Here is a 287,271-nt window from a genome sequence, read left to right on the forward strand (position 1 = left end):
CACAACAGGCAAAAGGCTATTTATATTTTGAAATGGGGATATCGAATGACGAAACTTACACAAACGCAACAGGCAAAATGCCCAACGAAGTGGCTGTGAAAAAGATGCCCATAACAAATATGGATGTCATATATAACCAAAATTAAAAACGCAATTTTAAGAAAATAGACCAACACAAGAGAGAAATGACAAAAATTGCGAAAATATTAGTAAAGCAAACTATGTATATTACTTCACCAAACACCAATTCTGGCCATATCGCTATATTGCAATTTACCGAGTTGCGTTGAAAATGAAGGTACCATCTATCGGTGGTTACCTCAAGCTCGTTAGGAAAAATATCTCGTCTACGTTTTTCCCCGGGTTCGAACCTAGGACCGTGACAGCGCGGTGATAAACATTTTACCACCATGTTACTCGGGTAACCACCCGATTGGCATTACATTGTGCAGTAGTCAAGCTCAGTTTTTGTAATCATTTGAGGCATAGCCTATATGTTCAACCCATGACACGCGGGACAAATGTGGCCCTCGGAGTCATCTGATGTGACCCGCGAACTCAAACCTAACCGTGTAAAAATAAACTAAGTAGCCATTTAATTATCACTCGTGACCAATCGCTCCAGAGCACACTTAAACGGCCCGTGGCACATGTACAGGTCAATTAAGTGATCAGTACGACATTTACAGAGAGACCCATGGAGCATTTACAGTGCATTTGAGTGATTCTTGACACAGTTTAACATCACCAAGTGACCCGCGACACATTTATAGATCACTTGAGGGATCTGTGGTGCATTTACATAATAAGTGGTCCATGGTACAGTTCCAGATCACTCGAGTGACCCGCGACACGTTTACACATAACTTAAGTGGCCTAAGACATATTTACAGATCACTTAAGTGGCGTATGCCGCAGTTCCAGAGCATTTAAGTGGCCCGCAGTGCAGTTCAACATCACTGAAGTTACTCGTGGTACTCAGTTCTAGATCACTCAAGTGGCCAACGGCTCATTTTCCTGATCACTGAAGTTACTCGTGGCACTCAGTTCTAGATCACTGAAGTGGTCAACGGCTCATTTTCCTGATCACTGAAGTTACTCGTGGCACTCAGTTCTAGATCACTCAAGTGGCCAACGGCTCATTTTCCTGATCACTTAAGTGACCCGCGGCATATTTACTGGATCACGTATGTGGCCCGCGACACGTTCTCAGATCAATGAAGCGTGGCCCGCACTCTCTCGTAAATGTTAAGCACCCTCGACTTTTTTAAGGCGACTCGATAGTTAACGCGATCACGAATTTATGAATTTATTCGACGGAATTTCATGATTTTTGCAATTTTCGGGATTTTTCGATGATTTCGTGCAAATTGTATGTTCGTGCAGGGAGTGGCCGCCTCTCAATTTCATTTCGTAAACAGAACAATTACATCACAAATAACCAATATTCGATACAATAACGATCATTTCGATGCTGAAAAAAGAAAAGAATAATCCGAGGTTTGATTCGATCTTCGCCATTTCTTTGCTTTAGTGCACGTGATATACATACCATTGAAAAGAATTGTGCGGTAATAAATTTCCAAAAGCGGTTTTTTTTATGGTTCTTTCCGATTCCCCCATAAGTCAGAGATGCCCAAAGGAGGGCGAGATATTTCGGGCGGAGGCGATTATAGTGAATGTATCCAGAGCCGCAACTGGGAGGGGGGGGCAGGGTGTCCCGGGCGCCAACTGGAGTGGGCGCAAATTTCATTCTTTCATCTCTCCTTCAACATTACAAGGGGACGCCGAAATATGTGCAGCCATCTAGTTGCGGACCTGAATGTATTAATGAGGTTGCGATTCCCCATCGGCGCGTCTCGGCACTTTAGAGATTCCGCCAAAGTGATCCGAAATCGGTCGCTCCTCGAGTGAGATCTTGGGTTTTTCGAGTCGCGTGCACCAGTATCGGAAAAGCTTCGAGGCGCAAATGCGAACCGATCTCCCCATTAAAAATTCTCGCCACAGAGAGCAACAGGCCTACAACGATAAATCATTCAATCACACTGCACTTCACTCATAGTTAGGAAAACTGGTGGCATACTTCACGTCAGAAACATACTTCACGTCAGGTTTCACTACACGTACACGCACATTCCAACATGTACGAATTCGTTAGAAGCGCCCAGAGGAATATGGAAGATGTACATGTGTGGTTTAGTAGTAGTATCAGAAAAGCACCCACGAAGCAACTCTAGCTTGTGCCCAAATTCACACAAGTAATAGGTCTACGTAGTATCAATAATAATGTATTGAATATAGTAATATATCAAACCATATCCTATTCAAGTTACGAATAAATTCTAAATTGTTGCCACTTCTTACGCGCTAAAATAACAGAACCGAAAAAATAGCAAAAATGAAAAAAATTTCAATCACTGATACCTCGACGAATTTCCATTAAATGGTTACGGGGCGAATTAAACTTTTTGGTATAACTAATAGGGAGAGCTGCAAATTTTAATAGTTGGCAAATCCTTTCTGATTTAATGCCGTATAAAAAAATTTCATTTTTTTTAAATATTTCTACCTAATTATCATTTCTGAAAAGTAAGTCGATATTCTCCTTATTTTGTCGACTACTCTTCATAGTTTTAACTGAATTTTAAAACATATCTGGACTCTTCTCTCTCTACCCATTTTTTCCCCGTCAAATAAAAGAGCGGTCATTTCACAAAAGAAACAAATGTTTTTTTCTGAATTTTTTTAAAGGGCTTCTAATCAAGTGTTTAGTTAAATTTTGAAATGATAAAAATTTTATTTTTGCAACACATATTGCGCTAATTTTATTTTTAATATGTGTCCAAATTTACCAGAAACTGATACCGAGCACGCCTTCTTAATATGATCACATCGTGATTCGGGGGTTTTTGATAACAATAAGTGATCGGTAACCATAACTGAAAGAAATAAAAAACGAATACGATGACCCCTTATATACGTAAATGAAAACGGGGGACACACAACTGTGTTTTTTTTTCTCACATAGGTGTTTGCAGAATGCTCAATCGCGCCGGTTTTTTTTTCATATTGTTCTAAACCAGGATATTTTTGCTTTAAGCTAAAATCCTGCATGTATAATTACAGCTCAGCCATTACACGCGAGGCTATCATTATATATATATATTTACGAATTTCGATATATATTTTTAAATGTATGGTACATTCCCCCCGGTAGATCCCCTGAGAAAGTCTTTCAACGGGTAACTGCGAAACTGACCAAGAACTGAAGGAACCGCTTTTTCCGCACATTGCGTTTGTCTCGACTATAGGTAGGCCAAGCTGTTGCAAAAGTAGCTTTGTGCATACATGGACTATAGCAGCTACTACTGCCCGAATAATCATTGCGAACGGAATTTGAAAACGTTTGTAAACAAGGGAGGCGGAGGAGGATACCTTCAGGTACCCTACATAGTCTTGCGGGCTGAAATGATAACTTAATTAATGATCAACTTTAAAAAATTTATCTGGTTCAACCTTAGCTACAAAATTCGCAAAAAGTATTTAAACAAAAAAAAATTGATAACACAAACCGAAGTCCCGATAGCTAAAATGAATTTTTTCCCATGTTATGATAATGACCCGTTGCTTATTTTTCTAAAGTGGTAACAACATCCATTATCTGTGATTCTAATATATAAGCAGCGTCTATTGTATAATAAAACCTTTGATTAAAAAATTGTCTTTTTTTTCAGCAGTTTCCGTGGAATTTTCTACCGTGTAGAATCCGATTGAATGAAGGCGAATCTACATCGTTTGCACAGATGATTTTTGGTCAATATTTGTTCATCAAAGTAATGAACTAGATGTCACGATGCGTCTGAGCTAAGAAAACCAAAATTAAAACATTTTTCCTCATACATTACACAGGATGTTTCAAAAAGAATCACCCGATTTGAAAGCGTACATTACGAAAAACATTGAACACATTAGACAGACACTTAAGATTAATGTTATATTACATGGGTAATCATAAAGTTCTTTTACAAACCAAATTAAAGGTGCTCAATATGTCCACCTTGGGATGCACAGCATGTGTCTATACGGCAGTCAGATTCGTCCCAAACTTTTGCGAATATGTCTGCATCCACTGCGAGTGGATTTATATGGACTACGTGCAAAACTGTCGAATGCGCTCCACATTTTCCTCTGGCATGCGGGGACGACCAGGGGATTTCCCTTTACACAGACAACCCATGTATCGGAATTGTTCATACCAGCGGTTCTCAACCTTTTTTGACTCACTTTTTAGCAAAAAAATTCCGGAGCCCCGTAGACCAATTTTTTAATTATTCATCAAAACTACTGATTTATTTTTACTATTTTTTTTTTAAATATTTATAATATATTTTTTTTAATTTTACTGTTTTTCCTCGAGTGGTAGCGGAGTCCCTGGAGAGTGCATCGTGGAGCACCGGTTGAGAACCGCTGGTTTATACCATCGCCTAATGCTCTGAGCCGTAGGAAGTTCAACACTAGGGTATTGTCGACGAAAAGCACGATGAACAGTTGTTACGGACTCACACTTCGCGAAACTTAGAACACAAAACGATTTTTGTTGTGAAGTCGTCATCTTGACAAACACTGAAGTAGCGGCCGAAGAAAGAGCGTTAGCGCTACCTATCGGCAACTGCGTGAAACTCGAGATTTCCCTCTTTTTACCTATACATTATTCGATCAAAACGGATTAAAAGCTGAATAGTTACGATTTTCTTAAATCGGTTGATTCTTTTTGAAACGCCCTCTGCTTTCTATTTCAACAAATAAAAGAAGAAAAAAAAGAGATGTAAGAGTTAGCGTACAAAAAAAATACACACTATACATGGGCTTGATGCACTAAAAAACCAGCCACACTCGCGTCATAATTGGCTCGTGATATTTCAGTTTGAAGATTTTTCTGTCCATTATGTCGTAGAGCGCGATTTAGTTACTGGAAGATAGCGGCCTGGTTACTTTCGCTTTCGTGAGCGAAAGCCAGATTTCGAGAAACTGTATTGCTTTTAAAATGCATAATCTATGCTAATGACATAGTGACGCCTCGGGTCTTGCAAATTTTCCGACTAATGAAGATTCCTTTCTTTCGCGATATTTCTACGTTGGCTAACGAATACGTATTCAGCTCGCGGACATTTTTTGTTGACATCGATGCACGGGATCACATGGCAAAGCAGCTATGCGAGCTGAATTTGCGCAAAATCATCATCAGAATAACTGTGGTTAGAGCCAGATTAATTTCTGTTCACCTCACAAGTACTCTTTCCTGATATGTCTCCATTTCTCTCCGAAAAATCTTTTTAGTTATTTCATATAGTAGAATAAATGATAAAGAAAACGAAAAATGCATTAAAAAAATAAATGCATAGACTTCAATGTTTTCATCGCACACGTTTTTTCAATGCAAGGTTCTTCGCATCAAACTGAACGGCCTAGGTTCTAGGAGATTATTGTACCGATCTGCATGTATGAGACAGAGAAATGAGCAGACCCAGGGCCTCAACATCAAACAAAAACTAACTGTACGGCCCAGGTAAATCATCCATCCGATTTTTGTTTACTTTGTATGACAGTGTTTCCCAACCTTTTTTACACCATGCCCCACCAAAGAATGTCTCAAATCCTGATATTCCCCCCCCCCCCCGGTGAAACTTCACAGCTTCATAAGAAAGGCGTTCGTGGCATTCATTTTACTGGCACGGGGCGTCCGTTTATCTTATTGGCACAAATTTTCCGTGGAACACATAAATGTTTGATTTGTCACAAACATGTCTTTTTAAACAGACACCGTTTAAAAAGAAATACGATAAACATATTGGGGGTAAATCGAGAAGCTGTCCATGCTGCTGTATTTTAGTAATACGTGGCATCCATATTTGTTACGGGCATCTTTTTCTCGGCCACCTCGTTGAGCATTTTGCCTGTTGTCCCCTTAGAGCGCTTAGTCCACTGAAAGAGAAAAACAACAAAAAAAGAAGTCAGCGAGAAATTGTTTAAAAATTTGAACTAATGCAAAGAAAGGAAGGGAGCTCGGAAGGTTCCAAGTCTTCGTAGAAAAACTCAAATTGCCCTCTTGTGGGGCGTGGGCCCACGTTGGGAATCGCCGCTTTACGGAAAGATTTCATTTTAATATAATTACGTAATGGAAACAAAAAGCACGCGGAAGTTAATTGCCTAAATAATTGTCGATGAATTACGATGGGAGCATACCGTTCGCAGATTAACGACGGCGAATCGAAACAAACGAAAGCTTTGTTGACGTTTTGCTGGGTGGAAGGTACAATTCGCCATCCCTTCGATATACTCAATCGAATACAGCTCACTTTTCTCGCCATAAGTCACCGCAAAATCTCGCTCTCTCTTTTTTTTTTAAGTGGCTCGTTACGTTGTTACGTGTATATTACACTATATTTGAATGGAGTAAGCAGGCACACGGAAAATTAGGACAGGGGTGGGAGAGTCAATCACGTCTCTGCGCAAGTAAAGCGAGCAGTTGATTTAACGCGTCACATCGTACGTAACATACAAGTGGCCAAATCGAAGCGAAAAGTAAACGATCCGTAATCGGCTACCGGAAGAAATCAACAGACTTCGTATACAGTGAATGCAGCCGAGCGATGTGTAGCGAATGATCCGAAATGAGAGCAGCATCAACCGACCAGAAATGAATCAATCCGCCCCCGAGACCCCCACTCTCTCTCTTCCTTTGGGATTGCGCATATAATAACAACCGACTGCGTACCGTGAACTTTTTCCCTGAAGCAATGTCGCATACGCCATCGTCACAGCTCGATGGCGCCTCTCGCGCAATGGCATTTCCGAAACAAACCCTAAATGACACTTCGTCTGCATTGTTCCCTCTCTTACCGTATGCGGACAAATAACGAAGACCGAAGAAAAAGGGGCGAGACTTCGTGGTTCCGACCCAATCACGATTCGCGAACACGTCGATTTTCTTCATGCATTTTTCGAGGATTCTCAAAACTGAAAAAACATTTTCGTCAAGATAAATTCAAGGAGGCGCCGCACCAGTGTTAGTTGGTCTACACGTACGTTAACAAATAAAAATAGCTCGGTTGCTAGAAAACCAAGGTGTGCGACACTCTCTCATTTCTAGGAGGTTCGAAGTTTAGAACCAATTCACGAAGAAATTAACCCTTTAAGTGGCGGAGCAGCAAAAACTACACCACCTCCAAAACACCATACCTTTTTTAATCAAGTAGGCTTTCTTCCGATTTTCAGCAGGTGTAATGTAGGGGAGGACATATGTTTCGTATTGAGAAATCCCCTCTATACATATATAATATCTGGACTTGTCAATAAGAGACTTTTAAAAGAGGCGAGGCCCTCGTCGATGCCGCTTAAAGGGTTAAAACATTGCGAAGAAAATGTCTTTTTCGTCCTTAGCTATAGACTCAAAAGCACTTGAAGGGCCAAGAACGTGATTAACGATGTTTCTGGTTTGCAGGTGGGCTAATGATAGCGCAGGTCCAAATCTGGTGTGTAGGCATAGATATACGATCAACATAGACATAGATATGTTACTACCAAAGCCCGAAATTAGCCAATTCTTGACGGGGCCGGTGGTCCCTGGCGAAAGTTCGATAACAATAGACACATGATTCGGGATCATCGTCACGTTGACGTATTTTTTTTTTTTTTTTTCTCGTGATAATTATGTTCGCGTTTGTTATGGCAACCCGTCAAAGTGCAGTTACGATGCAGCAATCATTTTTATCTTCCAAAATTTGGCGAGAAAAACTATACGTTTACACAATTATTCTTAGTTTACCTCCCAAATTTCACTTTTTTTTCTCGTCACATGGAGCTAATTCAATACAGTTGCTGTAAATAGTCCTGCATCACACGTTGGCGATTAAAAAAATGGATTTGACACCTATCGGGCTACCTTACATCAGCACCTCGAGCTTTGGCCAGGGATCTCCGGCCACTTCGCAAAATGACCATAGTCCGAATCATTTCTGCAATTCGGAGTTTGGCCAAAAAGCTTTGCCAATTCGCGAAGTGGCCGGCCCCGTCACGAATTGGCCGCACTTCGGGATTTGACAGTAACAGATATACGATTGGTGATATTATAACTATGTGTGTGTAATCATGTGGTGTTGTATGCTTCGATACTTTTCTTAAAGAACATCATTCCTGGACAGCATTTGACCAACGGACCACAGGTTGTACATCATGCATGAGCTTGGGGTGTACCCCTTCGGTGTCCTTAACGAAAATTCAGTCTTTTAGTCTTTTTTTCTTTTTGGTCTAACGAAGAAAAGAAGTTTCACTTATAAAATTGTAATTGCCTTACGAACAGGGGTCGTAACTTCGGAAGCTGTCAAAGGATACACTCCCTCCCCCCCCCTCTTTATAGTAATTGGGCTATTCAATAGGGATGAGCTCTAACCGTGCAATCCCAAATTGTTGGCACAGCAAATAAATCTGCAACCGTTGACTCTTTAGATACATACTTTCAGTTACAAAAAATTCCAAATGGCGTGCGATCGCTTAAACTCTCAAAATTTGTGAGCGGTGGTTTTCATAAAACAGCAAAGAAATTTACTTTCCATACAGTCCCCTTGTGCTAAAACTTCCAGTTAATGAAATGTAGATCCCGCGCTCTGAAATGTCATAGAGATGATGTGATACAGTGAAACCTCGACTCGATATATATATATAAATATGTATATACAACGATATTTTTTTTCAGATCTTGTTTGGAATTATTTGGAATTCCCTATGTCTAATGTCAAACAAATCTAGATACAACGATATCTTTTACTACGATAAATCCCTCTACAGCGATATTAAGAGATTTGAAAATTGCTACAACGATATTTTCCTATATTTCGCTCAAAATAATGGCGAATTTAATTTTAACTTCGTCACTTGCTTTCGTTTTTTCGAGGACGTCTAATGACATTGGCGTTTTGCACCAATGTCAACCTTTTTAATGAAGCTGTTGATGTTGTTATACTCTCTGTGTTAGATACCAAATTGCAATGTGGTAAACCTCTTAACATGGGGCAATGCAATTACCCGAGTTTTGTCAATAAACTGATTACAATTTTCCGCGACTTCTAAAATACTTGAAAGCTCAATTTTCTGGTGGTACTAACATCGTCGATTTAGAAAAGATGTCAACAACAGCATAAATTTGGTCGAGCAGGATGATAACGTTGCCTCTCGATATAGCGATAATCCCTCTACAACGATTCTTTTTTTTGGTCCGCGGATTATTGTTATATCGAGGTTTCACTGCATATGGAATCACTGTGTTGTGGAAACTTATCACTGTGTTGGCAAGCAGCCAATGGTTCAAAAGTTGAAATTTTTAGAGACTATATATACGCAAAATAAAACAAATCCAACCATTTTAATTATTTTATTCACAATAAGTAGCAATTATATTTTTTGGACATTGAAATTTTTATAACATGCAATTTAGTTTACGTTTCGCAATTCGTGAACCACACCCTCAATCATCGATGATAAATGTTGGAAACTTCAAAGTCAAATATCTCCGTTAATATTGCATTCAAAAATGTGAAATTTTCTGTAAATGACTTCTCGGAGCCGCATTCACATTTCACTTTTCGGAAGTTTTAGCACATACTATCGCTTCCCCCCCCCCCTTTGGAAATTTGAGACATTTTGAGCAAGCGCACGTCATTTGGAAACTTTTTGTAATTGAAAGTATGTTTCTAAAACCAACGGCTGTAGAGATATTTCCCTGCGCGAAAAAATTTGGGAAAGCCTGTATATAGTGTTAGGTGCTGTTACCATCTAATTTTCGGAATAAGAATCTTCAGAAGGAAACGGAAGTAAAAGAAGAAGAATCGTCGAGTGAAATTCAGTTTTAGATTCGGAATAATCGAATTTCGCTTTCGCAGTGGAACGAATATAAAAACAAACGCGGAAATAATGAAACTTTTTGCTTCGAGAACCGAGATAAATAAATAAAAATAAAGGAGGCGCGCAAACACACACAACCTTTGATTGGAAAATAACAATTTGTTTTATCATCGTGTAGTCGTAAGTGATAGCCCGTCGAGCAAAATAGTTGTTGTTGTTGTTGTTCCAATGAAGAATAATCGTTTCGGTTCTACGGAGAGCACCTTAAAAAGAAAACAATGACTTTCTTTTGTGGTATTAAGGAACGCGAAGGCCGTGTAAGAGAATCGATCCGTTGTTCGCTGGCGTCATCCATTCTAATTATCCTCCAGCAGATTCCTCCACGATATAAACAGACCGACCGAATGAATGAATGAATAAAACGCAATATTCAACCGCAAATTTTTATTTACTTTTTCCTTCGACGGTATATCTAGGAAAAACGCTATGGCATTTGCGTTACAGGCAACCGAATCTCGGGGTGGCGTGGTGGCGACCGATTTTTTGCCACCATCGATTGCGTATGAAACAGATAGATGCCAAATGAAGTTTCGTAGGGGGGAAACGCACTCGTGGCCATTCTGAACAAATTACATCGGCGAAAAAAAAAATTTATACGGAAATTTAAAAGAAATAAAACTACATTACATAGAAAAATATCATCATCCAATCCGTGGTTGATAGAATCATATGCGCATTCAACTTCATATTCATCGCAACCCCTACAGGCCAGCAGATGAATTTACGAAAACTTCACCGACAGCATGGGAACAGATATCCTCTGAATATTACGCCGAGGTCAACTCGGAAAGGACAATCATCTGGTGTCCGCCGGGATTTGAACCAGCACCTCCTACGGATAGAACGTCTCCGTACGGGTTGCCAAGTTCATCTGTAACGTCATTAAGACTATCTAGCAAGTTTGTCACATTTTGAACCACAGCATCCTATTTCGTTTCTTCTTATTTTGACGTTGAATCTTCCTGTGGTTGGCTCACAAATGCCTCATGGTGTTTGGATGCGGGGGCATAGAAATCGCCAATTCTGATCCCGATCATTTCTTTTCCGCACAACGATGATATGCACGAGCAGGGAATCTTTTTCACTGAATATTCTGAGTGAAAATGGACTATTTGCTGACTCTCGCCGACAAAATTAACCGATGGAAAAATCACCGCTGAGAAAATCCACCGAAAACAGTTCGTCCCCAGTGACTGAATAAACGAGCGATTGAGCAAATGAGTGAATGTGTAAGCCAATGACCTAATGAGGTGGTAACTGAGATATCGAATAAGCCAGTGAGTGAGAGTGACTATATGAGTGGGCGAGTGAGTGACCTTGAAAAAGTTTTTCCCCTACAAATTCAGAATTAATGTGCTGCCATCTATAGGTGAAAGTACCTAGCCAAGTACGGTATTTAGCTTTAGAAAAGCATCGCATAAAATTAAAATTAAATAAATAATTCTTTTTCTTAGATAAAAACTCTCAGAAAATTTCCCCACAAACGCTAACCCCCCCCCCCCCCATTCACCAATTTTAGCCAATTTCTCCCACGAGGTACCAGCACCGACACCAATTCAGATGTTTAATCTATTTATATCCACACACCAGTCTTTTATGCTCCCTTGATTCCATTGTCATTGCACCTGAATTTCAGGATTATTTACCAATCAGCAACGACGTTTCATTTTTAGTGCACAAAAATCCTCCCTAAGAGCTCTCGTCAGAGGCGTTAACCGCAATAACCAATCTGAAGCTGAACTTCCTTTTCTTTCTTTCAAACCGAGCACAACTCAGGTCTATCACCATCTATCGGCGATCTAGTACCTAGTGAATTGTGCCGGAAGTGTAACTGTGCGTGTACCTAAAAGTTTGAATGCGTATGTAGTGTTGTGTTTGATTTTTCAGTGCCGCCATTTATATTCCAGAAATGAAGTGAGTGATGTGTTACGATTGAAGTACATTTGTGTTGTTTATAGGTCTGTTGCTGTTGTGCAGCACCTCCTAGAGATAGAAGGCATCTGCACTGTTTGCCATAAACGCCATTCAGACTACCTAGCAAGTTTGGCACATTTTGAAACACGGCATCCTATTTCGTTTCTTCTTATTTTGGCATAGAATTTTCCTAATTGGCTCACAAATACCGAGATTGGATGTGGGGCATAGAAATCGCCAATTCTGAGCCCGATCACTTTTTTTCGTCACAACGATGACACTGGCTCGAGCAGGGAATTTTTTTCCCTCAATATTCCGAGGGAAAATGGACTACTTACTGACGTCACGAGGCGTCTGCGGAGGCCTTCTATGTCTAGGAGGTTCTGCTCTGTGGCGAGACTTTTTAAAGGGGAAATCGGCTCGCATTCGCGCCTTGAAGTTGGGAACCACAGAAAACCAACTTCAGCCGATCACCACTGTGGTGACGGTGGGGTTCGAACCCGACACCTCGCGATGCGAGTCTGTCACTGTGATTCTGTCACTCGACCACCACCTTGAACTGCAATAGAGAGGAAAAAATTTCATTTTTATCGAAAATTATGAAAAATATGACTTAAAATTGGGAAAATTTGCTCCATCGCGTAAAAATAGCTAAATATGCAAAAAAATTAAAAAAAATATGCAAAAAGACCGAAACCTAATAATTGTATATTCGACATTCATATTTTTTATGTCCAACGAATGTCTCTTCGATGGACATTTTGTGTCTGAAGAATTTTTTTGCCCGTTAATTCTTAATTTTCAACAATTTTGGGATTATATTTCCCTCATTAATTCTGAATTTTAATTTGTGCTGCAATCATTTCGTTCAATTAATTCAAATTTCGTCAATTCTAAAATTTTCATTAGGGGCCGTTCAAGTATTACGTAAGCAAATTTTTAGTTATTTTGACCCCCTTCCCCCGGTCAGCAAAAGCAAGCAAAACGCTGACCCCCCACCCCCCCGTCAGCAAAATTTCGTCATCAGCTCTGCCCCTCTGAATCCCAAGTCATATTTTCATAAAGGGTGGTTGATGACGTAAGCATTACCCAAACCCCCCTCCCCCCTTGTCATCAAAAGTCAGCAAATCGGAAACCCCCTCCCTCTCCCCCCCCCCTCGATGATGACGTAATACTTGAACGGCCCCTTACATTTTCTAATCATTTCTCTCATTAGTTTAAAATTACCTTCAGTGATGAATTTTCATCAATTTGTTTTTTAGGTTAAACTACAATTTATTGAGTTTAAAAAAAAAAATTAACATTGTATTTTCTCAGCATTCCCGATTTTTCTAAAATAATGAATTCCGAACCCCCCCCCCCCCCAAAAAAAAATATATAAATACGAAGCAAAGGGAGGCCCTAAAAATTTTTGGTGCCCGAATACACAGACGAGATTAACATTCTCTGTGCCTGCTGAGGGCAATAGGACTGCTTCAGTTCATATCTTTAGTGTTGAACAAAATGGTTGCCAAATTGATCAAGTAGGGCAGAACTGTTCAGAACAAAGAAGAACAGTATAGAAACAGTCTCGGCATATCAACCTATTGAAAGAAGAACTGGTAAACTGATGTGGGAAAAAACCGCAAAAATATTTTAGCTAAATGGAAAGTTGAAGGCAACCCGAAATTGTTAAGACGCGCGTCTGGTAAGGGTGGCCCCGATGTATAATTGTGGTATTACAAATGGCAATCACGAAGATTCAAATACTTCAATAACAAATTACAATCCGAAGCATAAACGCAATACAGAATCAATCACACCATGGTTAGAAAAATTTGGTAGTTCCTTCAAAAGAGCTCAAGGATTCGCATTTCATCTTGGATCAAAGCGCATTCGCGGGCGATAACGAAGCGGCACGTGCAATAGCAAAAGCTGCAAAAATAGCGCATGCAATAAATTGCACGTGATGTGTCACGACTCGCATCGAGGACCCAAGTTTGAGCAATACAGACGACATAGTGATGATCGGCTGAAGTTGGTTTTCTGCGGTTTTTACACTTTAAGACAAGAACGAGAGCTGATCCACCATTTAAAATAAAAGTCTCTCCACAGAGAGCAGCACAATCAGGCACTACAGCATCAAATAAAATTCGTGACTTCAAATTCCCGATCATGGATCATGAAGAAAACATGACACAACGAGCAAAAAAGAATATTAATAAAGCGGTTAAACTACAATTTAGGTCGGTGCGAGGGAACCAGCAAGAAGACGGATAAGTGACAGAGTCGTATAAGAGAACAACATTATTCACGGGTATATTTATTATTATTGTCGTATACATTATTTCTTTAATCGGGAGATTAGAAAACTGTCTCATAACTGAGAAAAACGTTTTTAGTGAGAGTGCGTATGAATGAGGAATTACTGTAATAATCTGCCGAGTTGTTGTGCTTTCGAATTGGTAAGCAGATGACGGCATTTGACAAGCAACACATGACAAGCATTCCTCAGACGAAGAAAAAAACTTAACGGTAGGTTCATAACACATACACGCACATTCCGACACGCACCCATTTGTTAGAAATTCCACGGAGGAATATGGGCGAGGTGTATGTTAGTTTTAGTAGTAGTAATTAACATACCGAATACTACATTCAACTTTCTAACGAGTTCGTGCATGCCGAGAAATGACGTGGCATTGTATGTGTGGTCCGAACGGTATTTACGATGTAAATGTTCGCTGCTCCCTGTGGACATAACACTTCGCAAAGAAGAAAAGTAAACTGTGAAGAAGACGGACTTAATAACTTGGACTTTTAGTCGCTCTTTAAGCTCTATCAACAATCAATCGAAAATTTCAGCTATTGCCTCTGTTAAAGGGCCGGGTGAAGTCGGATGCTTTAACACATATTAGGAAACAAAAAACAATGACGACGACACACAACATACGATTTAAAGAAAAAACAATAGAGAAACCTGAAAAACATAAAAAAAAAACATGTGAGGCACATGTTGTCTTTCTTGGTTGCCACACTACAGTTGGTCATTCGTGAGCAGGCCTTGAGTTTTTTACCTCCTCGTGAGAAGTGGCTCTGATTGGCGCTGTATATTGGACGTTGTCTCGCGATATATGCCTATGCTACACAACATTTGCCCTCTCTTAATGTAAGATCCATTTGTTTATTTTAGCTCCCGGGTGGTGCGGTGGTAAGATGCTCATCGTCTTCCACTATGAAGGATACCTTCAGGTCCATGGATTTGAATCCGGGCAAGAACATCAGAAACTAGTTTTTCACCTGCCGAGCCCGAGGCGACCAGCGATAGATGTGGAGCCTTCATTTCCCACCTAACTGCACTGGTTGGAAATTGACATATGGCGATATAAGGCCGGAGTTGGTGTGCACAGAGAATTTGCCATTGTCAGTTTTCTCGGTGCTGCATCGCGACATATGCCTATGCAGCGCAGCGTTTGCCCTTTCGCAAGTCAGTTTCATCTTGCCAGTCGGCTTTGAGGCCAGCCAACGGATCTTTGACTGTTACTCAACCGTACCTACACCTAGTATACATTCTTCTGCGTAATTTTTAACGAATCGGTACGTGCAGGAACGTGTTGTATGTGTGCACTGTATAACCATGGTCCTAACGTATTTATGTTGTCAGAGTTGTGCTTATTTCGCACTCTTGTTGGTGACGCCACCTATCTTCCACATTTTAAAGGTAAGGAGGCAAATGCTTGAATTTTCATGTTACGTAAGTATCACGTCGAAGTTCTGCCCACCCTTTGCGGAAAGACTTTTTAAATGGGAGACCATCACACATCGGCGCCTCGAAGTTGGAAAACCGCAGAAAACCAATCAAGCCGACAATCGCTGTGCCGCTAACGGTATTCGGATCCTTACGAAAATAAGAAACCAACACGATGCCAACGCGACCAACGAAGAAGAACTATAAAGAATTCACGTTGGGAATTGCGTCGATTTTTGGTCGATGATAGAGAGAGAGTCGTCGCGTCAGTGAAAATATAGAGCAGGTCTCGACATCGTATCACGTTGCCAGAAATGAAACTACGTACAACGACTCTTTGAATTATTATTCGCGTTTAAAATATAAATAGAATTAAGGGGAAAGAATTCTTCTCTTTCTCGCAAAAGGAGTGACTCGTAATAAGATGCCGGATAATAATAGTAATAATAATAATGAAAATAAGAAGAGCGTTTTCGTTCGGGTTGAATGTTATGTTCGCGCCACAAGAGAAATTTTCTCTCTGTCTCTTTTATTTTGTTTTTATGTGTTTCCCACAACTTATATTCATCAAGAAATTTCTGGATATAAAACAGTTCTGGGAAGAAGGAGGAGGAGGAGGTGCGGGCAACGGCGAGGCGCAATTTAAAAGGAGAACAAAGTGGCCGACGTAAATACAATTTTGACCAAATTAATTTTATCTCTGCTTTTGCCCGACGACAAACCTGTCCTTCCTCCTTTTTTACTTCTTCCTTTTTATTCGTTCCTCACCTTCGCGTTCTTCGTCTTTTATTTTATTTTTGGTCGTGACTTAGCCTTATTCAAATTATCTCGGACTTTCCTCGGCCCGGGAAACGCATAAATTAAAGGGTATTAGAAAATCTGGAAGCTTCCTAAGAAGGAGGAGGAGGCAAGTTACGAGAAGAGCAAAAGACGGAGGAGGAGGAAAAAGGAGGAGGAGGAGGAAAGGACCCTTTTGCAAGTGAAAAGAGAGAGAGAGAGAGAGAGACAGGAAAGGCACGCGCGGGGTTAAGAGAGGAGAAGTGTCCGTGAAAAATGGCGAAGGGAGCTTTAAGGGAAGCGGTGGCCACGCTGAGAACCAACGCATTTGTCTTCATCAAGCCGGGACATGGGGCCCCGTTTTTTACTTGCTTCTTTTTTTCTTTTTTATCCGGTTTTGGTGTTGCCGAGGAGGAGGGGGAGGCCCCGTGAAGGAGGCTCCTTTTGCTCTCTTTTTTTTCTTTTTTGCCCGTGTCTACCACAGTGAGGCTGAATACAAATAGGCTCAAAGTTCTTCAGTTCTTGCGCCTCCGCAGCCACAGCTTCGGTTGGTTGTATGCATGCGTGTGTATGCTGTTCGCTGCATCCCATCCTCCTCTCTTTTTGGACGAAAAATTAAAAAAGAAAAGCTGCGAGTTTGGGCCCAACAACGAAAAGCAGCAAAATAATAATAATAACAACAACAAAAAACACAAGCCGGCAACATGTTTATACCCGTGTCCTCTACGTATTCATTTCGGTAGTAAACTGAGATAAATGAAGAAAAGTTCGTTTTTTTTTACTTTCCGTTTTTGTTTTTTTTTGCATCTTGTGGTTTTTATTGGTTACTCGCTTCTGTTTTTTGGTTTTTTTTTACACATAAACGCGCGTCTTTGCATTTTTTTCACACAACGAACACGGGCGAAATTGATGGATGACATTTTCATCGAACTTCCCTGGAAAAACAGAAGAAAAAAACTGCATCGGAAAGGTTTTTTTATTCAAGGCGCCTGCTGTGGTGTCACGTTGCGAACGGTAATTATCGTTAATAATTATAATTTTAGGACTAAACACTATGAGAAACTATTCACACATTATAGCGGAAATTTAGATTCGAAACGAAGTCGGAAGTGCCTTACATATGGCCGCACGGATCGAGCTTCATGTAGGCGATGCCGATTTGTGAATTGAACCTGTGAATGCCCCGTTCTGGATGATTCTGTTGATTCCGCGCTACAAGATACTACTACTAAACCCAAACATGCACCTCGTCCATATTCCTTTGCGGAACCTCTAACGAATTGGTACGGGCGGGAATGTGCGTGTACGTGTAGTGAAACCTGATGTGAAGTTTGTTTCTGTGTAATGCTTGTTATGTGTAGTGCTGCCATCTGCCCCCAGTTTTACTAACTATGAGTGAAGTGTAATGATTGAATAATTAATCGTTGTAGGCCTGTTGCTCTCTGTGGCTAGACCTTTTAATGGGGAGATCGGCTCGCATTTGCGACTCGAAGTTGGGAACCACAGGAAACCAACTTCAGCCGACCACCACTGCGGTGACGGTGGGGTTCGAACCCGGATCCTCGCGACGCGAGTCCGTCATTATGACCACTCAACCACCGCAGCGGCGCTACAAGATACTGTGGACCCTCGGTGCCCATTGCTCAAAGGCCTTGTGAAGTACTATAGCAGTATTTCCCAAAGTGGGCAATATCGCCCCCTGGTGGGCGATGGAATGGTACAAGGGGGCGATAGAACCCACTGATTTAACATTGGATCCTATGGGTTTACTTGAGTTGGTTACAAAACTTTCTGACGAAGGGCGCGATGGAACAAAAAGTTTGGGAGACTATGTACTATAGCATCTACAGCATCTACGGCACCTGTTCTCTCGAAATACGTCGTGAAACGGATATTTCCCGCTAAATTCATTTACAGCCGCGCGGTTCTTTACCTTTTTCCTTCCCGCACCCCCTTGGATACGTGGATAATATTTTTATGTGCTAGAAAATTCTGTATTTTTCCTGTAATTAATTATCCATGAATTTCCATGAATTCTTTTATGTATGTTATTTAATGCTCTTTCCGGTTATGGCTCTAATATTTAATTTTTTCTTCATTTTTACTTTTTTGAAATCAATTCACGAATGAAACTAAAAAAAAAAAATTACTATTTTTAAGCATTTTTTTAAAAATGAAAAAAAAAGAAGAAAAGATTCATTGACTTCACTGATTGATTGCAGGCGCAAAAACTATAAATTAACCCCTCAAACTGGTTCAGAAATTTAAATTCTAAGGCTTTATTCGCGGAATTTAAATTTTCAAGAAATTGAACTTTATGCAGCTCTGCTGAAAATAATTTATACTCCTTCCAATTTTAATTATAAGATTATATAAAATAAAGTAATGATATAGTTCTATTCCATGCAATAAAAATTTCACCGTGATTATTTAAAAAACTAAAAAATTTCACCGCCTCTGACGTACCGCGCACCGAGATCCCCGCAGAGGTGGGGGTTAATGTTTCTTTGACACTTGACTCAATTATTTTACGTTTATCCCGAGTTATGTGTCTTTCTTGACAGTATCGAATCCACGCGCGGCGTGTTAATAACACGAGATGCCAATGTAAACAAACCACAAAATAGTTTAGGTAAATAATGGTATTTTTTTTCTCAAAAGTACGGTCGCTAATCCAAAAAGCAACTTTCACAACGCAAAATTCGCGTGACACATTTTTGCAATTAAAAGCCAAGAGATGAAATGTCAAAATTATGGTATGATTCTTTTTCGTTGTTTTTTTTTTAAGAATCCAAAACTTAGTTTTTATCATGATTTCAATTTTTCTGAGTAATTAGTCAACATGTTGTAATTGTTTTTCCATCTCGCACTCCAAAAATGCTCTCCCGCAGCCCCTGTTAAGAACATTTAACATTGTAGGATTGCACACACCCCGCTTCCCATCTCAAGGAGATAAACCCCGGTTACGAACCTCTGATTTACGAAGAGGCAGAAAATATCTTTGGTATCTGAATTGATATTGAAAATGACAACTAAAAGAGTTTCTTGACCTGACTTTGAAGTAGGCTTCGAAGTCATTTGAAACTAGAACGAAAGAGCTTCTTTCGAATACATGCCAAAGTACGTTACCTGTGGGCGCTCGAAAAGAGTCACGTCATTGGTGCGTGAAGTAAGGAAAGCAAAGTCGTATCTCCCGTGGCGTATGCGTATAACGCGTTTGCTCCTACTGCTCGATTCCCGGCGGAGACGGTAGACTTTTCTTTAGAATTGACCTCGGCATGAAATCGATAGTCTCTCTCTCTCTCTTTCATGTATTTGGGCTGAGAAAAACCATCTCGCTTCAAACAAGCCTTAAAGAGGCAATGGATACGGAAATCTGAGAGAGTTACGGATCACAATCCGTGGGGACATGTCATTTCCGGCCAAAAAAGTGATTAAAAAAAAAATATCACGGTATTCTAAATTATAATACGGGATATATGAAGTTTTATGTTATGCGATCACACACACACACAACAACAACAGCACAGTGTTCCTCATTCATGTTTGGTGTTACGCGGCTCACAAAAGCGAAATATGGTTCACAGGCAAAAGAGTTTGTGAAAATCGGCAGTGACCGTATATTTATTGACGTTATAACAGAAGTTTGACTGCGAACTTTTTCTTGTTCAGAGCCAGCCTTTATGAGTGTGCGACAGGTGCGGTTACCCTGCGCTTTATGAGGCTCAGCGCTCGCAGTAAATTTTTGGACAAGAACGGACGTTGGGCACCATCTAGTAATTTAAGCAGTCTCTGTGTCGGATTTTTATACCAGATGGCGCTTGCGGTTCTCACCAGTTCTGAAATTGTTTCTTACATTAATTATAAATTTCCCCGTAATTTTGAAATTTTTATCAATTTTGCAATTATTCCTTTCATTAGTCCTAAATTTTCATCCACTCTGGAAATTTTTCTTCCATAAATTCTGAATTTCCATTGTGATACTGGAATCATTTCTTTCAGTTATTTTTAATTCATCAATTCTGAAATTTTCATTGATTTCGGGAAATGTTTCTCTCATTAGTTGGAAATTTTCTTCGGTTCTTAATGTGTGTTGATCGATTCAAAATTTTTTGTGTCGATTTACATTTAATAGTGTGTTTAAAATATTTCGTATGTGGATATTTCTCAGCATTCCTGTATATTCAAAAATAATGGATGCCGATTCTCCCCGACCCCCGAAATATATAAAATCAGGACAAAAGAGGGGGGCTAAACGTTTTTTTGTGCCCCAAAATTGCTGAAATGCACCTGGCCCCACCATCATTTTCACACGGGGCCCCGCGTCTGCAATCAGCACATATCAGCACGATCACAGTCAAACGATTTTATTATTTGCTATTACTACGTGGCATTAATTCCCGGCGCTGCTCTGTGTGTACGGATTTTCTCTGTATACTGGAAGCATCAAAGAAGTGACAAACCATCTCAGAGAGAAATATGCGAGGATCACTGTGATCCCGAAATACTTGTAGAAAAGATTAGAGAAGAATTTCAAATCCTCTTCAAGACCAAGAATCTTTTTTACATTTCTAATTGGTCAATTTTCATTTAAAATAGGAAAAGCTTCAAATAGATTTACAAATCAATTAGATTTACAATCAATATTAATGCTGAACCACGAAATTTTTCACTTGATTTTACTGGTCCTCCACTAGTATCAAAAGGTTGAAGAACATTGTTCTAGAGTAGTGGCTCTCAACCTTGCGGTTCTGGGATATTCCAATACCTCTTAGATACTACGTCTACTAAGCTATGTAGGACGTGTTAGATATTCTAGGGGGGTGGGGCCCAAGTGAAAATCAGATGAAAGAGGAGCCATGACAAGCGGTGAAGGGAGGGGGCACGGAAAGCTGTGAAGAAATATCTTGGCTTTCAAGTGCTTTTTTTTCAAATATGTTGAAAAAAATATGTCTACTTTCACAATTAAGCAGAGCTGTCTATATAACAAGGGCCTTCCCAGCCCATGATCTCATATCGGTACCTATCCGATGAGATCTGGTACTGATTTTCGAATGTGAATATGTAAGCTGTTACTTCCAGCTAAGTACAGGTAAGTGGGAAGGTTTGATTTATCGTGTAGGTTCGTTGGATCGTCCCGTATTTCACACAGACCCGTTTTTCCAATATAATTCGGCTCTTGGGAAGGGGATGATCCCCCCAATTCTTCTTAATCCGTGCCTGTTCCAGAAATCGATCTTATTTATAACGTTTTTCTTTATTTATAAATTTAGTTTTTATTAACTTCCGTTCGATAAATAGAAAGGGTCTTGCTCTCGGATGAAGTAGGGGGACCTCCGGATAAGACGGGTGCCACCAGAAGGAAATATTGTCCAAAGGAGGTTGACAAAGACTGTTCTAGAGGGTGCAGTCCCATAAACAGACCCAAATTCTAACGTCTCGCGATAAGACGAGCCACTCCTGCCAAGTAAAAAGACCTTTGTGGCTTTCGGAGGAGTTTCGTGTCCTTAATTTCGCATGGGATTCCTCCGTACCTTGTTCTTCATCTCAGTCGCTTCCTGGTAGGTTACGGATCAGAGACAAACATCCCAATAATGACAGCAGGGATATATTCCCCACCTCCAAATAAAACAGAGCAGTTGGAGAGACAAGGACCACGAAGAGAATCACATATATTCAAGTCTCCTAAAGATTCCTTCCGCGGCAGCTGCAATAATGCTAGTAGCTACGGCGAAGCGTTAATAGACATCGTTAGCAGTCGTAAAAAAACTCGACGGCGAGAGATATGTCGCGCGTCCGACATCGTCACACCGTTAAATGAGATGGCGTAACAAACAATGGCTGCTCAAACATTATTTTTTCTTCCCAGTGTTACAAAAGAATGGTGACTCGACGACACCCCGAGTAGATCCAGAGAGTTACTTATCATCGTGCTTCTTCACCTTTAATCGTTTCTTGTTCTGGGAACGATGACAGGGGACGACATTCTCCGACGCTAATCTCGCGGCGATCATCGAAACCGCCAACCTCATGAAGTTTTCTCCATTGTGTACGATAGGTCTTCTGATCGTCGACTTCTCTTAAATATTTTGTCGTTACGTTTTGGCTTGGATGTCGGGGAAAAGACCTTAAATCTTCTCGAAAAGGTGTTTAATGGCGCAGGGACCACGAGAATGAAGTTTGCCGAGCCGTGCACGATGATGGGAGGCATTACGAGGGATTAATTACTGCCCGTGCAAATCCCTTAAGCCGATTTGCACGATACCTGGAAATGAGGGATCTTGTTCTTTTTGTGCGTGTGTTTCTCTTTCTTCTTATAACTTTTTTTTTTCCTTTTTAATTCTGCATTTCAATTGGAAAAAGACCCGATTCGAATCGTCGACCGCTGAAATGGAAGTCATCAAACTCGGAATTTCAGTTCGTAAGCGCATGCGCGAATGATTCTCGTTTCTTTCGGTCGAATCGATTGAAACCCCACGGAACTCGTAATGAAAAACTTCAGGTTTCTTTTCCTCGTGCACACGTAGAAACACAGAGTGTGTGATCCAAAAGTGAATTAATTATTTCGAGAATTACAGTCGGAGCCCGATATTACGAACTCGGATTCAACGAATACCTCTATTAAACGATTTTTTCTTCTGAAATTCTGGTAGCTAATTAAATTCTGAAAATGAAGGTCAAAACCTCTATTTAATGAATAAAATCCCTCGATGTAACATTTTTTTTTCGAGCAATATGCTTAATTATTCTTCTTATTGGTCGTCACCCAAAACCGACTTCCCATGATTTTACCTTCAGCTCTTCTTCAGAGACTAACAAAAAAAGGGGGTGGAGTAGGAATTTGTCGCTTTTGAATTAAAGGAGGCAATAAAACATTCAGAGTGTGAGATGGGAATGTAATGTTTCAGTGGCCAATAAAATGCTTGTCAACCAAATATTTTTTCCCCTTGAAAAATAAAAATAAACATTTGACTCATAGATGGCATTGTGCCATAAAACATGCGAGCAAAAGCAGCAAAAATTTGATGCATACAGTTACAGTACGTAATAAAGTTTAGAGTCGTGTTCTTCAAATCTTCTCCACCGGCTACCGGTAAAATTTTTTGAATAGTTTTTCACGGATCGGCTGGGGGCGAAGTAGCCCAGGTCGATACGATAGTTGCCTACAATAAGTACCTAAGGATGTTCGGTGGTGTGACGAGTTCCATACGCTATTCGTCCTTCAGAATCTTTCCTAGCGTGCAGCTACCACAGAAACGGCGATAAGATGTCCCCAGTAAGTTCCCCACCGAGAAGTTAGCGCCCCAACCATTCGACGAAATATAAGAGAAAAAAAAATGTCGAACGCTGCCGTTCGGATCCTGCAGTAAATTGTAGGCCCCGGTGTAATTAGCCCTCCTGAGCAGAATATTAAGTGGTGCGCCAAAATGATCAGATAACCGATCGGCTGAGATGAGATAAATAATTTGCAGACCTACATGCTAATGGCCAAGGCAAATGAAAACCAATATAGAGACGTCACTTTAATTGTCAAATCTGAAATTATGTAGCAGCCACATGAATTGGACGAAATGTTTCGCGGACTGGGCGGTTAAAGACCATTGGTTTTAGAGAATTATTGTTATTTTTTTTAGATTATCAACATGCCACAACACCTATAACCGTGTTTCTCAACCGCCAGGCCCTGACATCATTAATACCGGGCAACGAGTGATCAGCCGTTTCATTTCTCCTCATTCATTTTCCGTTGGTCTTGTGTTTGACCGGGTCTTCCACTCACAAAAATGAATGAAACCGGGCCGCGGGTTGAGAACCACTAACCTATAAAACGCGTGCGAACCCAAGTGCACGTGGTGTGGACGTAGCTTCAATCAGCTATTTTTAACACTGGGTTCACCGAGACATCACTATAAGAGTTCCGCTGAGGCTCCGGTAATATTCAAAAAGTACAGTATACGGGTTCTCCGTAGAACAGGGACGCTCAATGTTTTCAGTCTACGGGCCAGATATCCGGTATTTCCTTCACTTTCGGGCCAGAAACTTGTATACAAAATGAACCATGTGACATATTTTATAATTTTGGCCGTTCCAACTTTTTTCGTGTCCCGTTTGTCCCCTCATTTTCAACAAGGCGTTGAATTTTTGAAATCAAGAATTAAGATATTTTTCATGACTTACAAATTAAATTATGATAATAATTACTAATTATCATAACTAATTATAGTCTATACATATATGCAGTCGATCCCGCTTATAACGTTCCCACTTATAACGTTTTTCCGCTTGGTACGACTTATTTTCGTGGTCTCAACCCCACTTCTCGTTTGGATTTCCCATTTAAAACGTTTTCCCGCTTACAATGTTTTTTCATGAAGGATTTTTGGAAAACGTTATAAGTGGAATCGACTGTATCCTCTTTTCTTGACTTGCATTACCAAAAAAAATCGCCATCATCGAATGGCAATTTTTTAGCAATTTTAGCGATAGTTATTGGCCAGAACGATTTACGATTTTTTTAGTTGTAAATTTCAACTTTGAAAATTTTTTCGACTAAATTGCAACTTCACTTGCCTCCGGCAATTTTTCCGGTTGTAAGTGGTGACTTCAATCGCCTTCGAAATTTGCCGGTGTATGACAATTTGGCAATATCCCGTATTTTTATGAAGGAAATATGGTCAGCCAAAACATTTATCGTGTTGCGTATTTTAGCAGGCAGCAGGTTGAGCACCCCTGCTCTATAACACTAGATCTTACTAGACATGGAACTTTATCTTACGGCAAAATCTTGAGAACATCACCACTAAAATCCCGCGGCTCAACAAATCAAGGAGAAAAAAAAAAGTATTGCGTACATTTTTTTAGAATGAGAAAATGCGTCAAATTCAAACTTTAAGCTGCAGCCAGTTTTTTAACGGAAACACTTGAAATGTATGGAGAGAGCGCGTGAAACAAGTTCCCGACTCCCAAGAAAAAGATGAATATTTTCGAGATCGCGGGATCGATGTATCGGAGATTTCGATCTGAAAGTTACGAACGACCAGAATGGCGTATTCGTGTGCATTTTTAAGCTACATCCCGTCTGATCAAATACGCAATAGTACATGGGATGGGAATAAAAGTAAGCGGAACGAAAGAATTCGGGGAATTTTCGAGGAATGCCGCAACCTGTCAGAGCGAAAAGGGAGAATTAATTTTTATTCGTCACACACAAGGCGTCTTGTTTTTATTTGATTTTCGTCGTGTTTTCGGTCCTCCCTCAGGTTGTTTCATCAAATTGTGCTGCGGCGGAGGAGGAGGAAGCGAAAACGCCGACCGACCGACCGACCGGGCTTATATGCATCTACGACAGCGTGTATATACCTGTGGGACTAAATGGCGAAATGAAAAGGTGCTCGAATTTTAATTTTTAGTGAGAGTAAAGTAGGCTTAGGCGGCCACATTCATCTCCTACTTTTGAGACGTGGAATCTCTGCTCCTTAAGCCTCTGTCTTCTCCTCGTGGACTGGCGTCGACGGCAAAGCTACTGCCGCTACTTCTTTATTTTCCACGTAATTAGGTGTCGCCGACGAAGAAGAAGAAAGTGAGCGAGAAAATAAAAGAAGAAAAAAAAGGTGAGAAAACGGTAAAAATGAGGACATTGCAATTTAGCGAGACAGACGACATTTTTATGATGGAAGGATTTTCGTCAGAGATTTTATTTTCAAGAAGTAATTTATCTTCCGCCGCAGCCACTCCATTCCATTCATTCATTCATTCATTTATTTCCACCTCGGAAGCAATTGCTCATTTTCTCGGCAATAACTGACGACGCTCATTCATTCATTCTTCGTTCGACTACAAAAGAAGCGCCAACAACAACAAAAGAAGAACAAAAAAGAACCCAACTTAAAACTGGATCATGGCCGCATTGAATAATGAATAAATTTATGACGCCCTTATTTAAACGATCCATTATTATTGGAAGCAAAGACAAAAGAAGAGTCGGTCTTGGAGCGCATGCGCGCAATTAACGGATGCCCCGAATCCTGTCGATGCGAAGCCATAATCGGGCCAATCTTTACAAAATTAGCTCCCCCCCCCCCTATTTCTTTTTGACGCGGTGCCTATCGATAGACCCGTTATGCAATATTGGCTACCGCAATTTTCCTTTATTTCAGTTTTGTTTTTCCCCCCACTTGGAGAGGGCGAATTAGTGGAAGCAAAGGACGTATGGTGAATAAACGTCCCGTATTTTACGGGATAAAACAATTATTTTCCCTTGTCTTTCTGGCTGTTGGAAGGGACGTTCGCCCCCCACCCCTGGATCCGCGACTGTTCCTGGACCAGGAACGGTATCCATATCATGCCTCTGGTTTTTGCGAAGTCAACGCTTCTAAAAGTCGCATCTTTTTTTTCAAAAGAAACCAAAAAAAGAGGCAACTGAAAATTGGCTTTCAATCAACCCAATACAAATTAACTAACGTGCGTGGTTCAACTGAAATAGAACCGACAAAAGCAATCTCAGTGGAAGTTGACATCACAAGTAAACGCGAAGTTACTTATTTTTTATGTTTAAATGGTTGAAAGAACCGATGAATATTTCGGAAAGAGTAAAATGGGCAGTGCAACGATTGTGCAAACCAGCGTAATTAACGAGGCAGCGAGCGGGCGACTCTCGGTTCTGTCAGAGCAGTGCCGTCACGCATTACGTCAGCCGGTACCGACTCCGGCGCGTCAGTAGACAGCCTTTATTACAGTGGAACCTCCCTTAGCGGACACTCCCCATTAGCGGACACCTCCCGTTTATAGGACCCTTTTCTGAACCCCGGTCCCGTGGAATAGGGCTTTAATGTATTTCACTCCCCCGTTAGCGGACTCTCTCGATAGCGGACAGTAAAATTGGGCAAACTCTAATTTTTTTTCCAAATTCTGATTTATGAATTTTTGTTTATAAATCGGGAACTTCAACGGTGATTATGTATAATCAATCTCAAGTTCGTATTGGTAAATATGGTAATCCGTCAATTAATTACTTAATTAATTGAACATAACTATGGTCCAGGATACCGATTCCGAATGGTAATGTTGGTTTTGTTTGCACATGTTGATGCGTGCGAAGAAAGCCAACATAACTGATAATTGTTACTATGAACGTTTATTTCTTCTTCACACTTATTTTAATTTAGTTTTTATTGCAAGATATGTGAAGTGTGCACGTATCAGGTACGGGTAAAAAATAATCGATGGGTTTAATGAACAGAAGAGTTATGAATTTTTCTATATATATATATTTTTTAATTTTGTGTCACAAAGACATCTCCCTTTGCACCACACAGTATAACATAGGGCCATATAAGTATAATGGTACAATCAGCATATTTACCGTGGAAAACAAAAGAAAATTATAATACTTTATACAAAAGAGAAAAATGGTTTTCAAAGAAAAAGAAAACAACAATAACAATAATAATAAAAATAAATGAAATGAATAAAATTAAACAGGAAAAAAGATGACAAAAGTAATAACAAAAAATAATAATATAAACAATAATAATAATATAACAAAAAGAATATAAAAATAAAAAAAGAACAAACAAAAAATAAAAGAAATGTGCAAAATATATATATATATAAATTGAAGAAGGCAATAAAAGAGGAAAAAAAGAAAATAGCAAGAGAAGTAAAAGAAAGAGAAAAAGCGTAATCATGAAAATACTTGAAAATGTAATTAAATTACGTAAAAGAAGAAAACAAAATATGCACATATAAAAGTACAAACAACACGAAAGAAAGCCTCGGCAGTTCTTGATGCTATGTACAAATCTTCGAAGGGCGCACGCACAGAGTCTATTTTGAGTGCACCAATTTCGATGGTATTGGTGGCCATTGAATCGATAGCTTCCGTAGATCACGTTCAGATACAGTTCTCTGAATTGTCACCTTTGGATACTCAAAGATCGGATGTTCGGGATCCTCTTTTCCCTTTCCGATAACGCGTATGTCATCACTCTCTGCTAAGTTGAATCTTTTGAGATAAGATTTTTGAAATTTTTCTATATTTATCAGACTTTTCAACTTTATTTGGGAACTATGCATAATCGCCGGTAAAAGTGATAAATGTAGTGAAATTGAATCAAACTTTCTTTATCCAGACAATTGATGATTATGCATAACCACCGGTGTATCATTTTTACGCTCAGTAACATATAGGAACTAATTGCGTGGCAAACCAACACCTTCTACAGCAGAAAGCCTCCGCGCGAAGGTTTGACGTCACTGTCCATTTCACCTGTAGCCATTGGATATAGCAGGCCGACGTATGCGAAATAGTTACCTTGTTTTTGCAGTATATCCAATGACTATAGGTGAAATGGACGACGACGGTGACGTCACGAGATTCGCGCGGAGGCTTTCTGCTACAGAAGGTGTTGGGCCTACATGATTCAGCCGTCCGGGTCAAACATTATTGTGCCGCCAACCACAACTTTAAAATTCGGTAATTTTGCAACACGGTGTTCTTTGTTCCACTATTTTTTCATTAATTATAGATATTTTCATCAGTTATGAATTTTTTTATAAAATTATTTCTTTCATTAAAGTTATTAAAGTTCTTTTTTTTAGCATTTCGGTGAATTCTGTAATTATATGTTTTGGATGCCAAATTTGGCCTCTCGAAATTTGTAGCCTATATGAAATCATAGGCCTTAAAAACTGTTTTGGCTCAGGGTTCTTTTGACCCGGGTTATGAGGGGCCCTCTTAACGTATGAAATACACAGCATTACTATTGAATCCGGAAGTTCTTAAATACAGATTACAGTGGCCCCAGAGCTCTTTAACGAATTTTATCTTTGGAATTTGACCATTTTTCCAAGTAAAGTAGCTATTTTCTAAAAATGATCGGAGAGCCAAAGCTAAAAAGCTCGGAGGGTTACATTTGCCCACGGGCCATGGGTTGAAGACCCCCGTCCCAGGGCCGTAACTGGGGAAAAGCAACTGCCCCAGGCGGAAAAATTTCGAAGGAACAATTTTTGGGTGGGACAAGAACACCGTTATTAGATTATCGAATTTTAAAGTTGCGGGACTTAAAATACAATGTTTGCCCCGAGCGGCGAAAGTCATAGTTACGGCCCTCCCTTGTCCTACACAGTCTTGCAGAGGTAATATATTGGGGAATAAATGAGTCTGGTTCAACCTTAGAGGAGGAATATATAAATGTATTTTATATTTCTTCTAGTTCAACCTTGGCTTCAAAATATGCAAAAAGGAAAAAACCGAAGTCTTGATAATACGTAACGATTAACAATTTTTACCGCCACGTTATGATATTTTGTCCGTTCTGTACTTTGCGAAAGTGATAGCAACACCCAAACGATGATATCATCCGTGGTTCTAAGAAACGGCGACGACTGTATCCTCGAATTAAATAGTTAATTTGTTAGGGGTAGAAAGGAGACGAAAAGTAGCCGATCGATGCTCAATCAGATAATAACAAAAACATGTGCGAAATGATGGCTGCGCACAGCAGAAAGGGAAGACACCTGACGATTTTCAGATCCATAGAGAGACACTCTTTCGCGCCTTCTGCCACAGTCGTTATAACAAAAATAAGAGCAAGGGGGCAAGTGCGGGCGACCCCTCCGTAGGCTTTTTTTGTGATGCAAATTCGTGATGGGTGCGAGGATGGATGCATGAGATGCACCATCAAAAAAAACGGGGGGGGGGGATATAAAGTGGGATCGAGGTGATCTGTTTTCGTTTCGGGGGAAGAGGCCGTCGTTCAGCACCTCTTATCTGGTCGTTTGAACTCGGTACATGGCAGCCAACAAAAAAGTCATTACATTTGTATGACTCGCAAAACGGGCGCGGGAGGCGGCCAGTTATTCTCTCGTACGGTGAACACGTGCATCCTCCAAATCCGCGCGGTAATCGGATGATGATGAGCTGCTGTTGCTCATCCTCACATCGCATCCTTGAATACGCGGCAAGAGGAGGGTTCTCTCATCGCATCTTTCTCGCTGAATAAATATGTTCTTGGAAGAGACATTTTTTACGGTCTTTTATGCTCTTGCAACTTAATTAATTTTTCCTCAAGTAACCGTTTTCATCGTTATTCACAGAAAAGTCAATGCATATAATCGTCGTATATCCACACGTAATGAACAATGCTTCCAAAAATGTTTCCGCGGGTACGTCATTCATGGTCCATTCTATTTAACCTGTCTTGTGACTGCCATCATAAAAAGAGAAAAAAAAACTGCATTTCCTCTGATATGTGCTAATGAAAGTCACGTGTTAAACGCTTTGAATGTTTTGATAACATTTGGCCCATCGAGAGAAATCGGAGAAATGAGATGATTGTGTTGGAGGAAAGAAAACGTTGAACTTCGACCCTGACTCAGGGGCGTAGCCAGAAATTTCGTTCGTGGGGGGACCAAAGTGACAGAACAATGGATTTGGCCATCTTTTTCCCTTTTTTCGGTCATTTTCTCACATTTCGGGGGGGGGGACCAGACCCCCAAGTCCCCCCCCCCCCTCGCTACGCCCTTGCCCTGACTATGTGCAAAAATGACTCGAGATTTAAGATTGCATTTCGAAATACGTTTCATGCGCAGGAGAAAGGCTCTTTATCTTGGAGTAACTCGCGAACCCTTCATCCTAAATACCGACTTCTAATAATTTAATAAAGTATCCAAATAACATGCAGAGACCTCAGATACATCATTCACATTGCAAGGAATTGTACGGTTAATAAAATAAATAAATAAACTTTTTATGTGGTAGCCCTGTCCTGGGGGGGCTCGATTTCCGCATGGGCAACATGGGCAGTTGCCCAGGGTCCCGTGTTTTAAAGGGCCCTCAAATTTATAGTAGTACAAATACAAATACAACGCCACAACAGGCAAAGTGCCCAACGAGGTGGCTGAGAAAAAGATGCCCATAAAAATATGGATGTCATATATTAAAAAAAAAAACAGCAACCCAATTAAAAATGCAATTAACACAAATTATAAACAATATATACACATGATAAAATATTATACAATGCCCATGAAGAATACTTATGGTTGTCTTATTGTATGTTGTAACTTTTTATGTTGTATACATTTTACTCTAATTTTTATAAATTTTATTTAATAAAACTTTGGAAAATCAAAGAATTTTCCCCTAAATCACATCATACTATTTCCAAATTGCCTATCATAGCAAACCCCATTGGAAATATCAATTTTAATATCACGCTAATCCATAACAAACTTTACGCAGCATGTAGATCTGTTGCAATATTAACTGCGCGACAAAAATATGTCTCAATGTGTCACAGTCTTTTGTTCGATTCATCAATTTCGCATCTCTATTTTACCATAAAATGATTTATGAAACGATTACAAGGAAGTTTTCAAGTTTGATCAACATACAATCCTGAAATCTTCGTGAAAATTCTGCATATATGCAATGCAAAACTTCATGCATCTGATATTACAAACACATTTTCAGACGTTCTGCAACGATTTTCATCCTTGGTCCCGGATGGTGACACAATGCCACAAATGTTGAATAACGTTAGAGATTTAGAAGAGACGTTTCTCCAAATGTTGAGGCGGCATTGACAAACATCATACTGTTCTTGAGGAAGATCATGCTTCTTAATAAAAAGGGTTAAAATCATCAGTTCGCTCGAGACTCAACAAGAAAAATTGTCATCTTTAGCAGGGCCGTAACTAGGATTTTTGCCGCCGCCCCCCCCCCCACTACTTTAAAATTCGATAATTTTGTGATGGTGTTCTTTGTTCCCACGTAAAAATGCCGCCCCCTAAATTTTTCCGCACGGGGCAGTGTCCCCCCTCTAGTAACGGCCCTGTCTTTCGCTTTATTTTGTGTATTGAAACTAAGATAACTCAAAAATTAGATTTTAGACATTATCAATGATTTTGCTCGTATGAGTGCGAAAAAAAAAAAAACATTTACTGTAAGGTATTTCGTGGAGAATTTTACACATTACATTTCTCATGTGAAATAGTGCACATTATCCTTGTCTTACGTGTTTACAAACAACAGGTACTGTATTTGCTGGAGTACCAAATTCCTTCGACAACAGTCGGGGGAGGGCAATACCTCTTTTACCCAGGGCCCTATCAAGTCAAAGTGGTCGGGCCCTGCCTGTTCGTAAAAACCCAATTAAAACGTTGTTGCCCTGTTTCCCCTAAGCCAAAAAGAAATTCATGTTTTATGAGTAACATTGGCTGAGAAATTTTTAGATACGAAAATCGTTGAAAATGAGAGAAAGAATGGCATATGAAAAAAAACCGTTAGTTTATGCGGTTCCTTCCCTCATCTTTCAGCGATTTTTGAATCCAAATATCTCAACGAATATTACACAAAAGAACATGGATTTTTTTCGGGGGGGGGGGGGGAGTCAGGAGAAACCAAACAAAAAGCTTACCTTTTTTATTTAAATAACAACAACACAACCACTTGCAAATATGAATGATGGGTCTGAGGTTTACACGTTATTTGGGTATTTTTCCCGATTAGAAGTGTTCTAGGATTAACAGTTCGAGATTTATTCCTGGATAACGGACATTCTTCTATGCACCCTGTATAGTGTAGCGTCGCAAAAGTCAGCGTAGTTTCATTACATATGGTGTTCGAATCGAATAAAAGAATTCTTACTTGATTCCAACTCAATATCATTACCATCTCAGACAATAATCCCGTGATTATGCTTGAATTTTAGAAATGTTCATTTTTCACAGAAAACCGCGAAACTCCAAAATCACGCAACTCAAGGTAGCGCGTAAAGTCTCACTATCACTTCACTTACTCAACTGGGGTCTCCGGGTACTGCGCCCAAGTGACAATGTCCCTCGTAAACTGCGATTGCTCGTGGCTACGCTAACAAAATAAGTAAATGCGTACACCTACACCATTGGTATACACGGCATTTCGTTTTACCAAGCAGAAAAAAAAAGGAGAGGGAACGTTGCCCATGTGTGATTATGTGTGTTAAGACAGGTCTGTCATTACCACTACTCCACCCCGTGGACGAATGAATGAATGAATGCAGTTGTGTACAAATGAACTGCTGCTTAAGAAATTAACTCCATTCCACCAAATAGGAAAAATATCAAGACAAATTGTTCAAAATTGGTGGGAGTAATCCTTGTACGTATAGTACGGTATTCGAAAGCAGTGTCGCCTTGGGCCCACCTCCTACTTTTTCAAAACGATTCTGCCTTCCCCGGTTGAAGTGGGTTAACACGGCTGCGGGGTCGAGGTTAGTCGTTGTAAATGAGGCGGATCAAAAGGACAACATCTTCTTGACAAGTACTTGAAGGCACAACACGAAGAAGAGTTGGAAACAAGATTCTCCCCACTTTTTTCTTTCTTTATTTAGTGGGAGGGTCTTTTGTGACCTTCTCTTCTATGAACTTTCCCTCATCTTTTTATGAACAACGACACAACTCGATTCTTACCCCCCCCCCCTCCTCCAATGATGACACTTCGGAAGCTCTCGCAGCTGTAACAACTGTCTGAAGTTCCCCGAGACATTTTGTCACATCAAAAACGGAACGGAATTCCAGCCATTTGTCTATGCCGAAACAGAGGAGAAAAGAAAGAAAAAACACTTTTGCTTTCATTTTATTTGATACTGGAAATGCGAGCCTTAAAATACTTTATACGCGTGTATTCCGGTTGTACGCTTCTCTTACGAGTAACTATTTGGAAAAATTGCTCATTTGTGAACTTCCGCACATGAACAATCAAATTCGCTCTTCTCTTTTCCCCGTTTAACTACCGCGTAAACGGAAGATTCTAATTTTGATTTGAGATTCTTAAAATCTTCCGCATACTATGCGTATATGTCATACGAATTTTGCCAAAATCTCTAGGTAAAGAGGTTAATGAACAAACATCCAAGTTGAAAAGAATTTCTATCGAGGTCTCCGATAAACGTTTTTCATCCAATCTCTGTTATATTCGACACCTTCGCAAAATCAAAGGGCTTTTTTTTTAATTCGGCAACAGCAAGTCCAAAGTGCGACCAACGACGAGGCATAAAGTTGAAAGCAAAGAAATAGAAGAAATTCGATGGACTTGTTGCGTTATGTTATTTGATGTTAATGTAATGTTATTTAAGATTTCTAGCAACAAAAAATTGCAATTAATACATCATATTGAAATAGAGGCTTTTTTTTTCAAGGCCTGCAAATATTCCAAAAACATTCTCATTTCAAGTTCACGGTGACTCACCAATAATTCCAAACAGTGATGACAGCCCTTATTAACGTGCACATGTGTTTCTGCATGCCTCCCCTTTCCATTTTTCTACTTCTGAAGCACCTGATGCTACAATAATTCAAAAAGAAATGAACGAGTATATCCATCTAACAACCACCTGTCTGACATTTTCGTACAAAATACGTAACTACAGTATTATTGAAAGTACGTACCAAGAGGAACTAAAAAACGCTGAATTCACTGATCAGCAAAACACCGTATCCAGGATCAGAGCTTCACGCTACGATCATTAAGGTTGCCCCTTTCTTGTAAACTTACAGCGTAAAGAAAATAAAATAATAACGCATCAGAGAAAACTTTGAGCATCAGCACCCTTACGCGTGCCAAGCGTTAGGAGAAAAAGCAGGGCGTATATAGGCTGTATAAACAGCAATATGAAGATGGATTAAATCAGGGGGATCTTCAACGCATAGCCCGCGGACCATTTGTACCCCTAACTGAGCTCTCTGATAACATATAAGAATAAGTGCTAAGTGGCCCGCAGGCTTCATTAAAACGTCAAATGCACCGGGCGGTGTGTCAACGGTTCATCTCCACAGCTAGCAATCAGGCCCACAACGTAAGAAAAACTCACGAATTAGGACGCTCAATCACCTGCCAATTTCACTTCCAAATTTTGAAGATGGATGTTAGTAGGTCCTTCAAACACAACACGTACCAATACTATAAACGTACAACATTTTTCAATGACGGGTGTGATGTGGTAGGCCCTCGTGAAAATCGACCCACAGTTTGCCTTGTGTTTTTACAAAGGGCTCACAAACACGGGGAAAAAAGAAGAAGAAAAACACAAAGTGAAATTAATACGCACTGTACTAACATGTACTATATTGATTGACTAGACGGGCAGTTTCGTTGTTATTGTTATCATTTTATGTGCACGTTTCCGTCTAGCGAAGATGTATAGAGTTTATGAGAGGCTCCGTGTTTAGTCAGTGTATTGAGTTGCAGCGCCCGTAAGTAAAAGCGAGGAAGAGTCTTCGCACCCGCGAGGAAGTTCCAGTCAAGATACTGTCTGCAATAAATTCAAGTGAGTAAGTGGGCTTCCACTGATTTAGAGCCAGCATCTGTGCGGCAATTTGTTAACATTTAGCGAAGAAAACGGTACTTTTCTCTTCGGGAGAAGGAGGACGACACCTCAGGAATTCCTTGGCGTCCTCCTCCCTCTACTCTTCTTAGTTTATTAGCTTTCCCGATGCGACCTTTTTTTGCTTTTGCAACTGGAAGGAGGTGTCTATTTGTAATAATATTTATGGTCGAAAGCACGTGCGCGGAAGTGTACGAGTTCATTTCAGCTGCTTGTAATAATAATGACGATGAGTATACTTGTCGAGACTCTCTACTGGAGGCACTCGTAAACTGAGTCAGGACGGTGCGGTCGGTCTCTTTGACACTTCCAAAATCTTCTGTAAAGCCCCCAGTCGTCAAAATTACAGGGCAAAGAATTGCTTTCTGTAATGGTTCCGAACCAAATTTCGGATTTAAGTCTTCCCCGTTGAATCGACTATGCCCCCAACTAGGGAAGGAGTGTGAGCAGGTGGGTCTAGTGCCTCGGGCTCCGGACCGGAGGGGGGCGCCAATTTCACCTTTTAATCTCTCCTTCAACATTGCAAAGGGGTGCCAAAATGCGTGCTTGCCTCGGCTAACCAAGCATCTAGCTGCGACAGCGAATCCGACTCCTGCTTATCAAAAATAAATGCCTCCAAAGGTTTATTTATGATTTGGCCGCCTGTGGGCTACACAAAGTTTTTCGCCCTTCTTGTCTTGACCACTCACTTTTCAAATTTGCCGCCCTGGGATGTAGTCCACTTAACCCTTACCACCCCTAAGCCTCTGTCTTCGAGACAGAGGTGGTCACATATGATTGCGCAATCACTTATCACTCTTTTTGTCGTTCACTGAACTGGTTCCTTGATCACTCGTGCTCACACACTCTCTGCTCACTCTTATGGTCTCTCCCACGCTCTCACACTCTCTAGGTCACTCTTTTGGTTGCTGGTCGTACTCTAAGTCAGTGGTGCGCAAACCGTGGGTCAATGAACTAGGGAGGTCGCGAGAGATTCTCCAAAATGAAAACTTCTAAATAAAAAATCAATTTTTATTTAAAAGTATGTCAAAACTAAAGAATGAATTTATTCAGCTGAACTAATTACCATTATCAGACAATGTAATTATAACAACTACTTGTACAGTAATCAATATATCGGCTCCGTCATGCCAGAATCACGAATGTGCAATGTCCTTTCAGAAAAAGAACGTGGGAAATGACGTTTGAATTTTTACTCTACCCATGTTACTCTATGGAAGTTATTTTCCTAAAATGTTCTGTAACGTGTGTTTCAATAGGGCATTATCGAAACACGTATGTTAATACATTCACGTTTCAGGCACAACCTATATAGCAAAACAAGGTATCCAAACAGTAAACCATACTTTATAGATTATGAGGTGTTTATGGCAGAGAGATATAAACACCTCGGGTGCGGTAGCCCAGGTCGATAAGATACTCGCCTAAAGTACCCAAGGATGTTTAAAGGTGTCGCGAGTTCGATACCCGGTTCGTCCTTGTCGGAAAACTTTCCTGGCACAAGGGTACAACCGAAACGGCGACATGACCGCGGAAAAAATTTCTACCGCAGGGAGTTCCCCATCGAGGGGTTAGCGCACCAACCTCTCTATGAGTATAAAACCAAGCCTGCCGTTCAGAATCGGCAATGAATTGTAGGTCCCGGGATCTAATTACCCTCGTGTGCAGAAAATGACGGTGGTGTGATAAAAAAATTATGAGTATCCAAACAGCTGATAAGAAAAACAAAGATTTGTCCATTCGTACTTTTGGCATGCGCCGGACGATATAAAGTTAGTACTTTTGCAGTGTGACTTGTGGAGGGAATCACACACACACACACACACACACACACCCGATTTCCAAATTGTATATTTCTTAAAAATTTCACAGAATAGAACGATAAGTAATGCGTGAATATACGGGGGGGGAGGGGAGGGGGGAAATGTGTCTACGTCTTATGAACAATTTTTTTTAATGGTCGATTTCAAGTGTAGAATCATTCTAAAATCGGATGATTCTTTCTTCCTGTATAGGGGCCATTCAAGTATTACGTCAGCAAATTTTTTGACATTTTTGACCCCCCTTGTCAGCAAAATTTCTTCAACAGCTTAGAATATTTCATATCTGAAAAAAAAAGTTGGTCGATGATGTAAGCAACCGACAAACCGCTTCCCCACTACCTGACGTAATTACTTGAATGACCCCATACGAAAATCAAGAACCATACACCTCGCTACACTTCCATCTTGCATGAGGGACACTAAGTACATCAAAAAAACAAAGTATATATTTAATATAACAATTTTAAAAAAATTGAATATCTTTGGAAGTCAATATCGTGTAATTAAAATCGGAATTCGTTCTTGAAAGTGCTTTCGGGACAGCGCATTTACTGGCGAAAAAAATGTCCCGGAAAACCGGGACTATGGTCAGCCTATGTAGGGGTTGGCGATAAATTTTTTGATCAAAAGGTGTCGCGCTTCAGAAAGTTTACGCACCACTGCTCTAAGTCATTCCTTTGATTATTCATATGCTTTCACACTGCTTTGGTCACTCACATTCTTGCTCGTTGTTATGTTCACTATGTATGATTTCCAGTGCTCTAGGCCATTTTTTTTGGTCGCTCGCATGCATGCACACCCTAAAGGTCACTCTCCTCGTCCCTCGCACGCTTGCACACTTTCTTGGTCATGCTCTCTAGTCAGAGGCGAATTCATGGTTTTAGCGCCTGTGACCTTTTAAAATTTTTGCCGTCCTTCACCTATTCTACTATTTTCTTGACCACTCATTTCTCAAATTTGCTGCCACTCTATAGCCCGCTAAGCCGTCCAGTGAATCAAGCGCGGATCCAGAGCTTGACGTTTGGGCGGGGAGTGATCGCCCCTCCCAAGAGCTGAATAATCTGGGAGAAATTTGCTTGCCCCGTAAAATACGGGATTGACCCAATGCACCTACACATTAAGTCGCGTCTCTGACATATCACCCTGGATCCGCCTACCTTCGCCCTATTCGCAGCTGAAGATATCTGCCTCGACTTCATTAGCAGCTGAAGATGTCTACCCCCGCTCCATTCACAGCTTGAGAGATGTCTGTCTCAGCTATCTGCTCCTACTCCATTCACAGCTTAAGATACCTAATTTCACTCCATTCGAAGCATGAGATATCTGTATCAGATATCTGCGTCCAATCCATTCGCAGCTGAAGATGCCTGCTTCCACGACATTCATAGCTTAAGATGACTGCCTTCGCTCCATTCGAATCAAAATATGCCTGTCTCCGCTCCATTTGCAGTTGAAGATATCTGCCTTCACTTCATTCCAAGTCCATTCGCAGCTGAAGTTGCCGACCACGGATCAAAATAGGGGGAACGATCCAATGAACTTACACAATTCCTTCCTTTGTGACACATCTTGTGGGATCCGCGCCTGCTGCGGATACGCTTCCGAACGTTTCGATGTCAATCTAGTAAGGCGTGCGTGCGTGTGTGTGTGTGTGTGTGTGTGTTGAAAACCACTTGACTGTTAAAATCCTGCATGAACTGCAGAATATCTTTCCTTCGGATCCCGTGAAGTCGTCGCACGAGGAATAATAATAATATACGAAGCTCTGTGTGTGTTGATCCTCTTACAGGCGTGAGATCGTCCATGTAATGAATAAAAAAAATATCTTTTGGCTTGAAAAAAGGAGGAGGACAGACGAGAGTTCTCCACTCTCATGTGTGTGTCGTTCAAACACGAACAATATGTCAAAGCAGCTGTCGCAACGCCCAGGTTTCATTTGGTACTTGGACGTGGGAACGGGTCGTGTTTTCCTATGATACTTACGTATAATGTTACTATGATTATACTTCTAGAGTCGTTTTGGCGTTACGAAAGCATCACCATCTTGAAAACCCCTTTCTTTTTAGTCGGAAAACGCCAGCTCATACGGGAAAAAAAGCACTCCATGAACAGAATAAGTGGGTACTCCTCGGATAAGGGGGGGGGGGGGTTTGTGAACGGAGGGGAAGAATGTCCACCTCCACCATCCCGCTATGCTAATAACACAAATCTGTCACGAGCGGGGTTTATCAAGTCCTCCGCCCCGTGTCCGCTTTTGATAGACAGAAACAGATTTATGGTTTTGCCACCAGTTGGCTGAACAAATTTTTGCCGCCCTTCTCCCATTGCAGTCTAATTTTCTTGACCACTCATTCCTCAAATTTTCAGCCCTGCTCTGTAACCCGCTTAGACACCCTCCCTCGTCAATATATCATTGTTCAATTTAAAAAAACGCCAAGTTATACGTTTAGTGTACGATTGGTGAACTTGGCAGGATTTGGAAGCGACGTCTTCAATTTTTAAAGCGTTATAACTCATTAATTATGAGCCAAATCAAAAAAACTTTTCCATATCAGTTTTTCAGAAGGAATCACGTATATAATTATTGGGCGGTCGATAGTTACCACCCTGTATATGTATTGTGGTGCTTAAGCCTTCTTTCATTTTGTATAAATATTCAAAAATTTGAGTTCTATGGAACAGTGTCATTATTATCAATCGTTCCGCGGAACAGCCTTATAGCTATCAAGGGTTCCTCGCGAAATTTGGAAACCCCTACTCTAGGTCCTTGTTTTGGTCATTTACATGCTAGCACACTGTTTTTGGTAAGTCACGTGCCTGCACACGCTCTAGGTCCCTCTTTTAATCACTCTCACTTGTTCCCTTGAAATCTATAGTCACTTTTTTTGTTCCCTCGTTTTGCTTGCAAATGCTGTATGCCATTCGTTTGGTCACTCATCCCGCCCCCGCCCCGTTCTCTAGATAGAGGAGGATTAATTGTTTTACCGCCTGCCTGGTGGCCACCTTTTTTCCTTTTTGTTTGTTTTCTTGACCACTCAAACTTGAAAAGTGAAAAGATCACTTTCAGGAGAACGCGGAGAGACCTTTTTAAGAGATAAAACCGAACATTTTCTATTCCTTTCTTCTTCTTTGCTACCGCGGAGGAAAAATGTTCAGAAAACCCGAGTCGCTCTTCAATGAGAATCTCGGAATCTATGATCCCATTTGCCTCTATTTGCATCCGAAATAATATCACCATTCGACTCGTAAGTGAAACGTGGGTTGTTCGAACGAAAATGAGTGACCATGCACTTGTCATCGCTGAAACCCACGCTCCATTCATTCGCCCATGTTGCAATCATATTCAAGTTCATCTGGAGCAACTCCCTATCCGCACGGGTTCTCAAACTTTTTCCACTCGCGGCACCCTTTACCCTGATCAACGCTTATCCGCGGCTCTCTAGAGCAGTTTTCCTGCAGAAATCCAACAAAGGATTTCTTCGAAAAACCTTTTGCATGGCCGCCATTCTGCGACGCCCCTGGCAAAGGTTGGTGGTGCACAGTTTGAGATCTCCTGTGCTATCGCTTGGATTCTCGACTATTACCATTAACCTCCCATCATCAGCGAATTTGGTAACAATCCCATTGATACCCTGATCGAGTTTATCGATAAAAAATTTAAAAAAGTATGGACCAAGGACATTTTCTTGAGGGGGACTCCAATTCTGATACCTGTCGAATCAGAAAATATTCCCCATTGATCATACTCGGTGTGACCTAACTCACAACCACGAGATTCTATCCAATTCAATACCAATCTCATACAAACGCTTCAAGAGTAAACAATGTTAGACCCGATCAAACACCTTTTCGAAATCAAGATACACAACATCGACGTCTTTGCATTGCCCAAAAACACTTAATCACATGAAAGTAAGAGAAATAAATTTCTCATAGAAAAAAAAATCACGATCATCGACAGGGAAGACGGGCTTCATATTCGCTTTTAGAAGTTGAAAAAATCGCGCAAAACCTACTTCAACCGCCCACCACTGTGCCTGCCGCTTATGACCCCGAATAGCGCAGGACTATCTCTGTTCTTAAATCGCAACATTGATGAACATTTCAATTAAAAAATCCATTGAAGCTGAATTGAAGGATCAACATATTGTGCGGATTCGCGTTTCAACATGTGTAGAAGTATGGGGTGCTCTTCTCTGATGAATATGATGGGCAATAGGCATAGATGGTGCTCGTGACTAGTAAAATATTCCCTCAAGAAGACAGTATCGATGTAATCATACAAATAGTGACAGTAGCCCGATGCAGGTACGGTCTTCCGTCCGACCCTGATGTCAAAGACGTCTGCCTCATATTTCAAGTCTGGCAGGTTAATTAACTAATTTCGCTCATGCGGTTGAACTTGTGAAAACCCGAACAGCTGTTATTAGTATTGGACTAATTAGACTACGCAATAGCGTATTTTCTATATTTCAATGTTTCAATCGAAAAAGATATATAAAGTGTGAAGCAAAAGTACACGTGCCGTGCACTTTTGGATGAGAGGCAAAAAGAGCGGCGGTGGCAGCAGATTTGTCGCTAAACGGTTACGTCAAGCAGCAGCGACATTATACCTATATAATAGAGCGATGGGGTGGTTCGAAATAAAAAGACCAAAAAAAGTCGACAATAGAACTAGAGACTGTGATACGCAAGACAACGGGTGATCACAAAAGAACACGCCACGCTTTCGCTGTTGCCTGTATAATGGACTGGAACTCCCGCCTTTTCAGCCAGTCAGAATCGACCTGATCGGTGATGAATGGCATCGAAACGGTGGATTACGGCTGTTGCCGTTTGGATGCTACTCTTTTGACATCGTCTCTGTCAAGCAGTTCTTTTTCTGAATGCGGTCCCAAAGCTGATTTATAGACCGAGCCCGCCGCTGATCGTTGTCGTATTGAGAGGGTGTTCCGTGTATATTCCAACATGTGATCCGCACACTCTCTCTCCGTCTCTTTTTTCGACAATCGCTCCACCTGTTCCGATCCACCCTCTTCCGAGAGGGGGTTTTACCATCCTCTGATCATCAACCGAACATGATCGAAATTTAACATCATTAACTACCGCTGTATTTGGAAACATATTAACTTAATGGCGCTACGAACTTGGTAACATGGCCACTTTTTTGTTGTTATTCTTATTTGGAACAATCATGCAAAGGTTATTTCCTTACGTTTTCCTTTGCATTTTTTTTTTCGGATCAAATTATTTCATTTTATCAGGGGAAAATAACCTCAGGGCCGCGGGCCAAATGTCGCCCACCAAGGAACTCTAACCGGCACCGAAAGGTTTTCCTTCAGTAAAAGTATCAATGCACAATAAATACAAAGGCCGGTCATATTTCCTTCATAAAAATACGGGAAATCAGAATATTGCCAATTATTGTCAAAAAAACTTGCCAAAGACAACTAAAGCTGTCAATTATAGTCAGAAATTTGTCAAAGGTAAGTAAAGTTGCCAATTTTACAAATAGAATTGTCAAAAAAAGTTTATATGTTTGACAAATAGAAATAGAGGAATATATGGCTATAATTAACTATGATATGGTATTAATATTTTAATTATGATTATATATATGTCATAATTATTACAATATAATTTATTAGTCATGAAAATTATCTCTCTCAATTCTTGATTTCAAAATTTCAACTGAGCCTCTCATTGGAAACATGGAAAAAAACTGGAAATTTTATAAAATAATAGTTGCGACGGCCAAAATTACGAGAATGTCCCTTAAAACACGGGTGATATGGTCACCCTATACTGGCCGGTGGACCTGAAAGAGGGCTTCCCCTGCCTTGAATCATGAGCAGTATTTCGTAGTTTTTTTTTGACTGCATTTGTCGAAATTTGGCTCGTTATAAAAGTGGGCCTTTAATGCAGTTCTCTTTGGTGTATGTTGATGTTTTTCGGTAGGTTACTTGGAAATATTGGCCACATTCACTGCACGTGCATAAATATTAAGGCTTGGAATCGATTAAAATTTTTAACTGGTTAATGAAAAAAATGTAATCGATTAATCGAATTTTAAACGAATATTTTCAAATGCACAGCAATGGTGGTATTGGTGACTAAATAATATTAATTGATACTATAAAAATATATTCTCTATTCATTTTACGCATCTATCCACCGAATAAATGTAGAAATAGATTAAGAAATAAAGGCCGTCAGCTCGAATCTATTTAATATCGTCCCCCTTTGACAGAAATATGAATGTACAAATTTCTAGAGCTTGGGAAATGACTTTTGAACGCTTACTCTACCCATGGTAGAGACTCTAGAAACATTTGCACGATCCATGTCATTGGTATATGGGGAACGATACGCTGAACATGCTTGTCACATTCTGGAATTTCTTAACTTAGATCTTGCCGTTTTTGTTTTATCGGTAATTTTAGAAATCATCACCAGTTTTCGTTGAATCGACTTGCGTTTCCTCATGTCGAAAAATATGATAAAAAAATATACTGATTCACAGATATTATTAAATACGGTCACTTACCTGAAAAGAGTTTTGTATAGGAACATAATTTAAGACAGTGGTTCTCAACCTTTTCTTGCCCATGGTTCCCTTTCAACCATTTCTCATTCCTGTGCCTCCCCCTTGTGACCGTGATTAATTTCCTAACCCCTCTCCGCCGTTTTCCCGTTAAAAGACAATTATTCAAATATCATTTGAAGTATAAATATGTGTTCGATAAAATAATTTTTAATTTATGAAAATAACAAAAAAAAAGCAAAATAAACATAATAAAACGCAGTAAAAAAAAAAACATAATAAATTATTTTCAATCAATGTAAACTTTGCGCTTGAAGACGGCATAATGTCATCAAGTTATTGAACACACACATTATGAAGTTTCAATTATTTACAAATTTTTTTTCTTGGGTAAGTTTGAATTTGGGTAAATGAGAATTTCAAACTAATCAGAAATTATAAATAATCAGATTTCAAATAAGAAAATTTATTGGTTTATTGATAATAAATGAATACGGGGAGATTTACACATTCATCGTCAAAATCTGATGTCTCGTTGGATGACAGTCTATCTCCAAGTGGCTTTTTGGTTCATAATGTGACCTCTCTCCCACAGGCGAACGAAGTAACGTGTGAGTTGGCTTAAACACAACACGATATTTCACGTAACAGACACTATTATGTGTAATGTATAGGGTGCATAGGTAACAAGACGTATGGTATTTCACTGGCAAACCGTTCATCCTACAGTAACACTTTCAATTAGAAAAATTATCCAAATAACGTGTTTTTATAAATAACTTCACATATGCCATTCACGTTGCAAGGGGTTGTATAGTTATTGAAATAAAAATGTTTATTTTTTTATACGGTCCCAGTGTGCCCAAAAACCCGATTACAAATTTGATGCCCTGTCTCTCCTGATGGCAACAAAACCGTTTCATCCGCATTTAACGTTGTTTTTTTTGGTTGGTTGTCTTCAAATGAATGTTACCGTAAAAATAAAGTGACACCGTATATATAAATACATTATCTCGAAACCATATAATTATTGATAACACAAGCTTATGACAAGAGCTCTGATTTTTAAGAAGACCTAAAGAAGAAACGTAGTTCCTAATGATTTATCAGCAACGACGTTTCATCTTTAGGTGATAAAAATCAGAGCCCTACTTATAACACAGAAAAAATCATTGCGCTTGTTTCCGTGAAACTCTTAAAATTTTTGATACTTCAAGTGCTAAATTTCATCTTTCAACTACTCAGATCCTTACGCTCGGCGTTGAAATATCCTGATAACCAATCAAAAATCAATCAAATCTTTATGTTAATGTCACTTAAATAGGGGAAAAATTGCGAAAAACAATACTCTATGCATTTTGTTTGAAAATAATTTTTTTTTTGTGGTCACTCTTTCAATAAATTTCTTCATGGCTCCCCTTTTGCGATATTTTCCTCCATGGCCCCCTGGAATATCCTGATATCCTGGAGTCCACTTGGGACCATATGGCCCCCGGTTGAGAACCACTGATTTATGAAAGCGGCGAGATATCTCGTTAATGCCACCGAGAGGGTTATTTCAATGTTTCTTTATTTAAAAAACCTTTTTATTTGTTGAAATTAAAGAAGCTAAGGGAGCAAATAACTATCGCTTTTTTTTTGTCACAAAAACATAATTACCATTACTCTTTTCAATACGTCCAAAATGTAGTCTTCGGGAAGAAATATTTCTTATTATTGGCTATTATTATCCTTTTGAGCCAAATCTCGAGTTATTTTAATTTATTATTTTTTTGTTGTCCTTCTAACAGCTCTTCGAAATATTTTCCATTTATTACCATTTATTCATTTAAGGCCTCGGGTCTCATTCAGTGGGACCTACAACATGAAATACCATTAAAAAAAACAAAAAACAATGAACATAATACAAATAAGGTAATAATACAAACAGTGTTTAGAAATTCCAAAAAAGACGGTCTCTCAAACTTACAAAAGGCTTAAATTATGAAGCTATAATACGGTGTGTGAGATAAATTTACTGTTTGAAAAAATATATATTATTCCAAATTGATGTCATTTATACAGGGTGATTAAAAAACGGCATCCCTGTTGAAATTTATCGCGAGAAAAGGAACACCATGCATGTAAATGTAACGTGGGGAAGGAGAGGAAACCGTATGAAAATCTGCGTCGCAGTGAATAAAAGACGCGGACTAAAGTGCGCTATTATTCCGGACGTTACAACTGTTAGAACGGTTGCACGCTGGAATAACTTCCCAGGGCTACTACTAAACCCCACATGTGCCTCATCCATATTCCTCTGTGGAAATTCTAGCGAATTGGTACACGTTGGAATGTGTGTGTCTGTATTGCGAACCTTGTTTCTGTGTAATGCTTGTTATAGTGCTGCCATCTACCACATATTTTTCGAACTATGAGTGAAGTGTAATGGCTTGAAGATGGCTTGAAGGGTATAAAAGTTTGTTCTTTTCTCTCGCAAAAAAATTACGCATGTGCCCTTAGGCACTAGGGGATGATCCAACCCACACGTGTTACAACTGACCTTCCTCGACCTATTGCTTCTTCTATTCTCTTTACACATTACCACCTGAAGAACAAAGCTCAAGGTCACACTCCTAGGATGCACTAATTTTCAGGCAAAGGATATTTGAGAAGAAAAAAATTAGAGATCAATAAAGAAAAAAAAATGAGGTAACACCGGAATTACGTTTCCTCGAAGGCTCTTGGGAGGGGCGATCGCCCCTGCCTGGATCCGCCACTGTGTGGCCTGGAGTTTTTCTTTTTCTTAGATAAACTAAAAAATAGCTCAAACTTTCACTCAGAAAATAAAAGTTTCAGGAAATTCGCCCTTTTGTACCCCCCCCCCCTTTTCCAGTTTTCGGAAATTATTTTTATTTTCCCTGAGGAAATTTTTTCCCACTTTCTTCCATCTATTCATTAATATGAGTGTTTGTTTTTCCGCACGCTTTCACCAATAATGTAAAAACCGTCGAAATTCCCAGAATATTTTTCCCTTTTTTCTTTTTTTTTTGTTCTAGTTTAATTGGAAAAAATTATTATTGTGTCCGGTTTTACTGGTCAGAATAGTGGCGCCATCTATTGTGGAAATTGGGAAAAGTGACAGGGTGCGTACGCGCGGGTATCCTCCTTTCTCAGTTTTCGAATCTGTTAACCCTACACGTAACTCACGAAACACATCACAAAGCGATTTGCGTTTATTTAAAACAACCACATTTCGTCATAAGCACCCTTTCACCCATTCAGGTGTATTCAGGGCATTCATATTGAAATATTGAAATGGGGCCGTTCAAGTATTACGTCATCATCGATGGGGGGGGGGGTTTCCGATTTGCTGCCTTTTGATGACAAGGGGGAGGGGGGGGGTTTGGATAATGCTTACGTCATCAACCACCCCTTATGAAAGTATGAGTTACGATTCAGAGGGACAGAGCTGATGACGAAATTTTGCTGATAAGCAAGTGGGGGAGAGGGGTCAGCGTTTTGCTGACAAGGGGGGTGGGAGAGGGTCAAAAATGGATAAAAATTTGCTTACGTAATACATGAACGGCCCCAATGTGGTAGTTTTATGAAACGCAAATCGTCATAAATATTAATTATGCGCTGTTTATGTTGTGTTGTGTCGAGTTATTAGTGATAAAGCGCCATCTGTGATTTGAACTACTTTTTTAATTTTTCAAAATATAAAAACTCTAGGACATGATAAACTGCCCCCTTCCCCCCTCTTTATGTCAATCGGTTGATTTTCTTTGAGAAATTTTTAAGAGAGTCCCGGACTCTTCGCCCACCTCGTATTTCTCTCGTAACTCGGAATTCGCCAATACGCATCTCGATGCGGGATTCAAGTTTACTCCTCCAAATTTCGTTGAGGAGTGAAAATACTCCTTCACTTTTTTTAGGTTATTTTTTCAAATAGAGTTATTGCTCTGTTTTTCACAAAGAAATACCCCACTTTTTACGGCACTAGCCCTTGGAATTTTGTAGAGGGATGGAAACCAGGAAGGAGATCAGAAGTATAATTACGAATGCCTGCCACCCAAAAACCGGGCCCATCCACACTGGGCCCCCGTGGGAGATAGGTATGAACAAAGACACACACACCACCACTCTTCGAAATTATTTTTTCGGATAAAATACCTCTGCTCTCAAAAAAGAAACTCGTAACGAACTGATAAAAGATTGCTTTTATCATTTTTGTGATTTTTCGCTAGATGGCAGCACGAAAAGAGACTTACTGCGATGGGTTAGTAAAATGTATTGGATTAGGGTTACCAACCGTAATCCTTTTTTTCTATCTAATTTTAAGCGTCCTCTGACGTTTAGGAAAATTCGGCCTTTTTTTGTCTTCTTTTTCAGTTTTCCAGGATTTTTTTTTCTTTTTCCCGGGCGAAATTTTTTTTTCTCCCCCTCGAAACGTACATCTCTTCATTGATAAGAGTGTTTTGTGGGTTTTTCCCCCCACACGCATTCACCAATAGCCGTCAAAATTCCCAGAATTTTTCCTGTTTCTGTTTTTTCAGTGGTTCTGTTTTAGAGTTGGGAAATACTATTGTTGTGGTCAGTTTTATTGGTCGGAATAGTAGTGCCATCTATTGTGAAAATTGGGAAAGTGACGTTACTAAAGATGCGCGCGCAGGCGTTCTCTTTTCTCAGTTTTCGAATCTAGTAACCCTATATTGGATGGAAAGCTGAAATGCAGAATTTTTTTTTCCAAATTCACGCTGTTTGAGGAAAATATCGCAATTCGATAAAGGTAGGGTTACCAGACATCCTTCTTTTTGAAATCATTTCACAAGCCGTCGGACCTAAGTCTCGGAAAATTTGCCCTTTCTTCCATTCACAAATAAAGGAAGTGGGATGCAAACAACACACACTCAATGCTGGTTACTAGGGCTAAGATTTTATGCTCCAAAAACTTCTAAAAAATGCTCTATACAAAATGCATTTACGCTCTTAAAAAACTAAATATGTCCTATAAAAAGGGAAAATACATCCTAAAAATGTTTTCATTCCTTTCTCAAATAACATTAGTTTTAGCAAAATAATATGATAATGAGAAGTGTTGATGCTGTCTAAACTATTTTGAAGCATTATCAAAAACTTCCCTTTTTTGAGTAAGTTTTTCCCCCACAAATTCAGAATTAATGTGCTGCCGTCTATAGGTCAAAATATCTAGCGGAGTACAGCATTTAGCTTTAGAAAAGCATCGCATAAAATTAAAATAAATTAACAATTCTTTTTATTTGATAAAAATTCTCACAAACGCTACAAAACATTCCCCATTTACTAACTTTTCACCGACAGCGATTCGGATGATTAATCTATTTACAGCCACACGCCAATGTCCTTGAAGGTCTGGTATTTTTAGGCTCCAAAAATCCAATGTCATTGCTGATTGGTTGAAAGACCGCAGGCGTCCTCTTTTCAGTTTTCGAATTTGGTAACCCTCGATACGTGAATCGTAACATAGTCAACAATGGGACGTTTCCATTGTCAAAGTTCTTGTGAAATTTGATCAGCGACGTTCTGGTCTAATTGATCCATTCCTACGATACGAATTTAGTTGAAGAGCAAGAACATGAAAATTTTCTTTTGTGACACCATAATCTGAAGATATAAAAGGGATTTAAAAGGGAAATAAAAACTTTATAGCGGACTTTTTCGCATTGATTTTTCTAGTTTATTTATTCGCGTAAAAACGCGAAAAAGTATACTGTGTCAATTACAGTACTGTGTCCGTCCAGCCTTCCGCAGGCCATATAAATAGACACCAAGGACAAATAGAAATAAACTTTCATTCGTAAAAAAATGCATCCACTGCTTATAAATACAATCAGAATCTTCTTTGATACGTGACGATTGAGTGTCCAGGAAACTTACGATTCAGGTTGATGTGTGATCGGTATTCGATGAATAGTAGTGAGGCATAACAACGTATTTCGAATAAAACTGTGCAATGTACAACAATAAACTCTAAGAGAATGTCTTCGCTGGGTGAGTGACTAACTTCAACAATGGATTTTTCACTGGATGAGACGAATCATTCGGAAGGATTCAAACTGCACGGTCTTCGGAATTCTTGTCCGCTCTCGCAGAGCCATTTGTTAGATGCTGCGGGAAAAAAAACGTAAAAATGGTACGTGACAACAATTTTTGGTGGGTCTGAATACACTTTGTTCTTGGAGGTCATTCAAGTATTACGTCAGCATCGATGGGGGGAAGGGGCTTTCGTATTTGCTAACTTTTGATGAAAAGGGGGTGGCGGGGATGATGCTTACGTCATCAACCCTCCTTTATGAAGATATGAAATATTCTTAATGTCATCCTGAACTTTGGTTTGTGGGCACCTGAACTAACAATCTCCCTATTGATGTCTCCTTAGTGATCTCTAAATGTTTCGTGGATCCTTCAAGTGATCTATAAATGTGTTTGGGCCGCTAAAGTACTCTGGAACTGTGCCACGCATCATTCAAGTGATCCGTAATTATGCCGCGGATCACTTAAGTAATCTGGGAATGTACCTGGGGGTAACTTGAGTGATGTAGAGCCGCACTGGGGGTCGCTTAAGTGCTCTAAAACTGTGCCAACTGTCACTCAAGGGATTTATAAATGTGTCACGAATCGCTTAAGTGTTCTAGAACTGTGTCGCGGGTCACTTCAGTGATCTGTGAATGTGCCACAGGCCTACTTGTGTGACCTGAAAAATGTGCCACGGGATGCCTAAATACTCTGGAATTGTGCCATGGGTCACCTAAGCGATTTGTAAATGTGCCGCTTAATTCATTTTTACAAAATTAAGTATGAGGGAGCAGGCAACATCGGATAACCCCCGGGCCAAGGATATGTCATTATATGGCTTAGAGGGTAGGTCACAATGAATTTCTTAAAAGGACATTTTGAGTTCTTAGCCTTCGAATAGCATTGAAGTTAACAGAAATTTATTATAATAACATATAAAGGTACTTTCTTTCAGCAAAAAAATATTTTTTGCATTTAAAAAAATTATTTTTTGATCGTTTGGGGTCCTATATCACCTATGTCCCCCTCCCCATGTAGTCTTTGATCCCACCAATATGTGATAGGAGATAGGGGGTGGGGGGAGGAATGACTAAAAAATTGCTGACGTAATACTTGAACGGCCCCTTGAAGAAAGACAGAGAGATTCGAAAAATATAATAAACATTTGAGTATATCAAATGAGAAAGCCTCAGATTTCGCTCACCCCACTTGGAGCCAGCCAGAACAGGACAAGCGGCGTGCAAAGTTGCAGTATCTCCTCTGCCACTCTTCCTCAGATTGTACCAGAACAGAGCAGACCCCTTGTGGCGATCAAAAATACATGGCAATGTGAATGTAAAGCTCTCACTGCATGCATACAAAGTACAAAAATGTAAACGTGATTGTAGAAAGCGGTAATTGGACATCTATGGTAAATGTAAATGACAGCTATCGCAATTCATTGTCGATGGTGCACACAAAAGCACCTTTTGGTGACTCTCGTGGTCAACACAAATTCATTGGTGCGTAAATATATAATAGGCCACGAGAGAGCCGAAACAAGTCACGCATCTGACAAGAAATGCTTGTTTTTGGTATGTTTCGTCACCCCAGAATTACTCATGAAACCATTACCATTAAACATGAATGAATTAACTTTTCATTCCGACCCCGTGGGCTAAAACTTCCAATTAGTGAAATGTAGAACCAGCGCTAAAAAAGACATCTGCAAAAAATTTCATATTTTCAAATGCAATATTTATCGAGATATTAAATATATGAAATCATTATGTTTTGGCAGCTTATCACTGTTTACATTGGCTAAAAAGTTGCCATTTAAGGGACTGTACACAAATACAGTGAAATTACATTTTTTTTTTGTAATTGAAAGTATGTTTCGTAAATCAACAGTTGCAGAGATGTCCGCCGTGAAAATAATTTGGGACATCCTGTATACTTTCAAATTAATATTCTTTAAACACACAGTCGAATCACATTAACGTGACCACCATCATTATATCCAGAAAAATGGTTTTAGGCAGTCCGGGCAGCAAGATCATCTGGAAATGACACATGGGAGTCACGGAGAGTTGGCAACATTACGCGTGCCTGTTAGGTACTTTGGAGCGGTTTTTTGTTATTCTGGGAAGCAGCGGACAAACGCGGTTATTATAAAATGGTATTTGGCAAATTTTAAAATGTTTTGATGTGCCGTCTTACCCTGGGCTCACAAAATCTGCCCGGATATCCCCAGGATAGTTTAGAAAATTTCGTGAGACTCCCTCAAGAAACTTGAGTGCCTTCCCAAGCAGAGGCGTATTTATGGTTTTACCGCCCTTTTTTTCTCCTATTCTAATATTTTTTACCTCTCATTCTTCAAATTTGCCGCGCTAGGCCCATTTAGCCCCATCCCTTGTGAATACGCCTCTGTCTTTAAGTCTCACTCTTTTGGTCACACTCATGCTTGAACATTTTCTTAGTGCCATTTTTTTTTATCGCTCTTCGGTCACTCACTGACCTCTTTATTCACTCCCCTAGGTCATTCCCACTTCCCCACTCTCTAGGTTACTCTTTTAGTCTTTCTCATACTATCTAGGTCACTCATAGATCTGATCGTACTCCCCTCTTTTGATTATTCACATGCTTGAACACTGTTTTTGTTGCTCCCATGATTGCACGTGTTTTTGGTTGCTCAGATGCTTGCACACTTTAGCGGTCCTTCATTAACTTCGCTCTCTAGGGCATTATTTTCACGAGAATAATGAGTTAGTTGCATATTCAGAAGTGGTCACCCCATTTCAAAAGTAACGACGCTCCTGTAAGACGAACTTACTTTCTGAAGGAATTCGGTAATAAACGGTTTCGGTACTCGTCATTGGGTTCCAGAACAAAATACAGACGAGTACAGAAGTACCACCGTAAGAGAATAAAATGTAAACTGAGTGAATGGTCATTTTTGCTATCGGTTGGTTTCTTAAGTAGTCATAACATTTATTTGATGGTACTTACTTTTTCGGGTTGAACCCTTATACCAAGCCGGGGAAAAACAGTTGCACCTCCTTCTTCGACCTCGCTCATCTGGTAGGGGGGAATAACATCGAAAATTAAGTGTTGATCAAACGTGTTATTTAACTAACTAATAATTTAACTAATTATTAACTAATATAACACTTTAATAACTAATAGGCTGCCGACCTAAAGCGATAAACAAGTCGCGCGCAGTTGTCTGTATTCGCACGACTGATCCAGTTGCGCAGGAAGTGAGAGAACGTCGTCTGCTAGTAACGATCAGAGCGAGTCACTGTTCTAGTGACAAGCAGCAGACGAGCGACAATTCGGCCGAATTGGGATTTTACGCGTCTTGCCGTTTCTGCGCAGCTGCAGTGTGGTTGTTTACGTTTCCACCCCCCCCTCACCCCCCCCCCCCCTGCACTGTTTTTTCCCTCCTTTGGTGTCTCTCTCCATCACTCATATTTCCTCCCGCGTGAACATGGAAGCTGAAATTTTAAAATTGCCATTCATAGGTTGTGTGATGGTAAGAGAGTGGTCATCGATTAAATATTATAATTTATTCATTCACAACACGAACGCCTTCCCCGAGTTTGTATCGGATGTCTCATTAAATATGGACTTGATAAATACAGGTACACTGGATCCATATATTTCTCAAAAATTTCAGTTTTCTCATTGTTTCCTCATAGTTATTAACGAACGCACTCGTCTGCGCGTAGTGCAGTCGCAAACTAAGTAGCGCGCAAGAGTCGCTTTCGGTGGACGGCATCAGACGACGACCTAGTCATTTTACTCAATGTCGGCTGTCGTTGCCGCTGGCGTTGCTTGCAGCGTGTTGTCGCTTGCAGTACACGATGAGCCTTATGTAACATGCGTCGACTGATGTCGCAGCCCAGAGCCAACTAGAAGTCGGGGACATTTTTGCCAGTAGTGGGGGGTGAACGAAATTTCATAATAATATTAACAATAAATCCACAATAAATGTCGATGATTTTTATAACGGTTTTTTTGTTGTTGAAGTAGAGAATAAATCGTCGCTATAATAATTCACAAGAAGAGCTTTCAGATCTCACCGAACCTGCATAAATCTATTCTAGAGTGAAACAATAGCTCAGAGAAAGCACTTACATAGATGAGCCAAGTGGCGATTCTTTCGTCGCTTTTCCTAATTCTGTTGTCGGGTTCACTTCTGTTCTGTAAATACGAGAAATGGAAAAGAAAGTCGATTAACATGCGTTGAAAGTTACCTTTTAAATATTGATATAAAGCCAACTAATGAGTCCAGACACGCATCGCAATGTGGCTGCGTGTGCGTGTGTGTAGCCAGAAAACAAATCCCAACTCTATAGCGCGTGTGCAAGCATTTGAATGAGTAAAAGAGAGGGACTTAGAGAGTGTGTGTGTGAACATGGGAGAGACCAAAAGAGTGACTTAGATCATTTTTGTCGCACGCGGTCATTTTCTGCACGCGAGGGTTAATTACACCGGGACCTACACTTTATTGCCGATTCCGAACGACAGGCTTGTTTTTTATACTCATCGAGAGGTTGGTGCGCTAACCCCTCGATGGGGGACTCCCTGCGGTAGCAATTTTTTGCTGCTGTCAAGTCACCGTTTTTTGTTGTACCCCTGTGTCAGGAAAGTTTTCTGACAAGAACGAACCGGCCGGAACTCGCGACATCTCTGCACATCCTTTGGTACTTTAGGCGAGTACCTTATCGACCGGGCTACCGCACCCCAAGAGTGACTTAGAGTGACTGGCTTCATCATGGGTCTAAATGGGCCATTCTCTGGGCCCAACAATGGGCCGGAAGGGGGCCGAAATGCAAATTCTTGCACAGGACACAGGAATGGCTAGTTACGGCACTGCGTCTCTCTTCCTTATGCGGTTCCGCCCGGTTCCCTTGCACCGATGCATGATTCGCTGTATATCGATGCACAAAAAAGCGCCGTGAAATTTTGTCTCGATGAAAAGATGCCTCAAATGGATGACGAAACTCATTTCCCATTGAGGAGGACTCATTTTCCTCTAAGCTTCTTTCACGTAAAAGCGCCGAATTTTCCCAAGCTGAGTCGTTTCCATAGTGGTAGCTCGTTCATTTCCGACGGCATCTCAGATTTGAGTAGACGCGGCGAGAGTGACAAACAGACGAACCAGCGCGTATGCAAATGAATTCACGTGAGTGTTAGTATATTCCCCCATACACCCACAGAGAGAATAATGCATCTCTAAAATTATGTACGATTTTGGTTAGAGTTTTGTTTTTGAACGACAGATGACGCTGTTCTGTCTGCGAAAAACGGAAATATACTGAGAAATTGAAGTTTCTGGATGTTATGCCGAAACTAATATTAGTTAGTAAAAAAAATTCTATGGCGGAGCCCCGTGAGCCCATTTTTTAATTATCCATCAAAGTTACTGATTTATTTTTACTATTTAAAAGTATTTATAATAAATTTTTTTAAAATTTTACTGTTTTTTTTTTATTTCCCTCGACGAGCCTCGGAGCCACTGGAGAGTCCACAAGGAGCCCCAAGGGCTCCGCGGAGCACCGGTTGAGAGCTGATGCATTGAGTATATGTTCTTTGCCGCAGCCCCCTCTTCCCCCGGAAAAAATTGAAGTGACGGTCCTGTTGTGCGTGAAACGAACGAATAGAAAAACTATTTCGTTTCTTTTCTTTGGAGGTTCATTCAACGCCCGGAGAATATCCCATATTAATGCAGAGAGCGTCATCAACTGCCGGGACAAGCACGCATTTTGGCGCTCCTTTGTGATGTTGAAGGAGAGGTAAAGGGTCAATTTCCGTCCCCTTTGGTCAGGCAACCAGGCACTAGACCCCCCCCCCCACAAGTTGCGTCTCTGCTCTCTGCAATGATACGTGATTCTCGTGTCCGAAATTTACCACGCGGAAGTATACTTCTCCAGCCAGATCATGAGCATGAGCCCGCCGTTCAGTGTCGATGAAAAGATATGAGCAGGTGGTCAAAGATGACCTGGGCCCATGACAGGAGATGCGCGTGTATGTGTCGTGAACCTAACGTGAAGTTTGTTTCTGTGTAATGCTTGTCATTAAGCGTCTCATTTTCCTAATTAGGAGTTAAGTGTAATGATTAAATATATTGTACCACTGTAGGCCTGTTGCTCTCTGTGGGCGACACTTTTCAACGGGCGAATCAACTTTTCAACAATGCGAACGGCTCGCATTCGCGCCTCGAAGTATGTACGTGATAACACACAACCACACTTACGTGAAAATAATCATAATGGGCCTCGAAATGACCACCGGTACCGTAATTGGCAACTTGCAATGCCTCCGCGGTATCTGTCATTAATCCAGTGATGTCCGATATACGCCGGTTCAATCGAGGCAAGACTTCGTGAACTTGGTCCTCCAGCCAAGCCCTAGGGAAAAAAAATGGCAAGAAACAAGATCGTTTTTCATCACTTCGACGGCACGCGGTTCAAATATAATAAAACCCCTCCCGAGGCAAAAAAAAATTTCGTCCGTAAAAGAGGGCGACCGTTAATCCGGGTTTCAAAATGCATTCTTTTACTGTATAAGGGGAATTATTGTTTGGCAATAAAAGACAGGTGACCGCATCTGAAGGGTGACCGTTAAGATGGGTTTTACTGTACGATATTGCCATCATTACTCCAAAACTTTACCCACAGATGGCAATGTATCCTGATAAACTCGACACAACACGTAGAGTGCATATATGACCATAATCAATGTTTATGATAATTTGCGTTTCATAAAACTATCATATTTCAATACGAGCAACCTTTTTAGCTCATGCTACGTCTAAATGGGTGAAAAGGTGCTCATGTTGAAACATGGTAATTTATGGCGCAAATTGTCATAAAAAGTAATTATGCTCTGTTTCTGTCGCATTTTATGTGTTACGTCGAGTTTATCGTGGTACAGTGCCATCTGTGAATGACATTTTCAATCTTTGTCAAGCTTATAAAAAAAAACAACTCTAGGCTATAATACAGGGCGATTATAAAAAAACTATCCCGACATATGGGCCCCTAACTATCATACCATTCACAGAAACTGAATGAAATTTTGGCATAAGGTATTTTGATGTATGCGCTCAAGAATGATGTGGAAAACAACAGTGTCACTCTAACAGTTACGGTTACAGTGAGAAAATTTCGAAAATATCAAATGGCAACACCAAGTTTTTTGTATTGGAATGTGATCACCATTGTGAAAAACCCTAAATAGCGTTCGAACGGCAACTGCGGCATGAAAATCACCGGCGGTAGATACGCTAAAAGTGAGGACAACCAATAAGGACAGAGAAGCAGCATAAAATAAAGCATTTTATTGTGTTTCACAAATTTTCCACATGACCTTGTGGAGGACTAATCAGGCTGGGATCTCAGCCGAACAAACGGTGTGACGAATGAAACGAACATTAATGCTCTGGTGCACGGCAAAGTCCTTTTTCCTTGCCTAGCTCCGGGGATTTTCGTGCTACAGGTGCCATTCCAACGCTATTTAGTGTTTTTCAGTATGGAGATCGCATTCCAATACAAAAAACTTGGTGTTGCCATTTGATATTTTCGAAATTTTCTCACTGTAACCGTAACTGTTAGAGTGACACTGTTGTTTTCCATATCATTCTTGAGCGCATACCTCAAAATACCTTATGCCAAAATTTCATTCAGTTTCTGTGAATGGTATGATAGTTAGGGGCCCATATGTCGGGATAGTTTTTTTCATAATCACCCAGTAAGTATTTTAGTGTAAACTGTGTGCACCTTTTTATGTAAATTGTTTCTTTTTTTAATTTTTGGGATATGTCCGGGTCTTTTCGCCCACCCTCAATATAGAGCAAATGAACAATAATACTTACGTTTTACTCACCCTCACTGAGCCGATATCTTCTCTGCGATGGCCACCGTATCCAATACCAGCCACTCGGAGCTGATGAAGGAAAAACAGAGAATTAATGTATGGTAAATAAACAGACATGTCCATTCACTTCGTTACAGACAGACGTATTCATCGCATTCAGCAAAAAGATACTCAATTTTGGGAGCAGAAGGAGGTGTTTTGGCCTCAGGGTTATATAACAAGGGCTGTTTCATGACGCACGGAATCATGGGGGGGGGGGGAACCTTCAGGGTCGACGAAGGAGCCGACTGATCTAATGTATATGCATATACAGGGTGGGTAAAACGGTTTTTCCGCATTTAACGCTGTTCTTTCCCAGATTTTCACCGTTTTTCGAATTCGAATATCGCAATGAATATCGCATTTCAAAATATGGAATTTTTTTTTCTTGGTCATCAAGAGTGACAGGGTAACAACTTTCTCCTTGGGTTGTAGGGCACACAGGGATTAGATAAAAAGTTAACTTTTTTATTTCAATAACTATGCAACCCCTTGAAATATGAATGACTTATCTCAGCTCTACACGTTATTTGGAAACTTTTTCCAACTGGAAGTATACCTCTAGGATCAACGGTTCGCCAGTAAAATGCCATACCCCCCCCCCCCGTTTGCTAGGCACCCTGCATATACTGTATATGAATTTTCATAATCATCATCATCATCCCCCCCCCCCCCCAGCATCTCCATGCGAGCCGATCTCCCCGTTAAAAAGTCGGTGTGGACGGTGTCACGAGACAGCCCTTATGATATATATAGCCCTGGGTTGGCTTGCCTCGACTTTGGCGAGTTCCTTGATGATTTCCATTTCTTTCTCCGATATGATATCGTGATAGATGACGACCCTGGGATCCAGGTTGAGTTCTTCTTCTTTGATGTGCTGCAGCAGCAGATACGGGTGGCCGGACACCTGCTGACGGCAATGCAGATTCTTTTCTTTCGAAGGATCCTGTGTGTGCGAGTATAAGAATGTGACTATAAAATGATTCGCTTGGAAAAGACAATGAGCCATTTTGAAACTGAAATTAAATAAACTTAAACTTGAAAAAATTGAACCCCCGAGCATTACAATATCCTTTAACATAAAATCCCGATGAGATTATTGTTATTAATTATCGTTATCGGGGTGACCTGAAAAGTTAGAACAATAACTCACACGAATATTCAAAATAAATGACACCAAAACCAAAAAAAAAAGAACAATCTCGCTAGTATTGGTACTACACTGCTTGGCCTAAAAAAAAGGAGCGCATTTTTTGTTGGATCGCCTTAAACAACAATTAAACGCGCATTCGTCGTGGCATTAATTTTATGAGGTGATGCGATATTCTTTATTCTCATTTTTAGCAAAATTTACGTCAATGTGGATCGTGTAATAAACACCCTCCTATGATAATTTCCATAGGTTCTCGATTGACTTCAGATGGACACACCTGGCCTGTGCGTGATCTTCCTTTTCAATCATATTCAGCAGGCCGAAAGAAGTCCTTTAAATGCATTTGTTGGAATGAAGAGAACCCTGCGAAGGTTTTTAACAGCTGGCCAATGCGGCGATACATTTAGGAAACAGAGAAAATTTAACTTCCCGTGAGGGGAATCGAACCCCACGTCCTTTGACTTTCTAGGTGAACGCTTTAGACCACTAGACTACAAAGGCAACGAATATCTTAATCTTTCCTTGGAGCTCGTGTGCACTGAATTGGACCGTACATGAACGGTCGGACTATTCAGGCAAAGCTCACAATTGCTGACGATGCCACCAGATGGCGACTTATCCGAGGATGATCTCATTCTCCGTATTCCATACGAAGGTTTTTGACAGGTGCACGCGAGCTCCAAGGAAAGATTGAGATATCCGTTGCCTCTCTACATGCATTCCAATCCCCGTTAGTTTCTTATGGCATCCACAGGAATTTAAAACAATAAATGAAAGAAATTATTTCAGCATCGATGAGATGATTCCAAAATTAATGAAAGAGATAATTCTAGAATTAATGAAAGAAAAATTATAAAATTAATTAGAGATAATTCCAGAATAAAGAAAATTGATAATTCTAAAATTAATGAAAGAGATATTTTCAGCATTAATGAAAGAGATAATAATAAAATTAATGAAAGGTAATTCCAGAATGAAGGAAAGAAAAAATTCTAGAATTAATGAAAGAAATAATTTCAGCATTGATGAAAGTGATAATTCCAAAATTAATGAAAGAGATAATTCCAGAATTAATGAGATATAATTTTAGGATCAATGAAAGAAATAATTCTAGAATTAGTAAAGGAAATAATTTCAGCATTAATGAAAGAAACAATTTCAGCATTAATGAAAGAAACAATTTCAGCATTAATGAAAGAAACAATTTCAGCATTAATGAAAGAAACAAATCCAGAATTGATGAAAGCAATTGCATTACCTCCAGAAGTAATGCAAGAAATAAGAAGTAGGTCACGCAAGGGAAAATAGTTCGCTTGTCCCGTTTTTTCGCCTCTGCCACCCACACATCAGGAGGTGCGCGTAAGGGGGCGAGAGATGACGCCACAAATTAAAAAGGAAGTAATTCCAGAATTAATGAAAGAAAATCCAGATTTAATGAAGGAAAATCCAGATTTAATGAAGGAAAATCCAGATTTAATGAAGGAAAATCCAGATTTAATGAAGGAAAATCCAGATTTAATGAAGGAAAATCCAGATTTAATGACGAAAAATTCAAGAATTGATGAAAGAGAAATGATTCCAGTATAAATGAAATAAATAATTTAATCTTTTTTCATCTTAAGAAATGAGTTCTCTATCCTTTTTTTAATCTTTAAAACCCAATATTTAGAGACCGAACTGCACATTTCTTGGGCAAACGAGCTTTGTTTTCACCGAGTCACGTGATTTCTTTGCGTTAGATGTAGCCGGCATCGCGGTGGCTGGATGCTCCCTCCAGTAATATAAGTTCGATGGATACAACCTCAATATTTTCTCTATAAATTTCTTAGAGTACACCTCCTCAACAAGTAACGAAAATTTTTTTGAAGCTACCAGGGTTCCGAGATTTTTGGGATCCCGTCCCTTTTGATTCCGCGGAACCCCAGAAAAAGGTCTCACGGAATCCCGATTGGAAAACCCTGGGCTTTCCACGCCCACGGGAAACAATGCAAGCCACATGGCACTCTATGTGTGTATGGATATATATATATACACACACACAAGAAAGTTGTTCCTGTCCCACGAGCGCCAGAAATACCGCATATGATATGCGGCACATCTGAAAAGGTTGTGCTCCCCCTGCTCTAGTGATTATTCTTGGAACTGCTTCTTTTCTCCTCCTCCCCCCCCCCCCAATTTTATTTTCCATTCCTTCATTTCAAAGTCGCACAGCTCTTTGATGAGTGGTTAAGGCTAAACACAGTCAGCCCAGAAAACGCTAATATAATCATAGACACCTTGTATCAATTTCGTTCAACACTTAATGCTCAGGAGATGGGAAATTAGCCTCCATTAGCGCAGTGCATGCTCAAGGTCAACACTAGATTTTTATGAATGGGACGTCTATAATTTTTGCTCTTTGAGATCAGAGGCGTCATTGATGTTTCCATTACTTTCAAGCCGAACTTAATAACTGAATTAGAACAGCTTCTACAATCCGAGATCTCATTTTTCAAAACGAATAACATCGCTGAAAAAAATAAGTAATATTTGTACAAAGTAAGTAATAAATAATGTATAATCAACTTTGATAATACTTTACTGACCATCTACAACCTCAGTCTATCACCAAAAACTCAATCATAGCTGTAGAAACATTTAGGGGAAAAAAATGTTGCATTACCATAAAACGATATCCCCGGCAGAGTAGGTAAGTAACTTCCTGAATTTTCTTGTGTTTAATGGTGGCAGCATCGTCTTCTTCTTCTTCTTCGGATCGCTCCAGGTCTTGAATGAAAAGAGTAACAAATCAACGCCTTAGATTAATTTCTGGACAATTTGAATGATTTCCAAAAAGCATCCGATAAGCTTTTTTTTTCACAAGAATAAAGCCACGGAGAGAAAGAATTTCGAACAGCAGTTTTCGGCTCTTTGTTTGATGCAGAACATCGAAGCCATTTAAAGGGGCGTTTTGTCTTTCTTCGTATCAGATATTCTCTTCTATGAAAGAACTGGCTTAAGGTATCCGACTACCTTTCTTAGTACTTTTCAATAAAATAGTACTGGAGTGAACTTTAATAATATTTTTTGATAGAAAGTGTCTCGAAACGCTGAAAACAAAAATAAATTTCGGACAACATACGTTAATTTTCAATGATAAAATCATTTTTATGTCAAATTTTGAGCAAAATTCATGTAATATAACATCCCGTGCAAAAAATTAGACTATAGCGAAAAACGCAAAATTTGATTTCAAATTTGTGTTATATTTTTTTATGAAAACATCATTTTACAAATTTCAAACTAGTGCAACGGATTCAACATTAGTTTGTAGATGAATATATCGCAAAAGAAAAGGGAATGCATTTTCCCAAAAAAATCATAAAATTATAATACTTTTGAACTTAATTCAAAAAATTATAATAAACCAGAAAGAGAAAGAGTTTAAGTGTTTCAAAACGAATAATACAGAAACATTCAATACTTGGTGGCATTCCTCTTTGCCTTAATAACATCTCGTAAACGATTTGGCATATTATTGACTAGTTTTTTATAATCGTTGCTAGAGATATTGACCCACGCGGATTTCAAGGTAGACAAAAATTCATTCTTGTTCTTTGGGGCAAATTGCAGCAGGCGTCTCTTCATAATGGCCCACAGATTTTCTATTGGTTTAAAATTTGGTGAATTTTCAGTCCAGGTAAGAACTTTAATTTTACTTTCTTTAAGCCAATTCTTTGTCATCTTTGAAGTATGACCAGATGCGTAATCTTGTTGGAAAATGAAATCGTCTTCAAATGTCTTCGTAGCAGGGAATCATCTAAGACTCGGTATATACACTGGAATTTACCGTTACATTAAAAATGTGTGTGCAGGTGTCCTGGGCCACCGTGTGCTCATACAACCCCATACTACTGTATAACAGAGGTATTGAATTTCCCTAAGCGTTTCATACATTGTTTAGCCAATGTTTCAGGCATAAAGTAATGATAATACATACATACATACACGCAAAACATTGACTTGTCGCTAAAAAGTACGTTTACCCAGTCTCGCTGACCCCATGGAAGTACATTTTTGCGCCATCGAACTCTGACAGTTGTTTGCTTGGCGGTGAAAAGTGCCATTTTCTTTGGCACAAAACGCGATTGAAATTCAAATTTATGTATTCGTCGGAGTGTGCGGTGGAGGATGATGCAGTCACTCTTACTTCTTTCCCTCTGTGAATAAATTGCAAACTTCTGAAGTGGTTTTTCCGCACGATTTTATTCAAAATTCTATCTTGACGATTTGTAGTTGCTAGCTTGCGACTACTATTATATTCCGAAAACTACTGTTACACAAAATTTTACTTACACATGTTTTTGAGACCATCTTGCTTTACGGGCAATTTCCTGTTAAGTTAAGCTTTCCTCCCGTAGCCTCAATATGAAAAGTCTTTCTTTCTGTCCATTTTCAGCCCCCATATAACTAACTAAAAACTTCCTCGTTGCAAGTATTTATAGTACTAGCACATGCGCAATCCAAAATTTTATGTTAATTTTGCCCTTAGCGACAACAAACAAGAAATATTCACAGATATTCTAAAATATTTTGATTTTTTTTTGCCTCTCCAGAGTATTCTAGTTTTGTAAATGGTTACAACATGTTTTTTAAATATTCCCCATTGATTTTGAGTAAAGGTGTGAATAATATATGATATTTCCAAGTCTTCAGAGTATGGACATTTTTTTCATTGATTTACGGGGTTTATTTTTTAAGATATCATTTATTTTAAAGCATCAAACACATCCACTTTTCAGTATATTCTAATTTTTTGAATGGAAATTGTATTCGAAAAACACGATTGCAAAAAATTCTATAAATGAAATATTTCGTTATTTTCACAGTTGGAACCGATACAAGTAATGATACAAAATTTAAGGGGTTGTATGGCAGGCTCATGTGTTAACATTCAAATCTGTTGATGCACCAATGAGTTCTTTGAGAAATTTCATTTAACATATCGCGTAAAAAAACACTAACACTGTAATTAGACAAATAAAGGTGAGACCTTAGATTTTGATTCATAACCTCAAAAATGAATGGCGCAATATAATTTTTTTTCAAAAAAAATTGCAAACAACAAATTTTTACAATATTTCAAAAAAATTTTGATGTTCTTAAGTCAGCCACCTCGTTGGCCAATTTGCCTGTTGTGGCGTTGTATTTGTATTCATGGTACACCCTGTAAATTAGAGTATTTATTGGGTCTTAACACAAACAGTTGTAATAATATGTAACCGATACATTTTTAGAAATCATATTTCCAACACAAAAGTTAAGGTATCCGACTACCTTTCTTGTCATTTATCTTTAAAATAGTCCTGGAGTGAACTTTGATAACGTTTTTGTGTGTCCCAAAATGATGAAAACAACAGTAAATTTTAGACTAGAAGTCATTTTCTATGAAAAAGTTATTTTCACGGTAAATTTTAAGCAAAATTCATGCGATATTCCAAACACGATTGCAGAAAATTCTACGAATGGAATGTTTTGTTATTTTTACAGTACGTTAACCAGAAATGGTGCAGGTCATGAACTAAAATTTGAAAGATTCTATGATAAGTTACACTCTAATCTGTTGATGTACGTATATGAATTTTTGGATATTTCATTCTATATTTTGTTTATAAAACCCTGTAATTAAACAAATATATTTGATAGACCTTAAATTTTCGTTCTTAATCTTGGCAATACGTAGCAAAATATCATATTAAAATTTCGTAACGATACAGCGAATAGAATTTTAGAAATCGTGTTTCAAACTCAAGTAAAATGTCGAAAATAGCATTCTTCGTTAAACGCGTTTACAGTTATTACTCACGGATTACTTGATGCAAAAAAAAAATGCAACTCTCTAAAGTGTGCGTAACTTTAGTTCCAAGCGTCACATACGGCCGTATTCACCGACAAACTTTAACTGCAATCGTAGGTTAAAGGATTAGAGATCGAAACGGATTGGTTAAATTCGAGATTTTAACCAATGCGTGACTCGTTCTGTAATCCTTTAACATGTGATTGCGGATACACTCAGTCGGTGAATACGGCCGATAGAAACAAAACGAGGCCTGTTTTTATAATCACGAAAAATGGGGCTTTCGTTAATAATGAAAATTAATCGATATTTTTTTCTTAAATGGCGTTTTAAACAAAGTCGTACGCCTTAAAAAAGAAAATATAATGACCATATCCTTCCCTGATAACCAGATCGGCAAATGGGGACGGGTCTGATGCCGGGGCGCCGGAGCACGAGAGCGTCAAATTCGCCATTTTTCATTCTTTCAACTACTCATTTACATTGAATGGGAGGGGGTAGTGCCTGAAAGCGTGTTTACCCTTGGTGATCAAACGTGTTCACGCTAATCTCGACTGCCACCAGTTCAAATAATGTCAACTGGTGTGTGAGGTGGACTTCTTGAACATATCAACAATATTGCAAAGAAAACCGATTTCAGGCATTTTCTTTTCGTTTTTTTATTTTTTTTTAATTTTTCCCTCGATTAAGTGTGTTTATTAATATTTCCTTGTATTTTGCGCATATCGTGAATTATAAAATATTTCAAAAAACGTTAAGGGAATGATAAACGTTACCTGCGACTTCCGCAGCCATCAATAGGGATTCCGTTCGGTTTTCGCTCTGAAATCAAAGAGCAAAAAAAGAAGTTCCAGTTTTTCACCAATCAAATTAAGACTTCAATCTGTAGCGAATTTCACGCAAAATTAAATCTATATAAAAACTGAATCCAGGGATCGTCCGAGAAATTTTTCAACGATAATGAATTCGATAATTTGCTTCATGTTTAGATACACATTTTTTTTCAGTTTTAAAACAATCTCATATATATACACAGGGTAAGTCCTCATCGACCGGTCGTCGTGTTCAGAAATCACCCTTTTGAGAGTGTAAATGCAGTGCATCGCAAAGTAAACAAAATTTAAATTTTTATACGGTCCCCCGTTCTCCAACTTCCAATTAGAAAGTTGTTGCTCTGTCTCTCCTAAAGCTAACCCAAAAAAATCAATGTTTCTATGCGCAATATTTGCTAAGATATTTGAATTCAAAAATTGGAGAAAAGTTGGGAAACAACAGCATGAAAATGAGGGAAAGAAGCGTCTGTTAGTTTATGCTGTTCTTTCTCAAATTTTTGAATTCGAATATCGCGGTAAATGTTGCGCACTGATTTTTTTCGTTGGCCTTAGGAAAGACAGGACCGTAATTCAAATTTTTGCCACCCGGGGCAAACATTATTTTTCCGCCCCCACAACTTCAAAATTCGATAGTTCTATAACACGGTGCTCTTTGTTCCCACCTAAAACTGCCGCCCCCCCTCAATTTTTCCACCTGGGACAGTTCCTCCCCCTGCCCCCCCCCTCTAGTTCCTGCCCTGGACAGGGCAACAGCTTTTTATTTGAAAATTAGAGGACGGCGGGGGGGGGGGAGAAACGTATAAAAATTAAGATTTTTGTATTTTATGTCACACTGTATTTCACTCTCAAAACTGGTAGACAGTGATTTTTGAACACATTTTGAGCAGTTTTAAATTAGAACCATACCTCTACGACGAACGGTTGACGAGATAAAGGCCGAGTTAGGAGTTACGGGATACCCTGTATTCGCAGAGTTTATGCTGTCGAAATAAAATAGCCATCTCCGGAAGCGACAGCCCAGCTCAATACATGGGGCTCTCGCAGCACCTCATAGAGATAGAAGGCCTCTGCACTGTCATTCAGACTACCTAGCAAGTTTGCCACATTTTGAAACACAGCATCTTATTTCGTTTCTTCTTATTTTGGCGGAGAACCTTACTGATTGGCTCACAAATACCGCATAGTCATTGGATGTGGGGCATAGAAATCGCCAATTCTGAGCCCGATCATTTCTTTTCCTCACAACGATGATACTGGCACGAGCAGGGAATTTTTTTCCCTGAATATGCCGAGGGAAAATGGACTACTTACTGATGTCACAAGCAGACTGCGGAGGCCTATCTCTAGGAGGTGCTGGCTCTCGTCACCCAATTTCTTCTATATGGAAGACTTTCGAAGCCAAGGTGTGTGTACACAACACCCGTTGCCTCTGAAATGAATCGATCACGTGGAAAGAATCACCATCGCTAATACCTGGAAAACTCAGTATTTTCTTCTCCTCAAGAAATTTCTTCCACAGAAATCGTGAGTTAACATCTTTCAAAAAGCATTCAAATGAACAGAAATCGATTGAAGTTGTATTTAGAAAGCATTTTGTTAACGAAAATATTTAAAAACATTGAATTATTGGTGGTTGGCTTTTGGAGGGTGGGCCCGAGCCCCCCTTCCCCCCCCCGGGTATGCCTCTACACCTGTGTGAAGCCGATGCGTTCGACATTTGGTAGTCCTAGACCATACGCATGCACCTTATGAACATTTCTCTGAGAAATCTCGAATGAATTGGTGCATGCCGGAAAGTGTTGTATGCAATTTCTACCTAACGTACAGTCGATTGTTTTGGGAGTGCGTGCAAAGCAAAGGCGCTCAACCTTTAGGAGATTTCGGGCCACTTCTTCGGCTTGAAAAAGCGTCACGGGGTACTTAATTAAGTGATCTGTAAATGTTCCGCTGTTCACTTGAGTAACCTGGAACTGAGCCGCTGGTGACTTAGATGATCTGTATAACGTAATGTGCCGTTAACGTGACGCAATGGCCCGTAGATGTGCCGCGGGTCACTTAAGTTTGTGAAAATTAAGGCCAATTTATCAAAGCCCTGAATAATCCAGTTGCGTGTGAATGAGGTTTTATTTATTTTTTTATTATTACTATTTTTCTGCATTTGTTGTTTTTTCACTATAATTTTTAATTAATTTTAAAATAATTTTTAATTAATTTTAAAATAATTTTAAAATAATTTTAAAATAATTTTAAAATAATTTTAAAATAATTTTTAATTAATTTTAAAATAATTTTTAATTAATTTTAAAATAATTTTTAATTACTTCTAGAGTAAATTTTGTTGAAATTTTCACAAAAAAGTTCAGGAATTCGTCAAATTCAAATTTTTAAAAGGTCCCAAAGAATCCCAAATCCCAACTCGCGAAGCGTTAAGACGTCCGTGAAACCAGTGGTGCAACAAATAGATTTATAACCGGATTGTAAATGGATTCGTACGACTCGTCTCAGGACGCCCCCTGCGTACCAAGTTTGGGTTGCGACCCGTAGGTTAAGAACCCCTGGTGTAATGTGTCCGAGAAATGAAGATATTTATTTTTCTTTAAAAAACAAGTAGAAAAAAAACGCATTCCACACTTTCTTACCAGGTACGCAGAGTGAAGCATCTTTTTAACGATTTCGGTTGCATTATTCCTCAACATGGGGTCGTCGCGAGCCTTTCGCAGCAACGCTTCCCTCAGCCAAGAAACTGCCAGTTCAAACTCTTCATTCACGTAGGCCCAATCTCCGATTTCCTCGCAGTCGTCCGCTGGAGACAGAGAAGAAAAAGTTTAATGTTATACACCAGTGGTTTTCAACCTGGGCGGGGGGCCTCCCCTTGAAGTCCTGGGGAGTTTTTATGGTTTTGTTGCCTGTGGGCTGTACAAATTTTTCCGCCCTTCTCCCATTCAAGTCAATTAAACCCGATAAATCCCTTACAGAGCCACTTCATCGATCTCTAAATGTTTCCGGGTCGCTTAAGTGCTCAGGAAATGTGTCCGGGCCGCTTAAGTGCCCTGTAACTGTGCAACGCATCACTCAAGTGATCCGTAATTATGCCACGGGTCACTTAAGTAATCTGGGAATGTTCCGCGGGTAAATTGCGTGATGTAGAACCGCACTGAGGGCCGCTTAAATGCTCTAAAATTGTGCCACATGTCACTCAAGGGATCTCTAAATGTGCCACGGATCGTTTAAGTGTTCTGGAACTGTGTCGCGGGTTACTTAAGTTATCTTTGAATGTGCCACGGGTCTACTTCAGTGATCTGAAAATGTGCCACGCCACTTAAATGCTTTGGAATTGTGCCACGGGTCATTTAAGCGATCTGTAAATGTGCCGCTTAGTTCATTTTTGCAAAATTGAGTTTGGGGGGGGGGCAAGCCACATCACATAACCTTCAGGACCACATTTGGTCCGCGGGTCAAGGGTTTACTATATATGGCTTAAAGGGTGGGTCGCAATGAATTTCTTAAAGAGCGATTTCGAGTTCTTACCCTTCAGATAGCATTGACATATATTAACAGAAATTGATATTATAATAACATGTATAAACGTATTTTTTTTCGAAGTTTTAAGTTTTTTAAATTTTTTTACATAAATGTTTTTTTTCGTCTGGGGGGAAGGAAAGCACACGAACCCCCTATGCTCCCCTCCCGCGTACGTTTCTGATCTCACCAATATGTGTTATGAGATACGGGGCAGTGCTGACGAAATTTTGCTAACAAGGGAGGGTCAGAGTTTTGCTTACTTTTCCTGGGTGGGGGGGGTCAAAAATGGCTAAACATTTGCTGACGTAATACTTGAACGGCCCCTAATGCAAAATCTCTGACCAAATTTCATGAATGTTCTCCAGCGGTTTCGGCTCGGCGTGATTTCTCTACGTTACCTTTGAACCTCAATTTGACCCCCTTGAGAGTCGAATTTCAAAAACCCCTTCTGAGTGAGTCTCACCCTCCTAGTGAGTCTTTGTGTCATGAAACTATTGACCAAATTTTTGATATTTATAGCTTCAGTGGTTTCGGCTGGGCAATGATGAATCAGTCAGAACATGTTATTTTATATACTATATAGATAATGATTATTCCAAATAATACAACAAATAAACGAGAATTATTCGCAACTCGAAGGAGCCCACAGATCATTTTCTCTGCTGGCTCCGCGTCTGGTAATGGTGGTCTCTGGAATTGGCCTGATCCTGAGGATCTGCTAACATTTTATTTTGGGCTTGAAATCAATTTAACTTGGATAATAATACAGTAATTATAAACTATAATTCAAAAAAGAAGACGTATTAAGTGCAACCAATTTTTCAGCTCGTTTTTGGACCCTTAAATATCATTTTAGGCATTTTTATTGCATTTTTCGAAACTTTTTGGTACCTAAACTCCGGGCTCTAGTTATTAAATTTCTTTTTTTTTTCATGCACAAATTTTTTCCAACATCAAACATCCGGCAGAAAATCCTAGAATTTTGGATCGATTGTATGGTTGAAGACCTTCATCAAAAGAATATCACAAATGCCGAAAAATAAATAATTTGGCAAATTAGAGATCACGATAATGCTGAGTTTTCGGAATGAGATTTCGTGCAATTTCTATAAAGTTAGCTTGGAGCCTTTTTAACAGCATCATCTTTGACAAACTGATTTTTCTGAGGGGCCCCCTCTACCAGCTAAAAATACCGGCCAACCAATTTGCATACTAACTGTCACAAATTGGAAACAGATCTAATTGTCACGAGGTCTTCGGGTAGTGTCCGGATAAGACCCCACGCATTAAGAGTAAGCCAAGTTCTACAGAATAAGGACGTGAACTTAAAAATGCGCAAATCTTTATAAGTTATTAGCGGATAAACTGCGTGGTTTCAGGGGTGCTATCTTATCGTTAATTGTTACTACCCGTGCGAGACAGCTTCGGGCTCCTATGGCGTATAAGCCTCACCAGTAAAATATCTCCGAAAATTCACTGCTGTGTTCCCGGCAGGTGAAATGCGTCGTCAAAAATTTACACAGTCCAGTGGTTAGGGAGCTATCCTTTAACTGTGCAAGTCTGGGTTCGAATGTTGGTTTGGTCATTAACATCAACTAACACAAAAAAATTTTTCTGCTCGTCCGCATAAGCTACACGGTCTAGAGCCACCCTTTTGCGGTTCGATCAATAACTCCTATATTATAGGTATAAAGACGCTTTAGTTTTGGTTCAACCCACCGTAAAAGTAAAAAAAAATGCTAACCGATTGAAACTCGAAAATGTATAAGAAAGAACAGGTACCCAATGATTGGGACTCACAAAACATAAGGTACTGTACCCACAACTTTTAACCGAACGATGGCGTCATCTTGGGTTCTAAAAGTTGTAGAATGAAGCAGTTTTCACCAAAAGTTATGGTTTGTGATTTTCTACCCGAATATTTTGTCTTAATGAGGGTTCATCTACATATTTATTATTGTTCAAACTTCGAAATCTTCAACGTAAACCCTTATTTTTTTCCATCTTATCTGATTTATCGCATTGCATTTACCCTAAAAATTAAATTTCATCGCCGTAAGTATAAAAATGAGAGAGATATGAGTAAAAATGTGTTTGGGGACGCTCTCAACATTGAGTAACTGAATTTCTCAAGGTTGAAAAAAGACACACCAAACAAGTTTCGAACAATAAATACTGCATATGCTACGCGAGTGCTTGGCTACGCGAGGTGAAAAACAAACTTTATTTTATTACTCTTCATTTTAGTGACTTTATATCCGAGATTGAACGAATATTTATACCATAATTGTTTCAAACGACGTGTCCCAAAGCAATTGTTTGTGACGACAATTTCATCAATTCAGAAAAACAAATATAAGAATTTTCCGTTGAACATTGCACTATTTTATATTATAATTTTGTTTCAGTTTGCAATTCCTCAATTTTTAATGCTAAAAAAATACGGATGAAACGAAATGCCGTGGTTTTAGCAGAGACGACTCCACCAATAGCCACTACCCTAAACTTGGCGCTCGCTAAGATGATTTACGCTATTGGGAGAACCGTTATTTATTGATTATTATCTCCATAAATATTAACATCAATCTAATTGTATGGTAGTATTAATTTTTGAATTCTTTGCACGTTAATATGTTTACCATTTCAGTTCATGAATATTGTCTAAGGAATGAAACGAATTTCTGAAATTGTGAAAAATTTCAAAATTTCGTTGTTTATTTGTTTACTCGAATTTTTAAAAAGAAGAAAAAATGTTTGGAAAAAAAAAACTGGCTGGACGACTTATTTATCGTATCACCGTATACTTAAAACATTACCCATTTCAGTAAAGTTATGAGCTTCATATTTAAACATTTTCGCATAATTTGTTATGACAAATTTTTCAATGAGTTTCAAATTTATATCCAGTACAGTCAAACCTCGTTAGTGAGTCACCCGGTTAACACGTCACTCCGCTTAGCGAGTCACTTTTTGGAAGTCCCAATTTTCCTGAGGTAGGAATTGGCACAGCTATGGCTTACTCCGTTTGAGTCACTCCGTTCATTAAGTCATATTTTTGCTCTCCCAAGAGTGACTCATTAACGAGGTTTGACTGTATATGGTCCCTAAAAGTGGTCATTTTCATATAATCACTCATATCTCTCGAAATAAAGGTCAGATTAAAAATGAAAATTGATTCTGTTGGGTGTTCGACTATGCTTATTCGAATGAAGTAAAAATTAGTGTATGCTTCTATTCATAAATTTTTAAAATATGTTTTAATAATTCATACTTTAAAAAAAGCCAAATTCAAAATGAGTAATGAAATTATATTTCACTAACCGTTCGTTCAAAATTGATGAAATTTGGTATTTATGCATTTCTTGAGATACTAAATCCAAATATGGAAGAAAAAAATGGGATTACCATGGAACTTTCAAAAGTTGGATCTAGTTTCAACATCTAGATGCCCCCTTAAGAAAAAATGAACTTAATACACTTATGGAAGATCTTAAACGAAGAAGAATGGTACCTTTCTTTTTCTTTTACAATAAATAGAATCCAAGATATCGCCATCGTTCGGTTAAAAGTTGTGGGTACTGTACCTGTGAATCATATCAGTCATGCTAAGATTCAGTGGTTGCTTTTGAAAAACCACTTTGGGAAATACTAACAAGCAGTCGATGGGAGAAAATATCTTTAAATGTTTTAAAAGATTTTGAAAAAAAAAACCTCCAAAAATCTAAGGACGGTCTTTTTGGCAGAAATATGAAAGAAAAATTCCGAAAACTTCTAAAGGTGTTCCAAAAAAAAAAAAATCAAGAGATATTATCAAAGACTTTGCAATTAGGGAAAGGGGGGGGGGTGGAGAGTCTTCAATCCGTCTTAAAAATACTCAAATCATAATTCTTCTGCCTTAATCTTCTAGATTAATCACTTCTGAAAAATATGAAATTTCATGTAATTTTTTTCCCCATTTATAGATTCAGTATCGTGTAAAACATACTTTAAGAGGCCGGAGGAGGGGAAGTTCCAAATCCATTCAAGTGCTTTTAGGGCCTTCAAACGTTTTAATCCGGCCCTGCTAATGAGAACTGAACAAAAATAGCAGTACCCCTAGTGGCTTCATACAAGTGAAATGATAATTCCGAACAATTTTGAACTACTATGTGATTATCGGCCAACGTATCAGCTGATGAATAACGTGTCTATTCCGAGAATATTATAGTCGTATCTTGGTATAATTTGGAAGCGTTCTCAAGTAAGCGTTCTCAATTAAGTAACTAAACTTCATTATGCATTATTAATTCTATCACCATTGAATGCGAAGGAAGATCTCGAATTGAGTGCGATGCCTCTGGCGATGTCGGTGGTGTTGAGTCCGTATGTTTCCTGAAGTCTGATGACAGCTTCTTCGACTTCAAAGAGATCTTCATCATCGGGCCACTCCAAGTCTTTTCTCGAGACTAAATCTTCAACTATTTCTGAAAATGGACACAGAAAAAGTGCGAGAAGTATTCGTAAATAACCTGAGATCAAGTGACGCCGTTTCGTGACCGAAAATTTTTTTGGCGTCAAAAAAATTTTCTTCTTCCAATGACCAATTTTTACAAAAAATTTTTCATCACATTATTTTTGCATCACGTCTATCCCAAATGGAGAAGAATTGGTGCTTAAAGTATGGTCTAGCAGACGCGAATACCTTATTAGTGGACTAATCCAACCTACCATCTGTATCAAAGTTGGAAAACAAAAAACCTAGGTTCCCTCCTCCTTCATAACCATTCTTACTAGAATAGTACAAAAATACTTTTACTTTCTAAATTACATTTACCACATTTATTGGATACAATACCAACCATCTTTTCTTAGGAGGACATGTCCTCCGTTTTGATGTCATTCCAAGCATCTTCCTACGTTTCGGAAAATTCTCCCTTTTGTCCTCCTTTTCGGGTTTCCGGAATTATTTTCCTTTTTTTCTGGGAAAATTTTTTCCCCACTTTGAAACATTGATATGAGTGTTTTTTCCCCCACACGCATTCACCAATAATCATCAAAGTTCCCAGAATTTTTTCTGTTTCAGCTTTTTTTTGTAGCAGTTCTGAAAAACTATTATTGGGAAAAATTATTTTTCTGGCCGCTTTTTATATTGGTTCGAATAAGGGCGCCATCTATTGTGGAAATTGGGATGAGAGACGTCACTAAGGGTACGCGCAGGCGTCCTCCTTTCTCAGTTTTCGAACCTGGTAACCCTATGTCAAAACCTCCTAGATAGGGGTTACAAGATTCGAAAACAGAAAGACGCTTGAAATGACACCAAACAGGAGGACTCCTAAAGAAGGGCAGATAGTAACCCTATATCTAGGAGGCTTTGGTCATTTATAGGGTTGCCAGACGTCCTCATTTTTTATGTCATTCTGAGCGTATGAAGGACGCTCAGAATTTATTTTTTTTACCATCCGCATATTATTTCTCCCATTTATATAAATTGAAACCTCACTACATCAGAATATTCGATACAACGATAAATTCCTCTCTACAACGGCATTTTTTCAAGTCTTATTTATAAATGCGTAGAGAGCACAAAGTTCCAAAGCGAATAACACCGAAAACGCCGGCATGAACCCAAAACCAACACGCAGTGCTGTCGCGAATATACAGGGTGTATAGGAAAGTCCCTTTATCCAGGAATAACTCGCAAGCCGATGGTCCTAGAGAAAAGGTCTTCAACCTTTTTCTAGTCGAGAGCATGGCCTGTGTCCATCATCAAAAGAATATGCCTTACGGCCCCAAATTTGATATACGAATGCATGAAATCGGTACGATTTCAATCCTTGAATGCAATTTGTACAAGATGTTTAATTGTAACGTTGATCACAAGTGCTCGTGAGCACGAAATGACACGAGCATCGAGCGCTCTGGGTGATTCAGGTAGCACCGTAGTGGTCGCGAGCAACGGGTTGAAGATGCCTGTCCTAGAGGCATGCTCCCAATTAGAAACAGTATCCAAATAGCTTGTACACCTCAGATACGTCATTCATATTGCGAGGTGTTGTACGGTTATTAAAATAAAATAAATTCTTTATACGGACGGACCCCCCTTTTGTCCTAAAGATCTCAATTAGAAATTTATTGCGCTGTCAATAGCGGATTGACTGTTAAAAACGAAAGCCGTAAAATGATTCTCACCACGGCCAGTGGCTGTTCGATTGAGGATCAAATGCTGCAAGTTTCTCCAATCAGCCGTCAGTCGCTTCATCAGCAGGTACTGGTTGAAAGAATTTTCTAGGAACGACCGGTTCTCACCAAGAGCTCTGTCGTAAAACCTTTCATATTCCTCTTTTACCCTGTATAAATAAAATAAATAACAACAGAGGATGGGGGGGGGGGGGCTTATGGTGACAGAGAAGAAAATGAAAATTCAAGGGGATGTTAATGTCAGATTATATACTGTACCCATAACCGTTAAGGTGAAGAATTTCATCAAGAGAAATGAAATTAAAGTTCAACAACCAATGGTGGCAAATGGTTTGGCTTCTGATGCTATGATCAGATCAAGGACACATTGACATCAGAGACATTTTAGCTTTTTCTAGTCGTGACTCAAAATCAAAAACATGAACATCTTAGCTACGGGCGTAGCGGGGGGGGGGGGGTGTCTGGTCCTTCCAGAAATGTGAGAAAATGACAGGAAAAAAGGAAAAAGATGGCGAAATCTATTGTTCAATCACTTTGGTTTCCCCCCCCCCCGAACGAAATTTCTGGCTACGCGCCCCTGCCATGGGTGCTTTTGATTTTCAAAATTAATGAAACCAGTGCATTTCAGGCCAGTCATTTGAAGGGGGAGAGGGAGCTTCAAAAATTACACTAGAAATGGTTATATACACCGGTGAAATAAATTAAGAGAATTTGCATATTTTATCGAACTTCATGAAAAGAACTGAACTGAATGTAAAACCACTGCTTCTAGACAAAAATGCAAATCTTGTACGTCAAATACGTAAGCGTACACGTGTGTGTAGGTGGAGCCAGTAGAGAAACAGGCTTTATAAGCGCGCGTAAGTTAAGACGCATTTCGTTCGCTAGCACACCTCGGCGAATTTCTTGGTGTTATCGAATCAATGTTATCGGTGCAATCGGTTAATTTCAAATTGTAACAGTAAAAAATGAGTAGCCACCAACGTTTAGATGATGGAATGAGGTGGCAAATTGTGGGGAGGCTAGAAGCAGGCCAATCTCATGTCCAGATTTGTAGAGAGTTCAATTTATGCCCAGCTTCGTGTGTAACTTATGGAAACAGTTCCAGGATACCGGATCCATCGAGAGAAAGCCTGGGCAAGGTCGTCCAAGAGCCACGATGGCCAGAGAAGATCACCATTTGTCGATTATAGCGAGGCGTAACAGGAGTGCTACAGCTTCTCAGCTCTCTCGTGACTTATATGCAGCCACAGGAATCCGTGTATCAAGGGTGACTGTTTCCAAAAGACTTCATGAGAGAGGGTTGTTTGCAAGAAGACCTGTTGTTTGCGTCCCGCTCACTTCTACGGACAGGAGAATCCGTTTATCATGGTGCATAGAGATTGGAGTATGGATCAATGGGCGACCGTTCTCTTCACTGATGAGTCCCGGTTCAGCCTAAGCACCGATTCTCGCCGTACGTTCATACGGAGAGAACCAGGGACCCGCTACCTACCCTCCAATGTCCGCAAAATCAACCATTATGGCGGAGGAGGTTTAATGGTCTGGGCAGGCATCATGTTGGATGGCCGCACACCTCTCCATGTCTTTGAAAGAGGCACTGTGACTGGTGTGAGGTATAAGGATGAGGTCTTGGAGCCCTATGCTCGCCTTTTCAGGGGTGCAGTTGGCCCTGAGTTCATTTTAATGGACGATAACGCGAGGCCACATAGAGCTCTTCCGCTCGACGATTTTCTAGACAGTGAGGATATTCGCCGGATGGATTGGCCAGCCAGATCTCCAGACCTTAACCCTATAGAGCATGTCTGGGACGCTCTGGGGAGGGCAATTGCAACTCGCAACCCCCCTCCGGAAACCATCCACTGAATGAAAACAGCGTTGCTGAACGAGTGGGACCAATTGCCACAGGAAATGATAAACGGCCTTATTTCAAGTATGAAATCACGCTGCGAGACCTGTATATCTGTAAGAAGGGACCATACCCCCTATTAACCCATTTTTTTGTTTATTCTGCAACCACTGTTTCATACCTTCCGACTCCAACGAGTGTTACGCACGATCATGCGTGTGTATTACAATTATTGAAGGGTTATTTGTTTTGTATTGTATCAATGTATGTACGTATCAAATTTCATTAAAATCGGTACAGTAGTTCTAGAGATAATCGACCAGGTCTGCCAATTCTCTTAATTTCTTACACCAGTGTATATATATACACACACACGCTGAGTATGTGTTCTTTGCACCCGCCCCCTCCCCTATTTCTGAAAAATGCTGAAATGATGGGCCTGGTTCATTTATAATACGATTTTAAGTAGATTTGTACAATCTATCTCGGTAGGCCGTGGACTGCAAGTTATGGATCATTCTTTAAGTATTGTTATGGATCCAAGTTATGGATCACATACCATAAGTATTCTTTATGGGCATTGTATGATATTTATTACGTGTATTTAATTGGGTTGCTGTATTTTTGAAATATATGGCATCCATATTTTTGTGGGCATCTTTTTCTCAGCCACCTCGTTGGGCATTTTGCCTGTTATGGCGTTGTATTTGTATTATCCATAGGTGGAGACTCTTCGGCATACATCAACATGAACTTTCTTCTTCTCAACAACACAGTGAGACCTCACTACAACGATACACGATATGACGATAAATCCCTCTACAACGATTTTTTTTTGTCCGCAGGTTATATCGAGGTTTCACTGTATATCACATTAAATTGCGTGGTTTTTACTTTCAAAGCTATGCATAAATAATCGGAACATCATTTTAAACAAAAATGAGTCAAATTTGACCCTTCAGGTTTTGGAACCTTAGATAACTATTTATTATCTATTGGAAATTTTCATTTCTCATCTTTTACCGTGTGTACTTTGTTCATTTTGATAGCTTAGTAGTGTGGAAACTATATGCGATAGAAATTTGTAATGGGAATTATGCAAAAAAAGTAACCAGAAAACAGTCTGATGTCTCACCTTTTTATTTTGACGAGTGTTTCTTGTTCGGAGCGCAAATACTCGTTCACACCGTCGATTATTTGTTTGGTCGTATTCATAAGAATTTCCAAACCAGAAACTGCCGCGTAAAATTCTTTAGCAGAAGACGTTTCGACCACAAACAGTAGAACGAAGCAGCAAGTGACGAACACGACCCTCCTAATGTCCATCAACTCGTAAATAAACAAACGTACGTGGTAAAATTCACTGAAAATACACTTTTTCACTGTGGTCAAAATTCAGATGAAATTTAATGAATTTTATTGCGCTTAAAATACATGAAAAATCATGGAAAATAGAATAATCTGGCACACGTAAATAAAATACAGCGAAACCCTTCCAGGGGTTTTTTTTTGGCTATTTGGCGCAATAAAATACGAAAATGCACTATTTGAGCAAGATGGCGCAAGATGTTAATTTTGGAGCAGTGCGGCGCAATTGGAGCAAAGTTCCCACCAATGTAGGGTTGCGGGATTTTTAAATTTATTCTGACCTCTATTGGCGCTCAGAATATATTAATACATTTACATTTTTTTTTTTTTTTTTTGAGTGATGCATGTATAATAGTTCCGCCGGATTATTTTATGTTTCTGTCCATATTTACATATGAGCCGAATCAGTGGTAATTTTTTCAAAACTTTTTGAAGACGGGACCCTTTCCTTGTGACAGGAGGTATAAAAAAGAGGACTGCCGGACTTCTTATATCTCTTCTGGAGGTTTTTATACATGTCATAATTGTGAAATTCATTTCAGAAAAAAAATCCGGTCTTATCTTTTTGTTTTCCGTGAGATATTCCCGGTTTATCACAGTAGCTTTTGGTTCGGTGCTTCCGAATAAAATATCGCTTATGGTACACAATATGCATATCGGGTAGTGTTTCTCGAAGTGTGCATCGCGGCTCCTAGGAATGTCACCAATCTTTGTCAGGAACGTCGCGACAAGCTGGAAATATTAATGGGTGTGCCTGTTTGTGTTTTGAAGTGGTTCTTTTATGAATCTATCTAAGTATGTATGTATATAAAATTGATTTTCTGTATGTCTGTGTGTGCGTGTGTATGTTCTATATGCAAATCTACAATTTTAGATCTATCGTCACCAAATTTTGCATATATACCAAACGGGACCCGACTTGAACGATAGGCTACTTTAAACATTTGTCAGAGCTGGGCAAATGTCCAAAATAGGCGAGAAACTGTAGAGCAACAATGGTTTCTCGGCCTTAGCAATCGCTTTCGGAATGTTTATTTTGATTACCTTGGTTCCCTACCAATGCGTTTCAGACATGTATATGCCTTTACAATGGTTTGTCCCATCTTTAACGCTGCGAGTATTATGTACAATAGTTTATGCCTTTATAATGGTTTGTCACTTTTTCAATCCTCCCAGAAAACACGGGCAGCACCGGGTATTATAGCTTGAGCCATGAATAGGCAAGGGAGCTGCGAATGGCAAAAGTTTGAGAACTCTTGGCATATGGTATGTCAAGCAATTCAATAGCAAACTCGCGGTGTGCAAATGAACAGAAATTCTCCATGACTGACATTTTGTGCTGTATCACTAGTTAAAAAAATAAATAATATTAACTGGCTATTCAGTAATGGGCGAAAGTTGCATACAATTAATTTTGCATTATAATAACCCTTTTAAGAAGGGCCACAAGGAAAGTCTGCCCCAGGGGCCCCGAAAAAGCACACTACGGCTCTGCTCTTTAGGAAAAAATCTAAGCGCGCACACACAAAAATACGATTAGACTCACCGTTACTATTCATGAAGCGAAATCTGACTTTTCCTCTAGATGAATGTGAAACGTATTTACAACGAGTGCATGGAAAACTAGAAGGTGCTTAGTCGTGTGATTGTGCAATGACATCTTTACTCACTGTTTGTGTTCTTTCAGCTGCCCAAATTAGAAGTATTTTTCAGAGTAAGATTCCGAGTAAGGAACTTGGAAAATTTCTTTGCTGTTTCATTCGCATTACGCAATCGTGGGTGGAGGGAGAAATGAAGAACCGAATATGTACATATATATACTACAGCCGGGGGGGGGGGGGGGATAAGAACATCAATATTCTTTATTTGTTCGTCGAAGTGGCTTCACCTGAATTTCTTGGCAAAATCAGGAGTTTACTATTCCATAGAAGTATATGCCAAACTAAAAAACAGACTTCTCTCAATTGGAGATCCAAAAGCTCGTCCTAAAAAAGTAAAATTTAACTGTCTCTCTGTCAGTGGTTATTCTAATTGGATGCACTTGGGTTCCTTGATCCACTGTAGAAAATCGCTGTTCCCTATCCTGCTCAGTATAGTCCGGTATAGTGCCGGACTCGTGATGCGAGGATCCGGGTTCGAACCCCACAGTGGTGGTCGGCTGAAGTTGGTTTTCTGTGGTTCCCAACTTCAAGGCGCAAATGCGAGCCGATCTCCCCGTTAAAAAGTCTCGCCACAGAGAGCAACAGTCCTACAACGGTAAATCATTCACCCATAACACTTCACTCATAGTTAGTAAAAAACTGGGGGCAGATGACGGCACTACACATAACAAGCATTACACAGAAACAAACTTTACGTCAGGTTGCACTACATGTACACGCACATTCCCGCATGTACCGATTCGTTGGGGGGTTCCGTGGGGGGGGTGCAGGTGGGGGTGTAGCAGTAGTAGGTAGGGGCTCGGGGATCCATGATGTTCTTAAGTCAGCCACCTCGGTGGGCAATTTGCCTGTTGTGGCGTTGTATTTGTATTTGTATTTGTATTTGCTGTTTCTTGACGATTAGACGTCACTTCTGAACAAAAAAATAATTTTGCCGCTCCAGTATAGATCACAATGTGTCCGGCCATCTTCCTAGGAGCAGGGCCTGTTTCTCGCATGGCAAAACGAGGTGCGTGCCCAGAGTGCTCACAAATTTACGGGGTCCATTCGGATGCCCAAATTGTCATCTTCCGACACTGTAATTTTTTTACAAAAACATTAACAAATATTGTAATATTCGATCGTATTGGGGGAGGGAACACGGGCCCTTCTACACCCGCGTACGCCTCTGTCTCAAAGAATGCTATGTGTAAAGCAGTCCAAAAATTTGTGTTGGCCCAAAACGTCTAGGTGCACTTACTTTAACACATGGTGTAATGCTTCATTGAAATCCAACTTATTCAAAGCTTTTGTTATGCATTATGGTTTAGTTATATTTTCTTCAAAATATAGAACTGTCATCTGTCCCATATCTGAGCAATTCACACTCGTCTGTAGCCTATTTTAGTATTATTATGGCAATCGACTCCACACATCGTTAATCCATGTGATTCCCTAGATCAATGGTTCTCAACCGGGGGCCATATGGCCCCCAGTGGTACTGGGATACCTGAAGGGGGCCACGGAAGAAAATGGAAAATGGGGCCATGACATGGTTTGTAGGGCTTCAGAGAGCTGAGAAGAAACATTAAGGTGTGAAGAAATAAAGCTTTTATATTAGTGACTATACACTTACAGAATCCAACAAAACCACCCATAAAACCAGGGCCGTCTTAGGGCATGGGCCTACCCGGGTCTCACCGCCTACATTTTGCAACAAGTTCCCTAGGATGAAGTTTTTCGCAGGTCCCTGACTAGATTTTTCACAGACCCCCCTTCTCTATATTGAATTATAGTGTGAAAAACAAAAAATGATGAAGACCATATCAGGCCTCGGGCTGCAGCTCTGACTGTCCCACTCTTGTGAGGGGTCATGCCCGGGGCCCTCATGTCCATAAGTAAGGTAGAGACACTATGATATTTGTATGGTACAATAAATTTTGAAAATAAGTAGGAAATGTGTAGGCTGTTCATTTCCAGCTAAGTGCGGGACTAACATAGCATTACTTTGCGGGGGGGGGGGCGTTGAGACGGTTCTGGTAGAACTCGGACTAGCGGGGAGATCAATAAATTCTATGCCAGTGGTCTGGATGCCAATTTTCTTTGCAAAATTTTTGTTCAGTATGAATTCAATGAAAAAATTATTTCAACACGTATAAAGGATTTTGCTTCTGGATGGGAGTTGAAGACTCGGGGTAAGGCAGGGGGCCACGAGAAAAAAAAATGGTTCAAAGGGGACCACGGGCAAAAAAATGTTAAGAAACACTGCCCTAGATCACAGTGACTATAATGCTCTAACTCAGTGTTCACAAAGTAGGCAGTATCGCCCCCGTAGGAGACAAAAGGGTCCAGGAGAGGCGGTAGAAGCTTAGGGTCTATTATAGGATCTTATGGGTTGGCTTGAGTTGGGGAGCGATGAGAAGGAAAATAATTGAAAAAGGGGGCGATGGAACGATTTGAGAAACTATGCTCTAATATTAGTAACCTTATATAAAACTCTAACCCTTATATAAAACACTAGCTGTAATAACCGGTGCTGCCAAGGTTTTCTTCAATTTGTGGGAAGATTGAAAAAGTGACAAACCATTATAAAGGCGTAAAATATTGTACATAATACTGGCAGTATTAAAGTGACAAGCCATTCTAAAGGCATATGCATGTTCGAAATAGAGGACCCTTTGCAGAGTAAAGTGAGCCTATTGTTCTCAGGGAAAAACAGTCCCAGAATCCTTTACGTTAGCTCCAGTCAAGGTTACCACAATAAATAGCTAAACGCATTGCTAGGGAAACCACGGTAACCAAAGTAAACATTCCGAAAATGATTGTTGAGGCCCAGGAATCATTGTTGCCCTATAGTTTTTTTTGCCAATTTCGGGCATTTGCCCTGCTCTGACGAACTTTTAAAGTAGCCTATCGATCAAGTCGGGTCCCGTTTGGTACATATGCAAAATTTGGTTACGATCGATCTAAAATTGTAGATTTGTATAGAGAACATACAGACAGAAAATCAATCTATGTTATAAAATTGATTTTCTACCTGTGTGTGTGTGTTCTCCATACAAATCTACAATTTTAGATCGATCGTCACCAAATTTTGCATGTATACCAAATGGGACCCGACTTGAACGATAGGCTACTTTAAAAGTTCGTCAGAGCAGGGCAAATGCCCGAAATGGGTAAAAACCCATTTTGGGTTTTTGTCGGACAACAATGGTTTCTGGGCCTCAACAATCACTTTCGGAACGTTTACTTTGGTGGTTACCGTGGTTCCCAAGGAATGCATTTCAGATCTGTATATGAGGGTGAATCTCGAAAAGCATAAGAAAAAAAATTTTTTTAGAAACTACTTTTGGCTTGGGGTGGAAAAGTTGTCTTGGACATATCAGTTTGCATAATGTTTTTTATTGAAATCCATTCATATCTTCCGGTGCCCCAAGCGCCCCAAAAATAGTTAAAAATTTAAATTTTTATTTAAAAAAATTTCGAAATTACTTTTGGCTTGGGGTGGGAAAGTTGTGTCTTGTATACATATATGTTAAATAATTTCTTTAGTGAAATCTACTCATACCTTCTGGTGGCCAAGTGCCCCAAAACTAGGTAAAAATGACATTTCATGAAAATTTATAAAAAATTTTTTTTTTGAAATTCCTTTTGACGTGGGGTGGGAAAGTTCTGTCTTGGACATAGAGAGAGTAGTCTGCGTTATTTTTTTTAATGAAATCCATTTATATCTTCTGGTGATCCAAGCACCCCAAAAACAGTTAAAAATTTAAGTTAATTTAAAAATTTACGCTTTCATGAAAATGAATTAAAAATTGTAAATTAATGAAAAATGTTTATAAATATTCAGGTATTAAAGTACAAACTTATAAATAATAATAATTTTATAATAATACACATGAAGTATAAATTTAAAACTCAAAAGCAATAAATCATAAAACTTATAAAAATAGAACTAATATAACGGCTTTTTTAATTGTATTAATTTGAAGATTTACGTATTTCTAAATGTTGGTATTAAAATGTTAGATTATGGCTTCTGATTTTATCCCATTCAATATGAAGCCGTGTCTCTTCTGCGCACTTACCGACGCCTTAGGCACTAGGCGAATGCATCTTTTAACTGCTTGGATATGGCGTGAATATTTTCACTATTCCTTCCAACTTTTGCTATACTAAATAATTTTATACATTTAATAATAAACAATAAATATGATTTTTCATTCTCTGCTTGTACTATTTTCCCGTTGAAATAGATTATTTAACTCATTTTTTATTTTTTATTCGGTAAGTAATTTGCCGGACCTACTTTTGAGTTGGACATATTCGTGCAATAACATTGATTTCAACTTTTTATTTATATCTTCTCAAGCATGAAAACTAATGTCTCCGTAATGTCTTTTGATATTAAACTGCATAAATTCATATAGGTTAGGTTATTTTAAAATTAATTATATGGGCTCATAAAGTCTATCGAAGAAATTCCACAGCCTTAACTAAGCATCTTTGGAAGCAGAAACAGGCAGATGGATAACTTGAAGTTCGGTAAGTCGAAATACTTAGCGCACCTTAAAAAAGGGGGAAAAATACAGGGTGTTTCTAAAAGAATCACTAGATTTGAAATACGATATCTGAAATATTACGAAAAATATCGAACATAGACACTTAAGATTAATTTATATTACATGGCTAATCAAAGTTTTTTATAGACCAAATTAAAGGTGCTCAATATGTCCACCTTGGGATGCACAGCGTATGTCTATACGGTAGTCAAATTCGTCCCAAACTTTTGCGAGCATGTTTGCATCCACTGCTTCCACGGCTACTGTAATACGCATCTTCAGTTCCAACTAATGTAGCTGGAACTCTGGAAGGAGAGGCTCATAAGCGTAGTCTTTTATAAACCCCCACAAGAAGAAATCGTACACTGTGAGGTCCGGTGATCTTGGAGGCCAGTGATGTTTAACTGAATCGTCATGTCCCGTACGGCCGATCCATCGTTTAGGAATGCGATTATTCAAAAATTCTCGAACGTCCAAGATCCAGTGTGGTGGTGAGAAAATGAAGTCATCCGAATAGGTTTCTAACTGTGGGAAAAGCCAATATTGACAAACAGTGAAATGACGGCTGAAGGAAGAGCGTTAGCGCTACCTGTCGGCAACTGTGTGAAACTCGAGATTTCCCTCTTTCTACCTACACATTATTCGTTGAAAACGGCTTAAAAGCTCAATAGTTATGATTTTTTTTAAATCGGATGATTATTTTTGAAACACCCTGTATATTCATTTCTACGTTTCTTTATATCTAGATTTGTTTATTTCATGAGTCGCGCAGGAAGTCGGCGTATTGGTTAATTTAGACACGGTTTGTATGTCCCGCAAAGAAAGAGGGAGATATCGCGTGATCCAAAAAGCCTTATTGAGGAAAACCTCCCCAGTGCGACCCAACCCGCAAGGGTAAAAGGCTTATATCCCTGGAGGGACAGAGTCTGGGTCAGTAGTGCCCGAGTGGCATGGTGGTAAGATGCTCGTCTACCATCGTGAAGGTTGTTGTCAGGGTCCCGGGTTCGAACCCAAAGGAGGATATCGATAAGATATTTTCCCTAACGAACTCGAGGCGACCACCGATAGACAGCGCCTTCACTTCCAACCCATCTCACTAATGGCAGTAAATTGCAATGTAGCGATATGGCCAGAGTTGGTGAAGTAGAGTCTGGGTCATGACTGGTTTTTCGGGTATTACAGCTAGTTTTATACTGTATACATAGATGAATACGCTAATCAGCCCCCCCCCCCTCAATCCCACCTTAGCAGTGCTGGTAACTACTGCGTTAGTAGACTTGATTTAACAATCAAACGATAATTCATGAACTTACGAAACACAGTACAGTGTGTCACAAAAGTATGTGAACACATTCGGGAGACCCTGTTTCGCGTCTTAGAGAGGCGAAACAATCGCTTGATTCACACAGAATTTTCCCATAAATTGTGAAGATGACCTTTTTCTTTTCATATTAGAAATAGACAAAATAGTAGTTTTTGTTCGTTGCTAGTAAAGTTGTAGCAAAATTAAAATAATAAAATTAGCTACTAAGTTGTAGCAAAATTATGCAGAAACGTGATTTCAAATTAAATTATGTTTTGCACAAATTAGGAGAATAAAGTTAATTCACGAAAAATCTTATCATAAGCCACTTAAGGCGGCTTCTTAAAGAATTGGTGCATGTCCATAACGTATCTCTACTTTTCAAACCTGAAAAAAACTCTCTCTGGAGAATCCAAAAAAAAATGCCATTGAAAAATAATGTTTTGCTTGCTTTCAAAGAAGGAGGGCTCCAGAGATGTCTACGACGCACTCCTGACAGTGCAATAAGTAAGCCCAACATTTCGCGGGCACCAATTTGTGAGAAATTATTGCCCATTCAGTTCCTTTTTACACTGAGAAACACTGGAATTTCTACGATTCATTAGTGGACAATAATTCTGTCACAGCAGTTTTTTTTCTCGATTTTTTGGCCGCCATAGAATGACTCCGTAGTAAATAGACCAGAAGTACAAGGAACATCGAGGGACAGAAGATTTCTTGAACAACCCCCCCCCCCCCCCACCCACTTTTCAAAAATAAATTTTATTGAATGCCGATTCACACCCGGGAGCTCAGAAGGAAATTTTCTTAAGCGGAAGCAAAACCGGTCAAGCCCGTAAGTTTTACTAATTGTAAAATGAATTACAATATTGTGAAAAGCTATTTATATTAATAGTTAATATATTTGTTACTATTGCGTAACAAATTTATAATTATGAAAATAATCCTTGATTAGAGAAATTCAAGTGAGCCTATATGAGTCTATAGTGAATGTGTTGTTTAAAAATAATAATGTGCCCCCCCCCCGTTATAATTAGAAGATTGGATTTGTATTTGTATAATTAGAAGATAAGAAAAGTTCCAGATATTTTCATGTTGATCTGTATAAATCAAGGGATCGATTACTTTCCGTTTCTTTTACTTTTCCTTTGATTCAGGATCTTAGGCCAACTAATACTCGTAAACATTTCTCTGCCATAACAAGTTGATTGAATATTTACAGTTGGTTTTCCTGTCGCCATGGATTTTCGGTTTGAGTAATTGGTACATACCTGCTTCTGCTGTTGGAAAACAATATTTATTCTGCCTTTGAAATGAGTTTGGGTTTGCTCAACAAAGGGGCCCCATAAGAATTTTTTTTCTCTTTCAAAGATGGGGTGGAAGAATAAAACAGACAGGTTTGGTAAACCATGGTATAATCCAATGTTTCTGAATGGAGAAATAAAAAAAAAAGAAGTTTTCTTATAGTATTTAGAACATGTACAGTAACTCAGATTAAACTCTGCATCACTCAGATTAAATAACTATTCATATGTATTCATCCATCTCTATTCATATGCAACATGAACAGTTTAAAGTCAATGAGAGTACCACCAATCCAGTAAAGCCTTTCATTTTTATAATAATACTTTTAATAATACCAGTTACAATACAGAAGAACCATCAATGAAATGAGAAAAAATCATCAAGCAGTCCATTTCAGGCACCTTGTGTCTCTGTGCGTTCCCAAGCACTTCACCCCACAATATCGACTTCCACATTGAACGCAGGTGTAATTTGAACTGAATCCACACACCGTACAGAAATGTCGCTCCGGAAACTTGGATGGAGGAACACTAGCAGATAAATAGTTTGCACCTGGTTTAGACTCAGCCTCTTCAATAAGAGTCGAAAAGTTTTTACGAAAACGCTGTTTGAAAGGTTCGGTCTTCAGTTTCTTTCGCTTCTTGCTCTCAAGAGTTTCTTCGAATTTCGGTGCCTTTTTATGCATAACTAAATTAGCATGTGGATCATCCTGAAAATTATCTTGTTCCAAAGCTTCCAGGGCTTTCTTTAACCGCCTTTTTCGCGTCACTGGATCGAGAACCTTCCTTTGATTCAAGTCTTTGACCCTTCCGGATTCTCTCAATTTTTCAGTCATGGTTGTGAAACTTTAAAGCAATGAAAGTATTAAGAAAAATAAAATTTAGTTTTCACAAAAGAAAGAGGAAAAGTTATGCTTGGGATTTTGGATCGGTTTCAAATAAGTCATCCATGGTTTTGTCGATGTGGTTTCTCAGTGCATCCAAGATGTCAGCGGTAATAAACAGATGAGTTTCATCCAAATCTTCAATAATAAACTTCTTCTTGAAAGTTTCTGTTTCATCCAAATGAAGGAGAAGTTGTTTCATGGCTGGATCACTGCGAAGAAAAAATACAAAAATATTAATGCTAATCTATATATATAAAATTGATTTTCTGTCTGTCTGTGTGTGTGTGTATGTTCTCCATACAAATCTACAATTTTAGACCGACCGTCGCCAAATTTTGCATATACAGTCAAACCTCGTTAGTGCGTCACCCGGTTAACACGTCACTCCGCTTACCGGGTCACTTTTTGGAAGTCCCAATTGTCCTCAGGCAGGAATTGGCACAGCTAGGGCTTACTCCGTTTAACGAGTCACTCCGCTTACTAAGTCATATTTTTGCTCTCCCAAGAGTGACTCATTAACGAGGTTTGACTGTATACCAAATGAGACCCGACTTAAACGATAGGCTACTTTAAAATTTCGTCAGAGCAGGGCAAATGCCCTAAATGGGCAAAACACCATAGGGCAACAATGATTTTTGACCCTCAACAATCACTTTCCGAACGTTTACTTTGGTTACCGTGGTTCCCTAGCAATGCGTTTCAGACGTGTATATCCCTTTACAATGGTTTGTCATTTCTTCAACGCTGCCAATGTATGTATAATAGTTTATGCCTTTATAATACACTCATGTCCATAAATTAAGGATAATTCAGAATCACACGGAAATCGAAATCTAAAGTAAAAATTTCACCTGTAGAATTATCACATACATCTGCAAGAATGATATGCAAATTTCAGGAAGCCACCAGATGATGCCGATAGTACGTCACAATGACGAGAGTGTAAGGGGGGGGGGGTATATAAGGAATGGTGGCAAAGAAGTAAAATTGTTCACGAGAGTTCTGTAAGTCGCTCAGTGCCATAAGCAAATAGTTATGACACAGAGGACGCATGTGGATGATTTTTTACGTGGTAGAATTATCGGCCGCCTGGAATGTGGTCGTACTCAGATGGAAGTATCCGAGGAACTTGGAATTGCCCAAAGTGTCATCTCTAGGCTTCGGCAACGATTCCAAGATAACGGAAATGTCAGTAGATGTTACAGTACAGGTCGCCCCCGAGTTACAACGCCGAATGAAGACCGGTATTTGTCAGTAACTGACAAAAGAAGCAGACGGAGCACAGCATCCGCACAGCATCAGCTATCTGCTGCCACGGGTACCACAGTTTCAAGGCAAACCGTGTACAGACGTTTGGGAGATATTGGTCTATATGCTCGCAGGCCTGTCAGATGTTTTCCGCTCACGGCAACTCACTGTCGGCAGAGATTAGCCTGGAGTAGAGAACATGCAATGTGGACATCGTCACAGTGGGCATGTGTGATGTTTTCCGACAAGTCCAGGTTTAGCTTCTTTCATATGGAGAACGCAAGGTACCCGTTACCACCAAGACAACATCATTGAACGACACCGTTACGGTGATGCAGCATTGCTCGTTTGGGGTGGAATTATACTGGGTTCCAGAACAGATCTGCATGTTCAAACCAAGACCATGAAAGCCCAAATTTGGGATATCATTCTGGAACAACGTGTACGTTTGTGTAGGGGTGCCATGGGCGCAGAATTTGTGTTTATGGATGACAACGCCCGTCCTCACCGAGCAAACATCGTGAACGAATGCCTTGAATCTGAGGATATAACACGTATGGAATGGCCAGCATTCTCACCTGACTTGAATCCGATAGAGCATGTGTGGGACATGCTTGGCCGACGAGTTGCAGACCGTCAACCACCTCCTACATGTGTACCGGAACTTCGGAGAGCATTGCTTTCTGAGTGGAGTGATCTTCCTCAAGATCAGATCGATAATTTGATACTCAGCATGCCTAGGCGTTGTACGGACTGTATTTCATCGCATGGGAGACATACAATGTATTAACCATCATACCAAAAACCATGTAATAGTAAGTTTTTGTAAAGGAGATATTTTTCACAATTGCTCCAGGGAGCAAAAATCGCAGTTTTTATGAATGGTATCATACATACACCATCGTTTTTGTTCTTTATCTTTTGTTTAATAAATGGGCTTTATGAATAAGTAACGTTTGTTTTGTTTTTGACCCTTTATTTGTCGGAGCTGGCATTATCCTCAATTTATGGACATGAGTGTAGTTTGCCATATTTTCAATACTCCCAGTAATGCCGGGTATTATAGCTAGTCTATATATATAAAATTGATTTTCTGTGTGTGTTCTCTATACAAATCTACAATTTTAGATCCATCGTCGTCAAATTTTGCATATATACCGAACGGGACCCGACTTGAACGATAGGCTACTTTAAAAATTTGTCAGACTTGGGCAAATGCCCGAAATGGGCAAAAAACTGTAGGGCAACAATGGTTTCTTGGCCTCAACAATCACTTTCGGAAGGTTTACTTTGATTACCGTGGTTCCCTAGCAATGCGTTTCCTCAGTGTGCGTTTCTGACGTGTATTTGCCTTTATAATGGTTTGCCACTTTTCAATACCCGTCAGAATCATCATCAGCATCACTTCGAGCGTCAGGCAAACGATGATCCATAGAAATCAGTGTTAAAATTGCCGATTTTGCTGTATAAATGAGCGAAATTGAGTAGGGGTTTCTTGCCCCATCAATAATTTTAAAAATTGTATGAAATACGCGATTTCTGAAATATTGAGTTCGCTTAGAGATATACGAAACTCAGGAGATTAAATATAAAGTAATTAGCCGGACCTACTTCTGAGTTGGATATTCATGCAATAACATTGATTTCAACTTTTTATTTATATCTTCTCAAGCATGAAAATTAATGTCTCCGTATTGTCTTTTGATATTCAACTGCGTAAATTCATCTAGTTTAGGATGTTTTAAAACTAATTATGGGACCATAAAGTACATCGAAGAAATTTCACAGCTTTAACTAAGCATTTTTGGAAGTAGAAATAGGCAAATTGATAACTTGAAGTTCAGGGGTGGGGGGGGGGGGATCGAAATACCTAGGTCCCCTAAAAAAAGAGAAAAATATTTATTCATTTTTACGTTTCCTTAAATCTAGATTTGTTTCTTTCATAAATCGCGAAATAAGTCGCCATATTGTTAACTTGGATACGGTTTGTATATCCCTCAAAGAAAGAGGGAGATATCACGTGATCCAAAAAAACATCATTGAAAAAAACCCAAGCAGCGCCGGCTAGCTATTATAGCTAGTAATTATATAAAAAGCAAATCAGCTGCATTCAAATTTTGAGAAAATTTCAATTTAAAAAAGTTGAAATAAAAATTTGAAATAACATGATTTCGTACATAGAGCCGATGCTCGATTTCATAAACCTCTAATTTACGATTCGACACGTTTTTTGGCAAGTCCTCTGGTCCCAAGCAATATGCCATTCATTTCATACGTCACTTTCAAACTAATTTCTCGTCTGTTATAGTTTATAAAAACAAGTTTCAGCTGTATACGCAATATCAAATGACAATATTTTTCCAAAAAACAAACAAATGGATGAATTTCTTTGACCACAAGCTGTTATTAAGCTTTGAGATTAAACAGCATTGTTTACTGAGGGTGTGAACATAATGCGCCCATATTTCCGATTCTGGAAATCCGAATTTCAACATTTTTTAGCTTTTAAAAGCGGGCGACTAACGGGAAAAATTTCTTGATGTTTCCGACTTCGGCAATCGGTGCAATCGGAATAAGGAAACGCTCCGTTCATTTGCATAGCGTGTCGCCACTTTGCGAACTGGCTGTGAAAAGCAGAAAATTCCCCGCGCGTGTCGGACTTGGTGTATTTGAACTAGATTAGGAGAGATAGAAGATACTGATTTATTGATTAAAAATAAATTGATATGTGCTCAATGCACAATCAGTATTCACATAATTTTCTCAATCTTTTAAATTATCAAAAAATTTGAAAGTGAAAAAATATCATGAAAATGCCAAAAAAATTCCCATAAACTAAAAAAAAATGCGCCAACAGTGGAAAAAAAGCATAAAAATGCAAATGCCATCAACATCTGGGTCTTGGTTATCACCATACCCCCCTTTCGAAGACACAAATTGCTAATAAAACTTGACACATGGGCAATTTGTTTTCCTATTTTTTTGCCACCTCGTTTGGCAAATTGCCTATTTCGCCAAAATAATAATTGCAAAAAATTGGAATAGATGTTTCATTTGTGAGAGGAATTCAAACTAGGAACAGATTTGATAAAATAATTTGCAGATGAAACTCATTTTTGATGCATTACATATAGCAAATGTAATGCAACACCCAATCGAAACTGCTTTTTTTTCTTTACGTCAGCATTTTTTTCTCTCCCGCCGGTTTGACGAGTGAAAAAAAATATACAGTATAAAGTACAAGCAGCGAAAAACCAGCATGCACACACACACTATGAAGTGAACCCTCAGGTACGAGTAAACCACTACCTGGATCGGAAATACGGGCGCACTATGTTCGCACTTTAACATGAGGGAGCAGGAACACATCCATTGGTAATCTTTTTTGCTATTTTTCAAATCCAACTTCCGTTCTTATAAAATGAATCGGTAAATTGAGTCCTAATTTAATTTTCCATAGGCCTATTATTTAAAAATTTGTACAGAATTATTAATAACCAAAAGGTTTGTTTCCCTCTCATACCATTGTAGTGTTAATGAGAAGAAAAATGTGTAATACAGTGGATTCTACTCATAAGACTCCTGCTAAGTATGTACATGGACAGAGATACGGAGGGGGCGCAATGCCCCTCCAGTGTCAATGACGGAGCCGGTATATACACATAAGGTGTGTCCTAAAATGATAGAGCCACTTGCATTTTTCGTTTTTCTCTAAATATAAGTTTATCCTGATAAGAGCTGCTATATAACACCCATACCTAGCTTGTATTAAATCTTTTTCAGAAAAAAGTTTTGCTGAAATTGCAAAGGATAAAAAAGTTGTCGAATATTCTCTGTTAAAGAGTGTCCCAAAATGATAGAGCCACCTACGTTTAGTGTGCCGCACTGAGCTATAAGTAAACCGAAGTGAAGACTCACTATACAATAACACAAACGTGCGCGAGCCGACGCGGAGGAATACAAAAGTGGGCGTGACGGAGCGAGACAGGCAAAACATTGCTATTTCAGCATGTAAACAATAGGGAAAACTTCCATGTTGAGTGTTTTTTCAGTTGTTTTCATATTATTTCATTAGTATAGTTGTTCATCTGCACGTACACAAATGGTGACATCGTGTTCTGCCTATAAGTGCACCAACCGATGTGGAAAATTGAAGGAAGATGGAAATAAACTTGTTTCATAGGTAAGTGCGCGTGGTTTTATATTAAAAGATGAATTGATTTTTATACTAAAATTGTAAAATTAAATGGATGTAGTTTTCATTTCACATTCAATTTCTGTTTGATGAGCATAATTCGAAATTAATTAATTTCACATGAATTTTAAACTTCATAAATATTTTTTTAATCGTGTAGAAATTGCTTATCATTATTTGGGTTAGAATTTTTATTACAGAGAAACTGACGAAATATGCTTCATTAAAAATTGCATTTCATAAACCCTTGTAAATTAAAGGAACAAAAGACCTAAACTTTGCTATTTCCGGTAAAAGTAATTTTGGGAAAATTAATGTGAGAATGAGTAGTAGTAAAATGCAATTAATATTATTTACATAATCAGTTTTTTCTTAAATATTAAAAGCGAAATATGCAAAATCATAAATGTATCATATTCATCAAAGTGTTATATGTTTATAATATGATATATAATATCTAATTACATTATCAATAATTATAATTATCAAACAATTATCATTCTTCAGCTACAATTACGAATAATGATTGATTGCTTCTATTGCTTTCTTGAAGCTTGGTAATGAATACACTTGTTTTTAATAAAGGTTTCCTCTTCGAAATCCAGTTCTTAAACAATTCATGGAAGCTGTGAAAAGAAAGGCTTGGCATCCAACTAAAGCATCTGTTTTTTGTGCTGAGCATTTCACAGCCGACCTCTACAAGTCCTCAACGCTATTTGAAAGATGATGCTGTTCCGGTTTTGCATTGTAAATTATTTCATAGCAAGCTCTTGTGAATTGCGATTCTAATATTCGAAATTATGCTCAGTGGACCTGTTTGTAAATTGTTTATTGAAAAACTTGTATGTGTACATTGTTGTTTGTATAATGTTTGAAAACAATATTAACTTTTTTTCTCTCTAATTTTTATCCCATTTCTTGCATTGAAAGTTGTTTTCTCGGCAGTTAATTATTCACTGCTACGAATTTTCGAAGTGGAAGCTTTCAATAAAATGCTAAACATGATGTTAGAAATGTATGTTAAATAGTTCCTCTCAAGTTTTTGAAAAAAAAGGTGTTTTTCTTGTACGAAGGTGAGTGTTCGTTTTTATAAAAAAAATTTTAAGATAAAGAATACATAATTATTGGCCGAAAAGTGAAAAAAAAAACGGAATTTACAGGTCTCGTATTTGGAATTGTCCCATTGCATTAACACGGTCAGAAAATGTTTTGCCTATCTCGCTCCAAAAGGGTGTGATGTGGTCGCGTAGGCGACGGCTCGCAGTCCTCACTCCACTTTCCTTATAGCTAGCTCAGTGGCGTGCCGTCATGCAAATTTCGCCGAGTTTGCGCAGTGAGTCTTCGCTGCTAGACTAAAGATGAAGGAAGAAAAACCGGTTTTATTGTATCAGCAACTGCGTAGCTTTCTGTCTCGAATTCAATTTTGGGTTTTTTCTCATAGTGGGTAGAGGAAAATCTTTAACTCGAGAAGAAACAAAATTGATAAATTGCGTTGAAATAAGTGTAAAAAATTCGTGTTGACGAAACGCCAGAAAAGTATGATTACACGCAAAGTAAATAACTCTTCCATACTTTTAAGGAAAATAGCATCTTTTCCTGATGTGAATGTATCTAAATCGCGTTCATCGCGTTCTTCAGCGTTGTAAATACATCTGCCATCGCAAAATGCTTACTCGTCCGAAACTGAGCATCATAAACAGGAAAGAATTTTTTGTTCGAAATATCATGCGCCATGGACTTCCAAGTGGCACAATAGCATTTGGAGTGATGAAAAAAGTTTAATTTTGATGGTTCAGAATGGCTGGAAATATTATTGACAAGGTATCAGAAAATAAGAACTAAGGTACCTTAAGCGTCAAGGAGGCGGAGATGTAACTGTCTGGGGTGCATTCAATGCTAGTGGAAAAGTGCAGTTACCTGTTATATCTGAACATCTGAATGCTCGGACACATCAGGAAACTGTTGAAACAGTATCTAATATCGTTTTTTGAATCTCAAAATGTCTCCACAGCTCAATTTCAGCAGGACAATGCACCCCCTCACAATTAGACCTGGAATGGTACCTTGCGAATGGGATTCCAGTAATGGACTGACCTACAGGTTCTCCTTTATTTAATCCGATGGAAAGCATGTGGGCTACAGAGGAACGTAAAGTGTATGAGCATGGCAAGCAACACAACAGTGTTTCAGAACGTGAACGGGCGATCTTCAAAGTGCGGCAAAATATTCCTCAGCAGCATTGCCAAAAACTTGTTGAATCGATGCCTATACGAGTGTTTATCATTATAAAGAACAATGGAAAATTATTAGATGTTGAAGTTGACGTTAGCAAGCAGTGTATACCCGGGTACTCTCAGTAATTTTTTTTCCATTTGGGTCTATTGTTTTAGTGTTATTAGAATTAGCTAACCATCTATTCACTAAGTATAAATTGTACTTTGCAGCTTAATACTTCTTTAGGGGAGGGGGTGTTTTTGTATTCTTTACATACATATTTTCTTCTTCGTGATTTAGTGTTGAGCGTTTTAGTTTACTTAAATTTTTCGTACAATCTTTTACGTAAATTTTGCATTGTAATGTATTTTATGTTATTCTAATTTCCTCTTAACGTTTCTCATTTTCCTACTTTTTAAGTATTATTATCTAGTTTCTGCAATAGTATGAATCGACCTCGACTAATGTTGCGTAGAGCTTGCGACGGGAGGTTTCCTGATCTAGGGGAATAGTAACTGATAGTTTCAAGTGTAAGGGGTGTTTGGATAGGGCAAGGTTGGAACTCGAGGTGGAAGCGTTACGGGAAAGAGTTAGGGTTCTGAGGACCCTGTTATAACGGAGCCACTTGTCGTCGAGCCACCTGTTGATGAAGAAGCAATCTCCACGAACAACGACAGTTTAGAGGGTGGTCGATGACCTATCATTGTTTACTGATAAAAGAAGAGTGCTGAAGAAAGCGATAAGGTTTATTAAAAAGGAAGTTGAACCTAGGTTGGCAGATAAAATTGACTCTGACCCAAAATAATTTTTTAGATACGTCAATAATGGATGTAAGGGGACAGTTGACCACCCCCCCCTCGATAGGAGGGTCAAGGGTAGAAAGCAATGTAGGCATGCGTAATGCTTTCAATGACTTTTTCGCGTCGGTTTTTAATAGAGATAATGATATTCAATGTACGGGCGTTGAATGGAGCAATAAAATCCTGGACGATATTCAATTGGAAGACGTAAAGGTTCTAAATCTTCTAAAAAATTTATGTGCAAGCAAAGTATCTATCCTAGGATCCTCAGGGAATGTGCTAATGAATTGTTAGGGCCAGTCGCATAGATCTACGGGAGTAGTGTTGATGAGGGTTTCGTCCAAGGATCAGAAACTTGCTAATGTTGTTTCGATATTTAAGAACGGTAGTAAAGAAGCTGTGTCCAATTATCGTCCAGTGCGTTTGACGAGCTCCCTCTCGAAAATTTTGGAAATTATTATCAAAAGGCAATCTGTGAAGTGGATAGACGAGAATAATGTATTGTCGGATACTCAGCATGGAATTCAGAAAGGTGAGGTCATGTGCGACCAACCTCCTTTGCTTCTATGATCACGTGACGAAGGCTTTGGGTAAGGGCAAAAATGTAGATGATGTTTACCTTTCACAACGAGTTATGGTCACGGGGAATTCTCTGGTTGGACAGGCGTCACAAGTGGAGTTCCTCAAATTACTCAAGGAAGTGTCCTTGTCCCCATACTTTTTCACTTTTTATCGATAAATTCGATCAGTATCGATGGGATTGCTGAACATTGTTCAGCGGTGATCAAAAAATCGAATAGAATACTTAGTTTCATTTTCAAAAAAAGTCTCTTCGCGTTCTCTTACAGTCGTTCTTCCGCTTTTCCGCGGCTTAGTTCGTCCTGGATTGGAGTAAGCTGTAAGGTTTTGGAAACCGTACCTACGGAGGGACATAGATTTGGTTGAAGGGGTGCAGAAAAGAGCTACGCGTGTCTTTATTAGTGAAAAGAGCCTGCATTTTTGAATATGATTACATTGGTGAACGCAGGTGTCGGGGAGATATGATCGAAGTGTTCAAAATTTTCAACGGGACAGATAGGATGGACTATGAATTATTAGTACACCGTCAATCGATTGCTTTTACAAGGGGACACGAGTATCGATTAGTAAGGGACAATACTAGGTTATGTTGTCGTAGGGAATTTTTCTCTAATATGATTGTTAATAAATGGAATAGCTTACCTACGGGGGGGGGGTAGTAAATTGTAACACAATTGACACGTTTATAAAGAAATACGATAAACATATTGGGGCAAATCGAGAAGCTATCCATACTTAGAATAAGACAACCATAAATATTCTTTATGGGCATTGTATAATATTTTATCATGTATATATATATATATATATTGTAATTGCATTTTTAATTGGTTTGCTGTAATTTTGAAATATATGACATCCATATTTTTCATGGGAATCTTTTTCTCAGCCACCTCGTTGGGCATTTTGCCTGTTGTGGCGTTGTATTTGTATTTGAAAATATAACTGAACACAAGTTTTTTTTTTGAGTGGTTTTATCATTTTGGGACAGGTTTTGATTCGATCTAATTCTTTTTCTGTCATAAGAAATGCAAATACATGTTAAATTGTTATTACAGTTTTAATCCTGTGCAGTCAGAGACTTTTAGTTAAAAAAAGAATTTTAACTTTGAAAAAATAAATTGTTATTTATAGAATATTGTATGTGGCTTTATCGTTTTGGGACACACCTTATATGAATTGGCATCATCATGCTCCCCCAGCCGAAATTCCATGTCTATTCCGCCAATGAGTACATATGACTTATTTTGATGGTCCCAACGTTTTCCCTATAACTTCTCCTGAAGAAAAGAATTTTGCTATTTCCCACTTACAATGCTTGGAAAATTCAGCTTGGACTTCACGTTATATTCAACGTTGATTTTAGGTGAAAGGGATCTTCACCGAACCTCTTTTCAGGGAATGCCAAAAATGGACCAGACTTCAACATTCAAAAACTTGGTGTCCACCGATTTTTACGGCATGCCGGCGAAAGCAGGGGAAATACTGTAACTGCCACTGCCCAAATATACCAAGGTGATCTGGGTATGTCTCTGAATAGGGGGACCAACAGATATGAAATTCTCACAAAAACTTTTTTCCTATTTTTTAATTGCTTTTTTATTCAAATCTGGTGCACTAAATAGATTCTAGAAAATGATCTATGTCCCGAAATCATGTTAGAAGACTTTTACATACAACAAAAGATTATGAACTGCGGGTTTTTTCATCAGCTCTTGGACATATCGATACAAAATCAAGTCTTCAACAGAGACAACTTGAAGGCTTTTCAGATGCCATTTTTTCCTAACATTCAAAATTTGCTCTTCAGATAAGAAAAATAGATATGCAGAAAACTTCTTGGAATGAAGTACTGATACCACACAAGCACCTGGTTCATATTCTTCTGAGAAACTTCTAACGAACTGGTACGTATTGGAATGTGCGTGTACGTGTTGTGAATTTAACATAACTAACCCCCCACAATTCGCTTATGTGTAATGCTTGTTATAGCGCTTCCATCTATTTTTTGAACCATGAGTGAAAGTATGAAAGACTGGATACCAAGGGACAATTAATGAAATGCGGAAAGAAAATTCACATACTTCCACAGAGGCTGTCTGCCAATTTAAAGCCACACGTCTGTATGAAAATATTACTTACAAAATTCAATTTTATGCTGAAAAAATCAAAATTCAATTTTATGCTGAAAAAATCAAAATTTGCATTTTTACATTCTAATGAACAATTTTCCACATCACTTCTTTGTTCTGGGTCTGTTAATCAGGATTCATCATACTCGGCATAGTTCAAGACACCATCAATTTTTCCAATCGGTTGTGGCATATCCCTAGTCCTTAATTTGTGAAGTCACATCCAATAAATGAGTCTCACATTAACTCACCTGAAATATTGTTACGGAAAATATCTGGCAAGTCCTTGAAATGAGCAGAGGATGAAACAACTTGGACAGCTTATTTTACATGTATTTAAAGAAGACAGCGATTTCACAAATCTATATATATAAAATTGATTTTCTGTGTGTTTGTATGTTCTCTATACAAATCTACAATTTTAGATCGATCGTCGCCAAATTTTGCATATATACCAAATGGGACCCGACTTGAACGATAGTGAAAAACTGTCCCACAACAATGGTTTTTGGGCCTCAACAATCACTTTCCGAACGTTTACTTTGGTTACCGTGGTTCCCTAGCGATGAGTTTCAGACGTGTTTATGTCTTTACAATGGTTTGTCACTTCTTCAATGCTGCCAGTTATGTATAATAGTTTATGCCTTTATAATGGTTTGCCACATTTTCAATACTCTCCGTAATGAGGCTTTTTGAATAGACGTCATAATCATCACCATCATCGCTTTGAGGGTCAGGAAAAGGGTGATCCTCATAGAAATCACTATTAAAATTGCCGATTTAACTGCATAAATACGGAAATTTAGTGTGGGGGGGGGGGTCCCTGCCGCATCAATAATTTTAAAAATTAAATTGAATTCTCGATTTTTGAAATATTGAATTCACTTGGAGATACGAAGCCCAGAAAATTAAAAATATGAATAATTTGCCGGATCTACTTTTGAGTTGGATATCCATGTAATAACATTGATTTCAACTTTTTATTTATATCTTCTCAAGCATGAAAATTAAGTTCTCCGTATTGTCTTTTGATATTTATTTGCATAAATTCATATAGTTTAGGATGTTTTTAAAATTAGTTATGGGCCCCGTAAAGTGCATCGAAAAAATTCCACAGCTTTAATTAAGCATTTTTGGAAGTTCAAACAGGCAGAAATAGATAACTTGAAGTTCAGGGGGAGGGAATCGAAATACCTAACACCCATAAAAAAAAAGGGGGGGGGGGATACTATTCATTTCTACGTTTCTTTAAATTTAGATTTATTGCTTTCATGAGTCGCGCAGGACGTCGCCATATTGGTTATTTTTAGACACGGTTTGCATGTCCCTCAAAGAAAGAGGGAGATATCACGTGGTTCATAAAGCCTCATTGAAGAAAACCCGGGCAACGCCGGGTATAATAGCTAGTTACAAATAAAGTTCTTGCATTGAGAATAAAGTCCAACAACACTGAATCTTAACTGTCTGTCGCATCGTTTTATAAACGCAGAAAAAATTCTAGAATTCTTCCATAGTTACGGTTTAGTGGCGCCACTTTCTAAAGGTCACAGACCTTCCAGACTTTTCCACAAGATTCTAGTGTTTAACGTTGCGATTCCGGTTTGGCATCGCTCCAACTTGACCGCATTCTGAGGGGGCCTTCAACAAATTGTGCCACCGATTTTTTACTGATAAAACAATTTTCGTAACATTGTCCCCTTCTTTAAAATTGTTCGTCCCGACAATTCAATCTTCAAGTTGGTGGGTCGTACCTTGTCACTCACTGTGGTAAGGAGCCAGTCTGTTGAAGTGGACCACCTTCCACTTTGACGATGGAGTTTTTGAATCCGAATCACCACATCGTTCAGTTTTTTCACGGCTCTGTAGGGTCCTTCCCAAGATGGCTGGAGTTTCGGGCAAATTCCTTTCCGGTATTTCGGGTTCCCGAGCCAGTCGAGGTCTTTTTCCTTGAAGTCGTGAGATGTGACCTACGCATCGTAGCGGTTCTTCTTTTCGAAGCCGATGTTGATCCTGACTGTCGATTCGATGCATATCTTCGAGGCGTTCCCGGAGTCCTTCGACGTATTCTTCCCGTGGAAGAGGAGCAACTGACGGTCGCCCAAACAGCAGGTCACCTGGCAGCCGAAGATATCGTCCCATGAACATCTGCGCTGGTTAAAATCATGTGCTCTCGTGGACGGCATTTCGGTAGGCCAGCAGGAAAAGTGGTAACTTCAAGTCCCAATCTTGTTGGTTCTGCGACATGAAGAGCAAGAGGTGGTTCATAATGGTTCTGTTAAATCTTTCGACCATCCCGTCAGATTCCAGATGAAGCGGCGTAGTTTGTTTTTTTTATTCCTAGAAGCTTGCACATACCACCGAAAACGGCTGAAGTGAAGTTTCTTCCCTAGTCAGAATGGATCAGCATGGGGGACTCCGAATCGAGACAACCAATTTCGCACTAAAACTCCAGCCAGCGTCACTGCTTTTTGATCAGGAACGAGATAAGCTTCAGGCCACTTAGTAAAATAGTCCATCACCACAAGTATGTACTTATCACCATCGTGAGTTCTGAGTAACGGTCCGAGGATGTACAGGGCGATCCTCTCGAACGGTGCACCAACGTTGTAGCGTTGAAGGCGGGCCCGGGTGCGCTTCAGAAGTCTTGCGTGCGTTGCAACTCTTGCACCATTTTTCGACATCGGGCCCGGACTTGTTCCAATGGAATCGTTCACGATCTTTTGGAGAGTCTTGGTTAAGCCGAAATATCCACCGGTCGGAGTTCCGTGCAATTCTTTCAAAACTTCTTTCACACAGCTACTTGATAGGATTAGTTGCCATTCGGAACGTATTTCCATCTTCCGACTCCCATTTTTTTCTAGCACGGCCCAGCCGCCAGATAATCTGCTTATTTCCCGCAGGGGATATAGCGGAGCCCATGTTTGGTGTTGGTGCCCGACTCCTATTTGCGGTACAGCACGCCATCTCTCATTTTCATATAGGAGTCCCATAACGCCCAGTATCTTTTAGTCGTCGGACTGGAAGAGGCGCCGTCTTGCCAAGTTGGTTTATTCCCGGTGGGTTCCTTCAAGACGATTATCGGCCGTAAGTCGGGATCTTCTAGCTGGGCCTTCCGGGTGTTCTCGTCGCTCTAAGGATCGTCACTGAGATTTGAGATGTCTCACTCTATGGTTCACAGGCCCGTACTTTTCTTCAGCCTTGACTAGAGATACGAGGTGAGAATATTTTAAGAGAATATTCTACTGGATGTAAAAATTAGAGAATAATCGAGAATATTCATTTTTCTTTCAAATAATTTACATTTTTTTTACTAATTTTTGTTTATACTCGTATCATGAAATATAAGTCAGTTTTCATTGCCTGAAACATTTACAACAAAACAATTTTTCGTATAATCACTCCAATGACAACTTTTAGTTTGAGAATATTCTCAAAATATTCTCAATTCTTTATATATTGAGAATATTCTGAATATATCAATATATACCAGGAGAATATTCCGAGAATATTCTCCTGGTCATGATGAGGGGTTTTAAAAGTTTGGTTATGAAGATTTTTGAAAACTTTAGATGAAAACCTTTAGCAGTTATTTAAAATCAGATAAGTTTTCAGAAATTAGTTCAAAGCAAAGCGTAAAACTCTTCAAAAAAGTTGATGGACTAAGAAAGCTATTCTTATACTCCAATCACCTTCATTCTAAGATACAGAACTGTTGTTTTCTTCAATGCACATACACTTAGGCCCCTTTCACACGGAGCGGATGCGGGTCCGCATACCCTTTCACACGAGCACTAAAACGTGCACTAATGAGAATTCGCCCGCATCTTTTGTTTGAAAGTCATGCATAAAACAATTTTTTCGCAATTTTTGTAATTATTTTTCTCCTTCATCCCTGATTCAGTGCCCATAGACAGCCTAGAGCCATTCTTCGGTGGTTTAATCTAGAGCCACATAGAATATGGGTATAAAGATGCCTTCATTCCGATCTTCACAAGTAGTCGATGGGAGAAAATAACTTAAAATATTTTCAAAAGATTTTGAAAAAAAAAACCTGTCTTTTCGGAAAAATATGAAAGAAAAATTCCAAAAACACATCCAATGTTCGAAAAATCCAATCCAAAAACATCCAAAACATCGATGTTCCAAAAAAAAAATAATCAGGAGATATCAAAGACTACAAGTAGAAAAAAAGGGGAGGGGTGGAGACTTTCAAAATGTCTGTGTTTAGAAATATTCACATCACAATTCTGTCTTAGGCCGGGATTATACTATAGAAGTTTTGTAAAAGCTCTTTGATAAAACGTGAAAAATTCAACCAATAAAATCACCGGTTGAATTTGCATGCAACCGATAAATTTATTAGTTGCTTTTTCCACAAGTTTTATAAAATAACTTTCATAAACCTTTTAAAGTGAAATCCATCCTTGATTTGTCACTTCTGAAATACAAAATTTCATTTTTTAAGTTTATAGACTGAATATCGAGTAAAATAAACTTGTAGGTATCGGGGGGAACCACCAAAAATATTCAAGTGCTAGGGTCTTCAAACGTCTTAATCCGGCCCTGAGTGAACACCGTACGTGGATAACGTTGTTTAATAAAAGTATTTTTTTTTAAAGTTTAAAAAAATTAAAAGATTAAAAAAATAATAAATATTTAAAATACTTATATTTTTCAATAATTTCAAATATTAAAAAAGAAAAAAATTACAGAATGTCAAGAATGCGGTAGGCTCTTTTTGAACCTTTTCTTCATTTGTGTCGCAACCGCCATGATGTCAACGGCTCAATCCGAATCGATGGAAATCAACCCAGTCGCGGTAAAAGTGCCTCCGTTTTGGCGAAATCGCCCGGAATTACGGTTCAAACAGATCGAATCGCAATTTTCGCTTTCCAAAATTAGCGTTGACTCGACAAAATTCAACTTTGAAGAACACTGACTTTCTGTGACACTTGCTTGATGTTTTTTTTTATTTCACATGGATGATGATGTCAGTCTTCACACCATGACCGATGCTTGTCCTTAACACAACTTGTACAAAAAGAAAAAGTCGGCCTTTTTCTGGAACGTTTGATGAAAGGAAAAATCATCGGAATAAGTATCTTTAAAATTGATTAAATATCTTTTTGCTTATCGGTATTCACGTTTTATCGCACGTACGTAACTTCAATTATTATCAAGGACTATTGGCTGCTAAGCTATTTCCCTGCACGATAAGACAAACAACTTTTCTAGTTACTATCAGAGGGTTTTAAAAACTTCCATAAAAAAGGAATTTCCCACTATTCCCCCATTTACGACGTGTGACGTCATTTCGAAAAGAAAAAAAAGCAGAGGCAAAAGACGTTTTGCCCCACAAAAAATTCCTTAGGGATTCTTTTTAAATGAAGTAGGGAATTTTTAGGGAAAATTAGGGATTTTTTGTGATTTTCGTAAAAATTCGGGAGATTTAAGAACTTTTCGGGAGGTTGAGAAATGAAGCAAAAATTCGGGAGACTCAAGGAAAATTTGGGAGACTTGGCAGCTATGCCATCGGGTATAAACTTTTAGTTGATTCACGAAATAATTTCGTTTATATATTTAGCCTACACTTTATTTACAACAGATAATATTTACATAATACAAACAGGAATGTTGGTAGGAAAAAATGTGGCCCACTGCACGGGGAGACACAGACACGTGCGTCGGTGTGCAATATGTTCCCTCCGGTGCAGCTGATCATTCCTCATGTCCAATCCATGGAAAATCCATGTTTCCCCAGGAAATCCAGTATGACATGTGGGTCTTTTATGTCGACCACGAAGACGGTGTATCGAAAGGTGACCGTGGCGAACTTCATTGAGACTTCCAATTTTCCACGCACATTCATTTTCTTTCCTGTGACTGTCTGCAGCTTCAACGATTGTGGTCATTGTTGGAATTTTTGAGCCAGATCCGTCCTGACCATGCTCACGTTGGCTCCTGAGTCGATTACCATTCTAAATGGGAGTCTCAATTTCGCCTCTCACGTAGAGTCCATGGTCTCCACCATGCATCTGTGAGACGTGGTACACTCGGCATGACACATTTCCCATATCGGCAGCCGTGAATGAGCATGCGCTCCGCAGGTGTGGCCTTTTTCAGGGCTTTTCCAGCACACCAATGACAAATTCTTTTTGTTTCCCACAATCGTTCCTGGCACTCTTCAAGAGTTCTTGCAATTCCCTGATGATGTCTGCCGTAGGGTCCTCTGCAACAGCACAGCGGACCTCTTGTCACTTTCCCCTCGAAGCTTGATGGGCTGCTTAGAACTTCATGGCGTAGACGAGAGCACCCTTGACGTCCTTGTATTTCCCCAGACGCAACGCCTGCTGGATGCCCGGGTCCTTCACCGAATCGACGAAGCATGAGGCTTTTTGGATCACGCGATATTTCCCTTTCTTGAGGGACATACAAGGTAACCAATGACGACTACCTGTGCGACTAATGGAAGAAACAAATCTAAATTAAACGAACATAGAAATTTTCTTTTTAATTTAAAACATTTTTTTTCTTTTTAATGGGAGCTAGATATTTCGAAATTTTTTTTTAAGTTCAAGTTATCGATCTGCCTGTTTTTGTTTAAAAAAATGCTTGATGCGTAATTTCTTCAATGTAATTTATATGGGCCCATAATTAATTTCAAAACATCTTAATTTATATAGATTGATACAATTGGATATTATAAGATAATAGAGAGACATTAATTCTAGTTTTCGCTCTTGGGAAGATATAAATAAAAAGTTTAAATCAATGTTATTGCATGGATATCCACCTCAAAAGTGGGTCTGGCTCATTATTTTATATTTCATTTTCTGGGCTTCGTATCTCTAAGCGAACTCAATATTTCGAAAACCAAAAATTCAATTCAATTTTTGAAATTATTTATGTGGCGGAAAACTTCCACTAAATTTCCGCATGAATCTTCTATTTTAACATTGATCTCTACGATGATCATCTAGTGTTTGTCCCTCAGAGTGATGCTGATGACGTCTATTCGAAAAGCCTCATTGCAGGGTCAATCCATCCCTGATGTCTGGCGGGCAATCGGAGTATGCCAACTGTGAGAGCCTCTCGATGTCCATAGCTAGTTCTTGCAATGTTTCGACAGCTTTCAGCTACCTGGTCTTGAGTTGCAGTCAGTGAAAGTGCTTGAGATAATTTTCACCGAACCTCAATTCAAGCGCATTCGTCAGGGCTTCATAGCTGGATCGGTCCTCGGCGGCGAGCGTCTGAAGCATTTCGGCAGCTTCTCGTGGGTCCTGAAGATCGACCACGGCGTCTTTCCGTCGATGGTTTGATTTGATGTTCGGCCGGCTGACGACAGATATGTTTGGCAGGACCTGGTGAGCATCTGCAAAAAACGTAGGTTCCTGAATTTTCTTCTCGAGCTCCGGTATCATTTTTAAGAGCTTATCGTCGACAGCATTCACCCACACAGTGACGGAATTCATTTCTTGGTGTCAACTATTCCGTCCACTCTGCTTTCAACGACAGCGATGTATCCCTTTACTCCGGCAATCGATGTAGCGATTTTCTTTTTCATTCCGGATAATATAATAAATCCAAATATTTCATTCCAGCTCGTCGACTCGATCTTATCATTCACGGCGGCAACGCCTCCCTTGACTTCAGCGATGGATGTATTGACAGTGGCGACAGATTTGTTATCTCTTCTAGGGATGTGTAATGGTTCAAATGAACTAGTTCGGAAAAAAGAACTGTATGTAGCGGTCTTCGTTTTAGTGTGAACTATCGTTCTTTACCTTTTATACAAAACCTTTTTTATATATTACGTTTTTTTATAGAAACCTTTCCCTTTTCTTTTCAGTTCACTAGTTCGTTCAGTTCAGAATAGTTCCTACTTCTGTTACACATACCGTACTTTATACAACCTGTCTTGTTCAAGTATGCTGCTCTACAGTTCAAAGTTCTTAGGTTTTGGTCCAAGTACTTAGAAAGTAATGTTTTTTTCGTAAAAATTCGTAGACCAGTAACGAATCAACGATTATTTTAGATTAACAAACCTAAAATTTTTTTAGAAATCTGAAAAACCGAATTTTCAAAAATTATGTGTATTTCGGCATTTATTTTTTTATATATCTTGAACAGCTCTAGATTTTTGTTATAGTATAAGGGGCCGTTCAAGTATTACGTCAGCAGAATTTTAGACATTTTTAACTTCCCCTCCCGTCAGCTAAAGTCAGTAAAACTCTGACACACCCCCCCCCCTGGCAGCAAAATTTCATCAGCCCTGCCCCCTACCCATAGGCGTACGCAGAATTTTCTCGAGGGGGAGTTGCAGATTTTTTTCCCTTCTGTGTGAAGGGGGTTACGTTTTTTCCTGAAAAATAACACTGTAATCTTGGCTCAAAGGGGGAAGTTAGAACTCCAAAACCCCCCTTTGCGTACGCCAATGCCCCTACCTCCTAACGCATATTAGCGTGATCAGCAACGTTCGCGCGGGGGGGGGGGAATAGGGCAGAAAAGTGCAAAGCGGTTGTACAATATTTTAGAAAATGCTCAAACGCCCTGACAAAACCCGAAAAGAAATGAAATTGGCGGAGTTAAAATTAATGTAAGTTGTACCAACACGTTGGACTCCACTTATGAAATGTTAAAGAGATTATTTAGTAATAACGACCCGATATTATCCACTCTTTCACTTTTACGGTATGACGAAACACTTTCGTGGAGTGATTTGACTATTATTGAACATAGCATTAATACTCTAGAAATTTTTGATGATGAAAGGAAATCAAGGAATTGTGTGAGTGCTGCTGAAAGTGTAACTTTGTCTAAAACAATGGTTTTGTCCAAGAATTTGTATGACTTTGTCAAACACATGTCAAAAACTCCAAATTTTCCTACTCTATTAAAAGAAATGCGCGATAATGTGCTAAAGGAAATCTGTGACAGGCTCATATCAAAGGAGCATCAATTAATCCCTGAATCAGCGTTGCTTGACAACCTCTTTAAAAAATTCCACCTTTAAAAATACAAAGAAATTTGAAGCAGTTTACTAAGCGTTAGTCACAAGAATCCAAACATTAATCACCAAAATGCCCCCCCCCCCTTTTAAGCTCGACCTCAAATTTTCTTTGTCCCGTGTTGTTCCTCAAGCTCGTCAAAGATTTGGGCGAAATTTGTTGAAGAAACAGTAGCTCTAACGGCAAGACAAAACCCTAAAGCGGCTAGTATCGTGAAAATAGATAAATACTTATCTGAACCACTTTTGCCTAGGCTGTCTGACCCTTTACTTTAGTGGGATCAAAGAAAGTTAATATACCCCCCATTTACACAAAATAGCGATGAGAAGGCTTTACATATCAGCCAGTTCAGTTCCTTGTGAAAGCATTTTTTCTAAAGCGGGTCAAATAATGACTGAGAAAAGAAATAGATCACAAACTAACAAGCTAACTAAAATTTTTTAGTTAGCTAACGAATACTTTTGTCCAATATAATTCTTAAACAGTTTGAAAGTGTATGCAATTTTTGATGAATGTTTGTTCGCACCTACTACAATGTTGTTGTTTTTACACCTTATCCTGATCCATATATTTTTTCTCTCTCTCTCGTCTCATAATAATTAATTTCAGTGAACTGTCAAATAAGAATTGGTTTTCCCATACCTTACCAGGTAAGTAGCAGTTAAACGCCCTTGATGACAATAGGAATAAACCCATTTTTAGCGGTGCTCACTACCCAGATGAAAGGCTTGGGTGAAAATAAGAAGCCCTCAGCCAATAATCAAAAAATATTCTACCTGCCGTAAAAAAAAAAAACTGTTCTTAGAAATAGAAAGGGGCCCCCACACTGGGTTTACTCCCAAAGAGTGAAGACCATTCGATTTCATAGGCAATTAAATTTTGCTTTAAGATTTATCAATTTTATGGGTTTTTATAGGTACTTCACATTCAAAATGATTGGGCTCCACGATGCCCAATTCTATCTGGCCCATAATGTTCAACTGCTTCAGCTGTTCTTGCATCTCGTCCATCTCCATGCCTCTTGTTTTTACCATTCAAGTCCTTGGATTATCCCACTTCTGACAGCAAATTGTTTTGGATAATGTGTCACAAGTACTTGAAATGAGCAGAGAATGAGTGAAACAATTTGCAGGACGTTACAGATTTATTCACTTAGAACAGCTATTTTACACGTATTTACAGACAGTAGTCTAACAACACTGACTGTTAACTCTGTATATAGCATCGTTTTATAAACACTGCAAAAATTCTGGAATTCTTCCATAGTTCCAGTTTAGTGGCGCCACTTTCTAAAGGTCACAGAGACCTTCCAGACTTTTCCACATGATTCTAAAGTTAAAGTTTACAATTCCAGTTTGGCATCACTCCAACTTGACCGTATTCTGAGGGGACTTCAACAAATTGTGCCACAGATTGTTTACTGATAAAACATAATTTTCATAACAATATTATTTCATGCAATTTTCACCATGGCTTGACAAATAAAAATATCTAGGCGCCACCCCTATTTCTCCATAGGAGTCAAACATCGTATTTTGCTCACGAAAAACAGTCCCAAATAATGGTTGTTTTTTTTACTCTCACTTACTGTATTTCTTTTATTTTTCCCATGTTGAAAGATGAAGCATAATGAAATCAGAAAATTTTATGTTACGCTTAGACTCCAATTTAGCAACCACATTTAGAAAATTTTAGGTTCCAATACCAATTTTCTATTTGCCATGGCAACCTGGGTTATGTCCAGCCTTGATCTTCACCCGTGATGCAATCATGGAATACCATCCACTAAGTCTATTTCCTGATTTTGTGAATTCTGCTCCCGATCTCAAAAACACCCATTAAAAAATTTTTCACTTATGTTTTGACGGGTTTGTTTCAGTACTCTCATCATCAAGTGGCAATAATGGTGTTAATTCACATGGTATGACGGAAAAGCTAGTGCCATCGTGCTATTTGAAGCTTGTTTTGATGGTTTGCTTCAAATAGGCTGGTGTCCCACACATAATAAATATGGACTTTGGCCTGAAAACTGTGTTGAGTCAGTAGTTCTCAAGCTATTGTCAACAGTGTGTGTGTGTGTGACCCTCTTGCCCTAGTCAATGTTTATACACAGCTCATACAATGTAGTACTGTTTCTGAATATCAAACAAGTACATTTCAATATTGGCATTTGATCATTTTTATCGCTACAGTCATTTTCTGCGCATGAGGGCTAATTAAACCGGGACCTACACTTTATTGCTGATTCCGAACGGCAGTCTTGTATTCATACTCATCAAGAGGTTGGTGCGCTAACCCATCGATGGAGGAATCCCTGCAGTAGCAATTTTTTCTGAGGTTATGTCACTGTTTCTGTTGTACTCTCTGTGTCAGGAAAGTTTTCTGACAGGGACAAGCAGGGTATCGAACTCACGACACGTCTAAACATCCTTTAGTACTTTAGGCGAGTATCTTATCAACCTGGGCTACCACGGCCATCAATATTGTCAACTCACCACGATGCTCCTAATAAAGGTTGGCAACATCCCTAGAAGCCACAATGCACACTTTCAGAGCCATTGCGTCAGGTCTTTTCATTCATATATCGAGTAAATTGATGTTCATCAGTTCACTAATCATGGAGCTTTCTGTGGCAACAGTCGCTACAAAAACCTATTGTCGTTGCACCTATTGGAATATCAAGTCCTTTGAATATAAGCACTGGTTTTAATTTTATGTCATTTTTGAACAATGAATTTAGATTCTTCCACCCCCCCCCCCTCCCCCCACCCCAACAAAGATTAATTTACCTTGAATAAGGGAAAGTTAAGTCCCAGGGAAAAGTGTTTGGTTTATCCGACATACTTATGTGCTGGAATATGGCAGTAATAAACATCCAAACAATCTGCAGCAGCACAGCTTTAATTCAGCTACAAATATATTTTAGAGTTGGGCAAGAGGAACATCTGCCTAGGGGCCCAAAATTTGAGCATCGGTCATTCACTGAGCTGCATTCACTGACTAAAGACTCAATTGCATTGGCTGAGTTCACTACTCACTCGCTTGCAGTTTTACTTGTTGCTACTAAAGTCACTCTATCCAATAATGATATCTAGTATAAAGTTGTCGCTCGCTCTGCTAGTGCAAATAAAATTGAAGGGTGAATTTTTCTCGCTACTTGCCTGCATTTTTGTTATCTCCTCGGTCCGATATAAGCAGGTTTTTCCTAGGAGAGTAGGTTTTCTGCGACACTTGCAATATGAATCACCTAGCACACTATAGAAAAAGCAGTATGACTAAGCCTACTTTATTACAAAGCACAACCCACATCAAGCCAGCACTTTGCATCGGACATGATTGGCGGAATGTTTCTAGAGGAGTCAACCGCGTCATATGCCATGCATTTCACCACTTTGGTGAACTTTTTGAATGGCACTTTGGTGAAACTTTTCTTCACTTTCTCTCATGTGTTTTCTTTCCCTTCCTCTGTCTCTTTTTTTTATTGTGTGAAGTGGCAGCTAAAATATGATTCACTGCCAAAGATGAGCAAGTGATAGAAGACATACAGCTGATATGCAATGCTAGAAAAATATAAATGTGTAGCATGATAAAGTTGTGCATTTCTGCCGATGCAAAATGACTGTATTTGATTCATGCTCTGCAAACAACCTGCTCCTAGGTAAACCCGCCTTATGGCTACTTTTTTCTCTTGCTTTAGCTTGAAAAAAAAAAAAAAAAGCAGCAATGAAAAGGAAAGAAAAATTTATTTGTTCACTCATCTAGTGTGTGATTTTACTAGTTATGTATAATTAAAACTCAGTGGACTATCTGAAACCCGTTCACTCGTCAGCTACTTTATTTGCCAAAAAAAATATTAAACTCCCCAATGTAATTTAGCCTCTTCCAAGCATCATTGACTTTAGTTTTAGGGGGGAAGAACCCAAATTCCTGCTTTGCTCAGGGTCCCTTCGCCCAGCACCATTACTGTAAATAATAATTCTTTCAAATATGAGACATCGAGTTTACATTATATATGTTTTGCGCAGGAAAACCATTATTCGGGAGGAAAGGCATGAAGTCGTATATAGGTTTCAACCCTGTGCTATCAATATTTATTGTTTAATGCATTTGGTCAGTTTTTCCCAATCTTTACAATGTTGCGGACTCCCCTCCCCCAGTAGTGAACGTCAATGCACCGCAGACCTCCTGTGGTGCCAATCAATGTTACGTGGACCCAATGACCTCCACAAGGATGGGGCTTTCAGCCCAGGATGATTCTTACCTTTTTTTTGCGCACACACACACTTTAAATTCATTATTGAGGGTCCCATGCAAAGTCAGCTTTGGGACCCTGCAACAGGATATGGGGAGGGGCGCAATGACGGACCCCCATAATGTTGGGTGTGACCCACCCCCCCTCTTTAAGCACGGATCCAGGAGGGAAGCAATAGTGGAAATTGCCCCCCCTCAAGATCTGAATAATATGGGGAAAATTTCTGTCCCATAAAGTATGAACTGGCCTGATGCACCTACACAATTAGTTGCTTCTATGACACATTGTCCCGGATTCACCTGTCTCTGCTCCATTGGCAGCTGAAAATGTCTGCCTTGGCTTCATTTGCATCTGAAGATGCCTGCCTATGCCCATTCACAGCTGGAGATGTCTGCCTTGGCTGAGGCACAGCTCTGGGGTGGGGGGGGGGATGATGAGAACTACCTCTCCCCAGAGCCAAATAACATGGGAAAATTTGTCTGTCCCGTAAAACACGGGATCATCAAACTTGCACAATTCGCCCCTCCTGTCACATTCTCCTGGATCTATGCCTGACTCTCCCCCCCCCCATCCATAAACTCCAAAATGTATTGTTTTAATAATTTTTGTATCATAAAAAATTGAGTAAATTATAATTTCACAGCACAAAATGTGTCATTCATGCAATGGTACTAAATTAAAATGATCCTGCAGCCGCCGCCCCCCCCCCTACAAAGTATTCACGGACCACAGGTTGAGAAACATTGCATCATCAGATAGAGGTCTTGTCTCAAAGGAGAAGAATAACTGATCTATCCCAAGCAAAAAAGACGGATTCTTACCATTCCACCAACACACCTTTCATCACATAAACCATCTTTGGTATTTAATGAAGAAGCAGCAAAGTCAATAACGTCGTGATGAGGATGAATAATGCAATGAGTGTTCTTTCCCACGCTGCCTAGTAAATAATTAAAATCACACAGTTTCGAAGAATCAGCTCAGCCAGAGAAAAATGCTAAATTACAAGGAAATTCAAAATAAAAAAATAATAAAAAGTTAAGAGGATAGTCGCAAAACTATCATTTAAATCGTAGCATATACGAGAAATAACCACAAGATAAAAAAAACTTACGATTTTGTTTTGTATTTTTTTTACTTCTATGGAAGTCAGTTTTTCTTTTTGTGGGAATCCTCAAGTAATCCTATAAAATACTATAACCCTATAAATATACAGCTTCATTTTGATAGTTAGGAGTGAGTTATAAAGCCCTGCAGGGGCGTCGGAAGTGTTTCAAAACTGTGGGTGCTCGTCTTTAGTTTTATATCGGAAATTTTAATTTCTGGATCAATTCTGGGGGTGCTCGGATCCATGTCACAAATTACCGTGGGTGCTTGAGCACCCCCGGTTCCGACGCCACTGAAGCCCTGTATAATTGAAGAAGAAAGAGGGAGTTATTTTAAACGGGTTACCGAAACTAACAAATGTTGATGCTATCAGGGTTGCTAATTTTGGCATGAAAAAAAGTCGCCAGGTTAGCGCTGACCACGCTTATGGAAAATTAACCCACAAAAACAATCCGCTGGAATTCTTATTGATCACTCGTTCTTCTATTCGTATTGTACATATTAATTTTTTTTGAACGGTAATAATATCGCCAGGAAGCGGGGGGGGGGCGCTGATCAGTAAATTGTTGTCATTATTAATAATTGTTTGCTGCTTTAATAATTGCATTCTGCAACTGATTTTTCTGTTTTTATGTTTCTGATGATGAAATGAAAATGCACTGATGAATTTTCTCATAATGGACCCTTTCCTTATCAATTAGGGTTTCCATGGCTGTAATTTTTGTGGAAGTAGGATTAGCAAAGCGGCTCAAGATTTATTTATTCTTTATTCGGCTTTGACGATTAGTATCAAAAGTTGTCAAATTTGTCTAAGGATTCGCCAACTTGGCGTGCACCTTAATTGTACGATTTGAAAATCTTAACGCAAAAACTTCCGTCACAAAATGTACTTTCCAAAACAACGTTTTCTCACGCTAATTACAACAAAAAAAAACCAAAATTTAAAAAAAAATCGAAAAGTTAAGAGAATATTCACAAAACTGTCATAGTAATCGTAGGATATACGAGAAATCACTGTAAGATAAAATTGTTTATTTCTGTTTTTTTACCTGAAAGCAAAGCGGCTCGAGATCTTTACACATTATCACTGAGCTATAAGGAAAGCTACTTTTAGCTCAGTGCTGTTTATACAGCTTTGCCCAAAGCGGCTCGAGATTTATATAGCTTTGGCTTTGCTTGAAAGATAGTCACAATTTTTATTGCGTTTTGATTATTATAGAAGTGAGTTATTTTAAAATAATATGTGTTGTTTAATTGTTTACGCGAATTTTTCCGTCTCATTTCTTCTCATGACATGTTTTAGTTTATACAAAATCTATATATTCTTTTAATCATTAACTTCCTTATCAACGAAAATTTTTCCTGGACGATAAATCGACTTATAGGGGTGTGCCGACAAAACAATGAAATATTGTTCTCTTTTGCTTATTATCTTCCCCACATTAATATTCTTCATAGCTTCGCAGCCTCCTCCCCCACCAGGTGGGATTTTTGATGGACCCTTCTTTGTTTATTGTTTGTGATTATTGATCCTTGTTGATTTATATCATGAATAACAAAAAAAAGATGTTTGTCCCGAGGCCTCAGGGCTGAAGACCTGTCAGCCCCACACTTGTGGCCTACATCCTGCGGCTGGGCCACAGACTGGAATTTTGACAGGCCTTAGGCCAGACTCTTTTCAAGGGCTCCTGTTTAGTGCATGGGCCCCACAAAGATTCCAGTCTGTGGCCCTGCTGCAGGATGTAGGCCATAAGGGTGGAGGTGACATGGCTCAACCCCTAGGGCCCAAGACGATTCTCATGCATAAATTCACTATAGCATGGCTCCCACATACTTGACCAGGGCAACACCTACTGGCGGATTTTCAAGAGGTGACTGCTTGCGCTATGCACTGTGGAATCGACTTGATATATGTAGCGTACTCATTTATTATTCCGCGAGTAAAATTGGTGCTATGAAATATTTCTGCCTTAACGTTTTACTAGCTGAATTGAGATTTATATATATATTTATATTTTGTTATTTTACTCGCCTCCCTCCCCCCTATCATGTATGATTTGGTCTCTTGCAGTTCGTTACAACTGAATTCGACTTTATTTCTTTTCAGTGGAGGCAATGGGTGTTGGCACACCCCTCCCCAAAAATTCACAAAAAAAATACCCCAGATCAAAAAATTCTCTAACTTGTCTAGGTTCATAGAACCATTGAAAATAAAATGAAGCCACAGAAAAAAATTATCCTTTTTCTCCTTGAAAATGGTGTTAGGAAAATAAATTTATAACTGAAATGAAATTTTCTCAATCAAGTTTCATATCACACACCTACAGAGAAAAAAAAATCAACAGAAAGTGGAAGTTTTTTTTTAAATTAATATTTTACAAATTGGGAACATTATCTGCTTTAAACACCGTCTTCATTCTCAAACAATTTAAGCAATAATTTTAAAATTTTCTTCAAATTTTTTTCATTACATACAAGCAAGAATTTTAATATTCAAAAGCTAATAAAATGATTCTTATAACAGTAAAGGAGAACAAGATAACTTTCATTAAACTTCATTTACAAAATTATATATACTTTATTAAAAAATGATATATTTCATAAACAGTTGTATCGCACAAACCATCAAATTCCTTTATATCTTTGTAAAAGTTTGTAATTTTCTGTTCTGAAATGTAATTCACAAACCTGAGTAAGAAAAATAGGATTTTACTTGGCAATCTACTGATTTACAAGGATTCATTAAAATATCAATTAAATCATAAGCTAAATATGCCTGATGAGGATCATCAGGATAATCAAGGAGATAATCAAGCACTATAGTCAACGTTGACAAAAATTGTTTGCTCCAAAAAATCAAATTTTTTGAAAAAAAATTCAATATTTTCTTTTTCCTAAATTTTGAGTCGAATCGAAAATGCTAACTTTGCAGGGCATTTTTCTCTAATAAGGTTGTGAATAAATGGAATAGCTTACCTTCGGGGTCATGAATTATAATACAATTCTTGCATTTAAAAAGAAATATGATAAACATATGGGGATTAATCAAGAAGCTATACATAATAAAAAATGAGACAACCATAATTTTTTATGGGCAGTATATTTATATTTATCATAATTATTGGTTTTTGATTGCTCGTATAGGGTTGCTGCATTTGTGGAATATATATTAAACATCCATATTTTTTATAAGGGCAGCTTTTGTCAGCCACCTCGTTGGACATTTTGTCTGTTGTGGTATTTGTATTAGCGGGTATTAAATATTTTTTATAACAGTTATAGTTCCCAGTTTTTAAATTATAGGCAATATTAAGCTCTGAAGATCTTGCTTAAAAAAAAACTATTAAAAATCTCATTTATCATACCAATGACATCAAATTCTACCAGCTGTTTATCTCGCCCTCCCATTCCCCCCCCCCCCCCGAAAAAAAAACTCCATTACATTTGTTCAAATATTAATTAATGTGTAAATAATATGAACCAATCTTCCCTTTACTTGTATTACATCACACATGTTAAAAAAAAATCATATTCAAAATTGCTTCAAATATTAGTCTGATTTAAATCAGAAATTTTTTGTTAGCAAATGTTCATTAGTAAATTTATTATTCAAATCAATATTTTTAGCTTCAGTTACGTGTATCAAATTTCGGGAATAAAAAAGAAAATTCTACAGTATGCAATATATATTATTTGTTTCTAAAATCTGGCAATTACGTAATTCCAATATTCAAAAATAATTTTAGTTATGCACTTACCTTGTGATTCTCTGTCTGAACGAAGTGTTTTCTTGGAATGGCTGAAAGCCAACGCTTCCTCAACATGGCATTCTCCAAGAATGAAAATACTGATATTTTGGGACCTATAACATAGTTTCCCCGACAAAAGAAAATTCTACAGTATGCAATATAGGCCCTATATTATTTGTTTCTAAAATCTGGCAATTACGTAATTCCAATATTCAAAAATAATTTTAGTTATGCACTTACCTTGTGATTCTCTGTCTGAACGAAGTGTTTTCTTGGAATGGCTGAAAGCCAACGCTTCCTCAACATGGCATTCTCCAAGAATGAAAATACTGATACTTTGGGACCTATAACATAGTTTCCCCGACAATATGGTGCACAGCATTTATATGGCATGATTGTTCAATTTTTTTAGTTGTTGAAATCCACAGAAATGAATGAAAAAGAATGATTTTAAGAGCTTCATTTTCACACGTCTGGCAATAACGTGGAAGATACAAATTAGAAGCCAAACAACGTGCTTTGTTAGCGAGAAAACAGCGTGCTTATATGCATTGAAGAAAAATAGCGTTTTATCACCTGGCGCGTTTTTCCGAATAACCAATGGTTCATCCATGTAGGCTGATGGCAACCATTCCATTTAATTCTTTGGCCTAACTATGATACATCACAACTAGTTTTGGGTTACCGTGTAGAGGCCTTGTTTTCTAGTGGGTGTTGACCAGGGCCCCCTAGGCTGGAATTTTTGGTGGGTCCCAACCCAGATTTTCCATGGAGCCCTGCTATAGTTAATTTATGTCATGGAAAAAACAAAAAATCATGGTAATCCCAAGCTGAAGCCTTGTTTTCCCCATCTCTGTGGGGGAGCCATGATGTTCTTTTAAATTTATTCATGAATGAGAAAATCTATTGTTACAGCTATAGATAGTATTATACATTTTTTACTGATAAGATTATTGGATATAGATCTTGGAGGGGGAACATTTAGGCGGGGATTTGTCCAGCCAAAATTTGGGTATGTTTTCGGACCCTCCATCAAATTCCGGATGTAAAAACCTTTACAAAATTCTGGACCTGAAAAATGGACCCTTCACAAAATAAAAATTAATGAATCCATAAATTTTGCATTTCATTTGTTTTGTGATAGATTTAACTAGATTATTTCACTTCCCACAAAATTACTTATTTTTCACAAAATTTAATGATCCTTTTCATAAAAATAAGGAAAATTTTCACAAAAACCGGAAAAAAGTCTAGACAGACCCCCATATGTGATGATAATAGGGTTATCGGATGAATAATAAAAAATTTTTTCTCTAAATTTACGTGAAAGTAGCCTGGGGGAAAATCCTGCCGTGGGGACCCCTTGTGCAGATAATCATGTGAGCTGAAGGGTTATAAATGCTGCAAATACATGCCAAATTTGTATTTTATTGGTTAGTAAAAATAGCCCTTTAAAAACTAATCATTTTACTGAAATTTTAATAAGATTTTGTACTTGAAAGAAACATTTACCACTGTTCATTTATATGTATTTCAGAAACAATGTTTTTATTTCAAGCAGAAAAAACTGGAGACGTTTTACCATTTAGCTAATATACAATGATTGAAACCTCTTTAACAGGCTTTCTATGGCTAATCCGTAGGTCTTCACATCCTACAGCAAATCCCATAAATCAAAGAACGAAACTAACTTCTCCTCTAATTGCACAGATGACTGGATACCAAGTGAAGCTTATTCGAAAGAAAAGTCACTTTCTTCTGTGAGGGAATCAAACCACCAACCTTGCACTTTCTGGGTGTGTGGTCTACCATTAAACTACAGAGGACAGACATTTTTTTCTTATAAGTACACTGTGTCCCTCTGGCTGAATGGGACTGCGCAATAAACAGCCTCCTAACTCAGCAGCAGCTCGTAACGAAATTAGCTTCCAGATGGTGACATAGAACAAAAGTACATGTGCCCGGAAAGTGCAAGGTTGGTGGTTCGATTCCCCACAGAGGAATGTGACTTTTCTTTCCAATCACCTTCGCTTGGTACCCAGTCATCTGTACTTCACTTATAAATCAATTCTGTGCTCAGATGGCAAGATGTTATAATCACTTTTCCCAAAAAATTGTGTTGTTTTCATTCCAGAGACTCATTTGTTAAAATTTTGGAAGGTGGAAAATTTTGTCTTTCAGTTTATGAAGAAACAACAGAGGCAAATTGTAATAAATCAAAAAGCCACAATATCACATCTTGGGAAAATATTACTTACAAATTTGCCATTGTGATATTTGAAAAAAGTGACATAACATTTTGCCATCTGAGCACAGAATTTAAGTGTGTATTTACAAATACGTAACGTGAACAACACATGTGAAGTGCTGGGTTTCACAAAACATAATTCACAGACATAGCTCACCTCTTTCAAGGGCAAAACTAGTAAATTCCCTCTATAGCAATAGACTACTAATGCAACTTTACTGCACACCAACTCTGATCATATCACCATACAACAATTTACTATCGATCAAGTTCGATCGGAAATCTTCCTTTCTACTAGAAGCAATATGTTATACTTCTCCAGAGATGCCAATACCCCGAATTTTAGTAAAGTATTTGATTGGCTAGACATTTCATAACATTGAAATCTTGTCTCCCTAGTCAGATATTTCAACAGTCACGTATGATGATTCCAATAAACCTCAATTGTCCTGCGACATGCACCAATACATTAGAGCAGCAGTTCTCAACCGATGCCTGTGTGCACTTCCCAGATGCTCGAGGAAAATAAAATAGGTAAATTTGATGAATAAACAAAAAAGGCCCAAGAGACTCAGCCTTAGAAATTATATATTAAAAAAGGGCTCAGTGAGTCAAAAAAGGTTGAAAACCACTGCATCAGAAATTCCTCTGAGGAATGTTTATGTGGTGCATGTATGCCATTCACCTCATTGGGCATTTTGCCTGTTGTGGCCTTGTATTTGTACTTAGTAGTAGTAATTAAAATATTTTATTTATGAAATATTTTGGGGTCTATAATGTCAGTGCAACATATAATAAATATGTTGCACTGACCATGGTCTGTTCTGAAATCGTCATCAAGAAAGTTAGTTTTCTGTGTTAAAAAATTCGACTTTTCTTTTTCAGGTAAAAAATGTTTCTATTCCACGTTATAGGGGCAAGAGCTTTTTCATCCTCAGCTGCCATGGCGCAATTAGCATTGAAAAATGTTACAGTAATTGGAAGTGGATTAATGGGCTCTGGTATAGCACAGGTAATGATCAATTCATAACAGTTTCCACTATCTTAGAAAAACTAATAATGTTATACTGTGTCGGGTCTCATAGGCAAGATAGACATGAACGCCTGTGGGGGCATGATAATGATAATTCATATTTTTGCTTATACATTAGATCAGTAGGCTCTGTCATTGGCGCTGCCTCCCCCATATCTCTGCCCATGTTGAGTCTCTATTTAATGTCTAAGTCTCATTGTTCCACTTAAAAACTTTGTTATGAAGAAAATTTGTTGAATAGAAATTTGTAAAGGAAGTTATAAAAATGCTAAAAAACAAAGACAAATTTACCTGTCTACTTTTTGACTTAAACACATATCCAAAACTGTAAAACGTCTGTAATCCTCCTTTTTACAGGTTTGTTATCAAGAATGCATTTTTCATAAAAAATTTCATACTTTTGTAAAGATTGAAACATATTGTATATAGCATTTCCTTGAAACTGTAATTCTATTCGTATTGTATCAAATGCTGTTAGAATTTCTTCTTGTGAAGGTTTTTTAATAACCTCTTCATTATCAACTTCATCACTCACTGCACTGTCCTCATTACATTTCCTAACACTTTGCAATGTGTCATGCTCCGTAGGATATTCAGCGATCCCATCCTCTTCATCAACGTAGAGAAAATTAGACAGCTCTATACCTTCTTCAACAGCTTATCTTTAAGATGCTTCCATTTTTCTTTCAAATCTGCAAACCACTTGGATTCATCATATTTAACATCACTTTTTTGAAACTGGCTTTAACAAAACAGTTCCTCATAGTAGATGTAGTTAATGTAGTTACATCACACTTTTGTCATCTCTGATATCAAGATTCTTAAGTTGATACAGTAATATCTCGGTTATCGTCGGTTTTGGTTTTCGTAGATTTCCAAAAATTTGTCTCTGTTTTCATCAGCAGCCCATGTGACCTTACTAATAATTTTTGTTCTCCTGCTCAGTGTGCCGTTGTTTCTTGTTGTATGAGCATCACCCAGCGCATCTAGCCAAACAATTCCATGGGACCAAAGAAAGTTTTCAGAGCCAGCAGCTCCTCGAAAAAGGCGGCCAGGAACACAATCAAGTTGAAGAAGGAAATCACTGAAAAATACGAAAGTGACATTAAGATCGCTAAAATTGGCTTCATGTATGGGAAGTTGGCATCCATAATAAGTTCCATTGTGACAAAAAAGGAAGCAATAAAGGAGGCTAACATAGCGAAAGGCATGAATGTGCTAACGAAACAAAGATCACAAGCAATAGAAGATGTCGAATAGTCAGGGCTATAACTAGGGTTTTTTCCACCCCCCCCCCCACAACATTAAAATTTAATAATTTTGTAACAATGTTCTTTGTTCTCGCTACCACCCCCTAAATTTTGCCGCCCCAGGGCAGTTCCCCTAGCTCTTCTAGTTCCGGCCCTGCAAACAGTTGTTATTAATTTGGATCAATTGTTATGTTGATTTGTGGATTAAAATTAAATTCACTACTAATCACCTTTTAAGTTGAAATTAACTCGCGGGGTAGACCGTGAAGATAGGAGGGAGGGTACCAATTTCACTCAGGTTTGCATTTACCATGACCTTTATCGAACAATTACCAATATCAAATAGACAGAGTCAAACATCAAAACACAATGAGTCACCACCGCAAAGATTAGAATTTAAATCATGATGCTTTTAGTGAAAAGAAAAAAAAATCATATTCTTAGATTTTTAGGGGGGGGCGGGTGCATTGGACAAAATATTAAGATCACTGGATTATACTCAAAACCTACTACTACACCATACATTCACCTTTTCCATATTCCTCTGCAGAACTTCTAACGAATCAGTACATATTGGAACGTGCGTGTCAGTGTTGTGAACCTCACGTGAAGCTTGTTTCTGTGTAATGCTTGTTATACTGCTGCCATCTGCCTCCTATTTTTAAAACTATGAGTGAAGTGTAATGATTAAATATTTTACTGTTGTAGGCCTGTTGCTCTCTGTGGCGAGACTTTTTAACAGGGAGATCAGCTTGCATTCGCACTTCAAAGTTGGGAACCACAGAAGACCAACTTCAGCCGACCACCACTGTTGCGACGGTGGGGTTTGAACTGAGGCCCTCGCGATGAGAGTTCGTCACTATGACCACTCAATGGCTATACTCAAAACCTGGTATACAAGCTATCAATGGGAAGAACATTTAACACTTTTTAGCACCTTCATGTGAGACATTTAGTTTCACTATGATGCGGATCAGTTGCTGGGGAATTCCGGTGAAGACTGTAGCTCCTCCAGGGATGGCAGAAGAAGTGTTTAGTCCGGGGAATGATTCAGCAGGAACAACATCCTTACTAACTGAAACGACGATTCAGTCAATATTCCGAAGAATTTCTAACCGATGGGTCACCGCCGGGGTAAAAAGAGTATGATAGGGGCAGGAAGAGTCAAAAAGTTGTGAAAAATCAAAGTGTTGTATCAAAAAATACACGCATACAGTTAAAAGCAAGGGAAAAAAATTTACATTGCTTACAAAATTGGGTATGCATGGAATTACACCTGGCACCACCGGAAAAGAGGAAAAAGTGTGTGACACATATATATATATATATATATATATATACTATACAAAAAAAACTACACCGAGATGCAACCCGTGGAAGGAACAGAAAATCAGTGGCCAGGGGAAGAATCCACACGCAGGTCCGCAAATATCCAACACTATACCACTTCTTGAAAATATATGAAAAAACAATCCACTTACAAACTATATGAACACACAAACAGCCGGGGAAGCGTCACACACACTACCCAGTTCATCAGAATAATAGAATGTGTGGGGTGTGAATACAATGGTCGCATGATGCACAGTTACAGGACGGAATACATGTATGCGAAGGGTCCCAAAATTACACAAAGAAGAAAAGTGAGAAACGGGTTTGTTAACAATGTGAATACATCAAGAATATTTTGAAGGAGTTTTAGAGAAAAATACAATATATCTTTGAATGTGATAGGACCAAAGCCCCAAAGCAGAATGTTTAGCACTGTTCTGCGACGATCCCTCCTGACTGGAAATGTTCTGCGGTAAAAATTTCCATACATGTAATAGTGTTTTTTTTTCACTTTTTCCTCAAATTCTTCCAAATTGTTCTGCAGTAGTGCTAATTGTACGTCGCCGATTTTGGCACATTCTGCTTTGGGGGACCAAAGTATCGAAAAATACATGTACAGTTTAAAACAAGGACAGGAGAAAAGAAATGTATGCTTGCAAAATTGGCTATACATGAAATTACACCTGATAGTACTGAATAGTGTAAAAATACATGACATACTGGAAAAAAAAAATGCGGAATGGATACAAATGTAGTGACTAGGAGAAGAGTACACATGGTAGTCCATTGCATTCAAAGTATCATACAATACACAATTTTTACATGAAAATAGATTTTAAAAAAAACACAATCCAGTTACAAATTATTTGTAAAGCGCAAACGGCTAGGGGAAACATTATGCACTTTCTAGTCCGTGAGTAATTATAGAGGAAAAAAGAGTGTGACATTTTTGTGGTCGCACAAAGGGAGTATACAAAGCATATATATACACACACATATACATATATACATGTAAAGTTTCAAAACTACACAAAGTAAAAAAAGTGAGAAGCAGGTTTCAGTTGGCAATGTGAATACAAGGAACAACATCCGGTAGGAGTAGAGTCGCCGATGTGTTCGGGCAGCGGGGAAGAGGACAGGTCACGTTCAGGTTCCTACGATCAATGCAGAAGAGGACTGGCATGGCTCTGGCATGGGCCACTCGACAACCCTTAAGATGATGAACTGACTGGGAGTTGTTGCGGAGTAGAGACTGATGAAGTGTTTGAAGGAAGTTGGGAAGTGGATGAATGAAGTGTTTGAAGTGCATAAAAATGTAGATGTCATGTTAAATGGTCATTTATTCTTTACGTTGTCTTTTATATTCATTTTATATTAATTTCTTGTTTTTAGTATTAAACACTATATTTATTCCGTATAAAATGTGTTTTTTGGTATTATTTTGGAGTATATAGAATGAATTAAATAGATTTACATTGATTCATATGAAAATAATTGGCTCATTTTTGTTGGTTTCAGATTTCATCGTTTGTTTTTGGACAGATTATCTACAAAAGTCGAAGGTATCACTGTATTACAGTTGCCTATGCACTGGCTGCTCTCCAAGTCAAAAATAACTTTTTTTATACAATTCTTTTTTAATGATGAACTAAGATTTTTTTATCTTGGTCCAATAGCTGAAGTTTTAAAGTTGTATTGGCTTGGAAAAAAAGAGCCTTTATGTTCTTCAATTTGTATTTTGAAACACAGTCTGGTGGATGCGCAGGACAGTTGTCTACACACAATTCTGAGACACTGTTTTTCTAATTGTTCATTTTGACAGCTACTCTAAAAATTGTGGTCATCCATGAACATTTATTGAAATGATAGTCCACTTCAAAAGTTTTTGTCCTTTGAAAATTTAAACTTTCACCAATTACTAATGATTTAATTTTTCTTCACCAGTCATATTTGCACATAACAAAACAGTTACTTTATTCGCTACTATTACCTTCAAAGCACTTGCCTTTAAATGTTCAAGTTTTATTCTATATACATTTAAAAAGCAATTGTTTCATCGGCATTACACCATTATGTCTAAAAAATTTACATCTTTTTTTTCCAGTTTTGCACACCTCTTCAGAAACACACAATATTTCATGTCTATTTTTAAATTTATCGAGCCATTCACCGCTAGCTTGAAAATTTGAGTGTCTTAATTCCTGAGCAAAATCGATAGCTTTTTGGTGGATCATTAGACTGGGGAGAGGTGCATTTTTGTATGTAATCAGTTTTATTCATTTTAAAACGGGCTTCGATGTCTTCACATGAACATTGTTAAATCTTTTTCTGTTCACACTCATTTTACTGCTTTCATGCTGAATGATTTTTTTTTAATTGGTGACACACTGCTTGCTGCTATACCATACTCGCTGCTGCCATATCTTTCTTCCTCATTCCTTTATCAACATTACCTGCAAGTTTTACATTATCTGAAAGTCTCTTTCTCTTAGACATTTTGAGTGAGTTGGCACACAGGCGAGAGATATGCGCATTGTGGCAATTCTCCTTGTAATAGAGCAAAAGGTCACAGCAGCCGATTTGGTTGATTTTGTTAGAACGACAGTTGAAGAGTCACAAAACAGTGTGAAAAAAAATTGAAATTTTCACGGGAAAAAAAAAATTGGCCACAAGCCAAACACAAGTTCACACCCAGGTTTAAATACAAGTTTTACTCAATTATTTTGTGGAGATTTTTCATCTGAACACATTTTTGACTTATTCTTTACAGGTAGCTGCTCAAACTGGTCATAACGTGAATCTTGTTGATGTTTCTGACGAAGTTCTAAGAAAAGCAGAAGGAAGCATTAAGAAAAGTTTAGAAAGAATTGCCAAAAAGCAGTTTGTGGATCGACCAGAGGTATTTCTTTTGCCAAGGAAAAGTTCTAAAACTAATATTTAAAAAAATAATAATAAAAAACTAAAATTCTATGACATTAATCTTGGCACTCCTTGCAGCAATGATTGTTTTTCTCCTGTGAAGCCAGATGCATGTGATGGGTGAGCCTATAAACTATAACTAATATGTCCATGTGCAGTTCAGTAGAAGTTGACTACACATGCACCTTTTTTTTTGTCTTTAGAAAAAATAAAATAAATTATGTAATATATATATATATATATATATATATATATATATAAAATGCTCTATAGAGCATGTGCAGAATTTTCTCAGGAGGTTCAACTTTTTTATTTCGGGGGAGGGTTTCGTTTTTACTGCAAAAATGCTTGTTAATCTCAGCTGAGGGTGGGTTGGGGTTAAAAACCCATTAACGTATGCTAATGTTCTCCTATGTATGCCGCTTATTGCTTAAAAATGATTGAAAAAGGAAAGAAAAAAATTCAAAATATCTTGGTTATAACCCCCAAAGCAGAATATGCCGAAATGTGTGACATACTTCGCAGAACAGCCAGTGCTGTTGCAGAACAATCTGGAAGAATTTTAAGAAAAGTGTAGAAAAACGCTATTATGTATATGCAAATTTTTTATGCAGAACATTTTCAGTCAGCTGAGGGCTCGTTGCAGAACATCACAAAACATTCTGCTTTGGGGTTAGAACATGTTCCTGCATTATACTGTTATAAAACAAAAATGTAAAATTTTTTTTATTTTTAAATATAACACACATAAAAATCTGCTAGTTAATAAACATCTTTTGATGGGAGTAATATTTATGTATGAGTTGAAAAAGATTTTTAGATTTATTTTTTCGACTCTGCATCCTGAACAAAAAATAGCCCTTACTGTATTGGGGTTTTTGCCATTTTCTTCCATTCTGTCTTTTTTAGCTACTGAAGAAGGAACTTAATATCTTTCCTCTAAATTAGCATTATTGCATCACTTTGATTTATCTTATCATTTGAAAACAACTTTCAATTGTAAGGTTCAATAAAATAAAGCCTGGCAGTAAAGCATAACAGTGATCATAGAATCACTATAGATGGCAAAAGTCTGAAACAGGAGTATCACCTGTATTGTTTGTAAACTGAGAAACACTATGAATAGGAAAAGGTTAAAATTTTTTTATTTTCTGTCTACCCACTGTTAGAAGTTAAAAAAAAAAAATTACAAATACTGTGTGGGGTTATAGTGGTGATAGTTAATCCTTATTGCAACTCTTGAAAAAAGGGGAAAAGAATTATTGATGGTTCAACAAAAATGCTCCTAATTTTGTAACTCATAATTTATTGCATAGTTTTTGTATCTTTAACATTAGCTTGCTGACAGTGCTTTCTTTGTGAATTACTTTAAATTGTGACATTGTTATAAGCTGTATAAGTTATGTTCCCTGAAACAGAATGTTTTGCATTGCTCTGCAGCGTGACGGGGTGACAAAGTTTGTTCTACAGTAAAAATTTCCATAACAAAGTTTTCTACACAGAAGACTTCTTTTTTCTAATTTTCTTAAGATCTCCCTGAGATTGTTCTGCAACGTACATCTCAGTTTTTGGTACATTCTGCTTTGGGACTTTTGACAATTATTTTTGCTGTAATTGGCGATATCACGTGATTTTGAGTTTTTTTAGCTGTAATTGATTTTGATAATTTTTTTTTTTTTTTTGCTGTAATGGCAACTTGACTTTGACAATTCTTTAACAATGTGATATATCCCATTAGAACCTAATTTCAGTTTTTTATGTCCAGAGGCATAAAATTGATAAATAAGCATTTATAATGTTTGCGTGTATTGATACTTTTCTACCAGAATGTCTTTCGTGGACCAGATGGAACCCCTTGGTGGCTGCACTTGGCCTGCGGGCTGGAAGTTGTGTACTCCTACTTAGTTTTCTATGCAGAAGAGTTCTTTCCTTTAAAATCCTCCCTGAGATTGTTCTGCAATGTATGCCACAGTTTTTGGCATATTCTGCTCTGGGGGTTATATTGGACTTTTACTGTTGGCCTATATCATAAAATAATCAGTAATCTTCAGGTTGGGTGGTTTAATTAAAAGAAATGAAGTTTGCAAGGGTGATCTGGTAAAATTCCTACTTAATGGCTAAAAGAATTTGGCATATCTGTTTAAAATGTTTTACTCTTGATTATTTATTATGATATAATATTAGTTTTTTTATCCTTATATCTGCTTTTTATTAGAACATCATTTCTTTTAATAGAAAAGTTATTCATCTTTACAGGACTCTACGAAATACATCAAAGAAACTTTGGAACGTCTCTCATTGAAAACCAATGCCATTGAAGCTTCTAAAAGTGCTGATATTGTTATCGAAGCCATAGTAGAAAATCTTAAAGTTAAACAGGACTTGTTTTCCAGCTTGGACAAGAATACACCTAGGTCTGTGCTAATTTCACTTTTATAGAATTTAAAATACCTCGTGGATTTTATTAGAATATGCTAGATTATTTAATCGTTGATATAGTTACTATATTCTGAATTCATTAAACGAGGTTACCCTGGACTGCTCATGACTCACCCATAAATGCTTGCCTCTATCTACAACAAGAGTAATGTTTGTACTGCCATTTTGGGCTTATGGTACTACATTCAAGTCAACTGCTCTCTATATGCTATCTAGTTATATGAGGGAACTGTTTGATTCATCTTGGCTAGTTCTACAAGTATACAGTAAAATAAAAGTGGATTGCAGTAAAGTACAATGGAATTGTACTGGCCTTTCCAATGGAAGTCCATCATGATGCCCATGTAGCCATATAGAAACACTAAGATATGGCTAATGAATTCTTTAAAAAAAACTCATTTGTGCAGTCAGGATGACTTGTAAGGATTCCAATGTTATCTATGTTGAACCTCAAATGCCTTATTTGAAAAGTGTGAAAGGCTGACAACAGATAGGCATGTGTTGAGCCACATTGTTACTTTTTTCTTTCATTTCAAACCGAGCACAACTCAGGTTGATCACCATCTATGGGTGATTTACTACCTAGTGAGTTGTGCCACTACCTCCTATATACAAAGCCTCAGGACCGTTTGTGACGTCACCCATCCGAAGGCAGAGTCTGGTTTATGGTATTGCTAGAAACACCCTTTACAGGAGTGTTAGCTCACGAGTTAATCTAGTTAATTTTTTCTTCTTTTAGACCATAGTTTCCCAAACTTTTTTTGTGGTGTCCCATCTACAGAATTTTTCTCTCATCGCCCCCCCCCCCCAACTCAAGCGAACCCATAGGATCCTATGTTACAGCCGTTGCTTTCATCGCCCACTTTGGGGAACACTGTTTTAGACGTAATTTTTTTACGTAAATCTAAATTTTATATTTCCATAATTTGTGTACATTTTCTTCCAACCTTAATTGGAATTTTTTTTCAATTAGATTTATTCATCTATTAGTAGCCAAAGAGATACTTCTGCTAAAATTATAAACGGCCTATTTAGTTATAAAAATACGGTATTTCTCGTGATATTCATTAAAGTTTGCAATATACTCCTTCCTTTCCTTTTTGATGTTTGGATTTTTTACGTATATAAATCTGAATTCCGTATTTGTAAACAAGCTCATTTCACACTCCTGGAAACCGAAATTTTGGAATAATTCCGTGTAGTTAAGTATTCCAATGTCAATTTCGAAAAAAAAACTTTGGTATTATCCAAAGAGAGATGCTATTCCCCTAAATTTCATATAACATGCTCTTATTCATAGTAGTCATTAAAAGTTAGCAATATGCCCATTTCTGCAGCACTGAAATCAAGAATACTTCAGAAAAAATTTATTACAAATACACACTCACACTACAAACATTTTTTTTTTATTATTGTGTACAAAATAACATGATTTAAAAAATGTTCATGTGAATTTACAGTCAAATCCAGTTTTAACGAAAAACGTTATAACAAAAATCTCGTTTTAACAAACACTTCTCTAATCTCCCAGATAAGTTTACATAGGAACAATGAAAAAACCTGGAATTACTTTACAATGGAATTTTGTTTTAACAAAGCGCTTTCTCCAGTCTCTTCAAGTTCATTATAACACGATTCGACTATTATAAAAGTGTCTGTAGTTTTCTTTTCTTTCCTTTTGCATTACTTGGGCATGAATTTCCAATACTTTCAGAATCTATAGGTTCATTTGCATTTTATTTATTTTTGTTCAACTTAGAAGTCTTGGGTGCATCATTCCTCTTTTTACAATAATTTTTCAGAAATATGTTAGTTGATGCATATATAATTTGTTTAAGAATATAATTTGAATAGTGACCATTTGTACATGTATCAGGAAAACATTCAATGCCAAATAATGTATTAACCGTTGCTTTGATAACAAAATCATAATGGTTCCTGATTTCAAAAAATTCCTTTTCAAACTCTTTTGAGACCAATTTAGAAACAATTACATAACAGTGCATAACAACTAGCAAAACAGATTGTTTTAGATATTTTAATCCACCCCTATCAAGATTTTTGATTAAATCATACTGTTCATTAAATTCCAGGGAAATATTGAAGGTGAGGTTGAATTTACAATCAGTACACTTCAGTTTTTTTAAAGTTGCATGCGCACAATAGCCTGCAATATAAGTTAGCGTAGGAAGTGAATTGCCGAGATCTGTGAGCTCCTTTTTAGAAACAGTGATCTGTTTTAGAAGCAAATTCTCTGTATCTGGAAGCTTCACAGAATCTGGTTCATTGGTTTGAATACATATTGATTGATTAAATTCATTGTTTGGAATAATACAATATTCGTCGAGAGGAGCTAAGGAAATTTCTCCTTGAGAGTGAGACTTGACAGTTAGAGGCATCAAAGAACGAATCCTCAATTTCATTTCAGTTTCATATACTTGAACCAAAGACACATTATATTGACAACCTGCAAGTTTTCGGCATTGACCAAAACGTTCTTCGAGGGAATGAGTTTGGAATTTGCCTGTTAATATGTACTGCAACTTTAATTCATCACAGCAATACTTTACAATTTCTATCATTGCATATGTTGTATGTTGCAAGGCAAGAAAAGTTTCCTTGGTTAGAAAGCCAGATGAGCAATTTGCACTTTTCCAATAATCTAACCAATCTAAAAAATCATAAAAATTTCATTTTCTCATCATCTGGAGATGTCAAAGGTTCCTGAAACACGTTCCTTTTACATTTTCCTTTCAGGACTGTGCGAACGTTCATTATGTCAAACCACTTACATATTAATGTTATGTAATTGGCTGTATCTTTGTGGTTTACAATGGCATGAATTTCACCACCACATTTCAGGCCTTCAGAAACTGTATAGTTAAATATTATTTTCAACACTAAGCGAACATTTTGACGTTCAAAATTATTGGGGCAAAGAGCTTTTTCTGTTAAAGAAGGGGCAAACTTCACAATATTGTTTGCTTCAGCTTCATGAAGCTCTTTTAATGCCAAAAAAGAAGCTGTTTTCAACAATGGCTCTCCATTGATGCCCATTGGTCGAGCTTGGAAATCTGGGAAATAAATACATTTTCCTGTATTCTTTTGGTTAAGCCAATTATTTCAGATACATTTTAATATATGGGCAGAATCAATAAGATAAAACAAAGGACGAAGAAAATCTGAAGGGTGTTTATATACAGGGTGATTATAAAAAAACTATCCCGACATATGGGCCTCTAACTATCATACCATTCACAGAAACTGAATGAAATTTTGGCATAAGGTATTTTGATGTATGCGCTCAAGAATGATGTGGAAAACAACAGTGTCACTCTAACAGTTACGGTTACAGTGAGAAAATTTCGAAAATATCAAATGGCAACACCAAGTTTTTGTATTGGAATGTGATCTCCATTGTGAAAAACCCTAAATAGCGTTCGAACGGCAACTGTAGCATGAAAATCACCGGCGGTAGATAGGCTAAAAGTGAGGACAATCAATAAGGACAGAGAAGCAGCATAAAATAAAGCATTTTATTGTGTTTCACAAATTTTCCACATGACCTTGTGGAGGACTAATCAGGCTGGAATCTCAGCCGAAGAAACGGTGTGACGAATGAAACGAACATTAATGCTGTGGTGCATGGCAAAGTCCTTTTTACTTTTTCCTTGCCTAGCTCCGGGGATTTTCGTGCTACAGGTGCCATTCCAACGCTATTTAGTGTTTTTCAGTATGGAGATCGCATTCCAATACAAAAAACTTGGTGTTGCCATTTGATATTTTCGAAATTTTCTCACTGTAACCATAACTGTTAGAGTGACACTGTTGTTTTCCATATCATTCTTGAGCGCATACCTCAAAATACCTTATGCCAAAATTTCATTCAGTTTCTGTGAATGGTATGATAGTTAGGGGCCCATATGTCGGGATATTTTTTTTATAATCACCCCGTACAATGCTTAGTTCTAGAGGGCTACAGAAATACGAAGCAGCCTTTCGGTTTATAGCATTATTATCTGAAACAACTCCTATAACTAAAAACCCAATAGTTTCAAGACCAACAATTATTTTGTTTAACATATTATATAATACAGCAGCAGATATCGTTTTCACCGGCAGAATGTGTATTACATCTTTATAATTAGACTCAATACTCTGAATCATGAAAGCAAAAGTTGAAGATGCAGCTTTTTCATTATTATATACCATTCCTAAATACTCCTACCTTTATAGTCTAAATATGATTTTTTGTGGATTTCATCCATCAATTAGTAAAACATGCTTATCTTTACCACCAATCAATGCAAATTTTTCTTTTGCTTAAGCCAAAAAATTTTCATCATTCTGTTCAATTTTAGGATTTACATCATACATAGAACATAGCTTTGTCAGGGTAGATGAATGTGGCAAAATAATATAGTTACTGCTGCGTAAGAATTTGTACGCATGTGGAGATGTGGAAAATAATAGGTAACACATAAAATGAAAAAATTTCTACTGTACCTGTAATGGTTTTTGTGACAAATTATCAATTTCAATTGCTCAGAAATAAATTGAATCATTTCTGTATTTACATTCTGCTCAATTAAATATTGTTTGAGTGTTCGAAACATATCACAGATTGACTGAACAAGTGCTGAAGCATTTTGGCACATTTCATTGATGGAGTTTTTAACATCGCACAGAAACTTATGCAACATATTCACATCAGTTAGCTTTGTAGGTAATGCACACTGATCAACGCTGGTCAGTTTGCAATCTTTATGAAAAGCAGTAACCATCAAATTTTCATCCACAACAACTGAGGAAAGTATTATCGGAATTGGTTCTGCTTGGATGTGAATGAAAATTATATTTTCTTCCTTCACAAGAACATCCCAATCCTTAGGAACAGGACAGTTTTTCAAGCAGTCTTTCAGTTCATTTAAAGAACTATAGGAAAATCTTTTATTGTAGAGCTCTTCTTCTGCTTTGCTTTTCTCTATCGCAGCAGCGATTTGCTCACTTTCAATTCAAGCTTTTTTTTCCAATGGACTTTCCCTGCTGGTAGAAGGTGTGGACAAATACAAGGGACATCCATGAAAAACACGGAGAACTGGACCATCTCTGGGCGGAGGTTGAGGAAGGCTAGCAACAAGGTAATTTCCCGTCTTTTCATCATAATACGACACTTTCCTTTCAATATCCTCTTCGATAAAATGCAGCTCGCAAACCTGAAAAGAATTTGGTATTCAAATTTTGGCTTTATCTATACAAACATAATTGAGTGAGAAACAAAAAATCCTGCAGAGAACTAGTAACTGTAACAAGTGACATTTAATGCATGTAATAAATTATCTATAGTTATATTATTTAAAAATTAATACTATCATAATGAATATTTTTTTACAGTACAACAAATTTGTATTTTATTAAAAATTTACCATATCTTTAATGTTATTCGAAGAAATCTGACTACCAAGAAATAATTTCTGAAGCAAATTAAGGAAAAATTTAATTTTAACTTTGGAATAAGAATTTGTGAAATATTGTGAATTGTAAAAGCTATAAATATCAGTTCTAACAATGTTTTTAAGGATGTATGAAAAGATGAAAATCATGCAACTAACTAATACAAAATTTCAAAGAGGCTCTCTGTCCTCAGGCCTATACGTTTGAATAGAGCAACTTTATGATGTATAAATACCACCCAAAACTGTACTTACTCTGGAACTTGAGGTTGGTTCGAAATCCTTCCACGGTATGGCTTTGATCCATTTCCTTTTCAGATTCTCTTCTTTTCAAAACCGGAATACTGAAACCTTAGGCCCAGTTTCATAATTGCCCTTGCAGTTGGTAACACAACACTTGAAAGGCATGTTGTTATTCTGCATGAAATGGAAAGATTGAAAAAAAATTAAATTTCGCATTTTAAATTAGAAATTATGAAATGTTGTGAATCTTAAAATGTATGAACAATTTATTTTCATTGCAAGTCATGGCTTACAGCAGAGGTTCTTAACCTGAACTGTGTGAAAGAATTTCCAGAGGCAGGATAGAAGTGTATAAAACTTCAATAGAAATTAAAAGCATAGTAACTATTCATAAAAGTATCATGAATAGGTAATGATGTAGCCATGAAAAATTTAGATATATGCTTGTATATAATATCCAAATTTTTATAATGTAAAATATTCATAAAATTTTTATAGAACTTATATATATTTATTATATTATTTCATTTATTTTTCATTATATATATATCATAGACTTTATTTTATATTTTATGGATGTATATTATTTATTATAGGCCTATATACAGGCCCATCATTTGGGGGAATCAGAGTGGGGCGCTTGCCTCCCCTTGGCTTTGAAAAATACACATGTATATATACAAATATATATATATTCATTGAGTACATGTTCTTTGCACCCCCCCCCCCCCCCCCCCGTAAAAAGTTGAAATGACAGTTTTGCCTATATATGATTTATTTTGTTACTTCAAAAAAATTTTATGTTGTGAAAATGTTTTGTTTCAAGTCATTCAAAATAATCCAGCAATATTTTTAATTTCTACGAATTAAAGAATTAGAAATATTTGATATTCAAGAAATATGGGAATCTATTTTTAGATGAGATGAATTCATAAATACTTTAGGTTCTAAAAGAAAATTATTTTTTAATGTTAAATGCATTCTTTTTTTTGAAAGTTTTAAAAAATATTAAGTATTAGAGATATTTGAAGCTTTGTACTGTCACAGGATAGCATATATAATCAAAAATGTGTATAAGTAAATTTGAAATAAATCTATGGTTAAATCATATTTTTAACGATATTTCTACCAGACTTTACTTTTTCACCACGTTAAAAGGCAGGAAACTCCTCAAGGTAGGCCTATTGCAAGTAGTACAGTACTTACAAAAACAAGTAACCAAGTAACCACGCGAGTCCGTCACTATGACCACTCAACCACCACAGCGCCACATTGATACACTGCATTCACCGCCAGGAAAATTCACTGACCAGCCACCAGGAAAATTCACAGATCAGCAATTCACATCTAGGAAAATTCACTGACAACATGGATGAGTGAACGGGTGGGCTGCAAATGAATGTTCGAGAGAGCTACTGATTCTGTGTGGATGAGTGAAGGAGCAAGTGAATAAGCACTGAGCAGTGGCGGATCCAGGGGGGGGCGATAGGGGCGATCGCCCCCCCCAAGAGCCTTTAAACAATAGGTGAAGGGGCGATCGCCCCTCCCAAGAGCCTTCAAGCAAACATAACTCCAGTTACCTCACTTTTTTTCTTTATTAATCCTTAAATTTTTTAATTAATTTCCTTTTTTTCTCAAAGTTCCTTTCCCTAAAATTTGTTCCCCAAGTTCCACCTTGAGATTTCTTCTGCTGGTAAGGTAAAAAAAATAAAGAAGTCATAGCCGGAGGAGGGTCAATTGTATTCCCACCAAGGTTCTACAGGGATTCAATGCGATTCGGCTGCCTAGCGCCTAAGGGCTCGTGTAGAGAGGCAAAAAAATGTACACCCTTCAGTTTTCTTGGTAATGCGCAATAAAGCACAAGCCATCCAATAAGATGAATCATCGTTTTCTAGCCTTTGTTATCTCTTTTTTTTAAATTCAGTCCTGAAACACGCAAGCTTGACGAAGATCAAAAAATGGAAATATCTTCGAAAAAAACTGTTTTTGGTAAGTAAAAATTTTAAAATTTTTAAATAAATGGGTGTTAAGAAAATTAATTCTATTACTTTTGTAGCACATCTGGGGTTTTCCCAGAGAATGAAGCTGCATTCGCTTACGGATTCACTGATAATGACATTAACGGGGGGTTCCCCACAGTGAGGCTAACAGGGCTCAGGACGATTCTCATCATTTTTTGATTTTCACTCCACAAATTCACTATAGTGGGGCCTAAAAGTATGAAAAATCTCAGCAAAGCCCCCCCCCCCCTCCTCGAAAACGTAGCTCTCACTATATGAAAATGTATGTCTATATGTAAATATATCTATGAAAATATAGGCCTCGGCCCCATCTAATAATTAAAGCCTTTGTAATTTGAAATAAGTACCTGGATTAAACATTATAAGTGGATCGCACGTATAATGCTTTTCCAAAAACCGCCATAAAATCGTTTTAAGCGGAAAAACGCTTTAAAGCGTTTTTCCGCTTGCAACGTCTCTATAGTCTGAGCATTAGTTGAAGATGGAACCACGAAAATGAATCATGAATCGCACTAAGCGGGAAAAGGTTCTAAGAGCAGTGCCGCAACCAGATGCTTGGTCAGCATCTTGGTGTCCCTTGTAATGTTAAAGGGCAGGTAAAAGGTTGAAATTCACGCCCCCCCCCCTCCGGTCCAGTGCCCGGGGCACCAAACCTACCTCTTCTTCCCATGTTTCGGCCTTGAGGAACGTTATAAGTGGAATCTACTATATAAAATTGATTGTGTGGTGTCGGATGTTCTGCGGGAATTAAATTTAACCACCATCTTTTCAGACAAAACATCTGAAAATTAATATTGTGCACTTGATAATCATAATTAAATATTAATGAAAATCATTCCAATTTGCATGAAAGTAAGCTTTTGCTATTTAAAAAAACTGTTTTTGAATAGATTTTTGACAACCATATAGTCTGCACAAAATTGAATAAGAAATTTATTATTTTAAATCGCGCAATATTAGAATTTCATTAGGAAGTTTTTTTACTCTTAAATTTTTCTTAATTATGCAGACAAATTAGTACCCACATATTTTATTGAAATATGCGTCAATTATTTCTTGTTATCGAAAACAGTCTATACTTGTTTCAACTTTTCAATGCTATATTTTCATATTTAAAAATATTTTCATATTTTATCTTGACGTCCTATTCGAATAAGCAAGATTTACCATTTAGTATTTCGCGTATTTGTGTTTCCAAGATTTTATATTTCCTGATTAGTAATTCCCTGAAATTCGTGCTAAGGTGGTTCCAAATTAAAGTTTTCATCCTTTATGAGTTGTTTATTTGAAACCGAACCAGAGATTCAGGTTAGAAGATTGAGAGTAATTTTGATGTTCAGTCAGAAGCGCATTTATGGTCTCGCCGATTTGAAGGCTATTCAAATTTCACCGCCCTTCCACTCAAGTCTAATTTTCTCGACTACTCTATCCACGAATTTTCCATCCCATGTTATAGCCCCCTTCCCCCCACTCCTGCAAGTACACCTGTATTAAAGTCACTTTTTTAAAGGTCTGTCCCACGAGAGTTTGTTAGGGGACGCTGGATAAGATAATTAAAGTTAAAGAAAATAAAAGTTTTTGTCAGGATCCGCGGTCGTCTCGGGCTTCGGGGAAGCAATAATTTTTAAGGCTTTCAATACAAAGGCAGAGGAACGAGCGTCTTCCTTTGTGAATGACCGAACAAGCACGGTTTACTTCATGCCGGCTGTTATTTTTGCGGTTTATGTCCGACAAAGACTTTTATTAACTTTAATTATCTTACCCAGCGTCCCCTAGCAAACGCTCGTGGGACGGACCTTTTAGTCATTTACATGTTTGCACCCTGTTTTGGTCACACGTGTTTGACGCTGGTTTTGGTAATTGTTTCGTTACTTACACGCGCTCTAGACAATACCGTCTTAACGCATTCCCCGCGGGCGGGGGCCTTAAATGCAGAGGGGCCTCTGGTTTAAAATTTTAAAAGTAAACGTGTCTCGCCAGGTAGGGGGCTTAGAAAAATTACTTTTTCCGAGGGCCCCAGTATACGCTTCTGACGGCTGACTCTAGGCCACTCACTGAACTGGTCCCTCACTCTTTGTCACTCATTTGACCATTCACATTCTTACTCCCGCTCTAAGTCACGCTTTTGCTCATTCACGTGCTTGCAAACTCTCTAGGTCACTCACTGACACGGTCACTTGCTGTCTGGGAAGAGGTGGGTTTATTTGAGGGTTATAAAAATTTCACCGCCCTTCTCCCATTTTGCTAATTTTCTTGGCCACTCAATCCTCAAATTTGCCGACCTTCTGAACTTGCCGCCCTGGGCTGTAGCCCATTTAGTTCTCCTGTAAATAGGACATTGTCTTCAGTAACGGGGCATGAGGATGGTTAAAATCAGTGTTGCAAAAAAAAATTGAGGGGAAAAACTGAAAAATTACCAGCTAAAAAAAAAGACTGATGGAATTCAATTTTTCTAGAACAAATAGAGATATGAATTATTAGTACAGTAGACTCTCGCTAATCTGGCACATATCACACCAGGGTGTACTGGGTTAACGAAATCACCGAATTACTGCAGATTGATTGAAAAAGTCCATTTAAATAACAAACTTCTGCTCATAAACATGTGCGCACTATGTTTTCCTCTTCTATGCTCGGAGAAAAACACTGGATTACTGGAGGGATTATTGAAAGTCTGACTCTATACGTAGTAGGATGGGAAACTTTATTTGCAGACAAAAATGGGTTTCAGACGCAAAATATTTCCATAAATCGGGTATACAAAGCTGGAAATTTGTAATTTTTTTAATTTTATCGCCTCGTTTGAAAATTATAAGTGATAAATGAGGAAGTTAAAGGTATTATTTGTAAATACAGACATGTCATAAATGGGTGTTTTATTGTGTGTAGTACTTATTTTCATTTTAAGAAAGGATACAAGTTTGGTGTGCTATAAAATTGTTCACAGAAAGAAAAATTAATTGTCTAGAACGTGAGTAACTGAAAGAAGACTGCTTAATGTTCTCTACACCAATCGCCAAGTCCTCGAAGCGTATACGTGAACACGAAAAGTTACTGGAGTGAGTGTAGCTCGGCTTTGGATGCTTGAGTTTCCAGCAGCGGTTCCGAACCTTTTCAGTGCATACGCCAAGCAGATCATGAGTAAATACTAAACAAAGTATTGAGCGAAACAAGAGGGACCACCTTAGGGACCCCATGGATGGAAACAAAGTCCCTTTGGTCGGGTCCAGTGCCGAGTGGGGAGTACTGAGCTGATATGAATTAGTACGAGACAAGCAGAGCCAGTTGAGGGCCCCACATGGATCTGCCGGCAAATAGATAGAATTCTCTATCGAACGAGACAGACCCCAGAGGGCTCACCTGGAATCACTGATGTAAACAAAGCTCATTTGGCCGATCCCATCACCGGCATTCAAAATCTGAACAGGGAAAACATCTACCCTGTGCTGTACTGAAACCGAAACTGCCTTATCACGGACCCTACATATGAGAGGACAAAAGCTGCGCCGCATAGGTTCACCTTTTTATCTGAAGCCATGAAGTCATTTAAAGTTTGAGCGGTCACAAGAATTTTTCGCAAGCTCAGTGCGACCCGTTACGGGTAAGGGGGCTGTCAATGTGCGCGTAGTGCTACCTATTTATTTGATAACTACTTTGTTGTTGTGCGTAAAGTTCATGTTCCCAAGGGTGGAGCTGACAGGGCCGGCAACGATTCTCATCATTTTTTTTGTTTTTTTAAGCTATAAATTAACTATAAAGGGGCCCTTGAAAAGTCTGGTCTGGGGGCCCACTAGAGGCTTTAGCCTAGGGGCCCCGCTCTAGGATGTGGAGGCCACGGTCAGGGCTTTAGATAATTTTTTTTCCCTTCAAATGTTCAAGGATCGTCTCTATTAAACGAGGTTTCTTGTATCCGAGTTAGCTTAGAATTCATTTTCTCTGGTTGACCGAGATCCTTATTTTATTCATATTATTTTGCCTAATTGTTATCATAACGTCACAAAGAGAAACGTTTAATACTTTCACAGGGATAAAAAAAATTAAATTTAAAAGGAAAGTATCTCTCTACTTTGACTTGAAAAGCTGGGAAAAAGCATTTATCGAATACATTTGGATGAATTTTTATTTGTGCACATTGTTTTGTCCGGATAACTGTGAGCCTTAATTTTTAATTTTTATCAAGCGAAGGAGGAAGTAGTATTCTAGGAACATTTTAAAATACCAATTCTTCATACGCTTTTCATATTCTGCTCTCTTTTCATCTGCAAAGTTTTTATTTATTTGTGCAATTGCTCATGATACTGTTAATAAAAAAACATTTTTAACTGGTAATGTGCATCAGAATTCCTTACAATGTTTATAAATATAACACACATTATTCAGTCTGCACCTCAAACTTTTTTTTCGTACGGTATTTTTTGCGAGGGTAGCCGGCACAAACGTTCAAATTTATTATCAAAAACAGCTTATTCATTAATTGTAACACCAGTTGCTGCAAGCAAGTTTTTAAATAAGTATGTTGCATATTGAAAAAATATAATTTTTATAAATATAAATTTTAATTTAGATTTAATTTTTAACTGCCTTCATTTTTTAATTAATTTTTATTTTCAATTAAAATGTAATCGTAATTAATTTTAATCAATTAATTTTTTAAATGAAAATTAATTGAAAGTTTTAAATAATTTTAATTCTTAATTAATTTTTTATTAGTTTTTTTATTTCAAGTACGTTTGGCACCTGCGGACACTAGGTTGGGTCTCACCGATCGACATCTTCATTGTAAAAAATTGCCCCCCCCAACACATCACCCTGGATCCGCGCCTGGCACTGAGTGAGTGAATGGGCGAGTGGATGGCCGAGCAAGCTACTGAGTCCATGAGCGGGTGAGTGAGGGCGCAAGTGGGTGAGTGAGGAGTGATCGAACAAGCTACTGAGTCCATGAGGGGGCGAATGAGTGGGCAAGTGAACTGGTGAGTTCATGGGTGAATGAGTGGGAGAGCAAGCAAGCTACTGAGTCCATGAGCGAGCAAGTGAAATAGTGAGGGAATGAGTGAGCGAGGAACTCTTTAATTATAAATATGTAAGTAATGAAAATTATGTCGAAAATAATTAAGTACTGTATGTTTTGAATGAAAGTAACCAATTAAACATGTAATGAAACGTTTGTCGAAAATTATATTTCCTTTAACATTTCCCAAAAAAAGAGTACTATTTTTTTATTTTGTTTTTCAAAGATCGAGTTTTACAAGTCACTTTTTGAGAATGTTTTTGTCACCCAAGATGTTTTATGTGCAACAATTGAATGTTTTTGAATTCAAGCATGGCTTTAATCAATAAGAAGCTGAGGCTGTCTTTGTCCTATCGGGCTGATGGGAAAAATTAAATTTATCTTCATATTTACTTTATTCCAATAATTTTTTTCCCATCATCAGTAGTAGGACATACGCCATAGCAACAGAAAGGGCAAAGTGCTGCTTATACAGTGGAAATTAAAATTTCAAAATTTACTTGATCACAATTTACCATCTTGGTCGGTACCCCATAATGCATCTCGACAGAGATTGCAAAGTGTTTTGTATATGGTGAAACTAACATTTTCAATCTGATCCTGTCAGGATTTTAAACCTATTGGGATTTTGACCTGTCTGGAATATGCACACAGACTTGGTAGCTTACTTGCCCACCCGCTCGCTCCCTGACTCACTACCTTCGCTCACCCTCTCACAGACTCAGTAGCTCGCTCCCCCTCTCATAAACTTGCCCATTCACTCACCCACACACTCTCTCACTTACCTGCTCACAGACTCAGTAGCTTGCTCGCCCACTCATTTGCACACCCACTCGTTCATTTGCTCACTTGCACACTCACGGATTCAGTAGCTTGCTTAATCACTCGCTCCCTCACTCTCCCGTACACAGACTGAGTAGCTCATTTGTTCGCTCAACCACTCACCCACTCACTTGCTCACCCTCTCATGGACTCAATAGCTCGCTCTCCCACTCATTTGCCCACAAATTTGCCCATTCACTCACTCACTCACCGAGTCACTTGCTTGCTCACTTGTTCACTCACTCGCCCTATCCCTCGCGCTCCCTCGGACTCAGTAGCTCGCTCACTCACTCCGTCATTCAATATTTCACTCGCTCACAGACTTGGTAGTTTCATAACGAACTGTTGTCTGTGAATTGTTGGTCTGTGAATTTTCCATAAACCCACTGCATTATAACAGAATAGCAGTTAGAAACCAGTCTTGAATGGAATGAAAGACAGACCCCCATCACACCAATTAGTCCGTTACTCTTATTTTTACTCTTAAATCTGCATCTTTATTAAACAGAAAACTATCTAAAACAGAATATTATTTTTGTCTCTTGACATTGCGATAGAACATACAGGTTCCACTGTAATACAATCCATGGTCACAAAGGGGTCCAATATTGAAAATATACACATTTCATACCGTGCACCGCCCAGGCTCTATTGACAATTGTCAATCTTAGCCATTGTCCTGGATGAGGGCTGGGTAAAATTATACACAGCTGATTTAAACTACTACTATCTTTCATTGAACTCTTTTCTTAAAAGCATATGCCCATATTTAAAAACATACTGCTTTTTGACACAGTCTAAAGCGGGGGCTGAAAAGAGATAAAAAATATGGATATTGATTATAACTAAACAACAGCAATCCAAAATAAGAGCTTATATCACGAAAGAAACTAATTAATACTATATGGATGACTTTTATATAAAAGGAACAAAGCGCCATTAAATCAGAACTAAGAAAAAGCTATTTAAAGTTATCTTCAATTCAGTTATTTTTCAGTTTGGTAGTTGGCTCAAGTGCACACAGATGGCATCACAGCCTATGTGTCACTTGGTTCTATTTAGGTAAAAAATGCCACCTCTTTCAATAGTTCAGATGTTGGTATATCTCAAAAATGTTAAAAATGGCGCTTGGTTCCTTTTATATAAAAGCCATCTGTATATAATACACTGCCCATATCCATAAAGAAAAATTATGGTTGTCTTATCTAAGTGTGGACAGCTCAATTTATCCTAATGTTTATCATACTACTTTTTAAACGTCAATTCACAACCCCTCCCTCCCCCCCCCCCCCCTAGAGTTAAGCTATTCCATTTATGAACAACCCTATTAGAGAAAAACTCCCTGCGACATTACAACCTGGAATTGTCCCTTACTAAACAATACTGGTGTCCCCATGTCAAAGCAGTTGATTGACGGTGGTCCATCAACTCATGTTCCATCCTATCCATTCCTTTGACAATATTAAGCATTTTGACAATATATATCCGACACCTCCATTCTTCATAGCTCAAGTCTTGTGTGCCAACAAGAGCACGCCTAGCTCTTCTCTGCACCCCCCCCCCCCCCCAACCAAGTTTATGTCCCTCTGTAGGTATGGTCTCCAAAATTTTATGGCATACTCCAGTCCAGGAGAGATTAAGCATCAGAAAAGTAGAAAAATGACTTTAGAAGATTAATGACATTAATTTCCTCACTTAAATTGTTTTCTTAAATCATGTCAATCATTAACTGGATATGGCGTATATACACATCTATTAATATTTTTATAATTTACTAGCTATAATACCCGGCACTGTCTGGGTTTTCTTCAATGAGGCTGTTAGGAACACGTGATATCTCCCTCTTTCTTTGAGGGACATGCAAACCGTGTCTAAGTTAACCAATATGGCGACTTCCTGCGCAACTCATAAAATAAACAAATCTAGATTTAAAGAAACAGAGAAATTAATTTTTTTTCTTCTTTTTTTTTAAGGGGCGCTATGTATTTTGATTCTCCCCCCTCCCTCCCCCCGAACTTCAAGTTATCCATCAGCTTGTTTCAGCTTTGAAAATGCTTAATTAAAGCTGTGGAATTTTTTTGATGTACTTTTTACTGGCCCATAATTAATTTTAAAATATCCTAACCCACATGAATTGATGCAGTTGAATATCAAAAGACAATACGGAGACATTAATTTTCATGATTGAGAAGATATAAATAAAAAGTTGAAATCAATGTTATTGCATGGATATCCAACTCAAAAGTATAGGTCCGGCCAATTACTTCATATTTAATCTCCTGGGCTTCATATATCTCTAAGCGAACTCAATATTTCAGAAATCGAGAATTCAATACAATTTTTAAAATTACTGATGTGGCGGAAACCCCACCAAATTTCAGCATTTCTACAGTAAAATCGGCAATTTTAACACTGATTTCTATGAGTCTCACACTTTTCCTGACTCTCAAAGCGATGCTGATTATGATTATAACGTCTATTCAAAAATCCTCATTACTGAGAGTATTGAAAATGTGGCAAACCATTATATAAAGGAATAAACTATTATACATATACTAACAGGATTAAAGAAGTGGCAAACCATTGTAAAGGCATATGCATGTCTGAAACACATTGCTAGGGAACCAAAGTAAACATTCGGAAAGTGATTGTCGAGGCCCAAAAACCATTGTTGCCAGACAGTTTTTTGCCCATTTGGGGCACTTGCCCTGCTCTTATGAAATTTTAAAGTAGCCTATCGATCGAGTTGGGTCCCATTTGGTGTATATGCAAAATTTGGCGACGATGGATCTAAAATTGTAGATTTGTATAGAGAACATACACACACAGAAAATCAATTTTATATATATAGTGCAGTAATATGACCTATTCAATCGTCTTTTGCTACTGAAAGGTCTGTAAGGTGAGAATAATGTTAGCAGTAGTTTGCGTGTATTTTCATTCTTTTGTTCTGAGATTTTGGGTTGCTTTATTTGGTTATATTTGACATATATATTTTTATGGGCATCTTTGTTTAGCCACCTCTTTGGGCATTTTGTCTGTTTTGGCTTTTGTATTTGTATTGTACTTATTATCTAATGAGCACTAATTGAGATTTTGAAAGATGTGTGAAACAAGAAATTTTTAACTGAAAATTTTTTTTTTTTTTTTTAAAAAGATTTTTCTGAAAATATGCTTTGTAATAAAAATGTAGTGTGATCTTCATTTTTTTTTTTTTTTTCAGTTCTACCATATTTGTGAGCAATACGTCCTCATTAGGGATCACTGAAATTGCAGAAACAACTCAAAGAAAAGACAAATTTGGTGGCTTGCATTTTTTCAACCCAGTTCCTATGATGAAGCTAGTTGAAGTAAAGGATTCTCTCTCTCTTTTTAAATTTAAAATCACATGATTTTGTTTTGTTGATACAAGAGCTAGACATATCTCCAAAAATTTACATGCTCTACCTAAAATGTTTGAATCAGTATTTTATGTGCTAGCCATGGGTATTTGGTTGCAAAATATATATGCTGTTTAAAATTTTCACATGTCGGGCAATAGATTTATCCTGATTGATAACAGAGTTTACTCTCATATGGAATATACAAAGACCAATAATTATTATCACCACCTCAAATATGGTTTTTCTGCTTAGTTTTAATGTGATCATTTTGTATATTTGTAATTATGTTTTACAAAAGGTACCCCTAAAAATTGAGGCTACCTATTGGTACACACCAGAGTTTATTAAAATTAGCAGTTAACTTTGAATTAATTTTACACTCATTTCCTGAATAGCCCACTATATTCTGTTGACTCCCAATAACTTTTTTCGTAAGTAAGTTTGTGTTTGCCTGATATTTTAACTGAAGTTCAATTACATCAACATTTATAAAGTTATTACTTGATTTTCACAAAAGTTACTTATTCTTAAGGTTATCAGAACTTCTGACACAAGTGAAGACACTTATAAAAAGTTGATGGAATTTGGAAAACAGCTTGGAAAAGTGACCATTACTTGTAAGGTACATATCTTTGACACTCACTGTTATTTTTGAAGAATTTTGATGCTGTAAAAAGATATGGGATAGTCACTTGAAACTGGTAGGATATGTAAAGTTGAGCATTTTTTTGCAGAGTTGTAATGTGAATTTAATTTGTCATACTTTTCTTTCAAAATATTTCTAACGCTGTGTTCTAGTAAGGCAACACACAAATACAAGTTGCCAATTTTTATATTTCGATTCATTTTTATAGTCTAAATAACATTAAATTATAAATTAAAAAATGAGCGTCTGTATTTAGAAAATTCTTGAGAAATTGGCCTAAATTGTGTCTAGCAGTTTAAATCGAATATATTTCTTTGGTGCTGAACTTTTTTTTTCGTCACTTTTTATTTATATTCTTGTTTCTGACAAGTCACCACTCTATTTATAATAAGAGTTTTTCTATCTTACTTGGAACGTTATTATTTTAAAATCTATCTTAAAATAAAATATATATATATTCAATAAAAAATTTATATTTTTAGGATCTGTATACTTCTCCATATTTCATCTTTTTTATAATTTCAAATATTTTTATCAATAATTTATAGCAAAATGAAAATTTTCCTCAACTTTTTTCCCCCATTTGTAACATTTGGAAAACATTAATTCAAATCCTGCAATACCAGTTGCCACCAGGATTTTTGATGCATCAGTGTTTTTGATAGTTTAAACCACGGTTTAAACTGTCATGTCAAAAATGTCAAAAATTTATTTAAAATATACAAATTCCTGTTGAAAATACACACATTGATTGCATGTAATGTTTAAAGTCACTGTTACACAAAGAATAAATATTTAATATGATTGTAAAATAATTTTCTGCTCTCTACAAAATTATTTCAACAATGTATATGTTTTTTCTTATAAATTATACAATTTGAATAAAGCATAGCATAAACGCTGAAGGAAAAACTATGGAATGATTTGATATTCTTCAATTCAAGATGATTCTTGAGCTACCAAAATTTCTTCAACTACTTACAAATGTGTATTGATATAAACCATCTGCTATACTCTTTTCATAGTGCAGATAGGTTGTTTAAAATGTTCTTTTACACTATATATGTAATGCTGATTTGTTGTTATTAAATTATCTAAATAATCATATATATATATACTTAAAAGATGCCCTCTTAGTGTGCATAACATAAAATATAACTAGCAATCAAAATACTAAATTGTAGGACTAAAATGTCCTTTAATTTGGCAGTGCTAGCTTGTAAATGATACTTAAAAAATTCCTATAACTTATTGTTGGTGAAAAAGTAAGAATGACCAAGTTTGACTATGATATAATGTATTTATTAGCATTTATAATGCAATGTTTTTTCAAAGTGATGCTGTATCTGAACATACAAAAAATTGCTTTGAATATCAAGTCCTGCCACTTCTGTTTTGATTGAAATAAGTAATAATACTTTTTAAAACGCCAGATTTGAACTACCTAAGCCAAGAATTTTTTGGGTGAGAGTAAATGAGTTTTCAGTGTATTAACAGATGCTGCATGAGAATTTATAATATGGAAGAAACTTTTAGGTAGGTCAGAAAATGTACAATATTGAAATAGATATTTTATGCTTGGTAGTTGAAAATATATGAATTTTTATCTGCGTAAAAGTACGTTTTTTGTTATTTAACATATGTCAAGTTAAAAACATTTGTCACATTGACAGTAAGTTTTTGCCTATTTTAATACTGAGCTAGTTTCTGAGGTCAAAAACGTAACTGTGTGATCTCCTATCTCACATATTTTGAATAAACAACCAATCAATTTTGCTTAGTAAATTGAACACAGGTAATGAGTAGTTTAGATAAATAAACCATAAAATCATATTTTATATGTTCTAGACCCTTTTTATGTTGAGAAATTCAGAATTAAAATTAATATTTTGTTTTAATTACTGTAACAAATTATTAGTGAAATTTAAAAATAAAACATATAAGCAAAAAAGCAAGTTTGTGTTATATACCTATTGTGTTCAAAATATTATCCATAAACATTTGTTTAGGTTTTTGATGGTTTTCAACAGTTTTTGACACTTGTCATGTTAATCCTGTGAAAAACCTTTCTTTTTGCCACCTGTCAAATTTTGAAGAAATTGAGAAAAATGTGATCTTCACTTGAATTTCCTTTTAAATCAATTAGAAATGTAAATTTGCAAATTAGATTGGAAAAAAGAAGCGAGTGTTTTATTAAATGTCTTTCTTCTGGCTATTTTTTTACAGATGCAAGGGCCACAACAGGCAAATTGTCCAACGATGTGGCTGAAAAAGTTTGATAATTTTAACCAAATTCTTAAAGCCCCACATTTCCCTCCCCCCCCCCCTATAAAAAATGTGGATGTGAGAAATATATAATCGAAAATTTCCTATTTACCTCACACGTTTCAGTTCAAAAACTTCTTTTAATTCTGAAAAGCACATGTTTTCAACAGGCGTATTTTTTTCTTATCATTGTTGCAAAATACATAAAAATGTCTTTCTTTTGGCATTAGGTAGGTTTGATCATAAGTTGGGGAGGAATATAAAAAAAATTCAGGTTTCTCTTGGTTGCAACATGAAGCTATGAAGCTACAGTAATGTTTCATCAGACTTTGCTTGGAGTGTCTCTCGTACTTTAATGAAACAAAGACAAATTAGAAATCTGTTGTCCCCATGAAATTGGCAAAAAAGGACTAAAAACACAAATTAACAAAAATGCAATTGACAATATATATATTCAGAGTATCTGTACCTATCCAAGTTAAAAATGTGCAACCAAAATAGATGGAATACATTGCGAGTGTCAAGCATAAATATTAAATTAGTGCTGAAATAGACAAAATGCCACGCAGACTTGCCCATATATGCAAATACAAATACAAATACATGGCACGACTCTTAACATTTATAAAACTTGTATCATTTTTTTTCACCATGAATTTTGAACAAACTTCGCTGCTATGTTCTGTTTATCAGCAGGTGAGAGAAGGTGGTTTTTGGTTGAATTTGGTTGAAATTTATTTTTGATATTTTTTTGTCCAATTACATGTGGGAATGATCCATTTATATTTTATGAAGGGCATTTATATTTTTGTATTGATTAGCGATTAAAAGAATCACTTTAATGTAATAATTGATCTTCAGAAACACAAAAGTGGTTATTTTCAGTATTATTTTACAATGCTGGCGTCATAGGCTAGACGGAGATAAACTTGGAAAGTCTTGGGGGCATGATGATAATGATGTCAATTAATATATACATATTTACATTAGATCAGTCGACTCCACCTGTGACGCTGCCCCCCCCCCCCCACGTATCTCCGCCCATGGCTGGTGTTTGGAGTTGCGGGTATCTTGATGAAATTGAAAAGTTTTTTTGGCTTTCTTAAAGAGAATTTTTCGACTGAGATTACATGTTACATAATGCAATATGAAACTGGACAAGCAACTCTAAAGCGATCAGTAATTAATTTTCAATTCATGGGTCTACATTCTTAATCTTGATGATAACAGGCTGACTAAGAAATGTTTTATTGCCCTTAACAGTCAGAAAAATAGCAATATTGATTTTAATTGGGTATTGCAAGTAAAACATTTTAACCGAATATGGCTATCCTTATGTATGGTCCCTATTTAACACCAAAATGAAATGTACCATTCCTTCTATTTTAAATCACATTGTAATGTGTGATTACCATGAAGATTATATCTGTATAATGAATTCAATAAACTTCCCGCATTATAAACACCTGATTTTCTCTTATGCAAGCCATATTTCAGTTTTAATTTACCATTTGAAATTCATACGTTCTTCTGACTAAGATCTAGTTTATCAATTTTGAGTGACAGTGGTGAATTTGCATTTTATTATAATTGTGACGAGATCTGTACACTAATTCTGGACTCAATGGAAATATTGTACACATCCTATATGTTGTTCTTTTTTCCATGTTTACCATAGCAAATATATTTTACTACACTGTGATTATATTTTACCTTAAATAGATTGATACCATTACTAAATATTAATTCATCCAATAGAAATTTTATTTAAGCAAACAATATTTGCTTTCTTTTGTTTGAATTTAATGTTTAATTTTTCTTTCCAGTTTTTTTTAAAACAATTATGATATATGAGAGGTGTTGCTGGCCTTTGTATCGGACCAATGGCCCATAAGCAAATAAATGTTATGCTATGTATGTTATTGATCTTCAAAGCTTCTTTTAAATGTCTTTGTAAGGATACCCCAGGTTTTGTTGTGAATCGTCTATTGGTGCCATACATGGGAGAAGCTATGAGAATGCTTGAACGAGGTAAGAATTTTTTTCCCCCTTTATGGACTTTAGAGAATCTGTATCAAAATAATTTAGGCTATCTAATTTGCCAGAACTTTTCTTACAATAAAAAAAATTCTCAAAAAAAAGAAATTGGAAAAATTTTTGCTCATGCCTCATAATTTTAGAAAACACATGTATAGAGTAACTTAATTTCAACAGGTACCTTGAAACAAAAATTGAATAAATAGATTCATAAATTGAAACTTATGGCTTTTTTAATTATTTAATGAAGGAAAATTTCAATTAAAAAAAATTTGCATGGGTGCATTTTTGATCCTGTAATTTCCTTTTTTTTGTTTATAGCATCTTGTTTTTTTCTCTTTATTTTAAGGAGATGCAACAGCCGAAGACATTGATACGGCTATGAAACTTGGAGCTGGTTATCCAATGGGTCCTTTTGAGCTGTTAGATTATGTTGGTCTTGACACTACAAAATTCATTATGGATGGTAAGGAATTTTTTTTTTTTCACTGAAAATGTTTAGCAAATTTTTCTTTGATAGTAAATATTTCATATTTTGAGAATTTTTTGGAATGTTATTTATTGTGTCATGATGTTTTATCTGAAAGTTATTTTTATCATAAAATTTTTTATTAGAGTTTGACAGAACAACAAAAAAATTTAGGTGCCAGCTAAATTTTTTAGGACTCTGGCATTTTTTCTACTTTTCCAGGACTACCTGACTTTTGTTTATGATGGTATTCATACTGAAAAAAATTTTGTGTTGTTCTCAGACTTCAATAATCACATATAGAAAATTTTTGGTGCCACTGCTGATTTTTTTAGTCACCATGGCAACCTGGTGTCTGGGATTTCTCAAGACTTGATTTTTTTTATAAATACAGAATAACTTGGTTATAAAGACTTTCAAAGGACTAAAAATATGCATTGTAGTTGAGGTGCCCTGATATCAAAGTAAAGGTTTTTATGATAATTGCATGCAATAAAATAAATAATCAGAAGCTATCATCAAATGGTTATTTCAGCTTAATAAATGATAAAACAAAATCATGAATTTACTCATACTTTTGCTATGTAGAATTGATTCAGAAAGTTATTTTTCCAATTTTACATAATCCTTTTGAAAATACAGTTAAACTTTGATGCTTCTGTAAATTGATATTACTTTGGGGGTACTGAAAATTCAAGCTACAGTAGTCTGAGTGTTAACGAAACACTTTTTTCAGTTGCCAAACAAGAGAAAATGAAATGAAATGGTGATTACCATTAAATATCATTAACTGTTTTTGAAATATAATATATTTCAAAAACAGTTAACTTTCTGCATATAGGCGGCCCTCGACTTTCACACATAATTGTTTCCTGAAAATGTGTGCGAATGTTAAATGTTCAGAAGTAGAGGAATGTAAAAAACATCAAAAATTGTACATGTATTTTAAATATTTATTGCACGATGTATACATAATTAAGTTAATGAGGCATGTTTAATTGCTTTCAGGTGTTTTCTTCATAAACTTGTAAAGAGTTAGTTGAGTACTACCTTTTTTTCTTTTCTTTACATAGTGTTCTATAACATGCGGTATCTTTCTTAATCCCTCTACGTACTAAGATATATGTTCTTCATTGGGATCCTATTCTTCCATGATAGTCAAATTTGTCAAGATGCATGAAGGCTTCATTCATATTTTTGATTGTCAAAGTCTTGATGATTTTATCAGCAGCTGCTTTTTCCTCATTTATTTTCGTCTTTGTCTCGATCTTGTAAAGTTTGAGTCCTTAATTTTTTTGTGCATATCAACACTGCAGTTTCTCTGTCACTCATGTGAAATATTTAAACATTGACAAATAAATTGGCAAAACACACAACACATCGACACCAGTCTAATGCAAGGCTAAACCTATTAAGCATTCAGCCCCGCCACTGCTGCTCAGAACCCTAGTGACGTCACAATCACTCTGACATGTCCGCTAGTCTAGGAAGCAAGGTGTGAGTGAGCACGAGCAACTGCATGCAAGCGAACTATTTTTATATTATCAACAAAAATCTTTAAAAAATTCAGTTTTGAAATATGCAAAATAGTGAATTGGGCAAACATTGAGGGCTGCCTGTATACGCAGGATACGGTTGTTAGGCCATGGTCTGAGAAATTCACTTCCTAATGTTTCACCCATATATGTAGCAGCCATCTTCAGAGTTTTAATAAGTCACAGGTCTCTGTGAGAGAGAAAAGTGTTGTACACCTCTGATCGCTCAGTTGTTGCTTATACAGTAGACGCAATAATCTGAGGTGAACGGAACCGAGGCCATCGCACATTACTGAAAAACTAATTATCCAAAAGAAAAACTAGTAGAAACCATCTTTTTTACAGGATGGGGGGGGGGAGACATGTATTCATGCACTGTTTACTCCCACCCATTTTGTTCTATATTTTGGCTTAGTTTAGTGGTTCTCAAAGTTTTTCCACCCGCGTCTCCCCAGAATAGTCTAGAAAAGAATGAAAACTTGAAAGCAATGAACAGGCATAAATCAGTACACCAGGGATCTACAACGCATGGCTCGCCAAGCTCTCTGATAACATATGTGTAGTATAGCTTACTCTGATCTACAGACCTGGTTGAAACTGAACATGTGGCCCATGGTGTGTCAGCGGGTGAAGACCCCTGCACTACACTAACTTCTCTGGACCCTCCTGACAGAGGTTGGCAATTCACCTGGGAACCATAATGCACACTTTAAGAACCACTAGCTTACTTCATTAAGATTAGGTCTATCAAGACCAATATAAGAGAGGCTGACAGAAGTCCCTCGTACCCCTGGACCCCAATATGAATATTATTTTTTCTTCATTAAAAATTTATTATAGAAGGGTCTGTAGGAGAATTCTGGCATGGGAGTTCACCCTTTGAAACTGAAATTACCCGCATTTATTGGAAGAATCAAATAAAAGAAATACATAAGGTTTTTTTTTCAAATGGAATTTTGAAAAATTCCATCACCTCAAAATATCTAGAAATTCAAACTTTCAAGACTCAAATTATCGAGAGACTACTGCAGAGTTTTGATCGAATTCTGTTGTATTGGCTTGTTTCAGGTTTGACTGGATCTTTCAGGCTCTACTTGGCTCGTGTGCTGGTGATTGGTTGTTTGTGTCATTTCTCTTTGTTCTCTCTGCTACTTTAGAATACCTATCCTACCCAAGTAAAGCTCATTTTCAATCACCTCCTTTCAGTTTATATCGTTGCTGGAGGAGATTATGTTGTTGATTGGAGATTTTGATCACTTTTCTATAAAGGCAGACATGGTAGGGTATGTTTGATGGAAACAACTTTGGCATTTTGAAGTTTGATTTTGTGGCCAGTTTCCAACATGTCTGCAATGGCAGAATTTCACTGTTTGTTCAAGTGGAAACTTCCCTGATATTCTTTAATTTTCATTGCAGTGCTTCTTTGTTTCTATATGTATTTTTTCACATGAACATGGAACACTGTATTACACCCATGGATAGCAAGTCTCCAGGGCCAAATGTAACAACAGTTATGTTTCTGGTGTGTAAGGAACATAACATAATTTATTTGTCCCCAGTCAATTACAAAAATACTATACAAATTAGAGTTTACAATTAAATTTTTTACAATATTTGAAAGAAAATGCAAAGAGAGAAAAAAATATTTCAATAGGCACGGTGTAGAACAGTTAATACATAATGTAATGAAGAAAGCTGGGACAGTAGCTAAAAGCTAGTAAAGTGAGATGTGTGTACATGGTCAGCATCCAGTACAAAAAAATGTTGGCTGTTTTTGTTGGGTATTTTTCCCCTCATAAAAATCATAAGAAAAATAATCTTTATAGATATCTTGTAGAAAATAAAGATAAATATTTTTCTGTTATATTTATTATATATATATTAAACAGAACAGGGGGCCATGTTCTGGTTAGGAAAAGAAGGATGTTAAAACAAAGAGATGTAATTTTATGCTGTTATGATTTTATTTACATTTAACATGTTTGAAACCATTCATAAAAGTATTAGGACAACTTTTTTAAATCTTTCTTCTCTTTAGAGAGAGAGGAAAACTCTGCAAGTGTTGCTAAAACTTATTCAAACTTTTATATTTATGTATATAGGGCAATGTTAACTGAAAATATTATTTTGAAGAGTAATTTCACTCCTCTCCAAAATTTGAAGGGGATTTTTTTTTATAAGTGAGAAATTACTCTCACTGATAAAAAAATTACCTAAAATTTGAGTATTTTCACCCCTCAATGAAATTTGTAGGAGTAAAGTTGAATTTTGATGCGGGAGTCCCACATCTAGATTCATATTGGCAAACACTGTGCAAGGGCATCTGAAGTGTTTCAAACCTATGGGTGCTCATCTTGAGCTTTATATAAGAATTTTGATTTTTGGGTTGATTCCGGGGTGCTCAGACCATTGTCACAAATTACCATGCGTCTTCAAGCTCCCACAGTATCTTCAGCTCTGATGCCACTGTATGTATATATTACTTTGTGCAATATTTTCTGTATTTCAGTTTTTAATTAGTTTTGTTACTTATTGCTAAATTTTTATGAAAACACCATGTACAAGTGAAGAGAAGTCATATTCCACTTTGAAGTTTCAAAGTGACGTATGAAACTTTATCTGAAAATTTCTATTTTGTTTTTAGTATTTTAAACTTTCTTTCATTTTAAAATTTCTAAAGATTTTAAACCATAAGTATTATATTCATTGTTCATCACCTTATATATATTTTAGGATGGGCAGAAAAGTATCCAGGCCATCCATTGTTCGAACCTGTTGCTATTTTAAAGAAGCTTGTATCTGAAGGAAAATTGGGCAAAAAAAGCGGAGAAGGCTTCTACAAACACAAATGAAAGAATAACTTATGATTAAAATTAATAAAATTTTATTTTTCTACACAGCTATTTTACACAAAAAGTTATTTAAATAATAAAATAGTTTATAAAAGTCATTGTTCTCAGTATCATGTGCTCATTTCATCAGGAACATCAATCACTAAAAATACAATGGGTTTCCTCTTTCTAAAAAGCATGAATACATGAATCTGTGATTAAGAATTTTTTAGTCCAACCCCCCCCCCCCCCCCCCCCCGGATCATAAGTTAACTTATTTAATTTACATTGCGCAAGTCTTATTTGTTAGCTTTGGGGCACACACTGAAAAGAGAAAAATGGCAAATTTTACAATTAATGACAATTTTGTAAAACTTTTGGTTCAAAAAAAAAAAAATCATAAAAATAACAAAAACCATGTCCACGCCTAGATGCTTGGTGGTCAGTTGGATTAGGCCATGACCTCTTATCTAGACTAAACTAGGATAACTATTATCTAGGAGATCATGGTTATAAGTAGTTATTTTGGGTCCCATGTATAATGTGAAATGAGCAGTTAGAAAAAATGATAAAGGGGAAGAAGTAATAGCGAATGGAAAATAATGAAAGTTTTAATTTACATTAACAAAGCTCGCTGACAAAATGGCTTCCACCATTTACGAAAATACCCCAAGGCCTAAATGCATTATGAAAAATATAGGTGTGTTTCAAATTTAAAAATGCTAATCCAATATTTCTTTACAATGAAAGTTTGAAAACTTTTCTGACAAACTGACTGGTTAGTCAGTGACGTCTTAACTCATAACAGAAGGGCCAACTGGGCTTGAGCTAGGACCTTGAATCGAATTGGGGGGAAGCGAATTATTGAAAGCTTTCACTAATTCTGAAAATATCTCATAAATTCTGAATTTTTATTTCTATAGAATTATTTCTTTCATTAGCTCTTGCATTATTTTCCCATGAATTTGTAATTCTGAATTTTCAATAGTTTCGGTTTTGTATTTCACATTTTTGTTTTGATATTTCTCGGGATGCTTGTACATTTTGTAATGATATATATTCTTGTTACCAATTTCCCCCAAAAAAATTGAGAATTATCGCTCGACATTATGGCTCAAGATTCCTATTGCGTACGAGACAGCAGCGTGCCCCCCGTTCAGGGACATCTTAAGAGTATCGTAGGCCCCTGGCCAAAGCTGCATTAAGAGTCATTTCAAGCGGCTTTGTTTGAGGCCCTAGCAAACAAATTCTCGAAAATTTCAACCAGATCTCATTCTTATGAAGCCCCTCTTCGCTTGATGCGCCCGGGTGGGCTCATGCCTTAAGACGGCACTGTTCCCCGCTCTCCAAACGACAGGCTTAGGTTTTATTTCGGTCTTTAGATTTAGTTCTAGATGCCGCCAAACAAAGAAAGTTATTCTTTAGCCATCCTGTATATAAAAATTTCGTCAGTAATAAAATCTCTAGGATCGGAGAGGGTTATTTTTTTCGCGTGTTTTTTTCACATCTAATATTAATATTTTAAAAACTATCTTTTACCAATTTTTTTGTTCATTTCTCGGAAATATCCCGTAAAGTGCGGGTAATATGGTCACGCATATAATTACCTTCCCTCTTCACGTGAGTAGCTGCACTCTGCGGCAAGAAAAAAATTAGCGCATGCGCACGTAGAACTACACATTTATTAGTAGGACTCTGTCCTGTATGTCCGTTAGTGAAGTAGTGGTATCGAATCACTTTCCGTTCGTCTTATCGCCGCCAGACGAAGGTCCGTTACATTTTTTGCGTTGGATTTAGCTGTTTGAATAACTTGATCTTGTGAGAATGGCGCTTCCGAGATGCTATTTCGACATGACCGCAGACGGTGAACCCGTCGGCAGAATCGTTTTCGAGGTGAGTTCTAAAATGCTGCAATTGCAGCATCGTTCAGATCGATAACCGTTTCCCTCCAGGCATTCCATGCCGACCGAACATTAAACATTTTAACTGTTTAATTTGTGTTTCAGTTTTATTCGTTCGAAAAGTGCATTCCCTCGTGAATTAAAGTTTATTTTTTGCGATCTTTGTAGCGCTTCTCGAAATTTCCCGACGCGGTTTCTGTTCCACCCCCTCGTGAATGTTAACCCGGGAAATGCTTCGAATTAGATTCGTTTTCGAAGGCGCCAGAAATGCATTCTTTTTGCACGCGCAATGATAGGTACTTCGTGGTCCCGCTATTACTACTGCAGCCTGTGGGCGCGAGCCGTGACATCGCTTCTCATTACGATAGTTTTCTAATTTTTTGACTTTGCGAGGGAATTCTAAGCAGGAATGAATCAGTTGTAAGAGGTTATTTCTCAGCCAGATCTAAGGTGAATTTTTAAATCACTTGTGAGGTGTGTTGACTTATTTGTTTTTAACAAAAATCTTGGTTCTTTTTCAGAGTAACTAAACTTCCATGATATGCTAGCATTATTTTTGGTTAATTCCCAAGATGGATTTTTCGACTTTTTATCGCCAAGCTTTCTTTGACGCTATGCCCTAAGGTTGCTGCCAGAACACCAAAAAATGATTATAAATACGTGAAAATTAAAAACGAAACCCTTTCTGAAGCTGAAAAGAAAATTTCTATTTAATATATCATGAGAAATAGGCATAGGCATTCAAATATTTCAATGAACATTTACCACATTCTCACTGTATACTTTCTCGTTATCACTAGCCATTTCTTATTTTAGAGATCGGAGGTGTCTTTATGATGTGTGGGTTAAACGATAGCGATTGTTTTTTTTAAACTATTGAAAAGTGACTGGTTTTTATCTTGATGAAGGTGACACCACATAAACTCAGCCAGGTTTGAATGGAATTGTATGTAGAAATGTCTTCTCCACTTGTTAATACCAGATTCCTCAAAAGATTGGTTATTTTTGGAGATATGGTAATGGAAGTGCCCATGGGGCAAAGATGAATTTTCTTCCTTGTAATCATTATCTCCAAAAATAACCAGTCTTTCGAGATGGATTGTTTGGTATAGTACCATTTTGGCACAAACTCTTGATTATGTACCACATCCTTCAATATTATAGATAACGTATCTTTGTATCTTTTCTCGTATTAATTTCTGGGTCTCTGAAAGTTATGCTGTGATTTACAGTGAAGGGAAAAACCATCTTTGAGACAGATGATTTCTAGGAATCAAATATTATTGTTTCCAGTAGTACATATTTTTTCAGCACATTCAATCACATATTTTTACTTTGATTCGACTCCACTTCCACAAAGCATTTGTTGCTCCACCCCACCGAAAACCCAATCTCCCTTCGCTCATTTGCAGTTCCATTTACTTTTGTTAATCTCTACTATGGTGCCACCAAGAACAATGTTTTCATTCACCACTGCTTCCACACACACTTCACGGCAGTAATTTAACCACTCAGTCACTGTAGTCTTTGACATTTGCTGTTTGTCAGCAATTCATTGTTCGCTTCACCCACAAGTACATAACTTTCAAAATGTTGGTAAATGTAAGCCAGCTTTCTTCAAACCATGTGCCTCCCTGGATAACCCTTTACACTGTATAAGAACCTTTAACTTGACTGGACCAACAAAAACTGTCGCTTCAATTATTTTTTGCCACCAACTTCATTGGTGGATGATAGGTTGGCCATTAATCCTATCTTTTTGCAGAACTCTATTATGATTCTTGGGTCTTCAAACTGGTGATGGTGTAAAAATATTAAATTGATGTGATCGCCCATAATACAAGGGGGAGGGCACACACACAGAGAAAAGGCACTAGAGCATAGTTTCCCAACCTTTTTTGTCCCATTGCCCCCTCCTTCAGAAATTTTTTTTCTCACATTCCCCCCAATGAAATCTAACTCATAGGATCCTATGTTATATTTGTAGCTTCTACCGCCTCCCTGGAACATTCCATTGCCCACGTTGGGAATCACTACACTAGAGCATAAAAAATGTCACATTAAGCAATACAAAATGACAGAGATGCTACTGTATTTACCTGGGTCCTGAGCAGTTAGTCACATTTATATATTACCTAATAAATCAGAGTCTGTAAATTCTCTTCCGATTGATTTTCCATTTTTGAAAACCTTAGCTCTTTCAATAATATCTTCTGCATAAATTAAAGCAAATGATTCTGATGCATTTCTTCTGATTCTCTTCATTTGCATTAATTTCTTGGGAAATGATTTTGTGGTAGAATGATTTTATTTTCCCAATCATTATGGTTCACAGCTATGGTTTAGCAGCATTTAACTGCCACACATTTTCCATTTGTGTCAGTTTCCCTATGTCAGATTTGTGTTTGCAAAACTTAACATTGTGCTTGTGTATCTCTACTATTTGGTGTGTGTTATGCTGGCAGGGTGCCATCTACCCTCAAAATTGCTAGTGTGGGGATTTGAAATTTAATGTATATGTTACTGCCAATGCCGGAAGTGTGACCAAGAGTTTTTTGGCAGAAGTCCAAATTACAAAAATACTTTGGCCTGAAATCTGTGGTCAAAGCTTAGGTACTAATATGAGATGACACGGCAGGGTTTAAGCTAGATAAAAAATTCCTTTAGCAAAAATGGGAGGAAAAGCATTAGCAAAATGCTACAATGCTCTTTTGCATTTAGCAAAAAATGCGACCGTAGCTTAAACCCTACGACATGGTAGGAACCAAATACTTTTTTTTAATCGTCTACGTGTGATACATGTCTATATGTAGCAGCTGCATTGGATTAGCTCCATGAGACAAGAGAGAAAAATTATAAAAATAATTATATAAACAGTTTTTTTCTGCCAAATTTTTTGGGGGGGGGTGGGGGAGATTATTACCACATTGCGACTGGTTTGTTACCGTTGCCATAATTAACGTGGATATAATTATCATGATAAAATATGCCAACTTCACAAATCATGTCTTTTGATGTAGGATTGCCGGCTGCGTCGCAAACCGGCTGTAGAAACTAACATTTAACGAAATTTGCCAATTTTTGGATTTGGCAGTAACATATGCATATTTGTGTTGTAGGTCTGTGTGATCAGTGTGGCCACAAAGTTTAGTTCTTTTTTCAAAGGGATAGCTAATTCAAAGTTGGAAATCCTTAGAAAATCTTATTTAGTCGATTTCCACTGTGCAATTGTGTGGTCCTACCCAGATTTTTGCCAAAAGCAAAATCTGAAGATGGCATGGTGGCTCGTGCCTTTCCCTGAAGATCAAGAATAATAAATGTTTAAATATTTTTGCAGAAAATCAATCAATATTGAAGAAAAAAAAAATTGTTATTATATGCATACTATCTGTTAATTTAAAATTCTTTTTGAGTTTTAGTGACCTAAAATTTCTGTGGAAGAAATCTAAAAGCAGATTTCGTATGCATATCCCCCAATTTTCACGATACATAATGGTACGAATGTACTGGCGACGAAATAAAAATATAAAATGACCATGTACTGGCAAGATGACAAAACTAGATATTCAAGGTAAGATTGTGCATGTGTGTGTTCCAGTGGGATCGTGGAAATGTTTTTTAAATTTGAACAGGTATTCCAATCCTTTAAGATATTTTTTTTTAATTGCATTCATAATCTTGTAGGAACAAACTGAATTTACGCTGTCTTTGAATGCCAGTAGATAGCCACTAAAGTACCGTACTTTCTGGTATGTAACCCACAGGAGAGTGGATTCTCAGAGATTGGAAAATTGGACATTTCTGTATACGTCCCGTCATTCAGGGAAGATATCTTGTCATCTTATTCTTCAACAATCCTGTGGGTTATATAAATATAATACAGTATGGTAAAGTTCTTCATTTGTACTTCAAAGGAGTAAAACTGCTTTTCAAGGTCATGTGATAATAATAGAAGGGGGGAAATGTTGAGGTTTTTCCCTTATACAAAAACAATGTCACAACAGGCAAAATGCCCAACAAAGTGGCTAAGAAAAAGATGCCCACAACGAATATGGATGTAAAAGTCTAGTTTTCCTGTGGGTGGGTTTGAACCCATGCACCTTGAACTCTTCCTGTCTCTGACTTCATATCTTACGCACTCACCACAACAGCACAACTTCTTGAAACTAAGAAAGAATGAAGTGTAACTAAGCATCTTCCAAAATTCCATGTATTTGACTCGTTATATCACGTCAGCAGCATCTCTGAGCTGCTATAGAAAAGCGCCACACCGCAGTGGCGACATACTGCTGTTTTGATACAGCCAAAAATTTCAACAAGAAGGTATACCGTCTGTATGAAATGAACCTTCTAGCTTGCTTTCAAAAATCGTCAGGTCAACTTTTCAATATGGAAAGTGTCATTTTTCAAGTTAATACTACTTACGTTCAAAAAGTTCCGGAATTCTTATTTTTTTGAAATTTTATTACAGACGAATGTATAAGTTGTAACCTGATAATTTTGCGCTTCTTTCGAAATAACTAACCTGTATAATTATGTATTTTTGTCACCATTCATTCGAAGATGTGATTGTGGACCTCCTTTTCCCACATCTGCTTGTCACTGCACTTCTTCAGAACCCGAGAATAATTGCCCATTAAGCAAATTCTTTATCAGAAGAAAAATCAAATTTTGAGAGAACAGGAGCAATAACCTGGTTGTGTAAATAATTGAAATCTGATGTTTTGACAGGTAATCTAACATGGGAGGAACCTGTGAGATAGCACATTATCATGATGACTCTGCCTACCAAAGATCTGGTCAATTTGCTTTTAAGGAGTTAATATGTTTTAGGAGTCACGAGTCCCTCCTGATGTAAGATTACCTGCCAAAACATCAGATTTATATATTTCCACAACCAGCTTATTCCCCTGATCTTGCCTAATTTGCCTTTTTCCTCTGAATGGAAAATGTTCTTAAGGAACAATGATTCTCTGGTTCTGAAGAGGTCCATAGAGCAGCGAGACAAAGGCACTGTAGTATGTAGCAAAAGGAGGCCTATCACCCATGTTGTGACATTAAGATGTCTTTCTTGCCAAAAAAAATCTCCAAAAAGTGATAATGCTAAAGCTGTTGGAAAAAAAAAAAATGGAAAGATAAAAAAATTAACAACTATAATAAACAAAACATCATTCTAGACTAAATTAGGGATTCATAGTATACTATCCTTAGTCCAGATAGGGATCGAAAATAATGCCCAGGGCTCCTTTAAATAATACAATGGTCAGGGCAAAAAGTATCTTTGTCCACAGTTGCGGGATTTAAATTATAAAGGCTGATATGCAAAAAATTAATTAAAATGGAAATTTGTGAAATCTGAGAGAATCCAGGTGCAATCCTCAGAACAAGTTCTAAATGAAATATCCCAAAAAAAACCTCCAAAATGCTGATAGACTTGATTAATTAAAATATGTGCTCTATCCAAAATATTATTGCTAACAACCTTTTTAGGTATCACCTTCAATTGATAACCAACAGTAAAAAAAAAAAAAATGGTAATCTGAAATAATAACAGACAGGAAAAACCGCACATGAAAGTGAATGGCTGTCCAGGAAAAAAAGCTCCAACAGGCTAGAAAGGAAATTACTAAGAAAAGTCGCCAAAGAGAAAAATAATTATATATTATAGCTGTACCATTGTATGTATCACATTATTCATCTTGTGAAAAACAACCTTAAACTGGCATTGTGCGAATTTTGTGCATAACTAGAATCATAGTGCTATTTCATCCTCAGCAAGTACTGGTGCATTTAAAAATATATAAAAGCAACATATAAAATATATATAATATAATATATATATATATATTTTAAAGAAATGGAAAGATACGAGACCTTTTGTAATTTTTTTTAAATTGCATATTCAATTTTTTTTAACGTAATTTTTTCATGATAAAAAAATGAGCATATATGTATAAATTATAATGCGAAAGTAAAGTTTGCAAATTTATAAATAATATTTACCATATTTTCAGAATAAGCAAAGCTATTGCAAAAAACATCGATCTTGCAAACAACACTGCGACATGTTCATCACACAGATCTTTGGTATGATTCACGAACAGCACTGTCCTCATGCTCAACCCCAGATATCCAATATTGCACTTTTATGTAAGCGTTAACAAACAAATTTTAAATTAAATTTCCCCCCCCCCCTAAAGTATTCAATCAAAGTTCACATGTATCAAAGTAAGTTCAAAGTATCACATGTTTCTACAGTCTTTCCCACACTAGATTGCAACTCACTCATTTTATTTATAACAACCAACTTGAAAAATACTTGCACTTACATTAGAAGACTTGCTTCTAATGTAGGGACAAATGTAAAACACATAAATATTTAAAATTAAATTTAAAAAGAGCAAAATATCAGAGTTTGCTGTGTAACGAGGTTATATTACACTGTAAAATGCATACATACACACAATAGCAGAGGGCTTGACAAAAAAACTGTAGGCACAAGAAACATTTTTTTCACAAACACAGGGAGCCAAACATCTTTGTCAGGAGTCAAAAATGATAGGGTTTATTTTGACTTTTCCATGACATACTCTTTGGTATCGATAGATACACTGATATCAAGTCCATAAATGTTGTGTTTTCCTCAGATTTCAATTTAGTAACCAAACATAGAAAGTTTTGGGTGGCAATACCAATTTTTTCAGTTGTCATGGTGACCTGGTGCGTAGGATTTGTGAAGCCCAACAGTAGCATAGGTCATAGCTGCCAAGTTTCCCAGACCTGTGATAAATTCTTATACCTCCTGAATTTCGAATGTGATTGCAGAAAAATCCCTATTTTCAGGGAAAAGAAATTATACCTAAATAAATTTACTTGTTTACTTGGGGAAAAAAGATTTGCTATGCACTTTTAACTCCTGAAATGACATCATAATCATGACAAATTTTCACCATTGTGTCATATCACAAACAAATATTTTGTTTTAGGAAGAAAAAGACAATTTTCTAAACAGCCAGCATCAGTTTGGCCTTTTGATATCGAAATTGGCGAGAGAACTTGTATCTGCTTTGACTTTATGTCCTGTTTTGAGCCCGATTGCAATTTTTTTGTTGGTGTGATTTTATTTGAGAGTAGTAATGGCATGTGGTTCATCTTGCTGGTTGGTGACTCGGCGCTGATCAGCAATTGTCTTGCACAATGTCACGTTTTTGCAAAGGGAAAAAAATCACTGGGATTTCATTTTCATTAATGAAAAATACTGCATTATTTTACAAAAATCCCTTATTTTTGTATGGAATTTTGGGAGCTGCAAAAACCTCCCTAATTTGCATTCTCAAAAGTTGGCAGCTTTGATAGGTGGTGTAACTTGCAGGATCGGGTCACTTCTCAGAGTATTCCTCAATTCATTAATATACATACATTACACCTTCTGTGACCTCACTCCATGTTTTTCATATAATTTCTTCTGTACAGAGGGTAAGATGAATTAAACCATCAATTTTTTGTAAGGCTGGTGTGGGGAAACATCTGCTTAGGAGAATGCTGATTATAAGAGAAAGGTTCTACTTTATTTCTTGTTTTTCAAATGAAATAGTTAAGATTTCTTCAGTAAAGAAGAGATGATGAAAGTGAAAACTTTGAAAAAAATTAGCCCATTTGCTCTGGGGTCTTTTTTTCTTTGCTTCAAGCGACCTGCAGGTTAAAAAATGAAAATATTAATTTTTTTTACATGTTACAATTCAAGTCCGAAGTCTAGTGTCTTTACAAAATGGCAAACAACTTGCAAAGTTACTGACAAATTGGAAGCCTCTTTTGAGAGGGGGGACACTAGATTTCAGTCATGGGCTGTAACATTTATAAAAAGTTTCGATAAAACTAAGCTTCAAGATCCATGTGCTTTTTAAAATTTAAATTTATATTGTATTTGCAAAATAATTGAAGTATGTTCAATCTTTTATAGCTTCGTTCAGATGTTGTGCCGAAAACAGCAGGTAAATTTTCTCTGATTTAGTTAGAAGCCTTAAATATTCAAATGTTTTCATTTTCTTAAAATCGCAGAATTTCAGTGTTTTTGCTACAGGCTTTTTTCTTCTTTTTTTAAGTGTTTAGGTGAAATCGTTTTCCTTATGTTTCAAGTTTCAAACATTTTCACTTGGGTCATGTCGCAGTTGAATTTATGTTACCAATTTTTTTTTCCTTTCTTGTAGTTCCTTTCAATGATCCTTGCATATGTTTTGATAATGACTTTTTTTTTTCTCAAAAACATTTATTAGAAGTGCTCATTTATTTCCTCTTTTTGTACATATAAAGAAATAAATTATTCGAGCACAAGTTTTTTCAATTGTTGCTGTAAGTTTTATTTATTTTTTCTCCATTCATAAATGTGACATTTATTGTGAAAGTAACCGCAAGCTGTCATGAGTGTCCAACGAGATATGCCTTGGAAATAAACATTGATGTCTGAAGCAATCAGATAAAAGAAAATGTGTTAAAAGGTGTCAAAAAATCACCATTGGTTTATATTTTACAAGAAATTTTGGTGTTACTTCTCATGTATCATGTTTGCCCGAATTCTGGAATCATTTTTTAATTTACAAACTAAATTGTTAACAAATATTTTTTTTATCTATTTTTAGAGAATTTCAGAGCTCTTTGCACTGGAGAAAAAGGATTTGGTTACAAAGGAAGCACCTTCCACAGAGTAATTCCAAACTTCATGTGTCAGGGAGGTGATTTCACAAATCACAATGGAACTGGAGGGCGATCTATCTATGGAGATAGATTTGAAGATGAAAACTTCACATTGAAGCATACTGGACCAGGTAATGATTGTATGAATTGACAGGGTGGGCTCGGGATCAAAAGTATCTGGAGTTGCTTCAAGAAAAAGGAAATGTGCTTGCTTGATTGGGTGGGGCCAGAAACAACTCCACGAGCTACAGAGAATGAATAATCATTAAATTTCTGCAAATTTATATGTAGATATGCCACAGGGTTCTCCCATGACAAAAGGTTAGGGTCATGAATTGTAGCAATTTGGCATCAATCAGATGAAAAAAGTGGCCAGATGAAAGAGAACCTTAGTCAAATTGAAGTGCCGTGAAGGCAAATTCCAAAACAACAGAGTCAAATGGATGATTCAACCATCAAGATGCCGCCTTTTCATGCTTTTCCAATAATTTTGTCATTCACTTTCCTTTGCATTTTTGACCATATTCTATGCAGGATGTCTGTCCATTCATATCATTCAATGGCTAATTCCTTATTTTGTAATCTTAATCTCTTATAAAAGATGTTTAAAATTTTGTTAGACAGCTTAGAAGTCGCTGCTAACAAATTATATTTCTTATGAAATTTTTGTAAAATAACAATTCAGTGATGCCGGTATTTCTTTCCTAATGAAACTCAACTTAACTGTATTAATCAAAATTGTTCAGCACACCATTTGTTGGTTCGCATGTTTCCATTATAGTTGTGAAGATGGGTTTCCTTCTCTAGAAGTGATGGCTTCTGTTTTGATTCATTTGACTCAGTTATTGACCGCTCCATAATTCACTTGTAGGATTTAAATTTTCAGTGCTAATTTACTACAACACAATGTATACATGTTGTAGTCAATATCTGAGATGTGGACATTTTACAAACTGACCAGAAATTGAGAAACTCACGCAGACCTCAGATATTTCTAACTATGCATGAATTGTAATGGTTGAATAATTGTACAGGCCTACACAATGCACGCTTATTCAATCATTACACTTCACTCGTAGTTAGAAAAATTGATTGTAGCACTGCACATAACAAGCATTATACAGAAAACAAACTTCACATTATGTTCACAACACATACATTCACATTCCGGCATGTACCAATTCGCAGGGCTCCCACTCGTCCTACTTTTCCTACTTTTTGGTAAAATGTCCTACTTTTGTCCTACTTTCTTGGTTTTGTCCTACTTTTCCACCAAATCCTGTCAACAACATTTGTGTAATTGATTTTAATTGAGCAGGAAATCATTGATATATTGCCAAATATTACAAATGTTGGAGAATGAAAGTAATGATTCTGCCAAAGCAGAAATTTTATAAGGTTATTTAGGGAGGGGGAACCATTTGGTTGATTAATTTTTCATTTGCATAGTTTGAGGGTTCAACAAGTATAGTAGTCATTAAAAACTTCTGTCTGGATGGAAAAATAATTTTGTATTTATTACTTCATGGTCTTGGACAGTAACTAACATTCATCATTCAAAATTATGGTGAAAATAGGTGAAACAACAGTTTGCATTTCAAAGCAGTTGGATACATAGGCTATTCTAAGTTTCGTGATTCTGATGCTCCCAATAGCATTCAGTTGTCTTCTGTATTTTTAAGGCATGAAGAGGCTTAAACAATATTTACAATGCTCAGCAAAGAGCTAGAAATGAAAGCACTTCATTCGTCAAAAGCAATTACACTGACATTGAACAGTAAAATGTGAACAAATCCCTTTAAAAAATGATGGATGCAACGTCCCTTATGGGAGTTGCTTGCCCGGTTCGAAATATCCAGTAATAAAGTGGCAAACGACAAGTGGAAAATGATTGCAAATAAACTTTCGCATGAAATATTATTATTTATTTAAATTAATTATAGGGTTAGTCAATTTTAACAATGGATTAGTATAACGTGGAGCCCTCTATTTGACGTTAACAGTAAAGATACTGGCTCACCAATTGATGATCATCAACAGTCAACTTGTACAGTGATCGGACATCCGATGTTGGTAGCCTTTCCCGTAAATATCAGAGGAGTTTTCTCGGTTGAGAGCCGGAACACCTTGATCAGCTCCTGGGGGGCCTCTCGGTTGAGGGTCGAACCACCTTGCTCAGCTCCGGGGGGCCTCTCGGTTGAGGGCCGAACCACCTTGATCAGCTCCGGGGGGCCTCTCGGTTGAGGGCCGGACCACCTCGATCAGCAATGAAGAACTTTGACTGTGAAGATTATTTTATATTTTTGATTCCGAACCTGCCGGAAAACGGATGCAAACAATGTAAATTATTGCATTTTAACAAATCAGCTTAAGGCCAATGGATACGGTAGCAAGACGGTGAACCGTCCTACTAGAGGGCTTCAGTTGAATAGAACAAGATTAGATGAATGCAGAATCAGAGCTGTTACAACGTACGGCCGGTATTTAAAGGAAAACATCCGACCGCACGTGTCTGATCAAGCCAATCGGCTTCAAGGTCACCTCATTTGCATGCGATCGCAGGCGGACATCACGATCGGCCTTGATCGTCGCCATACGATCACAGCTGCAGACTAGTAACATTTATGACAACAGATCACGTGACGGTGACTACAGACTTTTACGCCGGGGGATCATCGGCATGTTACATGGACAATGCAGTAAACTATCTGGTTCATCTTGCCTTATTTACATATCGAATCTTGTGATCTACACATTTTGCACTGTGTTTTTGAAATTGGTCTCGAAGGAGCTCCATTCTTTAAAAAAATGTGCGTCTTCAAAATTTGCTGTGCATTGTCGAAGAGAGTTGACAAGCTCTGCATTTTGGAAGACTCCAAAAAAGAATGTAATATATGTGAGGAGAGACGGCAAAGAATTATCTGTTGCTAGTGCACTGTTTTGGCCAAAAATTGGTTTTGTAACCAAGCCATTTGTCATTTTGCTTTGGCTTGAGTCAATCTTATAGGAAACTGAAATAGTGCTTTGAAAAAAAAGATAATTCACAATTTAAAAAATTGTTTTTTGCGAAAAAAAAAATTTTTTTAGGGATTTTTTTCTATTATGCTATGATTATGTTGTCTAAGGGGGATTATCCTCCCCCATCCTACTTTTCAGTCCTGTGTTTTCCTACTTTTTCTCATTTTTTGAGTGGGAGCCCTGAATTCGTTATAAATTCCTTAGTGGAATGTGTATGAGGTGCATGTACAGTTAAGTAGTAGACCGCTGATATTGGCTCTGCCACATAAACAGGATGGACTCAAAAGAAATAAAGTCTCACTCCTTCTCATAACAACAAACCTAATAGGACCAAAAATGTCTGATGATAAAAAACTATTATAGTCGAATCCTGTTTTAACGAATACCGTTATAATGAAATTCTTGTTTTAACGAACACTTTTCTAATCCTCCAAACAAATTTACATAGGAAAAATGCAAAGACCTGGAATTCCTTTATAACAATTTCTGTATAACAAAAAGATTTCTCTGGTCTCTTGAAGTTCGTTATAACGAGATTCGACTGTATATGGAATGTGATTAAATGTTATATGTGGAGATTTGTTTTTTATTAGCAGAGTTCATTTCTTTAATATCAATACATTAATATTACATAAATTTGTAGTATGTATCTTCAAGTTTTCTGGTCAAGTATTCAAGGTCTGAACTATTAGTAATCTGCCATATATAAGCAAGATACTGTAAGAACCTTGACTGATGTAGGTGGCCAGATCAGGGTTGACTAGAATCAGAATTTTGGGCTGTGAGTTTTGGGTTATAGGGGGAAACTTTGGGTGCTTCTCATTAAAAAAAAAACCGAAGGAAGCTAGGAACTTTAAAGCATTCTAGTCATGCATAATTGCCCATCAAACTGAAATGCACAGCATCAGGTAAAAAAAAAACTGCAAAATATTTTCAAATTTTTCAATCACTGGTCTAAAATTGTAGAGAGTTGATTAAAAGAATTTCCTTTTTTCTCCCCACAAAAGTGTGGAATTATTATTATAATTATAAGAATCTAAATTTCTTCAGAGAAAAATTTTGTCAATACTTGACAAAAAAATAAACAATCGTAGATGTCTGATAAAAATTTTTAAAAGCTTAATTTTTTCCCCAAAAATGGCAAAAACTGAAATTGCTTTCTATTTTTGCAAGTGGCAACCTCTTTCCATGTCCTTAGGTACACTGACATAAATAAGGAAAGTTATGTGTTTTCTCCAGGCTCCAATTTAGTAATTACATGTAAAAAATTTTAGGCTCTAATGCCAATTCTTAGTCGACCTGGGATGTGTGAATCATGTCTTTCGATTGATTATTAATACTCTTATAAATATGATTAATTCTTAATTATGAGTTTTGCTTCATTTCTTTTATCAAGGAAATAAAGTTCACATAATGATTGACTTTCAGTGAACTTGACCTTTTAACGGCCAATGTTCCCAATCGGGAACATCGGTTTTATTAATTGAAAAAATATTTTTCCTACATGAAAGCACTTGATTTTTTTCCCCCTGAATGCATGAGATTCAAAACTTAACTTACAAAATAAAAATTTTATTTATTTCAGCACTTGTGCCATAAATTTAATTTTTTTTGAATCACCTATTTTTAAGAAAGAATAAAATTTAATTTTTTTGTTATTTTTTTTTTAATGTTGTATCTGTGGACATAGGCAAGTTCAGAAAACATGCAATAAAAAAAAAAAATTTCATGAATTTTATGGTTGATATTTGTAAACTAAGGGATCAGGACAGGAAATAACAAAACAAAATTATGACAAGCTATTCAAATCTTAATTCGGCCAGTAAAAGGTTAATATTTGTTTCTTGACAGGCCTCTTGTCTATGGCAAATGCTGGGCCCAATACTAATGGATCCCAGTTTTTCATTACTACAGTGAAGACTAGTTGGTAAGTATACAGTTTATTTTCTTAGAGACAATTTTATCATACATACAGTTGCCATAGTGTTCACACTTGGAATTTTTTCCCACTTCGCGTGACTTGTTTTCATGGTCGCAGCTCTTAACTAATTCTTATTTAAGTTTTCCTGTTTAAAGCGCTTTCCATTTGCAATATTTTTTATGACAGTTTTTTTTTAACATTATGCAAGCAGGATCCACACTATATAAAGGATGTGTAGTAACAAAGCATATGTCATTTTACTGGTGAACCGTTGATCCTTGAGGCATACTTTCAATTAAAAAAAGTATTCAAATAACATGTAGTACTTGGATATGTCATTCATGTTGCACAGGGTTGTATAGCTTTTATATAAGATATAAAAATTAATTTTTTATATAACACCCCTGTGTGCCCGAAAACCAAATTAGCAAATTGTTGCCATGTTTCTCTGATGCCAAACTGAAAACTTCATGTTTCAAAGTCGCTATTCAGAGATATTTAAGTTTGAAAAACGAAGGAAATTTGGGAACAAATAGTGTTAAATGGGAGCAAAATGGTTTTCCTGCATTTAATGCTGTTGTTTTTTTTTTTTTTTTTTTTTTTTTTTCCAACTTTCCTCCATTTTCTGAATTTGAATATCTCAGTAAATATTGCGCTTAAAAACGTTGAATTTTTGTAGTTGGCATCAGCAGACATGGCAACAACTTTCTAATTGGGTTTTTGGGCACATAGGGCTGTATAAAAATTTAATTTTTATATTTTAATAACTATATATACACACACACACATTATTTGGAAACTTTTCTGATTAGACGTATGCCTCATTGGACCCATTTGGATTAACATGAAAATTTAATTCGTTACTCAGCTGTTTAATGTTAACGCATGCAATCCATATAGACTGAAATGCTTGATAGTCAAATTTATCTTCATTATCTGAGGCAGAAAATGTTGAAAAAAAAATCTTCATTAGCAAAAAATTTGTAAGCTGAGGAGTTCACTAGCCATAAACATTTTTTTTCATATCCGAATATAGATGCACATGAATGATAGATACAAGGAAAGACATAGTCAGCGCTATATGCATCCCACAGCACTAGGCTCAAACAGTCTCTTTTTTTATTTTTCCTGGGAAATCTATAATTAGTGTGTATAGCGGACAGCGGCATACATCTATAGCTTCTTGTTTGATAGGTCAAAGTTTGTGAATTAGGATAGTGGCATGAAGGCAAAGCTGTTCAGAATCTTGTTTGAATTGTAGATCAGTCTAATTACTAATGCTTGCGTTTATAAAGTGACTTGGATGCATCACAAAATATCTTCTTTCTTTCCCCCCCCCCCCCTCCTTTTTTTCAAACCGAGCATAACTGAGTTCTATCGCCATAGGCCATTTACTACCTAGTGAGTTGTGCCGAAAGTGTAAATGTGTGTACCTAACAGTCTGAGTGCATATCTAGTGTTGTGTATGATTTTTCAGTGCTGCCATCTATATCTCGTAAGTGAAGTGAGTGATGTGTAGTGACTGAATATTTGTACTGTTTGTAGGCCTGTTGCTCTCTGTGGTGAGACTTTTTAACGGGGAGATCGGTTCGCATTTGCGCCTCAAAGTTGGGAACCACAGAAAACCAACTTGAGCCGACCACCACTGTGGCGATGGTGGGGCTAGAATCCGGGTCCCTGTGATGCGAGTCTGTCACTATGATCACTTGACCACAACAGCGGTATCACAAAATATCATGTAATGAGCTAATTTTTTCTCAAGACTTGCATTGCACCTACAGAGTTGCCAACTGCTATGGATTGTCCATACTTTCTACGGACGGCCGCAATGAACTATGGAGCTACGGGAGACACTCTCAATACTATGGAAATCGATTTAAAAAAATGGTCTTTGGTTTCCTTGTGGTGTTTTATTTATTTTTATAAAACTGCATCGATCTTTACCGCAACAATTAATTTGTATACACATTGGGAGAGTTTGAGAGAAGTCAAACTCGGAGCCGAACTTTTTTGTCTCTACGCGAAAGGCAGTCTGTAAAGTCGCCGCTCTACCAACACCTTCTATAGCAGAAAGCCTCCGCGGGAAGCTCGTACTGTCACTGAAGTCTTCATATAGTCATTGCATATACTGCAAAAAAGGTAAAGATTTTGCATACGTCTGCCTGCTTTATCCAATGGCTGCAGGTAAAATGGGCGACTTCTGTGAACTCAAAAAGCTTCGCGCTAGGACTTTCTGCCATAGAAGGGGTTGACTCTACTCAATGCCCAAAACATGTAAAAACCAGTTTCTTTCAAAACCACCCCACGCTGTGGATTAAAAACAGGTTTTTCTAAATGTTTCAGCATGGCTGGTCCAGACCCGGTAGGAGCTCTGATCCAAAGAAAACGGGAATGGGAGGTCTAGGGTTGCTAGGCATCTGTATATACGCCCACAAGGGCGTGTGCAGGTTGGGATTGCATTGAATATTCATGAATTATTAAGGGACTCGGAGACCTCAGAACGTCGTTTCTGGAGGGGGGGGGGGAAACTGAACAGCTAAAGTTTTTCCCCCATTTTCACTTTTTTTTCACTTTTTTTTTTCACAAACAAAGGAATTTTTTATCTAGCTTAAACCCTGATAAGCAGTTGAAGAAATGTTTTAAGGTCAAGAACCATCTTGAATCAGAATGTCAAATCCTTCCATAGTTTTCCCTTCAGTGTTTATGCTATACTTTATTCAAATTCCATATTTTACAAGAAAGAAAACCATATATATTTTTTGTCCAAAATAATTCTGTAGAGAGTATAAAATTATTTTAGAAGCAAACCATATTAAATATTTATTCTTTGTATAACATAGTCACTTTAAACATTACATGCAATTAATGTGTGCATTTCCAATGGGAATTTTTATATTGAAAAGCAATATTTGAGGTTTTTGACGTGACAGTTTGAACCACTGTTTAAGCCGTGAAAAACTGCCTTGTGTCAGAAACCTGCCAACCTATTGGCATATATGCCAACCTATGCAATGTTGATTTCTGTTATTATTAAATTATCTAGATAATCACTATACTTAAAACAATACTCTTATTGTGCATAACATTTTGAAATAAATATGATAATATCAAACTTGATGGTGATATATACCACAGATATACTACAATATATATATATATATATATATATTGCATTTTAATATTACTTACATAATAATTTTTTTTTCAACACGTTACCAATTCTACGTCTAATTCAGGGCTCCCACACATCCTATTTTTCGGTAAACTCTCCTACTTTTTACCAAATCCTATCAACAAAATTTGTATAATTGATCTTAATTGAGGAGGGAATCATTGATATATTGCCAAATATGACAAATGTTTTAGATTGAATTAATGATTCTGCCAAAGCAGAAATTGTATTGTTTTTAAGGTTATTTGGTAGGGGGATGTATGTGGATCATTTGGTTTATTAATTTTCTATTTGATAAGTGAAGGTTCAACAAGTATAGTACTGTTGAACCCTCAGACTCAGTTACACCGGACTTGATAATTTACACTGTGCAGGGGTGGGAACTCTGCGTCAATTGCGCCGCACTGCGCCAAAACTAATATCTTGCGCCATCCTGCTCCAATAGCGTATTTTCGTATTTTTCTGCGCCAAATAGCGAATTTTGCTTTAGTATGCCCGGAATTTCGGAAAGGACGCCAAAAAATTTTTGTTCCTGCTAGCCACGAAACGATTCTTTCCGAGAAGAGCGTGTTTTATTCCACTATACTCTAACTATCGGCACCTCATCGGGCTTTCCATCGCGAAACCCCGATATTGTCCGTGATCGTGGAACTGAAGATGGTTTGCAATGTCTTTCAGCTTTAAAGTACAAATGCGAGTGTTTCCGTTTAAAAAAAAAAAAAGTCGCCACTGGAAGCAGCAAAAATTACTGTAGTCGATCGTCATTGTGTTAAATCCTGATGTTTCGTGAAAAAAAAAATTCATTCCGGGAGTAAAAAGCGCATGTCCGCCGAATTACGAATTTTAGTTTAGAAACTTTGCCGAATAACGAGCGTTAAATCGTTAACTCGCCAAATAACGAGTGTCAGATCGCCAATCTCGCCAAATAACGAGTGTCAGATCGCCAAACATCGAGTTGATTCTTCCGAAATTCTCTCCCATTTTGCAACGATTTCTTTCCAAGTATAAAAAAATTTAAAACTTATAAAAAAAATTTTAGCTCATTTGAAGAAGTGCTGTTCAAGGCAGCAAATAGCGCCCCAGTAAGCAAAAATAATCTTAAATAGACAGGTGCAAAAAATTTTATGACAGCCGCTCTTTCAAACAAGGTGTCAAAAGCCTAAAACACCAGAAACAAAAATCAAGCTGACGAAAAGATGTTTGATAACAAAAGACAGTACAGTTTTATTTTGAAAAGGGTTGAGCGTTAACGAAAATATTCTTGTTAACTTCACTGCTCCAATTTATAAATATCTGCTCCGAATCCCATATTTTGCTGCTCCAAATCCTGAATTTGCTGCTCCAAATCCTGAATTTTGCTGCTCCGAAATGGACTTAGTCACTTCCCACCCCTAACTGTGCTTTTGGAAGTGGTCTTGAAAAACAGTCATTCTTAAAAAAATTATGTCTTCATAATTTGCTGTGCATTGTCGAAAAGAGTGGACAGACTGGCCTGTAATGTAGCCTATATTGTGAGAAGAGACATTCTTTCAAACCAAGCACAGCTCCAGTCTATTGCCGTGGGAAATTTACTACCTATTGAATTGTGCCGGAAGTGTGAATGTGTACCCAGTGGTCTAAGTGTGTATATATGGTGTTGTGTGTGAATAAGTGTCACCATCTATATTTCGAATTGTGAGTGAAGTGTAATGATTAAACATCTGTAGCGTTGTAGAGCTGTGACTTTTTAACAGGGAGATCGGCTCGCATTCACGCCTTGAAGTTGGGAACCACAGAAAACCAACTTCAGCCGACCACCACTGTTGTGACGGTGTGATTTGTGAGAAGAGACAGAAAATAATTATCTGTGTTTTGCTAGTACACTTTTTTGGCCAATAATTGTTTTAGTAACCAAGTCATTTCTGTCATTTTGCTTTGGCTGAAGTCAATTATACAGGATATTGAAGTAGTGCTATGAAAAAATATAATTAATTTTATAATTGAAAAAAAAATTTTTTTTTAGGGATTTTTTTTTTATTATGCTATGATTATGTTGTCTAAGAGGGGGGGGGGTACCCTCCCCTTGTCCTACTTTTTAGCTCTACTTTTCCTATTTTTTTTTAGTGGAAGCCCTGCTAATTATGTCAACCATTATTTATTTTCAACTAATAATGCGTCATAAAATTTAGGATCTATTTTTTTTATTTTTCTAGTTTCATTTTTATTCTTCAGATGTTTTTTGCCCCTTTTGTTTTTTTCAGTAGCTCAATACTGTACGTATCTTGTCCGGTATGGCCAACAAAAACATTGGCATCAAACAAACAAAACTATATATATTGTATCTCCCTGCATATAATCAGCAGCAGCTTTATGTGCCAATAAGGCATCAGATTTTCTTAATTAGATTTATTATTTCATTGTTGCTTAATTTATTTCTTAAGATTATATCTCTGAAGAAAATGCCCAAGATTAAAATTTTCAGTATAAAAAAACCCAAAAAAATTAACTTTGCTTGAAAATTCCTAAAATATGACAGATCGCTCAAAAATGCTTGAAATATGACCAATAGCTCGAAAATGCCCAAAATATGATTTGTCATGAAAACATATCACTTGTCATAAAAATCTGAGCCCTAGTCACATTATCATAAATAATCACTTTTTTTTTAATCTAGAGGGTGTTGCCTTGAAATTGCGACAGACTCCGAGGGATGATTTAAGCATTAAGAGGAACAAAAATTGTCTTAAAAGACGGTATCGCAAATCATGTTTAGTCAGGGAAAATTGCAAAAATATATTATGGAGGGTGTGACGTCTCCAGCACACCCGGTATCGTCGAGCGCGTCTGACATTCATTACTGTGTTGCTGCCGACTGTGCTGTAACCTCTGTGGCAGCCAATTCAAACAACTCCTGTGATCATTTATCTTCGTCTACTTTCTGACATTGAACTGTGCTGCACAGGCTGTATTGTAATCATTCTGCCAAGTAAATGGTTTTTGTACTTATTGAATTTCCTTTTTGTACTTATTATTGACCTTTTTGTCCCACTCGACGTCACACCCTTCATAGGTATTTTTCCGATTCTCACAGACTAAGCGTGGTTTGTGGTACCATGTTCTATGACAAATTTTGTTCCCCTTGATACCTAATATCGCACATCTGAGTTTATCGCCACTTCAAAGCAACACCCTCTATATCAACATTGCGATGTTTTGACATAGGATCCATTTGCCGATGTTTTGCAGTAGACCCATCTTGTCCAGATATATCCTTCAGTTAGTGAACTTGGATAATTCATGCTCACTTCCACCTTATTGCAGTAGGATTCTATTTTCAGTTTCATGTTTTTATTCAGAATATATAAATTTTTAATTTATGGGAAAAATTCCAATTGATATAGTTTTTTTAATTAGTTTGTTGTGCTAAGATTTACACAGATATTTTCCTGAACATTTTCCTGCCAAATATTTGGCAAAAGGCCAAGTAGCAGCCGAATATTTGTCCCATCTCTAGTACAGACATGTCATCAAAAACCTCAGAAAATTGTTGCCCTGACACTCCCGAATCCAACAAAAAATTCCGTATTTCTAAGTGCCATATTCGAATTAAAAAATTAGGAAAGAACAGCATAAACGAGGTAAAGAAGTATTTTTTTGTTAGCTTATGATGTTTTTCCCCCAACTTTTCATTTTTTTGAATTCAAGTATTCTTAGCAAATATTGCACTTAGAAACATGGAATTTTTTTTTTAGTTGGCCTGAAAAGAGACGGCAACAATTTCCTAATTGGGTTTTCGAGGACATGGTTCCTGTATGAAAAGTTAATTTTTTATTTTAATAACTGTTCATCCACTTGGAACATTAGTGGCGTATCTGAAGGCTACACGTTATTTGGTAAATTTTTCTAATTGGAAGTATGCCCTGTATATATGAACATAAAAAATATAAACCCTGTATATATGATGAATTTCAACATATGCAGGAATTATATTGTTATTGCAGGCTTGATGGAAAACATGTGGTGTATGGCCAAGTGGTGGAAGGCATGGATGTGGTTAAGAAAATTGAAAGTTATGGAAGCCAAACTGGAAAGACCAGCAAGACAATTGCAGTTGCCGATAGTGGTCAACTGTAAAATTTCATCTTCATCAAAACAATGGAAAGTCCTCTTTCTTAGTCTGCTTACTTAATATAAACATATACATATACATCTCGGAGGGAAAAATACATTCCAGTTCCATTTTTTTTTTTTTTTCTTCTTTCTCCCGTTTGTTTGGGTCCAGTTTTGATTTTGATATTATATAAAAGGACGTTTTGCAAACTTATTGGTACGGATTACAGGTATAATGTAGCTGTTCCTGGAATTTTTATCAAAAGTCTTAAAAAGTTTTCATTTTTCTTTTCTGATTATTGTAGATACAATTTTGCTGTTTTCATTTTTATATTCTTTCTCAACTTCCCTGTTATCTGCTCGTATTAAAACCAGACAGAATTTGTTTATATTTTATTGTCTTAGTGTAGTACCAATAAATAGATTGATACTCTATCAGAGCCACTTGAATTCATACTTTTCTGGCTATTTTTCTTTTCTGACAAAGGCAATTTATGTGCAAAAAAAATTAACCTCTTCAGTTCTTTTTAAGTATTAAATATAGTAAAATCTCTCTCTTGTGGACACAGATGAGACAAAAAAAATTATCTGTAAAAGAGAGGGGAATGCATACTTTTATTATACAGTGGGGCCGTAAAAGAGGGGTGACCGCATCTAAAGAGGGGTTTTACTGTTAAAGAGATGTGACCAGTTTCAACATAAAAGAGTAAAAGATGCTTGAAGAATTGGGTGGCTAACGATAGAACAGTACTGATATTTGTGAACAAAGATTAGACACTGAAGCAGACGTAAAGTTTCACATGATTTTTTGTGTTTTTTCAAAGATGGTATAAATGAAGCCAGCCGGAACCGTAAGAGTGATGTAGTTGTAACTGCTGGAATAAGTGTTCATACTTTATGTTAGAAGGAATGTACAGATTAAAAAAGAGCATTGAAATTACAAAACGGAGGGCTAGCCGAGAAAATATATCAAGGAAAAGTGTTCGCTTACTGTATTCACTACAGGACGAAGTTTTTGTCTAATTTTCACTTTCACTACTTCAAAAGCCTAGGTCGTCTTATATGCGCAAACTAATATCTAAATAAAAAATTCCACTCAAACTAGATTTATTAATTTAACTCTGTGGGTGCCAGATTTGATGTCACAGTGTCTGGCCTGGGGCCTTGAATTTTGGGGACCCTGTCGACAGGTGCCCCCAAAAGTATTGAAAACTTTCATAAATTATGAAATTATGTCTTTTATAAACTCTATATTCGTGAATGAATATCTAAAAAAAATGTCATAAAAAGAGGAAAAAAATGAAAAATGGGAATTAATTTAAGAAATAGCTTCAGAACTAATGATAATTATGCCTGATTGAAATTAAGAATTTGGATTTCATTAAAAATTCAATATTGCTTAAAAAAATTAGAATCAGGCAGTGAAATAATTCAAAAATGATGAATAAAACAATCGAAAACTGAGAACAATAGCCCCAAATTTATGGAAGACAACTTCAAAATTTATGAAAGTTTTCAATACTTTTGGGGGACTCCTGTTGATTCAGGGCTCTGGGCCAGACACAGTGACATCAGATCCGGGGTTGCAGTGGGTGCACAAGCACCATGGAGTTAAATGAATAAATCTAGTTTTAGTGAATTTTTTTATATAGATATATATTTGTTCGCACATATAGGACGACCCAGGTTTTTGAAGTAGTGAAAATTAAACAAAAACCTCGTCCTGTAATGAATACAGTAAGCGAACACTTTTCCTTGGCATTTTTTCTTGGCTAGCCTTCCATTTTGTAATTTCAATGCTCTTTTTTATCAGTCTTCCAACATAAAGTATGAACACTTATTCCAGCAGTTACAACTATGTTGCTCTTATAGTTCTGGCTGGCTTCATTTATACCATCTCCTTCAGTTTGCAAAACTTTACATCTGCTTGTCTAATCTTTGATCACAAATCACACTAATATTAGTACTGTCAGTTTTATGCAGGAAATTAGTTGTTATAAATGCACAAAAAATCTCTCAAGAGTATTGAAAAAAACAAAAAAAAATGGTTTTTCATTTTGTTATTGGGAAAAATCATTTTCTTTTATTTTGCAATAGGGAAAAATCACAGGATTATGGGAAAAGAGCAAAAAAAAACAAAAAAAAAACCCAGCTAAAATCCACGAGTAGAGTGTAAATCTTTATTTTTTCCCTATGGAGGGAAAAAACAGTTTTGGTATCCCTAATCTTGCTTACGTAAACAGGATTTTAAAATCCAGTTTTAGGAATGTTCCCGTGGTCTGATTTTGGATATGTTGTTCAGTAATAATTTCTGATTAAAAAACAATTTGCAATGCTTCTATTGTGTAATTTTGCCAGGGTTCATCCACAAATTGCCTGGACTGAACCGCAGACCTCCAAGAGAGAACCAAGTTTAAAACCTTTTATTGGTTGAGGAAATTGTTTTCTGTAGATTCTGCATTTAAACATCAAGTTCATTCGGCTTATGAAAAATATCTGCCAGATACGACAGTTCCAAACACCAACAGGCCTGCCAACTCTCCGGATTCAGGCTGGACACTGGATATTTTGCCCATCCTCTGGCTCTCCAGATTTGTAAGAAAATTTTATCCGATTTCATTTAGATTGGGATTTTTTTAGATTTTCCCTGATGTTTCAGGATGTCATGACATCAATGACTTCGTATGCCCAAGATTATCCATCACTAATTACATCCAAGATGATTATATTCTGCTTAGGGAAGGGGGGGGGGCAGCACTTTTTCTCAATTGATTTAAAAAAAACCACACAATTTTTTTTATAGTGTCTGCAGGGAAGGACTCCCCACCTTTGGCAAATCTCCATATTTCTGGATTCCAAAAGTTGGCACGTCTGATCATATTTAATGTAATAGAGTTCTATAATAAACATTTTATACCTATGATTATTTCAAACATGCAAAAATGTATATTTTACTGCAATAAGTTTCACATTGACATTTTGCTACTTTGAGAACCAAAAATGCCCTGTAATCTACATGAATAAATTTTATTCCCCTTTAATGAAATCCTAAGAAATTTGAGGAAAGTTTGTGATCTTCAGAAAAAATGTTGCCGCTTTTAAATGTTGCATCTGTGCACAGTCTGTTACCTTATAAAATTATACACATATTTTGCTAATTTAATTCTTTATCTGACTTCTACTCCACAGATTATGTATGGGAAATAACGGTATAGTTGCAGGACTTTTGCGTTTTCAAGGTTGGCAGGTGTGCACCAAGAATCACTTAATAACCTCTAATAAAATATGCTTTCATTTTCATTCTTAAAAAGTTTTCACCTGTTCTTTGAGTTCGAAGAACTAGTTCAATATACCTCCTTTCTTCTGTGAAGTAACAAAGAGGTATGAGCTGCATCCGTTTTGCAACATAACTGTTAAAAAATCCTGCACTTCAAAGCAGGGTTCTTAAATTTGCTCCCCGGGTAGATACCCATTTTCCCCCCTGGGCTTGGTTTTTTTTTGAGAGAAATTTGTTTTTGAAGAAAATGTGTTGCTTTCAGGTTAAAATTTTATTTTAATGTTAGTGTATGTATATTCAAAAAATTGCTGCATAGTGCAGTGTTTAGAATATGTATACTTTGAAGTATTTTTAAAAGTTTTTTTTTTAGGAGCAAAAATGAGATAAATAATTTCTTGGAATCTCACAAAGACACATTTTTATAATTCTTCTGACTGCCTTTTTTTATTTAAGCATCAGGGTTGTTTGGTTTAAACCATGTGGTTTTTTTTTTTCAAAAGATCATATAAAAGTGGCCTAAATATAATTTTTTTCCCTTGAAAAATATATTAGTTCATTATTAGCCAATATGTTTTATTCTTACCACATTTTATATTCTTGGAGTATATTCTGATGGTACATATTTAAATGGTGTAAGATGTGGTTTTTTTCAAAAAAAAACTCATAAAAGTGAAAAGTGGCCTGAATATAAATTTTTTTTATATTAAGTGTCTTGGCTGCTCAAACTTATATATAGAAGCCAAAATTTCTCATTCTTGCCACATTTTCTAACTATTGGCTGCATTCTGATGCTCTATCTTTAGCAAATTCATGAATAAGGATTGCATTACACATCTTGATGTAGTGGTGTATTATGTCACAGGGCTGTTTTTGTTTTTTTCCTTCACAAAGAAGCAGCAACAGTAGTGACACCATCATGTCTAGGGACAGGTGGTCTTATAATCTAAGACACCAGCTGCCCCTAAGGGACACAAATACCAGTGTACTAGTATTTACATTACCTCAGATATTTTCATTTTCTTTCCCATAAGTAGCACATCTCATACTGTATATCACCCAGTCTTAATATTCAATAGTGTTTTTTTTTTTTTTTTTTTTTTTTTTTTTTTAAATTTCACCATTAAGCCCAGTTAATCAAGGTTCAGTAGTAACAGCTATATGAAAAATAATCAGCTGTATACAGGATGATTATAATTAAAGCTTTGATTCCAAAACTGTACAATAAGAGGTACTGGTCAGAATGACTGGAAAATTTGCATGGGTGCTTTGGAAATTTCTTTGGGAAAAAAAAGAAAGTGCAAGTAGATGATGCTTTACTTGGCCAGCAGTATAATCTATTTTGTGCAACCACATCATTTCGACACTTCAACAGCAGCAGTGTGTGGATAGCACAACTTCTATCAAGATGCACATCACAATACAAGCAAAGCAGCTGCTGAAGACCCATTTTGACAATAACAGGATGATAACCTGACCTTAACACTTGCAACTTCTGGCTGAGGGGGGGTACCCCAAAATCTCATGAATAGAGGTTGGATAGCAAAACATTGGTGATGTGCAAGCTCATCCACATCATGACCATGACATAGTCTGATCTGTTGTTGAACGAGCATTTTTGTGCTTTCACCTCATTTCCACAGATTATGATGGACAATATATTTAGCATTTCTTAAATAAGTTGTAGATATTTCTTCAATTACTTCATTTTGTGATGTTTCCATGAATTATGAAATCATGCAATGCTAACTAAGTTATCATTTTGCACTGAATCCATCGTTTCCACTCTGCAAGCAAATTTTGTGTTCAATGAGTACAGTGTCATTAATTTTCTATTTTTAAGTATATTTTCCCCTTTGCCAAGAAAATTCCATTGCGTCAGGAATATTCATGTAAATTTTCAAATCATTCTAACAATGGCTCTTCTTCTAGTGTTTTAACTTGGAACTTTAGTTATATATAATCACCCTGTATCTCTATATCGTAAATCATTTCTAATTAATCTGCATTATTTAATGCTTCATTAAATATTATATTCACCTAATTTTTGTCACAGTTTTTGTAAAATAGCTTCCTAATTAAGTATAATGAACGTAACTGGAGAAAACACTCCTTCATATATTATATGGTTAATAGTAACATTAAATTGTTTTCCTTATTAACCGTAGCCAGTTTGTCTCGTACAAGAGCTGGAACTCTCCTTTTCTTCATGTCAAATCTGGCACACCCCAGGGCTCGGTCCTCTCGCCTTTATTATTTTTAATTTACATAAATGATCTACCCGACTCCATAAATTGCTGCATTAGACTCTTCGCTGATGACTGTGTCATCTATAAAACAGTGTCCAATCTTTCTGACCAAGAATCTCTCCAACACAACCTTAATATTATTTCCAAATGGTGCTCAACCTGGGAATTACCCCTCAATTTCTCAAAAACTGTTTTTATGAAAGTGACCCGTAAAAGAATCCCTCACGAATTCCCCTATTCTATAAACGACTCTTTGATCTCTGAGGTTTCCCAATATAAATACCTGGGCATTATAATCTCTTCCGATCTCCGCTGGAACCTTCACGTTGATTATATCTTTAATAAATGTCTCCAAAAACTGTTTTTCCTTCGCCGTAACCTAAAATACTCCACTCGTCATGTTCGTCACTTGTGCTACCAAACATATATTCTCCCTGCCCTCTCCTATGCCTGTGAAGCCTGGGACCCCCACACCCAAACCAACATGGACAAATTAGAATCTATCCAAAATAAGTCCACTCGTTTCATTTTCAACTGTTGGTCTTCACATGTCTCTATAATGGAACTCAAGCGACAACTCAATATCCAACCGCTCTCCTCTCTTCGACTTATCTCTCGTTTAACTTTTCTTTACAAACTCCTCCATGGGGTTTTTAATATTGACACATCCAATATTCTAATCCAACCTTCACATTTCTCTGTTAGACTCAATCATTCCAAAAAATTACAGCCCATCTTTGCCTCTTCAGATTGTCACAAATTTAGCTTTTTCCCAAGAACTATTATCGACTGGAACAACCTACCATCAAATATTGTAGATTGCACTACGATTTCTGAATTTTCTCGAACCATCAATCTACACTTTTGCCATATATAATTCCGCATCCTCTTGTGTAGGCCTCGGCCAAACAATATTGTATAAATAAATAATAAATAAACAATTTTCAAACACACAATAATTTATTGAGTTCAGCAAAAAAATAATTAAATTGCAAAAGTTGGTTTTTATTAAAATGTATGAAATATTTGTAGATTGATTAATATGGGGAATAGTATTAATTGCATTAATAAGTGAACTTAGATATGTAATATATGTATTATACCTGATATGTAATATGTGATGAATATATCCAAAGAAATTATTGCTTATTTATAATACATTATATTTTTCTGCACATGCACACAAATCCTTGTATAAATAAATTTAAGCCTCTGTGAAGAAGTAAACCAATGTATGTAAACTGAATTTTCATTCAAAAAATATTTTCATGTTTGCATTACATTTTTACACAGGTATATCAGACTTTTATAACTGAAATATAGAGAGACAAAAATAACATTAGCTCATAACGAAAAGAAAATAATTTAGTGAAATTCTTGAATTGAACAGTGGTAACGAACACCTTCAAGGGAAACAGGACAAAAAGTAAAGTTTTTCTCCAAAAAAAATAAGACCTAACCAGAAAATAAGCCTTAGCTTGATTTTTCAAGATGCTCATAAGCCCGCTCGCCCACCCCCCTCTGAAAATTAGCCTATTAAAATTGGCAGCCAGATGAAGGCATTCTGTTACTATACAAGTTGTCTTGTATATAGTGATATTAATATACAATAATGTCATTGACATTTGCATGTAATAATAATTCAAATTATTCTGTAATTATAAGTTCCTAAAATTGGCTAATTTGGACAAGTGGAAAGCACCTGCAGAGTAATGAATCCTCAGAATGACTGCCATCTCCTCCTCTTAACCAGGTCATTTTTTTAATTATTACTGTTCTTTTAAAAATATTTCGGAATTTAATTTAATGAAGCAGTGATATTTTTCAACAGTGAGGAAGTAAAGAAAAGGTAAAAAAAAAAAAACTTGGGCGCGGTAGCCCAGGTCGGTAAGATACTCGCATAAAGTACCAAAGGATGTTTAGAGGTATCGCGAGTTCGATACCCGGTTCGTCCTTGTCAGAAAACTTTCCTGACACAGGGGTACAACAAAAATGGCGACATGACCGCAGCAAAAATTGCTACCGCAGGGAGTCCCCCATCGAGGGGTTAGCGCACCAACCTCTTGACGAGTATAAAAAAACAAGCCTGCCGTTCGGAATCGGCAATAAATTGTAGGTCCCGGTCTAATTAGCCCTCGTGTGCAGAAAATGACCGTGGTGCGACAAAAATGATCAAAGTAAAGAAAAGAGAAGTATGTGACTTCAGCTCCTGAAAGTTTGGGTTCGATTAAAATAAGAAACTTAATGGTTCTGGTTACATATGGTGCCAAAGGTTTTATTTTTGACGGATCACAACACTTTTGAATACATTTTCTGCAGGGTTTGAAAAATTTGAACGAAAAAAAATTCAGGCACCATATCCTTGATTCCTCAGAATTTTCATTATCCAAATTCATTTGTTTTACCACAAATAATTTTCTTGCTGCAGTTCTGCATACAACTCAAGGTTCAGATACAACTATGCAAAAGTGGGCTGTTTGTGTGTGAAAAATTATTCCCTTGTTTTATGTTAATTTTATTAATCAAATACATAGTTTAACGTGACCAAAAATGCATATTTAGACATAATATAAGATGTACACATAAATGATGTACATACATGTTTAAATTAGATATGTTGAGGTTGTGAAAAAAAATTTTCCTTCCATTTTGCACAAAAAACCTGCCCAGGCTGTTAGTAAACAATTCCTTTATTGTATGGTCAGTTTTATTAAACAAATAACATGCACCAAAAATGTATATTTAGACATAATGTAAGATGTACACATTAAGGATGTACATACATGTTTAAATTAGATATGTTGAGGTTGTGAAAATAGGAAATTCAATTTTGCCCGAAAAACCCGGGTTTTTACAACCCTGCTTTTCAAAGGTCAAGACTTGTTGTAGTTCACCATTTTCACAACTTGGTCAAAAACTACAGTAAACTCTTGATTACACACATGCCTCCCTGTGCAAAAAAAAAGTGAGTTATTATAATGGATGGATTTTCATGAGAGCTTTGGCAGTATAAAACCTTTAAATTTCCCAGACATAGATGGCGTACCATCTGTACATATACTACAACAGTCTTTCCATGAAAGAGATTATGGTTATTGAAATAGGAAGTAATATAGAAACGAAAATATCATGGCCTATGGGTGTGCTCTCTAGCAGTCTACAGAACATAAACTGCTCACTGATATTTTTATCATCAATATATCTGATAAACCCAAATAGTTGCTGTTTGACAGTAATATTGATACTGCCATCTACTTGCAAAACAAATTTTCTATGAGATTTTTGCATTTTCTCCACAACTTGTTCATTGATATTGCATGTGCATGACATTTCAGATATCCTGTGGCTGATTGTATTATTAGAGAGATGATATTTCAAAACTTTATCAGCTGCTCCTTCACAAAGTGTTGTTGAAACTATAATTTTGCATGCAGGGCCAATGATTTCCTTTCTAAGAGTATGAAGTTTTTTTAGCTATTGGTTCTGCTACTTCAAGCAATGTGAGCTATGGGGACTCGTCCATTCGCAGAGCTGCTTTCTTCTCTCCTTCTAGTAGATGTGAAAACTAGGACAAAGTTTTCTGTGACACACTGATGCTTTGATGCACGATGTATCAACTCTTGATAGGAGACACCTAAATAACCATTTTTTTATTATGGAATGTGCCATCAAATCGCAATAGCAAAGGTGGTAGAGGGTGTTTTTAGAGTGCACAACAGCAGTTCACCTTAAGTAAATATATTTTTCTGATGGATTTGCTGCAATGAGTGCAATCAACAATTTGAGAGTGAAGGGTATTCAGGCCCATCATTTAGGGGGGCTTGAAAAAGGCTTTTGAAAATACATTAAAAATGGGGATATTGTAATATGGTAAGCCTTCTCGTGGTGCCAACCAGGGTAACGCAAATACTACCACAAGTCATTATACTGCTTGATCATTGTTTAGCGCAGCATGACCTTGATGGTTTTGCACCAATAAAAAACGAAATCAAATCTAAAGTATATGCAAATATATATCAAATGGTTAATAGCATTGCCCCCCCAGGGGGGGGGGCGCTGACAGGGCTCCAGCTCTGGGGCCCGGTATGATTCTCATTTTATTTTTTCTCGCCATAAATTCACTATGAAGGGGCACGGCTCCGGGGGCCATGGTTAATAGTAGGTATCACAGCAAACCAGTTGGAAAAATATATTTGATTTTGGTTAAGTGCTATTGCACACTCTAAAAACACCCTTTAACGCTGTTGCTATTCCGATTCAACCACATATTCTATGATCAAAAAATGCTTGTTTAGGTGTCTTATATCACCTTTTAAAGTTTGTCCCATGAATTTAGAATCACCCTATATATTTACTAGATCTTCTGTACTTTTTTTAATCAGAAACTTCACCACATATCCAATAATATGCATACCATCCTAGGTTGCTTATACTATCATTGAAGTATAATATATATTTATACAGGGTGTTTTGTTAATGGACCGATAATCTGAGAGGGCTGTTAGGCATCTAAAAGAACAAAAATTGCAATGGAACATTTCGTGAACCACGTTAAGAGGGTGACAATCGGGAGAAACGCATGCAAGTTTCGACGTTACGCTGGAACGACAGAACGTACAATAACAACTACAAAAAGATTTATTTGATTAATTATTACAAGAGTTGGAAGTGGCGGCCGCTGACGTCATTGCAGAATCTACAGCGACGTAAAAACGATTCCCGGATGCGTTGGCAGATACCAGCAGGGGTGAGAACTCTGCGCCAAAATTAACATCTTGCGCCATCCTGATACAATAGTGTATTTTCGAATTTTTCTGCGCCAAATAGCCAAAATAGTGAATTTTGCCTCAGTATGGGACGCTAAAAATTTTTTTGTTCCTTCTTGCCGCGAAACGATTCTTTCCGAGAAGAGCGTGTTTTACCGAAGCCTCCTAGATATTTATTGGGTTTGGTTTTACTCCTCTGTATTCTTCAGCGCCACCTCCTCCCATCTTCTGTAGTCGTGCTATCACGTGACCTGGAAAAAATAGTGGTCTCCGTTGGGAAAGTAGTTTGACTCTACTGTAAAGTACAGTGTGGCTAACCATGTGTGCTTTTCACGCTTTGTGAGCACTAGAGATATTTTTTACATTTGAACGAAAATTTTTCAATCAAAAAATATTTAATTTTTATTTACCCCTCGCAACCCCAAGACAGATTTTTATTTTTAAAGCGCTGCAAGAGCTTGTCGAACCGATAATACATCTGGTCTCTCGTTGAAAGAGTTGCCGGAAGTCCAGAAAAGTTTGCGAAATTAGAAGGTAGCGGATTTTTTTTTAAATCAATTTCCAAATTTTTCCGTGAAGTTCCCGCGCTCGAGTTTGACCCCGAAAATCGAATAACTGCAACCTCTTATTTAAACTATCGGCCCCTCATAGGCTATCCGTCGCGAAACCCCTATAATAACCGTGATCGTGCAGCTGAAGATGGTTTGTAATGGTCTTTGAGCTTTAAAAGCACAAATGCGAGTCGGTTTCAATTTTCAAAAAAAGAAAAAAGTCGCCACTGCAAACAGCAGAAATCCCGATGTTTCATGAAAAAAATTTCCATTCCATGAGTAAAAGAGCAAGTCCGCAGAATTACGAATGCTAATTGAGCAACTTTGCCGAATAACGATTGTTAAATCGCCAAATAACGAGTGCTGCAACATCGTGTTGAATCGCGAAATTCTTTCCCATTTTGCAACAATTTCTTTCCGAATATAAAAAAATTGAAAATTGGATTTTCGAGAAATTTGCGCTTATTTTCTTGTGGTTATTTGTCTTGCAACCATAAATTTTTAGCCTATTTAAACTGCTGCTGTTCCAAACAGCAAATAGTGCTCTCAGTAAGCAAAAAATGTCATCTTAAATGGACTGGTGTGACAAATTTTATGACAGCCGATTCAAACAAGGTGTGAAAAAGCCTGAAATACCAAAAAACAAGCTGATGAAAAGATGTTTGATAACAAAAGACAGTGCAATTGTTTTATTTCGAAAAAATATTCTCTTGTAAGTTACTTTCGCTCTGCTCCAATTTATATAAACATCTCCTCCAAAACTGCTCGGAATACTACATTTTGCTTCTCCGAAATGGACTTCGTTACTTCCCACCCCTGTAATAGGTACGCTTTTGATCTCTGCCGAGCAACGACAATCCGCGCTAAGATCCTCCGATGTGTCCACAGGCGTGCTAAGCGCCCATTGCATATCAGCGTATTCCTCGTTCGTGTAGTCAGCCATCACGATACTCATTGAAACACAACTAACTGCTTCACGTGCTTACTTCCGCAATAGCGCTAACTTGCGTCGTCCACAGCGCATGCGTTTCACGACGCTGCTCTGCTTACGTCAGATATGGTGAGCGAACGCATTCAGCGATCAACTGACATCCACCTGTCGTCTCCTCTGGAGCCTGCATGCATTTTTCACCCTCTCAACGTGGTTTGCGACACCATGTTCCATTGCAATTTTTGTTCCTCTTGATGCCTACTAACACTCAGAGTTTGTCTGTCAATTAACAGAACACCCTGCATAAAGGAAAAATGAAATTTAAATTTTGTGATCAATGATTGTGAAATGATTTATCAAGTAATTTAAATCGGCCTACCCTGAGTGTGGCCTTACATGTACCTCATCCATATTCCTCTGTGGAACCTCCAACGAATTGGTACATGTTGGAATGTGCGTGAGTTTCTGTGTAATGCTTGTTATGTGTATAGTTGCTGCCATCTGCCAGCACTTTTTTTCTAACTATGAGGGAAGTGTAATGATTGAATAAGTGTATCTCTCTCGTTGTAGGCCTGTTGCTGTCTGTGGCGAGACTTTTCAATGGGGAGATCGGCTCGAAATTGGAGCCTCAGGAAACTAACTTCAGTCGACCACCACTACGGCAACGGTGGGGTCCGTCACTATGACCACTCGACCAGTGTGGCCCTAGCAAAACGAGAAGTTCGTGTTTCTATAGTATGCTTGTTATATGCATGATCAAGAAGTGCTTCCGAATTCGGAATTAACCGATTCGGTGAGTTCGTGTTTTTCGCGTGTTTCATAGTGTGTGAATTTTTCACATGATTGATCTCTGCGGAGTGACGTTTTTGAATGAGGGATCGGCTCTAATTCGCTCCCTAACGTTGGGAAGTCACAAAAAACCAACTTAGCCGGCACTAACCAGCTAGTTCTAACCTGGATCGACGGTTATATTAGAGCTGCGGCCAAAGGGGAAACGAATAAAAGAAATTTTGAAAATATATCCAGAAAAGCAAAACTAGTAATTTTAATAACAAATTTATTAACAGATCATAATTAACAGCATCCTCTATTTTCCAATAATTTTGCCCAAGTAAAGAAAAAGGTACTTGTAGATTCGTTTGGGGTGAAGTGCAATAATGAGAAGCAAACATTACAAACGCACGCATGCGAGTACATTGCCGAAATGTTCTAGTCCCTCTAGTGTTTAACCTTTAGGTGTTCATACTTCAGCTTTAATGAGGAGCGGACGTCGAAATCCGTTATCCCGCGTCGTTCGCTGTTAGGGCCGAATGCACTGAAGGTCCCTCGAGCAAAAGCCGCATCTTCCGAACACACCGCTCTTGTGATTTTCCGGTTTGTTCTTCATGTGTCGGATACGAAAAACGCCGTCCGCATCTTACTATACTTGTACGTGTAATTGCATGTACTCGTACGCTTGCGTGTGATTATGTTTGATCGTGGGGCTTCGTCCTGATGAGATAGTTTGGAAAGCTTCGGTAGATTCGAAAAAATGGCGCTTATTTCCTTGTGGTTATTTGTCTTGCAACCATGATGTCGCTTTCGATGTCTTTGGGTTCCGTTCCTGCATCGTACCGGTATAGCGGTCTGCCACAAGGGTCGATGAGAAATTTTTCGAAATTCCAACGAATGTCTCGGTTTCTCATGGGCGTGTAAAAGAGCTTCTCCTGCGCTCTGAATTCTTCGTTCGTCGGAGGACACGATTCCTGGTACACAAAATGGAAAATGTTATAAGCAATTACGAGTACGAGCATAAAAGAAGAAAAGTTTTGTGTTACAGTAAACGTCCGTTTTTAGTGAGAGAAAATTATCGTTATATGGACTCAAGTCCAATTGTGAAGTTGTTCATCTCGGCCCTCTATTGGGTTTTTGTCCGTCTTATAGTGTTTCGTAAGACTTCAAATTTTAGTAGAAATGCACACTGTCGTGAAATGAGAATATTTTCTTTCATCCTTTGGTGCGACTTCAATTAAGCAATCACAGAGAAAGTTCTTGGCGCCAATACTAATTTTGTAGTCGCCACGACAACCTGACCCTTGGGATGTGTCAAGCCTGTTGTAGGCATAAAATTTTAGGGAGAAAAAAATGAAAGGCAAATTCTAAAATGCCACGAGAAGCTTCTCGTTATAAGCAAATTTCAACATTTTTTTCTCTGCCAGGTTATAAACTGTTAAACATTCCTGCTAAATCTCATTAAAATGGCGTTTTTTGGGTTTCGAGATTTGATTTTTGAGAGGTAATTTTTTTAACCCAGGGACTTTAACCTACTGGTTGGTCATGATTGGCGATGGCTTGTACGATGTCACGGTTTTTTGCAACGGGAAAATATCCCTAAAATTCTCCTTTTATTAATAAAAAAAATCCCTAAAATGGTTTAAAAGATATCTTTTACATTTATTTTTGTACGGAATTTGGATCCGCGCGAAAACCTTTCATTCCGATTCTCATTCTCCAAAGTTGGTATCTATGTAATTGAGTTGAGCCAGCACCTCCTAGAGATAGAAGGTCTCGGCACGCTTCTCGTGACGTCAGCAAGTAGTCCATTTTCCCTCAGAATATTCAGGGGAAAAAATACCTGCTCCTGATAGTGTCATCGTTGTGCGAAAAAGAAATGATCAGGCTCGGAATTGGCGGATTTCTATGCCCCACATCCAACCACCATGCAGTATTTGAGAGCCAACCTGGAAGATTCTACGCCAAAATAATTTGAAACGGAATAGTATGCCGTGGTTCAAATTATGGCAAACTTGCTAGGTAGTGTTAATGACGTTACAGATGAACTTGACAACCCGTGCGGAGACCTATCTCTAGGAGGTAATGGTTGAGCCTACCGTGTACATTGTACGAAAAGTTTCGATTTCTATGATAATTTTTGAAGGTGTACTTAGACAAAAGTGACCGTTTTATAACATTAAAACGCCATAGAGAGGACAATCGGGATTTCAAAAAAAAAAGTAACCCGAAAAGCTGAATAATTCGCTAATGAGGTTTGACTAAATTCACGTTCAGCCGTATCGGCGGCATAAAATAAGACACAAAAAATTTATTTTCCCACCCTTTGTTTGTCTATACATGAAAGAGCACGATGTGAAAAACTTCTCGAGCGTGAAAAAAAAACAAAATCTTTGGTTGATGTAAGTCGATCTTGAACTTTGTAATGTTTATTAAGAGAGAGATTGAAATATTCGATTTTGTCAAGGTCTAAGCTTGCTATTGCTTCATCCTTTCCAGCCGGAAAAAAAAAACAATTGAGAAACAAAAAAGGTTGGCCTTCAGCGACTGGTACGTGTTCAGCGCGAATATTTTATTTTTTGCCTGCGAACACTGAGTAAATGATAAGGAAGCACAAACAATTATAGGGAGAAAACTTGCGCCAGCTTAACTCAAATGGAAAAAGTAATTGCCTTAACAATGGAATAAAGAGAAATGGAATTTGTTTGGGCAGGAAGAGGAAGCCTCACCACGTGTGTTCGTGTACTTTTCTATTTCGATGTGTAGCCGACATTTAAACAGAGACATAGAGGAAAAAAGGCAGATGTCGAAAACTATAGAAAAGATGATTTTCGATTCGTGACATCATACATGGTTCCTAGCGAATCGGAGAAATTAAAAATGTATAACACATTCAAACTCGGTTATAACGACATCGAAGATCACGCGGAATTTTGTCATTGTAACCGAGGTTGACGTTTTTAAGACTTCTTTTCGAATAAAAAATATAATCGGATGTAATAATATGCTATGTGTGAAGTTTCCATACTATGTAATATGCTAGGCATTATTGTTTATGATTAGAGCCCGGAATTTCAGGCGAAATGCCTTATTTTACCTATTTTCAAACTTTGTTTGTAAAAACACCTTTTTTGAAATTTTTCTTCCACAAATGTACTTCAAAGAAATCGCTCATTTTAAGCTCTCCAACTCTCAATATACATTCAGTATTCGATCAAGTTCAGTAGAGACGGAACTAGCGGAAGCGGGCAACTGCCCTGAGTGGCAAAATTTAGGAGAGTAGCAGCAGTTTTAGGTTGGAAAAAAGAACACCGTTATAAAATTATCGAATTTTAAAATTGTGGGGGTAGGGGGCAAAATCATGTTTGCCCGGGCGGTAAAAATCCTAGTTATGGCTCTGCCCTCAGACATGTGTGGCCACACTGGGCCTCGCTCTTGAAGGAGCCCCATACATGGCCCCCACATCCTGAAGCAGGGCCCCTAGGCTGGAATCCTTTACGGGCCCCCCGACCAGACTTTCACGGGGCCCCAAAGATAAATTTATAGCGTGAAGAAACAAAAAAATGATTAAAATCCTCCCGGCCCCAGGGTTGGAGCCTTGTCAGCCCACCCCTTGTGGGGGCCATGCCCGCATATGTGATATAAATTCCAAAAAATGAAAATATTTTTTTTATTTTTTTACAGAAAATAAAACAAGGGGTTAACTGTGTTTCAACTTTAAGAACGATGATGAATAGTCTCCAAATAACAATACAGCAAATAAACGAGAATTATTCGTGATGCGAAGGAGCCCCGTGATTATTTTCTCTATGGGCTCGGCATCTGATACCGGTGGCCCTGGAATCGACCTGATTCTGAAGGACTCTCGAACCATCCTTGGTTAGTTGAGGTACCACAATGCGTCGATCGCATTACATACTTTCCCTATCCAGCTTACTCCATCTACTGCCGCAAATGTGCTGTTAGAGCCATGACTTTTATGTAGATTATTAAATTTGCTTCCATTTTTTCAAAGCTCACGCCCAAAGGGCTTACAAAAATTTGTTGCACAATTATAGCCACGGCAAAAAACGTGCCTTCCTAGTAACAATTTTTCTACAAAGGAAACATTGTATATCCCAAGTTTTTCATTTATTTTGTTCTTTTATTAAGTGCTATATCTACAGCATTTAAAACAGATCACAATTTTTTAGACTTATCTCTCATTTTTATTATACTCAGAATCCCAGGATCATTCACATTTATTCTGTTTTTCCCAAGAAAACCGAAAAGAAAGAAACAAGGCGTCATATCAAAAAGGAATGTTATCGGGGCCAATTCTCAACTTGCGATAACATATTTATACATATTCCTAATTTTTATTATTATTATATACAATCTCTAGCTAATTATTAGTAAAATAGCACCCATACTATATTATAATTTATTTGTATATATTTATATTATTACATACCTAAGGGACTATAAACACTTTATTTTTGGCATGAAATTAATTTATAATAACTGCATTTACTAATTATCTAAAAAGTTGAAATATAATTGAAACCGTAGATGGAGTAAGTGCAACCAATTACTCTGCTGGTTTTCGGGCCTTAATAACTTATCTTTTTTTTTTTGCTTTTTTTCCTTTCTTCCATTAATTATAATGTCTTTTTTAAGTGCCTATTTTAAGCATTTTTTAGTGCCTAAACTTCCGGTCTCTAGTTATGATAAATAAAAAAATGGACGCGAGAGAGAAGTTTTGTTTTGATAAAATGGTAAAAACAGCAAGCAATTTGTCGGTATCGTACAACCGAGTTTCATTGCATTTAGCAAAAGTCGGGGGAAAAAATTTGATACTCAAAAAACATTTTAGAAGCTTAAGATTTTCGAATTGAATTTCTTTATTCGAGAGTTTGGATGAGGGAAATCAATATAGCTGATTATGCTGCGAACCCTGTCGTAGAATATTAGTAAACTGAAAAATAAGGCCTAACTTACAAAAGGAAGGCCTGATTTCTTCTATTTGAATGAAAGATTGGTGAGCATTTACGCCTTGAAGTTTGGAAACCACAAAAAAACCATCGGACACACGGGAGAGTCTTCCAGCTGGATGTCAAACCTATTTTCGAGCAGCTTCCACTCCCTGGCCACACGAGAGTATATTGCGAACGCAAGTTTTGTGACGTCACAGTGCCAGCTCTTCATCGACTGCGTGGTCATAAGCTTTGTGACGTCACATTGTCATTTCCTGTGGATTGCGCTACCATAAAAAATTAACTTAGAATATCTTTAAACAAAAGGATCAACTTTGCGATCCATCGGTCTATTTCTAATTTAAAAATATGGTTATTAAATGTTAATAAATAACAAAATGTTTGGTTTTATAATCTTTTAAAACCAGTCAGTGGCATCTTGAAAGGTGAGCTTACGGGGCCTGAGCCAGGGCCTTGAACCATCACCTCCTAGAGATAGAAGGCCTCTGCAGTTGTGTTTACCATAAACGTCATTCAGACTAGCAAGTTTGCCACACAGCATCGTATTTCGTTTCTTCTTATTTTGGCGTCGAATCTTTCTGATTGCCTCACAAAAGCCGCATAGTGATTGGATGTGGGGCATAGAAATCGCCTATTCTGAGCTCGATCATTTCTTTTCCTCACAACATTGATACTGGCACGAGCAGGGAATTTTTTTCCCCCTGAATATTCTGAGGGAAAATAGACTACTTACTGACGTCACAGGCAGAGTGCAGAGGCCTTCTATCTCTTGGGGGTGATGCTTGAACCATGTGCAAATAAACATGGGGATGCATAGGGCTCCAAATTATTGTAAATTCTCAACTGAAATTTTTTTTTTTCTTTTTCATAAATTCTGGTTCCTTTTTCAACTTTAGACTTATTTCTTTTATTAATTCTTGAAATATTTTTATTGATTCTCGCATTACCTTAGTTAAAGAAATGTTTTCACTTATTCTGGAATTATTTATTTCTTTCATTAATTCCAAATTCTCATCATTTCTGAATTTTCGTTTGGGGGTTCACACTTTTCTATGGATATTTTTTAGCATTCTCGTGCATCAATGGCATCGGAGCCAGTGGGTGTTTGTACCACCGGTCGGGGGAAAAAAATTTGAGAACGTACCCCCAGAATTAATTCAGTAACACATCTGAAGATCAAGAGTCGAGCACAAACAGGTCTGAAACATTTTTGACGCCTCTACTGTGCATTCAGTAATAATGCTAAAAAATTTTGAATTGACTTCCCAAAAATATATGAAATCATGGCTCAAGAGAGAGAGCTCCAAAAATTATCTCTGTCCCAGCTCTATCCACCGATGTTGTTAAGACGCCCTAAAACTAGTGACGCAGCAAAAAATGGGTTTTTAATCAGATTGTATGCTGATTTGTATGACATAGAGCCCCTTTAATAATGTACACTGAAGTGCTAAAAGTCATGCTATACCTCTTTGGAACGCACCTTTAGTGCGGAAAACGCGTGTTGTGTGTGACCGGTCCTATACAATCCCCCTATTGTTAATTTTTCTGCAGTTATTTCCCGCTTCACGCCCGTGTGTCCGTAGCCACCACTGAGGACGCAGTGAGTTTCGAACCCGATGGCCACACGAAAAGCGGCCGGAACTTTCGTGCGGAAGAGAAAAGACTGAAATTCGGACGAAGGAAGGAAGGAAACTACCCGACCCCCTTCCTGCCCAGTTTTCGATACGAGCGCCGGAAAGCGAACGGAACGAAAACAAAACTTTTTTCTTTTTCATGCTTCAATTGATGTATGCATGGTTTAGTTAGCGGATGCCTTTTTACGTTTATATCTTGAAGAAAGCACTATCCGTGCTACGATAGCAAATTATTGTAGAGATCACGAAGGAGTTGAGAAAGGACGTTTCTCTGTGCTCGTGATCATCGTAGCGGCTAATAAGTTTTCGTGAATGAATTTGTAAATAGTTTGAAGCTTCATAAAAATTGAAGGAATTGGAAAATTTGAATGCAGTGTTTGCGAAAAAGTATTCTCATGAAAGGGGATTTTTTTTTTTTTTCAATTAGTTAAAATTTTCTCGTTGGAGAGCGCTGCACGAAAGTCCTGCAGGAGTGATTGAACCTTAACCTTTCTTAAATCTCTACTGAGTCCGAAACGTTCGTGAAGCTTCAGCTGGCGATTCGCGGCTGAGTTTAAACAACTTCACCAATACTGTTCCATCTACCAATGAAAAACCTTATGTAAGTGAGTTACATACACGTGAAAATTCGGGAATGATCGATTAATCATACACCCTTGCATTTTATAGGAGTCTGATTCACATATTTTCAGTAGTTTGCTTTCATGTCCTCTCACGACAAAAAATTGAACTAATTTTTTTTCCTCTTCACTAAAAAAATTCCCCCATCGTGAGAATAATTATTTCGCAAACCGCATTCAAACATACCAACTGCTTCAATTTTTACACTATTTACGAATTTATGGGACGCCCTGTACATTCTGTTTACATTTAGGAGTTTCGGGTAACTTTCTAGTTACTAAATATGCCTACCGTGCAAAAAATTTAAAAGTTTATTGTGTTACGTGTATATACACAGATATTGTAGAGGGGCCGCGAAATGTTTTTCGTCGCCGGGCCTGTAAAACGCGAACAGAGGAAGAACTCAAGAGTTTGACGACACACAAACGCGTTAGATACATTGTTAGAAACAAAATTGACATTCTGTTCGGCTCTCACACTTCAAATCGATTTCAAATCAGTAAATCTTTCGAAGAAGCACGCGATTCGCTTCGGGGCTGAACAAATAGAAATCCCGTACATAATTATCCCATTTGCATTCTAACCACCATATCATAACAATCGAAAGAAACACGTATCACCCGCGTGTGAATTTTACTAATCCAAAAGTTCGTCAGAGCTGTATTGAAGAAAAATAAATAAACTTTTTTTTACCTTCAGGAAAGTGTAAAGAGGATGTTCGTTTCGTCCATTGACATCAATTTTTTTGAAAAGTGGAAAGTTTGGCTCGAATCCGTTGCCTGGTCTGACATATCGGATGCCATTGGTTATCTCGGTACCAGATCCTCCTGGCTCTTGCTGTAAGACAATTTAAAATATAATTTGAAGAGAAAAAACAACTGAGAAATCAATACAATAATATTTTATGTATAGGCGAGTCTACTCCGCATCAAAATACATCACAGACATGCCTTCATTTTTTTTTACCGAGTGACAAATATCACTCCGAACCGGAAAGGCAGTTCATTTTCTTCTCGACGTTTCCCTAACGCTAGTGGTACGCATCATCAGAGGAAAATCTCTCCCAACTGACGACGACCGCGGGAACCTTATCAAATATGGGTTTTATAGAGACCGCGAGTCTTTTAATCTTTACCAATTGTGAGCACCGGTTATGCCCCCTATCGGGAAAAGAGCACCTTCGATGATTCTAACAGGTTAAAATTTAACTCAGCGTAATGCTGATTCTAGAATTCAACTTGGGGTTGTTAGGTAATGCAAGTTTTTGATTGAGGAGAGTCTGCCTGAACCTCACGAATGACCTCGAGCACGTTTCAGTGCTTTACTGTGGTATTCGCGACTCGCGAACATCGCAGTAAAGTCTAAAAATGCCAGCCATGTTAGCGCAACCTTTCCTGCGTTGGGGTCGTATAGAATGATAATGAATTATACGAAGGACTTTGGTTCTTATATAGGAAGCCAAATATGAAGGTTTGAAATCGGTTCAAACATACATGTTTTGATTGGTGCAAGTGGTCGTACGTTAATCAATATTCGTAGGCTTCTTTATGTTTTTAAATCCGAGTAATTTTAGAAGACCTTATGCAGTGGATGATGATATATCTTGAAGATGAAATCCGAAGAAAGCCGAAATTGAGCACCGATACTAAGCAAATACAGTACATCCGCCGGTACACGAACTCAGGACCTCTATGCAAGAGGGGTCTGGTTTCGTGTCCCGGCGGAGACAAGATGTGACTTTTCTTTCCGAGTTTACCTCAGCATAATATCCAGAAGATATCTGTTTCCTTGATATCTTGGGCTGAGGAAAAAGGCCATCTATCTCTACACAGTGATAAGTTGCCAAAACATAGTGATTTTATATTCTCTCGTCCATATTCCTCTGCGGAACTTCTAACGAATTGGTGCATGTTGGAATGTGTGTGTGATGAATTTTCCGTGAAGTTTGTTTCTGTGTAATGTTTGTTATGTGTAGTGCTGCCATCTGCCATAAATTTTTTAACTATGCATGAAATGTAATCATTGAATGGTATACCGTGCCATTGTATTAACTGTGATCCATACACGTGCGAACCTGCTCTTTTGCAACGGCCTCCCAAAATTAAAGGCAAATGTATGACGAAAAAAAAGCTCTTTCCTTTAGTTCTTGACCAGATTCGAATTCCTTTTCAAGGGATCTACGAAACGCGTTATACATAAAAAAAAAATAGTAGTTCGTGCAAGAAGAGTTGTTCAGTCCAACTTTACTAATATTCGTTTATCATACGTTTCGTTCGACCAAACGGGATGCATGGTCACCGTACTTGCAAACGGGACTTTCTTCGGATAATAGTTATTTAGCTATAATTCATAGCTATACACATGGTTCATTTGTAGTAGTGTGCTGACAATATGCTAATGTAATAATATGCTGACAATATGCTAATGTAATAATATGCTGACAATATGCTATTGTAATAATATGCTGACAATATGCTAATGTAATAATATGCTGACAATATGCTAATGTAATAATATGCTGACAATATGCTAATGTAATAATATGCTGACAATGTAATAATATATGCTAATCTTTTTCTTTAATGTAAATTACTTATTGTAAGCCCCAGGGCACCAGTTGCTGAGGCGATGTTAATGGTGCTTCCTGGAATAAGATGTATATCATCATCATAATCAACAACAACCATTTTCAATCCACTGCTGTGGATGAAGGTCTCCTCTAAATATTTCCATTCTGCTCTGTCTGATGCGTTAGCCATCCAGTTGACTGCAGCCACTTTCCTGATCTCGTCAATCCATCTTGCGTGGGGACGCCTTCTCGGACGTTAACACCACGGGGATACCAATCTAGAATACTTGTGGTCCATCTATTGTCCTGTCTTCTTTCTTCTTGCAATCCCATGATATCATACACCTTTGTGTGGTTTCTTATCCAAGTGATTCGTTTTTTGTCTCTCCTTGTGATGCCTAGCATACATCTTTCCATGCTCCTTTGTGTTGTCTGTAGTCTTTGTATCGTCTTGCTTGTGAGTGCCCATGTTTCAGCTTCATAAGTCAGCGCTGGTAGCACACACTGGTTAAAAACTTTTCTTTTCAGGCATAATGGCACGTGGCTCTTCAGAATTATACAGTGTTTGCCAAAAGTGATCCATCCAATCCTGATCCTTCAGTTTATTTCATTAATGATTCCGTTGTCCATAGTAATTTCTTGTCCCAGGTATACATAGATTTCTACTTCTTCTATTACTGTGTTGTTGAGCAAGATTGTTCTCTTCAACACAAAGGGGTTAAATATAACTTTAGTCTTTTGCAGATTCATTTTCAAGCCCACATGAATACTTGCTTTGGCCAATTCTTGTATCATTTTTTCTAGTTCATCTGGATTACTGCTGATAACAACAATGTCGTCTGCAAAACGCAAATGGTCGAGAAATTATCCATTTATTTTAATTCCTTTCTCATCCCAATCCGGTTTCCTAAATATTTCTTCTGAAACAGCGGTAAAGAAGGTTTGGTGAGATAGTATCACCCTGTAATACTATCAATGAAACTTGAAGCCATACGCAATGGTAATTCGTATTCCTTGTGTCTCTCTATAAGTTCCCTGATTGTTTGGATGTGATCCGTTGTACTGAATCCACTTCGAAATCCTGTTTGTTCTTTTGGTTGCGCTTCGTCCAATTTGGATTCAAGCCTATATGTCAGTAGTTTGATGAAGATTTTATAAATTACTGATAAGAGAATGATTGGTCGATAGTTATTGACTCTTTCTCACCCTTTTTGTAAAGAAGAACCGTCATTGCGTTATTCCAATCTTTAGGCACATGTATGTGTATGTATATATGTATATATATATATATATATTTTTTAGGAACTATATGATAGTTGTGTAGGGCCTGGATCTTATAGCCATTATAGAATCTTGGGCAAAAGATGGGGATGAATCTTTCTTACACATCTCAGGATACGATACTTTTTTGAGAAATAGATCTGATAGGAAAGGGGATGGAGTGTTGATACACGTGAAATCATGTTTGAAGTCTAGAGAGTGTAACGTGCAGAGAAGTGATATTGAAACTATATGGGTTGAGCTTGAGAACAAAAGACGTCGTAAACGTATTGTCGGGGTTTGTTACAATCCAACGAATAGGGATCCAAACTACATACATCGCCAAATTTCATGATGAAATTTCCTACATGTGTAAGGGTAAGAGGGTTGTAATACTAGGGGATTTCAATTACCCGGGTATAGATTTGGAGAGTCTTTCAGCTGGAGATCAATATGAAATGGACTTTCAGTTGGTGCTCGATAATTTTTAGTATCATCATGTATCAGAAGCCACTAGGGGTACTGCTAATGTGGATTTAGTTCTCACTAGTTCCGAGGATCTTGTTGAACATGTTTCGGTGGGGGACGAGTTTTCTTCCAGTCATCATCGTGTTGTCAGATTTCACTGTAACTTTCCTTCGGGTAAGGTTGATAACAAAAGACTGGTTCCTTGTTTTCGGAGAACTAACTTTGATATTTTGAGAGGAAGGTTAGCAGAAGTTTCAGAGAAAGAGATCGGTTGAGATCAATCGGGTTGGTAAGTCAATGGGAAGAATTTAGTACGATGATATATTCTGTTTTGCACCACGTCATTTCCTTTTTTTTTTTGGAAAAAAGCGTGTTTGTACATCGCACCCTCTATGGTTCACGGATAGTGTGCGTAATATATATTTATCTTGAAAAGAAAAGAGCATTCAGAGAGTATAAAAGTGGACGAGGTGACCTATCATTGCTTACTGATAAAAGAAGAGCGTTGAAGAAAGCGACAAGGGATAGTAAAAAGGAAGTCGAATCTAGGTTGACAGATATTGGCTCTGACCCAAAATAGATAGATACGTAATATAGATTTTAGATACGTAAATATTGGATGCAAGGGGATAGTTGGCCCCCCTCTCTATAGGAGGGTCTAGGGTAGTGAGCAATGTAGGTATGTGTAGTGCTTTCAATGACTTTTTCGCATCGGTTTTTAATGGAGATAATGATATTGAATGTACGGGTGTTTCGTGGGGTAATAAAATCCTCAACGATATTCAAGTGGAAGACGTGGAGGTCCTAAATCTTCTAAAAAATGTATGTGCAAGCAAAGCACCTGGACCAGATGATATCTATCCTAGGGTCCTCAACGAATGGGCTAATGCTATTGTTGGGGCCAGTCGCACAGATACACAGGATTAGTGTTGCTGAGGGTATCGTCCCAAGGGATTGGAAACTTGCTAATGTTGTGCAGATATTCAAGAAGGGTAGTAGAGAGGCTGCGTCCAATCATCGTCCAGTGAGTTCGACGAACTCCCTCTCGAAAATTTTGGAAATTATTATCGAAAGGCAGTTGGTGAAGTAGATAGACAAGAATAGTGTATTGTCGGATAGTCAGCATGGGTTCAGGAAGGGGAAGTCATGTATCACTAACCTCCTTTGCTTCTTTGATCACGTGACGAAAGCTTTGGGTAAGAGGAAAAAATGAAGATGATATTTACCTTGATTTCCAGAAGGCATTCGATCGGGTCCAACATGGTAAACTCTTGAAGCGTTTACACGAGATTGGATTGGGGGCAACTTGCTGAATTGGATAGAATCGTGGTTAAGAGATAGATGACAATAGATGACGGGTTATGGTGAGTGGGGGAATTCTCTGTTTGGACAGGCGTCCTCAAGGACGTGCTCAGTAATCCCTGGCAGTGAATATATTCGTACGAACTGTCTCAGGAGACACTGCGAATAAAATTTGTGTCGAGACTCATAGCTCGAGATTCCCTTGCTAAAAGTGGATTTGCGCGACCCTTCTCGGAAAACCCCTGCGAATCAAATTCGGGTCGTGACCCATCGTGTCCGAAAAATTCACCGCTGGAAAATTCATAGACAACAACTCGACATTAGGGAATGAGCGATTGAGTGAGTGAATGAACGAGTGAACAATCGAGTGAGCAAGTGAACGAGTAAGTGAATGAACGTGTGATTGGGCAAATGAGTCACTCAATCACTTGGTTGCTCCCTCTGTCACTCACTCACAGGCCGCTTATTATATCTCTTATATCATGGTCATTCACTTGCTCACCAGTTTAAATCTTGCTCCCTTGCTCACTCACTTATTTCCTAGGTCACTCACTCACTATAGGTCGCTCATTCTATCATCAACTCTCACTAGGTTGCTCACACTGTTACACTCTCAATCACCTAGTCGCTCACTCTGTTACTCCCTGACTAGGTCGCTCATTCTGTCACACTCAATCACCAGGTCACGTATTTACACACTAGGTCACACATTCTATCACTCGCTCACTCATTAGATCACTCAGTCTACTACTATGTAGCTCACTATGACACTCACTCACCAATACTAACCACTGTGTCACTCACTAACTACTGTATCATTTACTGACTCACTCGGTCATTCTTCGCTTAATTTCTGGCTCACTGACTCATGTCAAACTCATGGGTGGAGATACGGAGAGGGCGTGGGGATCCACCTGTGATCCCCCTCCAGGATCACAGGTGGAGTCGACTGATCTAATGTATATATGAGCTGACATCATCATCATCGTGCCCCCCATCCCCAGACTTCCAAGTCAATTTCCGCCTATGGTCCAACTGTTGCCTTTTAATTTTCCCGTAAACCGTGACCCATAGCTCAGGAATCCCTGGCAGTGAGTGGATTCGTACGAACCATCTTGGAAGCTCCTGAGAAAATAAAATTTGTGTCGTGACTCATAGCTGAAGATTCCCTGGCGTCAATTGGATTTGTGTGACCCTTCTCGGAGAATCCCCTGCGAATGAAATTTGGGTCGTGACTCATAGCTGAAGAATCCCTGGCTGTTAATGGATTCGCACAGGTCTGTAGCCAGAAATTTCGTTCGGAGGGGGACCAAAATGATAGGACAATTGATTTCCCTTTTTTGGTCATTTTCTCACATATCGGGGAGGGGAGGCAGACCCCTCAAGTGTCCCCCCCCCCCCCCCGCTACGGCCTTTGATTCGCACGACCCTTCTTAGAAGACCTTGCAAATGAAGTTGGTGTCGTGAACCACAGGTTAAGAACCCCGGGCTGTTCGAACAACCCATTTCGGAAGACCCTACGACTTCGATTTGGGTCATGACTTATAGATTAAGAACCCCTGCGTTAGAGAAAATCCGTTAATGAAGGAAATGCTATGAGTTAAAATTACAGGGGATCAGATGAGCAAGATATCCCTAGAGCTAAAGATTATTACTGCAATACACTACGTCCACGTGGCTTTACCAAACTGCGTTTCTGCAAACACGTCTAACTACTGCTTATCCTCTTAAAATGAGGATACAATGCCCTGTTTGCGTTTCTTAGAAATGATCAAACAATTTCGAAACATCACAAACTAGGAAAAAACGTCTCTCTCTTTCTCTCCCTGCGTGTGTGTGTGTGTATACCATAGCTTATTATTCTTCAAAAAAACGTTATTCCCCTCCCCCATATTAATGTGTACATATTTGAGTGATCTTTATCTCGTAGGCACTTTTATTTCTTTGGAGGTCATTTCCGGCCGATACTTTTCCTATTTGCGACATCTTTTAAGAATGGACAATGTCTTTCCTCGAAAAAAAGAGAAATGAATGTAATTCATTCACAACAAAGTTTAATTAATCAGCGGAATTTTCTTTTTTGTTAATTGAGCCCAACCTCTTCTTATACGAAAATTAGGATTTTTTTTTTTTTTTTTTTTTTTTTTTGCGCCTCGTATGTTGAAAATTTCGCGCATTAGAACTTGGAGTAAAATCATCATTGCGTAGTGTTTTTGGCATTTTGCTGTTTCTTTGTCCATTATCGGTTGGAAAAACATGATTCCCCTTTGCCGCATTTTAGTGGCGAACCGTTGACCTCAGAGGCATACTTGCAATTAGGAAATGCATCTCGAAAACAGCCGTAGAACTCAGGTACCTCATTCATGTTGCAAGGAGTTGCATATTTATTAAAATAATAACAAACTGTATAAAAATTAACTTTTTATACGGACACTGTCTCAAAAACTCAATTAGAAAGTTGTTGCCCTGTCTCTCCTAAGGTCAAAGGAATAAAAAGTCACGCTTCTAAGTGCAATGTTCGCTGAGATATTGGAATTCGAACAGCGGAGAAAAGTTGGGGAAAAACAGCGTAAACTAACTTAGAACGTTTCTTTCCCTCGTTTATGTTGTTCCTTCCCGTATTTTCAGCGATTTTGAATTCGAATATGCCAGCAAATATTGCACTTACAAATGCGGATTTTTTTTTTTGCCTCAAGAGACAGGGCAACAACTTCCTAATTGGGTTTTTGAGGACAGGGTGTCCATATAAAAAGTTTTTTCTTTTTTAATAACCATACAACCCCTTGCAAGATGAATGACGCATCCGAGTTCTGCACGTTATTTAGGTAATTTTTCTAATTGGTAGTCTGCCTCTAGGATCAACGGTCGGTCAGTAAAATGCGCCAAGGGCAATTATGGAATCACTCTGTTCATTTAAAGCAATGGACAAATGAATGTCCGATTGTGTATTCTATTCGCACGAGTTTCATATTAATGCAGAAGTTGGTGATTCCGGATAATCCCAGGTGCTGAAATTTTTCGAAATTCCTTCTCAAAGCGCTTTACGTATTTCTTTTGATTGATTCTTCCAACGACTGCGAGTAATTTCAGTTTTAAGAGATCTTTATGCCTGGGCTGGGGGAGGGGAATCCCCCCCCCCACTTCCAGTATTTTCTTCGGGCCATTCTACGGTAAATTTATTTTGTAAAAAAAGTAACATTGATATTGTGCTCCAGCGATATGAGAGCCTCCGTCACTTTCCCTTATGAAGACAATACCAGTCTTGGCAAATCTAATCTTAATGAGCTAAGCCAATTATCCTCATCGTGACTCGCGAGGGGCGTCGCGAGAAGTTGGTGCAGATCCGTTGTCTTCCACCGTTGATGCACCGTGGGCCACATTTGGCGTTTTAGACAAGCCCGCGGTTCATTAACGTATACTACATGCGTTATCAAAGTGCTCGACGGACCACGAGTAACCCGCAAGCACCAGTAGGTTCTATTGCCCTATCTGCAAGCCAGTTAAAGGTCCCAGTTGTGCGCATATTCAGTGCTTTGAAGAGATTCTTTTCTAGACTATTCTGGAAAGCCGCGGAGAAACAATGATAAGGCCAAGAGAGCCGTGACGGAAAAAAAACTGAAAACCACTGAACTTTTTTAGGACATTGAATTATGAAGAAGATAAGCGAGAGTAAAAAGTGAGTACGAATGCTTAAGTCTAAGGCCCTTCCCCCGACCTCCCTAAAAGTCGATTTCTACTGGTTTCTCAGTAATCCGAGATGTCCTCGGTCCCGTTCACCCCTCGGCTTATTCAGATTCTACTGCGCACCTTTCAAAATTTCTTGGAATTCTTTTCGAAAAAGTGTGCGAGTATGTCTTCGGGGTACATCCACACTCGTATGCAAAGTCGCGCAACACGTGTTTTGCGACTTTTCGCTCCACTATGTATATGAGTGTAGACGTACTCTTACATAGCGTGGCTCCCAAACTTTTTGTGTCGGCGGAAGGGGCTGACTAATTTTTCTTCGAGGTGGCAGCCCCAAATGACCAAATTTATCGTCAACAACAACTACTCCATAAAATATTCGCTATTACAACTCGTCCGTCTTTCCCGGTCGCCCGTGAGTATCGGGTTGGGATATATGGTGCTAACCAACGTTTTCCTATCCTGTATACCAGTCAATATAGGTAGGCCGCAGTGGTGGTCATAGTAATTCATTCATTCATGTGAGGGTCAGGACCCGGGTTCGAATCCCACAGGGGTCGTCAGCTGAAGTTAGTTTTCTGTGGTTCCCAACTTCGAGGCGCCAATGCGAGCCGCTCTCCCCATTGAAAAGTATCGCCACAGAAAGCAACAGGACTGCAACGGTACAGATCTTCAATTATTACACTCATCACAGTGGGCGCACACGAAAAATTGAAACGTTGCGTCATGAGAATAAATATGAACAAAAATGACCAAGCTTGTCTAAAGCTGTCTAACCGGTATGCGCCCAGGTCCAGCCTAACAAGTATTACACGGAAACAAACTTCGCGTTAAGGTTCACAACACGTATACACATACATTCCAACACATGTACCAATTCGTTAGAAGTTCCGCAGAGGAGTATGGACGAGGTGCATGTGTGTGGTTTAGTAGTAGTAGTCAATAGGTAAAAAACGCTGCACTGGTAAAATACTCGTCTACCAGTGGTAAACGCAAACTCTATTTCTGTAGACAATTGCCACGCGACTCTGGCATCCCTCGGCGAGAGGCAGAAAATGCGTGGATCTCGGCGTTTCTAAAGTGGCCCAAATAATTCCCAAAGGGTGTGCCTCGGTATCAGATTGGTGAACTTCAGGGTTGTGTGGAGATGCCTCTACATCAATTGGTGAGGCCAAAAATGGTTTAAAATTTATGGGAGTTCCGAAAAGTTCGATCGGTTCCAATAGACGTGAAATTCAATTTGGAAGGGTTCTCCATTGAACGCGCCACAATTAAAGTGGAACAATGGATCCGAAAACACAATTATTAGACATTTTTCAGAATCGCTCGAATGAATGAATGAATACTCACTTTGCCAAACTGGTTACAGGGAAAACCTAGGATCTCTAACCCGGCATTACCATGAGTAGTTTTTAGTGCATTCAGTTGAGTGTAATGCCAGGTGTAACCTCAGTAAGTCGCAACGTTGACGATGAGAAGCGGCTTGCCCTCGTAGGACGAAAGGCTGACGTTCCGAGTGTCCATCACGTCGGGAACGGTGAAGTTATAGACGGTCGTCCCGTCGCCTCTAGGAGCCCCATCGCAACGGCGCCGGTTCAAGTGTCGCTCCTGGCAGAGAACCGGCCCCACCGCCAGGAAGCCCAGCGTTAACAAAGAGTACACAAAGTCCTTCATCGCCGACCGACGACTTCGAACAAATTGCCGATTTCCGCGCTCAGCCCTTCGGTTATTAAATGCGAAAAAAGAAAAGAAAAAAGCATATCTCTCTCTCTCCGTAGTGCAACCTTGTTGGCGGTGGTTCTTTCACTTCCTTTAATGAAACATTGCCAAGCAAACGCCAAAGCTACCGACAGAACTCGTATCGCTAGACGACTATTTAATAGTTACGTATGTCTCTCTATATATTTATACAGGGTGTCCCATAAATTCGTAAATACCTTAAAAATTTATAAAAATTGTAGGAATTGTTACGTATTTCCCGCATTATCCAGCATGTCGAGAAACATCGAGGGAGAGGAGTATGTCGGGAATACCCGATGCCGGAAAATTCGAGTCACGTATTCTGGAAAATTCGTGAATATCTTCATTCTAAAAATCCATTTAACTGGCTGAATGCATTTTGCGATTCTTATTAAACCTCGCTTTTCTCGGCATGCGGGGAATGGACCAGACCCCAATATTCAAAAAAACTAGTTTTTAAAGCGAGATTAACGTCATGCCTTCTAAGGGTACGTCCATAGTGCTGTTCCATAGCCCAAGTTCCTGCTTCTCGCTTTATAGCTTAAACCATGGCAGTTGCAGAAAGCGAGGTGATCCAGCGCGATTCTAGCCGGTGGTGGTAACAGTGCACCGCTCGCGGGAGCGTCAGCCTGAATGATCAGTTGGCATCATGGAGCTACCACGAGGGAATCTATTATGTTTTTTTTGTTGACAACTGGTAAAATATTTATCATAAAATTAAACATGAAAGAATGACGAACGTCCATGAAATGAATAGGAATTTAGTGATTATACTTTTTTTTAACTGATCAGCGATTTCGCTTTTATTGCCATAACTAATTTTCGATTAGAAAAACGACAATTAATCGTTGCAAAATTCCGTTGGATTTAGTTTTAAATACCCGATAAATATTAACGATTTATCGTTAATTAGTAAATTAACTAATTAACGACAAAACTAAATCCAACGGTATTTTAATTAACGATATCGCTTTTATTATGTCATAACTGATTAACGATTAGTAATAACAATTAACCGTCACAAAAACTCCGTTGGATTCAGTATAATCGTTAATTGTACTTAATTAATGATTAATTAATGGTTTCGCTTTTATTATGTCATAACTAGTTAACGATTAATATTAACAATAATTAATAGTCACAAAAACTCCATTGGATTCACTATAATTATTAATTTCCCCTAATTACTTAATGATTAATTAACAATTTCGCTTTTGTTGTCAACTAATTAACGATTAGTATTAACAATTAACCATCACAGAAACTCCGTTGGATTCAGTATAATTATTAATTACCGCTAATTAATTATTTTTCTTTTATTATGTCATAATTAATCAACAATTAGTAATAACGATAGTCGTTACAAAAAATTCCGCCGATTTACTTATTCCACTATAAAACGAATACTTAGGCCCCTTTCACACGGAGCGGATGCGAACGCGGGTCCGAATACCCTTTCAAACGAGCGCTTCAATGTTTGAATGCTAAGATGCGGACGAATCGCCCGCATCTTTAGTTCGAAATTCGTGCATAAAAACTGTTTTTTCGCAATTTTTGTAATTATTTTTCTCCTTCACCCCTGATTCAGTGGCCATAGGCAGCCTAGAGGCATTCTTTGGTGGTTTAATCTAGAGCCACATAGAATATGGGAATAAAGATGTCTTCATTTCGATCCTCACAAGTAGTCGATGGGAGAAAATGTCTTCAAATATTTTCAAAACATTTTGAAAAAAAAAATCCGTCTTTCCGGAAAAATATGGAAGAAAAATTCCAAAAACATCGAATGTTTGAAAAATCCAATCCAAAAACATCCAAAACTTTCGATGTTCCAAAAAAAGAAAAAAAAAATTCAGGAGATATCAAAGAATTTGCAAGTAGTAAAAAAGGGGAGGGGTAGAGACTTTCAAAATGCCTGCGCTTAGAAATATTCACATCACAATTCTGTCTTAGGCCGGGATTACACTATAAAAGTTCGTTTATAAAACTTGAAAAATGCAACCAATAGGCAGATCAGTTAAGTTCCTCGAATGTAACAGATGTGTTTATTGGTTACATTTTTCAAGTTTTATAAAATAACTTTCATAAACCTTTTAGAGTGAAATCCCATCCTTAGATTAGTCACTTCTGAAATATAAAATTTCATTTTCTTTCAGTTTATAGACTGAATATCGAGTAAAATAAACTTGTAGGTATCGGGGGGGAAGGGGGGCACCAAAACTATTCAAGTGCTAGGGTCTTCAAACGTCTTAATCCGGCCCTGAGTGAACACCGTACGTGGATAACGTTGTTTAACAAAAGTATTTTTTTTAAAGTTTAAAAAAATTAACAGATTAAAAATTAAAAAAAATAACAAATATTTAAAATAATATTTCAAATATTTAAATTTTTAAATAATTTTAAAAATTTAAAAAGTAAAAAATTAAAATTTTTAAATTAAATTTAAAAGTTATTAAAGTATGTAGTCAATTAAATATTCGTAATGAACAGAACTGGTGGTGCTGTCAGTGCCCGTTGTTGACAGGTTTCATTGTATAAAATTGTGAAATATGGACAAAAGGCAGTTGAAGTTTCTATATCTCAATCTCAGAAGGAAACGGAGGGATAGACGTATGTAGGTACATTATATTAATGAGCAGGGACCATCATATGGTGTTTTTAAGGGTATTTATGGCAAATAATTAAAAAAATTCCGTGAAAAATCACCTTCAAAAAGTAGCCAAAGATGCGGACGAATTCGCTCCGCATCCGCATCGTCTGAATAGCCCCGAATAAACCTATTGTCAAAACTTCTATGTGCGGATGCGGAGCCCGCACTTAGGTTTTGACACATGCGGACGACGTCCGGACCCGCATGAACATTTCCTAGGTGCGGAGATTTTTCGGCTCGTCTGAAAGGCGCAGTATATTCCAATTGTTAAAACTTCTTCCGCATCCGCTCCGTGTGAAAGGGCCCTTAGAGGAAAGTATCCGTTTTAAAGTGCAAGTGGTGAGCCGGTCAAGCGGGAAAAAGAAATAATAATTCATTCCGGTTAAAGCGGCTAAAAGCAGTTTGAGCCGGTAAAGGCAGGTAGGCGGGCGCTCTATGGCCGCCCCAATGAGTTTTCACGATCTTTTTTCAGCCGCGAGAGGCGGTTTACTATTGACGCACCCTAATGCGGGGGAATACGGTATACGTAGGCTACAAGGACGAGCAGGGCCAAAAAAATTGAGAAAAAAAAAGATTTCGAGTGAAAAACATGCTTTTATCTACCCACACAAACAATTTTAAAGGATCCTTTCTTAACTCAAATCGGCGCACACACTTCGGCAAGCGAAAGAATGGTGTTTCGTATTTCTTCCGAAGTAATATTATATCAGAAACATTGAAAGGGTTAATACAGCTACTTACAGGGTAATTACTAATTTTTTTGGTTTGCCAGCACAATCGGACTGAGAAATAAATATTTCATGGTCGAGCCTCTTGATATGCGCAGCTTCTATAATCTGCGTAAAAGTGAGACGTGTTTTTCGATTGCCCAACATCTTTTCGGATTAATTAGTTGCTGGAATGGTATTTACAATTTCAACCAAGTGTAAAAATAACTCCTTCAACAAATTTATCTTTTTTTCTTAATTGCTTTTTAAGACGTCGTACGTACTCTCTACGACGAAAATTAAAACCAATTTATCAGTTTTTGGATAATTCATTTTTGTGTAAATGATGTGTGCTTTTTTTTCTTGTACAGGGCGTCCATAATTAAAAGACCCTATTTTAAAGTAGCCTACAGGCGAAACCATTCATCAGAAAAGTGTGAAATTTTGTGGAGGACCTAATGAAGTGATGGGAATTTGTTTCAGGGGGAGAAAAAATTAGTTGCACATGTCACCATCAGAGGGCGTTTCACTTTGATTACCTGCAGTAAACATGTCAATTTATGTGATGTCACGCAGCAGCTGTGATAAAATCCTAGAAACATTCGCGGAGATCTTGTTCCTCAATGTCTTTGCTGTTCACGATGACGATAAGTTTACGAAATCGCGCTTTCTTGGTCGAATTGTTTTACCAAAACAGCAATTTCACAGTAACTGCTGTATGGAAATATCGGACTTGGAAGAGGATTCGAAAAGGTCCGATGAATGTTAAAAACCTTCGGAGTATGATAACGAAATTTGAAACCACAGGATCGTTGGCTGTTCGTCTTGGACGAGGAAGAAACCCCGTTTCTATAGACGCAGTCCAAGGAGGTTTCGCTTGAGGTGGAAGAGGACAGAGTTTCAAATTCTCGTGGTAGGGCACTAGTGGCAGGCGTGTAGTACAGATGTTGGATAGGACACGTTCAACTGTTCATAAGATCATGCGGAATATCCTCCGATATTATCCGTACAAACCTTCACTTGTGCAGTGGTTGCTTCCATGTGATTACGACGCTCGACTCCGGTTATCATTGCAGTTTCTAGCTCGCGTTGAGGTCGATTCAGAATGTCCTTGGAATATCCTCTGGACCGACGAAGCGTGTTTTCACTTGGATGATGTAGTCAATACTCACTCACAACTGCCGAATTTGGGAAATAGAAAATCAGCACTCTATCTTAGAGATTCTGTTGCATTCACCAAAAGTGACGATATGGTGTGGATTTACTGCATCATGTATTCTCGGTCCTTACTTCTACGAGGAATTAAATTCTACAGGTCCAGTGACATGTTCGATCACAGGGAAGCGATATGCATTGCTGTTACAGAACGAAATTGTTCCGACTCTGCAATCACGTCGCTGCCTTGCAGACACAATCGTTATGCAAGACATGGCCTCCATACATTATCCTCCACACATTGCAATGTGTGTTAAAATGTTCTTAAAACACATTTTACAGAAGAACGTGTCATCAGCCGGCACTTTTCTAATCAATGACCTCCCCGAACCATGCGACTTTTGGCTTTGGGGGCATTTGCAACGTCTCTTAAGTCGTGACAATCCAAGAACTTAAGCACAATGTGTGTGTTTGACTGATAACGAAAACATTGCTTCTCACAGCTACAACAAAAAAAGAAGTTGAGATTTTATTTTGATTGGAATGTTTTCATGATATACTTTAGAAAGTAGTTTTATATTTTATTTTAAAGTTCAATATATTTAAAAGTTTATTTTAGATTAGTTAATCAGAATAAAGAAAAGGATGAGCAAATTTCAGCAAGGAATTCAGAGAAAAGAGGAAAAGAGACATTTTGCAAATGGCAATCAAACTTCAAGTTATCCCGAGCATTAGCGAGGAAAAAATAGAATTCAATAGGCAGGGGCGTAGCCAGAAATTTCGTTCGGGGGGGGGGACCACTTCCATTTTGGGGGGGGACCAAAGTGACAGAACAATGGATTTGGCCATCTTTTTTCCTTTTTTAGGTCATTTTCTCACATTTCGGGGGGGGGGACCAGACCCCCCAAGTCCCCCCCCCCCCTCGCTACGCCCTTGTCAATAGGTCATTTGAACATTAAAAATTGAGTTGAATATAAGAAGTTCAATTTTTGTCCCAAAAAAAACTCGGGTTTTTTTAATCATGCCCACCAATCTTTGTACAACCTTAATTGCGCACAAAGCACGTATTTGCAAGGATGATTTAACGCATAATATTATTTCATAGCTATTATTTTACACTGATATCAATCGCAAGTGTTTACAAACTGGCTGTTCCGTGAAGATGGAGTATCGATTTCTTGTTATTTTGCATGGAGATAAGGCGGTTCCAAGGCTAAACCTTGGAAAGACCCGCTTTTCATTCGAGTTCCTCTTGTTTTCTAGAAAAGTCAGGAAAGGAAAGAAAACCAACGAATGCAGGCAACAGTGAAATTAATGCGTGAATTAACGCATCTGTACGTTACTGGAAACTTCGCAGCTGCTTGTGTATTAACAGCACAAACAACACAAAGTGTCGATTACGTGCTGAATAAAAAAGAAATGACGTCTCGCGAAAACGTCATGAAAATAGTTTAGATAAAATGAATCATTTTCATAAAAATGAGATGAATTTTTTTCACTTTCGGTAAAGAAACGAGAATTTCCGTTTCGCTTCTCTTGATTATTCTGATGATTATTGCAGTCGCCAGAATCTAATCCATTCACGAATAGGGTTTCCAGATCTCAAAAATCAAAATACGGAACACGTATATCTTGGCGAGCTGTTAACTTAGAAATAAAAAAAAATTACAGGGCTGTGTTGGAAGTTACGGCTAGCTGCGCATTTACGGAATGTGGGGTGGGCCATGCGGGCTATAGCCCAGGGCGGTAAGTTCAGGGAGGTGGCAAATTTGAGAAATTAGTGATTAATGAAATTAGAAGAATTGGGGAAAGGTAGCAAAATTTGTAAATCCTACAGACGGTAAAACCATAAATCCACTTCTGCCTAGTGTAGCGAGGAACCAAGTCATGACTGACCAAACGAGTGACCTAGAGAATTTGCAAGCATGTTAGTGACCACAAAGGTTACTAAGAGGTCAAGGAACCAGGTCAGTGAGTGACCCGGAGAGTTTGCAAGCTTGTGAGTGATCGAAACAGTGATCTAGAGAGTAAAGGACCAGATCAGTGAATGACCTAGAGAATGAGGAACCAGGTCGGTGAGTGACTAAAAGAGTTATCTAGAGCGTGTGCAAGCATGTGAATGACCAAAAAAAGAAAAAGAGAACGGCAAAGTGAAGAATTAGGTCAGTGAGTGACCAAAAGAATGAGCTAGTTCGAGGGCAATCATGTGAGTGACAAAAACAGTATGCCAGCATGTAAATAACCAAACGAGTAACCTAGATAGCGAAGGATCAGATCAGTGAGCATGCGTGCGGGTGACCGAAAGAGTGGCTTAGAAACAGATGTTTACAGGTGCGGCGCTAAGCGGGCTATAGCCTAGGGAAACAACTTTGAGGAATGAGTGAGTCAAGAAAAAAATTATGCTGGAATTGGGGAATGGCGGCGAAAATTTTTGCAGCCCACAAGCGGCTAGATCATGTAAATCTGCCTCTGATCACGGCCGCAAGTTCTTAAGGGCTTAGTCCTCTCTCCTAGAATACGTACCGTAAGATATTTCATTGCAACATATCCACTTAGTAATAGGTTTTGAAAATTTAATGCCCGGGAACCTTCGGCATTATACATTATATTCCGGAAATTTTTGGCAGAGCTGATGAACAAGGGCGTCGAAAGTTCTTAAGACCGGGATCACACTATGAAAGTTTGATAAAAGTTCTTTTATAAAACTTGCAAAATGCAACCAATAACATCATCAGTTGCATTTTTTCGGATGCAACCAATATGCTTATTGGTTGGATTTTTCAAGTTTTATAAAAGAGCTTTTGTAAAACTTTAGTAGTGTAATCCCGGCCTTAGACCTGCAGGTGCTTAACTTGAGCTTCATGTGGTATATTTTGATTTGTGATTCAATTCTGGGAGTGCTAGGCCTCATGCTCCTACGAAAAAGCAGAGGACGAGCACATATACAGCCTCCGGCTCTCTTATACTACCACTACTAGTACTTAACCGTACATGCAGCTTGTACACATTCTCTTACACCACTGCTGAGATCAAGTATTCCCAGCTCTCGGACTCTTACGCCACTGCTGAGGACGAACATTCACATTCCCGGCACCTGGACATTTTGTTCCACAAGACACGGCTGGATAAATTTTGTCCATGGTCCCCATATTGGGAGGCTTATAGGTGACACATTTGCATCCTGGGGCCCCTCAGAACATAATTTAACTATTATTTTGAACTGATACCAATCGGTTATTATTTTTCCACTCACGCACTGTATATTTACGAGAGAGAGAGAGCACGTGAAAAATCCTTGCCGGGGAGCCAACCAAAGTTCTCAGTCTAGGAGCTGGTTAATATTTTTGCCGCTGTGCGATCATGTGGAGACGGACTCACATCGCGAGGACCCGGGGTCGAATCCCACCGACTGACGATGGTTTTCTGTGATTCCCAACGTCAAGGCGTGAATGCGAGCAGGTCTCCCATGTAAAACGTCTTATCACAGAGAGCAACAGACCCACAACGATACCGATGTTCAATCACCACACTTCACTCATAATTGAAAAAAAATTGCTCTACAATTGGTGCACAACACTAGATACGCACTCAGACTGTCAGGACCACGTGCACGCTTCTGGCATGGCTCATGCGATAGTAAATTGTCAGTGACGATACACCGGAGTTGTGCTCGATTTTTGAAAGAAAGCCTAGGACCCGGGTTTCGAGGATGTGTGTGTGGGGAGGGGGGAGACTGAAACGCGCGCTTTTAATGAACACTGAAAAGAACCTGATTATGTTATAAATACTGTACATTGCGCATTAAAACGTTCTGAGGAGCATTGTAACTGTGATAGGAATGTTGTTCGTGCCCTCAGAAATGTCGCAACAACTGACGAAAGATAATTTTCAACATGGGAGGGGAGAATTAAGAAGAAATATCCGAACAAGAGTCGTTGATTACGAACTAGTTCGTGGACATAGAGACGCCATACCCAGAGCTCTCACGTCAGACCTCCTGATTCGATGGATGATGTCGATTGATATCTCACGAGTTATCAACGCACAGTATCAAATTGACCTCGCTCCTGTCTCGGTCGAGGGTCATCGTTTCTCAAAATGTCTTGAAATCGCCAAACCTGGTGTAATGATACGGCTTTTTTATTTCTCGTGATTGGTTGGGTTAAGAAGTTGTTTTGTCTCTAGATATCTTTATTGAAAACGGGATCCGGAAATATCGCCTTCGCTCTTTCGTCCCCGGTAGACAGGGCCGGATTAACCATTAAGCAAAATAAGCACGTGCTTAGGGCATCAAAAGAAAAGGAGCACCACAAAAAATAATCAAATAGTAGGGGAGAGCGGTGTTATACTGAACAGCGGGGAATTACGAGTACCGTTGTTCTCGGTTCGCTGTTTGAATCTGGGAGGGGGGCTTATTATTAGTGCTGGCGGCGCATACTCATTAAGCGGGCGAGTGCCTTTCTAGCTGTGTTATTGTGAGTGGTGTGTGAAAAACAGGTTTTTTTGGAACTTTTGTTAGTAAATTGGGGCTGATTTAATAAGAGATAGGCAAAATGCGTTCGTGTTTAGAGTAGCGAGCTTGGTATCATTTATATTCTACGTTTCTTGAGCTATGTATTAAGTAGAAAGAAAGTTTTGTTGCTGGGGACATTTTGAGGTTAGATTGAGAAATTGCCACGAGGTGCCATTTGGGGATTGTTCGGAATTACCCGCTGGTGTTCGGAATTGACCTTAATGCTCTGTTATGGGAAATTTTGTGAATGAATAAATGTTACTGTTTTATTATCGCTGAAATACGGATTACTTATATTAGGCCTTCTTAATACCATTTTATGAATCCCGTTACCAATCATAGAAGATTGTCATCCAAGAAGGAGAAGACGGGACTTCTCGACATATTATATTTCAATTGAAGTGCAAAACCCAAGCTCAAGTGTAAATGCACTTAATCAAAAACTGGAAGTCGGTGGATCAATTCCATTGAATGTGGAAATTTCTACACCATTTGCTTCTGGAATGACGTCATTTAAACAAATTTCTCCCACTCTCCTAACTTAAAAGTTGTAAAACCTCATTCAAGACAGCACCATTCAGTGGTTATTACGCGGACACCAAATAAAAAACCCCTTGAAGATGCATCTAAAGAAAAAGAATTAAGGCTCAATATAAAAGAACTTCAGGAAAAGATTAAGGAAATGAAATTACTAAAGAAGCACAAATTCAAACTTACAAATGAAGAACAAAAACTCGGAGAGAATCTCGGAAACAAGGAAAAGGCAAATTAAGGAAGACTCAATTCAAAGGTTAACGAGATAGAACCAAAATGAAAGAAACAAAAAAACCAAAGAAAAACTCTATCTAAAATCAAACTCCCAATACGACTTCGAAAGTAAAAGTGCAAAGAAACTCATCATCAGTGAATCATCATCGGAAGATGAAGATAATATTGATGAAACATTATTGCAAGGACGATGTCGATCTAACTACCTTCATAGAACCTCCTGGCACTTTAAGAGGGGGGGGGGCAGTGCCGTCTTAAGGCATGGGCCCACCCGGGCACTGCCCGGGGGCCTCAAGAGAAAAGGGGCCTCACAAAAATGAGATCTGGTTGAAATTTTCAAGAATTTGTCTGGTAGGGCCTCAGAAAAATCTTTGGCCCGGGGGCCCATGATGCCCTTAAGACGGCCCTGGGGGGGGGGCTTACGCAAACGACAATTGTCTTATGTGTGGTGACAAAGAACTCTGGTTCATGTGTCGCTTGTGTTCTGGGTGGATACACTCAGAGTGCGGTGGTCCTGAGGCAGTAGTAAACTTTATTTGGCATTTTTGTAGGGAAGGTTCTAAGCCTTCTCTGTTATTGATGCTATTTTTGCAATTTTTTAACAACATAGATACAAATGTTGCTTAAATGTTTAGAATAACAAAAGTATTCATGTCGATTTTAAAAATAATTACCAACTTTATGTTCACCTTAGTTTTATATTTTCACAGAAACAGTTGATTCTAGAGTTGATTATGTCATTCAAATAATTAAATTAATTAATAAAACTGCGTCATTTATCCTATATACCTTACTTAGGTGGTCCCATTCGGTAATGCCCCGACTCTCGGGGCAATTCCGAACAGAGTGAGCTTTTACAAAAAACATTTCTATGAAAACTTTAACTACAAGTCTGTCCGGACAAGTACGAGATTTCCTTCACGCCGGCTGTGGTTTTTGCGGTTTATGTTCAACGAAGACTTTTTTTTATCTTTTACTTTAATTATCTTATACCCTGCGTCGTGTACCAAGTAATCGTGGGATTGGGGCTTATGAGTGTAAGCGTGTGGTTTGTGGTTTCGCTATGGGGGAGAGAGATCATGACATATTCGACCACCCGCTAGAATCTCTTCATTGAGACAGAGCGGCGAACCTTGATTTGGTCAGGGGGAAGTATACAGGATTGTAAATTCTAGTACTTTATTTCGAAGAAAAATGGTCAGCTTATATAGGGTTACCATCCATCTTCCTTTTTCGTGTCATTTCAAGTGTTCTCCGACTTTTTAGAAAATTCGTCCTGTTGTCCTCCTTTTCAAGCTTCTGGAACCACTTTCTTTCTTTTTTAGGGGATTTTTTTTTTCACTGTGAAACATACAATAAATGCGATCTCTCTCTGTCCGGAGCCCTGGGGCAGGAACAATTCAGGAGGTAGATGATCTCCCAAAAGCCGAATTATATGTGGAAGATAAGTCTGTGTGAAATACGGGACGATCCAACGAACCTACAGAATAAATTTACACATCACCCTAAGTTCGCGTCTACCCTGGGCTAGAATGAACACCACACTAAATATATTTCTAGTGGGGTGTTGCTAGAGTTTAGCGAGCTTCCTTCTTGGGGGGAGGGGGATTTCATGCATGACCTTCTCAACGTTATGGATCCCTCAGACAAAGTGGTGTTCTGGGGGCATACTTTGCTGAAAGCTTAAATATTTGTATACTTATATTTGAAAATAATAGTGCCAGATCCATCGAGAAGAAATATAATGCCCTATTTCTCTTCTCTAAGGCCAGATCAGATCATGTAGGCGCAACATGGACCCATGGGTCACCTTATCAAGGCGCCTTAGCCGGGGCTAACGAGAAAGAACCCCCGGGGTGAGCGCTCAGGCAACACCTTCTTGAGCAAGCTTTAGAATAATTGGCTCGGGTGTCCGCCTTTTGCAGTTTTCGAAACTGGTAACCCTATCAGTTTATGCATGTGTAATTTGATATGTTGAATTGTTGCTGCCACCTATTTATAGCGGGCCGAAACCAAATTTTCTGTTTGTTCGTATTTCTACTATTAGTATCAAAAGTTAGATGGCAGCAAAAGTCTCATGTCAATTGTGATATGGTTGAAAAAATAAATGGATGTTAAAAAAAATAAGAATTGTATTAGCTGACCATATTTCTTAGAAGAAATACGGGAAATTGAGATTCTAAATACGGTACTCCGCCAAAAATGACACCAAAAGTTAACAAAGTTGCCAAATATTGGAGAAATTACGTAAGACAAATGTGAGAAATTAATATTCTTATTTGTAATTATTATGATGTAATTTATGGGTGGGAAAATAATTTGACTTCAATAAAGAATAAAAATTCAAGTAAGCTTCGTGTAAAAAACGGGAAAAACCAGGACACTTCGGCTAAAAAGTCGAAACAGTCAAAAAACAGAAAAAACCGGGACTGTCTTGGAAAATACGGCACGTATAGTCACCGTATATAAAATTGTAGAAAATATTGTGGACAAGAAATTTAAGAAATTCGAACAGATTTAGAAATAACGCCGTGATGTTATTTCTTTACAGAACAAGAAAGATTGTGAAATTATGTGACCATACATCCCATATTTTCTAGGATTGCAGATTTTCTTGCCGTCCCGACTTTTTGGCAAAAGTGTCCCGTCTTTTATACGAAACCTACTTGGATTGTTATTCTTTATTGAAGTCAAAGGTTAAAATTATTTTTCAACTCATAAATTATATTATGATAATTACAACTATAGATACGAATATTAATCTCCCACATTTGGTTTGATGAATGTTTTTTTTTCGTGGAATTCATTTTAATCCACTGCAATTTACAGTAATGCTTTATTTCCCGCCAATTTGATTTTTTTACGTAATTTCTCCAATACTTGACAACTTTGTTAGTTTTGGCGTCGTGGTTTTGGCAATAATTGGCCGTATTTTCCCATATTTGGAATCCTGTATTTCTCTGGAGAAAATATAGTCAGCTTATCAATTACCCATATTTCAATCGAGAAAATATAGTCAGCCTTACCATAGGTCCGACGAATTGGTGAGAAGTGAAAACCCGATATTCGGTTACATAACATCCTAAAGCTGGATGTTTACTTATTGGGAAGCGGTGTGTCGCGAAGGAGGCTTTTGAAAACGGGGTGATCGGCTGCTTCTTCGTAATCCGGTTTCCGCGTCGACTTTTGTAGCGCTAGTTTGTTTTATGCGTTTGTGTTAGAAAAAGGATAATCTTTCCTTTCTGTAATTTTCTTTCCCCTCCTTCCCTTTCTTCATATTGTTCGTCACGGTAATTTTTTCGTTGTTTTTTTTGGTTATTTATTTAATCCTCGTTTTATCGTCGAGACGGCGGATTTGGTATGTAGTTCCAACTCTCTTATAGCTAACTTGATTGATAACAATATCGACATGGAAATTAATAATGATGCTCCCTCTAATGGTTTTGCGAACCCTAATAGGGCTCTGCCTGTCAACACGTGGTCTTCAAATATTAGTGATGTAGACTTATTAGCCTGTGCGTGTAATGAAATTAAATGCTTCACTGTCAAGCTGTCGGGTGCTCAAGCTATTCCGAGATCTCGACCGAGGGACTTGAAAAAAAGCTTATTAAATTATTTTTCAGACACCTCCCAGATCTTAGACGTCCGTTTCACTCGTGGTAATGAACTTATAATTGCGACCTCTTCACAAAAAGCGGCGACCGAAGCCTTATCGATACCTAGGATCCTAGATATTCCAGTCAAAGCTATTTTGCTTACTGATAACATTACCTCGAAATTCCTCCTGCGGAATATTCCTACCTCTGAAACTCTTGCGGACTTGGCCGAGGAAATTCGCGAAAATAACATCACCCTTTTGAGTCTAAGAAGATTTGCAAGAAATGGTGAAGCGTCCACGTCAGTGCTTGCTACTATTTTGGGAGTGAATTTACCTTCAGTTCTCAAAATATGGTTCACCATACATAGACCGAACCTTTTCATTGACCGGCCATTTCAATGCTCCAGGTGCTTCAAATTGAATCATCGACAAGTCCATTGTCGGGCCTCTGGTCCAGTCTGTCGATCCTGTGGGGGTGCTCATAGCTCCTCAGATTGTTCAAATCCTAGATCATGTGTCAACTGTGCTGGTGATCATGATCCAATGGACAAATCATGTGTGTCGTATATCTTTGAATGTAAAGTGCTTGAATTTAAAGCAAATAATCATGTCACTCTTCAAGAGGCCAGGGTTGCGTGTCGTCCTAACCATCCTCAATCATATGCTAGTAAAGCTAGTATGTCCACGATTCCTGTTGACTTGGCATCTTTGAAATTAGAAATTCACAGTTTAATCCAGAGTGAGATCACAAAGATCAAAGCTTTGTTGAATGAAATGTCAATTCAACTACAAGAAACAGTCTCGAACTGTTTGTCTGCTCTTATGCCTGATGTAATCAAGACTGTTATTGACTCTCTCCGTCCCACGGTGGACGACAGGACGTTGCCGAGAAAAAAAAATAAAAATGATCCATCCTCTTCCTATTCCTCGAGTCTTCTGACAGGCGGAGCTCTAGGGGGTTTTTATCCTCCCAAAGGTAATACCTAATTAGTTTTCTTATTCATATGCATGCCACTTTTTTTTTATTACCTTTTGTTGTCAGAATTCCAAGCTGGTCCTGCCTTTATTTTTATTTTTCATGTCTTTAAGTCAAAGATTAAATATTTTGCAGTGGAACTGTCGTGGCATTCGTTCCAAATTTAATTTATTTCGTAATATTATTCATCAATTTGACATCATTTGCATCCAGGAAAGTTGGCTCAATTCTAATTACCAATCCTTTTTTATTCCGGGTTTCCATATATACCGTTCTGATAGAACATATTCTTCCGGTGGTGGTTTAATTACAGCTATCAGGTCTGATTTTTCATCTCAACTCATTTGGGCCACTAATGATGTATCTTTTGAAATTCTCTGTGTTAAAATTTTTATAAATAATCATCCATTATGCCTTGCAAATATTTACCGTCCTGATGGCCCTTTTGACATTGATCCTTTGAACCACGTGATATCTTTGATGACTTGCGATTATATTATGTTGGGTGACTTTAATTCTAAAAATGTGAACTTTTGTGGCAATGTAAATTCTTCAGCTGGTATTGCCCTTCACAACTGGTATCTTCAAAATAATATTTGCTTCACCATTCCTACCTGCCCTACTTATTATAGTGCCAATACCAACTCATTTTTAGATTTTTGTTTCAGCTCCCCAAATGTTCATCGGACTCTAACCTGGTCTCCGACTGACAGTCTTCTGAACAGTGACCACCTTCCAATCAAGCTTTCTATTCCGATAAACTGTAATACTTCATCAATGGTTCGTCATTCCCATTGGCCTTCAATTATCTCGGACTTGAAAAATATCCCATCGTCCGATAATTTTGACGACTTATATACTTTTTTACGCTCTTCTATTTCAAAGCACACTTCGCTTAAACCTCGTAAAAAATTCCCTCGTATCAAAATGGATAGGGATGGTCGATCTCTTCTCATTGAAAAAAAACGTAACTTTCGAAAGTTCCGTTCTTCGCCATCTAATTCAAACTGGATCTTGTACAAACAGAGTGCTGCTAAATTTCGTCGTCATCTGCGTACTCTTCGTCTTAAACTTCTGGCTTTTGAAGTTAAGCCCCATTCTCCCCCTTCAGCTGTATATTCTATTTTGAGGCGAAACCGGTATGTGGCTTCGAAATCTTTTGATTCTTCCCGACTAGTTTTTTCCATTGCTCACAGAGACTTCACGGGTCCAGAGGACCAGATTTCAATTCTAAAAAATTTTCATTTTCCAAACATTTCCCTCCCTCCTCCGAATCAATTCACTGGTCCCCACCATTGTTTTCAACAATGTCTAGATGCGGATTTCTCTTTTCAGGAACTTCGCAGAGCCATAAGATCTGGAAAATCTACTGCACCTGGTCCTGATCACATTCCTCTTCACGCTTTTAAATATCTCCCTGCTAAAGGCTTGGAATTTTTGCCTGCCTTCAATAGGATTTGGACTTCTGCCATAATTCCATACTCTTTCAAAGAGGGTAAAATTATTTTTATTCAAAAACCTGGCAAATCCCCATCGCATCCGAGTTCTTTTCGCCCTATCACATTGATCAATTCCATAAACAAAATTTTCGAACGCATTATTCTGTTTCGTCTTAATTGGATTTGCCTAAGGTTCAAAATTTTTCCGCACTGCTTCTACGGCTTCCGTCCAAAAACCTCTGCCGAGGCCTGTCTCAGAGATATTGTTTCTTATACCTCAGATGCCTTCCGCCAATCTAAGACCTGTTATCTTCTTGCTTTTGATATCAATAAAGCATATGATTCAACCCAACACTCTTTTTTGTTACATAAACTGGCGAGAATGGGTTTGAATGGTCGCTTTTTACTTTGGTTATCTAATTATTTGGGTGGACGGGATCATTTCATTCACTGGCGTGGTTGCTCATCCAATAAGTTTTCACCTTGTTCAGGATTATTACAGGGCTCAACATTGTCTCCTATCTTATTTTCTCTCTTCACTCTTGATATCGTCACCTACTTACCGCCCGACATCAAACTTTTTGTGTATGCAGATGATATTTTCATCATGTATAAATCTAACTGTGAAGCCTATATGGAAGCTCGTATGATGTCTGCAATTAATTGTATCCTTAGGTGGGCGGAGGACAGTGGTCTGTCCATCTCGCTTTCGAAATCTCGTTTTACGATTTTATCTCGAAATCCCACTTCATATGTTCCGAATTTCCAAATCAATGGAAATAGTATCCCGTTTGATCCCTACCTTAAAGTCCTAGGTATTTATTTAGACCGTTCCTTAATCTGGGAAAAACAAATTAATCATCTCAGATCTCGTTGCACTTTCACTCTCAATATTTGTCGTTCTCTTCATCATTTTTCCAGAAATATTCCTTGTTCTATTGTGAAACCTATTTTCATTAACATCATTTCAGCTCTTTTAGGATATGGTTCCATAGTATGGTTAAATGCAGCTAAAACTAACCGTTCGAAATTGGATACTATGTATCATTCTGCAATGAGAGCTATCTTGGGCCTACCACTTTCTACTAGAATACTCAAGATGCGTACCATTTTAGCACTCCCCACTCTGGAGGAAATTCTTCTTAGAAATGGTATTGCATGTATTCAGGCTGCTGCTTCTCCTACTCAAGGCTGTGCTGATAACTTCAATTTAATTTTTTCGCATATTGCTCCCAAACTGAAAATCAGACTTTCCCAATTTTTCAGTTTCCTTAATTTCTCGTTCTCCCAAACTCTCAGACCAATCTACTCTTTCTATCCTTGGATTTCGAACAAAATTTCGGTTGTCACTGATGACCTGGATTTTCAACAACATAGACATAAGAATATAATCAACATCCTCTTTCAAAATTTTTTGAAATCTTTAGACCGTTCAACGATCATCATTGCTACTGATGCGTCTAAAAATTCTAATGTTGTCTGCGGTGCTTTTTGTCCCTCTACGAATAGTATGAGAGCATGGTGGATTCACTCTCACTCCTCTATATTTACAGGAGAAGCTCTAGCTATCACTATGGGCTTGAGATCATTTATCCCCACCAGGGGCCAACCCGTGGTCCTTTTTTCGGATGCTAAATCAGTTCTTCATGCGATTAATGAATTCTCCAGTCACTCTCCCACAGTCATCCACCTCCTTTATTCCCAACTTCTAATGGTTTGTTCCTATACCAGCCATATCTCATTAATTTGGGTCCCTGCACATTCTGGGATAGATTTGAACGAGTCTATTGACAGCTATGTTCGTTCGCTTTCCTCCTCTCCCAGTCCTTACGTCACGCCGGCTCTTTATTCAGAGGACCTACGATCTATGTTACGACTCTCATTTCGTCAATATACATCTGATTCGCTTAATTCCACTATTCCTGACTTTCAAATTTTCTTCAACTGTTGTAATCAGATTTCTCATCTCTTCTCTAATTCAAAATTTGAACGCCTCTTTTACAAGTTAATCTGTGATAGAGCGCCTCTTAATGCTTACTTGTTTTTCATCAAAAAAGTTAACAGCCCTCTCTGTTCACACTGCCAACTTCCGGAAACTGCGACCCATTTTCTTTTCAACTGCTCCCGCTTCATGCGTCATCGCATTCCATCCTTTTTTGCGTCCTCTCCTCCCATTAAATCTTGGCCTACCTTCATGGCGTCCAACCTCCGTATATCGATTTGTCATTTCGAAAAATTCATTTCATTAAGTAAAAGATTTATTTAACATTTCTTTCTGGTTTTGAGGTCCTTTCCAACCTAAACACACACTCATCCTGGGACTACATCTCATAACTCACAAAAGTGATCTAGCATCGTCCCCTAGATCTGAAGTTTTCTTTTCCATATCATCCCATTTCCATTCTTTTTGTTTTTGTAGTAATCTACTACTGCTGTTGTTTTGAATTTTCAATTTTCTTTATTTTATTACCTACCTCACATTACTCTCTCCCAGCCAGGGAATGGTCTCTGCAGCCGATAGCCCTGCTTAATTCAACTGTAACTGTTGGGAAGCGGTGTAGGTCAAAAACAGCAAGATTGTTTTTGGCGGGTCGTCGTCGTCTGTTCGCGATGGGTGAAGTTCTGAACTCGGTCGGAAACGTGGACATCGACGTCGGCAGGTTCAAGTACATCCTCATAAAAGTTCACGACCTGCAAAACGAAGAAAACACCAAATACATCGTACGCGGCAATTCCGCCGCTTCCTATCACGGTATGTGCAATGTGTTACGGTATTTCTTTTACGAGCAGATGCAGGTTGCTCAGTTGTGGGGTCCGCCACGACTTTTTGCCCGCGATGCGTCGCTAAGACCGTCAGAATGGGTTAAAATTTGCTGCCATCTATCTTTGCCGTTTCACGCTAGCTACTACATTGTGCACGTGCTGTGGTCATCGTTAGAGGGCTTGTCCATTCACCATGAGTCAGTTCCTCTTGAGGTCGAGCAAGGAATCTTGCATGAATTTAATGACAGTGGTTTAAAAAATGATTAAATGATGCTAGTGTGTTTAAATTTTTCATTTCGAAAATTGTGAAAAAAAAAAGTGTTTTAAAAGATGAACAATTTGATATTATACTTCCATAAATTTACGCTGTTTTAAATTTCAGACTCGCTTAAATAAAATGTCAAATTCTTTTCCCCCTGCCATGGCTATCAGTTAACGTGAAAAATTTCTGTAGAACCTCGAGTTTCACATTAACGAGGTTCGACAGTATCCATTAACACACTCACTAGTCAAAAGAACACGACTAATAGAAACTATATGGTAAATGAGAAAGAAATAATTCTATTTTTTGTGTTTTGAGACAGCCCTGTAAAATTTTAATTATCAGGTTTGAGACGAAACTGTGTAAAAAAACTGTAGTTGCAGATTTCGACAATAAGAAGCCCTACAATCATTCAACTTTACTTTGTGGTCAGACACCGGGTGATGTATGTGCTGAATACAGTCACCCATCTTGATCAAAACGTCAGTTTTTCAAAAAATACAGAATTGATTATGCACATATTAATAGTATCGGTGCGGCACCATCTGTCAGTTAAATTTTTGACTGAAGTTGAAAAGAAAGGGGAGATTGCCAAAAAAATTCATTTCAGAAAGGGGTCAAGCGCTAAAATGTTTGGCAACCTTGTACTGTTCGCATGTTTAGATTTCAAAAGAGAAATAAATTCAGTTCAAGTTTGTGCTCTTGTCTCAACGAGCAAAGACTGATGGGTCAGAAGAGAAAGCTTATTTCTGTTAGCGAAAAAAATAACTATTTCAACAGAATTTGATAAAAGTGTTGGATGTGCATCAAACTAATTTCTAGCGAGAAATACATCCTGATTGAGTTTATTTTCTATTTTTCGATTGTTGTCAGAAATAAGTTGCATCAAAGTAAGTTGTAGCTTTTAAAATTTGTCAAAATGGTCCAGCCCGATTTATTGAATGAAGTAGTCAATTTCTTCTGATTCGTTAAATCGGGGTTTGACTGTATGTCTGTTAGATTTGTTCTTTATGATAAGACTAATGTGGTTGTATTAATTTTTAGCTGACATCTATGATCAGGTGACACCAAGTATCGAAAAACTGGGTCTTGAATGTGAATGCGTTGGAGGAGGACGTATACTGCATGATCCTGATCAGAAGACTATACATGTCTTTGGATACTCTCAGGTAAAATATTGTGCTAACTAAACATGTTGCTAAGGGCCGAGGCTTAATGTGATTTGATTTCCCTAGATTTGATGCTGTGAACTAGAGATGTAAAATTCTCGAGAATATTCTCATCAAGGAGAATATTGAAGAATATTCTCTGGAGGAATTTCTATTATAAATATAACTTAAGAATATTCTTATAAGTTCTTGATGGAATATTCTCCTGTTATTTATAATATAGTTACGTATAATATCCTTGAGGATATTTTCTGGAAGGACTACTTTTATAAGTTACTTGAGAGTATTATCGAAAATAATTATTCTCAAGTTGTTAATAGTCCTTCAGAATATTCTCCTCGATGAGAATATTCTCCAGTTATAGAAGTCTTTCCAGGGAGTCAGGGCTGTCATTTAAACTTTTTCCATTTGGGGGGGAGGGGGGACACATGTACTTAATGTATGTATATATGTATACCAGTTTTAGTGTATTTTCAAAAGCCGGGCCCCCCCCCCTGTTAAATGACGGGCCTGCAGAGAGTATTCTCAATAATATATGTAATTACATGTATTATAATAAATAATCTCTATAAATAATTTGAGATTATTATTTTTATTATTATTTAAGGTTATATTTATTATATTAGTATCTAGTAATTTATAATAGTAGTAAGAGAGAATATTTTCTGTCCTCGTCAAGAAGACGGGAATACTGAGGTTTGTAGCCCAAAATATTAAAGTTTAAATGCAAGAAAATGAAACCAACATGGGGCTGTATTGCTCAACTTGCAAGGAAATGTGTGATACAGAATTTAAGTTATATACATTGAAGAAAACAACAGTTCTGTATCTTGTTAAAATAAAGGTGATTGTATAAGAATAGCTTCCTTTGCCCATCAAATTTCAGTTTTACACTTTGCTTTGAACCTAAGTCTAAAACCTAACTCTGTGATGCCCTATCATACATATTTTGAATAAGCAGCTCTATTCCACTTAGCAAATTGAACACAGGTAATCAGTAGCTTAGATAAAAATGAACCACAAAACTATATTCTATATGTTCTAGACTCTTATGTAGAAAAATAAAACATTGTAATATACAAAAAAGTAAGTTTTTCACCATGTTATATACCTATTGTGTTCAAAACATTATCAAAAGCATTCATTTAGGTTTTTGATGGTTTTGGACAGTTTAAAACAGTTTTTGATGCTTGTCATTTCAAAAACCCAACCCTGATTTGGGCAAAATATTCCGTCCGTGGACAAATATGTATATACAGTAGACTCTCAGTGACTCGACACCCCAAACGTATCAATAAACACATCTACTTAAGTGGATGTCAGGTTAGCAGGGTTTCACTCTAAATTTTGGTTTGATTATTTTTATGTATGTAAGTATATACAGTCAAACAATTCCATTAAATAAAATGCTAATTCTCATTGATTTCTGATTGTATTTTTTCGAAACATGAAGCACTTGCTCGTTGCTTGATTGATTCTAGAATACAGTCGTCTTCTAAAAGTTTGGAATTTACAAGATGAGAGTCAGTGTCCACAAATTCATCCTCAATAGAATCACCCATAGCGCTGTTTATGCTTTCTCCTCACGTAATCTGAGAGGAATCTTCAGAGAAATTATTGTTTTCCAGAAAGACTAAGAACAAAAACCAACATGACGGAAGCAGTTCCGAATCATAGCACTCGTGACTGACTCCCATGCGGAATAAATCATTTCAACAGCATCTAAAACAAATTTTTATCTTCGTTCCAACATTTACAAATTTGTTTAGTCTGTAATTTTCTGTAAAAAGTTTTCATACTTAGGATAATTCCTTGATCCAGTGGTTGTGAAATTGCTGCTAAATTAGGTGGTAAAAGCATAATTTGATCCGTTATTTTTGGATGGGCACTGCAATTATCCAAAATGAATAAAACTTTTCTCTTCTCACTTGAAAATGTTGTATCTAGCTTCTTCAAACATTGTTAAAAAATATCAGATGTCATCCATACATTTTTGTTGCTACCATAGTCCACTGGATGAGTTTCAACATTTTTAAATCACTGCAAGTTTTTTGGTTTCCCGATAACTAACTGTTTCAATTTTTTAGAACCCTCTTAGTTTGCTGTCTAAAGATCTTTGTGTTTTTTACATCCTTCACATTTTTCTGTTTTGAAGGCAAGAGTTTGGTTAGGCAAAAGCTGAAAAAATAAACCTGTCTCATTACAAACACACCTGCATCTTTATGTCCTTCTATCATTGATTTGAGAATATCGTTTTTCTAATTTTCAAGTTCCTCGAGATGAAGATATGTTCTCTCCACAAACTTTCCTAAAAACAGTGCCATGTTTCTCTTTGAATCAGGTCAACTATCCACTCTCACAGTGAAATTACCTTAATTGAGACTTTTTGTAAAATCATTTTCTTTTTCTTGAATTATTGGTCCTGATAATGGGATTGAGAGATTGGGCAAATTTGAACCGCAAAGCAGTTGCTGCTTCTGCTTGGTTCATAAAAAGATTCAAATGCTGACAAATTTTTTGGTGCAACTCCATATTATTCGGCGAGTTCACTCTTTTTCTCAATTCTAGTTTTTCATGATTTCAATTTTAAAGTTGAAGTGTGAATTTCACATGGGCATTGCATTCACGGCCGTCGATGCTGAAGATGAAACCAAATGACTTATCCAGCGTCTTACCAGGCTTTAGCGCTTCCTTCACCCATTTTCCAAGAAATCATTAAGTTCCACCAAAAACATTCTCCGCAACAGACAATATCAAAACTCCCAACAGATAATTTTATCCCTGTTGGATGCCGACAATATCCATATTTTTTTTTTTGATCGTGAAAAGAATGAAAGACTTTTTCAGGAAATGCCACTAGCGTTGCACTGTATAAACCGGCCAAGAGGTCTCAACCCCCAACACATAAAAGGGACCCATCATAGAGCACAAAGAAACAGAGTATTGTCTAAATACCCTCAAACAATGTCAAAAAGTTTTTAGAACTGATAACACATAAGCAATTGTGAAAACTAGTTGTAGTAAAGGGACAAAAATCTTAGTCGACTTAGCGAAGTTAAGCCAAACATGTCAAGTTGGAGAGTTTCCACCTACATTGAAACTAGTATTGTGCCAACCAAGGGAATAATAGATGTCGAGTTATCAAGATTCCCCTGTATTTTTTTTTTTCAGAATAGGTCAGGACATCTGAATTAAAAAATTAAAGACCGTTTCAGTGAAGTTTGTCTTTTTGCAAAACAAAAGAAATTTTTTTTTAAAATCTTTCTTTAAATAAAAATCATATTTTTACTTTTTAGACATTTCACTGTCGAGATTTGATCGATTGATTTAATTATAATCATTTGATTTTTTTTTTGGTCAATTCATGATATTTCAGGGCTATGGACAAGCAGATCATTCGATAACCGTGAATCTCTTGAAGGAATGTTATCCGGACTATGCAAAAATATATTTCTCTAATGATGGATATTGATATTGTTTTGGACTTGGGTGTGTGTGTGTGAATTTTACCTCGTTGTTGTATTAGTTGTTTGTGAAAGAAAGCATTAAATTATTCATTTGTGTGGAGTAGATTTGCAACCATTATTGCGAGTTGAAATCATTTAAATTTTATTAATTTCTTTTTTTTTAAACAGAAATTGAATCGAACCTCTTTATCATGCATAAAAACTTTATTCCTTTTTTCTTATTCTTTGAATTGGGTTTTGGATGTAGAATGTCGACAACGCATGGTTTTCAAAACAGTGCGATTATTCATCTGGCTTTTAAAATTGCGTAAATTAACGTTTGATATCTTTATTGCATTTGAGTTATTATTCCAGAGCCAAAATTGTAAAATAATGAGCACATTAAAATATCCATCTACATCTATTCAAACTTGTTGGTTATTGCGATAAAAGGTTGTGAAAATAATCTTTATTAAAGTATTAACAGGAAATCCATCATTTGAGTAGTAGTTACTGGATTCCCATGTTGGTAGGAGTACTTCAGTTTTTTTCTTGCAGGTGAAGGGGAAGCTTGCGTTCGATGACTATTCCAAGTCAGCAATTTGCATCACTTTTTGGGATGTGCAGAACAGCATTGTCTTTCATGTCTTGATCATTGCATGTCTGAAATCTAAAAAGAATATTTTCAATATATTAGGTGATCCAAGTTTTTTTTTATTAAAGTAGTGGCTATAAAAACAATGTTCGAGTAAAAAAATTGGTGGTTACAAATAACACTGGAATGATAGCATTTTCTCTTATTTTGCCCAATATTGCTCTGATTGCAAGTCTCAAAAAATTTCAGGATGAAATTAAAGAAAAATTAAGGATTTGAAGATGACCATTTTCTTGGCAATTTTTATGATAACTAATCTACGATAATTAGAATTTAAATATTTATATTACAAACGGTTGCAAACAATGTTTTTTTTAATGGTCTTGTGCATTGGGTTTTACTGCATTATTTAATCGCTGGTAAGTGCATTCATATTACATTGTCCGCAGGCATGCCACTGCTGTAAAAAAATTTAAGACTATGACAATTATGATTCGAAATTAACCGTATTGGTTGTTATATCTATAGGCAAACTTAAAAACCTTACAACTGCATTTGACCTGAATTGTGATTTATCGTTTTTTCAAAACTGTTCAATATCATGAGTCAGTGGTTCTTAAACTTTTGCTATCCGCGGATCCCCTCTCTCAGTCAACATTTATCCATGGTTGCCCAAAATAGCTACCAATAGGTAGCAGGGTATGGATGTTAATGACATGCATTTTTCCAAGTTTTGAGGCATTTTTAGGATTTTTCATTTTCTAAATTTTTCTCCTAATAGAAAAGTTGAAAAAATTATGTGTGTGTATACTAATTGGATGGGGTAATTATGCAAAATTGGGTTAGAATCTTTTTTTTTAACAAATGGAAGTTGCTCTGTGTACACTTTCATCATTTCATTTGTATCGCTCTTTATAAATAACAGACATGCAAACTTCAGTACCAGTTCCAAATAAATTAATTAGAAATTCCAAGAGAGCGGACCTCTTCACTGAACAATAAATGAAATTAAATTCAAGGAATTCTGAACCCATGTGAAAGGTTAAGGGCAGAGGTTCTTAACCCCTTAAACGGCAATTTATTTTCAGGCAGCACTGCGCAGACGCAATTTCTTTTTTTTTAAAAGGAGAGATTGATATAGAAACTTACGATTTTTGATAAACTTTTTATGATTTTTTGCTAAAAAATAATTTGTAATTAGTAAAAATATTTGCTTCATGCATTTGCATGAATGTTTGTTGTTATATATACATAATAGAACATAATTAGCATTGAAATATTCTTCAATAATGTTTAACAGAAGTTACAGTTCTAGTCTTTCAACGAAAAAAAGTATGTTTTTCAACATAATGCTAATGTTTAGTGATAAAAGAAGAGCGTTGGAAAAAGCGATAAGGTATAATAAAAACGAAAATGAATCTAGATTTTGGCGGATAACATTGGCTCTGACTGAAAATAATTTTTTAGATGCAAATGGATGGAAGGGGATAGTTTCCCCCCTCCTCAATAGGATGGTCTACGGTGGAGAGCAATGTAGACACGTGTAGTGCTTTCAATGACTTTTTGCGTCGGTTTTTAATAGTGATAATGATATTCAATGTGCAGGTGTTGCATGGGGTAATAAAATCCTCAATGATATTCAAGTGGAAGACGTGGAGGTCCTAAATCTTCTAAAAATTGCATGTACGAGCAAAGCACAAGGACCAGATGATATCTATCCTAGGGTCCTCGGAATGTGCTAATGAATTGTTGGGGCCAGTCACACAGATACACAGGAGTAGTTTAGTAATTCCCAAGGAATTGGAAGCTTGCTAATGTTGTTCCGATATTTAAAAAGGGTACTAGATAAGCTGTGTCCAATTATCGTCGAGTGAGTTTGATGAGCTCCCTCTCGAAAATTTTAGAAATTATTATCAAAAGGCAGTTGATGAAGTGGATAGACGAGAATAACGTATTGTCAGATAATCAGCATGGGGTTTAGGAAGGGGAAGTCGTGTGACTAACCTCCTTCGATTCTATGATCCTGTGACGAAGGCTTTGGGTAAGGGCAAAAAAGTAGATGTTGTATACCTTGATTTCGAGAAGGCATTCGATCGGTCCAACATGGCAAACTCTTGAAGCGTTTACACGATATTGGGATTTGGGGAAACTTGCTGAATTGGATAGAATCGTGGTTAAGAGATAGGGCACAACGAGTTATGGTGAACGGGGAATTTTCTGGTTGGACAGACATCACAAGTGGAGTTCCCCAAGGAAGTGGCCTTGGCCCCATACTTTTTTCACTTTTTATGGATAAACTCGATCAGGGTATCGATGGGATCGCTTGCAAGTTGACAGATGACGGTAGTTGGGAATCAAAGCGATAGGGAGTTACTCCAGACCAACTTAAACAGGATTGGAGCATGGGCAAATGAATGGAGCATGACGTTTAGCATTGACAAGTGCATGATCACTCATTTTGGTTCGAACCACCCACGGTTCCCTTACGAGTTGAATGGTGTCACTATCCCGGATGTAACTAGTGTCACCGATTTGGGAATTCTCATTGACACGCGGCTTAGGTTTTCTTCATTGTGGTAGGCCTGAGCTATAGTCGGTTTCAGATAAAGGCTTAGGTTTTCTGAACATTGTTCAGCGGTGGTCAAAAAATCGAATAAAATGCTCGGTCTCATTTTCAAAAAGGTCTCTTCGCGTTCTCCTGAAATCATTCTTCCGCTTTTTCGAGGCTTAGTTCGTCCTGGACTGGAGTATGCTGTAATGTTTTGTAGACCATACCTACGGAGGGACAGACTTAGTTGAAAGGGTGCAGAGAAGAGCTACGCGTGTCCTTATTGGCACGCGGGGCTTGAGTTATGCAAACACTAAACATGGCTCCGCTCTATTTCTTGTGGGATATAAGCAGGCTACCTTGCAGCTGAGCCATGCTGGAAAAGGGCTTGAGTTATGAAGAGACTTCATCTTTTGAATGTTTACATTGGATAAACACGGGTGTCGGGGAGATATGATCGAAGTGTTTTCGATCATATCTCCCGGTATACGGTATGGATAGATAGACCAGGATTTATCAATTCGCCTTCAATCAACTGCTTTTACAAGGGGGCACCAGTATCGATTGGTAAGAGACAATGCGAGGTTATGGTGTCGCAGGGAATTTTTCTCTAATAGGGTTGTTAATAAATTGTAACACAATTGACACGTTTAAAAAAGGAATACGATAAACATGTTGGGGTAAATCGAGAAGCTATCCATTCTTAGAACAAGACAAACCATAAGTATTCTTTATGGGCATTGTATAATATTTTATCATGTATGTATTGTTTTTAATTGAATTTTTAGGGTTGCTGAATTTTAAAATATATCACCTCCATATCTGTTATGGTCATCTTTTTCAGTCGTTCTTTGGGCATTTTGCCTGTTGTGGCTTTGTTTTGTATATGATGAAACTTCAGCTTATTCTGTTTCCACCATCCAGTCCTAACAGAAGTTGGTTTTCTGTGGTTCCCAACTTCGAGGCGCGAACGCGAGCCGATCTCTTATTTTAAAAAGTCTCGCCGCAGAGAGCAACAGGCCTACAACGGTATACTATTCAATCATTACACTTCATGCACAGTTAGAAAAATTGATGGCAGCACTACACATAAAGATTACGCAGAAACAAACTTCACGGAAGGTTCACTACTCACACCCATTCCAACATGTACCAATTTATTCGAAGTTCCGCCGAGGAATTATGGACGAGGTGCATGTGTGGTTTAGTAGTAGTGGTAGTCCTTACAGAAAGAAGACTTGGACCTATTGATGATATCAATACCGTCAGTAAAGTTCTGATAGGTCTGCTTGTAATGGGGTAGCCCAATTTGCTAATACAAAATTCGACCAAATAATGGGGGGGGGGGGAAGCAGTAGGCTCACTGCCCTAAGAAAATTTTTTCACCACCTGAAATTTTTGAAATTGAAGAGCAATTGCGAGAGATCAGATTTTTTTTATTTTCCATGATCTTTAATTAATGTTTGTGATGTTGCAAAAAGTTTAACTAGTTATAGAACTTCACTAGCAGAAATTTATATTTTGTCTTTTAGATTTGGCTGTTCAGGTATTACGTCAGCAAATCTTTAGCCATTTGTGACCCCCCCCCCCCCGTTTGTCAGCAAAGCTCTGACGCTCCTGCCCCACCCTTGTCAGCAAAATTTTGTCATCGGCTCTACCTCCTTACGCATATTCGTGGGTTCAGAGGCGCCACCCAGTGCAGTTCTACATCTCACTCAAGTTACCCGCGGCCCATTCCCAGATTACTTAAGTGATCCGCGGCATAATTACGCATCACTTGAGTAATGGGTGACACAGTTCCAGAGCACTTCAGCGGCCAGGACACATTTCCAGATCACTTGGATCCGTGAAACATTTAGAGATCACTAAAGCGGCTCTGTATAGGACTTACCAATAGGGAGAATATCAGTTCAGGTGCCCACAAACTATCGAAAGGTTTTTCTTGTTTTTGGCGCACCGAGTAAGATGCCATTAAAGTTACTGCATATTTTCATAAAGGGTGGTTGATGACGTAAGCATCATCCAAAACCCCCTTCCCCCTTGTCATCAAAACTCAGGAAATCGCAACCCCCCACCCTCCCACATCGATTCTGCGTAGAATGATCCCTTTCCTAATGCATTCATAAATTAGAAACTATTTATTCAAAAAATTACATTGCCATTTTCGAGGAAATCTAATAGTTTCGACAGTAAGTTTACATGTGATTTTCAATACAATAAAAAAATTATTCTGTGACTTTCGAACATAGTCGTTTTTTAACCTCTCCGTGTGAAGACTTTTGGCAACAAATTTGGATGATCTATATTCGAAATAAAGAGCGATAAAACTGATTTTCTTTTTCGCATGTTAGAAATAGATGGAGGAAAAAGATTAGTGTCAATGTGTATATCATTCTATACTAAACAGGGAAATAGAAAGAACGGTAGAGAGAAAAAATTGAGTTCATAGGGTTACAATATAAAGCTTCACAATTATTAAAGAAAGATGGTAAAAAAAACCAGGGAGAGCTGGAATGAATTTCTTCCATTTGCGTTTATATGAGATCTCGTCCGTAATCGTTAAGGAGTTAAAGAAGTTTGTTTTGTCATTTCTAAGACACTTCTTTTTTAGTGCTAGGACATTTTTCGAGTTTTTTGGTCATTTCGTAGGTCAACAGCGTCTGAGCCTTGGTGATTACTAAATCTGAAACAGCCAAAACTTACAGAACTGATTCCTTGGTATCGACGAGTTTAATGGATCCCAGTGTGAACTGGTCTGTTCCCTTGAAGAAAAAGCCCCTGTACTTGACGTATACGACGCTGATTTCTTTGATGGACTGCATCTTCTGATTCAGTGCTAAAGTAAATTTTCTAATTTGCCCCGGCAACAACTTCTCATCGCTCCTGAAAAATTACAAAAGCTAACGTCAATTCTGTTGTAAATATTGGCATAATACATACACAATTATTAAAAACGGATTATAGAATACGAGTTTATTGCAGAATCGACCGATTTGCTCGATATTTTCTTTTAAAAATTTTTCATTCAATTTCTTTTTCCGGCTGACACGCACAAGTGCGAAGATCGACGGACGCGGAATGCAAACCAGTCGTCAGACAAACGTGTTTTTTTTTCCCGCGGATCAGCCAGTCTCGTTTCAGATGAGGCGCTCAAAAAAGGGAGCGGGCCCATCATCCTTCGTCTTTGAACAAAAAACTGGTTTCACACCGTTCTAACTTGAATTATTAAGTGACGCCTAATCGTTAAAAAAAATGTTGGCAAGAGAACAACCGCGATGATAATGGTGTTGTAATAGGAATGAGGCGGTTAAAGGCAACATTCCTTCACAATTTAAGAAATTAAACATTTATTACACTACTAAAGTTACAATCTACAAGAACGTATCGATGCAAGCGGACCGCGTGACCAGTGATGGTAGCTTCTTCCAGCGAAATTTCCCTAAAAAAATTCCCTTTTGACTAAATTTTCTGCATCTGTTCCGAAATTTCCCACTTGAGTAAATTTTAGCCAATTTTTCCCACGAAATGGGAAATTTCCCACGAGTTACCATCACTGCGTGTGACCGTCTGATTTCATCGGCAAAACGTGTCAAGTTCCTCTATTGCGGGCAAGCTCTTTTACTATTGCGCGAACAGCGCCATCCAGTGGCGAACGCTATCGCCACAATGGCATCACACTTCACTCAAAGATGGCGGATGAGTTCGCCCAAAGGGAGGGGTCTTCAACCTTTCAGACACCTTGGGCCAAATTGAAATTGTCCAAGAAGCCCGCGGGCCACCAACTCATATTGAGATATTTATAATTGTAAGAAGAATCCCGTTTCTTATAAAGGCATACTCATGTAATTAACAGTGACATCTTAATAGAAGGTGCCAATTGGGCCCTCGTGATTTCAGCGGCCCAAACGTGAATTCTTTTATTATCAATTTTAATTGGTTCTGAAATCACATTTTTTCACAAATTCTGAAAAAGTTTTTTTGATTAATTAAATTGATTATGATTAATTTTAATCTGAAATAACTTTAAATGATTCTTTAGGTAATTATTTAATTCAACAATTCTGAAAATATTTAATGCTCAATTATATACTCAAATCATTCCTTTTCTATAATTATTCATTTATTGATTGTGAAATCATTTCTATCACAAATTATGAAATTATTTCTTTCATTGTTATTTTTTTCATTAATTCTGAAATTATTTGTTTCATCATTTCTAGTGTAACACCACGGGCCGCAGACGGTGCTACAGTTTCATGCGCCTCGACAGCCTCTGGGAATAATAGAGTAAAGGGAACCGACGAGACTAGAGTTGGCGGTCAGATTTCTATACTACCGACGAGTTCCAAAAAGGAATTCTTCTTGGGGGGGACCGGTAATACCATCTGGCCCCATATAAATACAAATACAACGTCGCAACAGGCAAAATGCCCAACGAGGTGGCTGAAAAAAAGATGCCCATATATTCCAAAAATACAGCAAAACAATTAAAAATGCAATTACAAAGACTAGAAACAATATACAGGGTGTTCTGTTAATGGACCGACAAACTCAGCGGGTTAGTAGACACCACGAGGAACAAAAAAATGCAATGGAACATGGTATTGCAAACCACGTTGAGAGAGTGAAAATCGCGAAAAACGCATGCAGGTTTCGACGCCACGCTGGAACGACAAAAAGTACAATAATAACTACAAAAAGATTTATTTGATTAATTATTACAAGAGTTGTTGGAAGCTGACGTTATTGCAAAGAGTACAACGACGTAAAACCGATTCCGGGACGCTTTCGAAGATGCCAGGAACATCGAGTTCAGTTGCAACCGCTAGTGTACTCGTCGGCGAGACCCAACCCAATAGGGTAAAGGGCTTATATCCCTCAAGGGACAGAGTCCGGGTCTTGTCTGGACTTCAGTGTACTCGTCGACGGGGAATCGGCAAACCGTTGCAGCATGGTTTCTTCCATTTGGGGAGTGCGTACATTGCACGGTCTCCCTTCATCATGCTGTGCTGGTTCCCGTTTCCCGTAGTAGTTGATCGATCGTGGCGAAGGTAGTATGGTGCGGACGTCTCATCGAATATTGCTGTTGGTACATCCGCTGTGGGGCCATTCAAGTATTACGTAAGCAGATTTTCAGCCATTTTTGACCCCCTGCCCCCCCCCCACCCCCTTGTCAGCAAAATACTGAGCTCCCCCTGTCAGAAAAATTTCGTCAGTAGCTTAGAATATTTCATATCTTCAAAAAGGAGTGGTTGATGACGTAAGCAACTTTCGACCCCCCTTACGGTTTGAGTCCCTAACATGCGGAATGAATAGCGATTTTCAGCGCCCCCCACCCCTCCTTCCTGAATGTTTCCTTCATGTCGTCACCTTTAACTGGCTAAAGATGCCGGAAGTGTTTGGAACTTGTGACTTCTTGTCTTGATCTTGAAGTCGTAAATTTTGATTTCTGAATCATTTCTCTGGGTGCTCATACCCATTCCATGGAGCACCGTGGGCACCCACATCATCCCTGTCTCTGACACCACTGCAAATGTTAATCGAGTTTTGATTGTTTTTTTTTTCCACTCTAAAATAACAAGTCTCAAGTAAAAGAATGAAATCAGACTTTTAATTAGACCATTGTATGTAACTTCATGTACATGACACTCATACGGCTCCAGTCAACGATTAAAATTTAAAAACTTTAAAAAGTTTAAAATTTCTTAACAACAAGAATTAACTTAACAAGTGAATTAACATTAACAGACAATATAAGATTATATTTAGAGGTATATTTCCTGGGTGGGGAGGGGTATGCGGGCTTCATCCCAAGATAACAAGTTCAAGCGAATTTTTGGCGTAACCAAAATTGAGTAATTGGTGATCAAGAACATGAGTTCGTGAAAGGGAAGCAAGGTTTGAATAGCCCACATGTGGGAAAACTAAATCCGCCTCTGATTATAGCCTACATTTATCAGGATAATTTTAATTTTAAAAACGATTTGTATGGTACATATAAACACTCCACAATATTTAAACTTTTATTTTCAGTGCCTTTGAGTAACATTTTATTTAAACACGTTATATAACGTGAATATCGCAATAAAAAGCCTGATGATGATTAATAGAATAACAAGTGATGCTATTTTAAACTATCATTATTTTTTTTATTTTTTTTTAACCACACGTAGGAGAAGATTTCAATTTATTGCAATTTAAATTGAATTTAAACAATTTAATTTAAAATGTACTACATTATTTTTTGTCATCCGTATAATCTGTATTTTATGATACAACAAAAAACTCAAATAAAGAAAATTAATAATAGGCTAATTCATTCGATTCATCTAAAGTTTTTTTAATTTCGGACCATAAATTATGGGGGAAAAACTTTTAAACACACGCGCAAACCAACATATCATTTTCACGTTCGGATTTGCAATATTCCATGTTTTTGCCAACAGAAAAATATACACCAACCTTCACTACCAAAAACTTAGACACTAATGAAAACTGTGTGAAAATATTCAAACAAGCCAGCCAAAGATATGCGACTGACCATAAACATAGGATTTATGGTTCTATGCGACTGACCCATAGTCATCTTTCTTATTGGTGATTATATAGTCTTTATCGATGCTCATCCTGTGGGCAATATGAAAGCTTCGTCGAATCGTCATTCATAAGCACTGTCCATTTCTACCCTTGATCTGCACCCAACTCCCTGCGCTGTGAGAAATTAGAAATCCCAACAAAAAGCGGGAAGTGCGGCTTATACGGTGAAAATAAAATATTAATTTAATTGAATTATTAATTAATTAAATATTTCAAGTTGTTGTGGAGATACTGTAATGGTAAATGTTGGTGACTCTCGAAGGGGGGTGGAGAGAAACTCTCGAGCCCATGGGGCAGATAGAAGTTTAAAGTTAAAGATAGGCTCACTGTAATTTGGGGAATATCATACAAACCGAAATTTTTCACATGATATTGAAATTTCAACACAGCAAAAATCAATTATTTAACATTTCAAATTTTTTTATAACTGAATTTTCAAATATAATTAAATTTTTTATATGCAGTTAAATTTTTGAATGTAATTGATATTGTAATTTTAATTTCGATGGCCTTTTCCGCAATGACAAAAAATAATTATTTTCAGTAAACTGCGTTCATGTTTTTTATTTCACGTGTAAGACAAAAACCTACATACAAGCTCGCGTGGAACATGTACAGTGAAGAATCGACGAATTGATTCTGCGATGTAATATAATATAAATTGACGTCACGACGAATTGATACGGTGACAAACTTGTACAGCGACGAGTTGAGCGCGACAAGTTGAGTGAAACAAATTGACCGGCTACGCTGTAGATGTGAACATCAACAAGCCTTTCAAAGACTATTTGAGGAATTTGTGGATCGAATGGATAAGTTCCGATGATAAAAAAACTACAAAAAGTGGTGCCTTGCAGAAACCTGACACTGGCCTAGTGTGCCTAATGGGGTACATGAGGCATGGAATTCTGTTTCCACCGAAATTATTATCAGATCCTTCAAAAAGTGTTGCATCAGCAATGCGATGGACGGAACAGAAGATGATATCCTCTTTGAAAGTGACAATGGCGATGACAGCCCAGATGAAGATAAAAACGAAGATGCGCACCCCCTACGATGAGCTGATGGATTACGATGAGCTTCTTAAAAGAAAGAACAAAGGACTCGATTTTGGCACCTAAAAACGGCAGTTCTATTGCATTATCTGAAGACGTTAACTCTAGGTCGATGGATATTAAAGACATTCTTTTTAGCGCTCTATCGAACAAGATATCATTCATTCACGAATCCATCTACAGCAAGGGGTGGCCAACAGCTGCGGCCCGCGACAAGATGAAAAACTATTATATTTTTTACATTAGTTTTGATTGACAAAATTGTGGTTGGTGTAGAAAAACAAATTCTGATTTTTTGACAAAAAAAATTAGTACTTTTAACGCACAAACACAAAAAGTTTATCATAAAAATACAAATTAGTAAAAATATTCAGTCAAGTGGAAAGCATTGCATGAAATTCATAATAACGAATTTCAAAATACCAAATCATTTTTTTGTTCGATAAACTTTAAGCGTTTCATATGAAGTAACAAACATTCTCCATTCTGGTTAGAGTATATGGTGGTAGAGTATGGTGGTAGAGTATATGGTGGTATTCTGGTACATAATTTGCTGAAAAAAGTTTTCTTAACAACAATTCATTAATAATAATTTATTATTAATATTTAATTAAATGAAGATATTAGTTAAATCCTGTTAAAATGTGCATGCGGCTCATATACCGGAGTTTTGTCCCTGGAGCGGCCCGCGACACTGCGTCAGCCCATTATGTCGGCCCTCGAACAGAGAGAAGTTGGCCACCCCTGATGCGATAGTTCCCCAAACTTTTTATTCCATTCTTTGACACCTCTTCTTCAGAAATTTTTTTCTCTTCTCCTAACTCAAGCGAACCCGTATGATGCATGTGTTGTACCACTTTACCTATTACAGTACTACTAAACCAGACATGCACCTCGTCCATATTTCTCTGCGGAACTTCTAATGAAGTGATACATGTTAGAATGTGTGTGTGTAGTGAACCTTCCGTGAAGTTTGTTTCTGTGTAATGTTTGTTACGTGTAGTGCTGCCATCCGCCATCAATTTTTCTAACTATGCAAGATTGAAGTGCAATGTGATAAGAATCGATAAGAAATGCAATGATTGAATAGTATACCGTTGTAGGCCTGTTGCTCTCTCCGTCGAGACTTTTTAACGGGAAGATCGGCTCACATTTTGGGCTCGAAGTTGGGAACCACAGAAACCAACTTCAGCCGACCACCACTGTGGCGATGGTGAGGTTCGAACCCGGGACCTTGTGATGCTAGTCCGTCACTAGGACCACTCGAAGTACCACTTTACCACACACCAACTCCGGCCATATTTCGCCCTACGGCGAAACCAGTGGAGCTGGGTTGGAAATGAAGACACCATTTATCGGTCGTCACTCCAGGCTCGGTAGGTGAAGAACTTGTTTCTGATGTTCTTCCCCAGATTCGAACCCGTGGACCTTGACGGTACCCTCCATGGTGGAAGACCATCTTACCACTGCACCACTTAGGTACCCTATCTTGTGCCCGTAGCTTTTTATCGTCCCCTTGGACCCTTCCATCGCCCCCGCTGGAGGTGATATTGCCCACTTTCGGAAACATTGGTCTACGTTCGTTATTATTCCACGTTATTACTTTTTGTAATGAACACTTTTCGTGACAATTTAACGTGGCACCCGGTCTCGAAAAGTAAGACGTCAGGACATTTGTGACTCTAAGGGCCGTATTCACCAACATGGTTTAAACTGCAGTGACAATTTTTGGATAAGAGATCAACATAGATTGGTTAAAAACCCCAATTTAACCAATCCGTGTCGATCACTTTTCAAAAAATTGTGACTATAGTTTAAACTAAGTCGGTGAATAACGCCTTGTAATGTTAATAGCTTACATGAAAGCAAGGAATATAGGCCTATATAATTTTTGCATGGAGACGAAACACGTATTCCTTACTTTGTTACAGTCACGTTAAGCTTCTCGACGCCATCGCCACTTGTTAGGATGAGGACTATGGAACCATACGACTTCGCATTTTTCGTGGAAAATTCAATCGATAATACTGCATTATCCGCTGGAAGAAAGAATAAAACTCATCTTAGTGTCGACTACAGGAACGTGCTTTTTGCATTAACTTTATTATTATTATTTTTTAAACATTAAGTTTGAAAAAATCTTTGAAAATTTATGGAAATCCGATAGAAAATTCGGAGTGAAAAAGAGGAAACTCCGTACGTCATTATCAATCTTCTCAGTCGCGGAAAATTTTTTTACTTCCTCTGTTAATTATTGCTTGCATGTAAGCCTTTTTTCATCCACTTATTAGCTACTCGAAAGTTTTGGATGCTCCTCAAAAAATTGATACATAATTCTTCATGCCCTATATGTTTTTAAGTAGCTCGCAAAAAAATGAATACACATCAACAATGGATTCGATGATGTGAACGTATTCTGTGTAATCGTTTCTTTTGCATGTACCGAGTTTGCACTAAAAACGGCATTCTTATTGGTATCCTAAATGCCAAAAGTCAATGATTTGGCTCCAGGTGCGCTAAACCATACTGCATCCCACCGGCGTACGCAGGAAAATTTCAGATCTTTATCCGAGATTTTAGTGCTGTTTTGCGGTAAAAAAACGAAGCTCCTCTTCTTGGGAAGTGGAGGAGCTTTACCACCATTCTTTAGAAAATCGTACGAACGCTTCTGCTGTAGCCTCATTAATGAATCGATAGTTTTTCTTAGTGTATGAAAATCAGCGGATATATATGATTAACTTGAATATACCGCAATAGGGACTCTTTTCGTCTGTCAGCAGGTAGTGCACGCCAGTTCCTTGTGATTGGTATCCCATAATTCCACAATATTCAGTTTCGCAACGGAAACACTTTCCAAACGAGAATTCGGTGAAGTTGCTGCAAGGAAAGCTGGCAAATTTGCACGGATTGTGCTCTAGTATGGACTCCGTAAACAGATGAACGGCTCTCTCGTGGTTGCAAACCCTGTCCCTTTTACCCTCTGCAAAGAAAAAGAACATAACATTAACTATATAAAAAACAGTGATATTATAAGTCGGGAATGTATTCGATTTTATTTTATTAAATAACAATTACTTTCTCATATGCAGTATATCAGTTCCAAGAGGTAAATTCCTGCCAATATTGGGGGGGGGGGGATTATAATCATAAGAAAATTAAAAACCGATACAAACTTTTGATAGCACGAAATATACCGTATATACTTGTGATAAGCCGACCCCCCCCCCCACTTCAGGACCACCAAAACCGCAATAAATTAAAAATCCGTGTATAAGCCGACCCCAAAAAATTTGTGCATTTTAGAGAAAAAAAATTCTTATATTTTCATGCAAAATACATAAATAGCATGCGGAAATTTACAGTAGAAAATGATTCAAACTTTTTAAACCCTTTCTTCTGAGTCTCCAAGCTCATTGTAATCCATCAGATCATCACAGGGGTGCGACATCTTCGTTTTTATCCTCGTCTGGGCTGTCATCGCCAATCTCACTTTCAAAGAGGATATAATCTTCAGTTCTGCCCATCGCATTACTGATGCAACACTTCGGATGATAATTTCGGCGGAAACAGAATTCCACGCCTCATGTAACCATTATCACACTAGGCCAATGTCAGGCTTCTTCAAGGCACCACTTTTTGTAGTTTCTTTATCATCGGAACTCATCCATTCGATTCACATACTCCTCAAAGTCTTTGAGAGGCTTGTTGATGCTCACATCTGAAGGCTGTACAATCGACGTTAGCCCACCTGGTATCAAAGCCAATGATGTTTTCGATTTCTTTGCCTCGGCTTTGACATTATCGGTTCCGTGGGGTTTGAACACTTCCCATACCAATAATGCCGGTTTCTCGAACACTGCTATAAAAATGACTACTGATTGCGGGGGTCGATATTTTCTCATCAAAAACTGACCCGAGTATAAGCCGACCGCCCCCCCCCCCCCACCACCACTTGGAGAACGAATTTTTCCACAAAAAAACTCGGCTTATACACGAGTATATACGGTAAATTGAAATCCCACAAATAAATAATATAAATCAAGTTAACTAGTAGTACAAAGTATCATGAAATTAACCACTAAAATATGTACTATCACAAAAATGAGAAATTTGCCTGGCTTTAATTTATACAAAAAATTGACACGTTTTTAAGACTAAAATTTAATTGGTCGAATGGTCGACGCGTTTCGGCTCTAAAATGGAGAGCCGTCATCAGGACCTCGTGGTCAGAAATCCTTGGAAGAAAGAATAACATGGAGGGGATTATAACCTCCTTGTCAGAAATCACACAAATGAGTCGTGGAGGGGTGATGTTTATGTCTGGTCGTCCCGAGAGCTCGCCTTTGTATTTGCTGAGTCCGAGTGATCTTTGGATGCGATTTGGGGCGCCATCTGTTGCAAAGTGTTGAAAATTCTGTCTCGACTGAAGTTAATAAAGCCTGTCCAAGCTGACGAAATAGGTGGAGTGCTTCTTCCATCATTAACGAGGAAATCCTGGCATGTTCTGATTGAAGTATCCCTCGAAAAAATTCAGTTTGGAATTATATGTTGCTTTTTTAAAAACAGATGCTTTCTCAAAATCAAAATTATGTGAAAGTTGCCAACAGTGTTGGGCAATAGCCGAAATATCCGTCCACCCCTTCACAACATGCTTTCGGTGTTCGAGAACTCGAATATTCAGATTTTTCCTAGTTTGGCCAATATACCCTTTTTCGCAATCCTTGCATGGAATGAAGTAGATACCAGATTCTTTGGAGGGTGAGATAGGATCTTTAAGTTGGGAAAGGAATTTCTTCAATGTAATTTATATGGGCCCATAATTAATTTCAAAACAACCTAACCTATATGGATTGATGCAATTCGATAATATAAGACAATACGGAGACATTAATTCTCATTTTCGCTCTTGGGAAGATCGCTCTATGGGGATCATCCAGTGTTTGTCCCTCAGAGTGATGCTGATGTTGATTATGACGTCTATTCGAAAAGCCTCATTGAATTGAAAAACCTTGGCGCTATGAAAATAAAGGGTTTTTGTAAAATATCTTTATGTGCACACACACACACATGTGGTATAGAGTGAATACAATTTGGTCTACGTTGATTTACTGTAGTGTGCATGGGCAAGTGGTATTATTTTTCTGTGCAGAGTAATTGCTGCTTTAAGTAAGTAACTGGCGAACTGTTGAAACGTTATCATTACGAAAGCGAATTTGAGATGGATGTTATATAGTCATTATATATCACTATTTTTTAAATATCGAATAACTTTTTTTTGTAGGTTAGTTATTGGACGCATATTATTATTGCAATCACCACAAGACCGTAGCAAGGGGCGGAGGACTAGGGAGTTTGGTTCCCCCCCTCCCCGAAATGTGGGGGAAATAACCATTAATACCACGCATGGCCCCCGCTCTGTCCCTTGCGGAACATAAGCAGTTATTTTTTGAAAATAACCGGAAAAAGGGGGAAAGATGGCCAAATCTATTGTTCTATCACTTTGGTCCTCCGAATTGTCCGAAATGAAAGTGGTCCCCCTCCAATCAAAATCATGTTCTCAATTCGTAAAACATTGCAATGCTCTTTAGCGATGAATTTTAAAGTAATTAATAGCTTTAATTCGTTGTGTTAAAAGCGTGTATTTTGAAAATATATATATCAGTATATATTACTCATGATCAGATCGAGAAAAGCACCCTTCAAGGTGCTGGAGCATCCAGGTTGACGTATTCCACCATTCGGGTAATAATCTGCGTGTCCGATCGCTTCTCCAATTCCTACTCCTCCATAAATGAGCATGTCAGCGTTGGTGTGGATCACGTCGACGAAATCAGCGTCGTCTCGGAAAAGGTGAACGGTACCTCCATAGTCTTCGTAGAGTGGACTCGCAGGGTCAAGACCTGGAAAATAAATCATATTGAAGAAATTTAAATCTTTTTGCCTGAACAGGCATAATAAACACGAGCCAACGGTAAGGGGTCATTCGTCAGCGTCGAGGGGGGGGGGGGTTGTATGATGCTTATATTACCAACCACCCTTTATGAAGATATTAAATATTCTTAATGGCATCTTATTCGGTGCGCCAAAAACGGAAAAAACCTTTCGACAGTTATTGGGCACCTAAACTAACATTCTACCTATTTATAAGTCCCCTACAGAGCCACTTTAGTGTGATCTCTGAATGTTTCACGGATCCTTCAAGTGCTTTGTAAATGTGTCCGGGCCGCTTAAGTGCTCTAGAATGGTGCCGCGCTTCACTCAAATGATCCGTAATTATGCCACGGATCACTTAAGTAATCTGGGAATGTTTCGAGGGTAACTTCAGTGATAGAGAACCGCACTGGGGGCCGAAGTGCTCTAAAACTGTGCCACATGTCACTCAAGGGATCTCTAAATGTGCCACGAATCGTTTAAGTGTTCTAGAACTGTGTCGCGGGTTACTTAAGTGATATTTGTATGTGAAAGTGATCTTTGAGGCTACTTTAGTGATCTGAAAATGTGCCACATAAGCGATTTTTAAATGTGCTGCTTAGTTCATTTTTACAAAATTAGGTTTGAGGATGCAAGCCACATCAGATAACCTTTAGGCAGGCCTTTTTTTAACATGTTAACTGGGGGGGGGGGATTTTGCCCCGCTAGCCTTTCTATTTGCCCCACCAGTGAAGATAAAAAATGACCACTGGTGGGGCAAAGCCCCTTTTCTTGTTTTCCTGAAGCAGCTTCAGCTTCAAACGAATATGAAGGTAGTCAAAGAAAAAACCTGCACAAAAAAGATTCCGCCATTTGTGAGATTGATGTTTTATGACATCTTTTTTTTTTTTCTTTTTCAAAAAGGAAAAGGAAAGTTCAACTGAAAAGATAAGTTTTCCAGGGACCGACTTCTCATAAAAAGACAAAGAACAGATGGCGGAGGCCAAGGATATGACCATTTATTGATTTTTTTTTTAATGCTCGTTAAAGTGAAACGATTTAGTTATATAACCCTGGGAGTAGAAAGGATCTAAAATTACCGGGTTGTCATCAGATGCCGGGGTTAAACATTCTATTTTATAGAGAGCAATATAGATAGATAAACATCAGTGTGGTAGCACAAGACCAGTCAAATTCGGACATTGGGTGGTCTCCAGATCTGAAGAGAGGGGGAATGAAGAAAAGAAAACAAATACAGTGGAGAGAGAGAGAATCCCGTTTATACGACTTTCCAGAGACCGAATCACGACAGTTTTCATTTAGCCGCAACTTCTCCCAAATTCTCAGAAATTAATTTTTATTTAACTTTCGGATTATGCTTAAAAATTATCTGAATGTGAAGAAAACAAAGAAAGGTCATGAGATTGCGATTTTTTGATAATATTTAATTTCTCTCTCTCTCTCCAGGATTCTTACGATTATTTTACAAATGACAAAAAAAAGAAAATTAAAAACAAATTTGTAAGGTTTTCTGGGAACAATACTGTTTATAATTACAGATTTATTTTTATTATATATTTTTTGCAACCGTCTCCAAAAGTAACTCGGCATATTTAATTTCTTCACAAACTTCACTCTTTCATGCATCCAGATTTTTTGTCAATTTGCATTTCACGTTCAAGAGAGGGAGGGGGGGAGGGGCTTTTCTTTTTTTCAGAAATTAAGAACAGCTGATTCCACGTAGCCAGCTAGAATACAAGATACCACAACCAAAGGAAATTCTACTGGAAATTAAAAAACGAACTGATATATTGCACATGTTTCTCACCAACAGACCAGTTGCAAATGCTCCAGGAATAACGCTGGGAAACGAAGCACTAACACAATGGAAAAACTCGGAAGGAACATGTAGTATGCGAAGAAGTAGTATGGTCTGTACATCTAATATAGTTGCATTTCGAAAAATGTAAATTATTTTGTTTATGGCTTGCTGCGCGTTTCCAGAGTTCTCAAAAACTTACAATAAACAAACGATTTTAGAGCCCACTTTAAAGGGGTCATCAGCTTGCTGAATTTTTATGTATCCGTTTGCAATCATACTAAAAATTATTGCTTTTTCCGGCGATAATATTCGTAAAAATATTAATTTCAGTGACGTCTTTTGCTACCTACAAAAAAAAATTGAAATCCTATGGACAAAAATGAAATTTTTACCGAGTTTCGGGGTTCCAGTTGAAATAAAAACGCCGTGTAATTGATCTTGTTACGTCTAATGAATTAAATATTTTAACATTAAAATGTATAGGAATGAACTGCGACCGAAGCCAAACATGTGTAAATGAATGAGTAAAAGTCGTATTGGAATGAGAGTCGTATAAACGAGTGTTCCACTGTATTGAGGTTTTATGACTGTTTCTGTGTATACTGAACCCCACTATGTGAATATATGTTACCGGCAAAGTATGAAATCCAGGCATTCTATAGAATGCCTAGGCATTCTATACAATGCCTGGTCGTTTCAGGCAAAGTATGAAATACCGGTTTTATTCTATACTTTGCCTAGGCATTCTATAGAATGACTAGTCATTCTATAGAATGCCTAAACACAATCCAGGCAAAGTATGAAATATCTTCTTCCAACAAATCTCTTTAGGGGCGGTATAAAATATTACATAAAATTAAAATTTCACAGAATTTTCGTCATTTTTCCCCTGAAACGTTTCCCTTTCGCTCTCGTGGAAAAGGATCTGATGAGGGGCGGTATAAAATATTACAATTTCATCGAATTAAAATTTCACAGAGTTTTCGTCATTTATTCCCGGAAACGTTTCCCTCTCGCTCGCGTGAAAAAGGATCTGTTGAGGAGCGGTATAAAATATTACAATTTCGTCGCATTAAAATTTCACAGAATTTTTGCCATTTTTTCCCGGAAACGTTTCCCTTTTCGCTCTCGTGAAAAAGGATCTGTTGAGGAGCGGTATAAAATATTACAATTTCGTCGCATTAAAATTTCACAGAATTTTTGCCATTTTTTCCCGGAAACGTTTCCCTTTTCGCTCTCGTAAAAAAGGATCTGTTGAGGGGCGGTATAAAATATTACAATTTCGTCGCATTAAAATTTCACAGAATTTTTGCCATTTTTTCCCGGAAACGTTTCCCTTTTCGCTCTCGTGAAAAAGGATCTGTTGAGGAGCGGTATAAAATATTACAATTTCGTCGCATTAAAATTTCACAGAATTTTTGCCATTTTTTCCCGGAAACGTTTCCCTTTTCGCTCTCGTAAAAAAGGATCTGTTGAGGGGCGGTATAAAATATTACAATTTCATCGAATTAAAATTTCACAGAATTTTCGCCATTTTTTCCCGGAAACGTTTCCCTTTTCGCTCTCGTGAAAAAGGATCTGATGAGGGGCGGTATAAAATATTACAATTTCGTCGCATTAAAATTTCACAGAATTTTTGCCATTTTTTCCCGGAAACGTTTCCCTTTTCGCTCTCGTGAAAAAGGATCTGATGAGGGGCGGTATAAAATATTACAATTTCGTCGCATTAAAATTTCACAGAATTTTTGCCATTTTTTCCCGGAAACGTTTCCCTTTTCGCTCTCGTGAAAAAGGATCTGTTGAGGGGCGGTATAAAATATTACAATTTCGTCGCATTAAAATTTCACAGAATTTTCGCCATTTATTCCCGGAAACGTTTCCCTCTCGCTCGCGTGAAAAAGGATCTGTTGAGGAGCGGTATAAAATATTACAATTTCGTCGCATTAAAATTTCACAGAATTTTTGCCATTTTTTCCCGGAAACGTTTCCCTTTTCGCTCTCGTAAAAAAGGATCTGTTGAGGGGCGGTATAAAATATTACAATTTCGTCGCATTAAAATTTCACAGAATTTTTGCCATTTTTTCCCGGAAACGTTTCCCTTTTCGCTCTCGTAAAAAAGGATCTGTTGAGGGGCGGTATAAAATATTACAATTTCATCGAATTAAAATTTCACAGAGTTTTCGTCATTTATTCCCGGAAACGTTTCCCTCTCGCTCGCGTGAAAAAGGATCTGTTGAGGAGCGGTATAAAATATTACAATTTCGTCGCATTAAAATTTCACAGAATTTTTGCCATTTTTTCCCGGAAACGTTTCCCTTTTCGCTCTCGTAAAAAAGGATCTGTTGAGGGGCGGTATAAAATATTACAATTTCGTCGCATTAAAATTTCACAGAATTTTTGCCATTTTTTCCCGGAAACGTTTCCCTTTTCGCTCTCGTGAAAAAGGATCTGTTGAGGAGCGGTATAAAATATTACAATTTCGTCGCATTAAAATTTCACAGAATTTTTGCCATTTTTTCCCGGAAACGTTTCCCTTTTCGCTCTCGTGAAAAAGGATCTGATGAGGGGCGGTATAAAATATTACAATTTCGTCGCATTAAAATTTCACAGAATTTTTGCCATTTTTTCCCGGAAACGTTTCCCTTTTCGCTCTCGTGAAAAAGGATCTGTTGAGGGGCGGTATAAAATATTACAATTTCGTCGCATTAAAATTTCACAGAATTTTCGCCATTTATTCCCGGAAACGTTTCCCTTTCGCTCTCGTGGAAAAGGATCTGATGAGGGGCGGTATAAAATATTACAATTTCATCGAATTAAAATTTCACAGAGTTTTCGTCATTTATTCCCGGAAACGTTTCCCTTTCGCTCGCGTGAAAAAGGATCTGTTGAGGGGCGGTATAAAATATTACAATTTCATCGAATTAAAATTTCACAGAATTTTCGCCATTTTTTCCCGGAAACGTTTCCCTTTTCGCTCTCGTGAAAAAGGATCTGATGAGGGGCGGTATAAAATATTACAATTTCGTCGCATTAAAATTTCACAGAATTTTCGCCATTTTTTCCCGGAAACGTTTCCCTTTTCGCTCTCGTGAAAAAGGATCTGTTGAGGGGCGGTATAAAATATTACAATTTCGTCGCATTAAAATTTCACAGAGTTTTCGTCATTTATTCCCGGAAACGTTTCCCTTTTCGCTCTCGTGAAAAAGGATCTGTTGAGGGGCGGTATAAAATATTACAATTTCATCGAATTAAAATTTCACAGAGTTTTCGTCATTTATTCCCGGAAACGTTTCCCTTTCGCTCGCGTGAAAAAGGATCTGTTGAGGGGCGGTATAAAATATTACAATTTCATCGAATTAAAATTTCACAGAATTTTCGCCATTTTTTCCCGGAAACGTTTCCCTTTTCGCTCTCGTGAAAAAGGATCTGATGAGGGGCGGTATAAAATATTACAATTTCGTCGCATTAAAATTTCACAGAATTTTTGCCATTTTTTCCCGGAAACGTTTCCCTTTTCGCTCTCGTGAAAAAGGATCTGATGAGGGGCGGTATAAAATATTACAATTTCGTCGCATTAAAATTTCACAGAATTTTTGCCATTTTTTCCCGGAAACGTTTCCCTTTTCGCTCTCGTGAAAAAGGATCTGTTGAGGGGCGGTATAAAATATTACAATTTCGTCGCATTAAAATTTCACAGAATTTTTGCCATTTTTTCCCGGAAACGTTTCCCTTTTCGCTCTCGTGAAAAAGGATCTGATGAGGGGCGGTATAAAATATTACAATTTCGTCGCATTAAAATTTCACAGAATTTTTGCCATTTTTTCCCGGAAACGTTTCCCTTTTCGCTCTCGTGAAAAAGGATCTGATGAGGGGCGGTATAAAATATTACAATTTCGTCGCATTAAAATTTCACAGAATTTTTGCCATTTTTTACCGGAAACGTTTCCCTTTTCGCTCTCGTGAAAAAGGATCTGTTGAGGGGCGGTATAAAATATTACAATTTCGTCGCATTAAAATTTCACAGAATTTTCGCCATTTATTCCCGGAAACGTTTCCCTTTCGCTCTCGTGGAAAAGGATCTGATGAGGGGCGGTATAAAATATTACAATTTCATCGAATTAAAATTTCACAGAGTTTTCGTCATTTATTCCCGGAAACGTTTCCCTTTCGCTCGCGTGAAAAAGGATCTGTTGAGGGGCGGTATAAAATATTACAATTTCATCGAATTAAAATTTCACAGAATTTTCGCCATTTTTTTCCGGAAACGTTTCCCTTTTCGCTCTCGTGAAAAAGGATCTGATGAGGGGCGGTATAAAATATTACAATTTCGTCGCATTAAAATTTCACAGAATTTTTGCCATTTTTTCCCGGAAACGTTTCCCTTTTCGCTCTCGTGAAAAAGGATCTGATGAGGGGCGGTATAAAATATTACAATTTCGTCGCATTAAAATTTCACAGAATTTTTGCCATTTATTCCCGGAAACGTTTCCCTTTCGCTCGCGTGAAAAAGGATCTGTTGAGGGGCGGTATAAAATATTACAATTTCGTCGCATTAAAATTTCACAGAATTTTCGTCATTTTTTCCCGGAAACGTTTCCCCTTTCGCTCTCTTGAAAAAGGATCTGTTGAGTAAGGTTCGTAATTTTTTCCGAAAACATGCATTGGCCAGCAACGACTTCTATTCTTATTGGTGTATAATCGCACCATTTGATCCACGATGTAAACTCCTTATTTAATTTCTTTATTGTAGGCAACTATTTCTGGGGTCTTTTTCACGTTTTCGTTGATAGTTACATCCAGGGTGGGCTTAGGGCAGTGCGACCGGTGCAATTGCACCGGGCGCAAATGAGAAGGGGCGCCGAAACGCGTTAAATATACATTACTAGAAAAATATCTTTAAGATACGTATTTATAAAAAAACTGTAAAATATGTATGAAAAAAATGACCGAGATGAATTTAAAAAAAAACAAAGATTTGAGTGTGTATAATATTAGTTATTTTTCGAAACGGAAATAATCGATGGGCAGTTGTGCAGTGCATAATATGGCCCCTTCCCCAGGGCTGTAGCGTGCTTTCTCGGGGGCAGTCTTTTCTTGGAGTCTCCTTGAAATGGTTATGCTCAGAAAAAGGAAGAGTTACAAGCCCCCCCCCCCCATTCGGCTCGTTGCACCGCCCAAATTGCCTCAGAATAGTTACGGGCCTGCCCAAGTTGCAGGGCCCGGTGCTTTAGCTGGTGTTAGCCTGTCCCTTCCGTTTCTTGGTACTGGTACTGAAAGGGGTAATTTCAAATGAAGTTCATGTGTTTTATAAATATGAAAAGAAATCATACGGAAATATCACTTTAATTTAACCACTTTTATTATCATCTTAGCCCGTACGTGATGCGTGCGCTACACGAATTTTACCATAAAACTCAATTAACATAAGTATGAAGAAGATTGATCCTCCGTGATGAGTATCCTGCACAAATGTGTGACGTTTTGCTTTTTTAATGTTTTTAAATCTGTTAATTAAATCAAACAAGTTGGGTTTTTATGCTTGTTTACAAGTTAAATAGCGGTGTGCCGGGGATGGGGGGGGGGGGGTGTCACAACACAAAGAGTGTCTGATAATATGGTAGAATGAATCTGTCCCGTATGACTAGCAAAAATTGCCTCCTCTGGCACATCACTCTGGATTTACGCCTGGGGGGGGGGGGGGCGCTGACTACTTTTTTTGCACCGGGCGCCGCTGGGCCTAAGACCGGCCCTGGTTACATCAGTATGAAGTGAACTCAGAACTAGAACATTTTTAATCTTTTTTCTCTGATAAGATGTCAGTGTAATATCAGTTCCTGTTTTTGCAGTTGGAGGTACCTCACGACGGTCTTTTTGAAGGGTCCCAACCAAGCTTGTCCTTTTAAAAAATGCACATAATCTCAGTGATGTAAAATAATCATCTGTTGTTTTGTTTCGAATTACATGTTCATAGACAAGTTGATTTGCTGGTCTGGTATTATCTGCCCCAGTGTAATCGAAACTGATTTTCTGTCCATTCAGAATATATTTGGAATCAACGCAGGCAAGCCAGAATTTTATCCCAAATTTATCAGGATTACTTTGGATATACTGTGTAAATGGACATCTTGCTTTTGAGGGTAGAAGTTGTTCGTCCATAGTTAGATTGGGCCCTGGTTTGTAGCAAGTCACACTGTATTCTATGAATGAAATCCATAGTGAACATGCAAGAGAAAATTGGTCAGTTTTTAATATTTCAGACCTTTCAGATTTCAGATCGAATCGCATGAATTTCAAAATTTCTTTGAAACGATGTCTTGTCATTGTTTGGGGAAAAAATAGGGGACCCCAAATCTCGACGACCACAATGAATTCAGTAGGAAGTTTTTTGCACCTCTTGCATACATAATGGTTATCGTTGCATCCAGTTCAAGCAAAGAAACTGACCAAGAAGTTTCATTCAGACGAGGATGGGCTTCAGCTTCTGAAGCCTCTGAAGCCCATATATATGTCGAATCATTTTGTCGCAGAAAATAAGGCGTCACGAACCCAGAACACTTTCATTTATGTTTTTTGAACGCATAAAATGTGGGGCCTTGATTTTCTCTCAATATATTTTGCGATCCCCGACATCCTAAAGTTGATGAAGGTTCTATGATTTTCCATATGCTCCCATCTGCTGCATTTTCTTAGATCATTTCTGTGGCTTTAACGAGTTATAATGAGTCACACCACGGTCATTTTCTGCACACGAGATCTAATTAGACCGGGACCTACAATTTATTGCCGATTCCGAACGGCAAGCGTGTTTCAATGCTCATCATCGAGAATTTGGTGCACTAACTCCTCAATGGGGAACTTCCTGCGGTAGCAATTTTTTCTGCAGTCAAATCGCCGTGTCTGTTGTACCCCTGTGTCAGGAAAGTTTTCTGACAAAGACGAACCGGGTATCGAACTCGCGACACCTCTAAACATCCTTTGGTACTTTAGGCGAGTATCTTATCGACCTGGGCTACCGCGCCCGAGAAATAATTTTATATTGATTTAAATCTTCGTCATCAGAACCGCTACTTTCTTCACTACAGTTCGACATAGGGTAGATCTATGCTCTTCTGCACTTTCATCATAACTGCTTCCAGAGTTTCTCTCATCTAATCTTTACATCTCCTGGAGTATTTCTTCAGTAAATATACGTTTTCTCGTCATTTTAAACCAATGTTTCCCAAAGTGGGCAATATCGCCTCCTGGTGGGCGATAGAAAGGGCCAAGGGGGCGATAGAAGCCACGGGTATAACAGAGGATCCTATGGGTTCGCTTGAGTTGGGGGGGGGTGAGGGAAAAATTTATCTGAAAAAGGGGGCGGTGGAACAAAAAGTTTGGGAAACTATGTTCTAAACTAACTGTTTGAAAAGATCACATGCACTCAAATTTTCTACGTCCAAGAATAAACAATTTAACGGATAATATGGCAAGAATGCTTGACAAAAACCAAAAATGACACACCTGCTGACGACACTTGCAGATAAGAATGAGAGGAAAAGAAAGGTCACACACAAGGTCAAATGCAAAAAAGACTTTCAGAAGGATTATAACCTACTTAGAAATCAATTGTGACGACGATAGTAGTATTTACCGCATAATGTGCTAGAATATAAGAAAGAGTCACTATGACCCCGCCTCGGTCTTTCTAGGTATATCCGCTCGTAGCTTCGTTGTTAAAAAAGATAACGAAAGGAAGCTTTGGTATACAATAAGAACATGCTAATTCAGGAAAAGTCCAGAAATTCCAGGTGGTTCGTTTATTCTTAGCAGAGATATGTAAGCTTAAACAGCGTGCAAGGTCAAAAAGACCCCCGTTTCGTCTTCCTACTGTTAATATTTCATCATTGATAAATGGAACTTGCAAATGCGGATTATGCGATATCATTTTGTCTTGAAGTAACAGAAATTTTCATCTACGCATTTATGAACAAAAAATATAATGTATAAAGCGCCCGTTAACTCATCTATTCGAGGGAAAGTGACCGTGGTATGTCGGTCACGGAAAACAAATTGGTATACGTAGGTTTACCGTATTTTATCGGTGGAAATACGGGAGATAGAGATCCTAAGTAAAGAATTGCTTATTGTTAGGCCGACCATATTTGCTCGAGAAAAATACGTGAAATTGGGATTCGAAATACGGGAAAATGCGGGACAATGTCAATTATCGCTAAATGATGCCAAAAGTAAGCGAAGTTGTTAACTCGTGCTAAAATCACAGAAAATTCGCCAATCGCGAGAAATAAAGTGCCACTTCAAATTACAGTGAATTAAAAAAAAACATGACAAATGTGTGAGATGAATATTCTTGTTTTTAGTCTCTTAATGAGGCTTTTTGAATCACGTTATATTTTCCTTTTTCTGGAGGGACATACATGGTAACCAATATGGCGACTTCCTGCGCAACTCGTGAAAGACATAAATCAAAATTAAAGAAACGTAGAAATGAATTGTTTTTTTTTTCTTTTTGATGGGTGCTAGATATTTCGAAAATTTTCTTGAAGATCAAGTTATGGATTTGCCTGCTTTTGCTTCAAAAAATGCTTGATTAAAGCTGCGGAATTTCTTCAGTGTAATTTATGGGCCCATAATTAACTTCAAAACATCCTAAACTATATAGATTGATGATATTGAATATTATAAAACAATACAGAAGTATTAATTCTCATTTTTGTGCTTGAGAAGATATAAGTAAATGTTATTGCATGAATATCTAACTCAAAAGTAGGTCCGGCTAATTATTTTATATTTAATTTTCTGTGCTTCATATTTCTAAGCGAACTCAATTTTTCGAAAATCGAGAATTCAGTTCAACTTTTAAAATTATTGATGAGGCGGAAAACCCTACTAAATATCCACATTTCTACGGTAAATTCGGCAATTTTAACATTGATTTCCATGGGAAAAACATGCTGTGCTTGTCCCTCCAAGTGATACTGATGATCATAGGCGTACGCAGAATTTTCTCGAGGGGGGGATTTGAAATTTGTTTACCCTCTGAGGGAGTTTTATCTTTTTTCCTGTAAAATAACACTATAATCTTGGCTCGGGGAGGGAAGGGGGGTGGTTAGAACCCCTTCCCCCCCTTTGAGTGCGCCAATGCTGATGATGATTATGATATCTATTCCAAAAGCCTCATTATCGTGATGTAATTTCTAAGGTGGGAAGATAATTTTAATCGTTGATTTGAAGAATAAAAAGCCAAGTTGACTTCGTTGAAAATATTTGAAAACTCGGGACATTTCTGCAAAAAAGTCGGGACAGCAAAAAAACAGAAAAAAACCGGGACTGTCCCGAGAAATACGGGATGTATGGTCACCCTGCTTATTGCTATTCTATCTCTCAAAAAATTGTCAAATGTTGAAAAATTGCTAATTATGGTTAAAATTGATGGGAAAGAAATGCTGATGGGTATGTACGAAGAAGGACTACAATAAATTGCAGTAAATAAAAATGTATTTCACGAAATAAATGTTATGTTATTGATATTTTTTTTTAAATGTCTTGTTTTTGTTATGTAAAAAAGAAACACGTCACAAATATACGACACAAGCGTTTATGTTTACAATCATAATTAATCGTACCGTGATTTGTAAGAAATTAAAACTATCTTCCTCCACGTTTTCAGTCAAGTTTCAGTGAGTCAAGTGAGTTTAGTCGAAAATACGGGAGATTTTGAAAAACAAATACGGGACATTTTGAAAAACAAATTCGGGACGGTGAAAATAAAAGATAAATAGCAAAATATAGGCCTTTTTAGCAAACGTTTTGTGGTGACCTTATGCATATGACACATATGTCACGCATTTCCCGGGACATTCCAGGGACATTTTCACTTTATTTTGGCTGTCCCGACTTTTTTGCAAGAATGCCGTGGTTTGTCGCGAATGTTCTACATTGAAGAATCTACAAAGCCTACTTTTAGATGGTTATAGTTTTATTATGGATATACTTTATTAAAATCAACTATTGAAATTATATTTCGACGCATAAATTATATCACTATAATTACAACTATGAATAAGAATATTCACCTCACATACGTCATGGCTTTTTTACTTTCTTGATAAAGTGATCCTCAAATATGTTCTGTATGATCCTGTATGATCTGTCCAGGGAATTTGTTAATGTTAATAAACATCCATGCCCGAGAGAATCAGGGTTCGAACCAACACTTCCACAGTAAAACGCTAGCTTCCAAACTACTCCACTGCAAGACGGCAAATACTAAACGTTGATTTAATTGTTTGCCCCTTCAAACGTTTTATTTCGTTATTTTACAATGTACTTCGTGGAATCCAGTTTTGTCCACTGCAATTCTCTCAGAGTAATGTTTTTATTCCTGCCATTGGTGTTTTTTAGTGATTTCTGCAAAAGTTGGCAACTTTGTTTACATTCGGCGGCAGTTATGGCGATGATTGGCGATGTTCCGTATTTCACCCGTATTTGAAATCCTGAGTTCCGGTATTTTTCTCGAAGAAATTTGGTTAGCCTAAATGTGCAATAAAACTTAGTGACACGGTTTTTACAATCTACCAAAATTACGTGAATTCTTTGGATAGCAATGAAATCATTTACCTCAGCTTTGGGAGCTTACGTCAGTGGTGAAATAATTGACGTTATGTGTCTCATCAGGCCCCTAGCCAGAAATTTCATTCCAAGGTCAAGGGGGGATCACTTTCATTTCATGGGGAGGGACCAAAGTGATAGAAAACTGGTTCCAAAATTTTTTACGTCGCGGGGCACTTTTCAGAATTGTTATCATTGAGCACTAATTTTGACAGCATTTACAGGTTGATGCCATGTATAAAATACAGTAATTATGATAAATCTGGTGATTATGCATAATCGCCGGTTATTATGCACAATAATTTCATCCGTTTTGATCAGTGATTATCCATAGTAATCGATATAAATCCGGCGATTATGCGTAATTACAGATTTATGCCATTTTGTTTACAGTAACATATTCCACGAAAAACGTCCGAAAGCGATAAAATGTTGTTGTCCGTATCCGATTTGAAATTCCAAAAAGAAATTACCCGGTTAAATTCAGTTGTGATTTATTTTGACGAATGAATTTTAATTTGACGAAAATGTGACATTTAATATCGTCCATCCACAGATCCCTTGTCAAGAAAGCCAAAGGAAAAGTTTACAGAAAAAAAATTAAGAAAAATTATATTAAATTGTAATCGTATAAATTGAATATTTTATACCAGATAAACAGATCCCTTTTCCAGAGAGCCAGACGTTTCCCGGAAAAATCGAAGAAAACTGTTTGAAAATTTAATTTGACGACACCGTCCCTCAAGGGATTCCATTTCAAGAGAGCTAAAGGAAAACGTTTGAAATTGAAAACTGTGCGAAAGTTTAATTTGACGACACCGCCCTTCAAGGGATCCCTTCTCAAGAAAGCGAAACAGAAATGTTTCCGGGAAAAAATGACGAAAATTCTGTGAAATTTTAATGCGACGAAATTGTAATATTTTATACCACCCCTCAACAGATCCTTTTTCACGAGAGCGAAACGGAAACGTTTCCGGGAATAAATGACGAAAACTCTGTGAAATTTTAATTCGATGAAATTGTAATATTTTATACCGCCCCTCAACAGATCCTTTTTCACGCGAGCGAGAGGGAAACGTTTCCGGGAATAAATGACGAAAACTCTGTGAAATTTTAATTCGATGAAATTGTAATATTTTATACCACCCCTCAACAGATCCTTTTTCACGAGAGCGAAACGGAAACGTTTCCGGGAATAAATGACGAAAACTCTGTGAAATTTTAATTCGATGAAATTGTAATATTTTATACCACCCCTCAACAGATCCTTTTTCACGAGAGCGAAACGGAAACGTTTCCGGGAATAAATGACGAAAACTCTGTGAAATTTTAATTCGATGAAATTGTAATATTTTATACCGCCCCTCAACAGATCCTTTTTCACGCGAGCGAAAGGGAAACGTTTCCGGGAATAAATGGCGAAAATTCTGTGAAATTTTAATGCGACGAAATTGTAATATTTTATACCACCCCTCAACAGATCCTTTTTCACGAGAGCGAAAGGGAAACGTTTCAGGGAAAAAATGACGAAAATTCTGTGAAATTTTAATTTTATGTAATATTTTATACCGCCCCTAAAGAGATTTGTTGGAAGAAGATATTTCATACTTTGCCTGGATTGTGTTTAGGCATTGTGCCTAGGCAAAGTATAGAATAAAACCGGTATTTCATACTTTGCCTGAAACGACCAGGCATTCTATAGAATGCCTGGATTTCATACTTTGCCGGTAGCATATACAATACTTGAAGAGTGATTCCGCTACTATTGAATCTCCAATGTTTGTAAAAGTTGGAGGGGTGGGGAAGGAGAGAATGGCATGGGTCTGTCTTTGGGGGATGTGGTGGTGACAGTATCTCTTTGTGATGAAACTAGCCAATGGTCACTCTCAAGCGGGCCATACAGTAACAACAAACCATAAAAAAATACCAATCAAGACCTGGGGTATTATTTGTCAACGCCTTTTCAGGAGGATCTGTGTTACGTAAGATCAAATTTGAAATGATTATAACCGGGAATTTCATGTTGAGAATTTACTATTTGCAAATGCGGACTCGTGTAAAATTACTTTATGTTCAGATTTTTTTTTTTAAATTGAGTATTTGTTTTACATCTCTTGTGTGCTTTTTGTATTGATTTCTTGTTATCATTGAAAAAAGATAGAAATCAACATCTACATTTTAACATCGGAAAAAAGGTAAAATATTTTCCTGTTTTTATTTTCCATTCTAAAGTTTGTGTTTGATGTCTCAGTGCCAGCTCTCAAGCTAGGACAGTGTTGACAATTTAGTAATTTTCTAACTAGATCTGGCCTTTTTCTTGGCCATTTGGATGTAAAAAACCCGTCTAGTTGCTAGTTGTTTGTCTAGTCCTTTTCAAAAAATTTCCTGTGCACTAGTAGCCTATTATTAAATCACGTGAAAATACGGGAATGTTCCGGGAAATACGAAACGTATGCAGAGGCGGATTTAACGGCGGACGCACCGAGCGCGCATCCGGGGCCCCGACTTCTAAAGCACCTCGAAAAACCAAAACTTCACACTTTTTCTAATTTAAGGGAGCCCAATATTTTCTTTTGCACCTGGAGCCGACTTTAATCCGTCACTGGACGTATGGTCATCCGAATAATGATTAAAATTAATTCTGGTTGCTTTAGTCCGGTTTCTAGTTGTTTTCGATCATTTTTAGGGTTGGTAAGTTTTTTCCATACCAGGAAAAACTAGAGTAAAAAAGTCCGGATAAAAATAGGTTTTTGTCATGCATAAAACAAATCCATACTCCCCACATTTATATATTCATGTCTAGGATCATTAAAAAAAAAAATCAATGCAAAAGAATTGTATATTGCTACAACGACCATGATCATCCCGGACGGGTCCTTCTATAATTTATTTATTGCGTAAAAAAGCCAAAAAAGATAAGAATTGCCCGGCCCAGAGCTAGGGTGTGGGGACTTTTCCTAGGTCATTGTTATGGAATGTTCGCTATATTGTGGGTGTGTGTCATTAAAACGAGCACCGACTGTATCTCTATTTGTATATGTATTTTCCATCAGATTATAAAATTGATTGTTGTAATGATTTCTATGTCTCATTTACATATAATACACGTTGAGTCAAAAAAATTTTTTCCATGAAATCAATTTTTGCCAGTTTTTCCCTGGTTTTTACCAGTTTTCGCCACTGTCCCGGCGAAAATACCTCTTTCATTCAGCCCCTTTTGGACAATATTTTCCTCTCGTCTTATCGGGGCCTCCCAACCCTCATCCACTAGTGAGAGAGCTACACACTTTTCACTAATTGAATTGAATTTAATAAAAACTAAATTAATAATAAACAAAAATTTTATAGATAAGATCGATCTCTGGAACTTTGAGCCAGGCATGGTTCCAGAAGGTGGGTAACCATCCCTTCCTCAAGAACCGAGAAAAATAGGTCTGTGCAAAACTGAGCGATGCAGCGAACTTACAAGCTAACTCGATCTTCCCGACGCATCACCCTGAGTCCACGCCTACCCTGGGTTAGAGTTTAGTAAGCTTCACTTTTTTTTAAGGGGGTGGGATTATGCATGACCGTCTCAACATCGGGCAAAGTGATGTTTTGGGGTCCGATACTTAGTTGGGAATTAATATTTACATACTTACATTTAAAAATCATAGTACCCCAGATCTTATTGTGTACGGATCTCACTACTAACGGATATGAAACCCCGGGTCATGCTCACGTGGGCCCATAGGTTAAGATGGGCTGTGTTGCATTTTGAAAATAGTCACATTTCCCCTCCCCCATATTTTACTTGAAAGATTTAATTCGTCAGAGCTGTCTGTGTGTGTGGCCACTTTTACCACTCGTCATGAGCAGAGACACTAACGTGAAGAAAAGATTGGGGGGGGGGGGTTGAAAGTTGCTGGTCGTCCCGTATATACGAGACTCAATCGCGTACGCAAAAGGGGGTATACATAGCATTGTTTTTTTCCTAAATTATTGAGGGGGGGGGGGGACAGCAGCAGCCCCCTAACAATATCTATTGTTGGTGGGCCCTCAAATGACCTCAGCCACTAGTTTCCCTGATCAAAATAAATATCTTGTCAAACGTGTTTTTATACCCCCCCCCCACCCTACTCCAGAGGATCGCAATCCATACTTTGAATCCCCGATATACTGTATTCGTAGTTTCTAATGCTCTCTTGGTAAGTCCCACTGTTCTTTCCCCGACAAGGCGCAATACCATCCATCGTATGGAGTATATACGCAGGTCTATACATTTATAACATTCCGGGGCATATGTAAATGTTATAAACTTGCAATATATGAACAAAATTTATCAAACTTACCAAAATGGTTTGTGATTATGCATATTTACCGGATTTATCATATTTATCGTAACATATACATAGAACAGGGATGTGCATAAATAGAGAGAAGTGGTTGAGAGCGGGGCCGCAACTAAATACTTCGTAAGCTGGGGAAAACACGCATTTTGGCACTTCCCTCGTGTATTGTAAAAAAGAGTAGTTAAAGGGTGAATTTCGTGCCCTCTCAAGTCTACTGATGGGAACGCTAGACCCGCTTGCTGTGTAATTGTGACACAGGTTGAGGGAGAATAAATTAAAATAGTAAAATAATCACTTCTTTTTAACAATTACAACTGTCACGTTCGGCAAAATGTTATCAAAAAGGATTTTTCTCTGTATATCTAATAATATCCACAAAGGAAGAAGTAAACGAAAAACTAAGATTGTTTAGAGCAGCGGTTCTCAACCGGTGCTCCGTGTGCTCCTCCATTCGTGTGAACTCCCAAGGGGCTCCGCAGTAGCTCGAAAATAAATCTACGTCATCAAAACAAAATCTACAGAACCAATCAACCAACACGGTTGTTTCAATTGTATCGACCCCTGTTACTTCTAGTTGTCTTCAAACTGTATCGAAGGAGCTGCAAAAATCAGATGGTGATGAGTGGTGCCGAGGAATGAAACTAGATCTGAAATGGCTACTAAGAAACAATACATGTTTGACCGAATTGAAAAAAACGGGAGATAAACAAAAAATCGTATTTACGTTGTGTGTAACATATGCCGCGAATACGAGTATATAGCCAAAAAACACTCGAAATGGTATGGTACCCATAGCTGAAGCAATTCGAGCTGATTCTAAAGAAAAATTGAAACTGGTAGTTGAACATCTTCAGTCAGAGATCCACAAGAAAGTCGCAGAACATTAGGAGCTGGAGAAAGAATGGAAGAAAGGTTCCACAAAACATCCATGGATGGAACAACTCTAAAAACATTCGGCAAAAGTATTAGGATTTCTTATTAAGCTCGCTTTTGATGCTTATTGATATAGTTTACTCTTACGGTTTCTCTCTGATAAGGCCACGCACCCTCTTGTTTTTTACCTGTTTAATGCATTTTTTGCGTACCTTCAGGTATATATTTGTGCAAATGGTTATATTCTCCTTTTCTGCATATACAATTTCACCTTGCTTCATTTTGTACATGCAATCATTTTCTAATTCGCATATGTTTTTTCAATATTGTTTTGAATCAATGCCAACACAATGTGTGATTATCCTCATTGTGCGTAATTTTTGATTGCAGCACGCCCTGTAAACTTCTGCTAGATTTCTTGCTATGATTTTTTTTAAGTTTTAAATCTCCGCCCTCCCTGTTTTGCACATGTTATGCAATGTTTGCTCCGTTTTCTTCTCTTGTATATATAATTAATATTCAAGCCAATGAGACTTATAACTCAACTGGCCACACTCCTTGTGGCATGGAGCTTATATAGCCGTGGTGGCTGAACCTAGTTTTTGTTCTGTTCTCCTTGCTACCGATGGTGAATCATGAAAATAGTTTTTTTGTTCCTTTGGACATCAGTATGAAATAAATGTAATAATTTCGATTAATTAATATTAATAGAGTATTAATTTAAAAAATTGAATCACATTAGCAAAATTTAGTTATAATTAATTAATGAGTTTAATAATTAATAACTTTTATTAGTCAATATTTTAGTAATTAATAACTTATTAATTAATATTTTTATTCAAATTTGAAATTTTCGCCTGCTATATCATTTGTACGAACACACTGGAACTTATTCCGCTTCGAGTGTCCTTTTTTCCTAGTGCCCCACCAGTCCGAATTTCTTATAAAATGGCCTGCCTTTAGGTCCATATTTGGTCCGCGGGTCAAGGGTCTACCATTCAAAACTTGAAGGATGGGTCGAAATGAATTTCTTAAAGAGAAATTTTGAGTTCTTACCCTTCAAATAGCATTGAAATTAACAGAAATTGATTATAATAACGCATAAAGGTGTTTTTCTTTCAAAATTTTAATTTAAAAAAATGTTTTTTGCATTAAAAAATAATTTTTTTTCGTCTGGAGGGAGTTGCACAAGCTTCCTATGCCCCCCCCCCTCCCGCGTACGTTTCTGATCCCACCAATATGCGTTAGGAGGTAGCAGGCAGTGCTGACGAAATTTTGCTGACAAGGGGAGGAGGTTCAGAGTCTGACTTTTGATGACGGAGGGGGGGGGGGAGTCAAAATAGCTAAAAATGTGCTGACGTAATACTTGAACGGCCCCTAACGGCAGATAGCCGAAATTAAACGACGAATCCTAACGCGTATCGGCATGCCATGGATGTCGTCTTCAGAGGATGCACCGTAATTTTCTGCATATACAAATTTTACTAGTGTAAAGAATAACAAAATTAGGGTAAGCTGTGTCGAGACACGGTCGAAATTTTAACGATTTTTTTTTATTATTCATTTATTCAATATTGTAGGCCCTAGGCCTATATAAAAGAATGCATAGATATTCTTTGATATTGTGCAAAAAAACTAGTGATAGTGTTGACATTAGAACTTGGGAGTTTGTTGACACCAATGGTATGAGGAAAGAAGCTGCTTTATTTTAAGGGGATGGTTTGGCTAGAGTACCAGAAGTATCAAAGTTAAGATGACCATGAAAAATCTTATAAAGCAGGGTTGGTCGAGAAATGAGATAAAGAGTAGGTGGGGGGGAGGAGATTAAGTTCGTTTTTAAGTTCGGACACGGAAGCAAAAGGTGATCAGCAGTCGTAGATGAAACGGGTGGATTTATTTGAGTTTGTCTATGTTAAATGAAGGCGTAGGGGTCCCAGATTTCAGCGACGTAGGAGAGTACGGGAGAGATGCAAGTTTGGTAGCAGAGCAGTCTGATATCCCGAGTGGAATGTTTGCGGTTTGCAGCGTTGGAAAAAAAGTTTGCTGAGACATTTCAGGAAAACGTAATCAGCATGTTTGTTCCAACGTAGGTCAGCTGATATCAAGGTATTTAATTTCAGAAACTTGAGATAGGGTTAAATTATTGATTGAGTAAAGGTACTCAACAGGAAGTAACTTACGGGTAACTCTCTCATGAAAACTTATTGATAGGAATCTCCTGTAGTCAACACCAGTCAGAGATAGAAGCCAAATTATGTTGGAGAAATTCTTAATCGGATAGTTGGTGAATGATGCGAAAAATCACGCAGTCATCTGCAAAGAATCTAGTTGTGCAGCTGAGGGATTCAAAGAGGTCATTAATGTAAATAAAGAATAATAACGGGGAGAGGACCGATCCTTCAGGGGTACCAGACTTTATGTAGGCTGATAGGGAGTTATGATCTTTAAAATGGACAAACTGTTTACGATATCTTAGGAAAGCCTCCACCCATTTAAGCGATTGTACGTTGAGGCCAAGATTAGAGAGTTTATGGAGAAGTTTATCATAGTCTTTATCGTATGCTTTAGAGAGATCAAGGAAAATAACATCAGTTTGATGTTTTTTTATCTATGGTTCCTGAGAGGTTGTGGAAGAGGGTCAGTTGAGAGGTAGTAGAGAGGGCTTTTCTAGAAAGAGAGCTTTGTTGATTGGGGGGGGGGGGGGGGGGGGTAGGGAAGTTGATAGAGTCTAAGAGAATACAGAGATTTCTTTTGCTACAATGTGTTCGAAGATTTTACAACAGGAAGAGGTGATTGTTATTGATAGTTTATTAATCATATCTCCGTTAATTTGAGAAAAAAAGGGATTATAGTTTTTTAAATGCTCCTTATTGGCTTTCATTTCAGTATATTCTTGTAGAACTTTCCAAGACAATTCCAACGACACCTCACATACGGTGATAACAGGCATTACTATGCCTGACAGGGCTCCAGCATTGGAGCAAGGGATGATTCTTATCATTTTTTGTTTTTTAACACTATAATAAATTCACTATAGAGAGGCCCATGAGAAATCTGACTGGGGCTAGCTAAAGATCCCATCCTAGGCAGCCTAGGGGGCCTTGCAGCAGGATGTAGGGGACATGGCGTGATCCGATGACATCTCACTAGCACATCGAACCAGGGCCATCTTAAGGGCATAATGACTAGTGACCCTTATAACTAATCAAAGTGACTTGACGGTCTACTAAAATGCCGTCGGTGATCAACAGGGTTAAACTTTTCGCTTTAAGGGTGTGCTATACGATCATTTGTTGAAATGACAGTGGAAGAATTGAATGAAGATGAAACAAAGTATTACGTAAGAAACGTCAGGTGACCAAACATGCAGTATGAAATCGGTACAAAACTATAATACAAATCGGTTATCATTTACCAGTGATTCTTCCAGGCTTAGTTCCCCTGAGCGATTTCATACGTTTTCCAACGAAGCCGCTGACGTGAGCTCCGAGACTGAAGCCGATGACGTGAAGATTTTTTTCTGGAATGCCGTATTTCTCTTTCATCACGAAGTACAGGGCAGCGATCTGAGCACCCACCAACTCCGCGTTAACAGCGGCGTTTATGTAATGAGGTATCGCCGCTCCTTTGCTCCAATCCACTGCGATGACGTTCAGATCATGCTGTTCAACAGATTTATACAATATAACGCATTAGTCTCCATCGTCTACTTAACGGTATGAAATAAACAAAATGGTGAGTAAAATAAACAAAATAAACAAAAAAAAAACAACGTGGGTGAGAGGTCGTGGGCACATTTTAAAAATTTATAAAGAAAATTAACCACTTGACACAAAAGGAGTGTTTGCAACAAAACACTTACCGTGGCCATACCCCCTCCCCAAGGGTTGGGCTGATCTATAATTAAATGACGATTTATAGCTACAGATACCGCCCTGTTTCTGTTAATTCACGGAACCACTCGAATAAAGAGGGATCGGCATAACCACACTTTCGTTTATGTCAGCGTTTCTCAGTTTTTGTATAAGTTCGACAAACCATATACAGTAGTGGTTGTTTATGTTTCAGTCACCCACGGCTTCCTTGCTTCAGTCAATGCTCGTGGGCGGTTCCCCAGAAAAATCTGAAAGAACAACAACTACTAATATTTTTCAGGTTATAGTTTTGCCGGCGATGGGTGGCAACGGGGATTGTTGTCAACGTTTTCGCCGCGCAAAGACGTGAGCCAGCACCTCATAGATGAGGTTCTGCGTGAGCTCACTCAGCTATAAGGAAAGTGGAGTGAGGAGAGGACCCTTTTATCATACCCTTTTGGAGTAAAGTAAGCAAAACATTCACTGAACGTATAATGCAATTGGGAAATGCGAGACCTACATTCCGTCTTTTTTTCCACTTTTCGGCCAATAATTATGCATTGTTCATCTTAAAAAAAATTTATAAAAATTATACTCTTCTTTTCGTACAAGAAAAATACTTTTTTTTTAAAAATCTTAAAAGGAACTACTTTTTTTTATAAAAAAAAAACCACAATATACATTTCTAACATTATTTTTTGCATTTTGGTGAAAGATTCCTCTTCGAAAATTCATAGCAGTGAATATTTCCGTGAATTAATTCTGCTAAAAAAGAACTTTCAATGCCAGAAATGAAATAAAAATTAGAGTAAAAATATTTTTTTCCAACATTATATATACAGCAATGTACACATACAAGTTTTTCAATAAACAATTTAAAAACAGATCCACGGCATAATTTGAAATATTGAAATCACAATTCACAAGAGCACTCATATTTTTGCTATCAAATAGTTACTTAGTTACAATACAAACCTTTGTCTAGAATTGTATACAGACAAACTGTAAATTTGAAGGGATTTTTACCCTCCAACATACGCAATTATTCACAGCATATAAGAAATCATTTTCATTAGATTTCTTTTCATCATGCCTCTAGAACTGTCATTTTTTCTCACATTGCAAGGGTACCAGAAACTAACACCTTTTCCTCTAATTAAGACTTTGCAATATTGCATACATAGCTCAACAGTAATCAACACATTGAGGAAGAAGACCAGGTGGTAGCCCAAAATTTTAATAAAAGATATTTTTATTTCACAGGTGATACTTTAGAATTTAAATGAACTTGGAACTATCCAAAAAACTTTGCATTAAATTGTCATTTTCACAATTATGCAATCGAAACTCAAGGAAGACCAGAAGTGCCAACATGAAGAAACATGGCATTGTGTATTTATTAATTGCGGAGTTGACGTGGAAGAACATGTAAGTCACAAAAATCAAATCTTATAGGACAATGTAAATTTGGACAATTTTATGGAACATATTTTGTCAGTTTGTCGGTCATGAAAATTCTAACCCAAATAGTTATAAGCAATTTCTACAACGATTTCAAAAAATATTTATGAAGTTTAAAACTACACTGCTGGCTACCCAAATTGCAACACCAAGAAAGACAAGAGATATCGCAACAATATTTATTTTGTAGATAACATGTTGACCAAGCATCAAATGATTAAATTTATAGACTTCTGTGAAGTGTGGTTCCTGCCAAAATCAGTAGCCAGTGTAGCCGCCATTGTTGGAGATCACCGCTGCGACACGCCTCGGCATTGATTCAAAGAGACTTTGGATGTGTTCTTGGGGTACAGCAGACCAAGCAGCTTCCACGCGTTGCCAAAGTTGATCTGGTGTGGCAGCTGGGGATGTAATCTGGGTCAATCGTTGAGCAACCATGGACCACATGTTTTCTATCGGCGAAAGATCCGGAGAGCGAGCTGGCCAGGGAAGCAATTCAATCTGGCGATTGACGAAGAACCTTTGGACAATGCGTGCCACGTGTGGTCGCGCATTATCCTGTTGAAATATGGCTGTGTGCAAGCCCTGAAGGTAAGGAAGGACAACTGGCTCCAACACCTCGGAGATGTAGCGCTGGCTTTTTAAAGTACCGGCAATGCGTACTAGAGGAGTGCGAGAGTGATATCCAATACCGCCCCATACCATAATACCCGGTGCAGGACCAGTGTGGCGGTGCATAACGCAGCTGTTCAGAATCCTCTCTCCACGGTGTCTCCAGACTCGAATCCGACCATCGTGGTGTTGCAGACAGAAGCGTGACTCGTCAGTAAAGACAATTTCATTCCATTGTGCCGTCCACATCCTTCTTTCATCGCACCATTGGCGGCGGAGACGTCTGTGGTTCTGCGTCAAGGGTAGACGAAGCAATGGACGTCTTGCGGACAGACCACTCTGCTGTAAACGGCGTCGAATGGTACGCGCAGACACTGGATGATGCGGTACAGACTGAATGTGCTGTGCTATGGTTCGTGATGTGGCTGAGCGATCCGTCACTGCCATACGCCTGTCATCACGTGAAGTGGTGTACTGAGGTGGATGCGATCGAACACGTCGGTCCGTCGTACCCTCCTGCATCCAACGATCACATATCCGCATTACAGTTGTTTGGTTTCGTCCAACACGACTACCGATTTCCCTGAAAGATAATCCACAATCTCGGTAGGCCACTATCCTTCCTCTGTCGAACTCGGATACTTGATCAAAAGATGATCGCTGTTTTCTATGAGGCGTAATTGATCGTTTTTTTGAAAAAACCACAAGAAAAACACAATTGCCGTACTTCAAATTGTCGAAATCTCCAAGCCTTAAATAGCGCTTTGAAGTGGCGCCACAGGCGCGCGTGATGTGCGTCTGCGCTGAAATTCTAATAATTTGCATATCTCACCTCCGCTAATGCATGTTGTAAATTTCATATTATTTGCATGCTTCCTTCAGGGTGTTGCATTTACGGTGGCCAGCAGTGTAATACGAAATTATTTTTTTATTTTGAATTATACTCATTAAACAGAAATTGAATGTGAAATTAAAACTACATGCGTTTGATTTTACGATTGCAGTATAAAAATCAATGCATCTTTTAATATAAAACCACGTGCACTTACTTATGGAACTGAAGTTTATTTCCCGTCTTCCTTTAATTTTGCCCATCAGTTGGTGCAATTATAGGCAGAACACAATATCACCATTTGTGTATGTGCAGATGGACAACTATACTAATGAAATAATATGAAAACAACTGAAAAAAATACTGAAGATGGAAGTTTCCCCCATTGTTTACATGCTGAAATATGTAATGTTTTGCCTATTTCGCTCCGTCACGCCCACTTTTGTATTCCTCCGCATCGACTCGCACATATCCTTGTTATTATGTAGGGAATCTTCACTCAGTTTCCTTATAGCTCAGTTCGTGAGCTGCTGCGATATGCGATGATCTTTCATTTCTTTAATTAAATACTAATTAAAATACATCTTCGATGAAATGTTTCATCATTTGAGTGATTTCAAGATTATTATTCTGAAGTGAGATGCATGTGGATGATTGCGCGAAGCGTTGCAGTGGAGTGAAATCCACGTGGTAACGAGCCGACCGGTGTTGAGGTTTGAATTCGCCGATGATGATAATGGCGATTTCCGCGCTTTTCAGGACGACGCCTTTTTACGACGGTGAAGGTTTCAATTTTATGACCACGACGAATTTCGTTGACTTACGACGGCAACGGAAAATTCCTTTGGTGAAGGAGCTATGTGTATACCGAAAATAAGCATGCTTACTCGCAATAAACGTGTTAGAAACTGAAGCTGTTGTTGAACAGGTGCAGACACATCTATCGTGAAACAAAATTTTACTCTGAAAGTAAATGCTGAAGTTTGTAACAGTGTTAAAAATCCCATCAGGGGTATTGGAGGTCTTGGTAATGATAAGGAATGACTGAAGTGAATGTTGTTATCGATAAGATAAAAATGAAAAGTACATCTCTATGTAGTGAAAGATGATACTTTTGAGGGACCAGATGTCAGTGGCGTCGGAGCCGGGGGTGCTCAAGCACCCACGGTAATTTGTGACATGGATCCGAACACCCCCAGAATTGATCCAGAAATTAAAATTTCCGATATAAAACTAAAGACGAGCACCCACAGTTTTGAAACACTTCCGACGCCCCTGCCAGATGTAGTCATTGGTAATAATGTTAGACCTTGATCGGTACGAGCCGGGGTTCCACTGCGTAATAATAACACAATCAGCAAACACCCTTCGTCAAATAACTCTGCCAATTGCACGAGCAGTAGTGTTTTTAAGCCATGATTGGAATAAGGACATAGTGTGGTGGAAACATTATGTGCGCCTAGCGCCATCTGATGGCCACAGTTGGAAATTGATATAGTTTGGGAAAATCGTATATTTTTGAATCTGGCCCAGACTGTTCCCCCTCCCATAAAATATTTTTCATCCGAGTATATTTCTACCACGAAAAAAAATAAATAAAATAAAAATATACTATAACAAATGATACAATGAAAAAAAAGTGATATCCTCCACCATTGTAACAATACTACACAAATTTATTTAATTAATTATTGGGATTTTTAACATACGAAGTCATTCCCAGGTGTCCCTGTTTCTAGGGACTGAAAACAAAGCATGAGAGATGTTCATCTACGTGTATTCCAAGAGGGATCTTATCAAGACCAGTATCTAGATTTGGAGGGGAAAAAATTATGTTGAAGAAAATTTTATTTTCATTAAATTACAGTAAGGGGAGGACTGATCTATGCATATGAAGAATGTTCTTCGGCCGTTGAAATGTGAACTTTTCCCTTGCTGTCATGGGGAGAGAATTCAGCCAGATGATCGAACTCGGAGTTAGAAAGCTCCTCGAAAAATTTCTTGGCGAGTTGTTGTTGGCGCCTTTTCGTATATCCTTGCTGCGACAAAGTCACGGGAGTCCCGTATATATAATGTCATGATCGCAACACCCCCTCTCCTCTTTAACGTATTCAGAAACCACATTCATACGTATATATACTGGGAACAACACTTCTTAGTTCTTTCTTTCCCTGGCATAGGAATTCCTACTACGCACACTTTTTTTTTTTTTATATAGGAAACTAGTTATAATACCCAGCACTGCCCGGGTTTTCTTCAATGAGGCTTTTTTGAATCACATGATATCTCCCTCTCTATTTCTTTGAGGGACATACAAACCGTGTCCAAGTTAATCAAAATGACGACTTCCTGCGGGACTCATGAAAGAAACAAATCTAGATTAAAGAAATATAGAAATGAATAGTTTTCCATTTTTTAAGGGGCTCTGGTATTTCGATTTCTCCCCCCACCCCCCTGAACTTCAAGTTATTGATCTGCCTGTTTCTGCTTCCAAAAATGCTTAGTTAAAGTTGTGGAATTTTTTCGATGCACTTTATGGGCCCATAATTAATTTTTAAACAACCTAAACTATATGTATTTATGCAGTTGAATATTAAAAGACAATAAGGAGACATTAATTTAATTTTCATGCTTGAGGATAAATAAAAAGTTGAAATCGATGTTATTGCATGAATATCCAGTTCGAAAGTAGGTCCGGCAAATTACTTCATATTTAATCTCCTGGGCCTCGTATATTTCTAAGCGAACTCAATATTTCAAAAATCGAGAATTCAATACAATTTTTAAAATTACTGATGTGATGGGGAAACCCCGACACAAATTTCCGCATTTCTACAGTTAAAATAAACAATTTTAACACTGATTTCTATGGGGATCATCCTTTGCCTGTTCCTCAAAGGGATGCCGATGATGATTCTGACGTCTATTCAAAAAGCTCTTGTTACTGGGAAGATTGAAAAAGTGGCAAACCATTATAAAGGCATAAACTATTATTCATGCACTGGCGGCGTTAAAGAAGTGGCAAACCATTGTAAAGGCATATACAGACACGTCTGAAACGCATTGCTAGGGAACCATGGTAACCAAAGTAAACGTTCCGAAAGTGATTGTTGAGGCCCAAAAACCATTGTTGCCCGACGGTTTTTCGCCCGTTTCGGGCATTTGCCCAGCTCTGGTGAACTTTTAAAGTAGCCTACGGTTCAATCCCGGACCTGTTTGGTATATGTGCAAAATTTGGGGACGATCGGTCTAAAGCTGTAGATTTGTATAGAGAACATACATACAGACATACTTTCACATTTATATATAAGACTAGCTGATACCCGGCGACGTTGCCCGCCCCGTAAAAAATTTATATACGTATATATAGCTTATTAATTCTTAATCAAAAAAATTTCTGCATCAAGTAAGAAAAAATTACTTTTATTTTTAAATATTTTAATTAAAAACTTGAAGCAATCGCTTGTGGATGTACAATATTTTTTGTTTTTCCGTCTGGTGTGTAGTACAAATGTGTGTATGTACAAATTTTTGCTATTACCAACACGCGAACAGGTGACGAAAAGGTGTCCGTGAGAAATACAGGGCTCAAGTAGGTTGATACCTGCCACTGCTAACGTCTGGCCTTACGCTTTGTTGATTGTCATGGCAAAAGTTAAACGAATCGGGAACTGTAATCGCTTTAAAGTGAAAGGCATTTCTTCGGTGATAATTGGGATACGTGGAATGAAGACGTCTCCTCCTTTTTCACATCCAGTTAGAATCGGTGCTTCGATGATGTAATTGTGCAATTTCTTCGCGCAGAGTCTGCTGCCATTGGAGAGTCTCGGTGTCTCCAAATTTCTTAAAAGCATTATAGGTGCTCCGACTTTGAGGGTCAAGTTGTATGGTGACATACCCGGAATATCAAAAGAGTTCAGAAATTCTGCCGGATGCAGAACTGTCTGCTCTGTGTCTGTGACAGCGTCAACGGATTTGTACAAAGCCACTCATGGTTTCGGTGGCTTTGTTCGATGTTTGGGAAGACTTTTCTGCAAGTTCTTGAACTAAGTTTAACAACTGGCACAATCTATTTGGGAACGTAATCAGTCCAGTGCTTCGGTCTACGGAAATTCTTCCATTGCCAAGTTTGATCAACTGACGTGAAAATGATAGCTGTGCTGAGTTATTTTGCAGTTGAACTCGCATGTTAGTGGATAATGATAATTTTTTAACTTCGTGCCAGAGTGTTGATGATTTGAGGCAAGCATTGAGTTCATCAGCTGGCGTTAAACATTTTTATTCCCAATTTTGCCATCGTAGTTGTTGTCCTCTGTTGTTAGCGACGTCATACGTCCAGCTTGTGCAGCGAATATTATTCAAACGCCTTTTAAGCATTTTTTAATCTATACATCTACGATGGGCTGTTGATGAGATAAAGGCCGCATTAGCACTTACAGGATACCCTGTATATAGGCTAGCAGAAATAAACGGCGCTCTTCCCGGGTTTTTTTCAATTACTGGGAGGATTGAAAAAGTGACAAACCGTTATGAAGGAATAAACTGTTATAATAACAGAATTAAAGGTGTGACAAACCATTGTAAAGGCATATATACACGTCTGAAACGCATTGTTGGGAACCACGGTAACCAAAATAAACGTTCTGAAAGTAATTGTTGAGGCCCCAAAACCATTGTTGCCCGACAGTTTTTCGCTTATTTGGGACATTTGCCCAGCTCTGACGAACTTTTAAAGTAGTTTACGGTTCAATCCCGGTCCTGTTTGGTATAATATGCAAAATCTGGCGACGATCAGTCTAAAACTGTACATTTGTATAAGGAACAGACAGACATACTTTCACATTTATGTATAAGATTATGTATGAATAATCACTTTCATCGTATTGATACATATGAATTGCATAAATAAATTAAAAATAGTTACTTTTTCCAGAAAAGCATTTTTCATGTTCCACATCCAAGTGATATTGTTTTTTCCACCGAATCCATGCACTATGAACTTCACTGGAAGCTCCGGATCGAGATTACTCCTGTCCAACGTCTCTGGTTTGGTGTAGTCGAGTATTTGTGGACGGTGGCTGTTCTTCCTAGTGTAAAGCAGGAATTGTGTCGCGATGTTTTCGGGCGTGTCGGGCAATTGTTTCAAGTGCTTGAAAGTTCCGTTGGTGTCGAAGCATCCCAGATCGTCGTAACATACGCTTGTGCTCGGCGCATTTTCAGCCATAGTCGTTTCTCCTTCTTGTCTCAAATTCAGCTGGCGCAGATCTTGCATAATGTACGGGTAGATGTCTGTCTCGTCATCCTGAGGTTTGTAAGAATGTCCAAAAACGAGCGGTGCACTCGCTGCTGGAAAACAAAAGGGAAACAAAGTGTAGATCTCAGTTTTTAAGCCCGATGTCTGTGGGAGTTCGTGTTAGCCGTTACAAAGCGAGAGACCCGTGTCACGGCAACACTTTCTGTTGCAGAAAACTTTCGCGGAAACTCGTGATATCACTGAAGTCGTCTATTTCACCTATAGTCACTGAATATACCACAAAAAAGGTAAAGATTTCGCATACGTCGGACTGCTATATCGAATGGCAACAGTTGAAATGAACGACTTCGGTGACGTCAAAGCTTCGCGCGGAGGCTTTCTGCTATAGAAGGTGTTGGTCAGGGACGGTACAGTTTTTTTCTCGAATAAATAGTGACGCGGGGCGGATCTGTAGGGACAAATTCAAGAAAAGTCGAAGTGGAGGAAAAACGGGACTGTCGCCGAAAATACTGGACAAAATGCGGGACATGTGGTCATTTCATGCTGATCCGCCCCGTAATGTGACCTTAATAAACGTAAGATGCAGGTAGAGAGAAACGGACACTGGATATGATAAATACAGCACCATCTAGTACTCCATGTCTTTGTAATGGGCATTCGCATACTCGGCACCTTAGGCCGATGACAGACGAGCGCGATTATCCCTGTACACAAAAACTGATACAATGGAAATATCGCCAGACGAGCGTTGTTTTTCATTGAGGAACCGGTTCATTATTTAAAAAAAGTTTCCCGTCCGTGAAGAGCTGAATGATCGTCTGGTGTATAACTCCGGTTAATTTTTCATTTTCCCCAAATTGAAAATCCCGTACTTGAAGTAACGCTCACGCGGTATCTACCTTGTACACGAGTTAGAGCCGCTGTAAAGAAATTGAACTAACATTAACCCCTTTGCTTACGAGCTATTGGCAAGAAATTCTGATGACCTCTATTTGGCGAATCGGTGATAAATATGGTAACCTTGTCCTAATTTAACCGCACGTTAGGAAAAGGAAAATAAGAAGAAGGAAAAAAAGTAGAAGAAAAGGAAGGAAAAAAATAAATGAAAAAGGAAAATAGTGTAAGTTGATAAGAGAATACGTACGAAGCAGATTTCTCTTTTCACCCTCGCCCTACCTGTTCTCGTTCGCTTTTATATATACTATATAGTAGAAGGATACATCACATGTGGGAAAAAATCACTAATGGAAGTATAGAAATAAACGGAGGAAACAACTTTTTTTTCTCCGTTCTATCTCATCAAAGCTTCGCGATGATGAGAAGAGAGGAAGAATAAAGAAAACAGAAAGAACTTGTTTGAATTTATTCCACTGGCATTTGGACGCAATATTACGTCCTTGATCGTAAAGTAGTTGAAAGCTACAGAAAAAAAAGACGTTGGTTATATTATATAGCACTTTTGTCCTCCACATACACGATCTAACGGTGGAAGGGGAGTAAGAAAATAAATCCAGTATTGTTCGAATGTATTGTTTCGGGAATCGTAATTCCAAATGTTTGTCGGCAAAGCTCTCCAATCGGAAGTCACGCGAGTAATATTTACGAGGTTTCTAAGACTAAAGACTACATAAAGTGTAATCCTTAATGAGACTTACCGATGAGAAGGAAGAATAGCATCTTTATAAGCACTGGCGAAATTATTGCAACATGAAAGGGTTTATTAGTGGGGTACGCGCGATCGCTCTTCTTTATTGCTCGCACAGTATATGAAAGACGCCTTTCTTCACCAATTTTTTTTCCCTCTTCTTATTTTCCGCTATATATTGTTATCTGGGAGACAAATTATTTATCGACTGTGAAATAGATACAATCCAATACGACACGCTCTGTTTTCTCTCCCATAAAGAGCGGCCATCGAATATGTAACGTTGGCTTATCATCTAAACACCTGGACACGTACACGAGAGATTTCCCCCCTCCGCACCACCCTCCCTCAAATATTATGACTTCATAGTGATATGGAACAGAAGCATAATCAAGGTCATTTTCTATTGTTATCGTTATTACTCGTCTTCACAGAATGCTAGTAGGAGCACATTCGCTCTTGAGCTAGAAAAATTAAGCGATGCTAATTCGGTTCAAATCGGAAATGATCATGTAAAAATGATCGAATCTAATTTATGCATGTACGTGTGTATTCAGAGCCTATACGCGTGCGTGGCAGCCGCGTACGATAAAAGTGAAACCACTTCAAGAAATGAGGAGTGGGCCGTCTTTTCGAGCTCGAGAGGGTGGGGAGAGGGACCGGATCCCATGTGTATGTGCTGACCACTACGGACCCCACATTCTGGAGCACGGACCCTAGGCTAGGATGTTTGATTGGCTCCAAGCCACTTACTACGGGCCCTTCTATAGGGAATTTATTGTATAAAAAAAAAATGATGGCAATTGTCCCGGGCCCTGTCAACCCCGCCCTTGGGGGGGGGGGCATGCTGACCACTCACATTCAATTTGGACATCTAAATGATGTTTGTTGGTGTAATTTTTCTTTTTTCAATTTAAGTTTCTTTTTGACTCGTTAGACCACTGGCCAATCCGTTAAGACGCCATAGGAAAGAAAGCAAATAGCAGCTGGTTGTTATTCCTGTTATTCGCAAATGATCATAAATGCGTAACTTTCTCCGGCACGCCCACGATCTCACGATCAATGAGCTTATATTGCAAAGCGACAGAGCCTGGGCGTGCTCGGTTCTAAACTAAAACTAAATACGTAATAGAAAGTAGAATAGTGGTTGCCTGAACGACTTCACTGAAACGTGACTGAAATCAATGATGCACATGCACTCATGCGCACGTTTGTTTAAGACAATTTCAATATGTAAAAGAAATACAGTCACCCTTTGGTTCATGGACGTCTCGGTTTGCGAACAATTCGGTTTACAAAAAACTAGAAATGATTCCATTTACGCGCGCGCGAACTTACCTCGGTTTAAAAACACGATCTAAATCCCGAAGGAAGCATACAAGTATTTCAGAAGTCTGAGATTACAATTGATTTTTTTTCCGACAGGGTTTGGTTGAAAAATTATATGAACTTAATTCATCAGAGTAAAATTTCCAGCCACCGAATGCTACTTCTCCTATCCAGAGCTCATGGACGGACAAAGAATTATGGTGCATGTCTCAGAAGAGCCGACTTTTTACCACAGAAACCCCAGATATGATCCTGACATTTTAGACATCATGCTATCCAAAAGGTTAAAATATTTGTAGAACTCAATGTATTAAATGCATTGAACTCAGGCCAGTGAAGATAATTTTCGACTTTGATATTTTACGTAAAGCTATAAAAACGAAAAAAACTAACTGGAGAAAGTATCAAGATAAATTATAGGAATATCCCATCTTGGTTTCAAGTTCCTTCACATAAGAAAAAGGCAGAAAAATTGTTTAAAGATATAACAAATTCAGTATAAGAAGCAGTTAAAGAGGCAACAACTGAAAAAATAGCAAATCCTAATCCACTGGGACTTCCCATGTGGTTAAAAAAGTAAGACCCTTTCATAGATATAAAGGGATTCTAGTTAAAAGAGTAGATACAGATAAAAAACAGATATATATATATCTATTCTATAATATAAAATCACAAACAAACTCGAAAAGGGCCTGTTGCTAAGCAACCGAGTGACGGAAGTCTGTTACGGAAGTGGGTTCGATTCATATATCGATATTCACATTCATATATCGATATGATATCATATATCGATATTGGGTCGATATTCACATATCGGGACCCATTTGACCCATCGGGACCATGTTATGTGCATGTACCAAGAGGCTCCTACATCCTACAGCAGAGCCCTTAGGCTGGAATTTAGATTTCGAGCCCCCAAACCAGCTTTTCAGGGGCCCCTCTGTGATTAATTTATAGTGTGAAAAATCAAAAAGTGATAAGAATCGTTGTGGCCCCTGTCAGCCCTTCCTTTGTGGAGGGGGGGGGAGGTCCATGCCGAGAGGTATATATATGTATAATATACACACACAACAGCAGTGCTCCCAACACAGGGTCGGGGTACCCGGGGAAGATTTCACGTATAAGTAAAAAGTTTTCATTTCCAGGGGCCCTTGATGGATCTCATTGTTTTCTTGCTGCTTTAACGTTGAAAAATTTCGATAGCGGAAGCAAAAGATATATCCAGTCTGGGGCCCCACCAAAAGTAAGCGAATTGGTGTCCCGGGTAATTGGTTGGGGGGTCCTGGATTTTATTTGTTGGTAAAACGAATACAAATGAAAATTTTTCATAGCACTCGCACCGGGGGATGACCGACAAGCTTCCAAGTCGGGGGCCCCATGTTTACAGGTTTCATTTTGGGGGCCCTGGATGAATCTCATTCTTTTCTGTTGTAGAATTTGCAACAGCGGAAGCCCGAGATAAAGCCAGTCTGGGGCCCCACCAAAAGTATGCGAATTGGTGTCCCGGGTAATTTTTTGGGGGCCCTGGATTTTATTCGTTCGTAAAACGAATACAAATGAAAATTTTTCATGGCACTCGCACCGGGGGATGACCGACAAGCTTCCAAGTCGGGGGCCCCATGTTTACAGGTTTCATTTTGGGGCCCTGGATTTTATTCGTTGGTAAAACGAATACAAATGAAAATTTTTCATGGCACTCGCACCGGGGGATGACCGACAAGCTTCCAAGTCGGGGGGCCCCATGTTTACAGGTTTGATTTTGGGGGCCCTGGATGAATCTCATTCTTTTCTGTTGTAGAATTTGCAACAGCCGAAGCCCGAGATAAAGCCAGTCTGGGGCCCCACCAAAAGTATGCGAATTGGTGTCCCGGGTAATTGGTTGGGGGCCCTGGATTTTATTCGTTGGTAAAACGAATACAAATGAAAATTTTTCATGGCACTCGCTCCGGGGGATGACCGACAAGCTTCCAAGTCGGGGCCCATGTTTACAGGTTTCATTTTGGGGGCCCTGGATGAATCTCATTCTTTTCTGTTGTAGAATTTGCAACAGCGGAAGCCCGAGATAAAGCCAGTCTGGGGCCCCACCAAAAGTATGCGAATTGGTGTCCCGGGTAATTTTTTGGGGGCCCTGGATTTTATTCGTTCGTAAAACGAATACAAATGAAAATTTTTCATGGCACTCGCACCGGGGGATGACCGACAAGCTTCCAAGTCGGGGGCCCCATGTTTACAGGTTTCATTTTGGGGCCCTGGATTTTATTCGTTGGTAAAACGAATACAAATGAAAATGTTTCATGGCACTCGCACCGGGGGATGACCGACAAGCTTCCAAGTCGGGGGGCCCCATGTTTACAGGTTTGATTTTGGGGGCCCTGGATGAATCTCATTCTTTTCTGTTGTAGAATTTGCCACAGCCGAAACCCGAGATATAGCCAGTCTGGGGCCCCACTAAAAATCTGCGTATTGTGTCCCCGCTACTGGATGTGGGGCCTTGGATTTTATTCGTTGTAAAATTGATAAAAATGAAAAATTCTCACAGGGGGGTGTCCGACAAGCTTGCAGGTCAGGGCTTCATGGAAATGTTGGCAGGTTGTAATTCGGTACCCCTGAATGTATCTCATTGATTTTTGTGGTTTAACATTGTAAAATTTGCAACACATCGGTAGCCCAAGATATATCCAGTGTGGGGCCCCACTGAAATTCAGCGAATTGAATCTGGGGACCCCCATGGGGAAGTTTTCTGGGGATACTTGATGAATCTCATTTGTTTTTTGTTGCTTTATTATTATTTTCATTAAAATTCGCTTCTTCAGTAGGCTGGTGCTTTCACACGTCCCTTTCCCCTTTTCCATAGCACGCTGATGAAGTGGGACGAAATAAACAAGATATGTCCGGGAGAGAAGTGGGGGGGGGGGTTGGCCGCCAAAGGCGGCAGGGGGGCAGAGCCCCCCTAGTATATATATATATATATATAAGAAAAACATGGCAGAGAACTAGAGATCTCTTTTACAGACAACAATACAACCGAAAAGCAAGGAAGCAAGGGAGGTCAAAAGGGAAATAGTAATATGTTAAATCAGTGATTCCCAACGTGGGTGTTAACGTCTCCTGGTGGGCGATAGAATGTTCCGGGGGGGGGGGCAGTAAAAGCTACGGGCATACCATAGGATCCTATGGGTTAGATTGCATTGGGGGCGATGGGAGAAAAAGGTTGGGAAACTAAGTGATAAATCAACGTTTTTCGTAATGGTTAGAAGGCCATCTTCAGGGCTTGAAGCAAGCCCTGAAGATCGGAGTCTATATAAACCATATCATATGAATTCAAACACGATAAAGAGAAAATGCCTCCCATCAGAAATTCATCTGGTAATTTAATTTTCAATGACGCAGAAAAAGCAAATGAATTTGTTAATGTATACGAAGAACAATTTTCTGTATCTCAAAATTCTATAGACAAAACACAGTCAGAAGTCCAAAACTTTTTGTCAACAAATATTCCATTAAATACAACAGCTTTTTCCCCCCATTACTATACAAGAACTAAAGGAAAATATCGCTAAAATTAAACCAAGGAAAGCGTCAGGTTATGATGGTTTGACATCCAAATAAATTAAACTCTTAACTCCCAATGTAATTATATCTATAGTCAACACTTTAAACTTACTTCTGGAACTAACATATTTTCCGAAAATATGGAAAAAAAGCCATTATAAAAGCTTTACTGAAACCTGGAAAATCTAGAGAGGAAGCTAGGAACTATAGACCAATAGCTCTTTTGCCCCATTTATTAAAGCTTTTTGAAAAATCTATTACAGATAGACCAATGGTGCGTAAACGTTTTGAAGCGCAACTCCCATTCACCAAAAAAATTTAATCGGCGACCCCCTATACACTTGTTTCGATTTTAATTAGGTGATATTGACTTTCAAAGATATTCAATTTTTTTAATATCATATAAATATTTACTTTGTTTTTTTGATGTACTTGGTGTCTTTTATGCAAGATGGAAGTGTTTAGTTCTTCATTTTCGTATACAAGAAGAAAGAATCATCCGATTTGAATGATTCTACACTTGAAATCGCCATTAACAAAAATTGCTCATAAAACGTAGACACATTTCCACCCGTATATTCGCATATTACTTATCGTTCTATTTTGTGTTTTTAATTTTTAAGAACTATACAGTTTTCAAATCGGGTGATTCTCTCTAAGTCACCCTGTAAAAGTAGTAATTTTATATCGTCCGGCGTATGAAAGAAGCATGAATGTGCAAATTTTACTTCTTTTTTTTATTAGCTGTTTGAATAGTTTATTTTGCTATTTAAATTGTGCCTGAAACGCGACTGTGTATCCCTATTGAAACACGTTACAAAACATTTTAGGAAAATAACTTCCATAGAGTGACATGGGTAGAGAATAAACATTCAAACGCCATTTCCCAAGTTCTTTTTTGTACAAAGACATTGCACATTCATGATTCTGGCATGCCGGAGCTGTTATTGAACAAGTAGAATTTGATAAAATTACATTGTATGATATATGGTAATTAGCTCAGCTGAATAAAGCCATTCTTTAGTTTTGCATATCTATCTATATATATAAAATTGATTTTCTATCTGTGTGTGTGTGTGTGTGTGTGTGTGTGTATGTATGTTCTCTATACAAATCTACAATTTTAGATCGATCGTCGCCAAATTTTGCATATATACCAAATGGGACTCGACTTGAATGATAGGCTACTTTAAAATTTCGTCAAGCAGGACAAATGCCCCAAATGGGCAAAAAACTGTCGGGCAACAATGTTTTTTGGGCCTCAACAATTACTTTCCGAACGTTTACTTTCGTTACCGTGGTTCCCTAGCAATGCGTTTCAGACGTGTATATGCCTTTACAACGGTTTGTCGCTTCTTTAATCCTGTTAGTATGTGTATATATATATATATATATACACTGCTCAAAACAATTAGGGGAGCAAGCAAAAAAGTGAAGAAAACCGTGCGAGACAGCCACGTATTGGCATACAATGGATAGTACACGCGTATCAATGCGCAATACTGAAAAAAGACGTAAAAAAATTTGAATTAAGCTTTAATTCTTTGAAAATATGGAAAAAACATGAAAAGATGATTTAGGGCAACAATTTGGTTACATGTAAACGATAAAAAAAAGTACTGTTTAGACATGATGCATGAGTTTTAATAGGGCGTGTGGTCTC

The 287,271-nt window shown here is 37.9% G+C and overlaps 8 protein-coding genes across 13 annotated transcripts; 3 read left to right on the top strand and 5 right to left on the bottom strand.

The window, feature by feature from the left end:
• Window positions 1-49,793: 49,793 nt before the first annotated feature.
• Window positions 49,794-80,419, bottom strand: LOC149069360 (prolyl 4-hydroxylase subunit alpha-1-like). 4 transcript variants are annotated; one of them, XM_089249473.1, is made up of 14 exons: window positions 80,332-80,419; window positions 78,553-78,746; window positions 75,560-75,717; window positions 73,687-73,854; window positions 68,509-68,672; window positions 65,813-65,858; window positions 61,863-61,966; window positions 58,820-58,993; window positions 58,007-58,077; window positions 56,387-56,540; window positions 54,265-54,330; window positions 53,134-53,202; window positions 51,350-51,446; window positions 49,794-50,238 (listed from the first exon to the last, which is right to left on the bottom strand). In XM_089249473.1, the coding sequence occupies exons 2-14, from the start codon at window positions 78,741-78,743 to the stop codon at window positions 50,168-50,170; spliced, it is 1,533 nt and encodes a 510-aa protein (XP_089105599.1). In that variant the 5' UTR covers window positions 78,744-78,746; window positions 80,332-80,419; the 3' UTR covers window positions 49,794-50,167. The 4 variants fall into 4 exon arrangements, with proteins under 4 accessions (XP_089105599.1, XP_089105600.1, XP_089105598.1 ...); XM_089249474.1 differs by having other exon boundaries at window positions 78,553-78,780; window positions 80,332-80,391; XM_089249472.1 differs by having other exon boundaries at window positions 50,024-50,238; window positions 78,553-78,799; window positions 80,332-80,385.
• Window positions 80,420-87,974: 7,555 nt separating this feature from the next.
• On the bottom strand, window positions 87,975-88,430 carry LOC149069361 (zinc finger HIT domain-containing protein 1). Its single transcript, XM_089249821.1, has one exon. It carries the CDS (start codon window positions 88,428-88,430, stop codon window positions 87,975-87,977), a length of 456 nt encoding a protein of 151 aa, XP_089105947.1.
• A 73-nt stretch (window positions 88,431-88,503) lies between these two features.
• Tfb5 (transcription factor B5) lies at window positions 88,504-114,326 on the bottom strand. 2 transcript variants are annotated; one of them, XM_089249823.1, is made up of 3 exons: window positions 114,024-114,326; window positions 113,731-113,849; window positions 88,504-88,690 (listed from the first exon to the last, which is right to left on the bottom strand). In XM_089249823.1, exons 2-3 carry the CDS (start codon window positions 113,763-113,765, stop codon window positions 88,504-88,506), a joined length of 222 nt encoding a protein of 73 aa, XP_089105949.1. In that variant the 5' UTR covers window positions 113,766-113,849; window positions 114,024-114,326. The 2 variants fall into 2 exon arrangements, with proteins under 2 accessions (XP_089105949.1, XP_089105948.1); XM_089249822.1 differs by lacking the exon at window positions 114,024-114,326 and having other exon boundaries at window positions 113,731-113,913.
• A 551-nt stretch (window positions 114,327-114,877) lies between these two features.
• LOC149069363 (hydroxyacyl-coenzyme A dehydrogenase, mitochondrial-like) lies at window positions 114,878-155,818 on the top strand. The gene is made up of 9 exons (XM_089249386.1): window positions 114,878-115,237; window positions 120,899-121,025; window positions 126,399-126,527; window positions 128,804-128,961; window positions 145,757-145,883; window positions 146,449-146,538; window positions 150,786-150,858; window positions 151,214-151,330; window positions 155,602-155,818. The coding sequence occupies exons 2-9, from the start codon at window positions 120,906-120,908 to the stop codon at window positions 155,718-155,720; spliced, it is 933 nt and encodes a 310-aa protein (XP_089105512.1). The 5' UTR covers window positions 114,878-115,237; window positions 120,899-120,905; the 3' UTR covers window positions 155,721-155,818.
• A 1,567-nt stretch (window positions 155,819-157,385) lies between these two features.
• LOC149069364 (peptidyl-prolyl cis-trans isomerase) lies at window positions 157,386-178,926 on the top strand. Its single transcript, XM_089249388.1, has 5 exons — window positions 157,386-157,592; window positions 165,561-165,591; window positions 166,237-166,422; window positions 171,161-171,236; window positions 178,383-178,926. The coding sequence occupies exons 1-5, from the start codon at window positions 157,524-157,526 to the stop codon at window positions 178,513-178,515; spliced, it is 495 nt and encodes a 164-aa protein (XP_089105514.1). The 5' UTR covers window positions 157,386-157,523; the 3' UTR covers window positions 178,516-178,926.
• A 12,376-nt stretch (window positions 178,927-191,302) lies between these two features.
• Window positions 191,303-209,284, bottom strand: LOC149069365 (glutathione peroxidase 3-like). The gene is made up of 3 exons (XM_089249804.1): window positions 208,898-209,284; window positions 198,958-199,101; window positions 191,303-192,007 (listed from the first exon to the last, which is right to left on the bottom strand). The coding sequence occupies exons 1-3, from the start codon at window positions 209,219-209,221 to the stop codon at window positions 191,801-191,803; spliced, it is 675 nt and encodes a 224-aa protein (XP_089105930.1). The 5' UTR covers window positions 209,222-209,284; the 3' UTR covers window positions 191,303-191,800.
• An 18,351-nt stretch (window positions 209,285-227,635) lies between these two features.
• LOC149069366 (14 kDa phosphohistidine phosphatase-like) lies at window positions 227,636-232,854 on the top strand. Its single transcript, XM_089250165.1, has 3 exons — window positions 227,636-227,842; window positions 229,160-229,284; window positions 232,661-232,854. The coding sequence occupies exons 1-3, from the start codon at window positions 227,701-227,703 to the stop codon at window positions 232,754-232,756; spliced, it is 363 nt and encodes a 120-aa protein (XP_089106291.1). The 5' UTR covers window positions 227,636-227,700; the 3' UTR covers window positions 232,757-232,854.
• Window positions 232,855-233,184: 330 nt separating this feature from the next.
• LOC149069367 (inactive pancreatic lipase-related protein 1-like) lies at window positions 233,185-281,022 on the bottom strand. Of its 2 annotated transcripts, none has more exons than XM_089250163.1 (8): window positions 280,738-281,022; window positions 278,753-279,174; window positions 270,485-270,731; window positions 249,198-249,425; window positions 246,275-246,505; window positions 245,447-245,564; window positions 238,577-238,756; window positions 233,185-233,400 (listed from the first exon to the last, which is right to left on the bottom strand). In XM_089250163.1, exons 1-8 carry the CDS (start codon window positions 280,757-280,759, stop codon window positions 233,325-233,327), a joined length of 1,524 nt encoding a protein of 507 aa, XP_089106289.1. In that variant the 5' UTR covers window positions 280,760-281,022; the 3' UTR covers window positions 233,185-233,324. The 2 variants fall into 2 exon arrangements, with proteins under 2 accessions (XP_089106289.1, XP_089106290.1); XM_089250164.1 differs by having other exon boundaries at window positions 278,753-279,171; window positions 280,738-280,891.
• Between the last annotated feature and the right edge of the window lie 6,249 nt (window positions 281,023-287,271).

Source organism: Pholcus phalangioides, unplaced genomic scaffold (assembly GCF_987345545.1).
Source record: "Pholcus phalangioides strain wild (caught in Gottingen) unplaced genomic scaffold, Ppha-v1.0 ptg000022l_1, whole genome shotgun sequence".
Taxonomy (NCBI): Eukaryota; Metazoa; Arthropoda; class Arachnida; order Araneae; family Pholcidae; genus Pholcus; species Pholcus phalangioides.

Excerpts from the sequence above, each read along its gene's own strand:
- LOC149069367 (XM_089250163.1), bottom strand. The coding sequence starts at position 280,759 with ATGCTATTCTTCCTTCTCATCG. Across the intron at positions 279,175-280,737 it reads GCTATTCTTCCTTCTCATCG|CAGCGAGTGCACCGCTCGTT; the intron begins GTAAGTCTCATT and ends TTTGTTTTCCAG. Across the intron at positions 246,506-249,197 it reads TTTTCTCGATCTGATCATGA|AGGGTAAAAGGGACAGGGTT; the intron begins GTAATATATACT and ends TTTTCTTTGCAG.
- LOC149069360 (XM_089249472.1), bottom strand. Across the intron at positions 65,859-68,508 it reads TGCTTCACTCTGCGTACCTG|AGCGAAAACCGAACGGAATC; the intron begins GTAAGAAAGTGT and ends CTTTGATTTCAG. Across the intron at positions 58,994-61,862 it reads GCCGGGGATATCGTTTTATG|GATCCTTCGAAAGAAAAGAA; the intron begins GTAATGCAACAT and ends TCGCACACACAG.
- LOC149069363 (XM_089249386.1), top strand. The coding sequence starts at position 120,906 with ATGTTTCTATTCCACGTTATAGGGGCAAGAGCTTTTTCATCCTCAGCT. Across the intron at positions 145,884-146,448 it reads CTATGATGAAGCTAGTTGAA|GTTATCAGAACTTCTGACAC; the intron begins GTAAAGGATTCT and ends CTTATTCTTAAG. Across the intron at positions 146,539-150,785 it reads AAGTGACCATTACTTGTAAG|GATACCCCAGGTTTTGTTGT; the intron begins GTACATATCTTT and ends TGTCTTTGTAAG.
- LOC149069366 (XM_089250165.1), top strand. The coding sequence starts at position 227,701 with ATGGGTGAAGTTCTGAACTCGGTCGGAAACGTGGACATCGACGTCGGC. Across the intron at positions 227,843-229,159 it reads TTCCGCCGCTTCCTATCACG|CTGACATCTATGATCAGGTG; the intron begins GTATGTGCAATG and ends ATTAATTTTTAG. Across the intron at positions 229,285-232,660 it reads ATGTCTTTGGATACTCTCAG|GGCTATGGACAAGCAGATCA; the intron begins GTAAAATATTGT and ends ATGATATTTCAG.
- LOC149069361 (XM_089249821.1), bottom strand. The coding sequence starts at position 88,430 with ATGACTGAAAAATTGAGAGAATCCGGAAGGGTCAAAGACTTGAATCAA.
- Tfb5 (XM_089249823.1), bottom strand. The coding sequence starts at position 113,765 with ATGGTTTATGTGATGAAAGGTGTGTTGGTGGAATG. Across the intron at positions 88,691-113,730 it reads AAAGGTGTGTTGGTGGAATG|TGATCCAGCCATGAAACAAC; the intron begins GTAAGAATCCGT and ends TTTTCTTCGCAG.
- LOC149069364 (XM_089249388.1), top strand. The coding sequence starts at position 157,524 with ATGGCGCTTCCGAGATGCTATTTCGACATGACCGCAGACGGTGAACCC. Across the intron at positions 166,423-171,160 it reads ATTGAAGCATACTGGACCAG|GCCTCTTGTCTATGGCAAAT; the intron begins GTAATGATTGTA and ends GTTTCTTGACAG. Across the intron at positions 171,237-178,382 it reads ACTACAGTGAAGACTAGTTG|GCTTGATGGAAAACATGTGG; the intron begins GTAAGTATACAG and ends TTGTTATTGCAG.